Source organism: Ranitomeya variabilis, chromosome 8 (genome assembly GCF_051348905.1).
Source record: "Ranitomeya variabilis isolate aRanVar5 chromosome 8, aRanVar5.hap1, whole genome shotgun sequence".
In the NCBI taxonomy this organism is placed as follows: Eukaryota; Metazoa; Chordata; class Amphibia; order Anura; family Dendrobatidae; genus Ranitomeya; species Ranitomeya variabilis.
The window spans coordinates 214,739,242-214,978,809 of record NC_135239.1 but is presented as its reverse complement, the minus strand read 5'-3'; the positions used below and the strand labels follow the sequence as shown (position 1 = coordinate 214,978,809).

The following is a 239,568-nucleotide window of genomic DNA, read 5'->3' as shown; positions in this document are numbered from 1 at the left end:
AGTCATCATAAGTCATTATCTCAGTAAATTAGAATACTTTATAACACCAGCTTGAAAAGTGATTTTAAAAACTGAAATGTTCCCTACTGAAATGTATGATCAGTAAATGCCCTCAAAACTTGGTCCTTGTGCATCAATTACTGCATCAATGCGGCGTGGCATGGAGGCGATCAGCCTGTGGCACTGCTGGGGGGCTATGGAAGCCCAGGTTGCTTTGATAGCAGCCTTCAGCTCGTCTGCATTGTTGGGTCTGGTGTCTCTCATCTTCCTCTTGACAATACTCCATAGATTCTCTATGGGGTTAAGGTCAGGCGAGTTTGCTGCCAATCAAGCCCAGTGATACTGTTGTTTTTACACCAGGTATTGGTACTTTTGGCAGTGTGGACAGGGGCCAAGTCCTGCTGGAGAATGACATTTCCATCTCCAAAAAGCTTGTCGGCAGAGGGAAGCATGAAGTGCTCTATTATCTCCCTGTAGACGGCTGCGCTGACTTTGGTCTTGATAAAACACAGTGGACCTACACCAGCAGGTGACATGGCTCCCCAAACCATCACTGATAGTGGAGACTTCACACCAGACCTCCAGCAGCTTGGATTGTGTCCTCTCCACTCTTCTTCCAGACTCTGGGACCTTGGACCACTGACAACAGTCCGGTTCTTTTCTCCTTGGCCCAGGTAAGAAGCTTCTGGCATTGTCTATTGGTCATGAGCGGCTGACACAAGGAATGTGACACTTGTAGCCCATGTCCTGGACACGTCTGTGTGTGGTGAAGCAATGACTCCAGCAGCAGTCCGCTCCTTGTGAATCTCCCCCACATTACTGAATGGCCTTTTCTGAACAATCCTTTCCAGGCTGCGGTTATCCCGGTTGCTTGTGCACCTTTTTCTACCACTTTTTCCTTCCACTTTCCATTAATATTCTTGGATCCAGCACTCTGTGAACAGCCGGCTTCTTTAGCAATGACCTTTTGTGGCTTCCCCTCCTTGTGGAGTGTGTCAGTGATGCCTTCTGGACATCTGTCAGGTCAGCAGTCTTCCCCATGATTGTGGAGCTACTGAAACAGACTAAGGGACCTTTATAAACACTTAGGAGCCTTTACAGGTGATTATTGTTAAATATTCTAATTTACTGAGATAATGACTTTTGGATTGTCATTAGCTGTAAGCCATAATCATCAACATTAACAGAAATAAACACATGAAATAGATCACTCTGTGTGTAATGACTATAGAATATAGGAGATTCACTTTTTGTTTTGAAGAATTGATGATATTGTAATTTTGTGAGAAGCGCTTGTATGCACTGTACACTTACAGGGTGTGGCCTACAACAGGTTAATAGAGGAGATATACTCTGCTTAAAAAAATAAAGGGAACACTAACAACACAATGTAACTCCACGTCCATCACACTTCTGTGCAATCATTCTGTCCAGTTATGAAGTAACACCGTTTGGGAATCAATTTCTCCTGCTGCAAATGGAGCAGACAATTGGTAGGAATGATCGGCAATTGTTCTCATACTTTTTGGCGGCTGTTTTGGTCACGTTTGCATTTTGTCATTGCTCTCGCCCCTAGAGGTACAGTATAGTAGCATGAGGCGGTGACTACACACCACAGACGTTGCTCAGGTAGTGCAGCTCATCCAGGATGGCACATCAATGTGAGCTGTGGTAAGAAGGGTAGCTGTGTCAAGAGTGTCCAGAGCATGGAGCATATACTAGGAGACATGGAAGGGGGCGTAGGAGGGCAACAACCCAGCAGCAGGATGGCTACCTCCTTCTTTGCGCAAGGAGCAGTGCCAGAGCCCTTCAAAATGACCTGCAGGCCACTAACATCCATGGGTCTGCTCAAACTGAAACTGCCCCCATGAGGTGGTATGAAGGCCTGCCGTCCAGAAGTGGGTGTTGTGCTCAGAGCCCAACACTGCAGGGCGATTGTCATTTGCCACAGAACACCAGGATTGGCAAATTCCCCACTGGCGCCCTGTGCTCTTCACAGATGAAAGCAGGTTCACACTGAGCACATGTGACAGACGTGACAGAGTCTGGAGACGCCGTGGAGAGTGATCTGCTGCCTGCAACATCCTTCAGCATGACCGGTTTGGCAGTGGGTCAGTAATGGTGTGGGGTGGCATTTCTTTGGAGGTCCGCACAGCCCTCCATGTGCTCACCAGAGGTAGCCTGACTGCCATTAGGTACCAAGATGAGATCCTCAGACCCCTTGTGAGACCATATGCTGGTGCGGTTGGCCCTGGGTTCCTCCTAATGCAGGACAATGCCAGACCTCATGTGGCTGGAGTGTGTCAGCAGTTCCTGCAAGATGAAGACATTGAAGCTATGGACTGGCCCGCCCGTTCCCCAGACATGAATCCGATTGAGCACATCTGGGACATCATGTCTCGCTCCATCCGCTAATGTCACGTTGCACCACTGACTGTCCAGGAGTTGGCGGATGCTTTAGTCCAAGTCTGGGAGGAGATCCCTCAGGAGACCATCTGTCACCTCATCAGGAGCATGCCCAGGCGTTGTAGGGAGGTCATACAGGCACGTGGAGGCCACACACACTACTGAGCATCATTTCCTTGTCTTGAGGCATTTCCACTGAAGTTGGATCAGCCTGTAACTTCATTTTCCACTTTGACTTTGAGTATCATTCCAACTCCAGACTTCCATAGGGTATTCATTCTGCTTTACATTGATCATTTTTGTTTCATTGTTTTCAGCGCATTCTACTATGTAATTAATAAAGGTTTACAACTGGAATATTTCATCCAGTGATATCTAGGATGTGGGATAGTAGTGTTCCCTTTATGTTTCTGAGCAGTGTGCATTGTCCAGTATGAAGTGACGGCTGCGTCTAAGGGCAGATGCGTCACTAATATCCGGCCACCTCTCCGGTCTGTGGGATATTATAATGAGGGAATGTGGTGAATGTTAGTCCGCGGTCCGTCGCGCCCACCAGCTTCACCTGTTCCCCCTCAGTTCAGACTGTGTTTGTCTTCGGATTAATCAGTGTCGACTTACACAAATATTGGAAATGATCCCCGGACTCTGAACGTGCGATAAGTCTTGTTTTTCGATAAACGATATCTGTAATGTTCTACTATCATCTGTATTTAAAGGCCCCCCCCCCCCCGGCTGCAGTTTCCTCACCCTCCCCAGGTCCGGTGCTGAGTCTCCACCGCTGCTCCCGGAGTCTGTTATTGTCTGCAGCACTGATGTCACTTTGATAATTCCACTGGGCGTCCAAATGCTGTCATATAGCGCCCCGATGATAACCGTTATATAACACCAAGATAAAGTGTATACAGGGCCCAGATACTGTGATAGCGCCACCCAGGGGCCAGATAACCACTGTACCCGCACACGCTGCGCCCCACACTGCCAGCATTAAGGATGTGAATTGTACCAATGATACACAAGTAACAACGTGAGGGTCTTGGCGCACAATGCGGGAGCCCATCCACCAGAAACAAGGGGGGACCCTAGAGATAAGAGAAGGGTGGTAGGGACCCTAGAGATAGAAGGGTGGTAGGGACCCTAGAGATAAGAGAAGGGTGGTAGGGACCCTAGAGATAGAAGGGTGGTAGGGACCCTAGTGATAAGAGAAGGGTGGTAGGGACCCTAGTGATAATAGAAAGAGGTGAGGGACCCTAGAGATAATAGAAGGGGGTGAGGGACCCTAGTGATAAGAGAAGGGTGAGGGACCCTAGTGATAAGAGAAGGGTGGTAGGGACCCTAGTGATAAGAAAAGGGGGTGAGGGACCCTAGTGATAAGAAAAGGGTGGTAGGGACCCTAGTGATAATAGAAAGAGGTGAGGGACCCTAGAGATAATAGAAGGGGGTGAGGGACCCTAGTGATAAGAGAAGGGTGGTAGGGACCCTAGTGAAAATAAAAGGGTGGTAGGGACCCTAGTGATAAGAGAAGGGTGGTAGGGACCCTAGTGAAAATAAAAGGGTGGTAGAGACCCTAGTGATAAGAGAAGGGTGAGGGACCCTAGTGATAAGAGAAGGGTGAGGGACCCTAGTGATAAGAGAAGGGTGGTAGGGACCCTAGTGATAATAGGAGGTGAGGGACCCTAGAGATAATAGAAGGGGGTGAGGGACCCTAGTGATAAGAGAAGGGTGAGGGACCCTAGTGATAAGAGAAGGGTGAGGGACCCTAGTGATAAGAGAAGGGTGGTAGGGACCCTAGTGATAATAGGAGGTGAGGGACCCTAGTGATGAGAAGGGTGAGGGACCCTAGTGATAAGAGAAGGGTGAGGGACCCTAGTGATAAGAGAAGGGTGGTAGGGACCCTAGTGATAAGACGCCTTTCTTTATTGGCAAGCATCATGTGTTGGGGAAGGGAAGATGGACGGAGGCATGGGGTGCACAGATAATGGAGGAAACCCCAATTACAGAATGCCAGGGTCCAGATAAATGGTCCCAAACCAAGATCAGGTAATTAATGTTGAAGTCTAGATGACCAGTGTCCTATAGTATCCAGATCAATACGGCCATGAGTCCAGACAGTGTCCACATACAGAAGGGAAAACATAAAGAAGTGCAGAACATAATTGACTGCTCAACTAAAAAGTTTTCCAGTGCTTTAAAATGGCAAAAAAATACGTGGTTAAAGGAATTCTACCGTCCACATTGATCATAGAGTCACAAGAATGGCAAAAAAGCGTCCAGTGATCGGCTCCAGGGAGATCGGAGCTCTTCAGTTACCGGTGAGTCCTGAAGCCATCAGAAGATGTCTACGTGAGGCCAAGCTACTGTATCTGCAAGAAACCCTCGTAAACTACCATTGCTGAAAAATGTGGTGACGAGGATACAGTTTGCGAAAGAACACACTGACCTAAAGAGAAGTGGCCGAACATTCTATGGACAGATGAGAGCGAGATTGTCCTTACTGGACGTAGAGGCCGCAGATTGTGAGATCCTGGATTCAGGCCACAGGACACTGAAGACAGGAAAACGTGGTAAAAAATGGTCCGCGGGTGTCCTCATACTATGGAGTTGGGACCATTTATCACAGACCCATGGATCAGTGTGAATATATCACAATAGTGGGAGAGGTCATGTTGTCTTATGCTGAAGAAGAAATGCCTTTGAAATGGATAACAACCCCAAACTCACAAGCAAGCGGGCGACATCCTGGGTCCAGACCAACAAGACTAATGTTATGAAGAGACCGTCTGATCCCCAGACATCAGTCCGATCCACGGACCTCAGTCCGATCCCCGGACATCAGTCTGATCCCCAAAAGTCAGTCCGATCCTCCGGTCTCAGTCTGATCCCCAGGCCTTAGTCCGATTGCCAGACCTCAGTCCGATCCTCGGGCCTCAGTCTGATCCCCAAAAGTCAGTCCGATTGCCAGACCTCAGTCCGATGCCCGGGTCTCAGTCTGATCTCCAAACGTCAGTCCGATCCACGGACCTCAGTCCGATCCCCAAAAGTCAGTCCAATCCTCGGGTCTCAGTCTGATCCCCAGGCCTTAGTCCGATTGCCAGACCTCAGTCCGATCCTCGGGTCTCAGTCTGATCCCCAAACGTCAGTCCGATCCATGGACCTCAGTCTGATCCCCAAACGTCAGTCCAATCCTCGGGCCTCAGTCCAATCCTTGGGTCTCAGTCCGATTCCCAGACCTCTATCCGATGGAGAATTTGTGGAGTGACATAAAGAATATAAAAGCTTTGGGACGTCGTCTGCTCAGCGAGGGCTGGATGTCTGTCCCGGGGGTCTGATGTTAGGGGACTCCACGCCTCACAGATGTAAAGCTGCTATCAGAAATAAAGGTGATACAGCAAAATATTAGATCAGAGATTGACAGAAAAGCCGAGTCTGGAATAAATCTCCGTCTATCCTGTAAATATTCACGTCTGTAGCTCCAGACAAGGCCATTTTCCGAGCCGCCATTATTCCTTGTCCTTTTCCAGATTATTAATGGATGTTTTGTTCCTGTTTTTGGCTCCTCTGTGTATAGACGTTATCGGGAGGGCTCAGCTTCTTCTCAGTTGTTTTTATCACACCGCTGTTATTTTGCACATTACTGATATCATGGCCGCCCATAGAATTTCTGGACAACCTCACAACACAGAACACCTGGGGGAACCTAACTTTTCTGAGGTCTGGGGGCTTTATCTAATATTTGGTGTGCACTGGACAGTTTTCCTGGTGGTCTATGAAGGTGGGCACCATCTCCTCTGCACTTTATTGGGTGCGGTGGTCGCCTTTTCTAACGTTTAGTGACTTTACAAGCGACGATGGTTTATTTCCACCTGGTACAAGAAATGGGCCAAATATTGTGCATGCCCAGGGGCACAGCATTTATCATCCCGCTGGCACGGTGTGTGCACAGGACTGTACGGACCCTGCCCCATGTATACTATGGGATGCAGTCTGTACCACCACTGAGGCCTGTAACCGGGGTCCGGGGACTGGATCGTTTGCTGAGGGTCCAGAACATCAGAGTTTCAGGGATTCTACAAACCTGGTGCTGCCTAGGAGAGATCCGGACATTCCTGCCTCGTGCGAATACCCCCGAATGCAAACATTCATAGGGAGGTCACAGAAACGTGCGGTCAGTTCCCCTATCGGGATCACATCTCAAGGTCCCTTGTGCCCTCGCCAGACATGATGGGTTTATATTAACAGATATTCGTTCTGTTTGTGAAACAACATTTCGACAGATTTGATGCTACTTTGCCCTCTTTGTGTCTCTTGTCATCACTCAGCATATTTAGGGATGATGTCCCCCCCAGAGCAGGGCTCAGCGTCAGGAGCCCCCAGACTGAAGCCATCCAGATATAAAGTGTGAAAACGCACCCACAGAAACAACACGGATCCCACACACTAAGTGTGCAGGTGTAGATAGATATTACCTCTACCCATGTATGTATAAGAGGACAATACCGTATACTCCGGAGAACCAATACCAAACAAAAAAAGGAGTTCTATACGAAATTTAAAATAAATATTTTATTACCATAACTTGTATAAAAGACATAAAGTAGTCCAAAAATTACAAAAAGTACAATCAAAGAAAAAAGGAGACCCTAGTACAAAAACATCCGAGTCACAGGCAAAAAAGGGTAAAGAACACCATGGTATAAATATAAGCATAAAAAAGCACCCATACTGGCACATAAGGTATGGTATAAATAAATAATTAATTGTACTATGCTAGTGTCCAAGTGGACATATATCTACCATATACATAAAAAAGGGGCCAATTATGGTGCAGTTATAATACAGATGTAGTCCAAAATTCCTTACCCATGGTGAAAATGGTGGTTGCCTGGGACCCTGAGTACCCCCCAAATTCCTTACCCATGGTGAAAATGGTGGTTGCCTGGGACCCTGAGTACCCCCAAAATTCCTTACCCATGGTGAAAATGGTGGTTGCCTGGGACCCTGAGTACCCCCTTAGGGGGGTCTAAATTTATTTAGAGATTGGAAACAACTGCAGAAGAGAGGAGCCAAACATGTCTAGGCAGAGAACTCTGCACTGGTCAGAAGTCCAACCAAGAAAGACATCACTTGTTAGACCCTGGATTTATGGAGGATCAGTCACCGCTTCTGTCCAGTCTGTGCTAGTAAATCTTTGTATTTGTCATCAGATTCTGCAGCATCTTACTTAAACTCTATTTTGGAGTTTCTCCGATTCCAAACCATGTGAACACTCTCATAAGGAACCTTTACTTTGTTCAAGAAGCAATAGTCCGAACAGAAACGGCATGGCTCAAAGTAGAGCGAGGCGTCAATATAACTGGCACTGCACACAGGTTGCAGCACAGAGATATAGCGGACCGGAACGAGGCAGGGAAAGTTAACCCCTGACATGTCCAGACCGGGAAAGGAGAGACAAGTCAAAACCCCGGCCTGGATCATGACAGCAACAAGCGTAGATGGAATGAAGGACTTATTTGTGTCAAAATGGAAAGCTCGAACATGGGACTCAAACTGAACACAAAGAAGACAACGATATTGACTACTGACAGGTATGACCGGGACATATTTGAGATGGAAGTTGTAAAGGACTTCAGTCTACTCGGATCGACGATGACTCAAGATGCAGTGAAGACACCGGATGTCAATAGGGGAATAGCTGTGGGGATACCTACAATGAGGTCACTGGACGAGGTCCTCAAATCGAGGAACGTTTCACTGGCGATGAAGACACGGCTCGTACATAGTCTGGTCTTTTCTGTAGTAACATCCCGATGCAAAACCTGGACAATAAAGAAACAAGAAGAAGAATCAACGCCTTCTAAATGTGGTGCTGGAGAAGGATGTTATCAATACCATGGGTGGAAAGAAGAACAAACCAAGCCAGACATGTTACTGGAAGGAAGGATCATCAAGCTACAACTTGGAATGGAGAGGAGAGTAGGGAGTCTCAACGCAGACAATCCGGATCAGGAGAGGTAGCAGGATAGTACTGGAGGGTGCCAATAGTGCCGGAGGGTGCCGATAGTGCCGGAGGGTGCCGATTGTGGCAGAGGGTGCCGATAGTGGCGGAGGGTGCCGATAGTGGCGGAGGGTGCTGATAGTGCCGGAGGGTGCCGACAGTGGCGGAGGGTGCCGACAGTGGCGGAGGGTGCCGATAGTGCCGGAGGGTGCCGATAGTGCCGGAGGGTGCCGATAGTGGCGGAGAGTGCCGGAGGGTGCCGATAGTGCCGATAGTGGCGGAGGGTGCCGATAGTGCCGGAGGGTGCCGATGGTGCCGGAGGGTGCCGATAGTGGCAGAGGGTGCCGATAGTGCCGGAGGGTGCCGATAGTGCCGGAGGGTGCCGATAGTGCCGGAGGGTGCTGATCCTGCTTGTGAACACAGCACTGGGAATCAGGAAGGGGAGGATTCGATTTCATCATTCCATCCAGGTAAAATCAAGAAGAAGTTTATTCCATGATTAAAACAGAAAACTCCTAAAAACAATCTGCTGCGATAAGTGCCCTTAGGGCTTGTTTCCACTTGCAAGAAGCACGTCCGTGTCTCGCATGTGAAAACCAAGCTGTGGCGCCGGCACTCCAGAGCGGAGCGTGCGGCCGCATAGGAACACATGGAGCTGCACGCTCCGCTCCAAAGTGCCGGCGCCACAGCTTGGTTTCCACATATACGGACGTGTTTCTCGCAAGTGGAAACAAGCCCTTAGTCATATGGTGTCAGTAGGTAAATAAGAAAAAAGATATATTGAGGGCAAGATCCAATCACAGTGCGACCATTAATTAACAAATTAAAAACAGCCAATGATCACATACCAACAAGCAACATGCAGAATACCGTTAATAGATGTAAAATAAATCGTTCTGAAATTCATTCCATTCGGGAATTTAGTATCCAAACGTAGGATCCAAAAAGCCTCCCTCGTCTTTACATTTCTCTGCCACCCATCGCCTCTTCTAGGAGGCTCCACTTTTTCCAACCCCCAAAAAACGCAAAATGTGAAAGGTCACCTGTATGAGCGCACACAAAGCGTTCTGTTGCTCCACAATAGGAGCTGTTGTTCCCGTGTGTGTTAGGGCTCATTTCCACTTGCAAGAAAAACGGACGAGTGCAATCCGATAAAAAATCAGACTGCACTCGGACCAATGTTATTCAATAGGTGACATCTCATTTGTGTTTTTTTTCTCAGCCGAAATCGGACTGCTGTGATTTGCTGCGATTCTCGGACGAGACTCGGCAATGCAAGTCAATGGGTGCGAGAAAAAAAACGCACGGAATACGGACCATCCATATTCTGCCCGTTTTTTACGGATACATCACCATTCTGTGGCCTAGAACACTGTAAATGGTCCTGTAAATGATTGTAAAAAAATAGTTGCAGAGAAGAAAAATGGATTACATACAGATGTCATATGGATGGTGCGATTAAAGATCGCATTGAGCTCACATGACAATCACATGGTTTTCATCCCTTTTTTTCGGTCCAGATTACGGACCGTTTTTTTTCTCACAAGTGGAAATGAGCCCTGAGATGTTCTGCACTATATGGACAACGGATGTAGCAGATGTGACAATGCCGACGTCTGAGACAATGCACCACACAGATCCTATCACAATTAATAAGAGAAGCGACATTGTGCTTGGATGTGGGGGGTACTATGTGTGTGATATGGGTGTATAATAATAATAATAATAATAATAATAATACACGGCTTCACATCATACAAAGAGAGCGATCACTGGAGAAGGACCACCGAGGGCTTGATACAACCAAAGTCATGGGGAAGACCCCGGTGACCTCTCTAGGGTTGGACAAGATCCATCAGGTCTCCACAGCTCGACATCCAGCCATAGGATATTGGAAAGGGAAAACAAATATCTCAATTGAAAGGCAAAATAAATGAATAATAAAATTAAAAGAAAGGATTTGGACACTATTACGTCCGGCATCCGATTCAGCATGAGACATTTGGTGAAGGATCCTCTTTAATCTTTAGTTTTTTCTCTCAAGGTTATGGAGCTGGCAGATTTCCCTCAGGTGTGCTGCCCGCCCCTCTCCCGCCCTCAGGTCACACTCCTGGGTCGCCCCCAGGTCCTCCCAACATATAAAGCCCCAAGAGCGGCCCAGAGGGCGCAGTGTGGAGCAGAAGCGTCTCCAGCATCATGGGCCGAGCGCCGCTCTGTGCAGTCCTGGTGCTGCTCTGCGTCTGGGGCCTGTGCCCCGAAAGTGGTGAGTACAGAGGATGGAAAGACAAGCAGGGGGTATAACACAGATACAATGGCTGGTTTTATTGGGGGTCTGGGGGTCTGTGGAGCTGCAGATTTGCCCTCACATTTTATCTTGGATTTGTGCTGCTCCATTTTGTCTTTTTTTGTTAGACAGATAATTGATGGATAATAGATAGATAATAGATACATAATACATAGATAGATAATAGATAGATAATAGATAGATAGATAATAGATAGATAATAGATAGATAATAGATAGATAGATAATAGATAGATAATAGATACATAATACATAGATAGATAGATAATAGATAGATAATAGATACATAATACATAGATAGATAGATAGATAGATAATAGATACATAATACATAGATAGATAGATAGATAGATAATAGATACATAATACATAGATAGATAATAGATAGATAATAGATACATAATACATAGATAGATAATAGATAGATAATAGATAGATAATAGATAGATAGATAATACATAGATCATAGATAGATAGATAGATAATAAATAGATAGATAGATAATAGATAGATGATAGATAGATAGATAGATAATAGATAGATGATAGATAGATAATAGATAGATTGATAATAGATAGGTAATACATAGATAGATAATAGATACATAATACATAGATAGGTAATAGATAATAGATAGATAATAGATACATAATACATAGATAGGTAATAGATAATAGATAGATAATAGATAGATAATAGATAGATAGATAATAGATACATAATACATAGATAGATAATAGATAGATAATAGATAGATAGATAATAGATACATAATACATAGATAAATAATAGATAGATAATAGATAGATAATAGATAGATAATAGATACATAATACATAGATAGGTAATAGATAATAGATAGATAATAGATAGATAATAGATAGATAGATAATAGATACATAATACATAGATAGATAATAGATAGATAATAGATAGATAATAGATAGATAGATAATAGATACATAATACATAGATAGATAATAGATAGATAATAGATAGATAATAGATAGATAATAGATAGATAGATAATAGATACATAATACATAGATAAATAATAGATAGATAATACATAGATCATAGATAGATAGATAATAGATAGATGATAGATAGATGATAGATAGATAGATAGATAGATAGATAGATAGATAGATAGATGATAGATAGATAGATAGATGATAGATAGATAGATAATAGATAGATGATAGATAGATGATAGATTGATAATAGATAGGTAATACATAGATAGATAATAGATACATAATACATAGATAGGTAATAGATAATAGATAGATAATAGATAGATAGATGATAGATAGATAGATAGATAATAGATACATAATACATAGATAGATAATATATAGATAATAGATAGATAATAGATAGATAGATAATAGATACTGTAGATGATAGATAGGATAGATAATGGATATATGATAGATACTGTAGATAATAGATAATAATAATAATAATAATAATAATAATCTTTATTTATAATTTATAATAGATGGATATGATAGATAGATTAATAGATAATGGATGGATAATAGATAGAGAATAGATAGATAGATAATAGATACTGTAGATGATAGATAGATAGATAGATAATGGATATATGATAGATACTATAGATAATAGATGGATATGATAGATAGATTAATAGATAATGGATGGATTATAGCAGCACTGTGTGAGTAGATGGGTTTGAGCCGCCAGACACCAACCTTGTGTCCAGATGAAAAAAAAAATGTAATTCCCATTACTCTAAACATGAAGATGCGACCATCGGGGGCGACGTTTTAGTTCGTCCCCTGCAGCGTTTTATCCGTGCAGTGAAGCACAGTATGGAGCAGGGTCATACAGGACAGTAGAATAAAGCGAGACTAATGTTCTATGAACGATCCCTTCTACATGTGTCATAATGAGCACGGCGCTCCTGTTCTGTAATGCACTCGCCTCTCATAGACCAGAACACGAGGTGTTAATGAGAGCGCAGAACGCAAACAGCTATGTCCATGAGCGGCCACTAGAGGGAGACTGCAAAGTGCGCAGCACCTAGATGTACACAGGACAGAAGCCAGGACTATACAGGACTGGCCATGTGGTAATTCTGGCAAATGCCCGAAGGGCCGGTCTGGTCATGGGCCGCCTTGTCTGCTATGTTATTAGCAGAATCTGTGTTCTCAGGACCCCCATACTGTTAGGAGTTGTGATGGAGCACAAAGTCACTGACTCCGTCACTTACCCCAGCAGCCACGGGGATCATTAGAAATATTGATCTTGTAGAAAATCTTCCTTTCCTCCATCCAGGGTAATATTAGTGATATATCCCATCTGGTTCATGGGGACGGGGACAACTTGGGCCTGTGTGATGTCAAATGCCAGGACTGAATTTCAGCCCCAGTCCGTACCTGAACATATATACATACATATATACTGATTTACCTGTCCCAGGTACAGATATATAAAAAACTAAATCATTTTACTATTACGACGCTCATTTTAATAGCGGGGCCAGCCCCCTCCACACAGCGGTGGTCAGATGATGACACGGACACGTGGGACCCCAAAGAGGCGCTGCCGGAGACTGATACCGGTGCTGATAACCGGGAATCGGGCCACGTCTGATAACTGACATGTATTACTAATATTCACCCATTATAGATAACACTGGTCAACAGCATTTTTGGTGCCAAAGATATTTCCTCGAATTTGGGGTATTTTTGGGGTGCTGATTCTGAATGTGCTATCAGTTTTGCCAGATTGGCTCAAGTTTTTGACATTTTTGGTATCTTATTTATAGCACTTGTTGGTAAATGCGACGCATCATCTCATTAATTTCTTTGGATTAGTATTTGAACTGAGCAGTTCTCAATATAGTTTTGTGTTAGTGTTCTAAAAGTTTGTTCATAGCTTGATTTTTGCACTAACTTTATGTTGTTGTCTGTTTTCCAGTGAAAAGCATGAACTCATCAAGAAGAAGTTGTCTTAACGATCCAGACTCATTCTGTTACATTTGTGGTGAATACACACTGCCAAAACATAGAAGAAACATAACAGACTTCGTAAAAAAAGTGTATTTTGCCTATTTTGGGGTTATGCTTGGGGACCAAGACAAGTTTTGGGCACCACACATAGTGTGCAAAGCATGTATCGAATTATTACGAAAATGGAGCAAAGGACAAAGAAAAAGCTTCAAATTTGGTGTTCCAATGGTGTGGAGAGAGCCAAAAAATCATCATGATGACTGTTATTTCTGTGCAGTGCAAGTGCAAGGATTCAATAAGCATAAGAAACGAAAATGGGAGTAACATGGAATCTGCAAGAAGGCCTGTCCCTCATTGTGAAGATGTGCCTGTACCTGTGTTTACCAGAAATAACAGTCATCATGATGATTTTTTGGCTCTCTCCACACCATTGGAACACCAAATTTGAAGCTTTTTCTTTGTCCTTTGGTCCATTTTCGTAATAATTCGATACATGCTTTGCACACTATGTGTGGTGCCCAAAACTTGTCTTGGTCCCCAAGCATAACCCCAAAATAGGCAAAATACACTTTTTTTACGAAGTCTGTTATGTTTCTTCTAGGTTTTGGCAGTGTGTATTCACCACAAATGTAACAGAATGAGTCTGGATCGTTAAGACAACTTCTTCTTGATGAGTTCATGCTTTTCACTGGAAAACAGACAACAACATAAAGTTAGTGCAAAAATCAAGCTATGAACAAACTTTTAGAACACTAATTACAACTATATTGAGAACTGCTCAGTTCAAGTACTAATCCAAAGAAATTAATGAGATGATGCGTCGCATTTACCAACAAGTGCTATAAATAAGATACCAAAAATCTCAAAAACTTGAGCCAATCTGGCAAAACTGATGACATATTCAGAATCAGCACCCCAAAAATACCCTAAATTCATTAAAATATTTTGGACACCAGAAAAAAATTTTTTTTTTGTTGACCTGTGTAATCATCTTCTCATCCTGACATCCCCTTTAATAACGATTTACATGCCGGCCGCTCAGCAGTGTCTGCTCTTATTGTCCATGTGACATCTCGCTCCTCTCTTCTGGCGCATTAGGAAGGGAAGAAAGATGGACGACGTTATCTTAACGAAACAGTTTTTTCTTAACAGGAGCCCTGAGTGCTTCAGTGAAGGGAAGTGCCTTTCGACCAGGTGAGGAGATCGTGTGTAACCGCTCGTGTCCAGAATCAGAACGTGCAGAGCTCCATGACGTAGCCGAGCTCCATGACGTAGCCGAGCTCCATGACGTAGCCGAGCTCCATGACGTAGCCGAGCTCCATGACGTAGCCGAGCTCCATGACGTAGCAGAGCTCAATGACGTAGCCGAGCTCCATGACGTAGCCGAGCTCCATGACGTAGCCGAGCTCCATGACGTAGCCGAGCTCCATGACGTAGCAGAGCTCCATGACGTAGCCGAGCTCCATGACGTAGCCGAGCTCCATGACGTAGCCGAGCTCCATGGCGTAGCCGAGCTCCATGACGTAGCCGAGCTCCATGGCGTAGCCGAGCTCCATGACGTAGCCGAGCTCCATGACGTAGCCGAGCTCCATGATGTAGCCGAGCTCCATGACGTAGCAGAGCTCCATGGCGTAGCCGAACTCCATGACGTAGCCGAGCTCCATGACGTAGCCGAGCTCCATGACGTAGCAGAGCTCCATGACGTAGCCGAGCTCCATGACGTAGCAGAGCTCCATGACGTAGCAGAGCTCCATGACGTAGCCGAGCTCCATGACGTAGCCGAGCTCCATGACGTAGCCGAGCTCCATGACGTAGCAGAGCTCCATGACGTAGCAGAGCTCCATGACGTAGCCGAGCTCCATGACGTAGCCGAGCTCCATGGCGTAGCCGAACTCCATGACGTAGCCGAGCTCCATGACCTAGCAGAGCTCCATGACGTAGCAGAGCTCCATGACGTAGCAGAGCTCCATGACGTAGCAGAGCTCCATGACGTAGCCGAGCTGGGTTTCTCAAGAGACTCCATTAGTGAATTTTTAGTATTATATATTCTACTGAACATCTTTTCTTTATAGGTGGGAGCGGTCCGTTAAGAAATAAGAATTATGCTCGACCACGTAAGTATAAAATCTTTATTTCCGTCTTTGCCTGAAGATAGATAATAGTCAGTTATAGCCTTATAATGATACTTTATTTTTACATTTTTTCTTCATGATAGTTAGATGGAACCCACGAAGAAGTGGAGTCACTGCCCGAACCGGTGAGGAGATGATGTGATATCCATCTGTGTCCAGAGATCGATAATAGATAGATAGATAATAGATAGATAGATAGATAGATAGATAGATAGATAGATAGATAATAGATAGATGCTAGATAATAGATAATGGATAGATAGATAGATAGATAGATAGATAGATAGATAGATAGATAGATAGATAGATAGATAGATAGATAGATAGATAGATAATAGGTGATAGATAGATAGATAATAGATAGATAGATACATAGATAGATAGATAGATAATAGATAGATAGATAGATACATAGATAGATAGATAGATAGATAGATAGATAGATAGATACATACATAGATAGACAGATAATAGATAGATAGATAGATAAATGATGGATAGATAATAGATAGATAATAGATAGTAGATAAATAATAGATAGATAACAGATAATAGATAATTGATAGATAATGATATATAGATAATAGATGGATAATAGATAGATAACAGATAATAGATAATTGATAGGTTATAGAGAGATAATAATTAATAGACAGATAATAGATACATAGACTTGTAATTATATTTACTGATTATCATTTCTCAATAATAGCGATCAGTGCTCCGAGGATCCAGGATTGCGCCCAGCCAGGTAAGGAGATGTTCATGTCCATCCTCGTCCACTCTTCATCTTACATCATACCTCTTCTTCTTCATCTACTTTTAAGTCCCCTCTAAAATGTAAAGTTCTGTGGATTATGTTGGCACTATAGAAATAAAAATTATTATTATTATTTATATAATGTTTCTCCTTTTTCATTTACCTCCATTTCTTCTACTTTTGTTTCTTCCATTTATTCTTCATTTTCTTAGGTTTCTTCCTTTACTTTCATTTCTTCTTCAACTACGGTGTTTATTTTTTCTTTTTCCTCTGCTTACCTTATTCCTTTTTGCGTCTTCATACTACTTATGTTTTTTCTTCTTCGTTGTCATTCACTTACATTTCTCTTCTCCATCTACTTACATTTCTGTTTCCTTCTTCATTCTTCCTTCCTCTTCTACTTTTGATTCTTCTTTTTCCTCTCACGTTTCTTCTTCCTACTTTTTCTTTTTCATCATTCACTTACGTTTCCTCTCCTTCTTCATCTACTTATTTTTCTACGTCTTCTTCTACTCCCATTGTTTCTTTTCCTTCTTCATATTACTGTTGATTCTCCTTCTTTAACAATACACGTTGCTCTTCTTCGTCATCATGCACTTACGCTTTCCCTTCTTCTTCGTGTACTTATGTTTCTTCTCCTTCTTCTTTTTGGTTTACTATTTGATACACATTAGGGGGCTACATTAATTAGATTTTGGATTTCTATTTTGCAGCCCCCAATGTTGCCTTGCAGGGGATCGCCAGCCAGTCCAGCACAAATTCATATTTGGGATATGCTCAGAACGCCAATGACGGATCTTTGGCCGCCAATTATTTACGGTCACAATGTTCTTATACAAAGAGCGAACGTGATCCCTGGTGGATGGTGGATCTCAAAGCTCCTCACAAGATCATGTCCGTGGCTGTCACTAACCGGGTCCTGGAATGCTGCAGAGAACGGATTTTTGGTGCTGAGGTCAGAATAGGAAATGACCGAAGTAATGGAGGAAAGCAGAACCCCAGGTGCGATGTCCTGCAGGGTATTATTGTGGGTGGAGGCCGGGATATTGCTTGCCTGGTAGGGCTCCTGTAACAGATAGGGTCCTCAAAGTAGGTGCAGGTTTATGTAGCTTCATGTAGAATTCTTCCCATAATACTTTGCAGCTATCACATCACATGCTATAGTACAGCCAATGAAAAGGAATTATGAGAGCCTGTATAAAAGCTGAGGCAGGGAATGCAGCATCCATTGTATGTTGAATCTGGATAGTGAGAGGACGTCACAGGTCAGCAATGGGGATCTGGAGAGAAAACCATAAAACACTGAACAAACTGTGCAGATAGTGAGTGACAGCACAGCAGCGAAGAAGATGAGGGTGTGAGGAAAAGAGAATTAAATGATAGGGAGAGGGACAGGGGAGCCAGTGTGTCTGTGAGGCCGGGCAGGGAGGACACATGGCCGGCAGCTGCTGGATCAGAGTGATTATCACGCTGCTGCGATTCAATCACACATACCCATCTTACTGGTGAATTTTAGGAGGTTCGCTCATCGCTATGTTCCACCATTAATGCTACTTTCTTCCAGGTGCGGCGTCATCTCATCCATCGAATCTGGAGAAACTCTGTCATTCTCGTGCCAAGGCATGGTCGGCCAATATGTGACGGTGACGATTCCGGGGCGGGAGGAGAATCTAGTCCTGTGCGAGGTCCAAGTCTATGGATTACCCGCTGATGGTTCCGGTGAGTTCTACATTATGGACCCGGAGGGTCGGAAACATCGAAATGTCCAGATAGTAACATCCTCAATGTCTTCAATTCCAGAGGATGCGACTCCCAAGGATCTGAAGACGCCGAACGGAGGTAATGGAGGTCGGGTGGCAAGATGTGTCCTGTGGGGCATCATCCCCCCATTATGGGCCCTTACCACTGAAATTGTGCCCCTTCTTAACCCCTTCAGGTCCAGGTGATTTTTAGCTTTGGCTGTTTTTCCTCCTCTTCTCCCAGGAGCCATTACTTTATGCTTCTCCGTACTCATGGCCGTACAAGGACTTGCTTCTCCAGTTCACAAACCCTCATTTCCGCCTTCATCTTTTTGGCTTTAGTTTTGATGTTGTTGGTTGTCCGGACACGATGATTGCAGCAATAATGAACTTACAGTTTTTTAAAACATATTTTAGTGGTTAAAAAAGTAATTTCTTTGTGTGGCCATTTTCCTGGACCAGTACCTGTGTTACATTTCCATCAGTGCGGCGTGGGGCAGCGGGCGGTGGGTGGCAGGCGGTGGGCAGTGCGCGGTGGGCAGCGGGCGGTGGGTGGCAGGCGGTGGGCAGCGGGCGGTGGGCAGCAGGCGGTGGGTGGCAGACAGGGGCTTTGTGCGCTGAGCTGTTGTCTTTTTACACCATCTTGTGTTTGCCTGTACGATACATTGTGATACTGCGGTATTATTAGTGTGAAATCGACGACCTCCCTTGACGTCCAGTCACAGGTTGGGCTTCATAGGAGATTTCACATGACAGATGTGGGAATCTTCATAATGTCATGACAACTGATTGGCATCCCACTATCATGTGACGCGGGGTACTAAAGACTGTCCAAAGTGACGGCCGCCATGTTGAATCTGATTCTGCGCCGCTGTCGCACTTCACAGAGGCGTTTATGAGGTTGAACAGCGCTGGCTCCGGTCGCACAGCTTCCCCCCCGGCTTCCATCATTATTTCCTCCGCTCCTCAATCCCATCTCATATTAATATTACAGTCAGAACTGTAAGAAATAGATCAGGAAATCATCCGCCGTGCCCCTCTTGTCTTTTCACAAGCTTCAGATAGTAACTGGCTATGGCTATAAAGCATCCGCCTGTTACAGTAGCCCTCCCACACCTGCTGCATTAGCCCCCCATCTACTTTACTAGCCCTGCCCTGCCTTTTGAAGTAGCTCTTCCTATCTGCTGCAGTTGCTCTTTACCTGTTGCAGTAGCCCTCTCCTGCCTGCTACTGTAGCCCTCCTACACCTGATACTGCAGCCATCCACCTTCTACATAAGCCCTCCCCTCCCAGCGACTATAGCCCTCCTCTGCATGCTGCAGTAGCCCTCCCCACCTATTGCAGTAGCCCTCTTCTACCTGCTACTGTAGTCCTCCCCACCTGCTGCAGTAACCCTGCTCCACCTGCTGCAGTAGCCCTCGCTATCTGATGCAATGGCTTTCCCCTGCCTGCTACTGTAGCCCTCCACTGTCTGCTGCAGTAGCCCTCAAGGTCTGCTGCAGTAGCCTTCCTTGCCTGTTGCAGTACCCCTCTCCTGCCTGTTGCAGTACCCCCCTGCCTGATGCAGGAGCCCCCTTCTGCCTGTTGTAGTACTCCCCCTGCCTGTTGCAGTACCCCTCTCCTGCCTTTTGCAGTTCTCCCCCTGCCTGTTGCAGTAGCCCTCCCCTGCCTAATGTGTTAGCCCTCCCCTACCTGTTGTAGTACACCCTGCCTATTGCAGTAGCCCTCCCCTTCCTGTTGCTGTACCCCCTGCCTATTGCAGTAGCCCTCCCCTGCCTATTGCAGTAGCCCTCCCCTACCTGTTGTAGTACTCCCCCTGCCTATTGCAGTAGCCCTCCCCTGCCTGTTGCAGTAGCCCTCCCCTGCCTGTTGTAGTACACCCTGCCTATTGCAGTAGCCCTCCCCTGCCTATTGCAGTAACCCTCCCCTGCCTGTTGTAGTACACCCTGCCTATTGCAGTTGCCCTCCCCTGCCTGTTGCAGTAGCCCTCCCCTACCTGTTGTAGTACTCCCCCTGCCTATTGCAGTAGCCCTCCCCTGCCTGTTGCAGTAGCCCTCCCCTGCCTATTGCAGTAGCCCTCCCCTGCCTGTTGTAGTACACCCTGCCTATTGCAGTAGCCCTCCCCTGCCTATTGCAGTAGCCCTCCCCTGCCTGTTGTAGTACACCCTGCCTATTGCAGTTGCCCTCCCCTGCCTGTTGCAGTTGCCCTCCCCTACCTGTTGTAGTACTCCCCCTGCCTATTGCAGTAGCCTTCCCCTGCCTGTTGTAGTACTCCCCCTGCCTATTGCAGTTGCCCTCCCCTACCTGTTGTAGTACTCCCCCTGCCTATTGCAGTAGCCTTCCCCTGCCTGTTGTAGTACTCCCCCTGCCTATTGCAGTTGCCCTCCCCTACCTGTTGTAGTACTCCCCCTGCCTATTGCAGTAGCCTTCCCCTGCCTGTTGTAGTACTCCCCCTGCCTATTGCCGTTGCCCTCCCCTACCTGTTGTAGTACTCCCCCTGCCTATTGCAGTAGCCTTCCCCTGCCTGTTGTAGTACTCCCCCTGCCTATTGCAGTTGCCCTCCCCTACCTGTTGTAGTACTCCCCCTGCCTATTGCAGTAGCCTTCCCCTGCCTGTTGTAGTACTCCCCCTGCCTATTGCAGTTGCCCTCCCCTGCCTGTTGCAGTAGCCGACCTCCACCTGCAGTGAGAGATAATCTACGTCCTGCCCATTATTAAACCCTTGTCCTATCAGCTGCCTGCTTCACCTATAGGACCAGGCACAGTCACATTCACACCAGGGGCCCCTCCGGGGCCTCGAGGTTGGGCCCCATTGGTATCACTTCTAGGCTGGTCGCTGTTCTGTGATTTTCCAATAGACCTCCTGTAGCCATCATGCTGAGTTTTCGCGATCTCTGCTTTTGGTCATTCCTCTGGATTGACTTCCCGATCATGAGCTGATTGTGCAGGTCCTCGGCACACTGTAGTACAGGAATCGGGGATCCTCAGAATTCCTGCTGATTAGATCTTTCCGGTGTCCATCCTGGCTCGGATCTTGGGTCTTACTGACCAGTTGCTGGTTCTGGAGCCCGGTGATGACTCTTACCTGATTTCTTCTTCATCTGACTTTTCTCCATAAACAGCTCCCAATGTGGCTCTTAAAGGCATCGCCCAACAATCCAGCCTGTATAACATGTACGGAGAAGCCAAAAATGCCATTGATGGATCCTTAGACAGCAACTACCTGTCCATCCAGTGCGCCGGCACCTTCGAGCAGGATGACCCGTGGTGGATGGTGGATCTGAAGTCAACATTCAAGGTCTTCACTGTCGCTGTCACTAACAGAGGAGACTGCTGCGCCGAGAGGATAAAAGGAGCGGAGATCAGGATTGGAAACTCGGCAGAAAATGGAGGAACCCAAAATCCCATGTAAACCATTTTATTCTGCTTGACCTGTTGTAGAAGCCTCCTAATAGAGGCGAGGGGTCCTCCAGGGCGAGGGGAGCTCCAAACCTGAGGCAGCAGGCTGATACCTGCCTACTAGGTCCATCAATGTCAGGATCCAGCAACAGCCGCTGTCAGCCCCCGTACACTTGTCTTTGGGGGTTCTCATTCTGCTGTGGTTCTCTCCGCAGATGTGGCGTCATTTCTTCCATGGGCTACGGACAGACACTTGCGTTTGAGTGTGACGGCATGGTGGGTCAGTATGTGACCGTCTTCATCCCTGGAGCTGAAAGATCCATCACCATATGTGAAGTTCAAGTCTTCGGACTTCCAAGTGAGGACACAGCCCTCCAACCATCAAAGGCAGGTAATGATCTACTTCGCTTGGACGCCGACATCTCAAGAATTTTCGAAGTGCTGACAGCCGCATCCAGCATTTGTACACCGTGCCCACGACTACCCGGGGGGCTCCCGCTAGGATTCTGCAGGAAGGAGTGAAGCATTTTAGTGTTTCCACTGCCGACACACATCAGTCCATGGCATTTTAGAAAGTGTCCAACCCCTTTAATGTTACCAGAACCGCCATGATGGGACAAAAAGGCCCAGAACTTGTACAACCTCCTTCTCCCTGACTGGTAGGAGAGTGAAGACCGGCGGCCCCTCACCACTTATAGATCACATTATGGTGGTGTCACCGGCCTCTGGGTCACAGCTGAGATCCGCTCTCTCCATGGACCCAGAGCAGCCGAGCCGATTATATGTATAATATGTCAGGACGAGGACAGGAGGCCTGTAAAATACTAAAGAAACTGCAGGCACTAAATCCCTTTTTTCTTTTGTTTATCTTAGTTGTCGATGTTTCAGAAGAAGGTAAGTCATTAATCCATTATGTTATTCTGTATATGTAGGAGCATAACTGCAGAGCTGCACTCACTATTCTGCTGGTGCAGTCACTGTGTACATACATTACATTACTGATCCTGAGTTACCTCCTGTATTATACCCCAGAGCTGCACTCACTATTCTGCTGGTGCAGTCACTGTGTACATATATTACATTACTGATCCTGAGTTACATCCTGTATTATACCCCAGAGCTGCACTCACTATTCTGCTGGTGCAGTCACTGTATACATACATTACATTACTGATCCTGAGTTACATCCTGTATTATATCCCAGAGCTGCACTCACTATTCTGCTGGTGCAGTCACTGTGTACATACATTACATTACTGATCCTGAGTTACATTCTGTATTATACCCCAGAGCTGCACTCACTATTCTGCTGGTGCAGTCACTGTGTACATACATTACATAACTGATCCTGAGTTATATCTTGTGTTATACCCCAGAGCTGCAGTCACTATTCTGCTGGTGCTGTCACTGTGTACATACATTACATTACTGATCCTGAGTTACATCCTGTATTATACCCCAGAGCTGCACTCACTATTCTGCTGGTGCAGTCACTGTGTACATACATTACATTACTGATCCTGAGCTACATCCTGTATTATACCCCAGAGCTGCACTCACTATTCTGCTGGTGCAGTCACTGTGTACATACATTACATTACTGATCCTGAGTTACCTCCTGTATTATACTCCGGAGCTGCACTCACTATTCTGCTGGTGCAGTCACTGTGTACATATATTACATTATTGATCCAGAGTTACCTCCTGTATTATACCCCAGAGCTGCACTCACTATTCTGCTGGTGCAGTCACTGTGTACATACATTACATTACTGATCCTGAGTTACATCCTGTATTATACCCCAGAGCTGCACTCACTATTCTGCTGGTGCAGTCACTGTGTACATATATTACATTATTGATCCAGAGTTACCTCCTGTATTATATTCCAGAGCTGCGCTCACTATTCTGCTGGTGCAGTCACTGTGTACATACATTACATTACTGATCCTGAGTTACCTCCTGTATTATACCCCAGAGCTGCACTCACTATTCTGCTGGTGCAGTCACTGTGTACATACATTACATTACTGATCCTGAGTTACATCCTGTATTATATCCCAGAGCTGCACTCACTATTCTGCTGGTGCAGTCACTGTATACATACATTACATTACTGATCCTGAGTTACATCCTGTATTATACTCCAGATCTGTACTCACTATTCTGCTGGTGCAGTCACTGTGTACATACATTACATATCCTGAGTTACATCCTGTATTATACCCCAGAGCTGCACTCACTATTCTGCTGGTGCAGTCACTGTGTACATACATTACATTACTGATCCTGAGTTACATCCTGTATTATACCCCAGAGCTGCACTCACTATTCTGCTGGTGCAGTCACTGTGTACATACATTACATTACTGATCCTGAGTTACCTCCTGTATTATACCCCAGAGCTGCACTCACTATTCTGCTGGTGCAGTCACTGTGTACATACATTACATTACTGATCCTGAGTTACATCCTGTATTATATCCCAGAGCTGCACTCACTATTCTGCTGGTGCAGTCACTGTGTACATACATTACTGATCCTGAGTTACCTCCTGTATTATACTCCAGAGCTGCACTCACTATTCTGCTGGTGCAGTCACTGTGTACATACATTACATTACTGATCCTGAGTTACCTCCTGTATTATACCCCAGAGCTGCACTCACTAGTCTGCTGGTGGAGTCACTGTGTACATACAGTACATTACTGATCCTGAGTTACATCCTGTATTATACCCCAGAGCTGCACTCACTATTCTGCTGGTGCAGTCACTGTGTACATACATTACATTACTGATCCTGAGTTACCTCCTGTATTATACCCCAGAGCTGCACTCACTATTCTGCTGGTGCAGTCACTGTGTACATACATTACATTACTGATCCTGAGTTACCTCCTGTATTATGCTCCAGAGCTGCACTCACTATTCTGCTGGTGCAGTCACTGTGTACATACATTACATTACTGATCCTGAGTTACCTCCTATAATACTCCAGAGCTGCACTCACTATTCTGCTGGTGCAGTCACTGTGTACATACATTACATTATTGATCCTGAGTTACCTCCTGTATTATACCCCAGAGCTGCACTCACTATTCTGCTGGTGCAGTCACTGTGTACATACATTACATTACTGATCCTGAGTTACCTCCTGTATTATACCCCAGAGCTGCACTCACTATTCTGCTGGTGCAGTCACTGTGTACATACATTACATTACTGATGCTGAACTCTTTTATACTGATTTGTTACTTTGTATCTTCTTCAGTAACATCACACATTTTGCCCTCTGATTAGTCAGTGACTATGTGTGAGGTTACACCTCGTATCTGGTTACTTTTTGTTGTCTTCCTGATTTTTGGTAACTTCTAGATTTTGTTTCCTTCCTATTTTTTTTATTTGACTCTTTCCGTGCAGTGATAGTTTCTGCTTTTTCCTTTCTATCAGATATCGATGATGGATTCTTTTCTTTTAATGAGAATTGTAAGTTGTATGTCAAATATCTTCATGATTTGATTCTGTCTGTGGTGATGTGACGCGGTGAGATGTGATGTGGTGAGATGTGACGCGATGAGATGTGACGCTGTGACACGTGACGCGGTGAGATGTGACGCGGTGAGATGTGACGCGGTGAGATGTGACGCGATGAGATGTGACGCTGTGACACGTGACGCGGTGAGATGTGACGCGGTGAGATGTGATGTGGTAAGACGTGATGCGGTGAGATCTGACATGGTGAGATGTGACGCTGTGACACGTGACGCGGTGAGATGTGACGCTGTGAGATGTGATGTGGTGAGATGTGATGCAGTGAGATCTGACATGGTGAGATGTGATGTGGTAAGACGTGATGCGGTGAGATCTGACATGGTGAGATGTGACGCTGTGACACGTGACGCGGTGAGATGTGACGCTGTGAGATGCGACGCTGTGAGATGTGACGCGGTGAGATGTGACGCGGTGAGATCTGACATGGTGAGATGTGACGTGGTGAGATCTGACATGGTGAGATGTGACGCTGTGACACGTGACATGGTGAGATGTGACGCTGTGACACGTGACGCGGTGAGATGTGACGCTGTGACACGTGACGCGGTGAGATCGACATGGTGAGATGTGACGCGGTGTATGTGACATAGTGACTATGTTTGGTCACTTTGACACATGGCGGTGACACGGTGAGTATGTTTGGTCACTTTGACACATGGCGGCACACCGGCTCGGCCGGTTCCTTCCTCCAGGCAGTGGGTTTTCACACTTCCGGTTACTTCCCTGCTCCTTGGCTGATTCATTGCTCTTTCATTCCTCGCAGTTCCCGATGTCTGGAGTTTACTCCTTGACTTATTCGATGATGGTAAGTATTCCATCTCCCACCATTCAGCACTCGCCAGAACTTGCTTTACTGCTGCAGCTGGTAAATATGGATGCCTTACAGTAGATTTGATTTTTCTGTCTTCTAGATTCTGAGGAGATTGAGGTTCCAGAACCTGAAGGTGAGTAAATAAGGGATCATCTGAGCCAACTGGAATTGTCTAGATCATTTTACACCATCACCTTCCCCAATCTTCTCATGTGTCGTCATAGTCAGTGAATGGTGTCATTTTGGTGGAAACTGTTTAAGGTGCGTTGTGTTTCATCGCAGGAGAAAACTTGGCTTTCAGAGGAATCACGTCTCAGTCCAGCGCTTATGATAAATTTGGAGCTTCTGAAAATGCGATAGACGGCTCCACCAGCACCGTGTACATGTCCGGACATTGCTCTCATACCGACATGGACGTAGAGCCCTGGTGGAGAGTGGACCTCCTGAGCACCTACAACATCACCAAAGTGAAAATTAAAAATCGTGGTGATTGCTGCCAGGAGAGGATCAACGGAGCAGAAATTAGGATTGGAAATTCTCGAGAAAAAGGTGGAAATCGTAATCCCAGGTAAATGAAGTTGTTGCATTAGTGAAGTAGAGGGAGTCCAAGTGTTGGATAATGTCAGCTCGGCCTGTCTCGCAGATGTGCTAAAATCGAATCACTGGGTCTTGGAAAGGAGGAAGAATACGTCTGTGGAATGGTCGGTCAATACGTCACCGTCACCATCCCGGGCAGAGCCGGGTATCTGACACTGTGTGAGGTGAAGGTCTACGGCACCAATGTTTCTGAAGGATACACAGGTAAGAGAATGTCTTCTTCTAGTCAACTGGATCTTACAGTAGGAAAGACCTCCAATATAAAAAGTGCAGGGTATGAACCTGTGCAAAACTCCATGTGAACGATGAAGAGGCTGCAATGATTCTGTATCTTTCAGTTCCTGAGGTGAAGACGGAGTTCAACAGTGAAGAACATGACCGTACGTCTGCTAATTTTGAGTTAGCTGACAAGTAATGAACACAGGACATGTGCCGATCTAAATTCTTTATTCTCCACAGTTGCTACTGAGCTGAGAAATGTCCTGAAGCACTCGAATGCTGGTAAGGATCCTCCTCGTCTGATGGTTCACCTTGTGGTTTTCTTCTTCTCCCAATATTATAACTCCTCTGTTCCTTAGCTCCTAACGTGGCGATGACTGCAACTGCAACACAGTCAACCACAGATGGGGAGGTTGCAAGTAACGCTATTGACGGCAACCTGGAGAAATGCTCCAAGACGTCACCTGAGGACCAGCCATGGTGGACCTTAGATCTGGGATCAGACCACAAAGTCTTCTCCATCGCAGTGACGAGCGGGAGCAACTCCAGTGCTGAGGATCTTCGTGGAGCGGAAATTCACGTGGGATTTTCTGCAACTGGTTGGAAGAAGAACCCAATGTATATTCATCCTCCCTGTTACTGTCTACGATCTTCTCTTTTGCATCTAGTCAATAGATTGGAACCCATAGCTGGAGTCTTACCACGTCTCTGTAAATATATTCCTTCCCAATGTCCCAATGTTGAACTCTACCAAATACAAAATATCTTAAGTTTCAATGAGCATCACAGCCCCATCCAAGGCTGCGTTACCCGACTCATAGGGGGCAACTTATAAAGGAGCATTAAAGTCAAGTCTATGGATGATGCTCCGATTCCCATCACTGAACCAATAGGACCAAAAACCCTGAGGTTCACAAGTTCGGGAAAATCTCACGCAAAAGACTCAGTGTCATGATCCAGTCCGGGGTTTGTTTCTGATTATTCTCTCCCTGGGATGGTCATGCAGGGGTTAATCTTCCTGGCATCGTTTTGGGATCTGTCTGGCTATTTCAGTCCGCTGTTACCTGTAAGCAGTGTCAGTTATAGTTCCTGTCTCTGGCCCTGAGCAGCTGACCCCGTTATACCCTGATTTGTCCTCTGCCCGTTTACCTAGGTCCCGTTCCTGTGTTCCCCTGTGACTTCGCTCGTTGTAGTACTCGCTCTCCGTGTTGTGACCCCTTGGTATTTGACTCGGCTTGTCCTCTAACCTGTTTGACTGTCTTCCGTCTCTGGCTTTCCTGCTCCTGATCGGCTCAAACTTCTTTGGCTTGTTTCTGACCACATGTTTAGCTGTGACCTCTGGTACTTCATTCCCTCTTTGTTGCTGACCCGGCTTTTTCTGACTACTCTTTCGCCACCTAGTGGCTCCTGCCTGCTGCTCTGTGATTTCACTGCGAGTGTACCCGTTTTCCTTCACCCCCCTGGTGGACATTGTGTGCTACTGCACTGCAGAAGGCATTACAATTAGTCATTGAGTACACGGGATTAAGAAACAAGTGACAAAGCTTAGAGAGGACCACCATTTCTAATTGTCGGGAAGATGGAAATGATAATTTCTTATTCTTAGATTTACTTGATTCCCTGTAGGATCCTGGATTTTGCACATGTTCTATAGTGCAGACATGAGAGCAGGGAATCTTCTCACATAACTCCTTGTGATTTTCCTTCATTTCACAGATGTGGCACCATCTCCTCTATTCAGCCCGAAGAGACGTTTTCATTCAACTGCAATGGGTTAGAGGGCCGGTATGTGACCATCGTGGTCCCACACAAGGCTTCTACTCTCATCTTGTGTGAAGTCCAGGTGTTCGCCCTGTCGGTGGATACTCCAAGTAAGTTGTCTTTTTCACCCCAAGACATCTATTGAGATCTATCCTGCCAGATCAGACCCATCTTTCATGTTTCGTGTCCACATCTATCAGCAAGAGTCTATGGCCAGCAGGTGTGCACGGTGTCTGTGCCAGGGTTGTGCGCTCTGCCTGATTCTTCTGCTCAGCCTCACACTAGTAGAATAAAATGCCCCATTAGGACGGATGCATCTGTAGGAATTATCTAAACATCGCTTTTTTATTACAGCTGGAGAATGGAATGGAGATCTTGAGGTTCAGAAGAATCATCATGGAGGTAAAAGTCATCATTCTGATGGGACGTGTTAAATGTCTTCATATATTTAGATAAAAGGGAAACATGTTTAGGATCATACGTATTTGTTTGCATTCCAAGTAAAAAACGTGGCTCCTCAAGGCATTCCCGCCCAATCATCCTATTACGGCAGCAGATCTGAAGTGGGAAGAGCCATCGATGGCTCCCTGTCCAGCAATTACATGGCTGGTGATTGCACACACACGAGGAAGGAGATGGGTCCTTGGTGGAATTTAGACCTGAAGTCTACTTATCGAATCTCATCTGTTGCCATCACCAATCGAGGGGACTGCTGCCGAGAGAGGATTAATGGTGCTGAGATTCATATAGGGAACTCGGCTGAAGATGGCGGCATTGGAAACCCCCGGTAACTCTTTATGTCTTATTGGTCGGATGTCTGGTCAGTGAGACTCTGGGATGGATGCTGAGCCTAAAAAAGGGAAAAGTCCAATAGAGAAGAGGTCATAATAAAGTCATTGGGGACATACAGTAGGCTACGCCGTCCAGTGAGCCCAGTCCTGGACCTCCACACAAATTTCCCACCTTCTACCCCAGGAGTGGCCATTCTGATTCTAAATGAGGACCAAACACCCCGATTGTCCAGTCCGCACCAACCAGACATTTATCTATCCTATGTGTCATGGTAAAAAATGATACGGATGACATGACAGAATCCTGTGGTCACTGTCCGCACTTACTGGCCCCACATGGCACCGTCCCATCTTACTGGCTGCATAGATAAGATGTGCACAGCTAACGACAATGTCATTTATTTCAGGTGCGGAGTCATCTTCCGAATGAATTATGGAGAGACGTTGTCCTTCAACTGCAAAGGAATGGAGGGAAGATACGTAACGATAGTGATACCTGACCAGAAACAGTACCTGTCATTGTGTGAAGTTCAAGTGTTTGGGGAACTCTCTGAAACATCTCCAGAAGGTAAGTAAAGTGTAGTGGGGCATGGGTCTGGGGGGCTGTGTACTGGAGCATGTCCCTCGGGGGCTGTGTACTGGAGCATGTGCCTCAGGGGGCTGTGTACTGGAGCATGTCCCTCGGGGGCTGTGTACTGGAGCATGTCCCTCGGGGGCTGTGTACTGGAGCATGTGCCTCAGGGGGCTGTGTACTGGAGCATGTCCCTCGGGGGCTGTGTACTGGAGCATGTGCCTCAGGGGGCTGTGTACTGGAGCATGTGCCTCAGGGGGCTGCGTACTGGGGCATGTATCTCAGGGGCTGTGTACCGGTGCATGTGCCTCGGGGGCTGGGTATTGTGGCATGCGTCTGGGGGGCTGTGTACTGGAGCATGTCCCTCGGGGGCTGTGTAATGGAGCATGTCCCTCGGGGGCTGTGTACTGGAGCATGTGCCTCAGGGTGCTGTGTACTGGGGCATGTATCTTAGGGGCTGGGTATTGGGGCATGTGCCTCCGGGGCTGTGTACTGGAGCATGTGCCTCCGGGGCTGTGTACTGGAGCATGTGCCTCCGGGGCTGTGTACTGGGGCATGTATCTCGGGGGCTGTGTCCTGGAGCATGTCCCTCGGGGGCTGTGTACTGGGGCATGTATCTCGGGGGCTGGGTATTGGGGCATGTGCCTTAGGGGCTGTGTACACAGGCATGTACCTCTGGGGCTGTGTACACGGGCATGTGCCTTAGGGGCTGTGTACACGGGCATGTGCCTCCGGGGCTGTGTACTGGGCATGTATCTCGGGGGCTGTGTCCTGGAGCATGTCCCTCGGGGGCTGTGTACTGGGGCATGTATCTCGGGGGCTGGGTATTGGGGCATGTGCCTTAGGGGCTGTGTACACGGGCATGTACCTCTGGGGCTGTGTACACGGGCATGTGCCTTAGGGGCTGTGTACACGGGCATGTGCCTCCGGGGCTGTGTAAAGGAGCATGTGCCTTGGGTGCTGTGTACAGGGGCATGTTCCTCGGGGCTGTGTACAGGGGCATGGGCCTCGGAGTCTGGTTACCAGGGTGGGCTACAGAAGTGAGAATGCACAAAAACAAGAAGGATCATTAAGTTATATCTGAGTAAAAATAAGTTCACCCCAAATTCTGTCACACATAAGTAGTTGTTCAGTCACTTTTGGGTGCTGGGTGCCTCGGGGGCTCCAACGGTCCTTTACTCAGCACAGAGGATTTAAGGTGTAAGGTAAATAGTGATGTCAGACTTACATCTATTCTATTTTCTTTCCTAATTCTTGTAGTTAAAGGAGAATCGACTGACATTCCTCCCACTGTGATAAGTAAGTAAGAAAAGTCTGAGATCGCAGTTATAACAAGGTGTCATAAAATAAGTCCCCCCGATTTCTGCCGCACATTAACTAGTGGCGCATTTGTTTCACTGGTGTTGGGGGCCAGGGTGGGCTTCAACAGTCCAATACAGCAGTGCAGAGGATGTCACGTTCAGGTTCAGTTGTGGCCCAGGCTGAATTTACACGTTAGTCTTTTTCTTATACGCCCCCAAAAATCATCTAATTTGCATCAGTTTCGCTGGGTCTGACTTTCACTTGTGTTTTGCACTTGTGTCCGCTTTTACCTCCTATGTGTCATCCATTCTGCTATGGAAATAAAAAGTGATGGCGGCTTCCTGACCCCTCATATTAAGCAGCCAGCGATAAGTGGACAGAACACAGGCAGCATGGGTCTGGAGGATCCGCTGGGATGGTGATCCACCCCGAGGCGTGCACCCGGACGTGCATCAGGTCCACCTGCGTCGCATAGTTTCTTCTCATCCTCCTTATGTCCGATTATGACTCATCCACTTGAAAGGGGCAAATGTCTCCATCAGCCAAGTGAAAATACCCCACAATGTGCCGCGTGCTCGCCGTAGTATGGATCTCCGCCTCCTGGCATAATCCTTTTTCCCCTAATTTTCACAGGTAAAGAAGATTTGCCTGGCGTTCCTCCTGCGGCGACAGGTACGTAACACGAGTCTGAGGTCACACGGAAATAAGAAGGTCTCACTAAGATGCCTCCCTGCCAAGAGTCCGCTCCGCTCTGAGCCGAACTTTAGGAATGATTCATTGTATTTTTTAATTTTTTTTAGATCTTCGCTCAAGATCCTTCCATTTCCCCAGAGAGAGTAACACGGACTATGTTGTCCTGACTCCGGCTGAGACCATGAGACTCACGGCCTTCACGCTCTGCATGAACGTGTCACTGAATGTCTCAGACAACCGGGAGACCATCTTGTTCTCTTACCGCACCACCTACTACGATGAGCTGAACCTCTGGCTGGAAATGAACGGGGACTTAGGGTTTTACATGAGCGGGGAGGGATTAATGTTCCCAAAATTTGATAAGAGCAAGGAATGGAACCACCTTTGTCTGACTTGGGAATCCAAAAATGGCCGCTGCGAACTGTGGGCCAATGGCAAAAGAATCGGAAACAAGGTTTACCGTAAGGGTCACAGTGTGCGGCCAGGCGGCGTGGTGATTCTGGGGCAAGATCAAGACCAACTCGGAGAAGGCTTTGACACGGACCAGAGCTACGTGGGAAGGATCAAAGATGTGAACATGTGGAACAAGGTTCTGTCTCTAAAAGTCCTGAGATCAGTGTTTAAAGGCAACGTAACGCGAAAAGGCACCATCTTTGATTGGGATAACTTGTCCTATGACCTGAGGGGAGATGTGCATCTGGATTAATAGATCGTCATTCAGAAATGGGGGAGATGAGTGGTGGAGGGCGGCTTTATTATTCTGGTGGTATTTGTATGTCCGACAATAAAATCTTCTGTGCAATTCGTTGTGATGTCATCAATGCAGAGTCTGTGATGTCATCAGGTGCCAAAAAGTCCAGACTGCAAATATAAACTTTACCAAAGGCTCCACAGGGTCATAAAGAACTTGTGCGGGGCTGAAGCACAAGTATGGGGTCACCGGGTATGGTCCATCAACTACAGTGGAAGGTTCCCAATGAGCCCTGCTGTTCTGTAGGAGATCGGAGAACCAATAATACATGAACCAGACATATTCCCAGGTTATAAAAGCATCTAATAATCTGCGGGCACCATGTGTCCTGGGGGAATAAAATACAGTCATTTGTAAAGAGGGATAACAGCACAATGTCAGTCAGCTGCATGTAAAGCCAGCAGGATATTAAATGGTGCAGATTTCTGTTAGCATTGCAAGGGTTAATCTGTTCAGCTTAAAGAAGCTTTCCTGCTGTTCAGTGTTGACCACTCCCCTCTCCTATATGTACTCACCTCTGGCAATCAGGGATGCCAGGGCAAGTTTTATACTGCTTGGTGTGGAGTTGGAGTTTTTTTTTTTGAGTGTTGTTCTAAAGACTATTGCTTGGTGATTTCTTCATATTCTCATCCTCTTCTATTATGTTTTTCTCCCTTTATTTCCCAGTGTTCCACTCTGTTGTCTGTGAGTGCATATTTGTATGATTGGTATTTTATTTTATTCCTGTACATCCTCCCTTGTTAGTCTGGTTTGTGTATTATTATATACAACTACTCCCTATTTCCCTGGGTGGGGGAAGGGACATATAAGGGTTCATTCAGGAGTTCAGCAAGGTATGTGACCCCAGCGTCATCACCATCAGAAGTAATCTGGGGTGCAGGGATAGCTAGCCCTAGGGATAAGAAGTGAGCCTCTATCAAACTACAGTCACAGGACATTAATGCTGGCTGTACCATTTTTTTTCCATCATGGATCCTATTACTACTCTGACTGGGCAACTGCAGCAACTCAGCCTGGAGGTGGCAGATCTTCGCTCTGTTGTTTCACAGCACCATAACTCATCTGATTTAGGGTCCGCGACTCTTAGACAGTCTCTGGTGGAGCCCAAGGTAACTTTCCCTGACAGATTCTCTGTGGAGCATGACAAATTTGTTGTTTTCTGGAAGGTCTGTAAGCTTGACTTTAAATTGTGACCCCACTCCTCGGGAACCAAGAAGCAATGGATGGGGATAACAATCTCACTCCTTCAGGGTGACCCTCAAGCCTGGGCATTTTCACTTGAGACTCTCAGTCGCTTCGGATGGTTGAAGTATTTTTTCTAGCAATGGGTCATATATACGACGGACCCCGACCACGTCTCCCTAGCCGAGGATACACTACATCAGCTTCAGCAGGGAGACCGTCCAGCAGAGGAGTATTGCTCTGAGTTTCGGAGATGGTGTACTTACACTAAGTGGAATGACCCTGCGTTCCGTTGCCAGTTCAGTCAAGGTCTTTCTATGAGGGTAAAAGATGCCTGTGCCCTGTATGAGACTCCAGTTTTCCTTGAGGCGGCCATGTCTCTGGCAATCTGTGTGGCTTGTCATTTTCGCCAGAGACATAAAGAGACACTCCAATTTACGGGGGCAGAGGGTCAAGGGAACCTAGGTCTGATTCAACTGAGGAACCCATGCAGTGGGGTGGGCAACTCGTTTTGTTGGTCCAACTGTACTTTGGCGTAAAGGGGGAGTATATTTCTTCTGTGGTGGAAAGTCATTTTGTGGGTGTTTGTATTTCCATATCCTGCCGTAAACAGCTGCAAGAAAACTAAGGAGCTCGGGTTGCGGGAGAGGTTAGCAACCTGGGTGTACACATTTCCTTTGTGGGTAGGTCACAATTTTTTCTACCGGTGAAGATCAATTTTGGCAAAAATAAGGTGCTTATTTCTGCCTTTTTGGACAATGGGGCAGGGTTTATTCTGATCGATGCTAGGTTCATCTAGCTCCGGGACCTGAAATCGCATAAAGTGTCTACAGTAGATCTACTGTATACCCATAATCACCATTGAATTTGCGTCCTTGAGCCAGGGCGGCTTTACTCAAGTCGTCCGAGTGTTACATCTACAGGAGGGGGTCAGGCACTCAGAATTTATAGACTGTTAGGCGCTAGAGGGTCTGCCCTCTCCTGTGGTGCTGGGACTTCCTTGGCTCACTCTGCACAACCCTGTGGTAGATTGGCAGACTCAGGAGGTGGTAAAATGGAGCGAGTATTGCCAAGGACACTTCTTGGGCACCCAGCTAGCCAAGGTGGGTACCCACACTCTACCTGAATAACTGTCTGACTTTGGGGATGTGTTTTGAGAACAGGGGTGTCAAGAACTTCCTACCCATCATCCTTATGATTGCGCTGTTATTCTTATTCCTGGGGCCAAGCTGATAAAAAGCAGACTATATAATATTTGTGGTCCAGATAGACAGGCCCTGAGGGACTATATTGCTGAAAGTCTGGCATATCGGACCTTCTTCATCTCCTTTTGCAGCTGGGTTTTACACCTGGGTTACACCCCTGCCTAGGTTTTCACAAACTAAATCGGATCATAGTCCGGGATCCATATCCTCTCCCTCTCATCCCGCATTGCTTTAATCAGATCGCAGAAGCAAAATGGTTTTCTAAACTGGATCTCATGGGGGCGTACAATCTCATTTGTATTAAAGAGGGGGATGAGTGGAAAACAGCTTTCAATACACATTAGGGTCACTATCAAAACCTTGTGATGCCATTTGGGTTGACTAATGCTCTTGCCATCTCTGAGCACTTTGTTAATGAAATTTTTAGTCACTTTGCAGGTAGATTTTTTTTGCCTGACCTTAACTCTCATCAGGTACATGTCAGGCAGGTCTTAAGGTACCGTCACACTAAGCAACGTCGCCAGCGATCTGTGACGTTGCAGCGTCCTAGGGAGCGATATCGCTGTATTTGACACGCAGCAGCGATCAGAATCCCGCTGTGAAATTGCTGGTCGCTGCTAGAAGGTCTGCACATTATTTGGTCGCTAGGTCGCCGTGTATCGCTGTGTTTGACAGCAAAAGCAACCATACCAGCGATATTTTACACTGGTAACCAGGGTAAACATCGGGTTACTAAGCGCAGGGCCGCGCTTAGTAACCCGATGTTTACCCTGGTTACCAGCGTAAAATGTAAAAAAAAAAAAACACTACATACTCACATGCTTCCCCCGGCGTCCGCTTCCCACACTGACTGAGCGCCGCAAATTGAAAGTGAAAGCACAGCACAGCGGTGACGTCACCGCTGTGCCCTGCTACTGCCGGCGCTCAGTCATTACAGGAAGCGGACGCCGGGGGACGCATGTAAGTATGTACTTACATTTTACGCTGGTAACCAGGGTAAACATCAGGTTACTAAGCGCGGCCCTGCGCTTAGCAACCCGATGTTTACCCTGGTTACCCGGGGACCTCGGCATCGTTGGTCGCTGGAGAGCGGTCTGTGTGACAGCTCTCCAGCGACCACACAGCGACGCTGCAGCGATCGGCATCGCTGTCGCTATCGCTGCAGCGTCGCTTAGTGTGACGGTACCTTTACAGTTACTCAGAGACAATAAATTATTTGTCAAACCAGAGAAAAGTATGTTCCTGGTTCAGGAGATCCCTTTTCTGTTTTTTTTTTATCATCCTCCGGTTTTTGCATGGATCTGGCAAAAGTTCAGGTGGTATTGGATTAGGATCGTCCTGAGGATATATAGGCGTTACAGAGGTTTTTGGGTATCACCAACTACAACAGTAAGTTCATCAAAATCTTTCGGTAGTGACCAAACCTCTTATGGATATGATCATGAAAGGGACAGACTTTTCCAGGTGGTCCAGTCCGGCCAGGGAGGCATTCGATACCTGGAAGGAGTGTTTTGCAGCCACAAGGATTCTCATACATTCTGACGTCACTCAGCCTTTTATTGTAGAAGTTGATGTGTCTGAGGTGGGGGCTGTATTGTCGCAGGGTGCACCTCCTGGTAAATGGCGTCCATGGGGATATTTTTCTAAGAAACTATCATCTGCTGAGAAAAACAATGACATTGGTAATAGGGAACTCCTAGCAATTTAGTGGGCTTTTGAGGAGTGGCAACATTTTCTAGAGGGAGCAGTTCATCCGGTTATGGTAATCACGTAAAAATCTTTTATGTTTAGAATTTGCTAAGTGTTTGACACCTCAACAGGCAAGATGGTCATTGTTCTTCACCAGATTCAACTTTTTTGTGACGTATAGCCAGGGGTATAGGAACATTAAGATGGATGTCTTATCTCGCTGTTTTCCTGAAGATGGAGAGAATTGTGAATCAGTTCCTATACTACAGAAAGGGGCTATTGCTTCTATAGGTTATTGTGACGGGGTGTACGGCAGAGCAAGAAGGAACAACAGGTCAAGGGATGATTGCACAGATTTATTATCAAGAATGCTGGAACAACACATGCAGGTAGATCTACAGAGTCCACAATTAGTCCAACGGAACAGGTTCGGGGGCACCTCCCGATAATCCTTGTGCCAGCTAACAAAATAATAGTCCACACGAGTCCAAGAGATCCCAAACAATCTCACGAACGACGAGATATGTCCTCAGCTCAAGTCTCGCCCCGTTCGCTTCCGCAGTCCCAGATGGACATGGGGTCTTGCCTCAGCTAAGAATCCCCACTCCTTCTTCAAGGATCAACTCACATCTGATCTCAAAATAAGAATGAATTGTCTGAGCTCCTGGGATCCGCCCATGAAAGGGGTAGGGGTCACACCTTCTATTCAATGGTTGGGTCCATCAGAAGATTCTAGACTGGTCGGCTCCACTTAGTCTATGTAGTATGTACATTTCACTAGCCACCTGCTGTGAGGAAGAATGGCTATTCTCCACTAGTGATGATGACAAAGCTTAATTACATTATAGCTTAGGGCTGCAAGTATTGGGGGAAGGAGACATATTGTTACAGGTGAACTCCCAGCACAAGAAAATACATAAACTACAGCTAATAGAAACCAGAGAACAGTTACATACATCAAATGGCATACAGGACAGGGCAAAAGTACAGATCATGACAATCCCTTCCCCTCCCAATTTGTGTATGTACTAGGGACCTTTACAGGTCGCTGGTTAAGTACACACAGGCAGAGCGTAACTTACATGTGGCTTCATGCAGCCACGAATTGGCATCGTAGCTCTCCCACATCCTTGCCCAGGAGAACATCTGCAGGCAGACCACCCATCACCCCAACCACACATCGCCTGACCCCAAAACCAAAGTTCAGATCCACAGTGGCTGTGGGAATAGTCCTCCATTGTCCACCAGCCAGTTCAATGACAATCCCAGGTCCTCTATGGATTGCCTCAGGCCGAACCACTCGGGGATCAGCCAGTGTGAGGAAAGCCCCTGAGTCACAAAATCCAATAAGTCTCTGTCCATCCAGCACGACCTCCTGCAAGTGCTTACCTCGATGAGCAGAAGTCGTTATAGCTGCGGGTCGCACACCATAAACTCCTAGTGGTGCAACATGGGTGGGTGAGGCACTAGGCCAGTCCTCACGTAGTGGTGACACGTCTTCCTCCATGGCACTTGGCTGTACATAATTAATAATATGACTGGGTACAGGATCAATCCTCATTTGAACAGCTGGGCAGGAGGCTTGCAGATGTCCCGGCTGCCCACATCTATAGCATCTGTGCTGGGTCTCACTCCATCCAAGGCGTTATCTTGGGCGAGGGGTAAGGGAACCTGGAGGCCGGCTCCCACCTGAAGGTGCTGTAGGGGTTTGAGGACAACTGCATGGGCTGGCTGGGCATGAGGCCTGCAGATGCCCCGGATGCCCACAACCATAACACCTGCGCTCTGCTACTTCCTCTCCTCGTCATATTCCAGAAAATGCAGTAGAAGCAACTGGAGGCACATTTACACGGGTATCAGCATGAGGTGGTGGCTTAGAGGAACGGGGAACAATGGGGACAGAAGAACTGGGGGCCACCGATGTTGTGGAGCTGGTAGGCCTCTCTCCATCCTCCAACAGAACCCTCCACTGAGGCTTGATGGTGAGAGCCTCATCAGCGAGAGATGCAGCTTCTTCCACTGTCGCTGGTCTCCTCTCACGCACCCATTCCCGGATCTCAGCAGGGCACTTGAAGTAAAACTGCTCTTTTAGGAAGGTCTCTCAGGTTAAGGCCTCCTCTGCCTCCAGCCAGCGATGACATATTTTTTTGAGTCTATGAGCATGTATCTTAAAAGACACTTCCCCATCACAGGCTAAAGTACGGAACTGAGTCCTGTAAGTGTCTGTCATCACAGCATAATGTTCTAGAATAGTCTGTTTAATCTCCGCATACTCACTGTTCCCCCGAGGGTCCATAGCTCTATAGGCTTCGGCAGCTCCACCCTCTAAGAGCCCCACAAGATGTCGGACTCGCTCCCTTTCCGGGACTTCCATTAATCGACACTGATGCTCAAAGTCCTGGAAGAAGCCCTCAATGTCGCCTGCAGCCTCATTAAAGGGCTTGAAGTCTTTGCGGGACACTCTGGGGAGTTCCCTCATGGTGGGTGCTGGGGTTACAGTCTGTCTGGAGCTTCTAGCTGCTTCCAAAGTGATCTGCCTCTCCAGCAATGCCATCTCCTGAGCTCTGTGTATGGCCTCCCTCTCCCTCTCCTGAGCTCTGTGAATGGCCTCCCTCTTATCTTCCATGGTGGCCTCTTCTCCCAGCAATGCCAAATCCTCCTTGTACCACACAACCCACTGACCTTTTTGGGTATTTACCTCCGGCTGCAGTCTTTCCTCCATTTGCTGTGAGGATCCTTCCTCAGCGTCATCTTGCAGGTGAACTCCTTCCAAAGCCTCAATTAGCTGCTCCTTGGAGAGTCCTTTAAAACTGACTCCTACTTCACGAGCCTTTGATTGTAGGCTCCCCAAAGTCCAGTTCTTGTACTCTGCAGTGCTGGTACCCGATGTTGGGCCATTGTCCTCCATTCCTTTTGCTCTGATCCCTCTGCTGCCAACCAGTTTGTGACGGGGTGTACGGCAGAGCAAGAAGGAACAACAGGCCAAGGGATGATTCCACAGATTTATTATCAAGAACGCTGGAACAACACATGCAGGTAGATCTACAGAGTCCACAATTAGTCCAACGGAACAGGTTCGGGGGCACCTCCCGATAATCCTTGTGCCAGCTAACAAAGCAATAGTCCACATGAGTCCAAGGGATCCCAAAACAATCCCACGAACGACGAGATATGTCCTCAGCTCAAGTCTCGCCCCGTTCGCTTCCGCAGTCCCAGATGGACGTGGGGTCTTGCCTCAGCTAAGAATCCCCACTCCTTCTCCTTCAAGGATCAACTCACATCTGATCTCAAAATAAGAATGGATTGTCTGAGCTCCTGGGATCCACCCATGAAGGGGGGTAGGGGTCACACCTTCTATTCAATGGTTGGGTCCATCAGAAGATTCTAGACTGGTCGTCTCCACTTAGTCTATGTAGTATGTACATTTGACTAGCCACCTGCTGTGAGGAAGAATGGCTATTCCTTCACTAGTGATGATGACAAAGCTTAATTACATTATAGCTTAGGGCTGCAAATATTGGGGGAAGGAGACATATTGTTACAGGTGAACTCCCAGCACAAGAAAATACATAAACTACAGCTAATAGAAACCAGAGAACAGTTACATACATCAAATGGCATATTATTCAAATACAGGACAGGGCAAAAGTACAGATCATGACAGTTATGATCTTCAGAGGGAAATTGTTGACGCTCAAACACTACTGCTTGTCTGTTAGGTAAACTGTTTGCGCCGGTGAATCTCCGTCTGACAGTTCTTAGTGAACATCATGATTTGGTCTTGGCCAGACTTCCTGGTAATAAAGCCACCACTGATCTTCTTTCGCGGCTTTTTTTGGTGGTCTGGATGTCTGGGACTATGTAGCCGCCTGCAGTGTCTGTGTGCGTTCTAAGACCTCTCAAACATCGTCCGTCTCGGTCTCTCCAGCCGTTGGGGATTCTGTTGTGAATCCGCTTTTTGGGCTCCCCTGGTGGTTGCTGGTGGTACTGGTGACTTGTGTGTGCTTTGCTGTCTCAGTTCACCTGCTCCCATCAGTGTTTGGGAGTTTCCTATTTAGCCTTGCTCTCCAGTCATTTCCTTGCCGGTCATCATTGTAACCAGAGCCTTCGGTTGCATGTTCCTGCTACTAGTCTGCTGATCAGCTAAGTGGACTTTGTCCTTTTGTTTTGTACCTTTTGTCCAGTTTGCAGTTTTTGTAATTCTCTGTAGCTGGAAGCTCTTGTGGGCTGAAATTGCCACTCCTGTGTCATGAGTTGACACAGGAGTCTTAAAGTAATTTCAGGATGGTTTTTTGAAAGGGTTTTCAGTTGACCGTGAAGTCCTCTTTTGTATCCTTCTGCTATCTAGTAAGTGGACCTCTCTTTGCTAAATCTACTTTCATACTGTGTATGTCTTTTCCTCTTAACTCACCGTTATTACATGTGGGGGGCTGCTATCATCTTTTGGGGTATTTCCCTAGAGGTAAGCCAGGTCTGTTCCTTCCTCTACCAGGCGTAGTTAGTCCTCCGGCTGGCGCGTGGCATCCAGGAAGTCGTAGGTATGCTCCCTGGCTACTATTAGTTGTGTGGTAGATTTAGCTCACGGTCAGCTCGAGATTCCATCACCCAGAGCTCGTCCGTTATTTTTGTGTTCTGATGTTTCCCTGCCATTGGGAATCATTACAGTATGACCGGCATATGTTAAAGTTATTGGCAGAAGAAAGGAGAGAAAAAAGAAGTCTGTAGATTTTTTTTTTGATTTTTTTTTTCCCCTATGCTTGCTCCATAGTTGGATCAGTTGTATTTCAGCTCTAATTGCAGCCTTTGCCTTTCTCTCCTTCTAATCCTTGAATGGCTCTGATCTCACCTGTTTAAAGATGGACCCTCAGAGTTTGGCTGTAGGTTTAAATAATCTTGCTACCAAGGTTCAAAATTTACAAGATTTTGTTATACATACTCCGATGTCTGAACCTAAAATTCCTACACCAGAGGTGTTTTCCGGAGATAGATCTCGGTTCCTGAATTTCAAATATAATTGTAAATTGTTCCTTTCTCTCAGACCTCACTCCTCTGGAGATCCTGTCCAGCAGGTTAAGATTGTAATCTCTTTGCTGCGAGGTGACCCTCAAAATTGGGCATTTTCATTGACACCAGGGGATCCTGCGTTGCTCAATGTGGATGCGTTTTTTCTGGCTTTAGGGTTGCTTTATGAGGAACCTAATTTGGAGATTCAAGCTGAAAAAGCTTTGATAGCCCTATCTCAAGGGCAAGATGAAGCTGAGATATACTGCCAAAAATTTCGTAGATGGTCTGTGCTTACTCAGTGGAATGAGTGCGCCCTAGCGGCAAATTTCAGAGAGGGCCTTTCTGATGCCGTTAAAGATGTTATGGTCGGGTTCCCTGCGCCCACAGGTCTGAATGAGTCCATGACTATGGCTATTCAGATTGATCGGCGTTTGCGGGAGCGCAAACCCGTGCACCATTTGGCGGTATCTTCTGAAGAGACGCCAGAGAAAATGCAATGTGACAGAATTCTGTCCAGAAGCGAGCGGCAGAATTATAGGCGTAAAAATGGGTTATGCTTCTATTGTGGTGATTCTGCTCATGTTATATCAGCATGCTCTAAACGTACAAGGAAGGTTGACAAGTCTATTTCAATTGGCACTTTACAGTCTAAATTTATTCTGTCTGTAACCTTGATTTGTTCATTATCAGTTATTACCGTGGATGCCTATGTGGACTCTGGCGCCGCTCTGAGTCTTATGGATTGGTCCTTTGCCAGGCGCTGTGGGTTTGATTTAGAGCCTCTGGAAGTTCCTATACCTCTGAAGGGTATTGATTCTACGCCTTTGGCTTGTAATAAACCACAATTCTGGACGCAAGTGACTATGCGTATGACTCCAGACCATCAGGAGGTGATTCGCTTCCTTGTGTTGTACAATTTGCATGATGTTTTGGTGCTTGGATTACCATGGTTACAATCTCATAACCCAGTCCTTGACAGGAAAACAATGTCTGTGTTAAGCTGGGGATGTCGGGGGGCTCATGGGGACATACCTTTGGTTTCCATTTCATCATCTATTCCCTCTGAGATTCCGGCATTTTTGTCTGATTATCGTGATATTTTTGAGGAGCCAAAAATTGGTTCACTCCCTCCCCACAGAGATTGTGATTGCGCCATAGATCTGATTCCTGGCAGTAAATTTCCAAAGGGTCGTTTGTTTAACTTATCTGTACCTGAACATGCTGCTATGCGAGAGTATATTAAGGAGTCCCTGGAAAAGAGACACATTTGTCCTTCTTCATCTCCTTTAGGAGCTGGTTTTTTCTTTGTATCTAAAAAGGATGGCTCTCTGAGGCCGTGTATTGATTATCGACTCCTGAATAAAATTACAGTCAAATATCAGTATCCGTTGCCTTTGCTGACTGATTTGTTTGCTCGCATAAGGGGGGCTAAGTGGTTCTCTAAGATTGATCTTCGTGGGGCGTATAATTTGGTGCGAATTAAGCGGGGGGATGAGTGGAAAACCACATTTAATACGCCTGAGGGCCATTTTGAGTATTTAGTAATGCCTTTCGGCCTTTCTAATGCACCTTCAGTCTTTCAGTCCTTAATGCATGATATTTTCCGTGAATATTTGGATAAATTTATGATTGTGTATTTGGATGATATTTTGATTTTTTCTGATGACTGGGAGTCTCATGTTCAACAGGTCAGGAGGGTTTTTCAGGTTTTGCGGGAGAATTCTTTGTGTGTAAAGGGTTCAAAGTGTGTTTTTGGGGTTCAAAAGATTTCCTTTTTGGGGTACATTTTTTCCCCTTCTTCTATTGAGATGGACCCTGTCAAGGTTCGGGCTATTTGTGACTGGACGCAGCCTACTTCTCTTAAGAGTCTTCAGAAATTCTTGGGCTTTGCTAATTTTTATCGTCGATTTATAACTGGTTTTTCTGGCGTTGCTAAACCTTTGACGGATTTGACCAAAAAGGGTGCTGATGTTGCCAATTGGTCCCCTGCTGCTGTGGAGGCCTTTCGGGAGCTTAAGCGCCGCTTTTTGTCTGCCCCTGTGTTGCGCCAGCCTGATGTTTCTCTTCCCTTTCAGGTTGAGGTCGATGCTTCCGAGATCGGAGCGGGGGCGGTTTTGTCGCAGAAAAGTTCCGACTGCTCAGTGATGAGACCTTGTGCGTTCTTTTCTCGAAAATTTTCGGCCGCCGAGCGAAACTATGATGTTGGTAATCGGGAGCTTTTGGCCATGAAGTGGGCATTTGAGGAGTGGCGTCATTGGCTTGAGGGTGCCAGACATCAGGTGGTAGTTTTGACGGATCACAAGAATCTGATTTATCTAGAGTCTGCCAGGCGCCTGAATCCTAGACAGGCACGATGGTCGTTGTTTTTTTCTCGGTTTAATTTTGTGGTTTCATACTTACCGGGTTCTAAAAATGTTAAGGCAGATGCTCTTTCTAGGAGTTTTGAGCCTGACTCTCCTGGGGATTCTGAACCTGCTGGTGTCCTTAAGGATGGGGTGGTTTTGTCTGCTGTCTCCCCAGATCTGCGACGTGCTTTGCAAGAATTTCAGGCGGATAGACCTGATCGTTGTCCGCCTGGTAGACTGTTTGTTCCTGATGATTGGACCAGTAGAGTCATCTCGGAAGTTCATTCTTCTTCGCTGGCAGGTCATCCTGGAATTTTTGGTACTAGAGATTTGGTGGCTAGGTCCTTCTGGTGGCCTTCCCTGTCTCGGGATGTGCGTGTTTTTGTGCAGTCTTGTGATGTGTGTGCTCGGGCCAAGCCTTGTTGTTCTAGGGCTAGTGGGTTATTGTTGCCCTTGCCTGTTCCGAAGAGGCCTTGGATGCACATCTCTATGGACTTTATTTCTGATCTCCCTGTTTCTCAGAAGATGTCTGTCATCTGGGTGGTGTGTGACCGTTTTTCTAAAATGGTTCATTTGGTACCATTGCCTAAGTTGCCTTCCTCATCTGAGTTGGTCCCTCTATTTTTTCAAAATGTGGTTCGCTTGCATGGTATTCCGGAAAACATCGTTTCTGACAGGGGAACCCAGTTCGTGTCTAGATTTTGGCGGGCATTCTGTGCCAGGTTGGGCATTGATTTGTCTTTTTCGTCTGCATTCCATCCTCAGACTAATGGCCAGACGGAGCGAACTAATCAAACCTTGGAGACTTATTTGAGGTGTTTTGTGTCTGTGGATCAGGATGACTGGGTTGCCTTTTTGCCGTTGGCAGAGTTTGCCCTTAATAATCGGGCTAGTTCTGCCACTTTGGTTTCTCCTTTCTTTTGCAATTCAGGGTTTCATCCTCGTTTTTCATCTGGTCAGGTGGAATCTTCGGATTGTCCTGGAGTGGATGCGGTGGTGGATCGGTTGCATCAGATTTGGGGACAAGTGGTGGACAATTTGAAGTTGTCCCAGGAGAGGACTCAGCAGTTTGCTAACCGCCGTCGTCGTGTTGGTCCTCGCCTTTGTGTTGGGGACTTGGTGTGGTTGTCTTCCCGTTTTGTCCCTATGAGGGTTTCTTCTCCTAAGTTTAAGCCTCGGTTCATCGGTCCTTATAGGATTTTGGAGATACTTAACCCTGTGTCCTTTCGTTTGGACCTCCCGGCATCTTTTGCTATCCATAATGTATTCCATCGGTCGTTGTTGCGGAGATATGAGGTACCGGTGGTTCCTTCTACTGAACCTCCTGCTCCTGTGCTGGTGGAGGGTGAATTGGAGTACGTTGTAGAGAAGATCTTGGATTCCCGTATTTCCAGACGGAGACTTCAATATCTGGTTAAATGGAAGGGCTATGGTCAGGAAGATAATTCTTGGGTAACTGCCTCTGATGTTCATGCCTCGGATTTGGTTCGTGCCTTTCATAGGGCTCATCCAGATCGCCCTGGCGGTTCTCGTGAGGGTTCGGTGCCCCCTCCTTAAGGGGGGGGTACTGTTGTGAATCCGCTTTTTGGGCTCCCCTGGTGGTTGCTGGTGGTACTGGTGACTTGTGTGTGCTTTGCTGTCTTAGTTCACCTGCTCCCATCAGTGTTTGGGAGTTTCCTATTTAGCCTTGCTCTCCAGTCATTTCCTTGCCGGTCATCATTGTAACCAGAGCCTTCGGTTGCATGTTCCTGCTACTAGTCTGCTGATCAGCTAAGTAGACTTTGTCCTTTTGTTTTGTATCTTTTGTCCAGTTTGCAGTTTTTGTTATTCTCTGTAGCTGGAAGCTCTTGCGGGCTGAAATTGCCACTCCTGTGTCATGAGTTGACACAGGAGTCTTAAAGTAATTTCAGGATGGTTTTTTGAAAGGGTTTTCAGTTGACCGTGAAGTCCTCTTTTGTATCCTTCTGCTATCTAGTAAGTGGACCTCTCTTTGCTAAATCTACTTTCATACTGTGTATGTCTTTTCCTCTTAACTCACCGTTATTACATGTGGGGGGCTGCTATCATCTTTTGGGGTATTTCCCTAGAGGTAAGCCAGGTCTGTTCCTTCCTCTACCAGGCGTAGTTAGTCCTCCGGCTGGCGCGTGGCATCCAGGAAGTCGTAGGTATGCTCCCTGGCTACTATTAGTTGTGTGGTAGATTTAGCTCACGGTCAGCTCGAGATTCCATCACCCAGAGCTCGTCCGTTATTTTTGTGTTCTGATGTTTCCCTGCCATTGGGAATCATGACAGTATTCCCAGTAGACCTTGGACTCATTTATTGGTAGATTTAATCAGGGATCTACCTATATCTGCAGGCAATACTGTAATTTTGGTGGTGGTGGACAGATTCAGTAAGATGTCTCATCATATTGCGCTACCCGCTTGGAATTTGAAGTTTCAGAAGCAAAGATTGTTGATTCTCACTTGGTTTCAGTCTCTTCAGTATCTGGTTCACTGGAAGTGTTACAGTCCTGAAAAGAGAACGTGGGTATCAGCATCAGATGTCTATGCGGTCAGGTTGATCTGGTGTTTTCACTTGGCATACCGATAGACCTGGCCTTGAGGTTCAGAAAGTCACTCATATAAGAGGGGGTACTGTCACGGGTTTACCACAACAAAGAGGAGCCAGAAGACTCCAGCATTTGTTTTCTCCTGCACTAATTAGAAGCACTTCACCTTCATATTAAATGGATCAGATTTCTGTTAGCAGTGCAGGGGTAAATCTGTTCAGTTGAGAGCTCCTGGAGCATTCCTGCTTGGATGATCTCAGCTGTTCAGTGTTGGCCACTCCCCTCTGCTATATATACTCCTGTCTGGCAATCAGAATTGACAGTGTTAGTTTTATACTGCCTGGAGTGGAGTTGGAGGTGTTTGTTGAGCAGGCGTTTGGAGTGTTGTTCAGAAGACTGTTGCTTGATGATTTGTCTGTGTGCGATTCCTCATCCTCTCCTATTTAGTTTTCCTCACTTTACTCCCGGTGTTCCACTTTGTTGTCTGTGAGTGCATATTTGTATGATTGGTATTTTTATTTATCCCTGTATGTCCTCCCTTGTTAGTCTAGGTGGGGGAGGGGAAAGATAAGGCTGATTCAGAAGCTCAGTAAGGCATGTGGCCCTGGTGTCTTCACAATCAGAAGTAATCCAGGGAGCAGGAATAGCTAGAGCCCCCTGAGCTTTAAGAATTGTGAAGGAGCCTCTAGCCCCAGGATATCAAACTACAGTTATGGGACATCCTAATAATATGCTCTCCCCAGCAGAGACCTCTGGCCAGACAGTAGGCAGCCATCTTGTGACAGATCGAGTAGTTCAGGTAAGAACTGTGGTGTCACTATGGCAACCCTAGGCCAGACATATGGAGGAACGGGACAGAAACAGAACTGTGATTGGCAATAAATACCAGGTATCCGCCATTATCACCCGATTACCAATAGCTGCCAGTGTCCAAGAAGAAAGCGAGGTACAGATCATTTGACACGCATTCTCTTCCACAGCCTTAACCACAGCCCTGGCCACAGCCATTCACCATTTCATCCTCCTTTGGGCACATAACGAAATGTTAGAAAATTATGAATTAATTCTGTAAAAGAAAAACCCCCAAAACATGGCGGATCTGCATTTTTTTCAGCATTTCATCCCACTTGGATTTTTTTTTAACTTTTTAGTACAGTGTGCCGTACAATGAACAGTGTCAAAACTACAACACAAAACATAAAAAACAACCCTCTCATGGGAAAGGAGATGGAGGAATCAAAAAGGCATTACACTTGGAAAAAAGGAAAAATAAAAACCATTAAAAATAAAATTGACAGTGCATGCGTTTTCCGGCCTTGGGATGAAAGTCTGCAGGTCCTCTGTGACAGCCGACTGCTGAATCATGACAGTCTGCAATGTGCACGCTGTCACAATTCCCCGGTATTGCCGATGTGAGCGGACAGTTACATGACTGTGTAAATTCAATGTGTATACTTGTGATCACGTGATGATTAGTCTCATCCGTATTCTCTCTATTCCCTTCTATGGAGAGAAGCCGAACGCATCTAGTCAGCAAGTGACCACAAGCATGCAAATCCCTAACATGTGGTCACATGACTGCCCGCTCACAGCAGCAATACCCGGGGAAACGTGACAGCATGGACATTCTGTCTATTCTATCTGGTTGCAGCACCCTACATTGCTTTACAGTTGAACAGTCTGGTGACGTCGGGGCTCAGGGAATATATGACCGCGCACCTGGAAGATAAAGCATGGATGAGGAAATCTCTCCGGATCTCACTTCATCTTAATTTATTGTCATTGGATGAAGTAACAAGTGACATTACGGCAACTTCCCATGGAGAGGTCCAAAAAAGCCAAAGTGAGACCTCAATTGAAAGAAAAGCCACGTACATGGTCTCACTCCATGACTGTCATGCTGGGTAAAGGATAAGTAAGTGCACGGCAATGGGAAGAAGGGAGATCCGAAACACTAGGAAAGAGGGAAGTAGAGACCCCTAGGCAGATAAAAAATCACCCTGTCTGCCCTAAACATCCCTATATAGGTTCTGCACCTATCGCTGATCAGGAACCTAATCCCTGCCTGACCCTAGCGATAGGCCCTACATAGGGAGGGGATAGGGTGTGCAGTAGTCAGTCCCCCACTAAAACTAAAAACAGGGTAGATGGATGGGGGGAAAAATTTAGCTTGAAAAGACCACGCCAGGGTCCTCAGGGAAGACACTAACCAACTGCTATAGCTTCCAACAACACTGAGGCAAGTATGAGCTAACACCCGTGCCATGCTGCACCAATTTAATGTATTTAAACCTTTAGCACAGGTGTGTTATTAGCAGTAGAAGGTGGAGGTAACTGTTGGGTGCTAGAGGGAGAAAGATATTGCTCAATAACAGAGATGCAAAAATCAAGAAGGTGCTTGAGATAATCATAAAGACCTTCTGCAGCTGGATCTAGGATAACTGTCACACCTGACACACTCGTGACAATATCACGCTATCACGCAGAGTCCTGTTAATTGTAATTAAAAAAGAACTTCTGAGCCTTCTGCGTATCCTGCTGACTACGCAAAATTATGTGTTGCCAAGTTTTTAACGCTAAGGTTCGGATACAGCTTTAAAGAAGGCTACTAGTTGCAATATACCACAATTTTATTTCAAAATGCAAAATTAAAGGAATAGTATGGTTGCGTACACATCTTTATATTTTAACATACAAAGGTTAAGTACATATAAAGATTAAATACATATACTCACAGCATCACCAAGGAGCTATTTAAACATCATCCGTCTGGAATATCAGAGAAGCAACACCAACACAGAGAACCCCTGGGAAATTCACAACACTGCACGGGCGTCCCCACTTATGCAGGTATCACAACACTGTACACGTATAAGTACAGGCACACAAGCTTCTGCTTCTATCTTAGTCACATTTCTTTGGCCTTATATAGTGATTTGCGCTATGTGTAAGTCTGGTTCAGCCTTTGGGATAAGATGAATCAGAGATACAAGGCAAACATCAGACAATGGGGCAATAAACCCACACAATTCAAAAACTCACAAGGATAGCATAAATCCACAAGAGGCAGAGGTTAAATAAACCTCCATGTTTTACAAATAGCAAACAACAAACATAGAAGTATTTGCAAGGTAAAAACCTTCAGACAATGGGCACAATTTTCAAGATTGTGTCACTATGAACATAATCTGCCTGTAAATCTATGACCAGCAATGCTGCTCTATCATGGTTTGTATGCATTCTGTATATTTCAATATGGACTCAAAATATCCATTTTTATGTTCACACTACACTCTCCCTGCACACTCAAAGAAGGTCTGTTATTGAGGGAGAGCAGGACAGGGAGAAGCCGTCAGGGCCTCTCTGACTCGTGACCTTATTTTACTCTGAATGTCAGCAGGGTAAAACGTAGATAGCAGAAATGATGCAGCAGATGGTTGGGGCAGAATGTATCGGCTGTCAGATTCCCAATAAACATAAGTTGTCACTTGTTCAAACAAATTGCATTAAACACCTTTTATCATTTCCTGAGCCCCCCGGACTCTGTCGCTGTTTTCCATTTTGCTCATTTCATTGCAGAGATATTCAGACTGAGATATTTGTTTCTTCTTTTGGGCTTGTGCACACATTGCAGATTTGGTGCGTTTTTTTTCCTTTGCAGATTTGATAGCAAAACCTGAAGCAATCCTGATGCCAGCAAAATTAATGAGAAACCTGAAGCCTTGTGCACCCCTCGCTTATTTGTCACTTGCAGATTTGATGCAGAAAATAATCTGCAGCGTCAGTTCTCTGTGCGTTTTTGCAGCTGCATTTTCACCATTGACTTCATTCAAATCATTCACAAACGCACGACAAAAACGCCCATTTGTGCAGCTGCGTTTTTCCTGCCAAGAGATGCAGAAATGGTGCAGAAGTTTCTGCATCCATTTACTCAATGTGTGTACACAGCCTTAGTCCAACTGGGCGTTTCTTCAGAGTCTTCCCTGGGGGGTGCACTTTCACCGATCCCTTCCAGATGCTGCCAATCACAGCTGAGCAGCTTTTGAGACCAATAGATCAGCTTTCGGGAGGGAGAGAGAGAAGACTTTGAGGAAACGCCCATTTGGACAACAAGCAGAGATTTCACATAGTGCGCTCCAGCAGAAACAAATGTGAATATCTCTGCAGTGGAGCGATTCCGCGCAAGACAGAAATCAGTATTCATCTCAATGTATTTGGGCAAGTGACAGGTCGTCGTTAAACACACTTACCTTAAAACATATTCCTGAAATCTTCCAGTTTTCACTGTGGCCGCTGAACTGTATATGAAGCCGATACGCTCAGTTTTGCAGCGATCTCTTCTCGCTATCACTTACGTATAAATCGGGTGAGTGCAATACGAGAAAACATCACATTGCACTCGCTCCAATGTTAGCAAACGAGTCCCTGCTCATCTGTGAGTTTTTCTGTAATTGGACTCGGGGAAAAATTGCATCACGCTGCGAGTGGCCGCGTATATCGGACGGGATTCGCCAATGCAAGTCTATGGGGGCGAGAAAAAAAATCTGACAGCACACGGACCATGCGAGTGCTGCCTGATTTATTACACATCCCGATGGAAACCTGAAATTTCATCATCCAAGTACAGTAAATTCACAGCCGGAATTGTCAGAATAGAATAGATATGAAGACCATTCTATGTCCCCCTGGACGCGCATGCAAACACTGAACCCGCCGCACAGCAATGTGATTACAGCCACAGCTGTGGTTACAACGCAAAATAAAAGAGAGTCTGCACTGGGTCAAACTATTTTACCAGTTCAGATTTAGGAAAACCTGACACGGGCTTTTATTATTGGAGAGATCTGTAGGAAGGTAGTGGGACGGATCTCTCCCTCCAGTCTGGCTCGGTGAAGTGGCCCATGACCATGATTCCCATTTAATCCTGCAGGTAAGGGTTGGGCGGGTCAGTGTTGGTTTGCAAGCAGCAGAGCAGGAGGATCTGTGTGTGCATGTCTGTGTGAGACTGAATGCACACCAGAGACTTGAGCCAAGCCATAACCACATCTGCACATTATACAGTGGTGCAGTCGCCAAAGTCAACGGACTGGTACGGACGGATATAGACGATCCGGATGAGAACCGGATGGTAAAGTTTTGACTGTATTTTCGAAAGTTGGCAAAATAATGAAATTTAAGTTGAACTATTTCGAGTCACTGCTTCATTACTGCACTGATGTGAAAGCCGCTGCCTTACAGCACATACAATAGATAGATGTCCTCTAGCTCTTTAATGTCACAAGCCCCCTACAAATACTAAACTCGCACCCTGTAGTGCTGAGCGCAGCGAGTAATGGCGGCTCTGATGAGCCTTGTAATCACTGACGGGCGCCTGTGAATAGCGAACACTTTACTGCTATTCACAGTTGCTGGAGACATTGGGGAAAGTGGACTACATCACAGCCCCATGGGAACAATTTTTTTTTTTATAAATTGATGAATGAAGAATAGTCTCTTTTTTTTGTTTCCGTCTTTTTATGTTTTTTAGGTATCAATTTCTGGACTACATCGGATTCGGTGGATTATGGCGGACCTGCATGGGAATTTTTTAATTTTCATTAAATTGGTGAACGAGGGTTAATGTGGGGAGTCTTCATTCAAATAAAGCATTTGTTCTGTGTTTTTATTTTGTTATTTTATGTTACTGGGTTAGTAATGGGGGTGTCCATTACTAACCACAGGGCTTGATGGCGGCTGTGATTGACAAGTCACAGCTGCCATCAACCCAAAGTCCCATTACCCCAATTGCCACCACACCAGGGCAACCAGAAAAAGCCAGGCAAAGCACCAGAATTGTCACATCTAATGCAATGCTCTATTTCTGGGACAGCTGCTGGCTGGCATTTTTAGGATGGAAAGTGCCTAATAACCATGGACCTTCTCAGCCTGAGAATATAAGCCCCCAACTGTCTGCTTTACCTTGGCTGGTTATTAAAAATAAGGTGGATCCCATGTTGTATTTTAAAGAATGTATTTATTTAATAGGTTAAATACCCTTTAGTGCCACATTTTTTTATTTTATTCACTTTTATAGTGCCATTAATTCCACAGCGCTTTACAGACATTATCATCACTGACCACAATGGGGCTCACAATCTACATTCCTTATCAGTATGTTTTTGGAGTGTGGGAGGAAACCCACGCAAACACGGGGAGAATATACAGACTCCTTTCAGATGTTCTCCTTTGTGGGATTTGACTCCAGGACCCCAGCGCTTCAAAGAAACAGTGCTAACCACTGAGCCACCGTGCTGCTCTATGAAAGGCCATAAAGGGTACTGTATAGCTGCAGGATACCTATTTATTATCTATCTTTAATATATCTAATAGCTTTCTATCATCTACAGTATCTATATATGTATATATTATTGCTTTATCAGTTTTGCAAACTAGCTTTAATTTACGGTATGTAAAAGACGATGTTAAAAATGCACTGCATGTAATACGGATGCAAGGTGAGAAAAATCGCATTGTACTCGCATGATAATCTTCCTAATTGGATCAACATCAGAGCGATTTTTTTGCGCAGATATGAGTGTTGCCTTATCGTCACAGGCAGGATTACAATTGCTGGTAACTTAGGATCCACGTTCCTTGATCTCTGGTTGCATTGGCTCTATCATATTCTTTGTTGTTTTACTGTAATAAAATGTATTCATATTTTCAGAGGTGGACACAGACAAACGAGAGTCCTGGGCATGAAGCCTCTGTGGCCCCCACTTCTCCATATGGCAGTAAAGCCACACAAATTTGCAGATTTGGCTTAAATATTGTACGTCTAAAGTTCTCATTTCACAATTTCTTCATTGAACAGTAGTGGATAGCAAATTGCAAAAGAGATGTTTGTGTAAATCAAACATTTTGAGGGAGTGTCTGCATGTTTTTGGGACGGTAATTATTTTGGACTTAGAAATGTTGACAAGCGTGGAAGCTATAAAAAATGTGAATGAATAGTAAATATGTGGCAACACTGCATGTGACATTTCATCTTGGCATTGCACTGACCCCCATTGCGGTTCCAGTGCTGGTCCTGCATGCTGATAGTATTCTCACTCACACAGCACAGAACACAATGCACAATTGGTGGTTTAAAGAGATACTAATTAAAAAAGACATACAGGAGCTGGCACTGCTAGCTACAATTGTAACAAACCCTCAGCTGGGATCAGTATCAGTGTTGTATGGGATGAGAGCTTTTGGAAACAAGAAAATCTCTATTCCCTGACAGCAAGCAGAGATCTTGAAAATGATGAAGCATTGAAATATGAAGTAGATAATACAAAAATGAAGCTTTATTTGGTATAATTATTTGAATACCCTCCCTATATGCCGTCTGACACATAGTAACAGCACTGAAACATTGTATGACGTTGGTGCTGTTAAATTGTGACCTTTGATGGACTTTCACTTTGCACCTCATGCACCATAGTCACCGGCCCTTGGCCCTCCGCTCCCGCTATAAATCCCTTCTGGACCCTCTCCTGATGCTGCTGTATGAGGCGTAACGTCACATCCTGCATCCTCGAATCTCCGGGGTTTAATTTATCCACATCTGCGCTGATCATGGACTGAATAAACGATTTCCTCTTCTCTTCGGCCGCCTCCTGTATGACGACTTCAATCTCCCGCAGGACGAGCTCCTCGTACCGCTTACTATTATGGTACTGCAGATGCTCCTGGAGGAAGGAGAAGTGCGGTGAATAGTACTCCAATACCAGGCACAGAAGCAGGAGAATGAGGCCACTTATCTGGAAAACAAGAAAGAAGAGAGGATTTAGAACAAACAGAAGCAAAATTAAAGGGGACTCCACCTCATCTCTGGTGGGTTTAATAATGGACGTATAGCCATACATTCATCCTCTGGCCACCCGCCGACAAGCAGAAGAAAGGATGGACGCTGTCCGGATTACAAAAGTGGATCCCTTTGGGTGAGATTTACTTGCACAGTGCAGTGGATTACTAATCTCCCCAACATGCTGTGGACATTTCCTGCATAGAAATACGAGCAAACTTTGGCTCCACTGTGGGTTCATTCTGTTGCGGGTTTGCAGCTTAGCAGGAATGAAATCCATGATAGCAAAATCCACAGTGAAATGTGCATGTGAGGCTTTGCGCACAGAGTTTTTGGAGTTAATCTGCTTTGAAAAACATTTGAAAAATTGCATAAAGAACGATTGACTTTTCCTATTCATCTCTATTGTAAAGTTTTGTATCTTCAGTGTTTTGATCATATTTTAAGCTTCAGATTTCGAAAATCATCTGATCGGAAAAGAAAGAGTGAATATTACTTCTTTGTAGTGTCTCCTGATGGAAAACACGCCAAACTGGGCACTTTCCAAACAGAAGGCTGCAAAAAAAAAACCCTCTCCAAACTACTTCAAAAACTTTTCAGGAAAAGAAAAACTTTTCCAAAAACTCTTCATAGAAGGAGCGTTTCCTGAAGCGGATTCCCTGCAGATTTACTAGGAAGAAGGGACCGCGGAATGAAGCCTCTGGTGGTCCCAAGTCATCATCACCAGTGTTGTGCACTGCGCCATCTTCATTGCGGTGCTGCGCATGCGCCAAGTCACAATGGCTGACAGGTACGCAGTACAGCACGAGGGCCGGGCACAGCACACCTCGCTGCGCAGCACAGGCACTTCACAAGGGAAAGCACAAGATTTGTAGGCGGCCAGGTGGTGTCACGCAAGGCCGATGGGGTAGATGACTCTTCACGGTTTGCAAACTTTGGCAGAACATGTGCTACAGCGGAGACATGACCACGTGCTACAGCGGAGACATGACCACGTTCTACAGCGGAGACATGACCACGTTCTACAGCGGAGACATGACAGACTCCCTCTACGCCGTTTCTGTCCCGCTGTTGGGAAACGTGCTGCATTTTACTGGGGCTTTTTCGTACTTTACTGCTTTTTCTATAGTCCTGTTTTTATTTTTTTATTTTGGAGATGAGCGGCGTCGCTCACATGCTGAGAAGCGTCTTGGGTTTGATTCCACTGGTAAATAATTAATCTTTATCTGCAGGACTGGGGGCGGTGTGTGCGGTTATAGAGAAAACATGGCAGTAACAGGCCCCGGAATTAACCCTTCATGTCCCGCGTTTATACAAGTGTTTGTACATCTACACTACATAACTGCTCTGCACACGGGAGACATCCTTTCTAGCAGCCGCCCCCAGATCACTGCAATCGCTCAGTTACTGCAGTTATTATCGTCCCTCGGTCTGTAATAACATTCCTATCATATCACAGGCACATATCACCCTCACAACGTGTCTAATCAATAACGTCACAGATACATAACCATCATTTACACACTGAAGTGTCTGGAGGTGAGGGAGACGGTGGGGTGATCAGCTCTTGGGCTACGCTCCCACAATGAGTTTTTGGTGAGATTTGGACGCTGCGTATACATTTGGACACCTACATATATCCTTCATATAAGGCCATGAAGTAAATAACAATAAACCACCAAAAAAGGAACACCTTCACATAAGGCCAATAAAATCCACATAATCTTTATTTATTAAACATAAAAACAATGTAAATACAAAGGTATATAACCACAGGCACAGGCAAGAGAAGGTGGGTGACCCAGGTAGTAACCTCAATATATGGTATATAAACTAGTAACAATTATATGTACAAAAATACTGTGTGACCATGTACAATCAAGCACAAAAGTAACAGATAATATAATGATAATACAAGTGTATATAAGAAAGCAGTAATACAATATAATTACCAGTGAAGTACTCCTGGGGACCCACCACACCCGACGTGCGTTTCGCACTGAAATGCTTCGTCCAGGGGTGGTTGGGTACTGGCCAGCTATAGTATATATATCCCCAAGGGCCAATAAGAAAAGTGCAAGAATCAAGTTGGTAATAGGTACCTGCTGTGCAGGGACACGCAGATAGAACACATGTACAACATAGTCAAACACTCACTGATACACATGGAACGCCAATATCCCGGAATCAGAACGACCGCTGACATAAAAAGCGCACACTGCCTATATTACAAATGATACTAAGAGAAAAAAGGAGTTCTATACGAAATTTTATAAAATCAGTATTTTATTACAAAAAATGTTAAAAAACATAATGTAGTCCAAAAATACAAAAATACAGATATAGAAGGAAGGAGACCCTAGTGCAAGAACATCTAAATCACAGGCAAAAAAATGTATATGTCACCATGGTATAGATGTATAAGTAAGCACCAATATTGGCACACAATGGTATAATATAAGTAATTGTATAGTACTAGTTTCCATATGGACATATGTCCTCCATACACATTAACAAAAGACCAATTGCAGTGCAAGTCAGGTGCAGAGTTTCTTACCCATAGTGAGGTGATTAATGCCTGGGACTCTGAATACCCCCTAACGCGCGTTTTGCGTTGCTTTCTCAAAGAGAAACAAGGAGTTAACCGACGTATTTTTTCGAAACAAATCTGTATGGATGCCACCATCATCATAAACAGTGATGGATATATCCAAAAAATCAATTTTTCTAGTTTCACATCCATACGTCAGTTTAATGTTCCTGGTATTAGAATTCAGGTCATTGATAAACATGCCCAATTCCTCCTGTGTCCCCTGCCAAATCATAAGGACATCGTCTATATATCTCCACCAAAAGACGACCTTGTGACTTAAGGCATGTGGGTTGGTCTGAAAAATTTCCCGCTCCCATAATCCCAAAAATAAATTGGCATAAGAGGGCGCACAAGACGCCCCCATCGCGGTACCTTATACTTGAAGAAAAAACAAATCCCGAAACACAAAGAAATGATGGTGGCATCCATACAGATTTGTTTTGAAAAAAATACGTCTGTTAACTCCTTGTTGCATGCTTCTTCACAGCATTCACAACATTTGAGTAAGAATATTCCTACTGGTCAATTCTTACGCGCAAGGAGGATATGCTCCAATGATGAGTTATTCGAGAAACAGGCCTTAGACCTCTGCAACCGTTTTAAGGACCGTGGGTATTGGAAGAAATCTATCTGTCGCTCCTATCAAAGGGCATATCATAGCAGAAGAAATACCCTGCTGCAAAAACGGAAGTTGGATAAAGACCTGGATCAGGTTCGGTGTATCCTGGACTTTAATTCCAGGAGTGATGAGATCAGGGATGCCATCACCAAACATTGGTCAATACTCATGACGGACAGGATAATTGCCAAATGTATTAGTAGAACTCCCACTATTACCTTCAGGCGGTCACACAATCTCAGGGATCAGTTGGTCCATAGTTATCATAAAGGACCTGGTCCTAATTACATCTTTGGGGCGAAGGGCCCTAAATGGGGTTGCACTAGTTGTGGGAAATGTGTGGCTTGTAAGAATGTCTGTAATGCCTTGGATTTCTCAAATTCTAGGAATGACAGGATTTATCAAATCACACACACTATTATGTGCACAACCAAAGCCGTTGTGTATCATGCAACGTGCCCGTGTGGTCTCATTTCTATCGGGATGACCACACGTGAGCTCCGTAGGCGAGTACGTGAGCATGTACTGGATATTGAGGGGGCATTGATTGAAGATGATCCCCATAAACTTAAACCAATCCCACGGCACTTTCGGGCCTTTCATGGATGTGACCCTGAGGGATTGTGTATTAAGGGTATTGATAGAGTCTTTGTGGGACTCAGATGAGGTAATTGGAAGAAAATGCTGGCACAGAAGGAGGCTACATGGATTTCTAAATTGGATACCATCTCACCACTTGGCCTTAATGACCACAATAGTTTTGCTCCTTTCCTGCCAACTTGAATTTTTGGCACTTGTGGTGTTGTTCATACATTTGTTGCATTGGATTATTCATTACTAGTTATTTCTGTCTTTTGTTCTTGGCCTTTTTAGCTTGGTTTTATTATTTTTTAATAATTAATTTTATAATAATTGTTTGTATTAAAAGGGTCTTTAACTTCGTTGCTCCTATGTTTGCTGTGGATCGTGGGATATTGGAACAGAGTGTGGCATTGCTGTATGCTTACATCATTGGATCTCCTCATGGCATTTGCTTAAAGTTATATTGATATCCCTATGTGGCTGTGTGTCCATGCACTTTCTTTGCACTTTTTTATATATGCTTTTTATATATTTGCATGTATATTTCTCTGTTACATATATATATATTATTAGTGTTAAAATTATAGTGTATAGTATGTCATTGGATTTTGTCTATAGTATATGTATTTTATATTGTTCATACATGTTTACATATGTGGTTGTGTGTTATTATATATATATATATATATATATATATATATATTTATCAATGAGTATTATATGTCACTGTCTCTGTTATAAATGCTACTTTGTGTCACACTTTGTATGCGTCTTAATGATTTTCCCTTTTAGGCTCTGTAGTAGTTTTCAGATGCACGGCGCACTTTGTTCACTTTGCGCACCCACTATTATCCAGTTGTGGTCTCTTAGCAACGGTTTCTTTATTATCGGACATTAGCTGCCGCCACTTCCGGATCTGCGCATTGCGCCTTACCGCTTGGTAGTTCGCTGCGTGTAGCTCTATTTGATGTGCTGCCGGCCGTCGCCTGCTATGACTGGAGGGCGCGCACCGGATGTTACGTTGGCAGTTTAAGTCACATACGCAGTGATATGGTAATTACGGACTCATTTGTAATATAGGCAGTGTGCGCTTGTGCGCTTTTTATGTCAGCGGTCGTTCTGTTTCCGGGATATTGGCGTTCCATGTGTATCAGTGAGTGTTGGACTATGTCATACATGTGTTCTATCCGCGTGTCCCTGCACAGCAGGTACCTATTACCAACTTGATTCTTGCACTTTTCTTATTGGCCCTTGGGGATATATATACTATAGCTGGCCAGTACCCAACCACCCCTGGACGAAGCATTTCAGTGCGAAACGCGCATCGGGTGTGGTGGGTCCCCAGGAGTATTTCACTGGTAATTATATTGTATTACTGCTTTCTTATATACACTTGTATTATCATGATATTATTTGTTACTTTTGTGCTTGATTGTACATGGTCACACAGTATTTTTGTACATATAATTGTTACTAGTTTATATACCATATATTGAGGTTACTACCTGGGTCACCCACCTTCTCTTGCCTGTGCCTGTGGTTATATACCTTTGTATTTACATTGTTTTTATAATGTTTAACAAAGATTATGTGGATTTTATTGGCCTTATGTAAAGGTGTTCCTTTTTTGGTGGTTAAAAAATACAAGTAACCGATTTTACTCAATTGGTGCAGAAATGGTGCAAAAAACTGCAACATCAAAAACTCCCCAAAAGGTCATTGTGGGAACATAGCCTTAAAGTGCCCCTGTCAGCGGGATTGTGCTCAGTGACTACAGACAGAGTCAGGTCGGTGCCGTTATACTGATTACACTGATACCTGTGATCAGGATTGTGATCAGTGACTACAGACAGTGTCAGGTCGGTGCCGTTATACTGATTACACTGATACCTGGTGATGAAATACGTCTTGTGGTTGCTGTAGAACCTGGATTTTCAGGTAATGATATGGTCGTGCTCCAGGGCGGGGCTTTTGGTGGGGTCTTCATGTGCTGCTCTGATTAGGTACTCATTAGTGATGAGTGAGTATACTCGTTGCCCGGGTTTTCACGAGCACGCTCGGTGGTCTCCGAGTATTTGTGAATGCTCAGAGATTTAGTTTCTGCAGCCTCAGCTGCATGATTTACGGCTGCTTGACAGGCTGAGTACATGTGGGGAATGCCTGTTTGTTATGGAATTCCCACAGGCATTTAGGCTGTCCAGCAACCGTAAATCATGCAGCTGAGGCAACGAAAACGAAATCTCCGAACACTAACAAATACTCGGAGATCACCCAAGTGTGCTCTGGAAAACCCAAGCAACGAGTACACTCGCTCATCACTAGTATTCATGTGTCTGGCTTCTGACAGGTCACTGACCCCTCACTGCCCACCCGCTATTTTACATAATGAATATTATATATACACTGCTCAAAAAAATAAGGGGAACACTAAAATCCCACATCCTAGATATCGCTGAATGAAATATTCCCGTTGCAAATTTTTATTTTTTGCATTGTGGAATGTGTTCAGAACAATAAAACATAACACTTATCAATGTAAATCAAAATGAATATCCCATGGAGGTCTGGAGTTGTAATGATACTCAAAATCAAAGTGGAAAATCAATTTACAGACTGATCCAACTACAGTGGAAATGTCTCATGACAAGGAAATGATGCTCAGTATTGTGTGTGGCCTCCACGTGCCTGTATGACCTCCCTACAATGCCTGGGCATGCTCCTGATGAGGCGGCGGATGGTCTCCTGAGGGATCTCCTCCCAGACCAGGACTAAAGCATCCACCAACTCCTGGACAGTCTGTGGTGCAACGTGACGGTGGATGGAGCGAGACATGATGTTCCAGATGTGCTCAGTCAGATTCAGGTCTGGGGAACGGGCGGGCCAGTCCACAGCGTCAATGCCTTCATCTTGCAGGAACTGCTGACATACTCCAGCCACATGAGGTCTGGCATTGTCCTGCATTAGGAGGAACCCAGGGCCAACCGCACCAGCATATGGTCTCACAAGGGGTCTGAGAACCTCATCTCGGTACCTAATGGCAGTCAGGCTACCTCTGGCGAGCACATGGAGGGCTGTGCGGCCCTCCAGAGAAATGCCACCCCACACCATTACTGACCCACTGCCAAACCGGTCATGCTGAAGGATGTTGCAGGCAGCAGATCGCTCTCCACGGCGTCTCCAGACTCTGTCACGTCTGTCACATGTGCTCAGTGTGAACCGGCTTTCATCAGAGCACAGGGCACATTTTTCTCACAAAAACAGTCCATGCGGTTTATTTAGGCATCATAAACCGCACCGTAGGCCATGTTGCACATCACAGAGCCAACACAAAGTTAATTCGATACATTTTAACTCTGATACTTCATAGAACAGCATTAGGTTGCAGGCACTGCACACGCTGGACCTATGGCTACGTTCACATTTGCGTTGTGCGCCGCAGCGTCGGCGCCGCAACGCACAACGCAAACAAAAACGCGGCAAAACGCATGCACAACGCTGCGTTTTGCGCCACATGCGTCCTTTTTTCTATTGATTTTGGATGCAGCAAAAATGCAACTTGCTGCGTCCCCTGCGCCCGGACGCGTGCGCCGCAGTGATGCATGCGGCGCAAAACGCAAGTGCACCGCATGTCCATGCGCCCCCATGTTAAATATAGGGGCGCATGACGCATGCGGCGCCCGACGCTGCGGCGCGGACCGCAAATGTGAACGTAGCCTTACTCCATCCAGTTACCATGGGTGACCGCACAGTTCATTAACTGACCCCCTGTCAGTGCACACAGTTCCCCATACTCTGGGTTACCTTCAAGGAGCTCCTGCTCCACACGCTGACTCCTCAGTCCTCTCTCTCCCAGGGAAGCTGCTGAACTGGAATCACCATCACAGACAATGCCTTGCTCACTAGGCCACCTGACAGTCCAGAACCTCAGACGGGCTGTAGCTCCCCCAATGCAGTGCCATCACAGACTCTGCATACACTGCTTCCCATGTGCTCAAGGAAGTCCTACTCCCAGGATCTTCCAACACACAAGTCCCTCAGTGCTCTATTCAGGGATCCGATCCTACTCCCAGGATCTCCCAAAACACAAGTTTTCCGGTCCACGGCCTCTCAGTGTGCTATTTAGGGATCCGGTCCACACTCAGGACCTCCCAACACACAAGCTGTCCAGGACCTACACACTCTCTACCACAGAGCATGTGACCACACCATGGTCACATTACGTACCTGTAACCACTCCCATAGGTGAGAGGTGTGTGTGGTTAGCCAGACCCACCCAGCTCTCCAACTAACCCTGCAAGCCTCCCTTTAGAAACTATGCAAATACTTGTGGGACTACAGGTCCCAAAACAACAACATTACTTCATGCTTACAGCGCAGACTCCCTCTGCGATACATAACGGCCATTTACAATCATGCCGGACACTTTCATTATCACCATTACAGATACGCCTCCATGCGTATCCCGAGGAGCACCTACAGCGCCCTCTAGCTGCAGCCTGGGTCACTGCATCACAAGAGTCATAAACGAGAATCAATCAATTTGCATATGATTTTATGGAGCTCGTTTATGGACAGAAACGGCCCCTGTAAATAGGCCTTTACATAGGACTGCGGGATCAGAAGCTTACAGTGCATGGCAGTATGGACCGTACAATCATCCCCATAAATCCTCTCACCTGTTAGGAAGGCAAGACATATATCGTGATGTCGTAGTCCGCGTATTGAAGGAGGCAGGACAGAAATGTCCTGTTGAGCATCACGATGAAGACCCAGATCAGAGGCGCTTTCCCGAGCTGTAAGATGAGAAATAGAATATGGGAGGATGGCGGCGGCGGCAAAGATGGAAACGCGTTGGGCGACGGCCTCGGCCTCAGCAGCAAATTAGAAAAGACTAAGAAAAAGGCCGGCAACAGTAAGTACACGAGGGTGTAGACAATCGTGATGCTTCTCTTCTCAGGACACTGAAACCGAGCGCCGAGCAGGGTCTCCATGAAGAGCAGCAGGACCACCAGGGCCGGGGTGTGCAGCCGCTGCAGGAGGACGAGCCGCAGCCTCTTCTCCGGAGCCATCATGTGAAATAACGACAACTTGGCACACGGGGGATTTCTCCTTTCACCGCTTCCTTTACACAATCTGCTTTCTGCTGTTACTTCCTATCTGGACTTTAACACCTTACATACCTCCAAATCTCTGAAAGCGGAAAGAGTCAAAATCAGTAGTGCACTGTCTGTACCGCGGGACATTTGTTCCATATTTTGCCCAATAAGCACAAATATATATTTTTTAATTTAACCCTTTAAATGACAATTATTGTGAGTGCTGGCTTTGTGCAGATGGCCTCTGCTTTCCTCAGTCAGACGGAGCGTAGCCGTCCGTAGGCCGGTGGGCACACAGTGCAGCTTCTTTGGGTGGGCTGGTGCCTGGACTGGGAGCAGTAGGAGAGCCCGGGGTACGGAGGCTGGGATGTGCTGCGGTGCTCCTGGCTGGCGCGGCTTCATACTGGGAGGAACACGGCAGATTAGGCAGTGGCCTAAGAGAGGAACGGTCCTGCAAAAGATGGTTGAGGCTACCACTGTGGTCATTCGGCCACCCATCTTCTTGGCCATTACTGTGATGGCTGCACCAATGTGTCTCTTATGTGAGTGTCCTCCCTCTGTGAAACCACTTTGCTGCCACAGCAAGTACCGACCACGGCATCTGAGCGATTGCAGGGCAATTCCTATCCCATAATAACATGGGAGCTACCAGCTCACTATAACACAGTTCTCCACTTATTTGTTTAAGGGCCCAACAATCCGCAAGGAGTCCTATTCTGGAACCTCCAGTGATCAGCAACAACATGTTGGGAAACCGGGCAAAAAGCGTTCAATATCCCTGCAGCGCCACGTCTGGAGAAATAAGGAATTACATTATACTCTCTGACATAAAGGGCTAATGAACACAAGATGTGTCAGGTCCTCCAATGTGAGCAGCTGCTCTCCGATAGGCGTCCGATTAAATCAGAGTTCCATCATGGAAAATGGACTTACTAAGGTGATGTCTAGGTCCCTCCACATCCTGGTGCTCTGGGTCCTCCTGCATTGAGTGTGTGTGGCTGCAGCGGTCAGGGATGTGGCCAAAGATTGGCTGCAGCTGCTGTGAGCTTCAAGGGAAAGCAGAGAAGCCATTGGGAGACCTGGAAATGTTCTAGTACGAGCAACTCCTTTAAGGAACCACAAAAGTTCAGGTAAAGTATTCTGCACCTCATGGGATTTCAGGAAAAGACGCACAACTCAGAGAGACTATGGAGGAGCGAATGCAACATCGAGAAGAGTCACAGAAAGGACATTGCTAAATAAGAGGTGCAGCACAGTGGCGCAGTGGATAGCACAGCAGCCTTGCAGCGCTGGAGTCCTGGGTTCAAACCCCACTAAGGACAACATCTGCAAAGAGTTTGTATGTTCTCTCCATGTTTGTGTGGGTTTCCTCCGGGTTCTCCGGTTTCCTCCCACTCTTTAAGACATACTGATAGGGAATTTAGATTGTGAGCCCCATTGGGGACAGCGATGATAATGTGTGAAAACTGTAAAGCGCTGCGCAATATAAAAAAAATAAAGAAAGAAGAGGTGGCCTATGCAAGGGGAGCACAAGATTGTGACTGTCAAAGTGGTGGCACCATAGGAAGGAGAGCAGCGAGTCCATCAGTCTCCCCTCTTCTTGACAACCCTCCAGTCTGGCTCAATGACAACCTGCCTTATTAATATGGAGCCTCGCCCCTTGTACTTTATCACTTGAGATGACCCCAGTTACAGAGGCCACGGAGACTGGTGCCCCCGTACGGTCCTGGACTCCACACCTGCCTTGTTATGTAGGAGATTGTAGTGACGCGCGTCGGTCAGGACTTCTCCAGCATCGCTCCTGGTCTCTTCTCGTTAGCGCCCGTTGTTCTTTCCTCATCCTCTTGTCCTTTGTGTCACATGTTGGCATTGAGGTTTGGGCAATGTCCCTGTGTACGGCGCGGGTCGTGCAACGCCCGTCGCTCTCTTAGGCTACTTTCACACTAGCGTCGGTACGGGGCCGTCACGCTGCGTCGGCCCGATGCATACTGTGCAAGTGCCGCACAACGGGGGCAGCGGATCCTGTTTTTCCACGCATCCGCTGCCCCATTGTGAGGTGCGGGGAGGAGGGGGCAGAGTTCCAGCTGTGCATGCGCGGTTGTAAATGGCAGTCCGTCGGCACATGTAACGTTACATGTAACGTTTTTTGCTGCCATCGGTCCGCCACAACATGACGCAACCGTCGCACAATAGTTGCGACGTGTGTCAATACGTCACAATACGTCGCTAATGAAAGTCTATGGTGAAAAAACGCATCCTGCAGACGACTTTGAAGGATGCGTTTTTTCGCCAAAACGACGCATTGCGACGTATGCAAAAAAACGCTAGTGTGAAAGTAGCCTTACTTCCCAGTGTATTTGATATGGTGGCCTTAGAAGGGTTGTCCTCTCCTGGACGACACCCGCTTACCAAGAAATAGCCAACCAATGCTCAGCGCCCGCAGCGACCCTGCCACGTCAGCGTGAAGTCTGGAGAAGAAACGGCTGGAGGTCGTCTCATGGAAGGCGACTACCTCAGATGGGACGATGGCATTTACAGGAGCGTCCGACAGTTCTGATTATTTCGAGAAATCCTGTACGGTAGAGGCAGCTGGAGAGAAAACCGGGACATAGAAAAATACACGACCGCGGCTTCCTCCACCGCCAGATGTCAGCGCCACTGAGAGGTCACATGACCCAGGCAGCCAATCATGCGACTGTCTGGACTCGGGATGTCATAGTCCACTGAGCCGAGCAGCCAATCATTTCCTGGCATTCTGACATTGCATCACAGGGCTGTGACATCACCACCAAGAGGTCACATGATCCGGGCACCCAATCATCTCCTCGCCCTGTGATCTTATTAGCTGGCAGGGTCGTGTGATGTCATAATTATTTAGAGATAAATTCCCAGCCGTGTGATGTCATCATCTAAAACAGTGACATCATACCTAGAGGTCACATGATCCAGGCAGCCAATCATCTCCTGACACAGTAACTTCACTAAAAGGATCAGTGATGTCATAGCTGAAAGGTCACATGATCCAGGTAGCCAATCATCTCCTGACCCCTGTGACATCATTGGCTGGCTGGGTTAGGTGACAAATACCCCTCCAACTAGACCATGGCTATCCGTCTTCACGGTCCTGGTTCTGTGTTCTTGGACAATGAGGCGCAGTATTCTCTCCATGGTGCCGGGCCCACACCTGGGAGGATAGTCTGATCTGATCCACTGCTAATTCTGAGCGCTGAGGACCCCGTCTGTCTACATACACAGGTGTACAGCACGAGGCTTTACCGGGTAGAGTCACTGGAGCGAACTGCCGCAGTTACACCGCTCCACGGCGACCTGCAGCAGGAAGCCACGCCCCGGAGCATTATGGGAACTGCAGTCCGCGAGCTGCGCACTGTAAGGAGGAAACGAGAGAAAAGAACTACAGCTCATTGATTGGCCAGAATTCTGGTCACATGACACTTCACAACCAATCAGAATTATTGCCGCGCAGTTTTGTGAGGAGGCTAGATTGAGCAGACGTGAGGTAAATACCGGCCGAGCCGCCGCCTGTGGGGAGACATTGGTGTAAGTTGTGAAGAGCAGGGTGGAAACAGTGTGGAATTGTTCAGTCTAACGTCCCACGTACGAGTGATGTCTGTCACTAGCGGATTATGTGCGGTATGTGGTGTCCTGACAAAGCCACGACCACCGCAGCCATCCTAACCACGGGTCACGGACGAGGCTGAAGTCGGTTTCTTATTCGTTCAGTTTCTTATTCGGAGCTGAAGTTGGTTTCTTATCAATTTTTCTTTTTTTTTTTTTATAGGTTTAACAACAAAAAATAATCATTACAATAATAACATACAATGCAGTGAGGCGCCTGATGTGAATACACTGAAAACCAGCTACAAAAATTATAAAACTGCCACAAAAATGGGCATCAAAGTGGGCACCGAACGGCGTTAATGAAAGGGTTAAATTACTTTTTGCTACTGATCTCACAGTGCAGACATATAGAACAGGGAGCCCCACATCATTTCGTTGAGCTGGATCTTCTCCTTTTTTCCTGTTTGTTCACGCCCTGACACAGCGGTTCCGTGCTCCGAGACCTGGGGAATGTCGGTATGGTGAGCTGGACTTTGTTCCTTTGCCCCACATCAAACCCAGGACCCTCCAGCCTGGCCCAAATGGGTTCTGGGCATCAGAACTGGCATCAAAGTGGGCAGACAGTCAATTTTCTCAGATTTAAATAAGTAACTGATGTTTTTAAGGGGTTAAATGACTTTGGGCCACTGATCTGACAGAGCTCATACTCGCGAGAAACTCGGATGAGTCTCGCATGTTAATACCCGGCACTCAGGAGCGAAGCGTGCGGCTCCATGTATTCCTATGCGGCTCCATGTATTCCTATGCGGCTCCATGTATTCCTATGCGGCTCCATGTATTCCTATGCGGCTCCATGTATTCCTATGCGGCTCCATGTATTCCTATGCGGCTCCATGTATTCCTATGCGGCTCCATGTATTCCTATGCGGCTCCATGTATTCCTATGCGGCTCCATGTATTCCTATGCGGCTCCATGTATTCCTATGCGGCCGCACGCTCCAATCTGAGTTCCTGTAGCAGCGCCGGGTATTAACATGCAAGAGTCATCCGAGTTTCTCGCAAGTGAGTATGAGCCCTAAGAATACACATCTGTAACATCAGTTACTTATTCAAATCTGAGAAAATCGTCTGTTTGCCCACTGTGATGCCAGTTCTGATGCCCAGAACTCATTTGGGCCAGGCTGGAGGGTCCTGGGTTTGATGTAGGGCGCCCTGTTCTATATGTCTGCAGTGTGAGATTGGTGGACCAAAATAATTTAACCCTTTCATTAACACCCTTCAGTGCCCACTTTGATGCTCCTTTTTGTGCCAGTTTTATAATTTTTGGAGCTGTTTTTCAGTGTATTCACATCAGGCTCCTCGCTGCAGTGTGTTATTATTGTGATAATTATTACGGTATTTGTTGCTAAACCTATAAAAAAAATAATTGCTGAATAAGAAACCAACTTCAGCTCTGAATAAGAAACCAATTTCAGCCTCGTTGGTCACGGCCTGTGGAGATGCCAGTGATGTCATGGTGCGTTATGTGAGGGAATAAATACCGAGCTAGGAGGACGGTGACAGCCCACGACACTGGGGGGCACAGGCGGGGGAGGCCCCTGTGCGAGAGCAGTATGTGCACCCTTCTCTGTGGCAGTGCCAGGACCTGCTTGTGGATTTGGAGGAGGTAGTGGCCCCTGACCTCTTGGGCCCCTTTCTGCTGCACACGTTGCCCCGATCTGTCCACTCCTGACCCACTGAGAACAGGAGAAAAATGAGCAAAAATAGCACCGAAAGGAGTTGTGAGGCCACGACCCAGCACATCTGTCCATCACGCCCACCGTACCTGCCACAGGTGTGGACGTGGTGGGAGTGCGGCCGGATACCCCACTTCATGCATGCCACGGTGGGGGATACTTAGGCTGCCGGCGGTTGCACGTTCTATTGTTCTGTGCTGGGTCTGGGCCTGCGACCTCCGATGTCTGGTAATGAGGATGAGATTCACCCCACAAGCTGTGACCAAGAGACAAACATTCAGCTGCTGATATAAATGAAGAAAGGGACAGCACCACAGCAGATGTGAAAAAACAGCTTACGTGTTTATTCTGCCTTCTGCAACGTTTCGGTCCGAAGACCTTTATCAAGGTTGATAAAGGTCTTCGGACCGAAACGTTGCAGAAGGCAGAATAAACACGTAAGCTGTTTTTTCACATCTGCTGTGGTGCTGTTCCTTTCTTCATTTACAGTGGGGCAAAAAAGTATTTAGTCAGTCAGCAATAGTGCAAGTTCCACCACTTAAAAAGATGAGAGGCGTCTGTAATTTACATCATAGGTAGACCTCAACTATGGTAGACAAACTGAGAAAAAAAAATCCAGAAAATCACATTGTCTGTTTTTTTTTTAATCATTTTATTTGCATTTTATGGTGGAAAATAAGTATTTGGTCAGAAACAAAATTTCATCTCAATACTTTGTAATATAGCCTTTGTTGGCAATGACAGAGGTCAAACGTTTTCTGTAAGGGTACTGTCACACAGTGCAATTTTGATCGCTACGACGGCACGATTCGTGACGTTGCAGCGTCGTATAATTATCGCTCCAGCGTCGTATACTGCGGTCACACGTTGCAATACGGCGCTGGAGCGATAATTTAATGACGTATTTGCGATGTAGAAGCCGTTGGTTACTGTGCGCACATCGTATACAACCTGTGTCACACGATGCAATCATGCCGCCACAGCGGGACACTAGACGACGAAAGAAAGTTTCAAACGATCTGCTACGACGTACGATTCTCAGCAGGGATCCGGATCGCAGTAGCGTGTCAGACACAACGATATCGTAACGATATCGCTAGAACGTCACGAATCGTGCCGTCGTAGCGCTCAAAATTGCACTGTGTGACAGTACCCTAAGTCTTCACAAGGTTGCCACACACTGTTGTTGGTATTTTGGCCCATTCCTCCATGCAGATCTCCTCTAGAGCAGTGATGTTTTTGGCTTTTCGCTTGGCAACACGGACTTTCAACTCCCTCCAAAGGTTTTCTATAGGGTTGAGATCTGGAGACTGGCTAGGCCACTCCAGGACCTTGAAATGCTTCTTACGAAGCCACTCCTTCGTTGCCCTGGCGGTGTGCTTTGGATCATTGTCATGTTGAAAGACCCAGCCACGTTTCAACTTCAATGCCCTTGCTGATGGAAGGAGGTTTGCACTCAAAATCTCACGATACATGGCCCCATTCATTCTTTCATGTACCCGGATCAGTTGTCCTGGCCCCTTTGCAGAGAAACAGCCCCAAAGCATGATGTTTCCACCACCATGCTTTACAGTAGGTATGGTGTTTGATGGATGCAACTCGGTATTCTTTTTCCTCCAAACACGACAAGTTGTGTTTCTACCAAACAGTTCCAGTTTTGTTTCATCAGACCATAGGACATTCTCCCAAAACTCCTCTGGATCATCCAAATGCTCTCTAGCAAACTTCAGATGGGCCCGGACATGTACTGGCTTAAGCAGTGGGACACGTCTGGCACTGCAGGATCTGAGTCCATGGTGGCGTAGTGTGTTACTTATGGTAGGCCTTGTTACATTGGTCCCAGCTCTCTGCAGTTCATTCACTAGGTCCCCCCGCGTGGTTCTGGGGTTTTTGCTCACCGTTCTTGTGATCATTCTGACCCCACGGGGTGGGATTTTGCGTGGAGCCCCAGATCGAGGGAGATTATCAGTGGTCTTGTATGTCTTCCATTTTCTAATTATTGCTCTCACTGTTGATTTCTTCACTCCAAGCTGGTTGGCTATTGCAGATTCAGTCTTCCCAGCCTGGTGCAGGGCTACAATTTTGTTTCTGGTGTCCTTTGACAGCTCTTTGGTCTTCACCATAGTGGAGTTTGGAGTCAGACTGTTTGAGGGTGTGCACAGGTGTCTTTTTATACTGATAACAAGTTTAAACAGGGGCCATTACTACAGGTAATGAGTGGAGGACAGAGGAGCCTCTTAAAGAAGAAGTTACAGGTCTGTGAGAGCCAGAAATCTTGATTGTTTGTTTCTGACCAAATACTTATTTTCCACCATAAAATGCAAATAAAATGATAAAAAAACAGACAATGTGATTTTCTGGATTTTCTTTTCTCAGTTTGTCTCCCATAGTTGAGGTCTACCTATGATGTAAATTACAGACGCCTCTCATCTTTTTAAGTGGTGGAACTTGCACTATTGCTGACTGACTAAATACTTTTTTGCCCCACTGTATATCTGGATCTTTATACTGGGATGGATCCCCTGGTGAGGACGGGTGCCCTGTTGTCCATAGAGACGTTATTATTTTAGGGTGCGGCCCTACTATTTTTTGATACAAGCATTCAGCTGCTGTCGTCGCCTTTGCTTCATCTGTGCGCCAGATTTATAAGGGCCCCTTTTTACTCTTCGCCACGACAGCACCCCACTGGAGAGAGGGATCTGCCCCGCAGGAACAGGAAACCTATTGAGAAATAAAAGGGGGCGGTCCGCCTCTCCTCAGTTTAGGGTTCCTGTTCCTGCGGGAACGACAGGACTTCTTCAAGAGAACATACCTGGGCTAGCATGCCGCCTGCGCAGTATCCGTGAGAACGGCAGGGGCTGCGGCTCAGAAGCAGCGTCGGGGGAGTTCCGTTAGACGGCTCCCTCCTCGTCTGAAGGACCACGCAGACGGCCGGGTCTGGGGAGGGCCGCCCGGCATCATCTGCGACGGCGGTATGGTGAAGGTAGGAGGACGGCTGCACTCCTAAGTGCGGTCCGACGTGAATCCCGGGCTGCACATGCGCCGACCGCCGCAGTACAGGCTACCCCGGAAGTGAATGATGGACTTCTGGGGCGCCTAGGCCGGATCTAAGGCGGGGGAGCCGGCGCCGATCTGCGCATGCGCGAAAAAAAAAAAAAGAGAGAAGTTTGGGCGCACTATTTAAATCGCTCACTAACAGCAAAACAGCGATGCAGAGATGTCATCCCCAGGTGCCATGGACCCCACAGCTGGAGATCCAGTACCCACCGCCAAAGATCACGCCAGAGGATCCTCGGAGACCGCTCGTAAAAGTGACGGTTCCAGAACAGGATCTCGGCCTTCCGATTCGGTATTATTTGCTTCACTGGGTGAGTTTATGAACTCTGCCTATTAAGCTGACGCTGTCTCCCTATTTCTCTCTTTTCTCTTTCTCTCTCTACTTATTACGCTTAGGGCAAAAAACGACAAAAAACGAAGCATAAGGAATGTGCCTTGTGTAGCCAGCCCCTTCCTGACTCATACCCCAAAAAACTTTGCAAGGACTGTTTTAAGGAAACAACACAGGGAGCAGCAGTGTCCATTACGGATTTACGGGCCATTATTAGAGAGGAACTTAAAAATATGACCCAGGACAAACCACGTAGTACTAAGTCCAAAACACCGACACTTGTGTCAGACTCCGACAGTGACCAACCTGTACTGTCAGACGCCTCCCTGTCATCATGTTCAGCATCATCATCCTCATCAGAGATCGAGGGACGCTCATGTTTTCCCTTAGACAGTGTGGACAACTTGGTAAAGTCAATTCGAAATACCATGGGGTGTGAGGAAACTAAGGGTGCGCAAACCGCGCAGGACATAATGTTCGCGGGTTTGGCAGACAGAAAGAGGAGATGTTTTCCAGTTATACCGGCAGTGAAAACATTAATCAAAAGAGAGTGGGAGAAGCAGGATCAGAGAAGCTTTCTACCCTCAGCGTCAAAACGAAAATATCCGTTTAGTGACGAGGAGCTTCTTACATGGACCAAAGTCCCTAAAGTCGACGCAGCTGTAGCCTCTACCTCTAAGCAATCCACTTTACCTGTGGAGGATGCGGGACTACTGGTCGATCCTTTGGATCGTAAGGCCGAGTCATCCCTTAAACGGTCTTGGGAAGCAGCTACAGGAATATTCAAGCCTGCAGTAGCCAGTACTTGCGCTGCCCGGTCATTGATCATCTGGATTGATCAATTAGACCAGCAAATCGAAAATAAAAGCTCGAGAGAAAAACTACGAGCAGCCATCCCCTTAATACGAGGAGCAGCGGCCTTTATGGCAGACGCCTCCGCCGACTCACTCCGTTTAGCAGCAAGATCTGCGGGCCTTGTGAATAACGCAAGAAGAGCTCTATGGATGAAAAGTTGGAAAGGGGATGCGCAATCTAAATCCAAAATATGCGCAATCTCATGTGAGGGTGAGTACCTCTTTGGTAAAACCTTAGACGAGATACTCAAAAAGGCAAAGGACAGGAAGAAAGCTTTTCCTGATTCCTCTATTCCCTTTTACAGGAGAGCCTTTAAGAGGAGGCCGTTTGGCAAAAGGAGGCAAACGGATAGGTCTACAACATGGACCACTAAGGACGACAAGCAGAGAGGTACCATGTTTAGAAGACCCAACCCCCCAAAAGACAACAAATACTGAGGATATACCAGTTGGGGGCAGACTGAAGTTTTTCACCACTCAATGGGAGAAAATAACATCTAGCTCGTGGGTTTTAAATATCATCCGAGATGGAATTAAACTAAAATTCTCTCGTGTTCCCCACGAGTCTTATATTATAACATCTCTCAGCTCGCCTATACAGCAACAGGCTCTAGAGCTTGAAATTCAAACCCTAGTATCAAAACAGGTCCTAGTCCAAGTGCCGGTGGGACAGGAGGATAGGGGATTCTACTCCCCCCTATTCCTAATTTCTAAGCCCGACGGTTCTTTCAGGACAATCATAAACCTTAAAAAACTCAATTCATTTATTGAAAACTATACATTTAAAATGGAATCCATTAGGTCCACCATAAAGCTCCTCTTCCCAAACTGTATGATGGGGGGCATTGATCTAAAGGATGCTTACTATCATCTCCCTATTCATGACAGATACCAAAAATTCCTCAGAGTGGCGGTAAAAATCAACAACGAGGTTCGTCACTTCCAGTATGCGGCCTTACCCTTCGGCCTCTCAACAGCGCCGAGGATCTTCACCAAGATTATGCTAGAGGTGATGGCCTACCTTCGCCAGAAGGAAACCTTGATTGTGCCCTATCTGGATGACTTTTTGGTAATAGGAAATTCAGTTACTCAATGTACGGATCGTTTAGCTCACACAATCTCCTCTCTACAGGACCTGGGCTGGATAATCAATACCGACAAATCCAGACTCACTCCGCTTTCCCGTCAGGCGTTCTTGGGGTTCCAGTTAAGGTACCGTCACATTAAGCGACGCTGCAGCGATAGCGACAACGATGCTGATCGCTGCAGCGTCGCTGTTTGATCGCTGGAGAGCTGTCGCACAGACCGCTCTCCAGCGATCAACGATGCCGAGGTCCCCGGGTAACCAGGGTAAACATCGGGTTGCTAAGCGCAGGGCCGCGCTTAGTAACCCGATGTTTACCCTGGTTACCAGCGTAAAATGTAAAAAAAAACAAACAGTACATACTCACCTTCTGATGTCCGTCAGGTCCCTTGCCGTCTGCTTCCTGCTCTGACTGAGCGCCGCCGTACAGTGAGAGCAGAGCACAGCGGTGACGTCACCGCTGTGCTGTGCTTTCACTTTCACTTTGCGGCGCTCAGTCAGTGTGGGAAGCGGACGCCGGGGGACCTGACGGACATCAGATGGTGAGTATGTGCTGTTTGTTTTTTTTACATTTTACGCTGGTAACCAGGGTAAACATCGGGTTACTAAGCGCGGCCCTGCGCTTGGTAACCCGATGTTTACCCTGGTTACCAGTGTAAAACATCGCTGGTATCGTTGCTTTTGCTGTCAAACACAACGATATACGGCAATCGGACGACCAAATAAAGTTCTGAACTTTATTCAGCGACCAGCGACATCACAGCAGGATCCTGATCGCTGCTGCGTGTCAAACTAAACGATATCGCTAGCCAGGACGCTGCAACGTCACGGATCGCTAGCGATATCGTTTAGTGTGACGGTACCTTTAGACTCCATATCTCAAAAGTGTCTTCTGCCACAAGTAAAGATTCTACTGATCAGACACAAAGTCCTAGCCGCAATAAATAATCCACGTATATCCCTAAGACAAGCTATGTCGTTATTAGGGTCTCTTATCTCTTGTATACCTGCGGTAAGATGGGCTCAACACCATACTCGAATACTACAACATCAAATTTTACAAGAGGACAGATGGTTATTTGGTCACCTAAATGCAAAAATAACCTTATCTCAGGAGGTTTTAACTTCCTTAGAGTGGTGGCTAGACTCAAACCATTTGATGAGTGGGGTTCCATGGGTAATAACGCCATCTCACACCATAACCACTGACTCCAGTCCTCATGGATGGGGCGCTCATATGGGGAATGATTATTGCCAGGGGTCATGGAGCATGGAGGAAAGCTGCAGCTCCTCTAACCTTAAAGAACTAAATGCTGTAAAATATGCCTTATACCATTTCCTCCCACAGCTTCGGGGGAAAGACGTCAGAGTCCTGTCCGACAACACCACCATGGTGGCGTATCTAAACCGGCAAGGATCAGAGACTCTGATGTCTTCTGCTACAGAAATCCTAAATCTAGCAGAAAGTCACCTAACATCCCTTACTGCGCTGCACATAAGAGGAGCAAACAATCAGCAGGCGGACTTTTTAAGTCGACACACCCTGAGACAAGGAGAGTGGTGCCTAAACCAGCAAATTTTTCTGAACATAATATCTCTTTGGGGCCGTCCTCAGATAGATCTCTTCGCCACAAGAAGAAACAGAAAAGTCCGGAGATTTGCCTCCTTATCTCCAGCGGATCATCCGGACATTCTGGACGCTCTCCAAGCCCCTTGGCAGTTCAGTCTGGCGTACGCATTTCCTCCGATCATATTGCTGCTTCAAGTCATACGCAAAATCAGAGAAGAAGGAGCGAGAATTGTACTGATAGCTCCATTCTGGCCCAAAAGACCATGGTTCTCATGGCTACAGACCATGTCGGTCTCAGATCCTTGGGTCCTCCCCTCAACGCCCAACCTTCTCTTCCAGGGTCCGTTTTTCCACCCTCAGGTGGACAATCTCCACCTGACGGCCTGGAACTTGAGAGGCAAATGCTAAGATCGAGAGGATTCTCGGGGGGTTTGATTGATACGCTTCTCCATAGTAGAAAACCCTCCACCACAAAAATCTATACGAGAATATGGAAAAAATTTTTACAATTCCATACATCTACCAACACATCAGAGATTCCGATACATTCTATCCTGGAATTTCTTCAAAAAGGGAGAGAACTAGGTTTATCTGTAAAAACCCTAAAAGGTTCATGTTTCAGCACTAGGAGCCCTCTATGGCCATAACATCGCGGGAGATAGATGGGTATCCAGATTTATTACAGCCTGCGAAAGAATAAATCCAGTTAACATACCTAGGATTCCACCCTGGGATTTAAATTTGGTTTTACAAGCTCTAACAGACTCCCCATTCGAGCCAATAGACTCAATACCTATTAAATGTCTATCACTAAAAACGGCCCTCTTGGTAGCACTGACTTCAGGTAGGAGAATCAGTGACATCCAAGCACTCTCTATAGATCCACCTTTTTTGTTAACCTTTCAGGATAAGTTAATTCTTAAGGCCCCGTCTCACATAGCGATTTACCAACGATCACGACCAGCGATACGAGCTGGCCGTGATCGTTGGTAAGTCGTTGTGTGGTCGCTGGGGAGCTGTCACACAGACAGCTCTCTCCAGCGACCAACGATCAGGGGAACGACTTCGGCATCGTTGAAACTGTCTTCAACGATGCCGAAGTCCCCCTGCAGCACCCGGGTAACCAGGGTAAACATCGGGTTACTAAGCGCAGGGCCGCGCTTAGTAACCCGATGTTTACCCTGGTTACCAGCGTAAATGTAAAAAAAAAACAAACAGTACATACTCACCATCTGATGTCCGTCAGGTCCCTTGCCGTCTGCTTCCTGCTCTGACAGTGCCGGCCGTACAGTGAGAGCAGAGCGCAGCGGTGACGTCACTGCTGTGCTCTCACTGTACGGCCGGATCTCAGTCAGAGCAGGAAGCAGACGGCAAGGGACCTGACGGACATCAGATGGTGAGTATGTACTGTTTTTTTTTTTTTTACATTTACGCTGGTAACCAGGGTAAACATCGGGTTACTAAGCGCGGCCCTGCGCTTAGTAACCCGATGTTTACCCTGGTTACCAGTGAAGACATCGCTGGATCGGTGTCACACACACCGATTCAACGATGTCAGCGGGACCTCAACGACCAAAAAAAGGTCCAGGCCATTCCGACACGACCAGCGATCTCACAGCAGGGGCCTGATCGCTGGTACGTGTCACACATAGCGAGATCGCTACTGAGGTCGCTGTTGCGTCACAAAACTTGTGACTCAGCAGCGATCTCGCTAGCGATCTCGCTATGTGAGACGGGGCCTTTAAACCAGACCCTTCCTACCTTCCCAAAGTAGCAAAAAAATTCCATAGGTCACAAGAAATAATCTTGCCCACTTTCTTCAGTAATCCCTCCACTCCTGAAGAACAAAAATATCACACTCTAGACGTTAAAAGAGTAGTGTTAAAATACATTGAAAAGACCAGCAGCTGGCGACAGAGTAGGGCTCTGTTTATTTCCTTCCAGGGTCACAAGAAGGGTCATGGAGTAACAAAAAGCACCTTATCCCGGTGGATCAGAGAGTCTATCAGACTGGCTTATTCCGCGAGGAAAGAAAACCCTCCGGAAGGCATAACAGCACACTCTACCAGAGCGATGGCATCCTCCTGGGCAGAGAGGGGAGACGTCCCGATTGAAACTATATGTAAGGCGGCAACTTGGTCAAATCCTTCTACATTCTATAACCACTATAGGCTAGACCTATCGTCAACTTCTGACCTAGACTTTGGCAGGACTGTCCTCAGCACGATGGTCCCCTCCCTAGGTGATGGTCTCTGAAAGATCTCCAGTGGGGTGCTGTCGTGGCGAAGAGTAAAAAGCCGGATTACTCACCGGTAATGCTCTTTTAGTGAGTCCACGACAGCACCCTCGTACATCCCTCCCTAGATTAATATAATACATATTATTTGAGTAAAATCTTTTTAATCATAAGCAAATAAGTTTAAAGAATGAAATAAATGATATTTGCCTAACACTGGCGGTCCTCCGGGTACTCTGAAATCAAAACTGAGGAGGAGAGGTGGACCACCCCCTTTTAGTTCTCAATAGGTTTCCTGTTCCTGCGGGGCGGATCCCTCTCTCCAGTGGGGTGCTGTCGTGGACTCACTAAAAGAGCATTACCGGTGAGTAATCCGGCTTATTAAGAGGTTGTCCATGTCTCAGGAGAAGTCCGGCAATGTGAGCGGCAATGCCAAGAACGGCAACTAAACAGTGAACAGCGTGGAGGAGCGCCATCTGCAGCAGCCGCGGGTATCAGCTGATCGGCGGAATTATTGGGTCGCCACCGATCTGATAGAGATGACCCATCCTCCAGCATTAGTCACAATCCAGGGACAGACAGCCTTGTGTTCCTAACTCCGTTTAACTCTTTGAATGTAGCCGTCCATCTGAAAGCAGGACAGTTATCCATATGTCATCTGTTTTTATACAACAATTAAAGGACTTGTCCACTATTAGATAACCCCCACCTACACTGTTTAATACTTACCTCCCGGCACTGCTCCTACAATGTCAAAGCTGCCATTACCAGCGGTCATGTGACATTGTTATATCACATGACCACTGCAGCCTTTCTACTTCCCACAGACAGACCTTTTCTGCCACAGATTAATTGTTGTAACATGGTATAACATCACGTGACTAATATAATAAGTATACATTATTTCATGCTATATGGGATATTTAATCAGTTAAAAGGAGTGGTCCAGTAGTGGACAAATCCTTTAAAAACCTGATCCGAGGCCAAACACAGTTGGGTTATGTGATTATTGCAAGGAATCTGTTCAAAACAGATGTGCAGATCTTGGCTGTGCAGACTTTTGGCCCCATTCATCAAAGGTTTTACAAGTAAAAAGCTATGAAAATTCGCAGAATTTTGACACAACCGGCAGCTGCGCTAAAATTATGTAACTTTTGGCATTCTCACTCCATTGTTACTCAGTTCCAACAAAGTGGGTGGAGGGGCTGGGGTAGGATTTGAGGCAAGGTGCACGCCATTCATGCGGCACTCCTGGTTCATGAAATGTGTACTCCTCTTCATAAATCCGGATTGTCTGACTCCAGCCCATCTCATTAAGACTGACGTGAATAACGCAGATCCTGATGAATCAGGCCCAAAGTCTTCTTTTACATGACCATTGAGTTGGGAAGGTCTCATAAAAAAATGTAATAGGCTGGTATATTCTGCGCTTTTGTCTCAAACATAGACATTCACTCCATATGATAAACGCTTGTCTTAGCCCGGTAATTTAAACTCGTCTGCGTCTTATACTTCTTTAACCCCTTCACCCCCAAGGGTGGTTTCCACGTTAATGACCGGGCCAATTTTTACAATTCTGACCACTGTCCCTTTATGAGGTTATAACTCTGGAACGCTTCAACGGATCTTGGCGATTCTGACATTGTTTTCTCGTGACATATTGTACTTCATGTTAGTCGTAAAATTTCTTCGATATAACTTGCGTTTATTTGTGAAAAAAACGAATATTTGGCGAAAATTTTGAAAATTTCGCAATTTTCCAACTTTGAATTTTTATGCCCTTAAATCACAGACATATGTCACACAAAATACTTAATAAATAACATTTCCCACATGTCTACTTTACATCAGCACAATTTTGGAACCAAAATTTTTTTTTGTGACGGAGTTATAAGGGTTAAAAGTTGACCAGCAATTTCTCATTTTTACAACACCATTTTTTTTTAGGGACCACATCTCATTTGAAGTCATTTTGACGGGTCTATATGATAGAAAATACCCAAGTGTGACACCATTCTAAAAACTGCACCCCTCAAGGTACTCAAAACCACTTTCAAGAAGTTTATTAACCCTTCAGGTGTTTCACAGGAATTTTTGGAATGTTTAAATAAAAATGAACATTTAACTTTTTTTCACACAAAATTTATTTCAGCTCCAATTTGTTTTATTTTACCAAGGGTAACAGGAGAAAATAGACCCCAAAAGTTGTTGTACAATTTGTCCTGAGTACGCTGATACCCCATATGTGGGGGTAAACCACAGTTTGGGCGCATGGCAGAGCTTGGAAGCAAAGGAGCGCCATTTGACTTTTCAATGCAAAATTGACTGGAATTGAGATGGGACGCCATGTTGCATTTGGAGAGCCCCTGATGTGCCTAAACATTGAAACCCCTAACAAGTGACACCATTTTGGAAAGTAGACCCCCTAAGGAACTTATCTAGATGTGTGGTGAGCACTTTGACCCAACAAGTGCTTTACAGAAGTTTATAATGCAGAGCCGTAAAAATAAAAAATCATATTTTTTCACAAAAATGATCTTTTCACCCCCAATTTTTTATTTTCCCAAGGGTGAGAGAAGAATTTGGACCCCAAAAATTGTTGTGCAATTTGTCCTGAGTACGCTGATACCCCATATGTGGGTGTAAACCATTGTTTGGGCGCAGGGCAGAGCTCGGAAGGGAAGGAGCGCCATTTGACTTTTCAATGCAAAATTGACTGGAATTGAGATGGGACGCCATGTTGCATTTCGAGAGCCCTTGATGTGCCTAAACATTGAAACCCCTAACAAGTGACACCATTTTGGAAAGTAGACCCCCTAAGGAACTTATCTAGATGTGTGGTGAGCACTTTGACCCAACAAGTGCTTTACAGAAGTTTATAATGCAGAGCCGTAAAAATAAAAAATCATATTTTTTCACAAAAAATGATCTTTTCACCCCCAATTTTTTATTTTCCCAAGGGTAAGAGAAGAAATTGGACCCCAAAAATTGTTGTGCAATTTGTCCTGAGTACACTGATACCCCATATGTGGGTGTAAACCATTGTTTGGGCGCAGGGCAGAGCTCAGAAGGGAAGGAGCGCCATTTGACTTTTCAATGCAAAATTGACTGGAATTGAGATGGGACGCCATGTTGCGTTTGGAGAGCCCCTAATGTGCCTAAACATTGAAACCCCCCACGAATGACACCATTTTGGAAAGTAGACCCCCTAAGGAACTTATCTAGATGTGTGGTGAGCACTTTGACCCAACAAGTGCTTCACAGAAGTTTATAATGCAGAGCCGTAAAAATAAAAAATCATATTTTTTCACAAAAATGATCTTTTCACCCCCATTTTTTTATTTCCCCAAGGGTAAGAGAAGAAATTAGACCACAAAAGTTGTTGTGCAATTTGTCCTGAGTACGACGATACCCCATATGTGGGTGTAAACCATTGTTTGGGCGCATAGCAGAGCTCAGAAGGGAAGAAGCGCTATTTTACTTTTCAATGCAAAATTGACTGGAATTAAGATGGGATGCCATGTTGCGTTTGGAGAGCCCCTGATGTGCCTAAACATTAAACCCCCCCACAAGTGACACCATTTTGGAAAGTAGACCCCCTAAGGAACTTATCTAGATGTGTTTTGAGAGCTTTGAACCCCCAAGTGTTTCACTACAGTTTATAACGCAGAGCCGTGAAAATAAATTTTTTTTTTTTTTCACAAAAATGATTTTTTAGCCCCCAGTTTTGTATTTTCACAAGGGTATCAGGATAAATTGGACCCCAAAAGTTGTTGTCCAATTTGTCTGGAGTACGCTGATACCCCATTTGTGGGGGGGGACCACTGTTTGGGCGCATGACAGAGCTCGGAAGGGAAGGAGCGCCATTTGGAATGCAGACTTAAATGGATTGGTCTGCAGGCGTCACGTTGCATTTGCAGAGCCCCTGATGTACCCAAACAGTAAAAACCCCCCACAAGTGACCCCATATTGGAAACTAGACCCCCCAAGGAACTTATCTAGATGTGTTGTGAGAACTTTGAACCCCCAAGTGTTTCACTACAGTTTATAACGCAGAGCCGTGAAAATAATTTTTTTTTTTTTTTTTCACAAAAATGAAATTTAGCCCCTAGTTTTGTATTTTCACAAGGGTATCAGGATAAATTGGACCCTAAAAGTTGTTGTCCAATTTGTCCTGAGTACGCTGATACCCCCTATGTGGGGGGGAACCACTGTTTGGGCGCATGACAGAGCTCGGAAGGGAAGGAGCGCCATTTGGAATGCAGACTTAAATGGATTGGTCTGCAGGCGTCACGTTGCATTTGCAGAGCCCCTGATGTACCCAAACAGTACAAACCCCCCACAAGTGACCCCATATTGGAAACTAGACCCCCCAAGGAACTTATCTAGATGTGTTGTGAGAACTTTGAACCCCCAAGTGTTTTACTACAGTTTATAACGCAGAGCCGTGAAAATAAAAATTATGTTTTTTTCACAAAAATGATTTTTTAGCCCCCAGTTTTGTATTTTCACAAGGGTATCAGGATAAATTGGACCCTAAAAGTTGTTGTCCAATTTGTCCTGAGTACGCTGATACCCCCTATGTGGGGGGGAACCACTGTTTGGGCGCATGACAGAGCTCGGAAGGGAAGGAGCGCCATTTGGAATGCAGACTTAAATGGACTGGTCTGCAGGCGTCACGTTGCATTTGCAGAGCCCCTGATGTACCCAAATAGTACAAACCCCCCCACAAGTGACCCCATATTGGAAACTAGACCTCCCAAGGAACTTATCTAGATGTGTTGTGAGAACTTTGAACCCCCAAGTGTTTCACTACAGTTTACAACGCAGAGCCGTGAAAATAAAACATATTTTTTTTCCCACAAAAATGATTTTTAGCCCCCCAAATTTTTATTTTCCCAAGGATAACAAGAGAACTTGGACCCCAGAAGTTGTTGTTCAATTTGTCCCTAGTACGCTGATACCCCATATGTTGGGGTAAACCCCTTTTTGGACGCACGGGAGAGCTCGGAAGGGAAGGAGCACCGTTTTACTTTTTCAACGCAGAATTGGCTGGAATTGAGATTGGACGCCATGTCGCGTTTGGAGAGCCCCTGATGTGCCTGAACAGTGGAAACTCCCCAATTCTACCTGAAACCCTACCCCTAACCTCACCCCTAACCGTTTACTGAACATTTTCTGACAGTCATAAGTGCCACGTATTTAAGTGCCACGTATTTAAGTGCCACGTATTTCAGTGCCACGTATTTCAGTGCCACGTATTTCAGTGCCACGTATTTAAGTGCCACGTATTTAAGTGCCACGTATTTAAGTGCCACGTATTTAAGTGCCACGTATTTCAGTGCCACGTATTTCAGTGCCACGTATTTAAGTGCCACGTATTTAAGTGCCACGTATTTAAGTGCCACGTATTTAAGTGCCACGTATTTAAGTGCCACGTATTTAAGTGCCACGTATTTCAGTGCCACGTATTTAAGTGCCACGTATTTCAGTGCCACGATATTTCAGTGCCACGTATTTAAGTGCCACGTATTTAAGTGCCACGATATTTCAGTGCCACGTATTTCAGTGCCACGTATTTCAGGCACTGAAAAATACGTGGCACGTAAATACGTGGCACGTAAATACGTGGCACGTAAATACGTGGCACGTAAATACGTGGCACGTAAATACGTGGCACTGAAATACGTGGCACTTAAATACGTGGCACTTAAATACGTGGCACTTAAATACGTGGCACTTAAATACGTGGCACTTAAATACGTGGCACTTAAATACGTGGCCTCTGAAATATCGTGGCACTTATATACGTATATAAACGTATATTTCAGTGCCACGTATTTCAGTGCCACGTATTTCAGGTTAGGGGTAGGGTTAGGGGTAGGGTTAGGGTTTTTTGTTTTTTTCTTGTTTTCTTGTGTTTTTCTATAAAAACGCATGCGTTTTACCGCGTTTACATGCATTTTTTCACACGTGGTTTTTTAAAAAAACGCATGCAGATAAAAACGCAAGTGTGAAACCAGACTAAAAGACGCTTTTTATAGCAAAAAAGTTTTTGCGTCTCCACATTTTGAGACCTAGAATTTTTCCACATTTTGGTCCACAGAGTCATGTGAGGTCTTGTTTTTTGCGGGACGAGTTGACGTTTTTATTGGTAACATTTTCGGACACGTGACCATTTTTTATCACTTTTTATTCCGATTTTTGTGAGGCAGAATAACCAAAAACCAGCTATTCATGAATTTCTTTTGGGAGAGGCGTTTATACCGTTCTGCGCTTGGTAAAATTGATAAAGCAGTTTTATTCGTCGGGTCAGTACGATTACAGCGATACCTCATTTATATCATTTTTTTATGTTTTGACGCTTTTATACGATAAAAACTATTTTATAGAAAAAATAATTATTTTGGCATCGCTTTATTCTGAGGACTATAACTTTTTTATTTTTTTGCTGATGATGCTGTATGGCGGCTCGTTTTTTGCGGGACAAGATGACGTTTTCAGCGGTACCATGGATATTTATATCCGTCTTTTTGATCGCGTGTTATTCCACTTTTTGTTCGGCGGTATGGTAATAAAGCGTTGTTTTTTGCCTCGTTTTTTTTTTTTTTTTCTTACGGCGTTTACTGAAGGGGTTAACTAGTGGGGCAGTTTTATAGGTTGGGTCGTTACGGACGCGGCGATACTAAATATGTGTACTTTTATTGTTTTTGTTTGTTTTTTTTAGATAAAGAAATGTATTTATGGGAATAATATTTTTTTTTTTATTATTATTTATTTAGGAATTTTTTTTTATTTTTTTTACACATGTGGGAATTTTTTTTTTTACTTTTTTACTTTGTCCCAGGGGGGGACATTACAGATCGCTGATCTCACAGTGTGCACAGCACTCTGTGAGATCTCCGATCTCACTTACAGCCGTGCAGGCTGCAGCTTTCATCTGCAGCCTGCTCCGACCCGGAAGTGCTCCCTGCAGGACCCGGATACAGCCCCTCGGCCATTTTGGATCCGGGGCCTGCAGGGAGAAGACGTTCGGTACGAGGTGAGTACATCACCTTGTACCGATCGTCTCAGGGAAGCACGCAGGGAGCCCCCTCCCTGCGCGATGCTTCCCTGCACCGCCGGCACATCGCGATCATGTTTGATCGCGGTGTGCCGGGGGTTAATGTGCCGGGGGCGGTCCGTGACCGCTCCTGGCACATAGTGCCGGATGTCAGCTGCGATATGCAGCCGACACCCGGCCGCGATCGGCCGCGCTCCCCCCGTGAGCGCGGCCGATCGCGTATGACGTACTATCCCGTCGGCGGTCATGGGGGCCCACCCCACCTCGACGGGATAGTACGTCAGATGTCGGGAAGGGGTTAAAACATGGACTGAGCCCGGTATAGGTGTAAAGTATCTGTAGGTGTGTATTGTACTGATTAATGAGCCTGCTGTAGCCTTTGCATTGGTCATAGTGAAACTTTGTAAAAGAGCAATCATGCCAGAAATACGTATAGGGGTTTTCCATTACTTATTGATGACCTAACCTTGATATAGGTCATCAATATCAGATCAGTAGGGGTCCGGTGCCACACCAATAACTGGATATTAGCTCTGGCAGCCAGATGTATACAGTGTCCGGATAGGAACTGAACATAGTGGCCAGGGCTGTGGAGTCGGTAAAGCAAAACTCCAACTCTTCAATTTCCATGATTCCGACTCCACCAAAATGGGCTCCGACTCGGACTCCACAACTCTGACTCCACAGTCCTGATAGTGGCCTTACTCAGGTACTGCAGTTCAGCTCCCATACACTTCAATGAGCTAAGCTGCAGTACCTGAGAAGGGCAACAACACAACATACTGAGCTGCAGTGTCTCAGGTCTGTGCACTGTTGGGGCTGTTCTTGCGTTTTGCTGCTCATCTATTGAAGTGAGTGTGATCTAAGGTGCAGCACTGAGAGCGACCACAGCACAGTGTATGAAGCTGTGCTGCTGCGGTCCTGTACACCATGTATATCCGACTGCAGAAGAAGCTGACGACAGCTGATCAGCGAGGGAGTGAAACCCCAACCGATCTGATGTTTCTGGCCTATCCTAAGCACAAGTGATCAATATTTAGTTAGTGGACCATGAGTTTAATATTAAAGTGACAAAAAAAGCTTCCTATGTAGGTCAACGTTGTAATGTAAAGTCAGATTAGGAGGCGATAAATATAGAACCAGACTTTAAAGAAATATATATACTGTATATATTTGCTCCTGTCCTGATAAAACTTTCTTTTTCAGCAATTTTTATTGCATACCTGTGGTGTTAGGCTAATACCTGTGGTGTTAGGCTTTTCCTGGTTCTTGTTCTCCGTGGGATAGAGGACTATATAAGGTGAAACTTCTGAGACGCCTCGGCGTCCATCACCTTTTTGAGATATATCTTTTCAACCTCCTTCGGAGAACAATTTCCGGGAGCAGACATATTATCGAAAAATTACCATCTTCTTGTGTCACATCCTGATTAGTTCTTTGGAGGTCCTACAATTTCTTTGTCATCTCCCTGTCTTTTTATACTTAACTAGTTGTTTTAAACATTTTTGGTAATAAAATATTGTTATATTTTACTATTTCTTGCGTCACTTCTTACCTTATTAGGTAAACTTTGGTATTTCTGTGTAGGTCATCGTTGTAATGTAAAGTCAGATAAGGAGGCGATAAATATAGAACCAGACTTTAAAGAAATATATATACTGTATATATTTGCTCCTGTCCTGATAAAACTTTCTACCTACTTATATCATATGAGTCTTCTGATGTCGAACCAGATTTGATTTTTGTGTAAAACCTTTTCCGCACTCCGTACATGAATATGGCTTCTCCCCCGTGTGAATCCGCAGATGTCTCACAAAGTCACATTTCTCTGAAAAGCGTTTCCCACATTCGGAACAGGAAAATGCTCTTTCTCCCGCGTGAGTTCTCTTGTGTTTCACCAGTGAACACTTATGTGCAAAACTTTTTGAACACTTAGTACATGGGTACTGCGGGCCGCCCGTGTGGACTCTCTGGTGGTTGCAGTAGGTCGACTTTTTGATGAAACATTTTCCACACTCGGAGCATTGAAAAGGTGTCTTGCCGCTGTGAATTCTGAAATGTTTGTTGCAGTTTACCTTCGACGTGAAACACTCTCCGCACTCACAACACTGAAATGGTTTGTCTTTCATGTGAATTCTCCAATGCTGGATAAGATCTGCTTTCAGTGCAAAAGACTTCCCGCAGTCTGTGCATAAAAACAGCTTATCCGATGTGTGATTTCTCTGTTGCCCCGTGAACTCCATTGATGTCTTCTCATATTCAACTCCTGGATCCAATGTGGACGAAGCATCAAGAGAAAGTTCATCTGGATTAGAGGCTTCACAACAGAGATGGAGGAACAATGGGGTTGTTACTGGTGTGCAAGCCATTTCTTTAGGAGAAACTTTGTAGGAGACAAAAACTTCTGTTTTACTTTCTGGGTTTGTGACTTGATCTGCTAGAGCTTAAAAAAAAACAACTGTTAGACATATACTAAGTAATTTTATTTTATCCTATGACATTTTTTCCCAGCCTTAACTTTGTTTCACACTGTTAGGCTCATACCCTCTGTAAGTATTAACCTGACCGTGTCCTCGGTCAGGATGTATGCTGAGGCATCCGTCAACCATAGGGATTAGTGATGAGCGAATATACTCGTTGCTCGGGTTTTCCCGAGCACGCTCTGATGATCTCCAAGTATTTGTTAGTGTTCGCAGATTTAGTTTTCATCACCACAGCTGAATGATTTACCGCTAATTGCCATGTAATCAAGCTGGCTAGTAGCTGTAAATCATTCAGTTGAGGTGATGAAAACTAAATCTCTGAACACTTACAAATACTCGGAGACCACCCGAGCGTGCTCTGTAAAACCCGAGCAACAAGTATACTCGCTCATCACTAATAGGGACCCAATGTACAGAAACATATACTGCATGGCATACATTTCTTTGCAGTGGCCCTCTACAGCTTTGGCAAAAATGAAGAGACCACTGCACAGTTTTATAAAAATCCGCCTCTCTACATGTCTGAGCCATTCCATTCGAGTGTCAGTTGAATTCCAACCAGAGTCCACCTCATTCTACTTCATGTGCTTTTGATTAGGTGATCACCTGAACCAAATCTTATTTAACAAAGGAAAGTATAAAAGACCCTGCTGCGGTGTTCACAATCCTCTTGCAATAGGACAAGCTGGATAGCAAAACAAGTGCTAGTATTGTCCCAAAAGTAATAAAAATGAAAAAATAACTTTTATCCATGCCAATGGAGTTGAAACGAAAAGTGTTGAATGAGGAAAAGATGGGCTTAATTCTGGCTTTACGAGCAGAGGGACACAGTGAGCGTCATGTTGCCTCCATCCTTAAAATTTCTAAGAGGGCAGTCCATTACAACAAGGTCAAGCAGCAGTCATTGGAGACAACAAAGCTACAGACCGGCAGAGGGTGAAAACGTCTCTCCACAGACCGGGATGACCGTCATCTTATTCGAATGTCACTCAGCAACTGCAGGATGACATCAAGTGACCTACAAAAAGACTGGCAAATGGCAGCTGGGGTGAAGTGCACTGCAAGAATAGTTCGTAACAGGTTCCTAGAGGCAGGACTCAGGTCATGTAATGCTAGAAAAAGCCTTTCATCAATAAGAAGCAAAGAAGAGCCAGGCTGAAGTTTGCCAAAGACCATAAGGATTGGACCATAGAGGACTGGATTAAGATAATCTTCTCTGATGAGTCTAATTTTCAGCTTTGCCCAACACCGGGTCGTCTAATAGTTAGACAGAGACCTGGAGAGTTGTACAAGCCACAGTGTCTGCACCCACTGTGAAATTTGGTGGAGGATCGGTGATGATCTGGGGATGCTTCAGCAAGGCTGCAATTGGGCAGGTTAATCTTTATGAAGGACGTATGAATGAAGCCGCATACAAGGTTATCCTGGAAAAACAGCCGATTCCTTCTGCTCAGACAATGTTCCCCAACTCTGAGGACTGGTTTTTCCAGCAGGACAGTGCGCCATGCCACACAGCTAGGTCAATCAAGTTGTGGATGAAGGTCCACCACATCAAATCCCTGTCATGGCCGCCCAATCTCCAGACCTGAACCTCATTGAAAACCTCTGGAATGTAATCAAGAGGAAGATGGATAATCACAAGCCATCAAACAAAGAACTGCTTACATTTCTGTACCAGGAGGTCACCCAAAAGCAGTGTGAAAGACTGGTGAAAAGCATACCAAGACGCATGAAAGCTGGGATTAAAAATCATGGTTATTCCACAAAATATTGATTTCTGAATTCTTCTCTAACTAAAATATTAGTATTGTTGTTTCTAAATGATTCTGAACTTGTTTATTTTCTTTGCAATATTTGAGGTTTGCAAGCAATGCATTTTTTGTTATTTTGACCATTTCCAATTTTCTGAAAATAAATACAAAATTTAGTGCTTGTCAGTAGTTTATAGACTACTAGATGGAGGTCCGGTGCTATCACATCGAGAGGGTGGTGACGTCCCAATGGGGGCAGGTTTCCAGCACTGAGAGTTTCTCGTCCCCAAGCACTCACCCACCTATCCACGCGGCGGCCTGGATCCCAGTGGCGGCCTGGATCCCAGCGGTGGGGAGGGGTCCTTGTGGCGGGGGAGTCCCAGCAGCGGGGGGTTCGGCAATGACCCGCTGGTGGTACTGTGCAAGGACCTGGTACCACCAGCGGGTGCCATATTGGAATACCCATCACTTGGGTATTCCAATATGGCGGTCGGCGTACTTCCGGTGCGGCGCGGTGGATTGTGGGATTCGAGGACATCCAGACGGAAGTGGATGACAGACAATTTAACCCCTTCCCGACCTGTGACACAGCGTATGCGTCATGAAAGTCGGTGCCAATCCGACCTGTGACGCATATGCTGGGTCACAGAATGATCGCGTCCCTGCAGGTCGGGTGAAAGGGTTAACTCCAATTTCACCTGACCTACAGGGACAGGGGGAGTGGTACTTCAGCCCAGGGGGGGTGGCTTAACCCCCCTGTGGCTACGATCACTCTGATTGGCTGTTTCACTTTCAACAGCCAATCAGAGCGATTTGTAATATTTCACCTATGAAAATGGTGAAATATTACAATCCAGCCATGGCCGATGCTGCAATATCATCGGCCATGGCTGGAAACCCTGATGTGCCCCCCGACACCGCCACCGATCTCCTCCCCAGTCCTCCGTTCTGTCCCGTACTCCCCTCCGTCCTCCTGTCCACTCCCCCGTCCTCCTGTCCGCTCCCCCCGTGCTCCCATCCCCCCCATGCTCTGATCCCCCCCCTCATACTTACCGAGCCTCCCGGTGTCCGTCAGTCTTCTCCAAGGGCGCCGCCATCTTCTTTCTCACAGTGATCAAAATAAAAAAATAGTAAATGACCCCCCCCCCCCCTTTATCACCTCCATAGGTAGGGACAATAATCACGGGCTCTCCAAACACGACATGGTGTCCGCTAACGATTGGAGCTAATTTTTCATTCAAAAAGTCAAATGGCGCTCCTTCCCTTCCGAGCCTTGCCGTGTGCCCAAACAGTGGTTTACCCCCACATGTGAGGTATCAGTGTACTCAGGAGAAATTGCCCAATTTTATCCTGTTGCCCATGTGGAAATGAACAAATTGAGGCTAAAAGAATTTTTTTGTGAAAAAAAAATACTTTTTCATTTTTACGGATCAATTTGTGAAGCACCTGGGGGTTCAAAGTGCTCACTATGCATCTAGATAAGTTCCTTGGGAGGTCTAGTTTCCAAAATAGGGTCACATGTGGGGGAGCTCCAATGTTTAGGCACACGGGGGCTCTCCAAACGCGACATGGTGTCCGCTAAAGATTGGAGCCAATTTTTCATTGAAAAAGTCAAATGGCGCTCCTTCCCTTCCGAGCCCTGTCGTGCGCCCAAACAGTGGTTCTCCCCCCACTTATGGGGTATCAGCGTACTCAGGACATATTGTACAATAACTTTTGGGTTCCAGTTTCTCTTTTTACCCTTGGGAAAATAAAAAAATTGTTGTTAAAAGATCATTTTTGTGACTAAAAAGTTAAATGTTCATTTTTTCCTTCCACGTTGCTTCTGCTGCTGTGAAGCACTTGAAGGGTTAATAAACTTCTTGAATGTGGTTTTGAGTACCTTGAGGGGTGCAGTTTTTAGAATGGTGTCACTTTGGGGTATTTTCAGCCATATATTCAAGCAAATAAGGTAGCACACTGTAGCGCCGAAACATGCAAACATGAAAATTTTTAACTGCATTACTGCACTAGAAATATGAAAAATGAGAGCGTTTAGCGTATAAAAAAGGCCAATTTTATGTGTACCTGGTAGCCACTTTACGGCATCTCTCTTATACCAGGTCCTACGATTTCCTTCCTCACTGAGAATAAACGTCTCCATCTGAATGGGTGCCTATGAAAACCTCTTGTGAGACTACCATTCTCTCTCTGTGGAGGGGTAATGGACCTGCTGTAATTAAAACACCAGTGACTAGGAGGCGGAGTGCTCGGTCAGTTGGCGACTCTAGGTTTAGCACCTGTTCACACTTAGTCTATGTATGGATGTGACGGTCAGTTTTTTCAAATGTATTATTTAGCTTTCTGACCGAGCACTCCGCCTCCTAGTCACTGGTGTTTTAATTACAGCAGGTCCATTACCCCTCCACAGAGAGAGAGAATGGTAGTCTCACAAGAGGTTTTCATAGGCACCCATTCAGATGGAGACCTTTATTCTCAGTGAGGAAGGAAATCGTTGGACCTGGTATAAGAGAGATGCCGTAAAGTGGCTACCAGGTACACATAAAATTGGCCTTTTTTATGCGCTAAACGCTCTCATTTTTCATATTTCTAGTGCAGTAATGCAGTTAAAAATTTTCATGTTTGCATGTTTCAGCGCTACAGTGTGCTACCTTATTTGCTTGAATGTATAGGAGTTGGCGACTCTAGGTTTAGCACCTGTTCACACTTAGTCTATGTATGGATGTGACGGTCAGTTTTTTCAAATGTATTTTTCAGCCATATAGACCCCTCAAACTGACTTCAAATGTGAGGTGGTCCCTAAAAAAAAAATGGTTTTGTAAATTTCGTTGTAAAAATGAGAAATCGTTGGTCAAATTTTAACCCTTATAACTTCCTAGCAAAAAAAAATGTTGTTTCCAAAATTGTGCTGATGTAAAGTAAACATGTGGGAAATGCTATTTATTAACTATTTTGTGTCACACAACTCTGGTTTAACAGAATAAAAATTCAAAATTAGAAAATTGCAAAATTTTCTAAATTGTAGTCAAATTTCCATTTTTTTCACAAACGCAAAAATTATCGACCTAAATATACCAGTAACATGAAGCCCAATATGTCACGAGAAAACAATCTCAGAACCTCTAGGATCCGTTGAAGCGTTCCAGAGTTATTACCTCATAAAGGGACACTGGTCAGAATTGCCAAAAACGGCCAGGTCATTAACCCCTTCATGACCCAGCCTATTTTGACCTTAATGACCTGGCCGTTTTTTGCAATTCTGACCAGTGTCCCTTTATGTGGTAATAACTCCAGAACGCTTCAACGGATCCTAGCGGTTCTGAGATTGTTTTTTCGTGACATATTGGGCTTCATGTTAGTGGTAAATTTAGGTCGATAATTTCTGCGTTTATTTGTGAAAAAAAAACAGAAATTTGGCGAAAATTTTTAAAATTTTACAATTTTCACATTTTGAATTTTTATTCTGTTAAACCAGAGAGTTATGTAACACAAAATAGTTAATAAATAACATTTCCTACATGTCTACTTTACATCAGCACAATTTTGGAAACAAAATTTTTTTTTGCTAGGAAGTTATAAGGGTTAAAATTTGACCAGTGATTTCTCATTTTTACAACAAAATTTACAAAACCATTTTTTTTAGGGACCACCTCACATTTGAAGTCAGTTTGAGGGTTCTATATGGCTGAAAATACCCAAAAGTTACACCATTCTAAAAACTGCACCCCTCAAGGTGCTCAAAACCACATTCAAGAAGTTTATTAACCCTTCAGGTGTTTCACAGCAGCAGAAGCAACATGGAAGGAAAAAGTGAACATTTAACTTTTTAGTCACAAAAATGATCTTTTAGCAACATTTTTTTTATTTTCCCAAGGGTAAAAGGAGAAACTGGACCACAAAAGTTGTTGTCCAATTTGTCCTGAGGTACGCTGATACCTCATATGTGGGGGTAAACCACTGTTTGGGGGCAAGGCAGGGCTCGGAAGCGAAGGAGCACCATTTGACTTTTTGAATGAAAAATTGGCTCCAATCTTTAGCGGACACCATGTCGTGTTTGGAGAGCCCCCGTGTGCCTAAACATTGAAGCTCCCCCACATGTGACCCCATTTTGGAAACTAGACCCCCCAAGGAACTTATCTAGATGCATAGTGAGCACTTTAAACTCTCAGGTGCTTCACAAATTGATCCGTAAAAAATGAAAAAGGACTTTTTTTTCACAAAAAAATTCTTTTAGCCTCAATTTTTTCATTTTCACATAGGCAACAGGATAAAATGGATCCTAAAATTTGTTGGGCAATTTCTCCTGAGTACGCCGATACCTCATATGTGGGGGTAAACCACTTTTTGGGTGCACGGCAAGGCTCGGAAGGGAAGGCGCGCCATTTGACTTTTTGAATGGAAAATTAGCTCCAATCGTTAGCGGACACCATGTCGCGTTTGGAGAGCCCCTGTGTGCCTAAACTTTGGAGCTCCCCCACAAGTGACCCCATTTTGGAACCTAGACCCCCCAATGAACTTATCTAGATGCATAGTGAGCACTTTAAACCCCCAGCTGCTTCACAGAAGTTTATAACGCAGAGCCGTGAAAATAAAAAAATAATTTTTCTTTCCTCAAAAATGATTTTTTAGCCCGGAATTTTTTATTTTCCCAAGGGTAACAGGAGAAATTGGAACCTAAATGTTATTATCCAGTTTCTCCTGAGTACGCTGATAATTCATATGTGGGGGTAAACCACTGTTTGGGCGCACGGCAGGGCTCGGAAGGAAAGGCACGCCATTTGGCTTTTTGAATGGAAAATTAGCTCCAATCATTAGCGGACACCATGTCGCGTTTGTAGAGCACCTGTGTGCCTAAACATTGGAGCTCCCCTACAAGTGACCCCATTTTGGAAACTAGACCCCCCAAGGAACTTATCTAGATGCATAGTGAGCACTTTAAACCCCCAGCTGCTTCATAGAAGTTTATTTCGCAGAGCCATGAAAATAAAAAATAATTTTTCTTTTCTCAAAAAATGATTTTTAGCCCCCAATTTTTTATTTTCCCAAGGGTAACAGGAGAAATTTGACCCCAAAAGTTGTGGTCCAGTTTCTCCTGAGTACGCTGGTACCCCATATGTGGGGGTAAACCACTGTTTGGGCACATGCCGGGGCTCGGAAGGGAAGTAGTGACGTTTTGGAATGCAGACTTTGATGGAATGGTCTGCGGGCATCATGTTACGTTTGCAGAGCCCCTGATGTGCCTAAACAGTTGAAACCCCCCCACAAGTGACCCCATTTTGGAAACTAGACCCCCCAAGGAACTTATCTAGATGTGTGGTGAGCACGTTCAACCCCCAAGTGCTTCACAGAAGTTTACAACGCAGAGCCGTGAAAATAAAAAATCATTTTTCTTTCCTCAAAAAAGATGTTTTAGCAAGCAATTTTTTATTTTCCCAAGAGTAACAGGAGAAATTTGACCCCAAAAGTTGTTGTCCAGTTTCTCCTGAGTACGCTGATACCCCATATGTGGGGGTAAACCACTGTTTGGGCGCACGTCAGGGCTCGGAAGGGAAATAGTGACATTTTGAAATGCAGACTTTGATGGAAGCTCTGCGGGCATCACGTTGCGTTTGCAGAGCCCCTGATGTGCCTAAACAGTAGAAACTCCCCACAAGTGACCCCATTTTGGAAACTAGACCCCCAAAGGAACTAATCTAGATGTGTGGTGAGCACTTTGAACCCCCAAGTGCTTCACTGAAGTTTATAACGCAGAGCCGTGAAAATAAAAAATCATTTTTCTTTCCTCAAAAATAATTTTTTAGCCTGCAATTTTTTATTTTCCCAAGGGTTACAGGAGAAATTGGACCCCAAAAGTTGTTGTCCAGTTTCTCCTGAGTACGCTGGTACCCCATATGTGGGGGTAAACCACTGTTTGGGCACACGTCGGGGCTCGGAAGGGAGAGAGCACCATTTGACTTTTTCAACGCAAGATTGGCTGGAATCAATGGTGGCGCCATGTCGCGTTTGGAGACCCCCTGATGTGCCTAAACAGTGGAAACCCCTCAATTCTAACTCCAACACTAACCTCAACACACTCCTAACCCTAATCCCAACCCTAACCCCAACACACCCCTAACCCTAGTCTTAACCCTAATTCCAACCCTAACTCTAATTTCAACCCTAACCCTAAGGCTATGTGCCCACGTTGCGGATTTGTGTGCGGATTTTTCCGCACTGTTTTTGAAAAATCTGCAGGTAAAACGCACTGCGCTTTACCTGCTGATTTACCGCAGATTCCCTGTGTTTTTTGTGTGGATTTCACCTGCGGATTCCTATTATGGAGCAGGTGTAAAACGCTGCGAAATCCGCACAAAGAATTGACATGCTGCAGAAAATACAACGCAGTGTTTCCGCGTTGTATTTTCCGCACCATGGGCACAGCGGATTTGGTTTTCCATAGGTTTACGTGGTACTGTAAACGTGATGGAAAACTGCTACAAATCCGCAGTGACCAATCCGCTGCGGATCCGCAGCCAAATCTGCACCATGTGCACATAGCCTAATTCTAACCCTAATTCCAACCCTATCCCTAAGTGCAACCCTATCCCTAAGTGCAGCCCTATCCCTAAGTGCAGCCCTATCCCTAAGTGCAGCCCTATCCCTAAGTGCAGCCCTATCCCTAAGTGCAGCCCTATCCCTAAGTGCAGCCCTATCCCTAAGTGCAGCCCTATCCCTAAGTGCAACCCTAAGTGCAACCCTATCCCTAAGTGCATCCCTAAGTGCAACCCTAAGTGCATCCCTAAGTGCATCCCTAAGTGAATCCCTAAGTGCAACCCTAAGGCTACGTTCACATTTGCGTTGTGCGCCGCAGCGTCGGCGTCGCAACTCACAACGCAAACAAAAACGCGGCAAAACGCATACACAACGCTGCGTTTTGCGCCGCATGCGTCCTTTTTTCTATTGATTTGATCAGTGACGCATGCGGCGCAAAACGCAAGTGCACCGCATGTCCATGCGCCCCCATGTTAAATATAGGGGCGCATGACGCATGCGGCGCCCAACGCTGCGGCGCGGACCGCAAATGTGAACGTAGCCTTAGTGCATCCCTAAGTGCATCCCTAAGTGCATCCCTAAGTGCAACCCTATCCCTAAGTGCATCCCTAAGTGCAACCCTATCCCTAAGTGCAACCCTAAGTGCATCTCTATGTGCAACCCTAAGTGCAACCCTAGCCCTAAGTGCAACCCTAGCCCTAAGTGCAACCCTAGCCCTAAGTGCAACCCTACCCCTAACCCTAATGGAAAAACAAAAATAATTATATTTTCTGTTTTTTATTATTGTCCCTACCTATGGGGGTGATAAAGGGGGGGAGTTATTTACTATTTTTTTTATTTTGATCGCTGTGATAGAACTTATCACAGCGACCAAAATGTGCAGGAATGAATCTGCCGGCTGGCAGATTCGGCGGGCGCACTGCGCATGCACCCGCCATTTTCCAAGATGGTGGCGCCCATGAAGAAGACGGCCGGACACCGGGAGGGACATCGAAGCTAGGTAAGTATGGGGGGGTGGGATCGGAACACGGGGGGGGGGGATCGGAGGACCTGGGGAGCGGACAGGAGGACCGGGGGAGCCGACAGGAGGGAGGAGGGGAGCGGAACTGAGATCGGGGCAATAAGGACGACTGGGGAGGCGATCGGTGGGGTGGGGTGGGGGCAGATCGGGGTCTCCAGCCATGGCAGATGCTATTGCAGCATCGGCCATGGCTGGATTGTAATATTTCACCATTTTCATAGGTGAAATATTACAAATCGCTCTGATTGGCAGTTTCACTTTCAACAGCCAATCAGAGCGATCGTAGCCACGGGGGGGGGGGGGGGGGGGGTGAAGCCACCCCCCCCTGGGCTGAAGCACCACTCCCCCTGTTCCTGCAGATCGGGTAAAATGGGAGTTAACCCTTTCACCCGATCTGCAGGGACGCGATCATTCTGTGACACAGCATATGCGTCACAGGTCGGATTGGCACCGACTTTCATGACGCATACGCTGTGTCACAGGTCGGGAAGGGGTTAAAGTCAAAATAGGCTGGGTCATGAAGGGGTTAAGGTAATTATATAAATTGAAAGGAGCAATTTACATTTTACTCAAAAATATACCTACAAAGAAAAAAATCAGACAAATTGAAAATTTTGCAGTGGTCTCTTAATGTTTGCCAGAGCTGTGTATATAGGAAAGTGGAATCTTGCTGCACAGCTAAACAAACTGTATTCAGTTGCACACTTTCAGCCTCCCTCCAGTAAATGGTCGCTTATGGTGATGTTAGAGTATACGCTGGGATATACACACATCTATTCTAGGCTATGTGCATAAACGCAGTGTGCACCTAATGTTGCATCCACCAAAAATTGACCCGATTGTAATGGGCAAGTAGATGTTGTGTCTGGAACATATCTGATGAGTCTCATCTTCTAGAAACCACAGGTTAAAAACCCAAACCTTTGTTTTACCAGCAGCATTGAAATGTCAAGCGGTAGGCTGAAATTGTCAATGGATCCTTTCAAAATGAGTGAAATATAGTCGGAAAAACCTAACGTTTAGCCTAAAGATTTCTGTAATGACAAAGCTTTCAGATTTTGGGACGTCATCTGAAGTAATTTGTTATTACTGACCTGGGCAGATATTTGTGTTGTTTTCCTCGTCCTTGCATTTCGGATCACATCTTATTAACATCTTTTTCTCCTCCTTGAAAGTCTTATCACCTCTCGCATGCACCTCTTCCTCTTTGCAGGGCTGATGACACCACACATGCCCCTCTTCTTCCTCCTCCTTGCAGATCACATCACACCTAACATGCACCTCTTCCTCCTCCTTATTACTGGATACACCTGTAGGAATTTTTTGCAGCATGAAGAATCATATTTTTGACTGCATCAGATTAGGGGCACATGATAAACAAAACAAAACATTTTTTTACTTTTGCAGTGCAAATTTAGATTGTTCAACATATGGTATGAATAACAGACTACCTTTAACCTTTGGCCCCCAGGACATTGCAGGCCAAAAAGTATTTTTTTATTATTAGGCACTGGCTGCTATTGCAACCCATAAGCACACTGCCATCATGTAATGGGTTTGCTTGTGGGGTGACATGGCGAGGTCAATTCCTCAGTCAGCACCTAGATGCCGCAGTTTCTTTTAACTGCGGCATTTAGGTAGGGTTACAGAGCAGTTGTGTCCTGCGGGGCACATACCCTGTGATCGTGCTGTATACACACGTGGTGTGTACACACTGGCCGATTTGATGAGTTATTTTGTTTTAATTCTGTGGAAGAATGGTTGAAAAGCAATGTCTGACTTTCACTTGTTCATTTCCATAGATCTTTTATTTATTATTACTTTTGTCAGATTCAAGTTATTTCTGTGACCATTGTGGGTTTTTCTGCCATTAAACGAGGGGTACCAACAATTTTGACCAGGAGTGTAATACAGCCATTATCACAGGTATCTGCAGTGCCCCCGGGCTAAGGCACACAAATAATGCATTTACATATGGTTGTTCTGACGTATATTGTCATTCAGCGGTATGCAAGTGGATTAGATAAAAATTACCATAATTACCAGGCTAAGCTGGTATAATTTGGTTATAAGTGGAGCTGCTCCCACCTGTGATGTCTATACTGGATTGGCTTATTTCCAGCTCGGGCACCATCTGCTCTGCAGAATGATCACTATCATGGGTGACACTAGCACCTATGCTTCATCACCTTGCTGGATAGCAAAACTGGCAAGTGTTGGTACATTCCATACAGAGTGATACACCCTTGTGCACTCAGAGTACTAATCAGGGACACAAAATATGAAGTAAGATCTGTTTGTAAAACCTTTACTAGAATGATGGATAATGAAGATTTATAATGAGGATAAACTTTGATACAAGTGTTTTTATGTTAAAAACAAGAAATTAAACATTGTGGCTTTACCTGTTGATGTGGGAGGCTGGTGATTCTCCATCATAATCTCCTTGTACAGATCCTTGTGACTCTTCACATACTCCCACTCGTCCATAGAGAAGTTGACGGTGATGTCCTCGTATCTGACAGGAATCTGACACACACAATAATAATAATTTTTATTTCTGTAGCGCCAACATATACCACAGCACTTTACATTTCAGAGGGTACTTGTGCAGACAGTAAAGACATTACAGACATTCACCAGTTACAGGAGGAGTGAGGGTCCCAATCACAAGATTTTACAATCTTATGAGGAGGAGTGAGGGCCCTGCTGCTTGGAGGCTAGCATCTATGAGGAAATAAGGGAGACCCGAAAGGAAAATGGTAAATAATGCTTGTATTGTACGGTCCACCCATCCATATAAGAGATCGGGTATTCACATAACGCTGCATGAACCGGTCACCAGCCAGTATGTGTATAGTGCAGACAAAGAGGGCTATTAAGTGCATGGCCGGTAAGAACAGATGCTACGTCTGAAGAAACAAGGGTAAAATGGGAATAGTTACATAAGTGAGGTGACGTGATAGGACAGTCTAAAGAAGTGCATTTTTAGGGCACTCTTAAAACTGAGGGTATTAGGAATTAATTGAATTGTCCTGAGTAGTGCATTCCGGAGAATTGGCGCAGCTTGCAAGAAGTCTTGAGAGACAGGAGTGTGACGTTCAGATTAGAAAGGATTATAGTCATAGGTCATTAGCAGACTGGAGGACACGAGTAGGGTGGGAGATGATAAAGGGTGGTGCTGATCCATTGAGAGCTTTGTGGGTGAGAGTTATAAGTTTACATTGAACTCTATATCGGATGGGTAACCAGTGCAACGACTGGCACAGGGTGGAGGCATTGGTGTAGTGGTTGGAAAGCAATATCCTGGCTGCTGCAGTCAGGATGGTGTCATGGGGTTACCGCGATGGAGCGGAGCCAGAAGACTGCAGCACCTGGCTGCTCCTACTCTGGTGCTGAGAAGAAGCTCTTCTCCGTCTTAATAAACGTGTTTATTTCTTCCGACAGAACAGGGGTTAATTGGCCATGCTGTAAATCCTTGTTCTCAGCTAAGCTCGGTTAGCTACTCCTTTTCCCTATATATGGTAATCTGGGCTCTATTACTAATCCTCGTCAGAGTTAGCTTTTTGCTGCATGGCTAAAGGAGGGAGAGAAGTTAGTATGAGAAGGAGAGCTGGAGGAGTTACAAGCGATTGTTGTTTGATTTGTACGCTTGGTAATTCCTAATCCTTATCGGTTGTGGTTTCTTCCCTTTCCTACACACCCCGGTTGATTCCTCTGTTATATGTTGTATTTTATGTGCGTGGAGTTTTCAGTTACCCCTGAGAAAACTCCTGAGAATTTAGTAAGAGGGAGACCGATCAGTAGAGAGTTGCAATAGTCCAGACGAGAATAAATAAGAGCAACAGGAAGAGTTTTTGCAGAGTCAAAGGCACGAAAAGTTCAAATGATCCAGAGACCCCCCAAGTTCTCCTGTATATCCCAACATTCAAATCAGTGCTCACCTCTCCCGTCAGCAGCTCGATGATCTTGCTGGTGTATTCTAGGATTTTCTGTTCGGTGCTTGCCTCCACTATCAGCGAGTGATATGTAGGGTCTTCTACGCAGTTGGGGATCCTGCTCCATGCGTCTGACATATGAGGTCCACTCCACTTCCCAGATGTCTTTTTTACTATTGTGTAATCCTGTTTGGGAAGAGACCCTAATATATTAGTATTCAGTGCTGGAATAGTTCATCCCGGAGCAATTCCCCCTAGTAGTAGAGAGGTCCTATGATATAATCCCCAGAATGCCTCACCTCTCCCGTCAGCAGATAGATGATCTCTAGGGTGAGGCTGAGCACCCGCTGGGTAACACCACTCCTGTACACGTCCATTGTGTGTGGGTCAGGGGATGGTCTCTCCCCTGTAGGCCAATTTTAACGTTACAAGTCCTCACAATTCAACCTAGAAATAGATTAAGAAATAGATAATAATAAACCCTAGGAGCCTGTATTTAAGATTAAAATTTTGCTATAAATTATAACATGGCCATTTAAAGGTGGACAGCACTGAAATCCAAGCGAACAGTGGCTCTCGTTCTTACCTCGTTTCCTCATTACCCTCACTCTGTAATTGGTATATACTGACCATACGAAAAGGGCAGCAGTCTGCAACTTTGTAATTATCACAGGCAGGAAGGACACTAAGTTCTGCTCCTCCTGCACATTGCCATGTAATAAAGGAATCTCTCACATTACTTACTGCAGGACTGCACACAGCAGATGCAGTCAGGGGCTTCCTAAACAATGTGTAACGGGACATGACGTGTAGGGGGAGTAGAGTTATAAAGGATCATGGGAACTGTAGTCCCGGAAGCAGGACACTGTATAGGTGAAGTGAGAAGAAAGAACTGCAAATGACAGATTGGGCTCTTCTGTGGTCTCATGACAGGACAACCAGTAGAGACTATGAGGACTTTTTCTGCTTTATTTTTATTCCTAAAGTCATGTAAATTGTGCGGTCATTTTACCAGACTGTTGTGGAACCATATATAGCAGCATGTTGTGTCGCAGGGGCCTGTAATGCAGCCTAATGGCTTAGTCACAGGTCTATCTGCACTTTGTCCGAATCTTACATCTGTGTGGTCCACAAGTCCATCTGTGCGGATGAAAGCAGAGCTAATAACTCGCCCAAAAGTGTCCATCTTTACCTGAACTCCTTTTCACTTGATGTATCTTACAAATGGGAGGAAAGAAAAATAATCTCAGAAAAAATCTTTAATTTAAAAAAAATGTAGATCTATGAATAAAAGACCAAAAAAATGACAGGTACGCGTGATTAAACGGCAATTATCTCACACTAGAAATTGGGGACAATTTCATTAGAGTGATCGCTATGAAATATCCCCAATACAAATATGTGGAGAATTAGTGGGGAAGAGGGAGGAATAACAGAAATGAAACCAAGATAAATGTTAGTGTGAGAAACTGATGGCGTGCTTAGGCTGGTTTACACTTGCCGTGTTTTTGTGGCCCCAGTGCATTTCTATGGGGCCGCAATAATTCCACGGTGCGCCATATGGCCGTGAGGACCGTATTTACCGCTGGGAAAAAAAATTGAGCAATTTTTCACGGTGTAAATCAATGGGGCCGCAAAAACAACGGAAGGTTGTTTTTGCAGTGCGCCATGACTTCCGGTTTTGCGGAACACCATTTTTTCCCAATACTTTTGTTAAAATATTGGGAACCTGAAAAAAAGCGATCAGCAAATTTTTGCGGTCCGATATCGCGGCCGACCTTGAAAATTGTGGCGATACGACCCGCCAAAAAAGCCCGAAATAACGGGCCGCAAAAAAAAAACCGGTAAGTGTAAAAGCAGCCTTCTAAAGTACGATAATGTATGAAAAATTTCTCAACCACCTTCGGTAAACTCTGCCCAGCCGGTATCCAGACTTCAATAAATAAACCGCAGCACTCCATTATCTTCAGTGCACATATACATAGGCGCTTCTCACAAAATGAGAATATCATCAAAAAGTTAATTTTTCAGTTCTTCAATACAAAAAGTGAATCTCATACGTATATTCTATAGTCATTACACACAGAGTGATCTATTCCACGTGTTTATTTCTGTTAATGTTGATGATTATGGCTTACAGCCAATGAAAACCCAAAAGTAATTATCTCAGTAAATTAGAATACTTTATAACACCAGCTTAAAAAATGATTTTAAAATCTGAAATGCTGGCCCACTGAAATGTATGTTCAGTAAATGCACTCAATACTTGGTCGAAACTCCTTTTGAATTAATTACTGCATCAATGCTGCGTGGCATGGAGGTGATCAGCCTGTGGCACTGCTGAGGGGTTATGGAAGCCCAGGTTGCTTTGATAGCAGCCTTCAGCTCGTCTGCATTGTTGGGTCTGGTGTCTCTCATAGAATCATAGAATGATAGAGTTGGAAGGGACCTCCAGGATCATCTGTTCCAACCCCTTGCTCAAAGCAGGATTCATTTAATGATCCCAGACAGATGTATGTCCAGACTTCCATTGAAGGAGAACTCGGTCACCTCTCGTGGCAGCCTGTTCCACTCATTGATCACCCTAACTGGCAAAAAGTTTTTTCTAATATCTAATCTGTGTCTCCTCCCATTCGGTTTCATCCCATTGCTTCTAGTTTTGTGCAAATGAGAATAAAGATGATCCTTCTACAATGTGACAGCCCTTGAGATATTTGTAGACAACTGTTAAGTCTCCTCTCAGTCTTCTTTTTTGCAGCTAAACATTCCCAAATCCTGTAACCCTTCCTCATAGGATATGGTTTGCAGCCCGGTCACCATCCGGATCGCTCTTCTCTGATTTTGCTCCAGTTTGTTGATGTCTTTTTTAAATTGTGGTGCCCATCTTCCTCTTGACAATACTCCATAGATTCTCTATGGAGTTAAGGTCAGGCGAGTTTGCTATCAATCAAGCCCAGTGATACTGTTGTTTTTACACCAGGTATTGGTACTTTTGTCAGTGTGGACAGGGGCCATGTCCTGCTGGAGAATGACATTTCCATCTCCAAAAAGCTTGTCAGCAGCGGGAAGCATGAAGGGCTCTACAATGTCCTGGTAGACGGCTGCGCTGACTTTGGTCTTGATAAAACACAGTGGACCTACACCAGCAGATGACATGGCTCCCCAAACCATCACTGATTGTGCTCACTGTGTTGCCGAGATCTGAATCTGAGCATGCGCCGCCCCCGGCGCCCATTTTCCCGGAGGCCATCGCAGATCTGCGGGGGCCTCCGGGCTTTGATGAAATGCCTGCGGAGCACCCCACGCAGCACAGAGCACCGCCGCTGCCCCAGCACAGAGCACCACCACCCCACAGAGCACCGCCACCCCACAGAGCACCGCCACCCCACAGAGTACCGCCACCACACAGAGCACCGCCACCGTACCAGTCTGGGTTGGGATTTCCCGGAGGCCACCGCACCAGCCTGGAACACCGAACGACCCCTGTGACCACTCCTCCACCTGTGCCGATCCCTTCCCTGGTAAGCTGAATTTGGAATGTTGACGGACCCCTATTTGACACATTATTATTTTTTCCCTATTTTCCTTCTGAAAATTTGGGGTGCATCTTATAGTCTGAAAAATACGGTATATTAACTTTAAAAAAAGTACGATTATTAACATCAGAGATATCACTGTATCTTCCTGTCAAAATTGTATTTTATGTTCTTCCAATATCATATATTAAGGTACCCAGAATATGCAAATGTACCTGCTACAGTGGAATACCTATAAGCCTGAACATATGTTGGTATAAGTGCACTGTGTAGGTACACGTTCACACTGTGACCACCTAACAGGCAAAACCTATGATAAAAAAACAAAATAAGCAATTACCATGCAGTAAGTAAATAGTAATAATAAATTAAAACAACATTGGGTACTTAGTTGACACTATTTTTCCATCCCACGGCGACAAGGTGTACCCATCGGGATGGTCCTATTTCTAATATAAAACAAAACCAAAGAAATGAGCCAGAACATATACACTGATACCAACATATGGTATGTTCTGGCTAATTTCTTTGGTTTGTTTTTGGGTTTTTTTGTACTTTGTACAAACAAGTGTGTTGCTCCCCCATTTTTTGGGCTGGACATTTTGCTTTCCAGAAGCAGGTGTCTGAACCGTCGGGCCTGGTTCTTGTTTGGCCCCATTTACATTGAGGTCTGCTGACCAGAAGAGGTGAAATGGCTGATACACTTTTTTGATCAAATAGTCTTTACTAAGCCTTCTATGTTATTTACATGTACTACTTCAGGGTATTTGCTCATTTTGTTTTTATCTTCAGTAATGTAATACCTATGCCTAAGGGCTCTTTCACACATTCTGATATTTCCGGTACCGGAAAAAAAAGTACCAGAGATGTCAGTGTCTGTGTGTACCTGTGTTTAATACTTGTGGCATACATGTGGCAACCGTGTGCCGCATCGGTATGACACATACCTGCGCCTGGGAATCAGTGGTACTGTTCATGCTGGTGCCGGGTGCTGAAGACCGCTCACATCACTGTTCCCTGCTAGGCAGCAATACAAGGGGTGAACCTTGGGGCGGTGGGGAAGCTTTAACAAGTAGAATATTTATGTAAGTATTGCCATCATGCTTTAATCTATTTGGCTTGAATTGTTGGGGATGTTTCACCCATTGTACCGTTGCCTATGTTGATTTATAAGATATGACAAGCTTTCTACCATGCCTTACCTGTACCTGTAGCGTCCCCACTTTTAACTGTCCAGTAGTTTCTTTGTTCCCATTTCAATTTTTTTTTATTTTAATATGTCTTACCCTTAAAAAAATTATTTTATTTTGGTATGTACTCCTTTGTTATTTATTTTGCCATTTTTTCTGAATACATATATTTCATGAGTTAAATTTGGCAAAATATATTTCAAGTTGTTTTTTTTTGTTGTTAACTCTTCTCCATTGTGTTAGAAATCGGACTGCTCAGGTGTCATACAAGTGCAGACCAATGATTTCCGTGCACTCAATGACTTGCATGGCCGAGTGCGATCCAAATATCAGATCAAACTCTGGTGTGCAGCGATTTTTTTTTTTCTTGGACATGTTCATGGCCTCATAGATTAATATTAGTCCGGGTGTGATCTGATGTTTTGTTAGAAAAAGGGAAAGAAAAAGGAGACACCGCTACAACAATGCAAAAACACACTTTATTGGCAAAAATAATAAAAACACTTAAAATCACTACGCCACTGCGGACCACCTGGATACATAATATACATATTTATATATACATATACAAACAATTAGTACAGCCTGTCAATATGCCTATAGGATATGCAAAACCGTATATAATAATACCATCCTACCTAGCGGCTCATGGGGAATCTAAGGGTAACCATATAAAATGGTAGCTCACAAAACCCAAAGAAGAAATAGGCCAAGTAGCAACCAACCACCCATATATAATGGTGGAGAAGGTCCCATACATGAGTCTGAATCAAAAAGGCATGATACCTGCGGTAGAGTATAGACCAACCTATAAACTGACAAGCTGAAGTATCCAGGGGGCTGGGTGGACCATAGCCCCACGCGTATCGCCTCCCAAATGAGGCTTCGTCAGGGGAAGTATATGGCCAGCCAATGCACAAGTGTATATATGTGTCCACAATCATTGCTTTAAAACTCTTCATAACTCTTAATATTATGTATCCAGGTGGTCCGCAGTGGCGTAGTGATTTTAAGTGTTTTTATTATTTTTGCCAATAAAGTGTGTTTTTGCATTGTTGTTTACATATTGGGTGGTGTGCATTTTTGTAGCGGTGTCTCCTTTTTCTTTACCTTGTTCATGCTATTATGCTGCTACTTGCACCCCCTATCAATACATGACGTTATGGCTGTGCGCCGGTGTCTTTGGTATTTCTGATGTTTTGTTAGATCACTCTCGGACAGCAAATACGCTCGTTTGCACCTGACCTAACAGTCACTTTTATGCTTGCGCCTTATTCATTATTTAATTTCCCCCTTTTTTTTAAATTTGCTGTGTTTTGTATGTTTGATACTTTTTGTTATTTTTTTACAATGTTCATGGATTTTACTTTCTAAATGTTTTAGACTAATTGGTCATTCGCCATTTTTTCATAAAAGTTTTGCACCATTGTACTTCACAACTCTATTAGCAAAATATGTTCAATTTAGACATACCTTGAACATCGGGTTGTTTGCATGAATTGCATCAACAAATATGTATAAAACAAAGTGATCTTGTCCAAATCTGTCATTGATCTGATGAAATTGACTGATCATACAATACTCGCCAAGTTTACCATCATGACAGATTACTTTTTCAGAAGACATGTGGCCATTTTCGAATATCATATGCCTATATTTCTAAAGTAGTGGCCACAGAAATTGACCTCCCCTGACCTTTGCACTGTTGCAGAGTAGACACAGGATTGCACTGTATTATATGGTTAGCATTCGTACTTTTACTTTTCTGTACATGACTTCATCTCATAGGAGCATGTGAGGGCAAAGATCACATGATAGTAAGAATAATTGGCGAAGGTGAAAAATGTCCCCATGAACACTACCTTGTGTCATACATGGTGCAGTTCAGTAACTTGGCTCTCGGGTGGTACTTTGATGTGATGTGTCCAGATCCTCAGTAATTGTCTCGACTCATTTAGTCCAATCAGCCACTGGGTTTTACATTCTCAGAGTTTTAGTTGGCGATGTGCAAATCCCATTGATTTTAAATAATCTCTTGCTGTTGTGCAACAACGTAACTCAACTAAAATCAGGGAGAGTTCGTGAAAATCACTAAAATAGTCCAGTCATTTACCACTAGCAAGTGTCAAGCTTTTATATTCCAGCTCTAAATATTGGGAGAAAACTTCCATCATACAAATCTTTGTAAAAACACTCCTCATTGAATAAATATTAAAGCGTCACAAGTCTGGTATCCGGATGCTGGAAGTTTTCTCTCTACTTTTTCCATTGCACGGATCTTCCATATAGGGGTCAGCTGACCTGTTTCTCCTATTTTCTCGCTAATCTCTACACATTGTAATTCCAAGCATGTATTAAAATCATAATTAGATGCGTCTTTTATTCCATCAATCACTGTCACATTTTATCCACTTCTTTACTGTAGTGTCCATGGCTCCTAGAACCTGTTTGTTTCTCAGGGTTTAACATTAGGTAGGACCACAGAGGTGTAAATTAGGGACATGGCCTTATCTTGTTCCTGGGAATGCAGAGACTCTGAGATCATGTGGGAAATGATTGACGCACTACAAAAATATGGGAAGAGGAGCTGGAGAACACATTGAATCTCTTGGCTGAGGTATGGAAGTAATTATAAAGATATGACAATAATGTCATAACGAAAGGCATAGCTCCATAATTAGACATTGGACAAACACTAATATTTAAATTCTGGTGATGTCTTCCCTGGAGAGTGATATCATGCTCTTGAGGTCACAATAGAAATTATTATTCTATTGGTAATAGAAGGATAAGCTTGGGACTAATACAGCATGAATCCACGCTTTAGAAAGTCCCACAAACCAGGGGACAGAGAATAAGACAATACAAGTGCACTGGTTTATGATGATCCTATAGTGCAGAGGGACACAGACGGCCACATAGTGATCGTCCTCCCTTTCTTCCAGGAGACATAACTTTTTTTTTATATCAGTGTTGTTTTTTTGTGGGAGTTGTAGTTTTGAATGGCACTATTCATTTTACCAATGTATTGAAAGGTGCGAAAGAAAATCCAAGAGGTGTAATAGTGAATTAAAAAAAATAAGAATTCTAGTTTAGTTTTTTCTTTACGACATTCATTATATGGTAAACATGGCCAGGCAACATGATTTTTCATCTTGGTATGATTATGACCATAGCACATATAAATACAACATTGAAAGTGCTACACCAAGAAGGAAAAGCCGTGTAGATCACAGGGTGAATATACATATGACTGATTTGCAAATGATGGAAACATGGAAACAGTTTTCAAACAATCTTGATTTATTTAGTCTGATGGATGAGCGTCACATGCAGAAGTCCTCGCACCTCGCTGTCACTGAGGGCATTAATGGTCGTCTGAGGAAGGTTCTGCTGTTGAATGTACAAATCAGCATTATTCGCTGCTGGCAGCTCCTGTGTAATCACCGACCAATGACGTCCCTAATGTGCTAGATGGAAACAAGTCCGGAGACGCTGCCAGAAGCTCCTGTGTAATCATCGACCAATGACGTCCCCAATGTGCTAGATTGAGACAAGTCTGAAGACGCTGCCAGCAGCTCCTGTGTAATCACCGACCAATGACATCCCCGATGTGATCGATGGAGACAATTCTAAATGTTGTCAAATAATATTTGACTAGTTCTTTGTTTTAATATGATAAAAAAAAACTTTAGTTCTTACGAATTTTAATGTCTCTTTTGCAGAATTATTGGTACCGGTTACAAACAGTTCACTGAACGGTCCTTTGAGACTTTCATAAAGTGTAAGGTTCTAAATAAAAGTACAAGTTTGACAGAAAAAAACCTTGAAAGCTGCGAGGAACAGTCTATGTGCAGGAGAAACCGAGCAAAGTGTCACGGGAATGTTTCCATCATAGTCGTGTTCTTCTCTACTCAGGTAGTGTATCTCGCCGTGATGAATTCTTCAGCTTCACTGACTTTGGCCAGGAAATAAGATTTACAAAGATTCAAAAGTCATTCAAAGTCTTAACTGTCCTGAAATAATGTGAATGACCCAAGATCTCCTAGGGCTGTACCCAACCCCTTCTAAAAATTTCTTAAGAATTGTATAACACTATTTTACACAATGCAAAGTAGTGAAAACTACACAGGTCTACAAAAAATATTTTTTGTAATCATCACAAGTGACTTTATACTTCACTGAATCCTGTTTTCGTCCTGATTTAGAAAATGTATATAGTTTTTCTGTAGCGCGTATAGTTTCCATGGAACAGCATCATTATTATAAGGTATAGGAAATGTACTGGCGACATTAAGAAAACTGTAATCTACTTATCAGAGAAAAATTCTTCACCTTACAAAACAGTTTTTATTGTACCAAAATAATTTCACATTCAAAATAGAAACCAAAATATGAGCAGAAATTAAAAGTGCTTGACATTAGACTCATTGATATGATTTTTCAGGGTTGTCCCCATATAACATACAACAGTAATCTGCCATTATTAAGTCATTCCAATAACCCTGGTAGCGGTGTTCCATTAATTTAACGTCCAGGTGAAACCGCTCGCCTTGTTCATCATTTACATCTCCAAGATTTTGAGGGAAGAAATCTAAATGTGAATGCAAAAAGTGCATTTACAGAGACATGTGACATCCAAGACACTGGTATGCATTTAGCAGTTCCTCAACACCTTCAACATATTCTGGAGATTTTTTTTCCTAAGAAGTTTTCACAGATCCACTTGAAGCTTTTCCAATATCTCAATTCCTTATCATCTCTCATAAGGTCTCTGATCTGAGGACCAACAAATACCCCTTCCTTCAGTTTTGCTGGTGAAATGCTGGATAATTTCTGTGAAACGTACTGGAACCCTTGTGAATTTGTCTTTGCCATGGCTTTCACAAATTTTTAATCAATCCTAACTTTATATGTAGTGGAGGAAGAAAGATTTTTGTTGGAACAACTAAAGGATTATGCTGAACATTGTCTCTACCTGGAGCATAGATGTTTCTCTGTCCCCAATCACGACGAACATAATACTCTACTGTATTTCTACTGTCCCATAAACACAAGGAGCAACAATATCTTGTGAAACCTCCTTGCATTCCCATTTGCAGACCAATTACTTTCAAATCTCCACAGATATTCCATTGATAATGCTTATATTGTATAGCATCCAAAACAACTGACAAATTTTCATAACTTTCCTTTAGATGACATGAGTGAGTAATAGGAATTGATGGTTTCATATTTCCATTGTGAAGCAGCACTGCTTTCAAACTTCTCTGGGATGAGTCAATAAACAATCGCCAATCTGCATCAAAATACTCTTGATTCAGTTCTTCAAAGAGGCCATTGACATTGTTTCAGTACACCATTGGTCCATCAACTGTGAACAATTGTGTTAAAGTGTTACTTCTGTTTCAGTAGTGACACACTTTGACTTCATCATGAAGAATATTCTTCTGTTTCACCTTGATGCAAGAAGTTCAGCTTTACCTTTTGACAATGAAAGATCTCTTATGCGATAACTTAATACATGTTGAGTAAAGCGTTCTGGCTGCTCATCTGCTCCATCAGGTACATACTCATCTTGACTTGAGGTCTCCATGTCTTCGCCAGAAGCTTCAGCTCCATATATTGTTCATATTCGACTTCATTTACATCCAATCCAAACAACGGCGGTAAAGGAACTGACAAGGTAAGATCATGTGGAACTGGCCTAATCGCAGATTCAAGTTCAGGGTAAATAATCTTATGTTTATTCTTTGTAGAAAAGCCCTTCAGTTTGACAAATCAAAAGTAGCAGTCGTCACTATGATTCTTGGGTTCTCTCCAAATCATGGGAACAGCAAATGGCATAGCCACTTTCCTCATATTCAGCCAGTCACAAAGACCATTTGAACAACTTGAGCATATCACATGAAGGGCCTAGCTTTTGTCTTGATCACAAAGAGGACACTTAAAGTACATCTGGTCCATCTTTTTAATATCATGAGTGATTGAACATATTTGAGGCCTTTTGGTGTAAAAGAACCACACAGCAGAATCTGTTCGGATGATTGATGCACTGTCGGGGCATTTTTCTCCTTTAAATCAGATCAAACAGTAGAGTAAGTTCAGTTCAATGGTGGTGACAAACTAAAAAAGCAATGTGATGAGCTGACCGACTATATGTAGATATTTCCCCAGAGATGAGGCAGATTGTATTCAGAACAGATTTTACTGGAGGTAATCTGGTAGATAACTATATACACTTGTGAGGTAAACGGGTCAGCCTATTCCTTACAGATGAACATTGGCAGACAGGCAGTTTCTCAGTGTGAGATTGGCTGCTTTCAGGTTCTCTCTCTGTGGAGACCCTCACTCAGTTACACCTCAGTGGCTGAGCTGTTTTCTTCCCTCTGAGGCGACTTTCCCTCCTAGAAATGCAGTGAAAATCCTCCCTCAATGGCGGCTGTCCACTGTCTTCCCTTCTATCTCCCTGTGGCAGGGCTCTGATCCCTTTAGAGCCTGTCTCCTGTCAGTCTCACATGAGTCCTTGCTGCCATCACCATCCTTTTCTGACTGACTCAAAACTTACCGCCTCAAGTTAGCTCCTCCCCATAACATGTGACTTTCTGAGAAGCAGCCATTGGCTGACTGCACTGTCAATACTCCTTCCCATAAAACTCACTAAAACCTTTACTGATGTTGTCCCTGTAAGAAAATTCACAATGAAGTAAGACAAGCAAAGAAATGGGAATAACATAGGAAACACCACATACATTGAAAATGCAGAAATAATGTAATAACAAAAATACTTCTTTCTCAGACACTTTATGTGATAGAGCGAAACTAAGTGCCCATCAAACTCCGTAAAACAGACAGATGACCTTTGCTGATGATTTTTTTTGTGTTGACCAGTACTATCAAAAATTGGTCATAGACCTCTTACTCTTGCTCTGAGAATGGGAATGTGGGTCAGTCCAAGATCATGTAATATTATAATGCACTTCAAAGAGTTTCTGCATTTGTCATTATCGGCTTAATTATTATAATATGATTTGATATTGTATAAACTTTGGTATTTGCAGTGATTATAACCTGCTCTGTCACTTCATTATGCATTTTACACTCTGTTCTGACTTGATATTTCCTATTACACGATACATGTAGATCTATCACTTGTAGGCCGGCGTCACACCTAATGTATAAAAATACGGTCCGTTTTTTACGGCCAAGATACGCAGAAATGTTCATGAACAGTGATCCGTATGTCATCTGTATTCAATGCGAGGATGCGATTTTTTTTTTCTCTCCAAAAAGTATCCTTGTGTCATCCGTATGACATCCGCATGGCGAGATTTTCTCACCGGCTTGCAAAATGGACATATAATGGATCCATGGGCTCAAATATTCGTGAAAACATATATACAATCTGCAGTACAGACCAAAAGTTTGGACACACCTTCTCATTTAAAGATTTTTCTGTATTTTCATGACTATGAAAATTGTAAATTCACACTGAAGGCATCAAAACTATGAATTATCACATGTGGAATTATAGACTTAACAAAAAAGTGTGAAACAACTGAAATTATGTCTTATATTCTAGGTTCTTCAAAGTAGCCACCTTTTGGTTTGAGGACTGCTTTGCACACTCTTGGCATTCTCTTGATGAGCTTCAAGAGGTAGTCACCGGGAATGGTTTTCACTTCACAGGTGTGCCCTGTCAGGTTTAATAAGTGGGATTTCTTGCCTTATAAATGGGGTTGGGACCATCAGTTGTATTGTGCAGAAGTCTGGTGGATACACAGCTGATAGTCCTACTGAACAGACTGTTAGAATTTGTATTATGGCAAGAAAAAAGCAGCTAAGTAAAGAAAAACAAGTGGCCATCATTACTTTAAGAAATGAAGGTCAGTTTGTCGAAAAATTGGGCAAACTTTGAAAGTGTCCCCAAGTGCAGTTGCAAAAACCATCAAGCGCTACAAAGAAATTGACTCACATGAGGACAGCCCAAGGAAAGGAAGACCAAGAGTCACCTCTGCTTCTGAGGATAAGTTTATCCGAGTGACCAGCCTCAGAAATCGCAGGTTAACAGCTGCTCAGATTAGAGACCAGGTCAATGCCACACAGAGTTCTAGCAGCAGACACATCTCTACAACAACTTTTAAGAGGAGACTTTGTGCAGCAGGCCTTCATGGTAAAATAGCTGCTAGGAAACCACTGCTAAGGACAGGCAACAAGCAGAAGAGACTTGTTTGGGCTAAAGAACACAAGGAATGGACATTAGACCAGTGGAAATCTGTGCTTTGGTCTGATGAGTCCAAATTTGAGATCTTTGGTTCCAACCACCGTGTCTTTGTGCAACGCAGAAAAGGTGAACGGATGGACTCTACATGCCTGGCTCCCACCGTGAAGCATGGAGGAGGAGGTGTGATGGTGTGGGGGTGCTTTGCTGGTGACACTGTTGGGGATTTATTCAAAATTGAAGGCATACTGAACCAGCATGGCTACCACAGCATCTTGCAGCGGCATGCTATTCCATCCGGTTTGAGTTTAGTTGGACCATCATTTATTTTTCAACAGGACAATGACCCCAAACACACCTCCAGGCTGTGTAATGGCTATTTGACCAAGAAGGAGAGTGATGGGGTGCTACGCCAGATGACCTGGCCTCCACAGTCACCAGACCTGAACCCAATTGAGATGGTTTGGGGTGAGCTGGACCGCAGAGTGAAGGCAAAAGGGCCAACAAGTGCTAAGCATCTCTGGGAACTCCTTCAAGATTGTTGGAAGACCATTCCCGGTGACTACCTCTTGAAGCTCATCAAGAGAATGCCAAGAGTGTGCAAAGCAGCCATCAAAGCAAAAGGTGGCTACTTTAAAGAACCTAGAATATAAGACATAATTTCAGCTGTTTCACACTTTTTTGTTAAGTATATAATTCCACATGTGTTAATTCATAGTTTTGATGCCTTCAGTGTGAATGTACAATTTTCATAGTCATGAAAATACAGAAAAATCTTTAAATGAGAAGGTGTCCAAACTTTTGGTCTGTACTGTGTATATATATATATATATATATATATGTATATATGTCATTGACACATATATATTTATATTTCATACAGCGCTAGATAGCAAAAAAGCCGGTATTTCATTTGTTGGCTTTTGCTAAATCCTTACCGAACCCGACAGGATATGAGACATGGATTACATACAGTAAGCCATTGCATATCCGTTATATTTTTATATATCCCTCACTAATAATGTGTGTGCAAAATTTGGGAGCTGTAGGTGTGAAATTAAAGGGTTAATTCACAGAAAAAACTGGCGTGGGCTCCCGCGCAATTTTCTCCGCCAGAGAGGGAAAGCCAGTGACTGAGGGCAGATATTAATAGCCTAGAGAGGGACCATGGTTATGGCCCCCCCGGCTAAAAAGAATCTGCCCCCAGCCACCCCAGAAAAGGCATCTGTAAGATGCACCTATTCTGGCACTTAGCCTCTCTCTTCCCACTCTCGTGTAGTGGTGGGATATGGGGCAATAAGGGGTTAATGTCACCTTGCTATTGTAAGGTGACATTAAGCCTGGTTAATAATGGAGAGGAGTCAATAAGACACCTATCCATTATTAATCCAATAGTAGTAAAGGGTTAAAAGTACACACACTCATTAAGAATAAAGTATTTTATTGAAAGAAACACAGGTTTTATTATCTTTATTGTACGCTCAATCCAACTGAAGACCCTCGTTCTCCTGTAAAAAGATCCCAAATAAAAAAGCAACAATATCCCATACCAGTCCGCTGTACAGTCAAGTCCCACTCTGTAAATCCATCTCAAGGGGTTAAATACATTTACAACCAGGAGCGCTTCTAATGCTGCCGCTCCCAGCTGCAAAAACAGGGGAATTAATGAATTGCAGGGGGCGGAGCTTCGGCGACTAGCGGTGACGTTACCGAAGCTGCGCCCCCTGGCGGCATGAACTGTAGCGTGGGAAAGTTTCCAAATATTTTCCCACGCTACAGTTCATATTAGTTCAGGCCGCCAGGGGCGGAGCTTCAGTGACGGCACCGCTAGTCGCCGAAGCTCCGCCCCCTGCATTTCATTAATATTTTCCACGTACGAGAAAAAACGACCGATTATTCTGAAAAAAATCATGAGAGTGGAAACCAGCTCACCTGCAGCAGCATGTGGTGTGCGGAAGCACGGAGCCCGTGTAGTCTCACGTGCAATCAAATACAAAAAAAGGAGGAATTGCTCCAGCTTCCAAGAAAAGTCCAACATTAAGTTAAATGTAAAAAAGAGGCATAGCAGAGCATGGTTCGCAAAGGCAGTTGTAGCAGCTACACGTGTCGAACATACTGCTGTGTTCTTTCTCAAACCTTTTATTGGAAGCTGGAGCAATTCCTCCTTTTTTGACTTTGATTATTCTGAACAGTCTGTGAGCAGAGTGTGGTCTGAGTATCATCAGTTTTTCTCGTTTCTGGAGAGAAAATAGTTTCTCCTCCTTCTCCTTTATATCAATCCGTAAAAATCAGTTCATACACGGATGTCATCCGAATGCGGTCCAATTTTTTCATGGACCAATAGACTTGCATTGCCGGATCAAAATTGGCCATGTCTCCAGTCACATAGGATACAAGTGCTACCTGTGAAAAAAATGGATAGAAAATCAGACGTGTGAACGAGCCCTGAGGGCCCAATTCAACAACGTGTTTACTCCCGAATTCTGGCATAAAACACCTTGAAATATAACTCGGATGTTGCACAACTTGAAGTTGTGTAATAAGTCCCAAAATAAGTCTAAAGCTACATTCCCATGATGAGCTTTGAGTTTTTCATGATGCACCATTTCTGCTCCTCTTATGTAAATTATGCTACTTGTATTTGTTAGTGAGATTTTATAGCGTTTTTGCTGCTGCGTTTTTGTCTCTTTTTGGTATTTCATGCTTTAACTAAAGCTGTTTTGTTTTTGATACTTTCTTGGCTTTGACAAAACTATATTGACATACTTAGGTTGCAGATGACATGCGTTTTTGCTGCGTTTCCGCAGTTGAAACACACTAAACATGCATGTGCATCTTTTACCTGTGGATTTTCCGCATCTAATGGAAGTCAATGGGAAACTTTTGCACACAAAACGCAGCAAGAAAAATTGACATGTTGCAGATTTGAAACAAGCACTGCAGATCGGTTTACGCTGAGTAAATCCCATTGATGAAACTGTAACGACACGGAGGTTTTGCCGCAGCAACTGTCCAAAAGCTCATCGCAGGACATGACCGAAAGGCTTTAACCATCATGTGAGAAAATAAACTCAAAAGCTTAAAAGCCTCCTAAAACAACAACAAAAAGGAAGCAGTGTTTCCTGAAGTCGATTTCTCTGTAAAAACTCCTCTGATTTTTCCTCCCGAAATAAACTCTGCGAGCATACCCTTTATGATGTGTGCACATGGCGTCTTTTAGCATTGCAGCTGCTCAGTTTTCCAATGCGGAGCTGCTTCAGGAATCACTAGCGGTTGTTTTCCATAATCAATTTTGCCGTCATTCTTGTGGCTGCTCAGCCTCCAGCTTCTTTTACTCTATCCTGTAAGTATAGGGAGCGGGCGGCTTCCAATACGAGAACAATGGGCGGCTTTAATACGAGAACAATGGGCACGTCACTTCTTTCAATGAATTCACAATTTCTAAACCCTGAAGCGACATAAGATGAAACGTGTGCACAGTAATGTTGTCTTGACAATGACATGCCTTATGTTAATTTTATTGGGCAATTTTGCAATGCTTTTTCAGGCAGGTTCCACCCGGAAAAAAAGACATAATGTGCACATGAATTTACAAATGCCAGGTTTGTTGTAGAAATTTCTGCAACTGATCTGTTCATCTGTATTTTAGAAATCGTCACCTCTGCAGCATCAATAACCCCAATGTATTTACCACCTGTGGACTCGTTATCACAGATTCCTGCAGGGCAAGAAATTAACACGGGTTAAACCTGCAGAGCACAAATGACCAGGCTTCTATCTGCTACTTTGTGGGATTTGGAATCCTCTAATGATTTGTAGTTTTATTTGCATTCTGTTGCTGTTATTTTCCACCACCTCTGGTGTAATATTAGTTTTTTCTTTTCCATGTCCCTTTGCTGCTTATTCTTTTTCTTGTTATTCTTCACTTCTGTTTCTGTGATTATTAAATTGTATTGGAAAAATAGTGTACAAAACTATGTGCAAATGGTCATAGATGATTAATTCATCCCAGAACTGATCATCTGTGATCATTTGCACATTGTTTTGTACAATATTTTTCTGCTTTGTTTGTGCTTTGGATCTTAGCGCTCCCTCAATGTCTATCAGAATTTTTGTCTAATATTTCTTACGAAAGTAATAACTTGAGATGCCGCAGCGCAGGGCTGTGGAGTCGGAGCCCATTTTGGTGGAGTCGGAGTCTGTGTCATGGAAATTGAGGAGTCGTAGGTTTGGCTTACCGTCTCCACAGCCCACCTGCCGCAATAACAGTCTTCCAGACAGAAAGAGCAGAATCAGCCTGTAGAAAAGAAATAAAGCCACGTGAAAATTCATAAAAAAGGAGTCATGAGCAAAGCCCAATAATTAATCAGGAACTTTTAAATTTAATTTTGAGCATTTACCACCATTTACAGCATTGGCTGTAGACAAGATCATGTATCTCTGTATACAGGAAGCTCCCCCTAGTGGTGGCTGCAGACATAATCTTATCATGTATCTCTCTATACAGGGAGATCCCCCTAGTGGTGGCTGTAGACAGGATCTTATCATGTATCTCTGTATACAGGGAGATCCCCCTAGTGGTGGCTGCAGACAGGATCTTATCATGTATCTCTATACAGGGAGCTCCCCCTAGTGGTGACTGCAGACAGGATCTTATCATGTATCTCTGTATACAGGGAGCTCCCCCTAGTGGTGGTTGCAGACAGAATCTTATCATGTATCTCTGTATACAGGGAGCTCCCCCTAGTGGTGGCTGCAGACAGGATTTTATCATGTATCTCTGTATACAGTGAGCTCCCCCTAGTGGTAGCTGCAGACAGGATCTTATCATGTATCTCTGTATACAGGGAGCTCCCCCTAGTGGTGGCTGCAGACAGGATCTTATCATGTATCTCTCTATACAGGGAGATCCCCCTAGTGGTGGCTGCAGACAGGATATTATCATGTATCTCTGTATACAGGGAGCTCCCCCTAGTGGTGGTTGCAGACATGATCTTATCATGTATCTGTCTACAGGGAGCTCCCCCTAGTGTGGCTTCAGACAGGATCTTATCATGTATCTCTGTATAGAGGGCGCTCCCCCTAGTGGTGGCTGCAGACAGGATCTTGTGCATCTCTGTATACAGGGAGCTCCCCCTAGTGGTGACTGCAGAGAATGTTATCATGTATCTCTGTATACAGGGAGCTTCCCCTAGTGGTGGCTGCAGACAGGATCTTATCATGTATCTCTGTATACAGGGAGCTCCCCCTAGTGGTGACTGCAGACAGGATCTTATCATGTATCTCTGTATACAAGGACCTCCCCCTAGTGGTGACTGCAGAGACAATGTTATCATGTATCTCTGTATACAGGGAGCTTCCCCTAGTGGTGGCTGCAGACAGGATCTTATCATGTATCTCTGTATACAGGGAGCTTCCCCTAGTGGTGGCTGCAGACAGGATCTTATCATGTATCTCTGTACACAGGGAGCTCCCCCTGGTGGTGACTGCAGACAGGATCTTATCATGTAAAAAGCAATCAACCAGCAGCACTCAGATGATCAAGGTGCACACTCTAAAGTCCATAGATCCAACTGGACCAATACTCACAAGAATTGAAGAAAGAGCAGCATCCATTCCAGGTGAAAAACTTTTAATACCATGGTATTGTGATGGCAGAATAAAGACTTTGTAAACGTTTTTCACCTGGAATGGATGCTGCTCTTTCTTCAATTCTTGTGAGGATCTTATCATGTATCTCTGTATACAGGGAGCTCCCCCTAGTGGTGACTGCAGAGACAATCTTATGTATCTCTGTATAGGGCAATGTGGAGATGATGCTCTTCCCCCATTATGGAGACCAGGTCACAACTAAAAATTGAGAACTATGTGTTTGGGGAACAAAACAGTGCCATTTTATGTCCATGGCCAGAAACTCCCTAGATCTCATCCCACTGAGAACCTGTGGTCAGTCCTCAAAATGAGACAAACAAAACCCCAAAAATTTTGATAACTCTGAGCTTTGATGAGACAAGAAAGGGTGGCTGTCAGGATCTGCCCAGAAGACAATATCCAGCTGCTGAAGGAAGGGGCGGGAGTGTGGAGAATAAGGGGCGGGAGTTTGGAGAATAAGGGGCCAGGAGTGGGGAGAATAAGGGGCAGGAGTGTGGAGAATAAGGGGCAGGAGTGTGGAGAATAGGGGGCAGGAGTGCGGAGAATAAGGGGCAGGAGTGCGGAGAATAAGGGGCCGGAGTGTGGAGAATAAGGGGCGGGAGTCTGGAGAATAAGGGGCAGGAGTGTGGCGAATAAGGGGCGGGAGTGTGAAGAATAAGGGGCGGGAGTGTGGAGAATAAGGGGCGGGAGTGTGGAGAATAAGGGGCGGGAGTGTGGAGAATAAGGGGCGGGAGTGTGGAGAATAAGGGGCGGGAGTGTGGAGAATAAGGGGCGGGAGTGTGGAGAATAAGGGGCGGGAGTGTGGAGAATAAGGGGCGGGAGTGTGGAGAATAAGGGGCGGGAGTGTGGAGAATAAAGGGCGGGAGTGTGGAGAATAAGGGGCGGGAGTGTGGAGAATAAAGGGCGGGAGTGTGGAGTATAAAGGGCGGGAGTGTGGAGAATAAGGGGCGGGAGTGTGGAGAATAAGGGGCGGGAGTGTGGAGCATAAGGGGCAGGAGTGTGGAGAATAAGGGGCCGGAGTGTGGAGCATAAGGGGCAGGAGTGTGGAGAATAAGGGGCTGGAGTGTGGAGAATAAGGGGCTGGAGTGTGGAGAATAAGGGGCAGGAGTGTGGAGAATAAGGGGCAGGAGTGTGGAGAATAAGGGGCAGGAGTGTGGAGAATAAGGGGCAGGAGTGTGGAGAATAAGGGGCCGGAGTGTGGAGCATAAGGGGCAGGAGTCTGGAGAATAAGGGTCAGTGCTGGGAACATTGATACGTCTCAGGAACTTCATGGATTTGTCAATAAAATGTAACAACGTGTGGAATGTTTATAATTGGCCGTCAGTAACCATAGAAAAAGAGCTAAAACAGTGAAGAGGCAAAATGTGGAAACCAGAATGTTGGTCAGTCTGAAAACTTTTGGCCATGACTACTTTATTTGTGAGACTTCCCTATTTTTCGTGCATTTACTCGTGAACATGTTCTAAAGCGAAGAGTTGGTTTCTGAGAGTTTGTGCCATTTTCACTGAATGGAATTGTGAGAACCGATCTGGCGGTACCATAATAATACTCTGTGTCCAGCACCGCTCCCTCAGAACGTTTCCTTCCCTTATGGCAGCTGTGTTCTCCCTCTGGTCTGTTTATTGTTAGCAATATGGGACAAACTTCTTGTATATCTTAAATTAGGCGTATTCATTTTTTAGTTTTACCCAACATCCTCGGAAATGAAATGTGAATGGTACGATTGCCACAAATAAGAATAATTTCTTTCATCTGAAACAATTTTTTTTATTATTATTTTTTCACTTGGGTTATGAAGTTTTAATTATATAAATAAAAAGCATTATTTTTATCCCCTGAAACAATCTTTATGGATTAACATTACCTTGTTGGATGTCTTGTCAAGAAGCAGTCCGTGCACCAAGGGACATTGCTACTACATGGAGGAGGTGAGCTGGTTGCCTTTTTTCTTTTTGCTGTATGGTATGATTGGTCAGATACGGCTAAACATTTATCAATTTGCACAAATATAAACTTTTTTTTCCCTGCCAGCTTAGTCTGGCATGTTGTTTGTCATGATCCAATGTGCCATTATGTTTACTCCAGTGTTTTGTTGTTTTTTTTAATGAAATGAGCATGATAACATTTATTTTTCGATCACATTTTTTTATGTGGTTTATGTATTGGTGCATTCTGTGCCTGTTATATAAACCAGTATAGGCTTTGATCCTATTTGTCTCCTAAAAAATTATGGGGATGTTCTCAAGGGGGAGAAACTTTCCTCAACACTTTTTTCACCAGAAAAGGACTGGACATTTGCAGCAGATTTTGATATTGTGGATTTATTGCAGCACAGCAGCAAGGGCAAAATAAAAAAAGGAAACCCGACAGAGTGTTTCTTTTCTTTTATTCTAATTTTCGCTACATTGAGCTTGCTGCAGATTTTGACCTCTCTATAGAACTCGGTGTGGAAAACGACTGTCTTCTATAACCTAACTCCTGCAACCAATCTAACTTTTCTTTTATTAAAAAAGGGACTCAATCACAATGTTTTGCCTCACTTTGGGGCGGCACCCGTGATCCGATCCTGTTGAAGGTGCAGGTCCCATTGAATATTGCTGAGAATAGAAGGCACCCATAAGGTGGTCTCACCTGAAAATATAAACTAACTTTTCACATGTGAACATCGTCTAGAAGATTCCTGCAGTGCAAAGGCTTCCGAATCTGGTTTAACAAAGAACATATGACAAATCTGCAGAATACAAATGATGGAGCTGCTATTTGCTACATTGAGTGACTAGAGCTCAGATGACCATTAAAGGGGTTCGTCACTACTTTACATGTCCCTTTCATGTAAAATATCTCCCATAGATAAGCATTTCACTAAATCTCTCGCTTTCTCATGTCCTGCTGTATCCTAAGCTGCTCTCCTGGTCATATGATCTCCGGCCAAGATTCCGCAGCTTCCTGTCATGTCCTGGCTCTAGAAACTGATGTGTGGGCGTGGCTTGCTGCAATGTTGGGCGTGGCTTGCTGCAATGGTGGGCGTGGCTCGCTGCAATGGTGGGCGTGGTTATATTCAGCAGAGCTCACTCTGTTTCTGTGAATGCTGCCAGCTCTTCCTGCAGACACAGCTATATCCTATCTGTATGTATACAGGAGGGTGTATATACAGTTAGGTCCATAAATATTTGGCTAGTGAGCTAATCTTCGTGATTTCAGCTCTGCAGTCCACTATTTTGGATGTATAGTTAAAGACTGGAAAGTGGAGACTTTTGGATGTAATTAAAGGGGTTGAGCGTTTGAAGCTGAAGTGAAGCGTTTAGGAATTGCAAACATTTTTCTACAAATCCTCCTCATTTCAGTGACTCAAAAGTAATTGAACAAATTAACTTTACTATAAATAAATATAATGTCCATGTTTAACCCTTTGTAGAGAATCCTTTGCAGGCAATGAGGTCTGGAAGCCATGGACGTCAACAAACGCTGGGATCCTCCTGGGTGAGGCTTTGCCTCCTTTACTGCAGGGACTTCAGTTGTTGCTTGTTTGTGGGTCTTTGTGCCATAAGTTTTGTCTTGAGCCTGTGAAATGCAGCTTGATGGGGTTCAGATCTTGCAATGACTCGGGCATTGCAGAATATCCCACTTCTTTGCTTTCCCAGTATGTCATGGGTCATTGTCTTTGTGTCCTGTGAAGCTCTGTCCAATCAACCCTGCTGCATTTGGTTGAATCTGAGCAGAAAGTATCACCCTGTACACACAGGATTCTTCCATCTACCTCTGCCTTTAGTCACATCATCAATAAACACTGGTGACCCTGCTCCATTGTAAGATATGCATGCCAGCGCCATCACACCGCTTCCACCATGTGTTACAGAGGATGTGCCGAGGATCAGGAGCCGCTCCAAGCCTTCTCCAGACTCTTCTTCCCACCATTCTGGTACAGCTCGATCTTAGTTTTGCTTTACCAGAACTGAACGGCTTCTTTAGATTATTTTTGCAAAGTCTAATCTGGCCTTTGTATTCTTAATGCCGGGGTCACACTAAACATATGAAAAATGGGTTCGATTCTCTCGCCTGAGAATCGCAGGAATGTTCTCCGGTGATCCGTATGTAATCCGTTTGCAATGCGATGATGCGATTTCCTCGCATCTAAGTATCCGTATGACAGGTGTATGGCTTTACATTTCTCACTGCTTTTCTCCAATTAATGTAATGGCTCAATGGACTGAAATGAGGAGAATGTGCGTATTTCTCACAAGTCGCACTGATGGTCCATGTGGTGTCCGATTTTTTTCTTGCACCCATAGACTTGCATTGGTGAGACTCGGGCGATATATGGTACAATCGCAGCATGCTGAATACGCCCGAGAAAAAAAAGGTGATGTGAGCTTCCCCAGAGATTAACACTGGGCCGAGCGCTGCGATGTTTTCTCGCATAGCACTCGTCCGTATTATATGCTAGTGTGACCCCGGTTTAAGGCTGATTGATGAATTTCGCCTTGTGGTGAATTCTCTGCATTCATGCTCATGAAGTCTTCGCTTTATGGTAGACTTAGTTACTGAGACCCTGACTTCCTGGAGAGTGTTCTTCATTTGGGGGATGATGTGAAGGGGTTTTTCTTCACCATGGGAAGGATTCTACGTTCACCCACCACTTCCACTTCCGGAGACGTCAAGCCCTTGTTGAGTTCCCAATCTCACCAGTGCACTCTTTGTTTTTTCTTTTGTTTTTTTGCAGAATTTACCAGAATTTACCAAAGTGTTGATAAGGCCGCTCCTAACATTTGTGCTCTGGCTGATCGATTTCTTGTGTTATTTTCAGCCTAATGATGGTCTGTTTCACTTCTACTGAGAGCTCCTTTGACCACATTTTGTGGGTTCACAGGAACAGCTTCTAAATGCAAATGCCACATCTGAAATCAGCTCCAGACTAGTGATGAGCGAGTGTACTCGTTGCTCGGGTTTTCCAGAGCACGCTCGTCTGGTCTCCGAGTATTTATGACTGCTCGGACATTTAGTGTTCCTCGTAGCAGCTGGATGATTTGCGACTGTTAGACAGTATGATTACATGTGGGAATTCCCTACCAACCAGGCAACTCCCACATGTACCCAGGCTGGGTAGTAGCTGTAAATCATTCAGCTGCAGTGATGAAAACTAAATCTCCGAGCACTAACAAATATTCGGAGATCATCAGAGCGTGCTCGGGAAAACCCGAGCAACGAGTACACTCTCTCATCACTACTCCAGACTTTTTATCTGCTTGATGATGGATTAATGAGGATATAGCCAATGCAGCCCATTAAAGAACTTTTGAGATAATTGTCCAATTACTTTTGGTCTCTTAAAAAAGAGGGAGCTACATATTAAAGAGCTGTAATTCCTAAATCCTTGCTCTAATTAGGATGTGAATCCCCTCAAATTAAACCTGAGCTTTGGCACTTTAAGCCGGTACTGATTGAAGAACTGGATCTTAACTATGTTTCGGTAAATGGCTAAAATGCCAAAACTTGTGTCACTTTCAAAATATTTCTGGACTTAACTGTTTGTCCATCTCATCCATCTATCCATGCATCCATCACATCATCCATGTCAGTGAGGGGGGAGTATAGAATAATCTTTATTATCAGGGCTGGTGTAATGGTGCTTTGTGCATTATGTCTATTTCCTGCGGAGTATACAGTACAGACCAAAAGTTTGGATACACCTTCTCATTTAAAGATTTTTCTGTATTTTCATGACTATGAAAATTGTACATTCACACTGAAGGCATCAAAACTATGAATTAACACATTTGGAATTCTATACTTAACAAAAACGTGTGAAACAACTGAAATTATGTCTTATATTCTAGGTTCTTCAAAGTAGCCACCTTTTGCTTTGATGACTGCTTTGCACACTCCTGGCATTCTCTTGTACAATTTTCATAGTCATGAAAATACAGAAACATCTTTAAATGAGAAGGCGTGTCCAAACTTTTGGTCTGTATTGTAGATTAATCTTTATTATCAGGGCTGGTGTAATGGTGCTTTGTGCATGACTTCTATTCCCTGCAGTTTACTGTACAGGAGGTGGTGCTGGGGCTGTGTGTGACTCTGGGGAGGAGTGGGAGAGGTGTAGGTGGAGTTTCAAGTCTGTTCTCACTGTTGCCTTGAAACCCAGCATAAGAAATGATGGGTAAATGTAGTAAGTGAGCTGAGAATTATGAAGAAGTGTATGCTATGACAATATATCTGGTGCCAGGACACAGGAAATGAAGCATAAAGGCATAAAACAACATGAAACGTAGCAGAAAAAGTGTATTGGGTTATTTAGGGGCATTATCCTTAAGCAGTTATGGTAAAACTAGTAGTGGAGTCAGGGAAATGGATAACCTCTTCAAGGTCATTTGCTCTCCATTGCTGTTATTGTCCTGCACCTCTGGAATATTATTAGGTCCTTCTGCTCCACATTTATTTGCTTCTTCTGTTGAGTGCTCTGCTGCTTCTTGTCTCGCTTGCTCTGCTGCTTCTCTTGTGTGCTCTGCTGCTGCTCTTTCTAGCTCTGCTGCTTGCTCATCCACACGTTGTTTTTCTGCTAGTTTTGCTGCTTGTTCTTTTGCTTTTTCCGCTTCACGGTCTTTTGCTGCTTGATTTTTATCCTCCTCTGAGATTATTAAACTGTATTGGAACTTTCCCTCCATCTTGTTTTTCTCTCTATATATGATATTTTCCAGCTTCTCGAACCATGTTGCTTGCTCTGGGCTGAATTGATCATCTGGGACCATTTGCACATAGTCTTCTACAATACCGTTTTGCATTGTTTGTGCTTTGGATCGTATCGCTCCCTCAATGTCTTGCAGCATTTTTGCTTCATATTTCTTTCGATAGTAAAATGTTGAGATGCCGCAACAACAGTTTTCCAGCCAGAGAGACAGCAGAATCATCAGTGATGTGACACCAACCCCAATCATCTGTAGAAAAGAAATGCATCCACGTAAATATTTTTGGGAAGGTGGAAAGTAGCAGACACCCAATAATGTATCCGGAACCCTGAATTACCACGATTTACCACATTGTCATGTTTAAGGGCTGACGGATTGTTTTTATGCCTCGTTACGGTGGTCAGAGCTCTATCTAAGACAAAGCTCCAAACACACTACAAAGATATATGGGTAGAAGAATAAATTCTGGGTAAACTGCCACTAAGGAGAGCTAAGAAACCTACTGCATACTAACGTAGTGAAGACTGCAATGTACACTCATGAGAAAAACTAAGTACATCCTCTTCTATGGATTCACATATAAGGAGACCATAGAAGGTCTTAAAATTAAAGGGCTTATCCACTACTTTACATCTCCCTTTCACATGAACCAACTGCTATAGGCAAGCACTTCACTAAATCCCTCGCTTTATCAAATCTTGCTGTATCCTGAGCTGTTCTCCTGGTCACATGATCCTCTGGCTGAAAATCTTCTGCTTCCTGTGATGTCACATCAGATTCTCCCTCACTTCCCGGTAGTGATGGGTCGTTTGTGACTGATCTGGTACAAAGAGCCGGCTCCCTGCTGTGAACGATGGGAGCCAGCACCCCAGTGAGAGCCACTGAATTCTTTGTATGGATGTCACTGGGCGTACAATTCTGGTATTCGGCAGAGTAACTCCACCCACCTGACCCAGACTCCGCCCATTCATTAATGTAATCGGCTATCTGCAGGTGAATGGGGTTTCGGCCATGGGTGGGCGGAGTTTCGATCACATTCACTTTTTTCAAATACATAATAGGGAACCATAATTATTAATATTTGCCAAATGCCAGAATAATAAGAGAGAGAGAACGTTTTAAGGCAGTTTTATTACTTACTGCAAAATCAAACGTTCACATACACTAAGATTACTATGCCTTTACACCATTCTGGACTGCCCATGTGATGATGTCATGTGTTTGGAAGCTTCTGTTCTTTGGCAACATCTGAGTTAATTAGAGGCATACCTGTGGATGTATTTTGATGCACACCTGAAACACACTGCTTTTTTTTGGAGCTTCATGGGAAAGTCTCAATAAACCAGCCAAGATACCAGAAAGAGAATTGTGGACTTGTACAAATCTGGCTCTTCCTTGGGTAAAATTTGAAGATACCTGAAGGTGCCTCGTTCATCTGAACAAACAATTATACACAACTACAAACAAGATGGGAATGTCCAGCCATCATACCGCTCAGGAAGAAGACGGGTTCTGTGTCCCAGAGATGAACGTGCTTTGGTCCGACATGTTCATAACAACCCAAGAACAAAAGCAAAAGACCTTGTGAAGATGATGGCTGTGGCTGGTAAGATTGTGTCACTATCCACAGTGAAACGAGCAATGTATCAACATGGGCTGAAAGGCCACTCTGCCAGGAAGAAACCATTACTCCAAAAGAAACATAAAAGGCCAGATTAATGTTTGCAAATGCACACAGGAACAAAGATTTTAATTTTTGAAGACATGTCCTGTGTTTTGATGAAACTAAAATTTAACTTTTTGGGCATAATGACCATCATTACGTTTGGAGGAAAAATGGGAAAGCTTGGAAGCCTAAGAACACCATCCCCACTGTGAAACACGGGGGAGGCAGCACCATGTTGTGTTTTTTGTTTTTATTTTGCTGCAGGAGGGACTGGTGCACTTCACAAAATAGATGGCATCATGAGAAAAGATTATGTGGCAATACTGAAGCAATAACTCAAGACATCAGCCAGCAAGTTAAAGCTTGGGTAGAAATGGCAAAGCTGAAAAGGCAGGTGCGAGCAAGGCGACCTACAGACCAGGATCAGTTACACCAGTGCTGTCAGGAGGAGTGGACCCAAATTCCGACCAACTATTGTGAGAAGCTTGTGGAAGGAGATCCCAAACGTCTAAGGCTTCTTTCACACTAGCGTCGGGCTCGGCCCGTCGCAGTGCGTCGGGCCGAGGTTACCGACGCTAGCAGTGAATGCGCCGCACAACGGGGGCAGCGGATGCATTTTTCCAGGGCATCCGCTGCCCCATTGTGAGGTGCGGGGAGGAGGGGGCGGAGTTCTGGCCGCGCACGCGCGGTCAGAAAAAGCGGACCGTCGGCAGCAAAAAAACGTAACGTTTTTTGCTCCCGGCGGTCCGCCACAACACGGCGCAACCGTCTCACGACGGTTGCAACGTGTGTCAATGCGTCGCAAAGCGTCGCTAATGTTAGTCTATGGGGCAAAAATGCATCCTGCAGACAACTTTGCAGGATGCGTTTTTTCCCCTAAACGACGCATTGCGACGTATTGAAAAAAACGCCAGTGTGAAAGTAGCCTAACTCAAGTCATTCAGTGTAAGGGCAATGCGACCAAATACTAATGAAATGTAGTAAGTAATAAAAATGCCTTAAAACTATACCTCTCTCTCATTATTCTGGCAAATATTAATAATTATGGTAATCCTAATTAACCCAAAACGAGAAAGGTTTATTCTGATTTCATGTCAGATATTGAGAAAAACCTGCAGATGTGTTTTTATATAGTGGATGGAAACTTCTGGTTTCATCTGTATAACACGGCCGAGTGCTATGTGATGTTCAGATACCACTGGGACCAGTGTCATTCTTTGGGGCAGTGCAGATTTTAGATTTTTTTCTTCTCATGCCGTTTTGACATAAGAAAACAGTTGCATCATGCTGCGAGAGCATCCGATGATTTGATTACGCGCACCCATGCAAATCTATGCTTGATACAGATACTTTGTTCTATTATGAAGAGACCTCAGTGAAAGCTGCAGTGTAACATCACTTATTTTATTGCTGTCAGCCATTAAAAGGTCTCATAACTACAAGATTATTATTTTGTTTCTCCCATTGAGAAAATCAATCTTTTTTTTTCAACTGGCTAACGTGGTACCAAAATCTTTTTTTTTTAACTTAATGCAATTTTCCAATTCAGTCAAGAAAAACAAGTGTGTGCATGATATCTCTGAAATCTCACAGCTTTTGCTGGTACTGTAAAAAGCAGCTTTTCATTTGCATAAAAAAAGCAGCAAAAAGGGAACGTGTGAACATAGCCTAAGGCCTCGTTCACATGTCAGCACATGGCCAGCACTCTGCTTCAGTGTCTGCATGTCAAAACCAGGAGTGGAGCAGAGCGAGCACCTGCTCCTTGTCCTGGAGACACAAACGCCAAAGAAAACCTGACCAAATACACCCAAGTGTGAACAAACCCAACAGCTTATATATCCAAATTACTATGAAAAGGAAAAAATCTATAATCAATTCTCTTTTTCTGATTGTACACTCTAGGCATTTAACACTATTTTTTTTTTCATTTGATGCAATATACCACATGTCGCAGTTAATGAAAGATTCAGTACCATGACATGCGCCATTTGGCAGATCCACAGAATGTCTTTCCTCAGCCCTCATGCCGACAATGCATCTTTGTTTACCGCATTTAACCCCTTCATGACCTTGGGTTTTTCCGGGTTCGTTTTTCGCTCCCCTCCTTCCCAGAGCCATAACTTTTTTATTTTTCCCGTCAATATGGCCATGTGAGGGCTTATTTTTTGCAAAACAAGTTGTACTTTTGAACGACATCATTGGTTTTACCATGTCGGGTACTAGAAAATGGGAAAAAAAAAAACAAGTGCGGTGAAATTTAAAAAAAAAGTGCAATCCCACACTAGTTTTTTGTTTGGCTTTTTTGCTAGGTTCACTAAATGCTAAAACTGACCTGATATTCTGATTCTCCAGGTCACAACGAGTTCATAGACACCAAACATGACTAGGTTATTTTTTATCTAAGTGGTGAAAAAAAATTCCAAACTTTGCTGAAAAAAAAAAAAAATTGCGCCATTTTCCGATACCTGTGGTATCTCCTTTTTTCATGATCTGGGGTCGGGTGAGGGCTTATTTTTTGAGTGCCGAGCTGGCGTTTTTAGTGATACCATTTCGGTGCAGATACGTTCTTTTGATCGCCCGTTATTGCATTTTAATGCAATGTCGTGGTGACCAAAAAAACGTAATTCTGGCGTTTCGAATTTTTTTCTCGCTACGCTGTTTAGCGATCAGCTTAATGCTTTTTTTTTATTGATAGATCGGGCGATTCTGAACGGGGCGATACCAAATGTGTAGGTTCGATTTTTTTATTTTTTTATTATTGATTTATTTTGAATGGGGCGAAAGGGGGGTGATTTAAACGTTTATATTTTTTTTATTTTTTTCACTTTTTTTTTACTTTTGCCATGCTTCAATAGCCTCCATGGGAGGCTAGTAGCTGGCACAACGCGATGCTATGCAGCAGAAATACAGGTGTGCTGTGAGTGCCGACCACAGGGTGGCGCTTACAGCTACCGGGGACCAGTAACCATAGAGGTCCCAAGGACTTCTATGGTTACCATGCAGAAGCATCGCTGATCATGTGACGGGGTTCAGCGATGTGCTCATTTCCAGCCGCCCGACCGGAAGCGCCGGTTAAATGCCGCTGTCTGCGTTTGACAGCGGCATTTAACTAGTTAATAGTGGCGGGTAAATTGCGATTTCACCCGCCGCTATTGCGGGCACATGTCAGCTGTTCAAAACAGCTGACGTGTCCCGGCTTTGATGCGGGCTCACCGCCGGAGCCCTGCATCAGAGGGGTAAAACAATGTGACCTTCATGGCCGACCATGTTTTAGTGGTGTCCTATATAAAGTCGGGGGTAAAATATCACAAAGTGACCGTCCTCTCCTCGGTATGTCCCAAAATGCATTTTATTTGATAATTTTTTCAAAAAAGAAAACAGTAGTTTGACAATAAATGGCTTCACCCAACCACTAACCATGAGTGGATGAAAAGTTTTGGTGTATCATTCATACAGTTATATGAAAAAGTTTGGGCACCCCTATTAATCTTAAGCTTAATGTTTTATAAAAATTGTTTTTTTTGCAACAGCTATTTCAGTTTCATGTATCTAATAACTGTTGGACACAGTAATGTTTCTGCCTTGAAATGAGGTTTTTTGTACTAACAGAAAATGTGCAATCTGCATTGAAACAAAATTTGACAGGTGCATAAGTATGGGCACCCTTATCATTTTCTTGTTTTAAATACTCCTACCTACTTTTTACTGACTTACTAAAGCACTTTTTTTTGGTCTTGTAACCTCATTGAGCTTTGAACTTCATAGCCAGGTGTATGCAATCATGAGAAAAGCTACTTAAAGTGGCCACTTGCAAGTTGTTCTCCTGTTTGAATCTCCTCTGACGAGTGGCATCATGGGCTCCTCAAAACAACTGTCAAATGCCCAAACTTTTTCATGTAATGGTATTCTCTGACAAAAGGCCAAGAAAGCAAAAATTCTGCCAGGGAGTGTAAACTTTTGAGCACAACTATAATATATGAGTTTCACTTTTTGTATTGAAGAACTGAAATAAATTACGGTAACTTTTTCATGATATTCTAATTTAGTGAGAAGCACTTGTATTTGTGTATAATGGATTTTATTTGATCAAATTTTGTCTAATGAAGACTAGTTTATTAAAAACTTTTTTCTTTTTGTCATTATATAGAAGCAAACTTCTGTCCGTATTTATTATTTTTCTTCTGCTGTTTTCATGGATTCTTGAATTTGGACTGGAATTAGTGAAATGTTACGTACATAGATTTACCGGGGAACACAATTTTCATTGCTTTAGATCTGTCCTTGTTTTTGACTAACTTTTGGCGTCTGAGTCCGAAAGTGACCCCAGTTTTTCTCTGTCACAACAACTTTTTAAGCTTCAGGATGTACTCCCTTTGTCTCCAAAAAGTTTCCATACAAAATGTGCAAACGGTAAGTAATAATGCAAAAAATAACCTGACTGTAATGTTTATTTCAAGCTGTTTTGTTCAAATGATATATTATTACTGTAAGTCAAGTTATGTGCAAGTAGTAAAGTTAAATAGCAGTTAAGGTAAAAATTTACACTTATAGCTTTTCCTGGAGTGTTCAATCTTTGGAGAATCCCTTATACTGACCATCCATGACCTTTAAATCTTTGTGGAATCGTTCTCCTTGCTCATCACTGAGTGCACCAGTTTTTTCAGGGAAGTTAGCAAGATTGCTATGCAGAAAATGCACCTTGATACTCCTGTTGCAACCAAGCATTTTTTAGCTCTCCAAGAGTTTCCGTACAATTTGGTGTAATTGTTTGCATGTGTATTTCCAAGAAAGTCCTTGACAAGGTCTTTGAATGATAACCAAGCTTTGTTTTGAAATTTTGACATTATCCCAATGAAATGTTCATCTTTGATGAGCTGCTGAATCTGAGGACCAGCAAACACAATGGCCTTTATTTTTCAAATGACAAACTAGGAGATGCCACAATGAAGTATAAATATGCGAATTAACTCTTGAAACAGTCTGGCGAAGCTTTGACCAATTGCTTCATGAGGCCGGGTTTCATGTGCAGAGGTGGGAATATAATGTTCTGTCAACAAGTGGCTCATGCATAATATTTGGATGACCAGGTTTGAAGTCAGATCTTGGAGGCTAATTCCTCTCCATCCAATGCTTCTCACAAGCTCAGCTGTCCCACATGCACAGAAAAAAAGGATGCATGATATATCGGCATCGCTGACCTAGAAGTAAGCATACCATTTTAAGCTCAGCACAGGTGATCCAATTGTGTTTGTGACATTTCAACAACTCAATGACTCTTTTTATGTGTCTGTATTTTTCCCAAAGAGAAACTGAATATTCAACTAGAACTGCACCAAATAAATTGCCATTGTGGAGCAGGACACACTTTAAGCTTGGCTTTGAGATATCGATGAGCAGTCGCCCTTCATTTGAATTCTAGAATGGAATTCCCAATTCCTCAATTAAACCATATATATTATGGCGATACACGAAGCCACTGTCACTTCTAAAATAATGCAGACATGCGCTTTCTCTGGGTGGAAAGTAGGATGCCTTTACTCCTTTTTCAAGCAAGTTTTTCTCATGCAGTCTTGACGCAACGGGTTCTGAAGCATTTTTCCGTAGTCCCATATCTTGTACCAAATCGTTCAACTTTTGAAGGTCAAACCCCCTACAAACGAAGAAATTTTCAATCTCAAAATCTTCATCATTGCTGTTACTGTGTTCTTCACCATAATGCTGTTCTTGAAAAGAGGGTAGCTCAAGGAAAACTGCACTAGGATTTCAGCTGAATGAGGCCCTGCACGTATAGTTGATGGTAGACTAGGATGCTCGATTAGTTTTTCCTGTTATATCCTGAAGTTTTAACTTTACAAAAGTAACAGTCAATGGAATGATCTCTTGGCTCTCGCCAAACCCTAGGTACACCAATGGGCATGTTATCACGTGGTCCCTTCGTCCACATTCGTAAGCTCACACTGCTCACACCTTGTGACTGGCCCAAAACTTATCATGATCACCAAGTTTTACTTTGAAATATGGAAAATAGTCTTGAGACAAAGTGCTGATCTTCATCCTGTGACTAGTGAAGCTGTCACAGATATAACAAGAATTCAGGGCTGTTTAAGCACTTACGCAGAGAAGTAGCAGAGCCAGCCATGATCTCAAAGGCTGGTTTCACACGTCCAGATAATTCCCGTACCGGAGAACACGGTACCGGAGTTATCCGTGTCCGTGTGCTCACGTGGTATATTTATGTGGCACATGTGCGGCAGCCGTGTGCCGCATTAGGACCACACAGATGGTGGCTGGGAAGCAGCGCTACAGTAAGCGCTGTCCCCTGCTTGTGGTGCTGAAACCAGCTGTCATCTGTTCTCCCCTGCTCGGCCGGGATGAGCACAAGCCGGGGAGAAGGGATGAAAGAAAACCCGACGTGGGGTCCCCCCTATATTTTACAACCAACCCAGCAAAACTCACAGGTGCGGGCTGCTCTTCAGCCTGAGAAAATGCCAGCTGATTTTCCCACTCTGAAGAGTTCATTTGAATTCATGCCACCAGGGGGCGCAGCTTCGGTGATGTCACCGCTAGTCACTGAAGCTCCGCTCCCAGCATTTCATTCATTCCCCAGTAGTTTACAGCCAGGAGTGGTCGCATTAGCAGCGCTCCGGTTGTAAAATGTAAATGCCCCCAGATATGGATTACGGCGTGGGGCTTGACTGTACGGCGGACAGGTATGGGTATATACGGTATGTATATTTTTTATTTTGACTTTTTTCCAGGAGATCGAGGGCTTTGCTTGGAATGGCAGAAGGATAAAGATGGAAAAACTGTGTTTATTGTTTTATTTCATTAAAATACTTTTTTCTTACTGTGTGTGTTTTATTAACCCTTTAATAACTGGGATTAATAATGGATAGGCGTCTTATTGACAGCTCTCCTTTACTAAGCCTGCTTAATGTCACCTTACAATAGGAAGGTGACATTAACCCCTCATTACCCCAATTGCCACTGCTACAGGGCAGTGGGAAGAACCAGGCAAAGCTCCAGAATTGGTATATCTAATAGATGCACCTTTTCTGGGCAGCTGCGGGCTGCTGCTCTGCCCCCAGCTGTGAGTTTTGCCAGGTTGGTTGTAAAATATAGGAGGGACCCCACGTCGGGTTTTCATTCATTCATTGTCCCCTGCTTGGTGGCACAGCAGGGGACAATGGATGAGAGCCGGCTTAAGCACCACACGCAGGGGAACAGCCGGCTTACTGTAGCGTTGCTTCCCCCGTGGGCCGTCCGTGCGCACGGAGGAGACTGTACACTGTTCTCCGTGTGCGGGCCATTTGGTGGGCCGTGTATCCAGGTAAAAATGGACATGTCTCCGTGTTTTGCACGCGGACACGCAGTCCGTGAAAACACCCTGACATGTGCATAGACCCATTCATTTGTGTCAGTGTCTCCGGTACGTGAGAAAACTGTCACCACACGTACTGGAGGCACTGGTGTGTGAAAGAGGCCTAAGTGAGTGTCTACACATGAGTGTAAATCCCTACAATATATGGAGAAAAAATAAACCACTACAACATGGTCAGTGCTGAAGGTTTTTTTATGTGGTAAACAAAGATATATAGTAAATCTATTACCCTTGGTTGTAGCCTTTTTCCTTTTCATAGTAATTTGGATATTTAAGCTGTTCACACATCGGTGTTTTTGGTCAGTTTTTCGTTGGTGTTTGCTGGGGCCAGGAGCGTCCCTAGGACCCGCAGGTGCTCTCCTTGTTGGCTCTAGTTCTGGTTTTGGCAGATGCTGATGCCCGGTGCTGACACGTGAACGAGGATTTATAATTTTTGGTCGGTGCAATGTTTGTCACATACCTGCTTCCAATTGTCATAGCTATTCTCTTGCAGTAGATAGGCTATTAAGGGCTTTAAGTTGCTTTTCGTTTTGTCTTTTTAATATTCACTATGACTAAGGCCGGCTACATGCCAGAAATGCATCAGCTGCTTTCTAGAGAGTATACGTAATAATACAATATACTGTTCTTTTAATCGAAATGGAATACAATTTAGAGGTTTTTATACACCAAGAATTGGGATGTGGAGTTTTCTCTACTTTTACCATTAATCCGGATGAAAGATAAGACATCAGGAATGATCTTAGAGAACTCAAAAAAGTAGTTGTGTAATGCATAGGTGACACTAAATTAAATGATATTTTTAGCTGGTAGCTCAAAAAGCTGATGATAGGTTCCCTTTAAACTGAACTGGCCTATGAAAGGATCATATATGTATTATATGGGATGGATTATTTATGTTGACCTTGTCCACATGAGTTATAATGAGGATTATATGGAACCTCAGCTCATGTCCTGACAGCTGTGGGCATCTTCACACTGATTAATCCGTGGGGGGCTCATCTTGCCCATTAATGTTTAATGTTCTGTGTACTGACAGCGGTTTTGTAACTGCACATTTTAGTGAGTGTAACCTCACCTTCCTTGCACATTTTTGCATTTTTATATTTGTCTATTTTAACTTGATTGTGTCAATAAATAATTTTTGATATTTTTGTACATTAAAAAAACTCCTTTATTTCTCCTTTTTTTAGTACAATTATCATGGAGTGGTATTTAAGTGACTAAGTGAATTTTGCTTTGCATACTTAACAATATGAGTCTGGGAGTTTTTGCAATGATGTTAGAGAACCAATTGTAGCTACCAATAGACATGGGAACGGTTATGAGACCATTTCCAAACAATTTGTTCTCCATCAATCTACAGTGAGTGATTATTCACCAGTGGAAGCCATTTATAACGGTTGACAAAACACCCATGAGTGGATGGCGTAGAAAATTCATCCCAAGATCAATACTGAGAGAAATTGCACTAAACCCAAGCTAAGGGTATGTGCACACGTCAGGATTTCTTGCAGAAATTTCCTGAAGAAAACCGGAAATTTTCTGCAAGAAATCCGTATTTTTTTTTTGCGTTTTCTTCCCGTTTTTTTCGCGGTTTTTTTAGCATTTTGCAAGCGTAATTAGCTTGCAGAATGCAAAAGTTTTCCAAGCGATCTGTAGCATCGCTTGGAAAACTGACTGACAGGTTGGTCACACTTGTCAAACATACTGTTTGACAAGTGTGACCAACTTTTTACTATAGATGCAGCTTATGCAGCATCAATAGTAAAAAGATATCATGTTAAAAATAATTTAAAAAATGGTTATACTCACCCTCTGCAGACAGCCGACCTCCTCAGCGGCGTCCGTTCCTATAGATGGTGTGGTTCAGGACCTTCGATGACGTCGCGGTCACATGAGCGGTCACGCGACCAATCACAAGACAGCGACGTCATCGCAGGTCCTGAACCACACCATCTATAGGAACGGAAGAGAGAGCATGCACCGGTGAGAGGCGGGAACACTCCGGGGCCATCAGAGGGTGAGTATATGACTATTTTTTAATTTAATTCTTTTTTTTTTTACCACTTATATGGTGCCCAGTCCGTGGAGGAGAGTCTCCTCTCCTCCACCCTGGGTACCAGCCGCACATGATCTGCTTACTTCCCGCATGGTGTGCACAGCCACATGCGGAAAGTAAGCAGATCAATGCATTCCTAGGTGTGCGGAACCCCCGCAATTCCGCAAATTTAATGAACATGTTGCTTTTTTTTCCGCGATGCGATTTTTTCGCGGAAAAAAAAGCAGCATGTGCACAAAAAATGCGGAATACACTGAAAATAATGGGAGGCATATGTAAGCTTTTTTTCGCGTTTTTATAGCGAAAAAACGCGAAAAAACACGAAAAATACTGAACGTGTGCACATGGCCTAAAGCTCAGACTCTAAAGGCCTTGGTTAGTGTGTTCAAGTATATGACAGTACAATTAAAAAAAGACTGAACAAGCGTGGCTTCTCTGGAAGGGTTATCAGGAGAAAGACACTTATCTCTCAAAAAGAAAATGGCAGCCCAGCTAAAGTGTGCAGACAAGAAGACTTCTTGAACAATGTCCTTAGGTTAGACGAGACCAAAATGAATAAGTCTGACCAGCTTGCCCTTCGCTGCATTTAGTGAAAAGGAAACCGCAAGTTTTCTTTATACCAAAGTATTTTAGGGTCACAGTTGAGGCCGTCTATAAAAAAATCCTTAAACTTGTCTGCAACAGAATTATGCAACAGGACAATGATCCCGAGAGGCCGATCTACATCAGGAAGGCTGAATAGGAAAGAATCACGGAGCTGCAGTGATCCAGCTAAAAAATAATGCAGAAACTAATTCTTACAAATCGCAAGGAACTTTAGCAGCATTGTAAAGTGCACTGAAATTCCTCCATGATGATGAGAGTCATACAGAAATTATTTGCTTCAAGTTATTACTGCTAAAGGTTCAGTATATTTAAAAGCTATTGGCTCATGGAGCAGACATAATATTTCACAAACTACTTCTGTTATTTGGCCTAGTTTGTGAAAAGTAAATAATTACATGGTGTATTTTTTCATATATAATGTTGTTTTTCATTGGAGATTGTATTTACCCAATTTTAAGACCTAAAGACCAGATTTTGTTTTACTTTGGCCTATTAAGCAAAACCATGGTATTCAAAAAGAATGCACTTAGATTTTCTCATGAATGTATACGTATATAGTATACAGGGAGCTCCCCCTAGTGGTGGCTGCAGACAGGATCTTATGTGTCTCTGTATACCGGGAGCTCCCCCTAGTGGTGGCTGCTGACAGTATCTTATCATGTATCTCTGTATACAGGGAGCTCCCCCTAGTGGTGGCTGCAGACAGGATCTTATCATGTATCTCTGTATACAGGGAGCTCCCCTAGTGGTGACTGCAGACAGGATCTTATCATGTATCTCTGTATACAGGGAGCTCCTCCTAGTGGTGACTGCAGACAGGATCTTATCATGTATCTCTGTATACAGGGAGCTCCTCCTAGTGGTGACTACAGACAGGATCTTATGTATCTCTGTATACAGGGAGCTCCCTCTAGTGGTGGCTGCAGACAGGATCTTATGTATCTCTGTATACAGGGAGCTCCCCCTAGTGGTGGCTGCAGACAGGATCTTATCATGTATCTCTGTATACAGGGAGCTCCCTCTAGTGGTGGCTGCAGACAGGATCTTATGTATCTCTGTATACAGGGAGCTCCCCCTAGTGGTGGCTGCAGACAGGATCTTATGTGTCTCTGTATACCGGGAGCTCCCCCTAGTGGTGGCTGCTGACAGTATCTTATCATGTATCTCTGTATACAGGGAGCTCCCCCTAGTGGTGGCTGCAGACAGGATCTTATCATGTATCTCTGTATACAGGGAGCTCCCCCTAGTGGTGGCTGCAGACAGGATCTTATCATGTATCTCTGTATACAGGGAGCTCCCCCTAGTGGTGACTGCAGACAGGATCTTATGTATCTCTGTATACAGGGAGCTCCCCCTAGTGTTTACTCCAGACAGAATATTATCATGAATATCATGTATGCAGTGAGCTCCCGCTAGTGGTGGCTGAAGACAGAATATTATAATGTATATCTTGTATGCAGTGAGATCCCCCTAGTGCTAACTACAGACAGTATGTTATCATGTATTTTTGTATGCAGGGTTACGGTATATTAATTCTGACACCTATAAATATATTGTTTCTCTTTTTCTAAAGTCCCCAAATGTTATTGATCAATTTAAAAAAATAAATTTTGTTACCTGACTTATTGCCTTTGCATTGGATCCTATTTCCTTTCCAGACAACGATCTCATAAAGCATTCAGCGTATCGTCCATCTGCTAATAAAATGAAGAACCACAGCAGGGGGCCGTATAGGATTTGTATAATGATGTACACCATGTCAGGGCAGCTGTGTGGTGCTTTACAACATCCACCTGAAAACTTACAGCCTAGAACAAAAAGGACAAATGTGGGAATCCCAAAAAATGTCATACTGTAGGCGATGCCAACTGCCTTGTCTGAAGGACAATCGAATTCTGGTTCCATCAAATTTTTCAGTAAGAGCAACAACAGCGCAAAGAATGATGTCCCCAAGACATTGTGATGTTGAAGGATGAAGGCTTGGAGGCTCGGTATTGCAGTCATTATGCTAAGAAGTAAAAACCCCTCTAGTCCTGGTGATATTTATGCAGAATAATTGCGGCTCCTTCCCGACTTGTGTTCTTTTATAAGTTCTCTGCTGCGTGAGAAGATTGATTGAAAGATTTATAGAGTTTATCCGGCTCGTGTCTTTACCAGGCAGATGAACTGAATGTGCTCTCCGGTATCATAATTACATATTATAGATGACGAAATATGAAACTTTTCCTGCTGCACAGCTCTATCTGCATAAATTAGATGTAGTTCCGTAGCATAGAAGGATTTTCCAGTAAATAAAGTGTACCTGCCAAGAACTGTAAAGAAAAAATTTAAGGGGTGTTCCTACATTTGAAAGCTGTCCATTATTCATAGTATCCAGCTCGCTAGTGGTTTGACGATATGGAGCCTCAGTGGTCCCGAGAATAGTGCTCTGCAGAGAGGTGCACATGCCCGACTTCCATCTGTTGTCTGTGGGACTGCCAGACACTGCTGAGTGTTGCAATTGAATATCTGGCTGTCCCATACACAGATTTCTCATGATGTTTGGGGGGAACCCAGTGGTTAGACCCTCAGGGATCAGAAGGTAACCGCTTATTCAATGGATAGTTTACAACTTTCAGTTTGGGGAATACCTCTTTTATGTATGTGTCTCTATAGTGTAAATTGTGCCAAATTTGCAGTTTCGATGCAAAAGTGTTTTGTAGTGTCCAAGTGAGGCCTCCATAGACAACAAGGACATGCAGATTGCTTTGTCCTGGCTCTGGCTGTTTCCGTGAATGGAGAATATGGCTGTCCATACTGTACAGCACCATATTACCAGACACATGTATATCTGTTCCCCAGGGTTGTGATCAATAATCGCTCAGCACAAAACTGCAGCATAAGAGATAGGAAAGCTGCACATCTCAATAGTGGAGTTTTGCTAAGATAAACGCTCCTGAACTCTGGCTTTATTTGCACCAACAAACCTTAACCTCATAGAGAATCTATGGGATATTGTCAAGAGGAAGATGAAAGACACCAGACCCAACAACGAGCTGAAGGCTGCTATCAAAGCAACCTGGGCTTCCATAACCCCTCAGCAGTGCCACAGGCTGATCGCCTCCATGCCACGCTGCATTGATGCAGACATTGATACAATAAGGATCCCGACCAAGTATTGAGGGCATTTACTGAACAGACATTTCAGTAGGACATTTCGGATTTTACAATCATTTTTCAAGCTGGTGTTATAAAGTATTCTAATTTACTGAGATAATGACTTTTGGGTTTTCTTTGGCTATAAGCCATAATCATCAACATTAACAGAAATAAACACTTGAAATAGATCACTCTGTTTGTAATGACTCTATATAATATGAGTTTCACTTTTTGTATTGAAGATGTGAAATAAATTAACTTTTTGATGATATTCTAATTTTGTGAGAAGCACCAGTACATCACTGGAGAGGGCTGGGAGGCATACACATCACTGGGGAGAGCTTGGGAGGCATACACATCACTGGGGAGAGCTTGGGAGAGGCATATTGCCACGATCTATTTTTGTATTTGTGGCAGATCTGGTTCCATTGAGTTAAACCTTTTTTCCTTTCAATCCAGCGGGGGCTAAATGTCAGTTTTTCCCTGCTGGCAAGCTGGTGTAATTGCATTGCTGCTGGGTCAGCTGATGTGGGCGGTGATCACTCCCACCATCCTTTAAAAGTTCACCTGATGCATCAGCTGACATTAATTTTGCATGGCCTCCCTTTGGTTTGGGGAAGGCTATATTTACCTGCCCGTGTGCTGAACTCGTCAGTGAAACTTCCGTTCTTGTCTGAGCAGCTGATCCTTGTGATACCTGTGTATAGTGCCTGTTCTTGTATGCTTGTACCGTGTATTACCCTTCCTGTCCCTTGTTTTGTATCTGCGCTTAGACTCTTTTCCTTCTGTCTTATCTCTGGCTTTGACCTTGGCTAAAGCTTCCTGACTATTCTCTCGATTGTAGCCTTGGTGACTGTGTTACCCTCTCTGGCTTCTGACCCCGGCTTGTATTATACAATGCTGTCTGTCTCCACCTTTGGTTACTACATTACCCTATGGTATGACCTCGGATTGCTTGACTCTCCTCTCGGCTCCGCCGGCTCCCTTCGCCGTTCTCCGGAGTACGGGGCTTTGCCGCGCCTCCAGCCACTCACCCGGTTATCACGTGTTGCAGGTTCTGTTAACCTGCGGCGCACTCACGGCCAAGGCCACATGTTACAGCGGGAGTCCTCCGGCTTCCTACTCACTTCCCCGGGCACACATTCTGACTCTGGTGCTGTGTCCATGACATTGTCACTGACCCATAAGAAATCTTTGCCTCTCTTGCGTGGAGCTTTGCGGCATTAGTGTATTGTTGTTATGGACCCTCTTCGTGCTCTCTCAGAGCAGGTCAATAGTCTTAATCAAATGATGCAAAAGTTGTCTAATGAGCAGAAAACACTGGCTCAGTCCCAGCAGCAGGTTCAGAGGGAGGTTGCGGATGAGGTGCAGGGTGCTTTTTCCTCAAGGGCTCAGGGTTAGGGGGTTAGTGATGTTTCTTTAATTTCTCCTGAACCGCCCTTTAAGTTACCTGATACCTTCTCTGGGGATAAAAAGACATTTTGGGCCTTTAAAGAGGGGTGTAAGCTGTTTTTCTCCCTGCAACCCCGTTCTTCAGGTAATGAGGGTCAAAGTGTGGGAGTGATTATTAAGAGAGGCTCTGCAGGCTTGGGCTTTCTCTTTCCCCTACGGTCCCTGAAAGAATCTCAGTGGATTGGTTCTTTGAGGCCCTTGGGCATATATATGATGAAACTAATCGTGTGCGTCTTGCTCAGGACATGGTTTTGAGTGTGGTGCAGGGAAAGCACTCTGCCGAGTGGTTTTGTTCTGAGTTCAGGCTTTGGGCTGCAGAGGTGTCATGGAATGACTCGGCTCTCGGGTTTGTTCCATAGAGGTCTGTCCGAGCACCTGAAAGATGCCTTAGCATTACATCCTCCACTGGACTCCCTTGAGGAAGCTCTGACACAGGCCGTCTGCATGGACTGTAAACTCCGTGTTAGGGGGGGGTGATGCAGCAGGAGACCCCTTTGTATTCCAGCAAAGTTGATTCATCGTCATCTGTTGAACCCATGGAGGTGGGAGCCATTTTGTTTAAGGAGAAGGAAAGGAGGCGCCGCCAGGAAAACAAGCTGTGTTTTTATTGTTGGGCTCCAGGACACTGGAAAAAGGACAACCCTTCTTGCCCTTTATCCGCCAAGATGTCGAGAAATGTCTAGGTCTGGGTAACGGTCGAGGAAGTTACCCAGACCCTCAGGTACAATTTTCCTCATTTTTGGAGTTGGAGGTAGACAGTAGTCTATCCCTCACCACTGCTTTTGTATATTGTGGCTCTACCATCAACTTAATTGACTCTTGGTTGGTGACTCACTGTAAGATATGCAAATTGCCTCTTCAGAGAAAAAGAGGACTATAGCGCCACCTGTTGGAAGATAGGAACAGTCAGGCTTGAGACTCCAGTTAAAATTGTGGCTATTGACTCTTCTGCTCTCACCAAAGAGGGGATCCTCTATGTCTCTGAAGTTTTCTTGCTCAAAGTGGGCCCTTCACATGTGGAGCACATAAGTTGTTTTGTTTTGGGGTCAAATTGTACTAACCAATGTTGTAATTCTGTGTTCATGACTAAATGTGTAAAGACTGTATCTGTGTCGTCTGTCAGTCTGGAGGGTATTCCAGAGTACCTGAAGGACTTCGAGGATGTGTTCTACGAAAGCGAGGCTGAGGTTCTACCGCCACACTGGTCTTTTGATTGCGCCATTGATTTAATTCCTGTGCCCAAATTACCTAAGCCCATTTGCTTAATCTTTCAGGTCCTGAGTGGCTGGCCGTGAAGGAATATATTTCTGAGAGTCTTTGTAAGGGGCATATCCGCCCTTCTGTTTCTCCTGTGGCAATCGGATTTTTCTTTGTAAAGAAAAAAGTTGGTGGTTTGCTCCCTAGTCTCGACTTTCGGTAACTCAATAAAATCACTCTGAGAAACACGTACCCTGATTTATGTAACCAATTGTTCGGGGCTAAGTGGTTCTCTAAATTGGATCTACGGGGAGCCTATAACTTGATAAGGGTTCGAGAGGAGGACGAGTGGAAGATGGCGTTTCGCACGTCTGAAGGTCTTTTTGAGAATCTGGTTATGCCCTTTGGTCTGACAAATGCCCCAGACATTTTTCAAAATGTTATTAATGTTGTGTTTTCAAACCTCATCGGTCGCTTTTTGGTTATATACCTTGACGATATCTTGATTTACTCCTTTGATAGTCAAACCCATTTGCAACATTTGCATACTGTTCTCCAGAGACTCAAGGAAAACCAACTTTTTGCGAAATTGGAAAAATGTTCATTTTTTGTGCAGGAATTATCATTTTTGGGATTGATTGTTTCTAATGAGGGGTTTCGCATGGATCGCAAGAAGGTGCAGGCTGTCATTGACTGGCCTCAGCCCCAAGACTTGAAAGGTTTGCAACGCTTCTTGGAGTTCGCAAATTAATATTGGAAGTTCATCAGGGGATTTTCACAGGTGGTTAAGCCTCTTACTGATCTCACGCTTAAGGGTGCTGATGTTAAAAATTGGGTCAGCGTCCGCTGTAGAATCTTTTTTGGCGTTAAAGAGGTGTTTTATGACTGCCCAGGTGTTGGTTCAACCGGATCCGTCTAAAACTTTCGTTGTGGAGGTTAACATTTTCGAGGTGGGGTGGGGGCAGTGTTGTCACAGGGACCCGCCACTTTAACCAATCTTAAATCATGTGCCTTCTTTTCCAAGAAGTTCTCTCCAGCTGAGAGAAATTATGATGTAGGCAATAGAGAACTTCTTGCTGTCAAGTTGGCCTTTGAAGAATGGAGGCATTTTTTTGGATTGGGCGGCTCATCCCATTACTGTGATTACCGATCATTAAAATTTAGCTTACATTGAGTCTGCCAAAAGATTGACTCCTAGGCAGGCCTGGTGGTCACTTTTTTTTCTCGGTTTCAATTTTCCATCACGTTTCGCCCTGAATCTAAAAATGTTACGGTTGTTTCTTTGTCTTGAAGTATTGATCCAGTGTCTCCTCCCGAGCCTCCATCTCCATTCTTCAGCCTGGGGTGGTTGTGGCCGATATCTCATTTAGAGAGAGAGATTTTTGAGGTCCAGTCTCTTGCTCCTAGTTCTAAAAATAAATTTGGGGCCTTTAAAGAGGGGTGTAAGCTGTTTTTCTCCCTGCAACCCCATTCTTCAGGTAATGAGGGTCAAAGTGTGGGAGTGATTATTAAGAGAGGCTCTGCAGGCTTGGGCTTTCTCTTTCCCCTACGGTCCCTGAAAGAATCTCAGTGGATCGGTTCTTTGAGACCCTTGGGCATATATATGATGAACCTGATCTGTACCCTTGGTGACTGCGTTACCCTCTCTGGCTTCTGACCCCGGCTTCTATTATACCACGCTGTCTGTTTCCTCCTTTGGTTACTGCGTTACTCTCTGGTCTGACCTCGGATTGCTTGACTCTCCGCTCCGCTGGCTCCCGTCGCCATTCTTAGGAGTACAGGGCTTTGCCCCGCCTCCAGCCACTCCCCCGGTTATCACGTGTTGCAGGTCCTGTTAACATGCGGCGTACTCACAGCCACGGCCACACGTTACAGCAGGAGTCTTCCGGCTTCCTCCGCACTTCTCTGGGCACACATTCTGACTCTGGTGCTGTGTCCATTACACTGACTGTCGGTGTTAAAGCAATCTGCAGTGACCAAGCTGGAGTAAGGAGCTCTCTGGGTGCAGTGGTGCTTCTGCTGAGTTTGCTTATCTGGTGCCTTTATTTTGCTGTGTGGTGTTTTGCAGCAGGGAAAGCTAAGTGTTGTGTTTTTGTTACCTTGTCCTTTTGGTGTCTGTCACTTCCCCCCTGTGTTAATTACCTGCAGAGGTGAGGCTAGTACTCCTTACTGGCCAGTGCACTAGCCAGGGCAGTTATAGCTGACAATTAGGGACAAGGTATCCTGACAACAGCGGGGGGTGGGGAGGACCCACATAAGGTGTTAGGGGAGTGCAGGGACAGGCTCAGGTTTGAGCTCAGGAGGTGACCATCCCTCATTCCCTATTGGTAGGGCCTTCCTCCCCCCTATTCCATCCCCATTGTTTGTTGTGCCGTTAGCTAACCCACCATCTATTGGGTCGTGTCACACTGTGACAGTCACTCCATGACACATATACATCACTGGGGAGGTCTGGGAGGTACTGTATATACATCACTTGGGAAGGCTGGAGACATATACATCATTGGGGAGGGCTAGGGGAATAAAAATCACTCAGGAGGGTTGGGAGGCATATACATAACTGGGGATGGTTGGAGGGATACACCTCACTGGGGAGGGTTGGAGGGATACACCTCACTGGGGAGGGTTGGAGGGATACACCTCACTGGGGCGGGCTGGAGGGATACACCTCACTGGGGCAGGCTGGAGGGATACACCTCACTGGGGCAGGCTGGAGGCATATACATCACTGTGGAGGGCTGGAGGCATATACATCACTGGGACGGGCTGGAGGCATATACATCACTGGGGAGGGTTGGGGGCATATACATCACTGGGGAGGGTTGGGGGCATATACATCACTGGGGATGACTGGAGGCATATACATAACTTGGGAGGTTTGGGAGGCAAACACATCACTGGGGATGGCTGGAGGCATATGCATCACTGGGGATGGCTGGGGGCATACACATCACTGGGGATGGCTGGGGCATATACATCACTGGGGATGGCTGGGGGCATATACATCACTGGGGAGAGCTGGAGGCATATACATCACTGGGGATGGCTGGGGCATATGCATCACTGGGGATGGCTGGGGGCATACACATCACTGGGGAGGGCTGGGGGCATACACATCACTGGGGATGGCTGGAGGCATATGCATCACTGGGGATGGCTGGGGGCATATACATCACTGGGGAGGGCTGGAGGCATATACATCACTGGGGATGGCTGGGGCATATACATCACTGGGGATGGCTGGGGGCATATACATCACTGGGGATGGCTGGGGGCATATACATCACTGGGGATGGCTGGGGGCATATACATCACTGGAGATGGCTGGGGGCATATACATCACTGGAGATGGCTGGAGGCATATACATCAATGGGGAGTACTGTGAGCCGGAGGTTCCCCATACCTGGGCTAGTCAATACAGAACTGCCCTATACTTTGTGAATGGTACAGTGACAAGCCACTACTACATGAATAGCATCATTAGTCCAGTCATTGTGCCTCTGCATGAACAACACAGGCCTAATTTTACCTTCATGGACGACAATGCTCCAGCTTATCAAACTCGTATCATTGGGGAACGGCTGCTGGAGATTGGGGTTCCTCAAATGGAGCGGCCTGCACTTCCTTCAGACCTGAGTCCCATACAAAACCTGCCATGTAGAGGCTCGTAAATCTGTACCTCAGAACCTTAATGATCTGATTTCCGCCCTTCAAGATAAGTGGGATGTCATGTCTCAGCAGACAATAACTCCACTTGTCAATAGCAGGAGACGTTGTTGTCTACTGTAATTAATACTCAAGGCCCCATGACAAGTTATTGAGACACTGACATTTTTGTTGGGATATAACACCACTGTTTTTTGCTTTTGTTTGTTGTTTGTTTGAGATGAGGAAATCATCATTGGATCTTCTACTTAAATGTCCTACTTTCATGATAAAATATCACTGTAGTGGGAACTTTTTGTGTTTTTCATATATTTGACCCAAAAGACAAATATGGTCCATGATCGCCCCACTACCATATATATATATGTAATATATCATAATAGCCCCATATACAGTTAGGTCCATATATATTTGGACAGAGACAACATTTTTCTAATTTTGGTTATAGACATTACCACAATGAATTATAAACAAATCAATTCAGATGCAGTTGATGTTCAGACTTTCAGCTTTCATTTGAGGGTATCCACATTAAAATTGGATGAAGGGTTTAGGAGTTTCAGCTCCTTAACATGTGCCACCCTGTTTTTAAAGGGACCAAAAGTAATTGGACAGATTCAATAATTGTAAATAAAATGTTCATTTCTAGTACTTGGTTGAAAACCCTTTGTTGGCAATGACTGCCTGAAGTCTTGAACTCATGGACATCACCAGACGCTGTGCTTCCTCCTTTTTTCAGTTTTCAGTTGCTGTTTGTTTCCTAATATTGTAGCAATTTCTCGGATGGGTTTTTTCTGTTTTCGCAGCTTAAGGATGGCTTGTTTCACCTGCATGGAGAGCTCCTTTGACCGCACGTTTACTTCACAGCAAAACCTTCCAAATACAAGCACCACACCTCAAATCAACTCCAGGCCTTTTATCTGCTTAATTGAGAATGACATAACGAAGGGATTGCCCACACCTGTCCATGAAATAGCCTTGGAGTCAATTGTCCAATTACTTTTGGTCCCTTTGAAAACAGGGTGGCACATGTTAAGGAGCAGAAACTCCTAAACCCTTCATCCAATTTTAATGTGGATACCCTCAAATGAAAGCTGAAAGTCTGAACCTCAACTGCATCTGAATTGTTTTGTTTAAAATTCATTGTGGTAATGTCTATAACCAAAACTAGAAAAATGTTGTCTCTGTCGAAATATATATGGACCTAACTGTATATAGTATGATGGTCCCCACTGCCCCAGATATATAGTAGGATGCTCCTGCTGCCCTAGAGATTTACAGTGGGTACTGAAAGTATTCAGACCCCTTTAATTTTTAACTCTTTGTTTCATTGCAGCTATTTGGTAAATTCAAAAAAGTTATTTTTTTCTCATTAATGTACACTCTGCACCCCATCTTGACTGAAAAAAAACAAATGTAGAAATTATTGCAAATTTATTAAAAAAGAAAAACTGAAATATCAGTATTCAGACCCTTTGCTCAGACACTCATATGTAAGTCCGATGCTGTCCATTTCCTTGTGATCCTCCTTGAGATGGTTCTACTCCTTCATTGGAGTCCAGCTGTGTGTAATTAAACTGATAGGACTTGATTTGGAAAGGCGCACACCTGCCTATATAAGACCTCACAGCTCACAGTGCATGTCAGATCAAATGAGAATCATGAGGTGAAAGGAACTGGGCAAGGAGCTCAGAGACAGAATTGTGGCAAGGCACAGATCTGGCCAAGGTTACAACAGAACTTCTGCAGCACTCAAGGTTCCTAAGAGCACAGTGGCCTCCATAATGCTTAAATGGAAGAAGTTTGGGACCACCAGAAGTCTTCCTAGACCTGGCCGTCCAGCCTAAATGAGCAATCGTGGGAGAAGAGCCTTGGTGAGAGAGGTAAAGAAGAACCCCAAGATCACTGTGGCTGAGCTCCAGAGATGCAGTAGGGAGATGGGAGAAAGTTCCACAAAGTCACCTATCACTGCAGCACTCCACCAGTCAGGCCTTTATGGCAGAGTGACCGACGGAAGCCTCTCCTCAGTGCAAGACATATGAAAGCCGCATAGAGTTTGCTAAAAACACATGAAGGACTCCCAGACTATGAGAAATAAGATTATCTGCTCTGATGAGATGAAGATAGACCTTTTTGGTGATAATTATAAGCGGTATGTGTGGAGAAAACCAGGCACTGCTCATCACCTTCCCAATACAATCCCAACAGTGAAGCATGGTGGTGGCAGCATCATGCTATGGGGGTGTTTTTCAGCTGCAGGGACAGGATGACTGGTTGTCATTGAAGGAAACATGAATGCGGCCAAGTACAGAGATATCCTGGATGAAAACCTCTTCCAGAGTGCTCTGGACTTCAGACTTGGCCGAAGGTTCACCTTCCAACAAGACAATGACCCTAAGCACACAGCTAAAATAACCAAGGAGTGGCTTCAGAACAACTCTGTGACCAATCATGACCGGCCCAGCCAGAGCCCTGACCTAAACCCAATGGAGCATCTCTGGAGAGACCTGAAAATGGCGTCCACCAACGTTCACCATCCAACCTGACGGAACTGGAGAGGATCTGCAAGGAAGAATGGCCGAGGATCCCTAAATCCAGGGGTGAAAAACTTGTTGCATGATTCCCAAGAAGACTCATGACTGTACTAGCTCAAAAGGGGCTTCTACTCAATACTGAGCAAAGGGGCTGAAGACTTATGACCATGGGATATTTCAGGTTTTCTTTTTAATAAATTTGCAAAAATTTCTATATTTCTGTTTTTTTCAGTCAAGATGGGGTGCAGAGTGTACATTTAATGAGAAAAAATTGACTTTTTTTTAATTTACCAAATGGCTGTAATGAACAAAATGGTGAAAAATGTAAAGAGGTCTGACTACTTTCCGTACCCACTGTGTGATATATATATATATATATATATATATATATATAATGGTCTCAGTGCCCCCCATATATTATTACCCAATAAGATAAAAACAATAAGGGTAATACCTAATCCTGATACCCAGCACAATAGCCTCCGTCTCTTATGTTGACTTTTATGGCAAGTCTACAGAGATGGTGCAATGCAATGAAATAGATTTGTTGACGTCTCATAAACCGTAGGCCTACAGTAGTCTGCTGCTCACAAGACGGCTAGTGATGGAGAAGGATTGAACTGTATCAGCGTCATGTTGAAGCTAACACAGATCAATGTGGTGGTTGCCAGCGATCCAGGGCTCCAGACAAGTAATTTGGGTCAGGAGCTCTGAATCTTTGATGCTAGGGACACCTCGGATCGTCACCGACCCTGGCGCTGTGAGAATGGTCTGGTTGTTCCCTATCTGTTAAGGGAACAGTTATTAGAATTGCTCATGAAATCCCTCTTGACAGCATCTTGGAGGACAAAAAACTGAAGATTGTTTGACACATGACCTTTATTGGCCCAATATTGGGACTGACAACCAATTATTGTCGATCTTGCAAAATTTAGAGAGTTGGAAAGACTGGGAATATTCATATGTCCCATTGATACTGCTACCAGTTATTGATGAGCCTTTCCATTGAGTGGCTGATGATATTATAGGGACACATTTGCTCAGGCAAACTCTTTATTCTAGCAGTTGTCGACCATTGCTACACGATATCCAGAATCGGTGGCGTTGTCTTCCATACGAGCCGATAAGGTTGCAATGCTATACTGACTGCATTTTCTCTTGTGGGATTTCTGAGGGAGATGTTGACTGATCAGGAGATCAAATTCATATCTAATCGGATGGAAAGTCTCTGCAATAAAATACAAGCGCATCATCTTGTAGCCAGTTCCTATCCTCCTCAGTCCAACGGGCCATGGGAATATTTTAATGGGATTCTAAAATAAATGCAACCTGGCTCATAAGAATGTGATCCAGGTCCAAACCAACCAGATACTCTGGTTTGACAGTAATTCCAGATGGAAGGTCTATGAAGTGGGGCAGAAGGTTTGGGTGTTGGTTCCTATCTGCAGAACAAGTTACAGGCGGATTGGGAGGGTCCCTACACTATGTACAAGCATTTAAATTATGTTAACTATGTTGTGACCCTGGATAATCAGGGAGGCCTGTGTCTTGCCCATCTGTAGTATGCCTGAGGAGAGGAAGGGTGACATATTGTTGGACTTGGTGACTGGGACTCAGTGTACAATCCCTGGAGTCAGCAAATGTTAACCCTCAACTATCCTACAGTCAGAGGCCGAAGGTAGAGAAGTGCTTGGAAGATGGCAAGTAAGATGATATCCTATGCACCATCAAAAAAGGTGAAAATTATAACATTAGGTTAAGTTTTCCATTCACGTGATTGACACTACACAAAGAGCATAACCTCTAATTACAGGAACTCAGAACCAAGGGTAGTATTACTGGGACCACATTACTGGTGAGCCCGAGCTTCAAAACTTGGCAAGTGGACCTTTGTGGCCACACTGGACATTGTCTATTTACTGTCGGAAGGAGGGGAGGGGGGTGTAAGGAACAAAGGATGTTTAATATGCAATGTGCTCACTCCTAATTAGCCCACAGTCCAATTACAGACTTGCGATTTCAATATTACAATCTAGTCCGTCCTGGAAACATGAGCCCAGGACCAGGCATATAAAATATAGACAAGACAGTGGAAAGGTGTTCGCATGTGGGGATCGACCTGAGTTTGATGTCATCCATAAACCCTTTCTCCTTCCCTCAAGGAAACCGAAGAACAACTTTAGACGGAAACATTAGGTATTTCTATTACTTCTCCGTTGTTTTTTCATAACTGTTCTGCATATTTGTGCATCACATTATTTTTCTCTTTTTATACCTTTTCTTGCAAGTTCTGTATTTTTTATATTAAAGCTTAAAACTTTAATAAGTTTGGTGCTTGTTTGCTCTAAAGAATTCATAGCCTTTCAGAGAGAGTGTGACCTTTTGACTGTCAGAGAGTAATACATAATTTGGGAACTAATCACCCCGTGTGATTGATGAGTGGTGGCAGCGTGCTGTGTATCCGGGGTGTGGGGACTGTGTCTGGATGTGGTTTATTCTCACTTTGCAGCCTATGACTTATGACAGAGATTGAGTGCAAGACTGAGCGAGCGGAGATAAATTAACTCTTGCAGTCGCACCCCATATCACGTGCTGAAAAGTGTGTACGTGACACCAAGCAATAAGCCAATTAATGTGCCATAAATTATTCATCCTGCACGAGCCACTGTGATAAATTTGGTGCATTTACAGACTAGTTTAATTTTATGCTGTTTTTATACTAGAAATGATCAGTAAATCTGAAATAGTCCTCACTTATACTGTTATTTAAGGGAAATTGTCGGCAGGTTTTTGCAATGTAATCTGACATCAGCATAATGTATGGTCAGAGAGCCTGATTCCAGCAATGTATAATTTAATTTCCTGGGTGCAGCAGTTGTGATCGAATCACAGTTTTCTCCGCTGCAGATCCTGCAGAGCTCAGTTGTTGAGCTTCGTATGACCCCCCACACACCACAGCTTTCTGTGTACAATGTATAGTGATAGAGCTGCTAATCAGTGCTGAGGGCATGATTGGACTGGGAGGCACAAGGCCAGTAGTCCTTTAGTGATAATCTCCTGTTGATAAAACACTGAATAAGCCTAAAAAGTGACACATCCCTGGAATTAGGGTCTCATCATGGGTCTCTGCATTATGGTCCTCTAAGATCACATAGCAAAGCACTGCTGACAGATTCCCTTTAAAGAATGGTAATTCCAGGAAGGGCAGTCCTGATCATGAAGGTGGTGATGATGACAGTACTGTGATGGTAATGGTGGTGGTGGTGGTGGTGCTGATGGTCGTGGTGGTCCTGCTGCTGTTGATGATTGTACTGTGATGGTAATGGTGGTGCTGCTGATGGTGGTGGTGCTGCTGATGGTGATAATAGTACTGTGATGGTTATGGTGGTAGTTTGCTGCTGGTTGTGCTGCTGGTGCTGCTGATGGTACTGGTGGTGCTGCTGTTGATGGTGATGATGATAGTACTGTGATGGTAATGGTGGTGCTGATGGTGGTGGTGTGCTGCTCTTGATGGTGATGATGATAGTACTGTGATGGTGGTGTGTGCTGATGGTGGTGATGATGGTAGTACTGTGATGGTAGTGGTGGTGCTGCTGATGGTGGTGTTGCTGCTGATTGTGGTGGTGCTGCTGATGATGATGGTGGTGCTGCTGCTGTTGATGGTGCTGATGATAGTACTGTGATGGTAATGGTAGTGCTGCTGATGATGGTGGTGCGGGTGGTGGTGTTGCTGCTGATGGTTGTGGTGGTGTTGATGGTGGTGCTGCTGATGGTGGTGCTGCTGCTGCTTATGGTGGTGGTGCTGTTGATGGTGGTGCTGATGGTGGTGCTGCTGCTTGTGGTGGTGTTGCTGGTGGTGGTGGTGCTGCTGATGGTGGTGCTGCTGCTTATGGTGGTACTGCTGATGTTGGTGGTGCTGCTGATGGTGGTGCTGCTCATGGTGATGGTGGTCTGATGTTGATGATGGTGCTGCTGATGGTGGTGCTGCTGCTCATGGTGATGGTGGTCTGATGTTGATGATGGTGCTGTTGATGGTGGTGCTGCTGCTGATGGCGGTGCTGATGATGGCGGTGCTGATTGTGGTGCTGATGATGATGGTGGTGGTGCTGCTGCTGCTCATGATGATGGTGATCTGATATTGATGATGGTGCTGCTGATGGTGGTGTTGCTGCTCATGGTGATGGTGGTCTGATGTTGATGATGGTGCTGTTGATGGTGGTGGTGCTGCTGCTGATGGCGGTGCTGATGATGGCGGTGCTGATGATGGTGGTGCTGATGATGATGGTGGTGGTGCTGCTGCTCATGATGATGGTGATCTGATATTGATGATGGTGCTGCTGCTCATGGTGATGGTGGTCTGATGTTGATGATGGTGCTGTTGATGGTGGTGCTGCTGCTGATGGCGGTGCTGATGGCGGTGCTGATGATGGTGGTGCTGATGATGATGGTGGTGCTGCTGCTGCTGCTCATGATGATGGTGGTCTGATATTGATGATGTTTTCCCTCTTGCTCTGTTCCTGTATAGACATCAGTAATGTCTCTTCCTTTCCATGTTTGAGGTCAGTCGGATTTTTTTCTTATCTCTCTTCTTTGTCTCTTGAACCTGATAAACATTTTATTGGGTGGAAATGACTGGAACTTTACACTGTAGACAGCGTCCATAGTGACACTGGGTAATAAAGAAAACATTTTAGGATGTAGAAGAAGTAAAACTTGAGGCACGCACTGCATTATAACATCTTCCCTATGAATCTATTAAAAGCAGATACAATTAAGTGTAAAGAGGTGAGACATGTTGCAAACTGCGGCTGTGTTTATGGTCTTTACCAAGGGGAGCAGCGAGAGTAAAAAAGAAGAGCAACAACTGGAGACAAGTCCTATGAAAGTAAAAAACAATAGACGCCCCTGATAGCGAAAATATACTGTGTATACTTTTAGTCGTTTGCATTTGCATTTCAAAGTATTTGCAAGTATATCGCTACAAATGGCAGAAAATTGATTTTATTCACAAGACAACAAGGGATTAATGTATGAAATGTTCATCAATGACAAGAGCGACAATCAATGATAACTCACATAATGAGGAAGATTCATTACGGTATATCCAGCTTACAACCATCACATGTAGCCCGGTCCTCACTGACGGGTCACTGTCTACTGCAAGAACATCACCTTCTGCTGAAATACTCTGTGCCGCTGGGAGCGCTGCTATTTTCGCTTTGTAGCTCTCATCCTGTGACCTCCCAGTACATTAGCACTGCTCTCCTAAAATATTCTGTGCTGCAGAAGGACCCCACTTTGCCGGTGACTCTTCACTTGTTGCCTCAGTCTTATTAGTTGCTCCTAAAATTCCCATTATATAAAACATGGACGAGAAAAAAAATCAGTTATCGGTTTATATAAGAAGATTATTGATCACCCTGGTTTCTTGCTATAGAGAGGTCCTGGAGATTCCCTCCGCTTGTCGTGTTGGCACCACATGATTACTGCTCCTCTCTGCAATTTGCTTCCTTCAGGATCCCTGCTGTCTATCCAGTGACTTCACTGAGCTCCTGATCTTCTGCTGCTGCTGTTTTCTGACATTTGCAAAGAACAACGATAGCAAATATAAAGATGAGACCGAGGCCGACCATCTGCAAGAGAGAAGAAAAGGCTCAGATGCCGAGATGACGAAGTGCAGAGAATAACAATGATGACCAGTCACCCAGAGATCAGAAAATCTCTGCTAATTAAAATTTGTCAGATTCGTAAAAAATTTTCAGGAAATTTGATTTGCAGCAAATCAAAAATACTTCAAAGCCTCTGGTTACCCTGGAAAGACACGTATGTGTGATTGACATGCAGCAGCGCTACAATCATTCTGATCCAGCACCTGCTGGCTGGCTGTGTCCTCCCTGCCCGGCCTCACAGATACAGTGATTTCCCTATCTATCCTTCCTATCGATTAATGCTATATACTCTTCTTTTTCTCCTGCATTAATCTTCTTTGTTGTGCTGTCACACTATATGTACTTTATTTAAGTGATTAATGTCTTTCTTTTCATAGCTCTATTTCTGAGCTGTGATGTCCTCTCACTATCAAGATTCACTCAAAAATGTCTTCTGCATTCCCTGCCTGATGATTTTCTGCATTTCAAACTATAGGGTCATTTCTCTTGCGTTATTTATATTGACATCCACCGATCAGCCATAACATCAGAACCTGATGCAGTGAAAACACTGATTTTCCGGTGATGATAGCACCTGTCGGCGTGGGCAGGGATATATGCTCAGCATTGATTAATTTAAAATGGGAAGAATGGACAAAGGTAAGGATCTGAGAGCTACCACGAGGGTCATATAGTGAGCATGACTCCGTCAGAGCATCTAAAAACCAGAGCGAAAACAGCTTGTGTGGTGTTCCCGGTATACGATGGGTCTTGTGTGGTGTTCCTGGTATAAGGTGGGTCTTGTGTGGTGTTCCTGGTATAAGGTGGGTCTTGTGTGGTGTTCCTGGTATACGGTGGGTCTTGTGTGGTGTTCCCGGTATACGATGGGTCTTGTGTGGTGTTCCCGGTATACTGTGTATCTTGTGTGGTGTTCCCGGTATATGGTGGGTCTTGTGTGGTGTTCCTGGTATACAATGGGTCTTGTGTGGTGTTCCCGGTATACTGTGGGTCTTGTGTGGTGTTCCTGGTATAAGGTGGGTCTTCTGTGGTGTCCCGGTATACGGTGGGTCTTGTGTGGTGTTCCTGGTATAAGGTGGGTCTTGTGTGGTGTTCCCGGTATAAGGTGGGTCTTCTGTGGTGTCCTGGTATACTGTGGGTCTTGAGTGGTGTTCCCGGTATACGATGGGTCTTGTGTGGTGTTCCCGGTATACTGTGGGTCTTGTGTGGTGTTCCCGGTATACGGTGGGTCTTGTGTGGTGTTCCCGGTATACGATGGGTCTTGTGTGGTGTTCCTGGTATACGGTGGGTCTTGTGTGGTGTTCCCTGTTATTGCAGGATATTGTAGGGTGCCTTCAGTATACGGTGGGTCTTGTGTTATGTTCCCGGTATACTGTGGGTCTTGTGTGGTGTTCCCAGTATACGGTGGGTCTTGTGTGATGTTCCCGGTATACGATGGGTCTTGTGTGGTGTTCCTGGTATACGGTGGGTCTTGTGTGGTGTTCCCTGTTATTGCAGGATATTGTAGGGTGTCTTCAGTATACGGTGGGTCTTGTGTGGTGTTCCCGGTATACTGTGGGTCTTGTGTGGTGTTCCCGGTATACGGTGGGTCTTGTGTGATGTTCCCGGTATACGGTGGGTCTTGTGTGGTGTTCCCGGTATACGGTGGGTGTTGTGTGGTGTTCCCTGTTATTGCAGGATATTGTAGGGTGTCTTCAGTATACGGTGGGTCTTGTGTGGTGTTCCCGGTATACTGTGGGTCTTGTGTGGTGTTCCTGGTATACGGTGGGTCTTGTGTGATGTTCCCGGTATACGGTGGGTCTTGTGTGGTGTTCCCGGTATACGGTGGGTGTTGTGTGGTGTTCCCTGTTATTGCAGGGTATTGTAGGGTGCCTTCAGTATACGGTGGGTCTTGTGTTATGTTCCCGGTATACTGTGGGTCTTGTGTGGTGTTCCCAGTATACGGTGGGTCTTGTGTGATGTTCCCGGTATACGATGGGTCTTGTGTGGTGTTCCTGGTATACGGTGGGTCTTGTGTGGTGTTCCCTGTTATTGCAGGATATTGTAGGGTGCCTTCAGTATACGGTGGGTCTTGTGTTATGTTCCCGGTATACTGTGGGTCTTGTGTGGTGTTCCCAGTATACGGTGGGTCTTGTGTGATGTTCCCGGTATACGATGGGTCTTGTGTGGTGTTCCTGGTATACGGTGGGTCTTGTGTGGTGTTCCCTGTTATTGCAGGATATTGTAGGGTGTCTTCAGTATACGGTGGGTCTTGTGTGGTGTTCCCGGTATACTGTGGGTCTTGTGTGGTGTTCCCGGTATACGGTGGGTCTTGTGTGATGTTCCCGGTATACGGTGGGTCTTGTGTGGTGTTCCCGGTATACGGTGGGTGTTGTGTGGTGTTCCCTGTTATTGCAGGATATTGTAGGGTGTCTTCAGTATACGGTGGGTCTTGTGTGGTGTTCCCGGTATACTGTGGGTCTTGTGTGGTGTTCCTGGTATACGGTGGGTCTTGTGTGATGTTCCCGGTATACGGTGGGTCTTGTGTGGTGTTCCCGGTATACGGTGGGTGTTGTGTGGTGTTCCCTGTTATTGCAGGGTATTGTAGGGTGCCTTCAGTATACGGTGGGTCTTGTGTTATGTTCCCGGTATACTGTGGGTCTTGTGTGGTGTTCCCAGTATACGGTGGGTCTTGTGTGGTGTTCCCAGTATACGGTGGGTCTTGTGTGATGTTCCCGGTATACGATGGGTCTTGTGTGGTGTTCCTGGTATACGGTGGGTCTTGTGTGGTGTTCCCTGTTATTGCAGGATATTGTAGGGTGTCTTCAGTATACGGTGGGTCTTGTGTGGTGTTCCCGGTATACTGTGGGTCTTGTGTGGTGTTCCCGGTATACGGTGGGTCTTGTGTGATGTTCCCGGTATACGGTGGGTCTTGTGTGGTGTTCCCGGTATACGGTGGGTGTTGTGTGGTGTTCCCTGTTATTGCAGGGTATTGTAGGGTGTCATCGGTATACGCTGGGTTTTGTGGGGCATTGCTGGTATATGGTGGGGCTTGTATATTGTCATCATTATATGGTGGGTCTTGTGGGATGTTCCTGGTAAACAACTGTTCTTGTTGGGGTTTCACCTTTCAAAAGTGATCCATGGAAGGACACCTGGGTAATCAGTGAGATGGTTACTGGCACCCAACGATGATTGATATATGGGGGGGGGGGTGACAGCTGTCCGGTCTGAGCCCACAGAAAAGCAACTGTAGTTCTATTACTGATAAATGTTCTGGTGGCTGTGATAGAGCTGTGTGAGATCATGTGTCCTGCAACACTACAAACACTACACTACTGCTACACTACAGGACACATCTCGGTTTGATCCGTGGCTGGCCTCACCTATGTGCAACCAGGGCGCTCGTAAAGGGCTCTGGCCGACGGACATCAGAGGGGGCGCAGCAAGGAGAAATCATTAACTTTGCTGCTCCTTGCTGCTCCCGCACTGGGCTTCAGCCTGCAGGGGCTGGGGGCTACATTCCCCTCCCTCTGTGATTTCTGTCCTGTCTTTTTGGTCATCTGCTGAAGATGCTGCCAATCACCCAGTGCTCTCCTGGAGCCCCAGGGCTGAAAAGTCTTCCACATAGGTGAGAATAATGTGTAGTGTAGTATAGTGTATTATGTGTAATCTTTGTGTCATGTCTAGCGTGTAATATGATATAGAACATTACACTCTGTACATAACACACACACATACTGTATATATATATAGATAGATAGATAGATAAATATAATATATTACTCTATTCTCACAGGTGACTCCCTTCTTCAGGGAGTCACTGGTGATATTCACACTTTCCCTTGTGAAGGCTTGGAGCTATAGCAGTCGGCTAACCTCTTCTCTGGTGCCCTTGGAGGACGTTTAGTGTTATCTCTCTGGGGTTTGGACAAGTTAAGTTTCTGCCCCCTGGTTTGTCTCCCCTTTTGTCTTTAATGTACAGTGGGAACTGACCGATGCTCATCCCCCCCCCTTCCCTATTCAGGGCCTAGCTCTAGGGATATACAGGGCTTACAATTCCTGCTCGGCGATTGGTGTGGAACCAATATAGGGACAATACTGTAGGCAAGGTGCTATTACATCTGCCTGGGGTCTCCACTACCCCATTCCCTAGCGTTTGGGCTTCTTTCTCCTCATCCCTTCATGTTGCACTTAGGCTTCCCACATTGTGCGTGACAGCAGCACTCCAAGCAAGACAAAAATAAATTGACAAAAATGGACTTTATTGAGCCCAAATGGCAACGTTCTCGGTTCATAGAACCTTCCTCAAGCCATCTATCTATTTATCTATCTATCTATTATCTGTTATATATTATCCATCTATTATCTAGCTATCTATCAATCATCTATTAGCTATCTTTTATCTATCATCTCTAATAATAATAATTTTTATTGCGCCAACATATACCACAGCACTTTACATTTCAGAGGGGGCTTGTACAGACAATAAAGACATTAGAGTAACACATAATTCACCAGTTACTGGAGCAGTGTGGGTCCCGCTACAATCTATGATGTAATAGAGGAGACATGAAAGGGTGAATGGTAAAAAGGGGCTTATATTGTACAATACAGCCATAATATACTAACTAGGGTCTGCACATAATCTGCACGAACCGGTCAACAGCCAGTCTGTGTACAGTACAGACACGTAGGGATATTAAGTGCAGAGGGTGAGAACAGATGCTATGAGGATCATGATTTTGAAGAAAATTTTGTATGGGCCAAACGGGAATAGTTAGATAAGTGAGGTGAGGCGATCGGCCAGTCTAAAGATATGCATTTTTATGCCATGTTTAAAACTGTGGGTATTTTGGATTTATCGAAGCTTCCTGGGTAGTGCATTCCAGAGAATTGGCGGAGCACGTGAGAAGTCTTGAAGATGAGAATGGAATGTTCGGATTACTGATGATTTTAGTTTAAAATCATTAGCCAAATGGAGGGCACAAGTAGGGTGGTAGACTGAGACATGGAAGGAGATGTGGAGTGGTGCTGAACCGTGGAGAGGACGGGTAGGGTGGTAGATTGAGACATGGAAGGAGATGTGGAGTGGTGCTGAACCGTGGAGAGGACGGGTAGGGTGGTAGATTGAGACATGGAAGGAGATGTAGAGTGGTGCTGATCTGTGGAGAGGACGGGTAGGGTGGTAGACTGAGACATGGAAGGAGATGTAGAGTGGTGCTGAACCGTGGAGAACTTTGTGGGTGAGAGTGATAATTTTATATTGAAGTCTATTAGATGGGCAACCAGTGCAATGACTGGACAAGGTGGAGACATCATTGCAGTGGTTGGAAAGGAATATGATCCTGGCTGCTGCATTCAGGACGGATTGGAGATGGGAGAATTTAGTAAGTGAGAGAGACTGATCAGTAGAGAATCAGTAGTCCAGAAGAATAAGAATGAATAAGAGTGTCAGGAAGAGTTTTTGCAGAGTCAAAGGTCAGAAAAGGTCTAATTCTAGAGATGCTTTTGAGGTGTAGGTGACATGAGTAAACGAGTGACTGACTCTGGGGAGTTAAGAAAAGATCAAAATCAAGGGTGACAACAAGACAGCAGGAGTAATGATGGAGTCACACATGGAAATAGCAATATCGTGCAAAGGTAGGTTAGTGGAGGGAGGAAACACAAGGAGTTCAGCTATTTGACAAATTAATTTTTTAAATAGAGGGAGGACATAATGTTAGAGACAGCGGAAAGACAATCTCTGGTGTTTTGTAGTAATGCAGGTGTACTGTCAGGTGATGAGGTATATAATTGGGTGTCATCCGCAGGAGTGGAGTGATGCTGTGAGCGAAGTTCCCTTTCCATTGATTTCCTTGCAGTGGGCTTTGGGAAAATGGCCGCTGGAGGCGGCGCATGTGCAGATTGAGATATTGGGAACAAAGATCAAGGCCCGCAGCCTCGCACCGCTGGGTCACCCCCCCGTCCCAGCATGGGGTCAGCGGCAGTGACCCTGCCTCCTGTGACCCCACTGCCGTTGCCCTCGGTAAGCTACTTTTGCATTATACGAAGCACCCCCATTTTCCTCCAAAGTTTTTGGGAAAAAAGTTTCTTATAATCCGAAAAATACAGTATACAAATAAGTCAAAATCAATTTTTGTAGGCTCTAAAAATCATTGTCTCCTGCCCTCGTTCATATCCTGGAAACCTTGGTAAAATCAGTAGGATGGGGCACGAAAAGGCAATTTTACACAGTATATCATTTAGGCTAAGGCCGGCCCTGGTCCGCTCGATCAGCCGTGAGATGCGCTCAAAAACCTATGTGAGGCAGTGACAGATGTTATTTGCGAGGGTCACTATGTGTCCCCCAGGATGCGCATAGAAGCGTATTGAGGCCGCTGCAGTGCATTGCAGTCACAGATATACCTGTAATATAAATAAAAGTAAGTTTGCTCTTGGACAAGCTATTTGCCCAAGGCAGATTTAAGAAAACCCGGCATGGGTTATTATTTTTGGAGCAAACTACAGGATGGTAGTGGGGCAGTTCACTCCCTCCTGCTGGGTCTTACAAGTGGCCCATAGCCATAGATTCCATTTAAAACCCTGCATCAAAGGGTAGGTTGTGTCAGTCTTGGTCAGGATGGTATGGTGCTATGATCTTGATGGTAATGCATTGGTGGTGGTAGTGTCAGGCTGTGTATCTGCTGGGGGCATTACCATCCAGGTGTGCAGCTGCTGCTGGTGGTAGTGTCAGTATATGCAACTGCTGCAGCTGGTAGTGGTGGTAGTGTCAGGGTGCGCTGCTGCTGCTGGTATTGTCAGGGTGCATGACTTCTGCTGGTGGCGGTAGTGTCAGGGTGCACGGCTGCTGCTGATGGTATTGTCATGGTGCATGGCGGCTGCTGTTGGTGGTAGTGTCGGGGTGCCTGGCTGCTGATGGTGCTGTTAGTGTCAGGGTGCACAGCTGGTGGCGGTAATGTCAGGATGCACAGCTGGTGGCGGTAGTGTCAGGATGCACAGCTGGTGGTGGTAGTGTCAGGGTGCACGGCTGGTGGTGGTAGTGTCAGGGTGCACGGCTGCTGCTGGTGGTATTGTCATGGTGCATGGCAGCTGCTGTTGGTGGTAGTGTCGGGGTGCCTGGCTGCTGATGGTGCTGTTAGTGGTTGATAGCCGTAGGCACTACTATTGGGGGTGGTGCGCAAGTAGGTGCCCAAACCGTATATCTTTGTAGAACAACTTGGCACACACGTGATATGATGCAAAATGTGATTTTAATAAGAGAGTACATACACCAGGACGTTTCGGTCATAGACCTTCTTCAATGTACCTCTCTCTGAGAGATGACAAGTGAACGGATCTTTGGGCAAAATACCCCTTAGGCTATCCTGTATAGATCTGCTCGGTCTGTGCGCTTGTAAAGCACTAGTGGTTTCCTGCACTGGACGCGGCATCCACCGCTTGTCCTCAGTGGGACAAGCGGTGGATGCCGCGTCCAGTGCAGGAAACCACTAGTGCTTTACAAGCGCACAGACCGAGCAGATCTATACAGGATAGCCTAAGGGGTATTTTGCCCAAAGATCCGTTCACTTGTCATCTCTCAGAGAGAGGTACATTGAAGAAGGTCTATGACCGAAACGTCCTGGTGTATGTACTCTCTTATTAAAATCACATTTTGCATCATATCACGTGTGTGCCAAGTTGTTCTACAACGATGGTGCTGTTAGTGTCAGGGTGCCTGGCTGCTGATGGTGCTGTTAGTGTCAGGGTGCACAGCTGGTGGTGGTAGTGTCAGGATGCACAGCTGGTGGTGGTAGTGTCAGGGTGCACGGCTGCTGTTGGTGGTATTGTCATGGTGCATGGCAGCTGCTGTTGGTGGTAGTGTCGGGGTGCCTGGCTGCTGATGGTGCTGTTAGTGTCAGGGTGCACAGCTGGTGGTGGTAGTGTCAGGATGCACAGCTGGTGGCGGTAGTGTCAGGATGCACAGCTGGTGGTGGTAGTGTCAGGGTGCACGGCTGCTGCTGGTGGTAGTGTCAGGGTGCACGGCTGCTGATGGTGGTGGTATTCTCAGGGTGTGCAGCTGTTTTGCTTCTTTTTTCTTATGGGTGATATAGCTGGTTGAATAGATGTATAACTTCAATAAACAGAAGCCAAATTTTGTGTTTTCTTCTATCCTTATTTTATATGAAAATTAGTTGGATGATGTCATAAATGACATTTACATGAGACAAATTAGCAAAATCTAAACATGTAAATGCATCTCAGCACATGGTGGATAATAATAGAAAAGTAACACCTGCATATAGAACACACAGAATCCACAATAATTATCCGGCTGGTGTCACTTTCTCATTGTGATATGATTCAACTTATCGGCATCATAGATGCTGATACAGTTGAAAGCAGTGATGGAAGAGAGAGTGTCAGCTGATGCTCCCTCTCCCCTTACTCCCCCTCTGCTTGTGACTTGGGGCGCGCGATAACGTCACTTCATTGTGCGCCATGCTGTGCCAGCAGTGGAGCCAATGAGAACTGAGCAGCAGAGCCTGGAGCAGCAAGGGGAACAAGTAGGAGAGGTGAGTGTTGTGCAAGTGTGTGTATGCATTATTGTGTATGTGTAGGAGTGCGAGGGCTGCATTATACTGTGTGTGCCCGTGTTTGCACTATACTGTGGGTTGGGAGGGAGCTGCGCAATACTGTGTGTTGGGAGGAGCTGTGCTGTACTGTGTGTTGGGGGAACTACACTATACTGTGTACTGGGAGGGCGCTACACTGTTGTGTGGGTTGTAGTGGAGCTGCACTATACTGTGTGTTGGGAGGAGCTATACCGTACTGTGTGTTGGGGGAACTGCACTATACTGTGTGGGGCGGAGCTGCGCAATACTGTGTGTGGGGAGCTGCACAATACTGTGTGTTGGGGGAGCTGCACAATACTGTGTGTGGGAAGCTGCACTATACTGTGTGTTGGGGAGCTGCGCTATACCGTGTGGGGAGCTGCACTATACTGTGTGTTGGGGGAACTGCAGTATGCTGTGTGTTGGGGAGCTGCACTATGCTGTGTGTTGGGGGAGCTGCACTGAAGTGTTGGAGTGGAGCTGCACTATACTGTTTGTTGGTGGAACTGCACTATACTGTGTCTTGGGGGGTGCTGCACTATGCTGTGTGTTAGGGGAGCTGCACTGTACTGTGTGTTGGGGAGCTGCACTATGCTGTGTGCTGGGGGAGCTGCACTATACTGTGTGTTGGGGAGCTGCACTATACTGTTTGTTGGGGGCTGCACTAAACTGTGTTGGGGGCTGCACTATACTGTGTGTTGGGGGAGATGCACTATACTGTGTGTAGGGAGCTGCACTATACTGTGTGTTGGGTGTTATGACCCCAGTGGACAGGGTCTCAGAGGAACGTGTAAGTCTGCAAGATACAAAAATCCAGCTCATAGGGCTGTGGTAACTGGGTTGACCAAATAGCTACTCCTAACGCCAACACTAGAAGTAGCCGGGGATCATGCCTACGGTGATCGCTAGATGACTCGCGCCAGCCGGAGAATCTAACTACCCCTAGGAGAAGAAAACAAAGACCTCTCTTGCCTCCAGAGAAAGGGACCCCAAAGCAAGATACAAGCCCCCCACAAATAATAACGGTGAGGTAAGAGGAAATGACAAACACAGAAATGAACCAGGTTCAGCAAAGAGAGGCCAGCTTACTAATAGCAGAATATAGCAAGATAACTTATCTGGTCAACAAAAACCCTATAAAAATCCACGCTGGAGATTCAAGAACCCCCGAACCGTCTAACGGTCCGGGGGGAGAACACCAGCCCCCTAGAGCTTCCAGCAAAGGTCAGGATACAGATAGGAACAAGCTGGACAAAAATACCAAACAAAACAAAAGCAAAAAGCAAAGAAGCAGACTTAGCTTGAAAAACAGGAACCAGGATCAGAGGACAAGAGCACAGCAGATTAGCTCTGATTTCAACGATGCCAGGCATTGAACTGAAGGTCCAGGGAGCTTATATAGCAACGCCCCTGAACTAACGGCCCAGGTGAGGATATAGGAAAAGACAGACGCTCCAGAGTCAAATCACTAATGACCACTAGAGGGAGCAAAAAGCAAAATCACAACAGTACCCCCCCCCTTAGTGAGGGGTCACCGAACCCTCACCACGACCACCAGGGCGATCAGGATGAGCGGCATGAAAGGCACGAACTAAATCGGCCGCATGAACATCAGAGGCGACCACCCAGGAATTATCTTCCTGACCATAGCCCTTCCACTTGACCAGGTACTGAAGCCTCCGCCTGGAGAGACGAGAATCCAAGATCTTCTCCACCACGTACTCCAACTCGCCCTCAACCAACACCGGAGCAGGAGGCTCAGCAGAAGGAACCACAGGCACAACGTACCGCCGCAACAAGGACCTATGAAACACGTTGTGGATAGCAAACGACACAGGTAGATCCAGGCGAAAGGATACAGGATTAAGAATTTCCAATATCTTGTAAGGACCAATAAAACGAGGTTTAAATTTGGGAGAGGAAACCTTCATAGGAACAAAGCGGGAAGAAAGCCACACCAAATCCCCAACACGTAGTCGGGGACCCACACCGCGGCGGCGGTTGGCAAAGCGCTGAGCCCTCTCCTGTGACAACTTCAAGTTGTCCACCACAAGATTCCAGATTCGCTGCAACCTATCCACCACAGAATCCACCCCAGGGCAGTCAGAAGGTTCCACATGACCCGAAGAAAAACGAGGGTGGAAACCAGAGTTGCAGAAAAACGGCGAAACCAAGGTGGCGGAACTAGCCCGATTATTAAGGGCAAACTCAGCTAACGGCAAGAAGGTCACCCAATCGTCCTGATCAGCAGAGACAAAACACCTCAAATAAGCCTCCAAAGTCTGATTAGTTCGCTCCGTCTGTCCATTAGTCTGAGGATGGAAAGCAGACGAAAACGACAAGTCAATGCCCATCCTACTACAAAAGGATCGCCAGAATCTGGAAACGAACTGGGATCCTCTGTCTGACACAATATTCTCAGGGATGCCGTGCAAACGAACCACGTTCTGGAAAAACACAGGAACCAGATCGGAAGAGGAAGGCAGTTTAGGCAAAGGAACCAAATGGACCATCTTGGAGAAGCGATCACATATCACCCAGATAACAGACATGCCCTGAGACACCGGAAGATCAGAAATGAAATCCATGGAGATATGTGTCCAAGGTCTCTTAGGGACAGGCAAGGGCAAGAGCAACCCGCTGGCACGAGAACAGCAAGGCTTAGCTCGAGCACAAGTCCCACAGGACTGTACAAATGACCGCACATCCCTAGACAAGGAAGGCCACCAAAAGGATCTGGCCACCAGATCTCTGGTGCCAAAAATTCCTGGGTGACCTGCCAACACCGAGGAATGAACCTCGGAAATGACTCTGCTGGTCCACTTATCAGGCACAAACAGTCTGTCAGGTGGACAAGAATCAGGCCTATCAGCCTGAAATCTCTGCAACACACGTCGCAGATCAGGAGAAATAGCTGACAAGATAATACCATCCTTAAGAATACCAACAGGTTCAGCGACTCCAGGAGCATCAGGCACAAAGCTCCTGGAAAGAGCATCGGCCTTCACATTCTTTGAACCTGGTAAATACGAGACAACAAAGTCAAAACGGGAGAAAAACAATGACCAGCGGGCCTGTCTAGGATTCAGGCGTTTAGCAGACTCGAGATACATCAGATTTTTGTGATCAGTCAAGACCACCACACGATGCTTAGCACCCTCGAGCCAATGACGCCACTCCTCAAATGCCCATTTCATGGCCAACAACTCCCGATTGCCCACATCATAATTTCGCTCCGCAGGCGAAAACTTCCTAGAGAAAAAGGCGCAAGGTCTCATAACAGAGCAACCAGGGCCTCTCTGCGACAAAACGGCCCCTGCTCCAATCTCTGAAGCATCCACCTCAACTTGAAAGGGAAGCGAGACATCAGGCTGGCACAAAACAGGCGCCGAAGTAAACCGACGTTTCAACTCCTGGAAAGCCTCCACGGCAGCAGGAGCCCAATTAACCACATCGGAGCCCTTCTTGGTCATATCCGTCAAAGGTTTCACAATGCTAGAAAAGTTAGCGATAAAACGACGGTAGAAGTTAGCGAAACCCAAGAACTTCTGAAGACTCTTAACTGACGAGGGCTGAGTCCAATCAAGAATAGCTCGGACCTTGACTGGGTCCATCTCCACAGCAGAAGGGGAAAAAATGAACCCCAAAAAGGGAACCTTCTGTACACCAAAAAGACACTTTGAGCCCTTGACAAACAAAGAATTTTCACGCAAAATTTTAAAGACCATCCTGACCTGCTCCACATGCGAGTCCCAATTATCAGAAAAAACCAGAATATCATCCAGATAAACGATCAGAAATTTATCCAGATAGTTCCGGAAAATGTCATGCATAAAGGACTGAAAAACTGAAGGGGCATTAGAGAGCCCAAAAGGCATCACCAAGTACTCAAAATGACCTTCGGGCGTATTGAATGCAGTTTTCCATTCATCCCCTTGCTTAATGCGCACAAGGTTGTACGCACCACGAAGGTCTATCTTGGTAAACCACTTGGCACCTTTAATCCGGGCAAACAAGTCAGACAACAGCGGCAAAGGATACTGAAATTTGACAGTGATCTTATTTAAAAGCCGATAGTCAATACAAGGCCTCAAAGATCCGTCCTTTTTAGCCACAAAAAAGAATCCCGCACCAAGAGGGGAAGAAGACGGACGGATGTGTCCTTTCTCCAGAGACTCCTTGATATATGAACGCATAGCGGTATGTTCAGGTATCGACAGATTAAACAGTCTTCCCTTAGGAAATTTACTGCCTGGAATCAAATCTATTGCACAGTCACATTCCCTATGAGGAGGCAATGCACTGGACCTGGACTCGCTAAAGACATCCTGATAATCAGACAAGTACTCCGGAACTTCCGAAGGCGTAGAAGAAGCAATAGACACAGGCAGGGAATCCTCATGAATACCACGACAGCCCCAACTAGACACTGACATAGCCTTCCAGTCAAGGACTGGATTATGGGTCTGTAACCATGGCAGCCCCAAAACAACCAAATCATGCATTTTATGTAGAACGAGAAAACGTATCACCTCGCGGTGTTCAAGAGTCATGCACATGGTAACCTGTGTCCAATACTGCGGCTTATTTTCTGCCAATGGCGTAGCATCAATACCCCTAAGAGGGATAGGATTTTCTAATGGTTCAAGAATAAAACCACAGCGCTTAGCAAATGAGAGATCCATAAGACTCAGGGCAGCACCTGAATCTACAAACGCCATGACAGGATAAGATGACAGTGAGCAAATCAAAGTTACAGACAGAATAAACTTAGGATGCAAATTACCAACGGTGACAGGACTAACAACCTTAGATATACGTTTAGAGCATGCTGAGATAACATGTGTAGAATCACCACAGTAGTAGCACAAGCCATTCCGGCGTCTATGAATTTTCCTCTCATTTCTAGTCAAGATTCTATCACATTGCATCAAATCAGGTGTCCGTTCAGACAACACCATGAGGGAATTTGCGGTTTTTCTATCACATTGCATCACATCAGGTGTCTGTTCAGACAACAACATGAGGGAATTTGCGGTTTTGCGCTCCCGCAACCGCCGGTCAATTTGAATAGCCAGGGACATGGTATCATTCAGACCTGTGGGAATGGGAAAACCCACCATAACATTCTTAATGGCCTCAGAAAGGCCATTTCTAAAATTAGCGGCCAGTGCACACTCGTTCCAATGTGTCAGCACGGACCATTTCCGAAATTTTTGGCAATACACCTCAGCCTCGTCCTGGCCCTGAGACATAGCCAGCAAGGCTTTCTCTGCCTGAATCTCAAGATTGGGTTCCTCATAAAGTAAACCGAGCGCCAGAAAAAACGCATCAATATCAGCCAATGCCGGATCTCCTGGCGCCAACGAAAAAGCCCAATCCTGAGGGTCACCCCGTAAGAATGAAATAACAATTTTTACTTGTTGAGCAGAGTCTCCAGACGAACAAGGTTTCAGGGACAAAAATAATTTACAATTATTCCTGAAATTCCTAAACTTAAATCGGTCTCCTGAAAACAGTTCAGGAATCGGAATCTTGGGTTCAGACCTAGGATTTCTGGTAACATAATCTTGTATACCCTGCACACGAGCGGCAAGCTGGTCCACACTTGTAATCAAGGTCTGGACATTCATGTCTGCAGCAAGCTTAAGCCACTCTGAGGTAAAGGGGAAAAGAAAAAAAAAAAATGAGAGAGGGAAAAAAAACCCTCAAAATTTTCTTTCTTATAATCCCACTTCTGCAATGCATTAAACATTTAATACTGGCCTGGCATACTGTTATGACCCCAGTGGACAGGGTCTCAGAGGAACGTGTAAGTCTGCAAGATACAAAAATCCAGCTCATAGGGCTGTGGTAACTGGGTTGACCAAATAGCTACTCCTAACGCCAACACTAGAAGTAGCCGGGGATCATGCCTACGGTGATCGCTAGATGACTCGCGCCAGCCGGAGAATCTAACTACCCCTAGGAGAAGAAAACAAATACCTCTCTTGCCTCCAGAGAAAGGGACCCCAAAGCAAGATACAAGCCCCCCACAAATAATAACGGTGAGGTAAGAGGAAATGACAAACACAGAAATGAACCAGGTTCAGCAAAGAGAGGCCAGCTTACTAATAGCAGAATATAGCAAGATAACTTATCTGGTCAACAAAAACCCTATAAAAATCCACGCTGGAGATTCAAGAACCCCCGAACCGTCTAACGGTCCAGGGGGAGAACACCAGCCCCCTAGAGCTTCCAGCAAAGGTCAGGATACAGATAGGAACAAGCTGGACAAAAATACCAAACAAAACAAAAGCAAAAAGCAAAGAAGCAGACTTAGCTTGAAAAACAGGAACCAGGATCAGAGGACAAGAGCACAGCAGATTAGCTCTGATTTCAACGATGCCAGGCATTGAACTGAAGGTCCAGGGAGCTTATATAGCAACGCCCCTGAACTAACGGCCCAGGTGAGGATATAGGAAAAGACAGACGCTCCAGAGTCAAATCACTAATGACCACTAGAGGGAGCAAAAAGCAAAATCACAACAGTTGGGGTAGCTGCACTATACTGTGTGTGGGGGAGATGTGTTATGCTGTGTGTGGGGGCTTCATTATACTGTTTGTGTGTAGCTGCCAGTATACTCTGGGGGGGTGCATTATAATGTTTGTGTATGGGGCTGCAGTATACTGTGTGTTGGGGGAGCTGCATTATGCTGTGTTTTGGGGGAACTGCACTATACTGTGTGGGGAGAGATGTGTTATGCTGTGTGTGGGGGGCTTCATTATACTGTGTGTGTGTAGCTGCAGTATACTCTGAGGGGACTGCATTATACTATGTGTGGGGGCTGCACTATACTGTGTGTTGGGGGAGCTGCATTATGCTGTGTGTTGGGGGAGCAGCACTATACTATGTGTTTGGGGGAGCTGCACTGTACTGTGTAGGGAAGAGATGTGTTATGCTGTGTGTGTGTTTGTGTGTGGGGCTTCATTATACTGTGTGTGTAGCTGCAGTATACTCTGAGGGTGACTGCATTATACTGTGTGGTGGGGGGCTGCGCTATACTGTGTGTTGGGGGAGCAGCACTATACTATGTGTTTGGGGGAGCTGCACTATACTGTGTGGAGGGGAGATGTGTTATGCTGTGTGTTGGGGAGCTGCACTGTAGTTTGTGTTGGAGTGGAGCTGCACTATACTATGTGTTTGGGGGGAGCTGCACTATACTGTGTGGAAGGGAAATATGTTATGCTGTGTGTGGTGGGGGCTTCATTATACTGTGTGTGTAGCTGCAGTAAACTCTGAGGGGGACTGCATTATAATGTGTGTGTGGGGGGGCTGCATTATTCTCTATGAGTGGGGCTGCAGTATACTCTGATGGTGGGGTGCAGTATACTGTGAGGGGGGCTCTATTATACTCCATCAAGGACCATGGGGAGTGCAGTATACTGTATGGTAGCTGCATTATACTGTATCGAGGACTATCTGTCCCCATGATTCTTCCTTAGCAAATATAAAGAAACTCGGGAACAGGCGTCTAACAACTTCAATGCCGTTGATCACGCTAGTTTAACGGCCTGAACTCTGCACCTGTAAATACAGCGAAATGTTTGCGTGATGTGGACTGTGAGCATTTGGCGCCCCAATTTAAACTTTTGCCCAGGGCTCCACTTTCTCTAAAACCGGCCCTGACTTCACATAGAAACCTCTAGAGAAAAAAAATGCACAGTTCAGCAACGTCTTTAGACCATAGGGGGTGCAGTTCTCATGAAATCACATCCACTTTGCTTGGACAGATAAACAGCTAAATTTCTGTCCAAATAAAGTCTGCAGAAAAAAAAGCAGAAAAAAATGCAGCATTTACACTACATGTGAACACAGCCGAAAGGTCCAAACAAAGAGGAATTGATTTAATGAAAACTCCATCCACTGTGTGTCTAAAGACGCTGCTGAACTGTGTGTTCTGGTGCATTCTTTCTCTATAAGCTTCTACGTAGAGCCTGAAAAAATGCATTCAATAAATATGTTGCATTTTTATGAGCAGAATCAAAACTATTCTGTACTATTAATAAAACGTTAGAAACGCGGCTTCACATCTGCACCAAAAATGCATCAAATAAAGGACAAAACAAAAAGAAACAGAAGCTCAGCAAACACGCAATATTCAGAGAAGATTGTTAGGGTATGTGTCCACGTTCAGGATTGCATCAGGATTTGGTCAGGATTTTTCATCAGTATTTGTAAGCCAAAACCAGGAGTGGAACAATCAGAGGAAAAGTATAATAGAAACATATGCACCACTTCTGCATTTATCACCCACTCCTGGTTTTGGCTTACAAATACTGATGAAAAATACTGACCAAATCCTGATGCAATCCTGAACGTGGACACATACCCTTATGGTGTTGTGTGATGTGGAGGTGGAGGCAGCATTTACGCTACATGTAAACTCAGTGTTACATTTTTATGACTTTTATTAGGGTTTTAGTGGAGAAAACAAATCCGTCACGCTATTTTTTACACTATTTACTAATCACTATAAATAATCTGATGGCTATGGTGTGTGGGTCATTGCGATTATAGGGGCACCAAATATGTCCATGTTATTTGCTCCTTTGTGATGTTTTTTTAAATTTTTTTAAACAAATTAAAAATTACATTATTGTGATTGTTTTTCATCATTTTTTAGCAATTTTGTAGGAAGAGAAAAAAATCTGATTTTTATTTTTCTTCTAGAATACAGGGACGTAGAAATACATTGCTATGTGAAGATGCATCTCTATGTACCAGTATGCATTTGACAAGCCACAAACTAGATTGTGAAGGTAAGTACAAAAGAGACTCTTCAGGTCAAAGAGATCTATTTAATACAGCATGCAGTTTATAGTGTGAAATTTCATGACAAATCTACCTTAATGAACATCTCCAGACTACTGAACTCTTGTGGCCATAAAGAAATCTCTAAATGGGTTTGAGTAAAGCGCTAGCAAAATGTCTTCTCCACAATAAAGTACTGGAAATAAAAAGATCTCAATAAGTATCTGGTTTAAAGTAGTAACCCATGTTGGGGATACATTCTCTTTAATCACTGCCCACTTGTCAGTGTAATAGTGCGAAGCTGGAGAATCGCAGAGTTTGTGTCCTCTTATCACCCCTCAATCCAAAAATTCTAAAAATAATCCTTAAATTATATGTACACAAAAATGGTCACATACACACAACTTGTCCTACAGGAAAACACCCAATAAATTTACATTGATGAAAAGTAGAATAGAAAGGGGGGATGAAACTAAAGACAATCACAGGGTCCAAAATTGTGAAAAAATCTAAAATTGCTTTATTGTAAACATATGACAGGCAAGGATATGTGTGAACAAACATGTGCTAACACAAACTGTATACTGGGAGCACATTGGACCACAGGGTAATCCACAAAGCTAGATAAATATATAATAAAAGATATGGCGGTACAATCCAGAATATAACATTATGGCAGCACCACCATATCTTTTATTATATATTTAAAGGGAACCTATCACCCCGTTTTTTAAAAATTAGATAAAAATAGTGTGAAATAGGGGCAGAGCTGGGCTTTACATTAGTGCCTTTTCGGTGCCTTTACACCCCCGTTAGGCTGCCGAAATACCTTTGTGAAGTGGCCGTTTTGTCCTGTCACTCAAGTTGGTCAGGTCGGATGGGCGTGGTCACAGCGCCGTTTCTCCCCCAGATCAGGCTCATCATTACGTTGGTGGCGTAGTGGTGTGCGCATGTCCAAGGTCCCGAATCCTGCACAGGGGAGTGAAAATAGCAGCGATGTCCGTTATTTCATTGGTGGTCGGTGGGCGCGGCCATCTTGCTTTGGCCGCGCGTGCGCAGAAGCGGCGCTCTGCTGGCCGCGGCCTCAGGAAAATGGCCACGGGCATCCGCGCGTGCGCAGATGGCTATCGCGGCGGCCATTTTCGTGAAGCCGAGATGCGAACTCTGCTTCACGAAAATGGCCGCCGCGATAGCCATCTGCGCACGCGCGGATGCCCGTGGCCATTTTCCTGAGGCCGCGGCCAGCAGAGCGCCGCTTCTGCGCACGCGCGGCCAAAGCAAGATGGCCGCGCCCACCGACCACCAATGAAATAACGGACATCGCTGCTATTTTCACTCCCCTGTGCAGGATTCGGGACCTTGGACATGCGCACACCACTACGCCACCAACGTAATGATGAGCCTGATCTGGGGGACAAACAGCGCTGTGACCACGCCCATCCGACCTGACCAGCTTGAGTGACAGGACAAAACGGCCACTTCACAAAGGTATTTCGGCAGCCTAACGGGGGTGTAAAGGCACCAAAAAGGCACTAATGTAAAGCCCAGCTCTGCCCCTATTTCACACTATTTTTATCTAATCTTTAAAAAACGGGGTGATAGGTTCCCTTTAACTAGCTTTGTGGATTATCCTGTGGTCCTGTGTGCTCCCAGTATACAATTTGTGTTAGCACATGTTTGTTCACGCATATCCTTGCCTGTCATATGTTTACAATAAAGCAATTTTATATTTTTTCACAATTTTGGACCCTGTGATTGTCTTTAGTTTCATTTCCTCCCAACCTTCTCTTTGAATTTGTTTGACAATCCGGGGTATTGAATTGAGGGTATATATAGGTCTAAACTGTTACTCTACTTTTAAGGGATATTGAGATTGGTATTTACCTCTATCTAAACCCTCAAAAGTACAAATTCCTGTCACTAATCTTCTGCGTTATTGATGAAAAGTAGTTGTTACAGTGTTACGAAGTTCTTCACAGTTCCTTGGACTCCATCTTATCTCTGGATCCTAGCGAGATCCTGTCTTACCTGAATGATCTGCAGGATGTGTTGCTTCACTGTCGTCGTGATCACATTAGATTCAAATAAACAATGAATGTATCTTCCATCAGTGATTAATATGAGGATCCAGAAGATGGGAACTCTGAATCTCATTACAACCTTATACCAATACTCAGAAAAGCAGGAGCAGCACTTTGTGCCGCAGCATTCACAGTCTATGCAATCCTGGTAGGTGCAGGGACCTTGTTCAATGTTTGACACAATGCTTCGTGTTCCACACCGATTACAGCACCAGCAGGAACAGACGAAGACGCAGAGGATGGCCGTGGTACCAATAATAAACGTCAGACTGTACAAAATTTGAAGCCATTTGATATTGGGGCAGACAAACTCCGTTTCCATGAGTTTCTCTAAGCCAAGAAGTATCAAAGCAAGGAGAGGAGCTCCGGCCAGGTCAACGTTGGATCGGATGATCTTAGCGAGGTCTTTTGGTTTCTGCATTTCAGTAGGTAACGCTCCCACTTCTGTGCCTGGAACTGTAATGTACCAAGGTTATAAAGTTTACTTTCACTTTACAGAAGCTGATTGTTTCTTTATTGGGTGTAACGGACTGTAAAAACATGAAGACAAAGGAGTATCGGAGCAACTGAAACATAACAATACCATCATTAGTAATAACATTACAATTCTTAGTTTATCTGAGCCTTTCAGAATGAACATTTAAGGTACCTTCACACGAAGCGACGCTGCAGCGATAGCGACAACGATGTCGATCGCTGCAGCGTCGCTGTTTGGTCGCTGGAGAGCTGTCACACAGACCGCTCTCCAGCGATCAACTATGCCGAGGTCCCCTGGTAACCAGGGTAAACATCGGGTAACTAAGCGCAGGGCCGCGCTTAGTAACCCGATGTTTACCCTGGTTACCAGCGTAAAATCTAAAAAAAACAAACAGCACATACTTACATTCACGTCCCCCTGCGTCCACTTCCTGACTGACTGAGCGCCGTACAGTGAGAGCAGAGCGGTGACGTCACCGCTGTGCTGCTTTCACTTTCACTTTGCGGCGCTGAGTCAGAGGAGGAAGCAGACTGCAGGGGACGCAATGTGAGTATGTGCTGTTTGTTTTTTTTACATTTTACGCTAGTAACCAGGGTAAACATCGGGTAACTAAGCGCGGCCCTGCGCTTAGTAACCCGATGTTTACCCTGGTTACCAGTGTAAAATATCGCTGGTATCGTTGCTTTTGCTTTCAAACACAACGATACACAGCGATCGGACGACCAAATAAAGTTCTGGACTTTATTCAGCGACCAGCGACATCACAGCAGGATCCTGATCGCTGCTGCGTGTCAAACGAAACGATATCGCTAGCGAGGACGCTGCAACGTCACGGATTGCTAGCGATATCGTTATAATGTCGTTTCGTGTGAAGGTACCTTTAGAGTGACCAGTGATAAAAGTATCTATTATTCCACAAAATTGTAAAAATATACAATCAAGTTCAAATAAACGAAAAGATCCAGCTCACCCTTTCCAAAATTAATCCAGTTACTGGAGAAGAACAGAAAGCATGCAACTACATGGCGGCTTAGGTGGATATGCCCAAGAAAAATAAGAGATCCAGCTTCCAGTATGTTTAAAAAACATCAAAGTTTATTTAATACACTAAAATGGGAAAAAAATATACATACTTTGCTTGAAGCTAATACCCACCATTAAAATCAATGTGTTTCTAACACTACAGCATTCTTAGTCTTGATACATGGGGAGTTAAACAAGTTTAGAGGTTTTATCCTGCCACTTGTTTACAAGAAGTCGATCCAGCACAGGTGGAACATGCATCATCATTAAGTATACTGCCGACCACCTAGTATAGTTAGCATATTCTTAGGAAGTAACATAGTAAATAACAAACAAAAAAGAACACACAAATACCGTATATATAAAAACAGGGAAATAAAGAATCAATAATACAAACATTTCCTTCCTTAGATTTAACCCCATAGGGAATCGTGTTTTTAAGGAGTAAAACCAAAAAAGCTTCCCTATCAATCCGAATTATCTCTTGAACACATGGAGTAGTGTAATCAATAGCATGAATAATAAAGTTTAATATATTTCAATTAAGGATTGAAATAAAATGTTTAGATGCATTTGATATAAACGATGCACAATATGATAGAGATGTACTCTCATTCCGATTTTTGGTTTTCTCTTCTAGATCCTATATATTTTAAGTTAAATACACAAAGACATCGCTGGAGTGGGGACAAATCAGCCTCACATTGAACATATGGGAATAATTATAACTGGGGAAAAGAGAAACTAATTCTAATTGGGGAAGTGTGAGTTTGCTGACACTACAACCTCCATTGAAGTAGGGACCTTCTGCAGTGACCAGGCAATTCCAACATGAGATTTGATCTGCAAATGAGCAACCAGATTGAGGATTCATTTACACTGAGGTGGGGAAGTACACTTCCCGGTGATAAGGGTTCCTCTTATCAAAGAACTGTTCTGTGACATTTGGAGCCAGTGGTCAGTGATGAAAATTAGGGTTTGCATCAATCTGATATTTATAGGAGATATATCTTTGGCGTCGTAGTGAAGGGACAAGCATAATGCGCATCACCGTAAGGCCATTCTAACCCCTCTAACTTAATTTCGATCCAATGGATTGTGATATCCATGTCATGTTTCATCACTATAGAAAGGAAAAATGGCAATAAGAAACATGAATAATAATAATAATAATAATTTTTATTTATATAGCGCCAACATATTCCGCAGCGCTTTACAACTTATAGAGGGGACTTGTACAGACAATAGACATTACAGAATAACAGAAATCACAGTTCAAAACAGATACCAGGAGGAATGAGGGCCCTGCTGCTCGCAAGCTTACAAACTATAAGGAAAAGGGGAGACACGAGAGGTGGATGGTAACAATTGCTTTAGTTATTTGGACCAGCCATAGTGTAAGGCTCGGGTGTTCATGTAAAGCTGCATGAACCAGTTAACTGCCTATGTTAGAAGACAATATCTACAACCTGGGACCTCCAGGGGCGAAGATATTCTGAAAATTAGGGATCTAATAAAATTCTAACAAACTTATCACATCCCATAACCAATCCCAAAACGGTGAGGCGATCCAGATCAGGGATCCTGGAGGTTGTCAGATCCTTCTACTCGCACCTCTTGGGGACGAGGGATTTTGATTGGGATGAGATGTCAGCTTTCCTGGCTGAAGCCGTCCCCGAACCAAGGGTAGACGCCTCTCTTGACATTTTGACAGAAATTATCAGGGAAGAGGAAGTTAAGTTGGCGATTGAAGGGTTAGACCCAAACAAATCGCCTGGTCCAGATGGCTTAACATCTGAATTCTATAAGACCTTTAAGGACTCTTTGGTTCCCCTCTTGACTGAGGTATTCAATGAGTGTCTTTCCTCGGGCGCTCTGCTGAAGTCAGTGAGGAGGTCTGCTCTGATCATCTTGTCAAAGGGTAAGGACCTGTCTTACATTGAGAATTGGCGTACCATAGCGCTTCTCAATGCAGACAGGAAGGTTCTGGCAAAGGTGCTATTTAATCGGCTGGTGAAATTTGCACCCTGACTCCTTTTGGGGCCCAGCATTGCTCTGTTTCAAGCCCCCCCAATTTTTTTTTTTTACTTTCTTTTTTTCTTTCTTTTATTTATTCAGCATCCATGATAGAAAAAAATGAGCGTAACATGGGAGGAAAAAAAGGGAATACTATCACCAGATGCGTTTTGAACAGAGCATGTTCTTACACTTGGTGTGAATAGGTACCATTCTATGGGAAGGACTTTATATAGCAACCACACTGATTGAGAAACAGGTGTATCGAAAACAATTAGAAACAAAAGGGAGGGGAAAAGACAAGGCAAAAAAACATATAGTGAATATAAAGATATAATAGTGATTGGAAAATAAAAATTAAAAACAATGAATACAAATTAAATTAATAAGATTGTTTCTAGCTTTAGTGTCAACAAATTTAGTAGCACGGTCCAATGTCAAATTCGGATAATTTGTAGATCTCAAGCTTGAATTAATAATTCTAGATTCTTTGAGAAATGATTCCTGATCACTGCAGTTTATTTTTGCTCTAGTTAGTTCTCCCACAGGAATGGCTTTAATTGTGTGGGGAGTGAAAACCGTGTGCATGTAAGATACTGTTTCCAGAAGAAGGTTTTTGGAAAGTAGTACTATGGATGGTTGAATTATGTATCCATGTTAGCTCCAAATCTAAAAAAGAAATATGAGTGCTATCATGATGACTAGTAAAGTGTCAATTGAACTGGTTATTAAGTTATTGTAAAAAAAAGGAATAACAGATGTAGGTCCACTCTAAATTATTAGTATGTCATCTATAAATCTGGTGTAATAGGTAAGATATCTGTTGTGAACATTGTACACAAAACATTCCTCCCACCATGCCATAACCAGGCTGGCGACAGATGGAGAGAATTTAACGCCCATAGAAACTTCACTGTCCTGGAGAAAACATTTTTTATCAAACATAAAATAATTGTATATTAACAAAAAAGCCAAACAGATTTTATAAAAATTTTGTAAATCTTGAGAATACGGGCTGTATTTGGTTAAATGATGATTAATAGCAGAGTTGACTATATGGTGGGGAATGTTAGTGTACAATGTAAACACATGTAAGCCATGACCAAGAACTGGACCAGCTGATGTTTTATAAAGTTTCCAAGATGTCCTGTGCCGTCAGTCTTGTATATAACTAGGGATCCAATGTACAAGGGGTTTTAAAGCAGAGTCTAGCCACTGACCAAGGATTTCACCAACATACCCAATGCCTGATACAATGGGGCGCATGGACAATGGTGTCATAGATTTATGGGTTTTAGGGAAACTAAACATCCTATCCTATTACAGGGTGGTCCACAGTCAAATACTCAGATTTTTTTTTTGTAAATATACCCAGTGAAATGCCTTCTTGTGTGTTATGGACTGGTAATTTAGGAGCGACATGCGACTAGCTCTGAGCAGGTGGTAACTATACAGACCGCAGTTCCTGATCTTAACACAACACTAGAAGTAGCCGTGGGATGTTCCTGTCACTCCCTGGACACCTCGTCACAGCCGGAGAACTAGCTACCCCTAAAGGTAGAAACAGGAAAGCTATCTTGCCTCAGAGAAAATCCCCAAAGGATAGGATAGCCCCCCACAAATATTGACTGTGAGAGGAGAAGGAAATGACATACGTAGTATGAAACAAGATTTAGCAAAGGAGGCCACTTCTAGCTATATACATAGTAAGGGAAGAACACTGTGCGGTCAGTAATAAAAACTAGAAAAAGTCCACCGCAGAGATATGCAAAAATCTCCACACCTGACTAAAGGTGTGGAGGGCAAAATCTGCAGCCCAGAGCTTCCAGCTTAGCTAAATAGATCCATACTGATCAGCTGGACAAATGAGCAAAACATAAAATGTGCTGAACAATAAAGTCCACAACAAATGGACTGCAAAAGGACAAGCAAGGACTTATCTTTGCTGAACTGGACAGAGTGTCAGGGAAATCCAAAAGAGCAGTGGCTCCAGGCAGGAACAATTGACAACTGGCATTGATTGAGGGCTAAGGCCAGACTAAAATAGCCGAGCCAGAAAGACGATCAGTGGAAGCAGCTGCTAATGCTAAATCCAAGAAGCAGCTATACCACTCAAAACCACAGGAGGGAGCCCAAGAGCAGAATTCACAAAAGTGCTACTTACAACCATCGGAGGGAGCCCAAGAGCGGAATTAACAACAGTACCCCCCCCTTGAGGAGGGGTCACCGAACCCTCACCAGAGCCCCCAGGCTGATCAGGACGAGCCAAGTGAAAAGCACGAACCAAATCGGCAGCATGGACATCGGAGGCAACCACCCAAGAATTATCTTCCTGGCCATAACACTTTATTACAAAACCGACTAATACCTAAAAATACTTTATTTGAAAATTAGTTAAAATTTGTAATAGACAAAAAAACCGCAAACCTACAATAAATGTGAAAATATTGGGCTACTAATTATCCCTAAAAATCCCTAGTCCACCCTTCCTATCAGTGGAAGTTGGCACCCTAGCTTGTACGCAAAATGGCGCCCCCACTCACTGGCGGCTTGTCCTGATATAATCTACTTAACCCTACTAAACAGCAGGACAGAAAGAAAAGGCCCGTATCAACACAACACGTGCCGCTGGAAAATGAGATGAAAAGGAGGGTGGTGAACAATAAGGGATAAATGTTAAATATGACGGCCACAGCAAAAAATATATACATATAATTAGTTAGCCTGCACTACCAGAAGACTGGGGTAGCCCTTGTATCAACTCTTGATCACAAAAACACTACAATCAAGATTTGGAATGGGGGTATGATATGCTGTGAAAAGGCCTAGTGTAACTGACCCTCACAAACCCTAATAAATACTGTCCCTACCTGGCTGCGGAGGTTGGCACCCCTAAATAAACACGCCAGTGGCGCCCCCGCTCTCGTCGGCTGCTCCTCAGTAGCCCTATCCACTCACCCTATCCCGTCTAGCAATAAAGCCCAAATGGACCGATATAGACGTGGGAGGGAGAGGGGGGGGGGGAGGAGGGAGGGGGAGAAAAAGAAAAGGGGGACAGTGAAAGATATGTAACCAATCTGGGTCAGGGGAGTAAATTGCTCTGTGTGTAATGAGGTTATTATCTTAACTGAGGTGCCACATTACAAATACTGTGCAAACCACTTAGAGTTTATCAAGGTAGTCTTATGTACAGCAGTCTATTGCATAGGATATTGCACAGATGCCCTCCAGCAGACTGCTTTCAATAACCCAAATAGCAGTATATACGACAAGTGCAAACCACTATCAATTTGTCAAAGTAGTGTTATATACAGCAAGTTATTGCACAGATTTATTGCACAGGTGCCCTCCCGCATACTCCTTACAATTAACAGAGTAGCAGTATATACGAAAAATTGTTATTGTACAGTTACCCTCTAAGATGTGTGTGAAATATACATCCACATTTTTTATATATATATATCTCCCTAGGGACCAAGATACAGGGAAAATATACTAGATAGTAAGGGTACCGTCACACAGTACCATTTTAATCGCTACGACGGCACGATCTGTGACGTCGCAGCGATCGTATGATTATCGCTCCAGCGTCGTAGACTGCGGTCACACGTTGCAATCACGGCGCTGGAGCGATGCCGAAGTCCCCGGGTAACCAGGGTAAACATCGGGTTACTAAGCACAGGGCCGCGCTTAGTAACCCGATGTTTACCCTGGTTACCAGCGTAAACGTAAAAAAAAAAAAACCGTACATACTCACATTCCGGTGTCTGTCCCCCGGCGTTCTCCTTCTCTGCACTGTGTAAGCAGCAGAGCCGGAAAGCAGAGCGGTGACGTCACCGCGTCACCGCTGTGCTCGCTTTCTGGCTGGCCGGCGCTCACACTGCAGAGGAGCTGAGACGCCGGAGGACAGACACCGGAATGTGAGTATGTACTGTTTGTTTGTTTTACGTTTACGCTGGTAACCAGGGTAAACATCGGGTTACTAAGCGCGGCCCTGCGCTTAGTTACCCGATGTTTACCCTGGTTACAAGCGAACACATCGCTGGATCGCTGTCACACACAACGATCCAGCGATGTCAGCGGGTGATCAAGCGACAAAAGAAAGTTCCAAACGATCTGCTACGACGTACGATTCTCAGCAGGATCCCTGATCGCTGCTGCGTGTCAGACACTGCGATATCGTAACGATATCGCTAGAACGTCACGAATCGTACCGTCGTAGCGATCAAAATGGTACTGTGTGACGGTACCCTAAAGGATGTTATAAAGTAAACGGGTGAAGCCGTACTTAAACACATTTTCACATCAGAGTATCTCCCCTATTGCACTCTACCCAGCTTATAACCAAAAACCACAGATGAATCAAATTCTCTTATCTGGTATTCATGTGATCCTTTAGCGCCCCTGATAACAGTTCATCAGGAGGCTAATGGAGAGACCGTTGTCCATGGATACAGCATACGGCCATCAAAAAGTACTGCTTGTAGGTGTGCAGTGCCGCTCGAAAGAGGGGATTTTTAAAGTTACCGGAACTCTCATTTGGCCCGCCCCCTATAACACATGAATCTTGCTAGAGGGAGTATCTAGTAAGTGAGTACCTAGTCAGCGTGTCCCTGGTTGTACCGCGCATGTCTAAATAATCTAGGCACTAGAGGTATAGCGATTTCCTCTATATTCAGTGCCTGCTAATTATACGTCACCCTTCACGGGCATGCGCCGTCCCATCGCAGGGCTCAGAGCGACACAGGCGCACTTGGGATAGCATTTGCTGTTTAGCGGGTATACCAGTTTGCTCGGCATGCCGCACCCACTTGTCCTACGTCACCCTGCATCTGCCTGTGCAGCCGAATCTCTGCGCACTGAATCATACAGGCGCACTTGAGATAGTGCTTAAAATAGCATTTATTGCTTAAAGGATATAGCTCTGCCGGGCCGCGCATGCGTGCAGATATTGTTGGCATATCTATTGCAGCGCTCGGAACTTAGCAAAGGTACTCAAACCGACTGGTTGTACATACGATACAAACCTGCCTATAGATACATTCGGATTATCGCAGTGGGCCATAGTAACAGTCCCATCCTTAAATGAATTGTTTTGTATATGAATTAAGAATGTTACGTTATGCAAATGCGCTACAAAAGCCCTTATTATAGAGATAATGATTTATCAAAATGTGTAAAATGGACACCTGCTCTTATATCGATAGCTTACGCATAACCATAACTACCATACTATTACATATCCCCAGCTTTAGAGAATACAGATCGATTTGTCAAGATAAGAAATAAAGGCAAGATAAAAAGAAGGGGAAATAAACCAATACATCAACCCCCACCAATCTTACACACACTGTCTCCTAAGTGTGCGCCCGAGGCTGGATATCACAGTATACGGGTAGAGTAATCAGTTGGAATAACCCGATTCAACAAACTCAGTTCTCTCAGATGAAGCAACCATAGGTAAGTTGTTCGTTTAACCCCTTAGGGGTTACTGTCTCCATTCTGAAGATCCACTGGGATTCCTTTTGTAATAAAACCCTATCCCAGTCACCCTGCCTGCCATTCGGCACAGCAACCTCCAAAACACAAAACCTCAGAACATCTGCGTTACCCTGGTGGCATTCCCATATGTGCCTGGCTACAGGGGTATCTCTCTTATTTCTCACGTCACCTATCCGTTTCCTCAATTCTCTTTTTGTCTTCCCTATGTAATTCAACGGACAGGGGCAGATTGCCATATAGATGACTCCCGTACTTTTGCAATTAGCGAAATCCCTGAGGAAGTATCGCCGATTAGTTGATGCACTTACAAAAGCTTTGCCTGGTAAAATGGCCCTGCAGAAGGAGCAACTACCACATTTGTACATGCCACAGATTTTCCTGTCCAGCCATGTACCCTCAGGTTTCTTTCTGACATAGTGGCTATGTACCAGGCGGTCCCTGAGAGATCTCCCCCTACGAAAGGTGATATGTGGCCTAGAGGGGATGAATTCTTCCAAGGTATCATCTGCCTGTAGGATCTGCCAATGCTTTCTCAGGATCCTGTATATGTTATCTGATTGGGAGTCAAAGGTACCGATCACTCTACAGATGTTCTCCTCCCCTTGTAGCTCTCGAGGTTGAAGAAGTGTACCTCTGTCTCTCCCTAGGGCATTTCTAAAGGCCGGATTTAAAACTTCATCGGGATACCCACGTTCCCTGAACCGGTTTCTCAGATCATACGCTTGTGCCCTGAATGTTTCAACCCGGGAGCAATTTCTCCTTAGACGTAGATACTGTCCATCTCATTTTCCAGCGGCACGTGTTGTGTTGATACGGGCCTTTTCTTTCTGTCCTGCTGTTTAGTAGGGTTGAGTAGATTATATCAGGACAAGCCGCCGGTGAGTGGGGGCGCCATTTTGCGTACAAGCTAGGGTGCCAACCTCCACTGATAGGAAGGGTGGACTAGGGATTTTTAGGGATAATTAGTAGCCCAATATTTTCACATTTATTGTAGGTTTGTGGTTTTTTTGTCTATTACAAATTTTAACTAATTTTCAAATAAAGTATTTTTAGGTATTAGTCGGTTTTGTAATAAAGTGTTTGAATACTATACCAACTTATCTATATATAATTTGATCCTCCTGGCCATAACCCTTCCACTTAACAAGATACTGAAGCTTCCGCCTCGAAAAACGAGAATCCAAAATTTTCTCAACCACATATTCCAACTCCCCCTCAACCAACACCGGGGCAGGAGGATCAACAGAGGGAACAACGGGCACCACATATCTCCGCAACAAAGATCTATGGAAAACATTGTGGATGGCAAAAGAGGCTGGAAGGGCCAAACGAAAAGACACTGGATTGATAATCTCAGAGATCTTATAAGGACCAATAAACCGAGGCTTGAACTTAGGGGAAGAAACCTTCATAGGAACATGACGAGAAGATAACCAGACTAAATCCCCCACACGAAGCCGAGGACCAACACATCGACGGCGGTTAGCAAAACGCTGAGCCTTTTCCTGAGACAACATCAAATTGTCTACCACATGAGCCCAAATCTGCTGTAACCTGTCCATCACAGAATCTACACCAGGACAATCAGAAGGCTCAACCTGCCCTGAAGAAAAATGAGGATGGAAACCAAAATTACAAAAAAAAGGCGAAACCAAAGTAGCCGAACAGGCCCGATTATTAAGGGCAAACTCGGCCAACGGCAAGAAAGCCACCCAATCATCCTGATCAGCAGACACAAAGCATCTCAAATAGGTTTCCAAGGTTTGATTAGTATAGGTAAAGGGTATTGGAATTTGTCCGTGATCTTATTAAGAAGGCGATAATCAATACAGGGTCTCAAGGAGCCATCCTTCTTGGCAACAAAAAAAAATCCCGCTCCCAATGGTGACGAAGACGGCCGAATATGCCCCTTCTCCAAGGACTCCTTAACATAGCTCCGCATAGCGGTATGTTCTGGCACAGACAGGTTGAAAAGTCGGCCCTTAGGGAACTTGGAGACTGGAATCAAGTCAATAGCACAATCACAGTCCCTATGTGGAGGAAGGGAACTAGACTTGGGCTCATCGAATACATCCTGGAAATCTGACAAAAATTCAGGAACGTCAGAAGAGGGGGAAGAGGAAATTGACATTAAAGGAACGTCACTATGTACCCCTTGACAACCCCAACTAGTCACAGACATCAATTTCCAATCCAACACTGGATTGTGTACTTGTAACCATGGAAAACCCAGTACAACAACATCATGTAAATTATGCAACACCAGAAAACGACAATCTTCCTGATGTGCTGGAGCCATGCACATAGTCAACTGAGTCCAATACTGAGGTTTATTCTTGGCCAACGGTGTAGCATCAATACCCCTCAAAGGAATAGGGCTCTGCAAAGGCTGCAAAGAAAAACCACAGCACCTGGCGAATTCTAAGTCCATTAAGTTCAGGGCAGCGCCTGAATCCACAAATGCCATGACAGAGAAAGATGACAATGAGCAAATCAGGGTCACAGACAGGAGAAACTTAGGCTGTACAGTACTAATGGTTAACAGATCTAGTGACCCTCTTAATACGCTTAGGGCAATCAGAGATAGTATGAGCTGAATCACCACAGTAAAAACACAGCCCATTCTGACGTCTGTATCCCCTCTGTTCCGCTCTAGTCAGAATCCTATCACATTGCATAGGCCCAGGACTCCGCTCAGAGGATGCTGCCATATGGTGCACCACTTTGCGCTCACGCAGGCACCGATCGATCTGAATGGCTAGAGACATAGATTCGCTCAGACCAACAGGCGTGGGGAACCCCACCATAACATCTTTAAGGGCTTCAGAAAGACCCTTTCTGAAAATTGCTGCCAGAGCGTCCTCATTCCATTTAGTGAGCACAGACCATTTTCTAAATTTCTGGCAGTATAATTCTGCCGCTTCCTGACCCTGGAACAGGGCCAACAAGGTTTTTTCCGCATGATCCACAGAGTTAGGTTCCTCATACAATAATCCGAGCGATTGAAAAAATGCATCTACATTAAGCAATGCCGGATCCCCTGACTCAAGGGAGAATGCCCAGTCCTGAGGGTCACCACGCAGCAGAGAAATAACTATTTTAACTTGCTGAGTGGGGTCACCAGAGGAACGGGGTTTCAGAGCAAAAAACAATTTGCAGTTATTTTTAAAGTTCAAAAACTTAGATCTATCCCCGTAAAACAAATCTGGAGTAGGAATTCTAGGCTCTAAGGCTGGAGTCTGAACAACATAATCTTGGATACTCTGAGCTCTTGCAGCAAGCTGATCCACACGAGAAAACAGACCCTGAACATCCATGTCCGCGTCCAACTCCACCCAGAGATTAAGAGGAAGGAAAAAGACAAAACAGACTAAAGAAAAAAAAATGGCTCAGAACTCTTTTTCTTTTCCTTCTTTTGAGATGCATTCAACTCATTTTTGGCCAGTTGTACTGTTATGGACTGGTAATTTAGGAGCGACATGTGACTAGCTCTGAGCAGGTGGTCTATACAGACCGCAGTTCCTGATCTTAACACAACACTAGAAGTAGCCGTGGGATGTTCCTGTCACTCCCTGGACACCTCGTCACAGCCGGAGAACTAGCTACCCCTAAAGGTAGAAACAGGAAAGCTATCTTGCCTCAGAGAAAATCCCCAAAGGATAGGATAGCCCCCCACAAATATTGACTGTGAGAGGAGAAGGAAATGACATACGTAGTATGAAACAAGATTTAGCAAAGGAGGCCACTTCTAGCTATATACATAGTAAGGAAAGAACACTGTGCGGTCAGTAATAAAAACTAGAAAAAGTCCACCGCAGAGATATGCAAAAATCTCCACACCTGACTAAAGGTGTGGAGGGCAAAATCTGCAGCCCAGAGCTTCCAGCTTAGCTAAATAGATCCATACTGATAAGCTGGACAAATGAGCAAAACATAAAATGTGCTGAACAATAAAGTCCACAACAAATGGACTGCAAACGGACAAGCAAGGACTTATCTTTGCTGAACTGGACAGAGTGTCAGGGAAATCCAAAAGAGCAGTGGCTCCAAGCAGGAACAATTGACAACTGGCATTGATTGAGGGCTAAGGCCAGACTAAAATAGCCGAGCCAGAAAGACGATCAGTGGAAGCAGCTGCTAATGCTAAATCCAAGAAGCAGCTATACCACTCAAAACCACAGGAGGGAGCCCAAGAGCAGAATTCACAAAAGTGCTACTTACAACCACCGGAGGGAGCCCAAGAGCGGAATTCACAACACTTGTGTTAGTTTTTTTATTTTTTTCAGAAAAAAAGAGGTAAGATCATTGAGGAGCGAGGTATAAACAGTGGTGTCTGATAGCATAGAATTTATAGCAGAAGCGTAGTCTTCACTGTTTAATACCACAACTGAACCTCCCTTATCCGTCATTTTTACTATAATGTCAGATCTAGAATTCAGATTGTCAAGAGCAGCTTGTTCAGACTTGGACAGATTAGGTTTTTTGTATGTGCCGCCCAGATAGGTTCTCAGGATTTTTATATCTCTTTCCACGCTCCCCTGGAAATGATCCGTTGCCTCTGTTCTTGCTTTGACCGTATAAAATTGAGGATTTTTTTTGTAGTAAAATTGTGTATAGATTGAGTAACTTGAGAGATCATCATCAGATCAGAGAGCAAATCCATGAGACAGGTTAAACTTGTTTGTTCCAAAAAGTTTTTTCCTTTGAAAATGTTCATCTGTTCACCAGATTAATCGGAATTGGAAGAAACCTCATCTGACCAAAAATGTTTTTTTTTAACTGTTAGGTCACAGACAAAAATATTAATATTCTTGAGTGTAGAAAAAATGTCAAATTTGTTGTTTGTAGGAGCAAAATTCAGACCTCGCGACAATAAGCTGGTCTCTAGTAAGTGGAGTAGGCGATACATTGATTGCTTCCAGTGTTGGAATCGGTTCCTGAGATGATGTTTTATTGAATTTGGACTTTTTCCGGTGTTTAATACCCGCTCTTCTACAACGTTTTTTGTCGGTCATTGTCTCTTATAATAATAATTTTGAGTTCTTCCCGTGTCTTTATCACCATTGGAAAATTCATTTGAAACATCTGAGGAATCTATATAAGAAGAGGAAAAAGTAACTTGATTACGTTGAGTGTTGTCCTGTCTGACACCTCTGCGTGTTTTTAAAATAGATTTTAATGCAGTATGTTTCTGGCCCAGGGACCCCATTCATAAACTTGTTGGTTCTTATAGTCCACAGTGATTTTTTTTTTCTTTTTAATCAGAATGATAGACTCCTCAAGATCATAACTTTTCTTGGTTAGTTTTTTTTTCTTCAAAGGAATCAGTCAGTTAAAATCATGGATGTTTTTAAGGTGTCTATGTGCTCTTTGATGTCTTTCTGAATCATTACTAATTCTTGATTCTCACATTTAATGATGAGCTGCATTAGTTGTGTTGAGCAAGAGGATAAAATAACATTCCACTCTGTGACAAATTGTTCACAATATACAGTGGTGGGAATTTTTTTTTCCGTAAACCCCTTGGGACCATATTTCTTTCCACATAATTGCCGGTATTTACTGTAGTGTGGGACATTTTATTTTATGATGGAATAAATAAATCACTGGTTTTATCCATTACGTACCGGGAGCTGGATCATTTCGTCCTTCTTTGCATGAAGCCGAATGCCTGCAGCAGCGCTGATATCGGACTCCTGGAGCTGCCGCAGCTGGTGGAGGATGAGCTGGTTTAATTTTCTGCATCTCGGTTCCAGGCTGCAGTACATTTAGTGCTGTGCTCAGTGTCCGAGAGGCAGTGGAGCAGGGTAGGGCTGGTCACTGGAAGGGGTACATGCTGTCACTGGACCAGGCAAAAGCGTTTGATCGGGTTAATCACGAGTACCTCTGGTCCGTCCTTCTGAGATATGGCCTGCCGGGGGGGTTTGTTGATTGGCTTAAGACCTTGTACAGTGGGGCAGAGAGTTTCCCGCTTGTGAATGGTTGGATTGGCAGCTCTTTTGAGGTTGGGTCCGGTGTTCGCCAGGGTTGTCCCTTGAGCCCGCTGCTGTACGTGTTTGCGATTGACCCTCTTCTTAGGAGGGTGGATCGTAGACCGTTGGCCGGGATCGGGATGGACCAGGCAGCACCGGAAGCCACTCTGAGGGTGGTGGCGTATGCCGATGATGTCACTGTGTTTGTTTCCTCTTACGAGGAGGCAGGGTGGCTGATGTCAGAGGTAGATCGCTACTCGGAGGCATCCGGGTCCAAGATCAACCGGGATAAGTGTGAGAGTCTCTGGCTGGGAGGAGGAGATCCTGGTTTTGTTATTTCAGACACCCTTCCAGGACCCAAAATCTCTGCAAAAGACCTTGGCATTGAATTTGGCCAGGGGGATTACCCCAAACAAAATTGGCGCAGCAGTCTAGAGATCGCCACTCAGAAGGTGAACCAATGGAAGGGTCGGTCTTTGACCCTAAGGGAAAGAGTAAGCTGGATCAAAACTGACCTTCTCCCTTTACTGATTTATTTGAGCAGTGTGTGCATATTTGTTATTCTCACTGACTATAGTGTTTCTGTCCATGTTGTCACTATCTCATTGGCTCTCAGTATGGTTCAGCTGGAATATTTTCTATGTTTTAGATTATTACAGGTTATTTTATAGTCCTTAAACAATATGTATGTTTCACTGCTATTCCATTTGCCTCTGATCAGAACCCCAACAGGAAGATTGGTATCACATGTGCAGCATGGAGCGATGTCACAAGTAACGTCGAATTTGTTGCCTTAGGTTTTTTTTAGGCCATTATAATTCCTGTTTTTTTAACTACCAAAGTAATATCTTAATAAGTAATATCTAAAGAGTTGATGCTAATATATAAGGATTCCTGCATCTGACGGTCTCACTAATAAATCTGAATTGATTTTCAGTTGCTGCTTTTTCTTGGAGGGGTTAAATTACATTTACATTTCACCCCTTCTTGATGAATCTGAAAACCAGGTCACTGTTGTTGTTTGTAGTAACCGGTTTGATGATAATTTAGAATATGCGGTTTTATGATGACAGATATGGTGTATGATTCATGAGCAACGGTATCGTCTTCGTCACCAGTAGATTGTAATAACTAGTCATCTACATGGAAACCGAGTAATGAAACTAGCTGTTTGTGGTATTGATGGAGGCCGATTACCGCTTCCTGCTGCTCCTCTGGTCACACAATATCCCATTTGCTTCGGTCACTCATCTGCTGGAACAACGGTCACATTAATCCAGTGGCAACTTTCCAAGCACGGCAGTAAATATAGGATGGTGTTGAAACCATCACCCAAGCGTTGTGGCATGTGTGGCAACCTTTTCTCAGAAACCTCCACCCTGATTGGCACCGCCTGTAGTATTTACAAGACTTGGAGAAGAACCTGTGCACAAAAACTCCAATATATTGTGTCATCTTTCTCCATCTCCTAAATATTATCATGATTGTGACATTAGTTGCTCTTGATCTACACAAACTAGATAAATCCTCCTCCAACGTCAAACCACTGCGCCCTTCTATCATCCCTGCTAACATTGCCAAAACTGAAATAAAACTCAAAAGTGGGAGCCAAGACATAGCAAGACTCTGCTATCTGGACTCAGTGAGCCGAAGACAACCCCACCCAACAAAAGGAGGAGCCATGACATGGGACGCAGAGCAGCGAGAGAGACTGCGACATTTACGTGATCGGGGGAAAGGAGGAATGGGTACGAGCCCAGCTAGATGGCCCCAAAGCTGAAAATCTCGCTAGCCAAATGATGTGGGGAGTGGTTCTGTATTTTATCCGCGAAAGGGGGTATGGTTTTCTGGAGGCATACTGTGTACGTTAATGTTTATTCGGTATGGCACGGTTCGCTTCCCTCCCACATCCAAAGCTCACAGCCTGGGGAGTGCATTCGTTTTTTGATGGAGGATTGACCGAGAGGGTGGTTTGTGGTGGCCATCTCCAGGGTGCAGATTGGGCCAGAGCCCAAAAGACTATAGTGAAAGTAAACCTTGCACTCAAATTAAATGCGTAAAGATGAATTTATTGTAGCACATGAAATGTTTCGGACCACACGGACCTAAGTACAGATTCACCAGCCATCTTCTTAATGCTTTCCGGAGGACTCACTAACCCCTACGGGTTCACTTTATTGAAACTCAGTTTTCAACTTTCCTTTGTCCTCAATCTCTAAAGAACATCATTAAACATTTTCCTATTACTATCTATCCAACTACATACTATTCCTATGTAACATTATCACTAGTTAACTCTCCTAAGGCAACATTATATTTTGGCTAAGTGCAACAGTAAACATTCCCTTTAAGAGGGACATCTCAAGTCTCTTTGAGGCAGTGCAAACTATCAATTTGCAAGTCCGATAAAGCAAGAACGTCTGCGCTGTAATCCGGAACAGTCTCTTCAAAAAGGTCTTCCTTTTTGTAAAACCAGTAGGGGGCACCTTTAAGAAGGTGCAACTATATACAACAACAGTTTGTGAATCATTCACCGTCCATGATTCGGCAGTCTTTCAAAACACTGATGCAAAACAAACATAAAGCATAAAGGTACCGTCACACTCAGCGACGCTGCAGCGATATAGACAACGAGCCGATCGCTGGAGCGTCGCTGTTTAGGTCGCTGTAGAGACGTCAAACACAGCAGCTCCAGAACGATGCAGGAGCGATCCAGTGACATAACAGCGACTCACTTATCGTTCTCACAGGTCGTTAGCTCCATGTAAAACATTGCTGGCATCGTTGCTTTTGCTGTCAAACACGACGATACATGCCGACCTGATGACCAAATAAAGTTCTGGACTTCTAGCTCCGACCAGCGATATCACAGCGGGATCCAGATCGCTGCTGCGTGTCAAACACAACGAGATCGCTATCCAGGACGCTGCAACGTCACGGATCGTTGTCCTTCTCGTTGTAAAGTTGCTGAGTGTGAAGGTACCTTTAGGGATCCCGGGTAAATGAAGGGATCCCTTTAAGAGTAACCCTGGACAGGTTTTAGCAGCAACAACAGGAAAACAAACAGTAATTTATTTACATACTCGTGGCTCCGAGGTTTATTCTCATAGTAGGTTGCAGGGCATCAGTCGGTAGTGGACGCTTCCTGACCAGGGAAGTTTCGGTTCCGTGTTCGCATCTGATGCGGTGTCAGTATCGGGGGTTCGTCTCTCAGGTGCAGTCAGGTCACCAGGGGTCTGGATTCGAATGTCAGCTTTGGTTGCAAGTTCTGTAGCGACAATAACGCACACAGTGGTGATAGTAGTAGAATTTGTCAGATCAGAGTTAAGGCCCCGTCACACACAGCGACGCTGCAGTGATACAGACATCGATGCTGATCGCTGCAGCGTCACTGTTTTGTCGCTGTGTGGTCGCTGGGGAGCTGTCACACAGACAGCTCTCTCCAGCGACCAACGATCAGGGGAACGACTTCGGCATCGTTGAAACTGTCTTCAACGATGCCGAAGTCCCCCTGCAGCACCCGGGTAACCAGGGTAAACATCGGGTTACTAAGCGCAGGGCCGCGCTTAGTAACCCGATGTTTACCCTGGTTACCAGCGTAAATGTAAAAAAAAACAAACAGTACATACTCACCATCTGATGTCCGTCAGGTCCCTTGCCGTCCGCTTCCTGCTCTGACTGAGTGCCGCCGTACAGTGAGAGCAGAGCGCAGCGGTGACGTCACTGCTGTGCTCTCACTGTACGGCGGCACTCAGAGCAGGAAGCAGACGGCAAGGGACCTGACGGACATCAGAAGGCGAGTATGTACTGTTTGTTTTTTTTTACATTTACGCTGGTAACCAGGGTAAACATCGGGTTACTAAGCGCGGCCCTGCGCTTAGTAACCCGATGTTTACCCTGGTTACCAGTGAAGACATCGCTGGATCGGTGTCACACACACCGATTCAGCGATGTCAGCGGGACCTCAACGACCAAAAAAAGGTCCAGGCCATTCCGACACGACCAGCGATCTCGCAGCAGGGGCCTGATCGCTGGTACGTGTCACACATAGCGAGATCGCTACTGAGGTCGCTGTTGCGTCACAAAAATTGTGACTCAGCAGCGATCTCGCTAGCGATCTCGCTATGTGAGACGGGGCCTTTAGTCGTAGTCAAGGCAGCAGGTGGCGCCACTGCAGGCTCGCATCGTTGGACGTTCTGAGCGCACCATCCCTGCGCACTCCGATGGCGATTGTAGGTCACCTGGTCCCCTTTACATGATAGTGGATTGTCGCATCTGTTGCGGCACGGGGTCTTCACATTGTAGCTGGTAAAGAAGACTTCAGTCTGCAGTCCCGGTTCTTGTATAGAGCCCCAACCCCGTTTCGGGTGAAAGGCTAGTACAGTCCCCTGCTTCACCAAGTTTTTCTTACCACGTTCTGTCTTTGAGTTTTGTACTTTCGGTGGGTCATTTTGTTCAGTCTCTTTTCGGTTTTTCCAGTGTAGGATTAAGCACTGTTTGTATTGTTCCCAGGTGAGCACAGCAATGCTGAGGCCCTCCTGCCTGGCCCCATCTGGTCCAATCCTCGGGGTATCCCATTGGAAGATCACCCCCTCCGAGCTCACATCTAGTGGTTCTCCCATAGTTGTCGGTAACGGAGGCACCAGCTTCTCCATAGTATCGGGGGTTACCACTACCAGCTCAGCAGAGAGGAATCGGTCATCGTCGGGACGGGGAGAGGTCACGGGAGCAGGATCGGTCGGGAGAGCAGGGGCGCATTCCATACCTGCGTCTGATGTGGTTCCACCGATGCTGGTCTGTCCCACTGATGAGGACACTGGAGTCGGCAGCGGCTCGGACCGCGGTTCTTCCGATGCGACCCTCTGGGACAGCTCCGACCTCCATCGCTTCACATCTGCTGGCTCCGTCTTCGGGGTAGGTTGACTCGGCTCCTCCGCCTGCAGCTCCGAGAGGTTCGGATCCTCCTGCGGTGGGTCCGGATCCGCCTCCGGTCGGTGGGGATAGTCCGGGATCACTTCGTTTTCGTTCGGGTACTCGCTGGTCACCCTCGCTGTGTCGCGGTCGGCAGCTACACATACACATGGTTCCGCCATTTTCTCGGGGTGGAGCTCCTTCTTGTCTTGGTTCCCGCCGCAGCAAATCAGAGGGCGGTTCTCCTCTGCTTCGAGGCAGGTCGTCCTCTCGCAGCAGTAGTCGGAGGGGGCGGTCGTCGCTTCTGGCGCCACTTTGATAGTCTCCTCCCATGGCACGCCCTTCTTCTTCTTCTGCGCTCCTCGTGGCGCTGTAATGGCAGCGGTTTTGGCGGGAATTTTTGGTGGCAATACACAGTCTTTGCAATAAATCACGGTTCAAGCACAATTCAATCACAGTTCCAAGGCACACATGACCTGATTCTTCAGGCTTAAGTAGATCCTGTTCGTGACGCCAAGTTGGAGCGGCCCCCAAACGCAGGGCAGCGGGGTACTCGGTACCGGGTCCCTCTCGGTTCTGGGGATGTCACGGTGGCCTGACCCGGTCCGTGGCCCTGCTAAGGGGCGCCCAATTAAAGATGTAGGTGCAGGTGTAGGTCACAATAAATGACGAGGACACAGGGTTGCAGTCTCTTTACCTCTTTACTGAAGGCTTCGGCATCTGCAATCCAGAGCACTGCTAACAGGGCTGGCTGAGACCGGCCGGTCCGATGGCACCTCCAGAGTTCCCTTTGCAGGTGGAAATCAGTAGCCTTCCTACTAGCGCCTGGGTGTTGTAGTACTTCCCTGCTGAGCACCACGGGATAGTCCTCACAACTGTCGTGTATGTTTCTGTTCTCTCTCTCCGTCCCCCAGATGGTTTGGATAGGACGCACCCGTATGACGGGGTAGGCCTGGAGTTATTTTATAGGGACCCTAGAGATGCCCCTCTCCCACAATTGCCTCCTTTGTCTTCATTAGGTGATTTAGGTGAGACAGCCATCCTAAAGTTAACTGCCCTGCCGTAGTTTGAAGTAATGCGTAGAGTCTATTACTTCCTCGGCGTTCCGGCCGCCGGCTTCGCGCCTCGGAAGGATGTTGCCGATCTCGGGGCACGACTCCTACTGGTTCTATCGCCTTTGTGCTGTGATCTCGTTTCTCACTTCTCCACAATATACTTCGCTTTGTGTCCTTTCTTAGGATGCCGCCGCAATGAGGTGCAGGCACGGCTCCGTAACGATCTGTCCTTTTGCTAGGCCACTGTCAGGATCCCACCCCTGACAGGGACCCCCCTGAGTCTTCCAAGCAACTCTCTCTCTCACTAGATGTTACCTGGGCAAAACCCAGTCAGCTTCTCCCTAACTTCCTATCCAGCCCCCAGTTTTACCAGAGTGTGAGGAGTGGCCTAATACATAGAACATTTGCTCCCCCTGGTGGCCAGAGTGTGAAGTGTAATGTGTGTCTGTGATACCTGGTCAGGTGAACTCCTTTAGTGCAATCAGACGTAACATCACTCCCCTTAGTGGCAGAGCGACATTACTGCAACGACCAGGACTCTGGGGCACTGCATATACCCTTTGAGTCACTCACTGCCTCTGGGTTGCCTCTAGCACCTAAAAGCTCCAAAATCTAAGATGGTCATAACTCCTTAATGGACGGTCCTAGGGAGGCAGTTTTGGCACCATCAGATCCGGCCGGGTCCCTGCAATGCGTTGAGACAAAACACAGCTTTGCTAAGTGGCTCCTACTAGTTAGTTAGTGGGGGTGTGAATTCTTTCTTTGAATCCAAGAAGCTGGGCGCCCCTGCTGATCCAGGTGTCCTGTTAGGGTATGTGCACACGTCAGGATTTCTTGCAGAAATTTCCTGAAGAAAAGCGGAAATTTTCTGCAAGAAATCCGCATTTTTTTTTTGCTTTTTTTTCCCGTTTTTTTCGCGTTTTTTTTTTAGCATTTTGCAAGTGAAATTAGCTTGCAGAATGCTAAAGTTTTCCAAGCGATCTGTAGCATCGCTTGGAAAACTGACTGACAGGTTGGTCACACTTGTCAAACATAGTGTTTGACATGTGTGACTAACTTTTTACTATAGATGCTGCTTATGAATGTTTAAAAATAATATAAAAAAAAAATGGTTATACTCACCTGCAGACAGCCGATGTCCTCAGCGGCGTCCGTTCCTATAGATGATGTGTGTGCGCAGGACCTTCGATGACGTCGCGGTCACGTGAGTGGTCACATGAGCGGTCACGCGACCAATCACAAGCCGCGTCGTCATCGCAGGTCCTTCACCACACCATCTATAGGAACCGAAGCGGCAGCATGCAGCGCTGAGAGGCGGAAAGACTCCAGGGGGCCATCGAAGGTGAGTATATGACTATTTTTTATTTTAATTCTTTTTTTTTTACAATTATATGGTGCCCAGTCTCCTCTCCTCCACCCTGGGTACCAACCGCACATGATCCGTTTACTTCCCGCATGGTGGGCATAGCCACATGCGGAAAGTAAGCAGATCAATGCTTTCCTAGGTGTGCGGAATCCCCGCAATTCCACAAATTTAATGAACATGTTGCTTTTTTTTCCGCGATGCGATTTTTTCGCGGAAAAAAATGCAACATTTGCACAAGAAATGCGGAATACACTTAAAATAATGGGAGGCATATGTAAGCGTTTTTTTCGCGTTTTTATCACGTTTTTATAGCGAAAAAACGCTGAAAAATACTGTACGTGTGCACATGGCCTTACAGCTACATGTTTTCTGGAGGCTTGTAAGCTGTCAAGAAATCTTTCAGTCTTTCCAAGGGGTCCATCCCACCTCCAGTGCTGTTCAGGGAACTGTTGTCGTCCAGGATTGTTTTGAAAGTCCACCACCCAGCCTTCAGTGCACTGTTCTGAAAATAGGGTCCACTTCGGACCTGCCAACCACTCCCAGGCCAGAGAATCTGCCTTCATTCATTCCTTTACTACAATGGTATTTTCCTATGGCAGGAGGATTCCCTGGGAGTTCTTATCTACCTCCTCACCAACACACAGCCTACTAAACACTGACTAATTACTTCCTATAAAAGCCTTTCCACTTTTATCCCTAAGGGTACTGTCACACTCTGCAACTTTCCAACGATTACGACCAGCGATACGACCTGGCCGTGATCGCTGCAGCGTCGCTGTGTGGTCGCTGGGGAGCTGTCACACAGACCGCAGAACGATGCCGAAGTCCCCGGGTAACCAGGGTAAACATCGGGTTACTAAGCGCAGGGCCGCGCTTAGTAACCCGATGTTTACCATGGTTACCAGCGTAAAAGTAAAAAAAAAAAAACCGTACATACTCACATTCCGGTGTCCTTCAGGTCCCTTGCCGTCTGCTTCCTGCTCTGACTGAGTGCCGCCGTAAAGTGAAAGCAGATCACAGCGGCGACGTCACCGCTGCGCTCTGCTCTTACTTTCCGGCCGGCAGTCAGTCAGAGCAGGAAGCAGACGGCAAGGGACCTGAAGGACACCGGAATGTGAGTATGTACGGTTTGTTTTTTTTAACTTTTACGCTGGTAACCATGGTAAACATCGGGTTACTAAGCGCGGCCCTGCGCTTAGTTACCCGATGTTTACCCTGGTTACAAGCGAACGCATCGCTGGATCGCTGTCACACACAACGATCCAGCGATGACAGCGGGAGATCCAGCGACGAAATAAAGTTCCAAACGATCTGCTACGACGTACGATTCTCAGCGGGGTCCATGATCACAGTAGCGTATCGTATGGATATCGCTGGAACGTCACAGATCGTACTGTCGTAGCGATCAAAGTGCCACTGTGTGACAGTACCCTAAGGGTATGTGCACACGTTCAGGTTCACGTTCGCGTTTTTTGCGCGATAAAAACGGTATAAAAAACTCATTAAAAATGCATACATTATGCATCTTATCATTTAGAATGCATTCTGCATGTTTTGTGCACATGGTGCGTTTTTTTCCACGAAAAAAATGCATTGCGGTAAAAAAAAGCATCATGTTCATTAATTTTTTCGGATTTTCCGCGTTTTTCCCGCTGTTCTATGCATTGGGAAAAACCGCAAAAAAAAGCACAAAAAACGCAAAAAAAATGCATGCGGATTTCTGGCAGAAATGTCCGTTTTTTTGTCAGGAAAATTTCTGCAAGAAATCCTGACGTGTGCACATACCCTAAAGGGCCACCTTCCCCCACCCCCGTAGGACGGCCTTGTAGATAACTCTGCAGGAACCTGACACACATGTAAGTCGTGTACCCGGGTGAGTTCCTCAGGATACAGCGAAGTCATGGCCGAGAAATCCGTTTCCTACACAGTTCTCTCTTTTGTAGCTATTTTTCTTAATTATTTGGATGACTCAATCATAAGATAGAAAACATTCAAAACAGTATACAGACATTCAACCGGGATGCTGAGACCCTTGTGCTGTACAGTGTGACACCCAGACAATCTGTACCTACTATACTTTCCATAAATCTAACTACTGGCATGTCTGTCTAGACCGGCTGTCTCTTACCTGTTAACACCTTGTGAACTGGGACAATTACATGAGTGCAAAGTATGAGCTCGCCTGCAGTACAGCACAACAGTTTACAATCTTATAATAAATGACCTCTATTCCCCAACCAAATATCATTCTCCCGTCCTGATATTACTTCAATGAGCTCAGAGGAATAGTCAACTATACCAAAAATATCCTAACAGTTAACCAACTGCGATGGCTAATTAGCCATAAATGAAGTCTATCAACGTTGAACAGTTGTCCCATACTATAATGTTCCTCAGAAACTCTCTCCTGAATCAAAAGGAAGTTCATGTTTGGTATGAAGGCCATTGCATGTCGGCACCTAGGTGTGAATTAGGATTCTTAATTTTGGGAACAAAAGAAAACGTGGTAGCAAATCTGAAAGTTCCAGACTCTGATTTTACTAATAAACGTGGCCTGAAACAGTCAATATGCCCATCTATCTAACTACAGACTCTCTCAGTCTTGAGTACTTTGGCATCAGCATGTAGTGAGGTGCAAGCACAGTTACTAACTGCGATGGGATTTAGTTTTTTTACGGACCCTGATCTTCTCCGAACAATCGATGTATACGGTCGGATGCGAGGTCCCTCCAGCAGGTGGACTGTACCCTTGATGACTGTGACTTAACTCCTCTCATGCTAGGTCCTGGCCTTTTCCATCTCTAAGCAGCGTTTCTGGCAGAAATATCACATCTTGACAAGTTCTTGTCACGGACATGATCATCTCCACTCTGCCACTGCTTTGGTCTCAGTGGTATGCTTCCACGAGAGGATGTCGTTGGATTCCCATCCGGCACGTCCTCTCCCTGTGCTCAGTAATGAATAGAAAGAAGACGCAGGACTGTGGGTTGAGAATAGGACTGTTGTTAACTTGACTGTAGTACTGGGCTGACCTGTGGTGAAGTAGAGAGGAATGGTGAAGATAAGCAAATAGAGAGAACAGAATTGGAACTGTGTATGGAAAAATGCTCTGCTTAATAAAGGAAACATTCATAAAGTTGTGTACCCACTATCTAGTGTATATAGTCCCCACCAAATTATCTTTTAATAAAAAGTTTATTTTTGACAGGTGGTCTCCCTCATTGAACTGTCCTAATCTGGACCTGGCCAACAATAGTCATTGGTAACTTGCGGCTGACAAGAGCGTAGCGCCCCCACAGCACAAGTCCACACACAGCCAGGACCCCCACCTTCATGTAACGTGCCGGGATGTAAGAAAAGAGTACCTCGCCCAAGGCTTCCGCTCCACACCACTTTACACAGAGTGAAGTCTTTATTTTTTATGCCAACAAATAACCACTCGTCTGTCTGAAGAACTACAGACTGACCACTGTATATAAAATTATAATTGCCTCTAATTTGCTTTTCTAATCCCCACAGCAGCGCCCCCAAGGATAGAAAATCTACAGATTTAATAGTGGAAGCCTCTCCATACGCTGCGGTGCTTCACAGAGCATGAGAGATATCTGTTCAGTAGATTATGTAGATAATACGATTTTCAACCTCACATCCAACAGGCTAGCATAGATTTACTGGCATTAGACCCTTTCATTTTGCCCTGGTATTAGAGAAATAAAGCATCATCAGCGGAAATCTTTTGACCTGTTTATATATGTAGAGAGTGCCGTCTTGACATCCAAAAGATGCATTCTTTGTTTTTCAGAGTTTTTAGGCTCCGGACGGAGGCTAGAGATTCTTGAGTAGACCCCTCTGTACCTCAGAGTTGCAGGGACTGGATCTAGAGCTTGTTTCTTGATGAAATCTTCTTTTAGAGAAATGTGAGCCTTTGCTCCTGAATTCAGTAGGAATCTGTTTGAGGGCATGTTCTTTAGATCCAGGGAGTGACCTCTGTGAATACAAGACCTGACCATACAATCTGTGGTAGTCCCTTCCCAAACTGAGGAACATTTTAACAATGGCCTCATAAGTCACTTGATTTATTATTTCAGAAGTTCTTCTTTTTTAAAAGTAGGGGATGAGAATCTTCTATTTTTGAAATTTCTTCTGATCATTAAAGACGTTTTTTCTATTTTGGGGGGAATTTCTCATTTGAAAACGAAAGGACCTCGGTCTCTGCTTTAACGAATGCTGAGGAAATGAAATCCTTTGAGGGTATGTGTCCACGTTCAGGAAACGCTGCGTTTTTGACGCAGCGTTGAGCCGCAGCGTCAAAAATGCAGCGTCCAGATGTTACAGCATAGTGGAGGGGATTTAATGAAATCCCGTCTCCACTGTGCATTAAAAAACGCATGCGTTTTTCCCGCGAAAACGCATGCGCGGTGCGTTTTTTCAAAACGCAGCATGTTGCTACAATGAGCAAAACACGCAGGAACACCGCAGGTGACCTGCCAGTGACCTCAGGTGCAGTTTTAGGGTACGTTCACACAGGACTTTTTTGCTGCTTTTTTTTTGCTGCTTTTTTTTATGATAATTTTCAGCTGCTTTTTACAGTACCAGTAAAGCCTATGAGATTTCAGAAATCTCATGCACACACGTTGGTTTTTTGTTTGATCAGTTTTTTCTGCTTTGCTGCTTTTTTTGGACATAGGGCATGTCACTTCTTTCAGCGTTTTTGCTGCGTTTTTGCAGCGTTTTTTCACCCATTGACTTGAATGGGTGATGAAAAAAACGCTGCAAAAACGCTGAAAAAACGCATGTAGCATTATTTGCTGCGTTTTTTTGTGCAGAAAATCATGGCCAGCAGGAAGGGATCTCACAGCCAAGAGCTTAGGGGTGTGGTTAGTGAGGTGTGAAGAGCCATTGTGAGCCATTGTGAGGTGTGAAGAGCCATTGTGAGGTGTCCTGATTGTGATCTATTGTGAGGGAGTTCCTGGTAGTGAGGTGTGAAGAGCCATTGTGAGCCATTGTGAGGTGTGAAGAGCCATTGTGAGGTGTCCTAGCAGCTGAAAATTGGCATAAAAAAAGCAGCAAAAATCTGCAGCAAAAATCTGCAGCAAAAAAGTCCTGTGTGAACGTACCCAAAAAACGCACCAAAAACGCACCAAAAAAACGCACCTAAATTAGCATTAAAAAAAGCAGCAAAAAAAAGCAGCAAAAAAGTCCTGTGTGAACGTACTCTTGGTCAGCATTTTACCTGCATAAAATCCTGACCAAAGCCTGAAGCAAACCTGAACGTGGACACATACCCTCACCGTCGGATAAGGATTCAAGAATAAACTTCAATTAGGGACCAAGCAGACTGGAAGGTTGGACGTTAAGGCTATGTCTCCACGTTCAGGATGGCCGGCGGGATCGCCGCAGCGGCGAAGCCGCTCGGCGCTAAGCCCCGCCCCCTTTCTGGGACGCGATCATGCCGGATGTGTTAACTCTTCACATCCGGGATGATCGCTCGCTCCCATAGGGCCCTGTGATATGCCTTGCGGGGACGCTGCGTCCCCGCAAGGTGTACGGACATGCTGCGATCTGAAAAGACGCGCAGCATGTCCGGAGTCGCAGGGCCGCCACGTGCGGGTTTCCACGCATAGTGGAGACGGGATTTCATAAAATCCCCTCCACTATGCTGGAACATCTGGACGCTGCTTGTTTGACGCTGCAGCTCTGCGCAGCGTCAAACAAGCAGCGTTTCCTGAACGTGGACACATACCCTAAGAGAGCAAAATTGATGTTTAGAAGGTATGTCTCCTAACCAGTGTTTTAGCCACAACGCCCTTCTGGCTGAATTAGTGAGAGCAATGTTCTTGGAGAAAATGGCATCTAAGGAGAAATCACAGAGAACATTTGAAACAGATTTCATCTTATCCAGGGACCTCAAGAGGTCTTTACTAGGGACTTCATCTTTAATATCTCTAAAAAGCCGGCTTAGTCAAGTCTTCAGCGCTTGGACTACAGGAACTGCGATTAATGCAGATTTAATTAAAATAAAAAAAGAGCAGAAGCTTCTTAAGTAGTGAGTCTACTTTCTTATCCATTGGATCTCTAAAAAGAGTAGATTAAAAAAGATCTTTTAGCCGGACGGACGTACCACTGCCAAATCAACAGTGGGTTCTCCCACTCTGTGGAAAAACAGGATCCAACAGACTATTAAACAAGCTAATACCTGCGGTCCCTTTTTAACCCCTTAATGACCGCCGATACGTCCTGACCTGAGATATAAGAGAATAGCCTGACCATGCAGGAGACAATCCAGCAGCTGGACACTATAGCTGACAACTTGCTGCACCAGCCATGATCAGTGTTGTCACCGTCCATATCTGTTTAACCCCTTAGATGCTGCTGTCAATAACGACTATGTCATATAAATGTTTAACAGAGTGTGGCTTCTCCCTCTTTATCCCCATCGGCACCCTGAGATCATGATTGTGTGGTCCTGATGTTTGTCATAGCAATTCACGAGCAAATAGCGGCCTTAGGCTGGGGTCACACATGCGTGTTTTACGTACGTAAGAGCGCAAAAACTACGTACGTAAAACTCGCATTACATACGGCACAATGCTTCTCAATGGGGCTGCTCCTATTAGCCGTATATTACGGTTCAGTATTATACGGCGTTCTACGGCCGTACAAAATCGCAGCATGCTGCGTTTGTCAGCGTATTGCGCAAATAATACGCCAATGAAAGTCTATGGGGGCGAGAAAAATACGGATTCCACACGGACCAGCAGTGTGACTTGCGAGAAATACGCAGCGCTGTTAGTGAAAACTCGGTAATTCAATTGCCGGCTTTTCATTTCTCCTGCACAAACCCGACAGGATATGAGACGTGGTTTACATATAGTAAACCATCTCATATCCCCTTTTTTTTTGCATATTCCACACTACTAATGTTAGTAGTGTGTATGTGCAAAATTTCAGCGATGTAGCTGCTGAAATAAAGGGTTAAATGGCGGAAAAAATTGGCGTGGGCTCCCGCGCAATTTTCTCCGCCAGAGTGGTAAAGCCAGTGACTGAGGGCAGATATTAATAGCCAGGAGAGGGTCCATGGTTATTGGCCCCCCGTGGCTAAAAACATCTGCCCCCAGCCACCCCAGAAAAGGCACATCTGGAAGATGCGCCTATTCTGGCACTTGGCCACTCTCTTCCCACTCCCTGTAGCGGTGGGATATGGGGTAATGAAGGGTTAATGCCACCTTGCTATTGGAAGGTGACATTAAGCCAGATTAATGATGGAGAGGCGTCAATTATGACACCTATCCATTATTAATCCAATTGTAGGAAAGGGTTAAAAAACACACACACATGATTGAAAAGTATTTTAATGAAATAAACACAGCGGTTGTTGTAATAATTTATTGTTCTCTCAAATCCATTTGCAGTCCCTCGCTTGGCAACATAATAAACGCACAAGATACATACCTTCTGATGTACTGTCAGGTCCAACGATGTAATCCATCTGAAGGGGTTAACTAATATTACAGGCAGGAGCCCTGCTATAATGCAGCTGTGCTCCGTGCCTGTAATCCCCGGCGAATGAATGAAATGTAGGTCATTGACCTACATTTCATTCATTCGCGGTGATGCGCCCCCTGGTGGATGTCCTCATATGACCTGGAGCGTGGGAAAAAGTTCCCAGGCTGCAGTTCATGAGGACATCCACCAGAGGGCGCCTCACCGCGACTGAAGGAAATGTAGGTCAATGACCTACATTTCATTCATTCGCCGGGGATTACAGGCACGGAGCACAGCTGCATTATAGCAGGGCTCCTGCCTGTAATATTAGTTAACCCCTTCAGATGGATTACATCGTTGGACCTGACAGTACATCAGAAGGTATGTATCTTGTGCGTTTATTATGTTGCCAAGCGAGGGACTGCAAATGGATTTGAGAGAACAATAAATTATTACAACAACCGCTGTGTTTATTTCATTAAAATACTTTTCAATCATGTGTGTGTGTTTTTTAACCCTTTCCTACAATTGGATTAATAATGGATAGGTGTCATAATTGACGCCTCTCCATTATTAATCTGGCTTAATGTCACCTTTCAATAGCAAGGTGGCATTAACCCTTCATTACCCCATATCCCACCGCTACAGGGAGTGGGAAGAGAGTGGCCAAGTGCCAGAATAGGTGTATCTTCCAGATGTGCCTTTTCTGGGGTGGCTGGGGGCAGATGTTTTTAGCCACGGGGGGGCCAATAACCATGGACCCCCTCCTGGCTATTAATATCTGCCCTCAGTCACTGGCTTTACCGCTCTGGCGGAGAAAATTGCGCGGGAGCCCACGCCAATTTTTTCCGCCATTTAACCCTTTATTTTAGCAGCTACAGCGCCGAAATTTTGCACATACACACTACTAACATTAGTAGTGTGGAATATGCCAAAAAAAAGGGGATATGAGATGGTTTACTGTATGTAAACCATGTCTCATATCCTGTCGGGTTTGTGCAGGAGAAATGAAAAGCCGGCAATTGAATTACCGGCTGTTCACAGATATCGCGCTGATTGAAATCTAAATACAGAATATATATATATATGTGTCACAATGACATATATATATATATATATATACTGTATATATGTTTTCCCGAACATTTGAGCACATAAATCCATTAGATGTCGGTTTTGCAAGCCTGCGCGAAAATCTCGCAGTACGGATGCCATACGGATTACATACGGAGGATGCCATGCGCAAAATACGTTGACACACCCTGACTACGGATCACTATTTTGGGAACATTTCTCCGTATTACGGCCGTAGTACGGACGTATAATACGTGGCGTATTGTCTTACGCCATGTGTGACCCCAGCCTTAGAGTCTGCCGGCTACACTGACCTGTTCAAAAGTCAGCGACATTTAGGTGGTAAAAATCAACTTTTTCATTCCTATCATGCCACTCTGTATTAATTCATGAAAAGCACCTGAAGGGTTAATAAACTACCTGTCAGCAGTTTTCAGTATGTCAGGAGGTGTTGTTTTTAAACTGGTATCAGTTTTGGGTGTTTTCTAATATATAGGACCCCCAAAGTGACTTAAAACATGGATAGGCACCTAAAAAAATTATGTTGTAAATTTCCTTGAAAAAATGAAAAATGAGTGCTCCTAAAATGCTACCAAAATAACATTTTACAAATGGTGCCAATGTAAAGCAAACATGTGGGAAATATTATTTATAAAGCTATGTGCCCACGTTGCAGAATGTTTGCAGAATTTTCCTGATAAAAACCGGACTCCTTTTGCAGGAAATCCGCTCTTGTTTTTTTCGCGTTTTTTTCCAGTGGTTCCCAATACAATAATATAGAGGCAAATCCGCCGAAATTCTGCAAAATTAATGAACATGCTGCGTTTTTTTTGCAGACAAAAAACGCAGCATTGGTACAACAATGCGGAATTCCATTAACCCCTTCACAACCTTGCCTTTTTGCGTTTTCGTTTTTCGCTCCCCTCCTTCCCAGAGCCATAACTTTTTTATTTTTCCATCAATATGGCCATCTGAGGGCTTGTTTTTTTGCGGGACAAGTTGCACTTTTCAACGACATTATTGGTTTTAGCATGTCGTGTACTAGAAAATGGGAAAAAAATTCCAACTGCAGTGAAATTGCAAAAAAAAGTGCAATCCCACACTTGTTTTTTGTTTGGCTTTTTTGCTAGGTTCACTAAATGCTAAAACTGACCTGCCATTATGATTCTCCAGGTCATTATGAGTTCATAGACACCAAACATATCTAGGTTACCTTTTATCTTAAGTGGTAAAAAAAATTCTAAACTTTGCTAAAAAAAAATAAAAAAATTGCGCAATTTTCCGTTACTCCTAGCGTTTCGATTTTCGTGATCTGGGGTCGGGTGAGGGCTTATTTATTGCGTGCCGAGCTGGCGTTTTTAATTATACCATTTCGGTGCAGATACGTTCTTTTGATCGCCCGTTATTACATTTTAATGCAATGTCGCGGCGACCAAAAAAATGTAATTCTGGCGTTTCAAATTTTTTTCTCGCTACGCCGTTTAGCGATCAGGTTAATCCTTTTTTTTATTGATAGATCGGGCAATTCTGAATGCGGCGATACCAAATATGTGTAGATTTGATTTGATTTTTATTGTTTTATTTTGATTGGGGCGAAAGGGGGGTGATTTAAACTTTTATATTTTTTTTTTTCATATTTTTTTAAACATTTTTTTTAACTTTTGCCATGCTTCAATAGCCTCCATGGGAGGCTAGACGCTGGCACAACTGGATCGGCTCTGCTACATAGTATCAGATCACTCCTATGTAGCTGAAATGCAGGCTTGCTATGAGCGCCGACCACAGGGTGGCGCTCACAGCAGGCCGGCATCAGTAACCATAGAGGTCTGAAGGACCTCTATGGTTACCATCCTGACCATCATCATGTGACGGGGGTCAGCAATGCGATCATTTCCGGCCGTGCGGCCGGTAGCTCCGGTTAAATGCCGCTGTCAGCGTTTAACTGGTTAATAGCGGCGGGTGAATCACGATTTCACCCGCCGCTATTGCGGGCACATGTCAGCTGTTCAAAACAGCTGACATGTCCCGGCTTTGAGGTGGGCCCACATCAAAGCAGGGGACCCGATTTCCGCAGTAATAGTACGGCGGAGGTCAGGAAGGGGTTAAAAATAAATGGGAAGTGTTTTGTAAGAGTTTTTTTAAGCATTTTCACTGCGAAAAAAAAAATGCAACGTGTGCACACAGCCTTAATGGTCTGCTATGTTATGACTATCTGAATTAAATAGAGCTTCCTTTTATTTGTGCATCCAGATAAAAATGGTTATGAATGTTTTCGGTCCGTCATAGGACCTTCATCAGAACATTCTTTAACATGAACTGGATGTGAAGGGGTGCTCTCGGTGATGAGCGTCCAAATTATAGGGACCTGCTGCAGTGGGTATGTGCTGTAGACCAGCTGGGCATCATAAGCCAAGGACAGCGCAAAAGGCAAAGGCAAAAATATTGCAAAAAGAACTGCGCTGTATCCCAGTGTGCGAGTGCGCCGTGCTGCAAAGTACTGCAGTGCGCAGGCGCCGGGAAAGGTCAGAGAGGCCCAGTGCACTGCAGTACTTTACACTGCCCTCAACAGGACAGATCAGTACGCCTGCACCGGAGCTGCGACAGAAGCAAGGAAGAGGACGTCATCGCATGAAGATGGGAGGAGCCGGACTGCGACGCCCATCGGACCTGAACTGGACCGGGACCGCCCCTGGGTGAGTATAATCTAACGTGTTTTTCTTATCTTTCAGGTTACACTAGGGGGAGTGCCAGCTGTGCAGGAACACTCCTGGGATACCTTCCAAAATGCCAGCTGTGCCATGAAACAGTCCTGGGATACCTTCCAAAATGCCAGCTGTGCCATGAAACAGTCCTGGGATACCTTCCAAAATGCCAGCTGTGCCATGAAACAGTCCTGGGATACCTTCCAAAATACCAGCTGTGCCATGCACACTCCTGGTATACCTTCCAAAATGCCAGCTGTGCCAGGAACACTCCTGGGATACCTTCCAAAATGCCAGCTGTGCCAGGAACACTCCTGGGATACCTTCCAAAATACCAGCTGTGCCAGGAACACTCCTGGTATACCTTCCAAAATGCCAGCTGTGCCAGGAACACTCCTGGGATACCTTCCAAAATGCCAGCTGTGCCAGGAACACTCCTGGGATACCTTCCAAAATACCAGCTGTGCCAGGAACACTCCTGGGATACCTTCCAAAATACCAGCTGTGCCATGAAACACTCCTGGGATACCTTCCAAAATGCCAGCTGTGCCAGGAACACTCCTGGGATACCTTCCAAAATACCAGCTGTGCCATGAAACACTCCTGGGATACCTTCCAAAATACCAGCTGTGCCAGGAACACTCCTGGGATACCTTCCAAAATACCAGCTGTGCCATGAAACACTCCTGGGATACCTTCCAAAATACCAGCTGTGCCAGGAACACTCCTGGGATACCTTCCAAAATACCAGCTGTGCCAGGAACACTCCTGGGATACCTTCCAAAATGCCAGCTGTGCCATGAAACACTCCTGGGATACCTTCCAAAATGCCAGCTGTGCCAGGAACACTCCTGGTATACCTTCCAAAATACCAGCTGTGCCATGAAACACTCCTGGGATACCTTCCAAAATACCAGCTGTGCCAGGAACACTCCTGGGATACCTTCCAAAATGCCAGCTGTGCCATGAAACAGTCCTGGGATACCTTCCAAAATACCAGCTGTGCCATGAAACACTCCTGGGATACCTTCCAAAATACCAGCTGTGCCAGGAACACTCCTGGGATACCTTCCAAAATACCAGCTGTGCCATGAAACACTCCTGGGATACCTTCCAAAATACCAGCTGTGCCATGAAACACTCCTGGGATACCTTCCAAAATACCAGCTGTGCCATGAAACACTCCTGGGATACCTTCCAAAATACCAGCTGTCCCAGGAACACTCCTGGTATACCTTCCAAAATGCCAGCTGTGCCAGGAACACTCCTGGGATACCTTCCAAAATACCAGCTGTGCCATGAAACACTCCTGGGATACCTTCCAAAATACCAGCTGTGCCAGGAACACTCCTGGGATACCTTCCAAAATACCAGCTGTGCCAGGAACACTCCTGGGATACCTTCCAAAATGCCAGCTGTGCCATGAAACACTCCTGGGATACCTTCCAAAATGCCAGCTGTGCCAGGAACACTCCTGGTATACCTTCCAAAATACCAGCTGTGCCATGAAACACTCCTGGGATACCTTCCAAAATACCAGCTGTGCCAGGAACACTCCTGGGATACCTTCCAAAATGCCAGCTGTGCCATGAAACAGTCCTGGGATACCTTCCAAAATACCAGCTGTGCCATGAAACAGTCCTGGGATACCTTCCAAAATGCCAGCTGTGCCATGCACACTCCTGGGATACCTTCTAAAATGCCAGCTGTGCCAGGAACACTCCTGGGATACCTTCCAAAATGCCAGCTGTGCCAGGAACACTCCTGGGATACCTTCCAAAATGCCAGCTGTGCCAGGAACACTCCTGGGATACCTTCCAAAATACCAGCTGTGCCATGAAACAGTCCTGGGATACCTTCCAAAATACCAGCTGTGCCAGGAACACTCCTGGGATACCTTCCAAAATACCAGCTGTGCCAGGAACACTCCTGGGATACCTTCCAAAATGCCAGCTGTGCCATGAAACACTCCTGGGATACCTTCCAAAATGCCAGCTGTGCCATGAAACAGTCCTGGGATACCTTCCAAAATACCAGCTGTGCCATGAAACACTCCTGGGATACCTTCCAAAATACCAGCTGTGCCATGAAACACTCCTGGGATACCTTCCAAAATACCAGCTGTGCCAGGAACACTCCTGGGATACCTTCCAAAATGCCAGCTGTGCCAGGAACACTCCTGGGATACCTTCCAAAATACCAGCTGTGCCAGGAACACTCCTGGGATACCTTCCAAAATGCCAGCTGTGCCATGAAACAGTCCTGGGATACCTTCCAAAATACCAGCTGTGCCATGAAACAGTCCTGGGATACCTTCCAAAATGCCAGCTGTGCCATGCACACTCCTGGGATACCTTCCAAAATGCCAGCTGTGCCATGCACACTCCTGGGATACCTTCTAAAATGCCAGCTGTGCCAGGAACACTCCTGGGATACCTTCCAAAATACCAGCTGTGCCAGGAACACTCCTGGGATACCTTCCAAAATGCCAGCTGTGCCATGAAACACTCCTGGGATACCTTCTAAAATGCCAGCTGTGCCAGGAACACTCCTGGGAAAGCTTCCAAAATGCCAGCTGTGCCAGGAAAAACTCCTGTGAAAGCTTCCAAAATACCAGCTGTGTCATGAACACTCCTGGGATACCTTCCAAAATACCAGCTGTGCCATGAACACTCCTGGGATACCTTCCAAAATTCCAGCTGTGCCATGAAACACTCCTGGGATACCTTCCAAAATACCAGCTGTGCCATGAACACTCCTGGGATACCTTCCAAAATTCCAGCTGTGCCATGAAACACTCCTGGGATACCTTCTAAAATGCCAGCTGTGCCAGGAACACTCCTGGGAAAGCTTCCAAAATGCCAGCTGTGCCAGGAAAAACTCCTGTGAAAGCTTCCAAAATACCAGCTGTGTCATGAACACTCCTGGGATACCTTCCAAAATGCCAGCTGTGCCATGAAACACTCCTGGGATACCTTCCAAAATGCCAGCTGTGCCATGAACACTCCTGGGATACCTTCCAAAATTCCAGCTGTGCCATGAAACACTCCTGGGATACCTTCTAAAATGCCAGCTGTGCCAGGAACACTCCTGGGAAAGCTTCCAAAATGCCAGCTGTGCCAGGAAAAACTCCTGTGAAAGCTTCCAAAATACCAGCTGTGTCATGAACACTCCTGGGATACCTTCCATAATGCCAGCTGTGCAGGAACACTCCTGAGATACCTTCCAAAATACCAGCTGTGCCAGGAACACTCCTGGGATACCTTCCAAAATACCAGCTGTGCAGGAACACTCCTGAGAAGCTGCATAACTTGAAAACCCTTCTAATGTAGATTGGATAGCAACTGACGACATTTTATGAAGGCCGTCCTCTTAATTAGTTAACTCAGTAATTTACCCTATTTTCTTCTGTCCTAGAAGAGCGGATCTTAATATTAACCCTTTGTGTGTGCTGCCTTTGGGGCGATTAGGAATTACCATTTTTTTCCATCTCCACGAAAGCACCATAGAGAGATATAACAAAGGATTTCCTAGAGAAGAACCACAGACCAACCCCAGTGTAATCGATGACGCTAGAGGAAGAAAGATGATGAAGACCAAGTGGCCGATCTGCCCAGAAGAGGCACTGGCTGTTCCTGTCCATGATGTGGACACAGATCTAGTAGAGCAATCCTCAAATTCTGCAAGAATTCTATCCAAGATTCTATGGCTCTGTCTCTAGCTCCTCCCAATAGCCCTACCCACTACATCTACATAGAATCTTATCAGCACTAATTGTCCTCTCAGCATACCTCCCAACCGTCCCGATTTCAGCGGGACAGTCCCGCTTTGGCAGCGGGGTCCCGCTGTCCCGCTTCGGGCATTTAAAATCCCGAATTTGCGGCCGCCGGTGAAGCCCCGCCCACTTCCGGGACGTAGAGAGAGCCCGATTAGTAAAAGTCAGAGTCCGGGACAGCGCGTTCGTGTGTGACAGCGAAGACAGCCAATCAGGCTCTGGGAACATGACTGACCACGCCCCATCTGCCAGGCGCTCTCCAGCTTTACCTTCTGAGTGACGGATTCATCGCATCAATGAGCACACGACTTGGGAAAGCCCGCCCCCTGGGCGTTACCACGGCAACAAGACTGAAGGGAGCGGCGGAGCCGGGAAGAGGTGAGAGAGGGCCTGGGGATGTAGGAATGGGTTAAATCCGGGTCACTTATTACTGGGGTGCCGTGCGGTCCTGGGCAGAGATGTCCGGCGGGTGGTGCACAGGGCCCCGCCTGGTTGCCGGGAGGATGGAGCGTGGCCAGGACGAGGCGTGTGAACGCGGCTCTGTGTGGTGTCCGGGCATCGCACCCGGCTCTGTAATTGGCGCAGTCTGTGGTGAAGGGGTCTGTGTCTGCGGAGGGGGCATGGGAAGGGTTAACGGATTAACACGTCCGCCGCCGGACGCCACACATGGGAAGTCCGGGAAAGTCTGGGCAGAGGACCATTCCCCAATAACCCAGGGGGCAGGGCGACCCCCGGCCATCCGGGCACCTGTGTGGTAGCTGTCACCTGCCCAGTGACATGGGGGAGCTCCTGGCACTCCAGGACTTAGAGGGGCTGCCCGCCATATGGAGACCCCTTCTCAGAAGCTGTAGACCCATGTAAGATACAGACCCCCCTTGTAGCCTCATTGGCGCCGCTCCAGTATTGGGGTGTTCATGCGACATAATCGGGGGCTGCAGTGGTCACGCCGTGAGTTTCATCCCAGGGACGTGTGAGCGCTGCAGCCAATCGGGACCACATTTTTTTTTAGTAGAGATCTGAGAAACCCAGTGTAGGAACCATATGTAAATCACGCTGGCAGTGCACTGGGGTGTGTCAGTGGCCTGCTTCATCCACACCCCCAGTGCACATCCAGCCTGATTTACATACGGCTCCTACACTGGATCTCTACATGAAAGGTACCATTTCTATTGGCCACAAGACCCCAGTAAGGCCAGGAGGCCAAGGTATCTGACCTCTGGACTCAAATAGCAAAACCTCTGGATCTGAAGACCCTCTTACTTATATCTGTGCTGTACCCTTCCTCTGACTAAATCGACAACTGGGCGTTATCAGAAAGATGTGTCCCTACACAGTCAGCTCTGATTGGACGTCGGACTGTGTGGTCACGCCCCTAACTGACCACTAGCTGTACTGCTGTGTGCTCTGTTGTCCTGCAGCGCCTCCACAGGGGAAGTGAAGCATTACACAGTGCCTATTGATACCAGTGGATTACTGACTACCATTTATTAGCTCAAAATTCCGTATTAGGTTGCGGCCAATGGCCATTGTACAGTATGGAGCGTCGTGTGTGGCCATATTTTTTTGTTCATAATTATTGTTAACGAAACATTGTGATCAGAAGTGCTAAATGGGTGTGGTTGGGGCGTGGCTAGTTGTGAAATGGGTGTGGCCTAAAATTTGCCGCGGCGCGCTACGCGCGCCGCTGACTTTGTCCCTCTTTCCCTTCCCCTAAAGTTGGGAGGTATGTCTCAGTAATGTCACTGAATGCAGATTTTACTCGAAATTGAGAATTTTGAGAATGAAGGATCAGTCCTGGTGGAGAAAAAAAAACAAAGGTCCCTGATAAGATCTATTAGGAAGTTGCTTATTTTCATGTGTAATATTGATATATTCAATATAAATTAAATGATGATTACTCTAAATATCCCAAAGTTCTCCTTTTTGATTAAACACCTTGTCAATGTCATGTTGTGACAGTCTTTGGTAAGGAAGAGGGACCTTAAACAGTCCCTGGAACTGGGATCCTAACTATCCCTGCCCTGGGGTACTCTTGAAGGTAGAGAGGCCTGAGTCTCTGACCTTACTATGCCCCTGTTAAACCCTGATCTGCCCCCTCCCCCGCCGCATGAGGCATAGGACAGAAATGTAAGGTAAACAAGACACAAAGGCAAAACATTGATAACAGAAACCCTCTATCATGCAAAAACACTAAAGGTACCGTCACATTTAGTGACGCTGCAGCGATCTAGACAACGATGCCGATCGCTGCAGCGTCGCTGTGTGGTCGCTGGAGAGCTGTCACACAGACAGCTCTCCAGCGACCAACGATGCCGAAGTCCCCGGGTAACCAGGGTAAACATCGGGTTACTAAGCGCAGGGCCGCGCTTAGTAACCCGATGTTTACCCTGGTTACCAGTGTAAATGTAAAAAAACCCAAAACACTACATACTTACATTCCGGTGTCTGTCGGGTCCCCCGGCGTTCTGCTTCCCTGCACTGTAAGCGCCGGCCGTAAAGCAGAGCGGTGACGTCACCGCTGTGCTCTGCTTTACGGCCGGCCGGCGCTGACACAGTGCAGGGAAGCAGAACGCCGGGGGACCCGACAGACACCGGAATGTAAGTATGTAGTGTTTATTTTTTTTTACATTTACACTGGTAACCAGGGTAAACATCGGGTTACTAAGCGCGGCCCTGCGCTTAGTAACCCGATGTTTACCCTGGTTACCAGTGAAGACATCGCTGAATCAGCGTCACACACACCGACTCAGCGATGTCAGCGGGTGATCCAGCGGCTAAATAAAGTTCTGGCCTTCTAGCTCCGACCAACGATGTCACAGCAGGATCCTGATCGCTGCTGCGTGTCAAACACAACGATATCGCTATCCAGGACGCTGCAACGTCACGGATCGCTATCGTTATCGTTGTTAAGTTGTTCAGTGTGAAGGTACCTTAACCAACAATAGGGAGGAGGAGGATAGGGACTGGGAGGAATAAACTAAATGGGAACTGTATATATTTTTGGATCACTATGGATTGATCACTGTAAATAGTACTGGATTACTATGAAATGATCACTGTATATATTAGTGGTTCACTATGGACTGATCACTGTATATAATACTGGATCACTATGAATTGATCTCTGTATATATCACTACATCACTATGGACTGATCACTGTATATATTACTGGATCACTATGGATTGATCACTGTACATACCACTAGATCACTATGGACTGATCACTGTATATATTACTACATCACTATAGACTGATCACTGTATATATTACTGGATCACTGTGTATATTACTGGATCTTTATGAATTGATCACTGTATATATTACTGGATCATTATGGATTGATCACTGTACATACCACTAGATCACTATGGACTGATCACTGTATATACCACTAGATCACTATGAATTGCTCTCTGTATATATCACTTCATCACTATAGACTGATCACTGTATATATTACTGGATCAGTATGGATTGATCACTGTATATACCACTAGATCACTATGGACTGATCACTGTATATACCACTAGATCACTATGCACTGATCACTGTATATAGCACTGGATCACTATGGACTGATCACTGTATATACCACTAGATCACTATGCACTGATCACTGTATATAGCACTGGATCACTATGGACTGATCACTGTATATACCACTAGATCACACAGGACTGATCACTGTATATTGTTCATAGTGCTTGATGATTAAAGCATGAAACTCCTTATACCATGTAGAAACCTTCTAAGAATTTCTGGAATCTGTCACCGTCTTTACATTGCAAAGTGCAAATCTGGAACAACATGTTCCCAATGTCACCATTACCACCAACCACTGCTCACTGTCGCCTCGTCCTCCTCATCCTGGCGGCCACCTCTGTAAAAATCCAGTCCAACGCGTCAAATTGCTCCTGAATAGCAGAAATGCTGCAGATTGTATTCACCGGTGTCCACAGGGGCGATGATTCAGCGGTGACACTGGGGCTTCTCAGCAGAGAGCTGCACATGCATCAGTAATAATGAGCAGCATAAATGCCATTCTTTCATCTATTCAGCAGCTTTCGAAAGTATTCACACCCTTGGCTTTTTACCTATTTTGTTACATTACACTCTGTGTGAAATTACTGTTGTAATCCGATTTGTGTGTGATGCATCAGCACTAAATAGTCCAAGTTGGTGAAGTGATAAAAATATGTTCATAAATTACATTTATTTGATCAAATAACTAAAAATTGGAATGTGCAGATATATTCAACACTTTTGCGATGAAATCTCTAAATATTTAAGGTGCGACCAATTCCTTTCATACATCCAATGCTTAGTGACAGGACTTCCCCCGTGTGTAATCTAAGGGTACCGTTAGGGTATGTGTCCACGTTCAGGATTGCATCAGGATTTGGTCAGGATTTTTCATCAGTATTTGTAAGCCAAAACCAGGAGTGGAACAATCAGAGGAAAAGTATAATAGAAACATATGCTCCACTTCTGCATTTATCACCCACTCCTGGTTTTGGCTACAAATACTGATGAAAAATCCTGACCAAATCCTGATGCAATCCTGAACGTGGACACAGACCCATACACTAAACGATTTACCAACGATCACGACCAGCGATACGACCTGGCCGTGATCGTTGGTAAGTCGTTCCGTGGTCGCTGGAGAGCTGTCACACAGACAGCTCTCCAGCGACCAACGATGCCGACGAAGTCCCCGGGTAACCAGGGTAAACATCGGGTTACTAAGCGCAGGGCCGCGCTTAGTAACCCGATGTTTACCCTGGTTACCATTGTAAATGTAAAAAAAAAAAAACACTACATACTCACCTTCTGATGTCCGTCACGTCCCTCGCCGTCTGCTTCCCGCACTGACTGTGTGACGTCACCGCTGTGTGACGTCACCGCTGTGCTCTGCTTTTACTTTACGGCCGGCGCTCACAGTCAGTGCGGGAAGCCGCCGGCGAGGTACCTGATGGACACCGGGACGTAAGTATGTAGTGTTTTTTTTTTTTTACATTTACAATGGTAACCAGGGTAAACATCGGGTTACTAAGCGCGGCCCTGCGCTTAGTAACCCGATGTTTACCCTGGTTACAAGCGAACGCATCGCTGGATCGGTGTCACACACACCGATCCAGCGATGACAGCGGGTGATCCAGCGACGAAAGAAAGTTTCAAACGATCTGCTACGACATACGATTCTCAGCGGGGTCCCTGAGACACAGCGAGATCGTATGTATATCGCTGGAACGTCACGGATCGTGCCGTCGTAGCGACCAAAGTGCCACTGTGAGACGGTACCCTAAGTGTCACATGTCTGTCAGTATCTACACTTTACCTTTTCTAATATGCCATAGAAACTACAACACTATTAACAAGAGGCTCCACTAACCAAACACCACGAAGTCCAAGGAGATCTCCAAACAACACCATGAACACCAAGGAGCTCTCCAAACAACACCATGAAGACCAAAGAGATCTCCAAACAACACCACGAAGACCAAAGAGATCTCTAAACAACACCATGAAGACCAAGGAGATCTTCAAACAACACCATGAAGACCAAAGAGATCTCCAAACAACACCACGAAGCCCAAAGAGATCTCCAAACAACACCATGAAGACCAAGGAGATCTCCAAACAACACGAAGGAGATCTCCAAACAACACCATGAAGACCAAGGAGATCTCCAAACAACACCATGAAGACCAAGGAGATCTACAAACATCACGAACACCAAGGAGATCTCCAAACAACACCATGAAGACCAAGGAAATCTCCAAACAAGTCAAGGACATAGTACAAGTCAGACTTGGATTCTAAAAAAAAAATCCCAATCTCTGATGATCCCCCGGAGCACTATTAAATCCATTATCATCAAATGGAAAGAACATGGTACCACAACAAATTTGCCAAGAGAGGGTGCTCACCAAAACGCTCAGCTCAGGCAAGGAGGACATTAATCATAGAGGCAGCACAGAGAGCAAAGGTGACCCTGAAGGAGCTGCTGTGTTGTGAATTTATCTTTTTGGCTCCCTCTAGTGGTTACTAGTGATTTGACTCTGGGAATGTCTGCCATCCCTTGTATGCTCACCTGGGTCGTTAGGTCAGGGGTGTTGCTATATAAGCTCCCTGGACCTTCAGTTCAATGCCTGGCAACGTTGTAATCAGAGCTAATCTGTTGTGCTCTTGCCTACTGATCCTGGTTCCTGCTAAATTAAGCTAAGTCTGCTTTCTTGCTTTTTGCTATTTGTTTTTGTTTGCATTTTTGTCCAGCTTGCACATAATCTGTATCCTAACCTTGCTGGAAGCTCTAGGGAGGCTGGAGTTCTCCCCCCGGGCCGTTAGACGGTTCGGGGGTTCTTGAATCTCCAGTGTGGATTTTTGTTAGGGTTTTCGTTGACCATATAAGTTATCTTACTACATTCTGCTATTAGTAAGTGGGCCTCTCTGTGCTAAATCTAGTTCATCTCTGTGTTTGTCATTTCCTCTTACCTCACCGTTATTATTTGTGGGGGGCTTGTATCCTACTTTTGGGGTCTATTCTCTGGAGGCAAGAGAGGTCTTTGTTTTCCTCTTCTAGGGGTAGTTAGTCCTCCGGCTGGCGCGAGACATCTAGCGACCAACGTAGGCATGTTCCCCGGCTACTTCTAGTGTTGGCGTTAGGAGTAGATATATGGTCAACCCAGTTACCACTGCCCTATGAGCTGGATTTTTGTACGTCGCAGACTTACTTGTTCCTCTGAGACCCTCGCCATTGGGGTCATAACAGTTTGCCAGGCCAGTATTAAATGTTAAATGCATTGCAGAAGCGGGATTATAAGAAAGAAAGTTCTGAGTTTTTTTTTCTCTCTCTCATTTTTTTTTCTTTTCCCCTTTACCTCTGAGTGGCTTGTGTTTGCTGCAGACATGAATGTCCAGACCTTGATTACAAGTGTGGACCAGCTTGCTGCTCGTGTGCAGGGCATACAAGATTATGTTATCAGAAGTCCTATGTCAGAACCTAAGATACCGATTCCTGAACCGTTTTCCGGAGACCGATTTAAATTTAGAAATTTCAGGAATAATTGTAAATTGTTTTTGTCCCTGAAACCCTGTTCATCTGGAGACTCCGCTCAGCAAGTAAAAATTGTTATTTCTTTTTTACGGGGCGACCCTCAGGATTGGGCCTTCTCGCTGGCGCCAGGAGATCCGGCATTGGCTGACATTGATGCGTTTTTTCTGGCGCTCGGTTTGCTTTATGAGGAACCCAATCTTGAGATTCAGGCAGAAAAAGCCTTGCTGGCGATGTCTCAGGGCCAGGACGAGGCTGAAGTATATTGCCAAAAATTTCGGAAATGGTCCGTGCTGACCCAGTGGAACGAGTGTGCATTGACTGCTAATTTTAGAAATGGCCATTCTGAAGCCGTTAAGAATGTGATGGTGGGTTTTCCCATTCCCACAGGTCTGAATGATTCTATGGCCCTGGCTATTCAAATCGACCGGCGGTTGCGGGAGCGCAAAACCGCAAATTCCCTCATGGTGTTGTCTGAACAGGCACCTGATTTAATGCAATGTGATAGAATCCTGACTAGAAATGAGCGGAAAATTCATAGACGCCAGAATGGCTTGTGTTACTACTGTGGTGATTCTGCACATGTTATCTCAGCATGCTCTAAACGTCTTACTAAGGTTGTTAGTCCGGTCGCCATTGGTAATTTGCAACCTAAATTTATTCTATCTGTAACTTTGATTTGCTCACTGTCATCGTATCCTGTCATGGCGTTTGTGGACTCGGGTGCTGCCCTGAGCCTTATGGATCTGTCATTTGCCAAGCGCTGCGGATTTGTTCTTGAGCCATTGGAAAATCCTATCCCTCTTAGGGGTATTGATTCTACGCCATTGGCAAAAAATAAACCGCAGTTTTGGACACAGGTTACCATGTGCATGACTCCCGAACATCGGGAGGTAATACGTTTTCTTGTTCTGCATAAAATGCATGATTTGGTTGTTTTGGGTTTGCCATGGTTACAGACCCATAATCCAGTCTTGGACTGGAAGGCTATGTCAGTGTCAAGTTGGGGCTGCCATGGAATTCATGGAGATTCCCGGCCCTTGTCTATTGCTTCTTCTACGCCTTCGGAAGTTCCGGCGTATTTGTCTGATTATCAGGATGTCTTCAGCGAGTCTAAGTCCAGTGCACTGCCTCCTCATAGGGAATGTGACTGTGCAATAGATTTGATTCCTGGCAGTAAGTTTCCTAAGGGGAGACTGTTTAATCTGTCGGTACCTGAACATACCGCGATGCGTTCATATATCAAGGAGTCTCTTGAGAAGGGGCATATCCGTCCTTCTTCTTCCCCTCTTGGTGCGGGATTCTTTTTTGTGGCCAAAAAGGACGGATCTTTGAGGCCTTGTATTGACTATCGGCTTTTAAATAAGATCACTGTCAAATTTCAGTATCCTTTGCCGCTGTTGTCAGATTTGTTTGCCCGGATTAAAGGTGCCAAGTGGTTCACCAAGATAGACCTTCGTGGTGCGTACAACCTTGTGCGCATTAGGCAGGGCGATGAATGGAAAACCGCATTCAATACGCCCGAAGGTCATTTTGAGTACTTGGTGATGCCATTTGGGCTCTCTAATGCACCTTCAGTTTTTCAGTCCTTCATGCATGACATTTTCCGGAAGTATCTGGATAAATTTTTGATTGTTTATCTGGATGATATTCTGTTTTTTTCTGATGATTGGGACTCGCATGTGGAGCAGGTCAGGATGGTTTTTGAGATTCTGCGTGAAAATTCTTTGTTTGTAAAAGGCTCAAAGTGTCTCTTTGGTGTACAGAAGGTTCCCTTTTTGGGGTTCATTTTTTCCCCTTCTGCTGTGGAGATGGATCCAGTCAAGGTCCGAGCTATTCATGATTGGACTCAACCCTCGTCAGTTAAGAGTCTTCAGAAGTTCTTGGGTTTTGCTAACTTCTACCGTCGTTTTATCGCAAATTTCTCTAGCGTTGTTAAACCGCTGACGGATATGACCAAGAAAGGCTCTGATGTAGCTAACTGGGCTCCTGCTGCCGTGGAGGCTTTCCAGGAGTTGAAACGCCGGTTTACTTCGGCGCCTGTTTTGTGTCAGCCTGACGTCTCACTTCCCTTTCAGGTTGAGGTGGATGCTTCGGAGATTGGGGCAGGGGCCGTTTTGTCGCAGAGAGGCCCTGGTTGCTCTACTATGAGACCTTGTGCCTTTTTCTCTAGGAAGTTTTCGCCGGCAGAGCGAAATTATGATGTGGGCAATCGGGAGTTGTTGGCCATGAAGTGGGCATTTGAGGAGTGGCGTCATTGGCTCGAGGGTGCTAAGCATCGTGTGGTGGTCTTGACTGATCACAAAAATCTGATGTATCTCGAGTCTGCTAAACGCCTGAATCCTAGACAGGCCCGCTGGTCATTGTTTTTCTCCCGTTTTGACTTTGTGGTCTCGTATTTACCAGGTTCTAAGAATGTGAAGGCCGATGCTCTGTCTAGGAGCTTTGTGCCTGATGCTCCTGGAGTCGCTGAACCTGTGGGTATTCTTAAGGAAGGAGTTATCGTGTCTGCTATTTCTCCAGATCTGCGACGTGTGTTGCAGAGATTTCAGGCTGGTAGGCCTGACTCTTGTCCACCTGACAGATTGTTTGTGCCTGCTAGATGGACCAGCAGAGTCATTTCCGAGGTTCATTCCTCGGTGTTGGCAGGGCACCCGGGAATTTTTGGCACCAGAGATCTGGTGGCCAGGTCCTTTTGGTGGCCTTCCTTGTCAAGGGATGTGCGGTCATTTGTGCAGTCCTGTGGTACTTGTGCTCGAGCTAAGCCTTGCTGCTCTCGTGCCAGCGGGTTGCTCTTGCCCTTGCCTGTCCCGAAGAGACCTTGGACACACATCTCTATGGATTTCATTTCTGATCTTCCGGTGTCTCAGGGCATGTCTGTCATCTGGGTGATATGTGATCGTTTCTCCAAGATGGTCCATTTGGTTCCTTTGCCTAAGCTGCCCTCCTCTTCTGATCTGGTTCCTGTGTTCTTCCAGAACGTGGTTCGTTTGCACGGCATTCCTGAGAATATTGTGTCGGACAGAGGATCCCAGTTTGTTTCCAGGTTCTGGCGATCCTTTTGTGGTAGGATGGGCATTGAGTTGTCGTTTTCATCCGCTTTCCATCCCCAGACTAACGGACAAACGGAGCGAACTAATCAGACTCTGGAGGCTTATTTGAGGTGTTTTGTCTCTTCTGATCAGGATGATTGGGTGACCTTCTTGCCGTTGGCTGAATTCGCCCTTAATAATCGGGCTAGTTCCGCCACCTTGGTTTCGCCATTTTTCTGCAACTCTGGTTTCCATCCTCGTTTTTCCTCGGGACATGTGGAGCCTTCTGACTGTCCTGGGGTGGATTCCGTGGTGGATAGGTTGCAGCGGATCTGGAGTCATGTGGTGGACAACTTGAAGTTGTCACAGGAGAAGGCTCAGCGTTTTGCCAACCGCCGCCGCGGTGTGGGTCCCCGACTTCGCGTTGGGGATTTGGTATGGCTGTCTTCTCGATTTGTTCCTATGAAGGTCTCCTCTCCCAAATTTAAGCCTCGCTTCATTGGTCCTTACAAGATATTGGAAATCATTAATCCTGTATCCTTTCGCCTGGATCTTCCGGTGTCGTTTGCCATCCACAACGTATTTCATAGGTCCTTGTTGCGGCGGTACGTTGTGCCTGTGGTTCCTTCTGCTGAGCCTCCTGCTCCGGTGTTGGTTGAGGGCGAGTTGGAATACGTGGTGGAGAAGATCTTAGATTCTCGTCTCTCCAGGCGGAGGCTTCAGTACCTGGTCAAGTGGAAGGGCTATGGTCAGGAGGATAATTCCTGGGTGGTCGCCTCTGATGTGCATGCGGCCGATTTGGTTCGTGCCTTTCACACCGCTCATCCTGATCGCCCTGGTGGTCTTGGTGAGGGTTCGGTGACCCCTCACTAAGGGAGGGTACTGTTGTGAATTTATCTTTTTGGCTCCCTCTAGTGGTTACTAGTGATTTGACTCTGGGAATGTCTGCCATCCCTTGTATGCTCACCTGGGTCGTTAGGTCAGGGGTGTTGCTATATAAGCTCCCTGGACCTTCAGTTCAATGCCTGGCAACGTTGTAATCAGAGCTAATCTGTTGTGCTCTTGCCTACTGATCCTGGTTCCTGCTAAATTAAGCTAAGTCTGCTTTCTTGCTTTTTGCTATTTGTTTTTGTTTGCATTTTTGTCCAGCTTGCACATAATCTGTATCCTAACCTTGCTGGAAGCTCTAGGGAGGCTGGAGTTCTCCCCCCGGGCCGTTAGACGGTTCGGGGGTTCTTGAATCTCCAGTGTGGATTTTTGTTAGGGTTTTCGTTGACCATATAAGTTATCTTACTACATTCTGCTATTAGTAAGTGGGCCTCTCTGTGCTAAATCTAGTTCATCTCTGTGTTTGTCATTTCCTCTTACCTCACCGTTATTATTTGTGGGGGGCTTGTATCCTACTTTTGGGGTCTATTCTCTGGAGGCAAGAGAGGTCTTTGTTTTCCTCTTCTAGGGGTAGTTAGTCCTCCGGCTGGCGCGAGACATCTAGCGACCAACGTAGGCATGTTCCCCGGCTACTTCTAGTGTTGGCGTTAGGAGTAGATATATGGTCAACCCAGTTACCACTGCCCTATGAGCTGGATTTTTGTACGTCGCAGACTTACTTGTTTCTCTGAGACCCTCGCCATTGGGGTCATAACACTGCTGACTTCCTAAGCAGAGTCTTTAGTATCTCTCCATACAACCACAATAAGCCACTCCATAGAGGTCGCTATTATGGAAGAGTGGGAAGAAAAAAAGCTTTTACTTACAAAAATCTTAAGGCTCATTTTGAGTTTGCCAAAAGACATGTGGGAGACTCCCCAAATGTATTGAGGAAGGTGCTGTGGTCAGATGAGACCAAAATTTAACTTTTGGCCAGGAAGGTAAACACTATGGCACCAAACCAACACAGCTCATCGCCCCAAGAACACCATCCCCACAGTGAAACATGGTGGTGTCAGCATCATTCTATGGGGAGGTTTTCGGCAGTAGGGACAGGGAAAATGGTCCAAGTCAAGGGGAAGATGGATGGTGCAAATACTTTTTTTTTTTTAGTAAAACCTGCTTCAGTCTGTCAGTGATTTGAAAATGGGACAGAGATTCACCTTCCAAGAAGAAAATGACCCAAAACACACTGCTAAAGCAACACTCGAGAGGTGTAAGGGGAAACGTGTGAATGTTCTGGAGCGGCCGAGTCACAGCCCAGACTTTAACCCGATGGAGAATCTGTGGTCAGACGTGAAGATCTCTGCTCACCAGAGGAAACATCTAACGTGAATGCGCTGGAGCAGCTTTGTCTTGAGGAATGGGCGATATCCCATTGAATTTTGTAGCGGCTGCTACACACTCAGTGGAGCCACACTTTGTAGCTTTGTTCAAGGTGTTTATATCTGGCTGCTGCCGGAACAAATGACAGCTGATCAGTAGGGGTGTTGAGCGTCGGACCCCCATCTAGCTGATATTGACTTCTATACTACAGATAGGTCATCAATATTATTTTACCGGACAACCCCTTTAAGTTGAATAAATGGAAAGAAAATAAGGAAAGCGCAGGATGTTCTATTACAGGTGTAATGGGATGTAATAATGTGGGGCGCAGCACTCTGATGCGCGGTAACAGGTCGCTGGCGTGTGCTGCGCTCAGTTTGCTGTACCCAAACGCAGATAAAATGACCAAGATGGAGACGCTCGCAGGCACTGTAGGCGCTGACAGCACACTAGAGACTTGTAGTACTTCAAGGCTGTTCTTTGTAGAAAGTTACACTTTTTAGAATCTGAGCAGAATTCTGTTTCACTTGATGTTTGTTTTCTAAAACGCGTTATTTCTGCACAATAGAAGACCCTGAAGAACTGCAAGTTAGCACTGGCAGGCCTCTCCTCCATCCTGGGGTTGTTAGAGACATCGTTAGTAAGTCCCATTATTCAATCAGGTCCCTCAGACTCTACCTACATAGTAATTTACTTACTGCAGGGTATATGCTCATTTTTTTTCTTGGGTTTTGTCTACATAGTAATTTTCAGTTTATTTTCTAACTTTATGCCACATTGTGGTTGCTGCACACGTTGGTCTTCAACCGTCCCCTACCTGGCAAAGGCACGTTGCTTTTCAGAAAGCTTGTTGAGCGAATCGCAGAAAGTGTCTAATAATCCTGGTGATGGGCAGCCGCTATGTGCACTTGTGATGGGGGCAGAAACCGTAAGAATGTCTATGCACTGAGCTCCCCCGTGTGGCAGCTGCAGGGAGCAGATCGGGCTTGGTGTCTCTCAGGCCCCAGGTGCGCTCTCACCATGGGCCCCGTAGCGGCGTGGTCGGTTGGACTGTTCAGTGAGCGTGCCATTGCTTCTGTCATTATACTGTATTTGATGTAATATGAGAACTATGGTATAATGTGATATACCAGTATGGCGTAATGTATGGGCGCAGAATCACGCCTCACCTCCGGCAGCACCAGAGGCTGTCATCAGTGATAACACACAACTCTGCCGCACTGGAGCTCCAGACCCACACCTGCATGAAGTCAGCGAATCAGCATCCTAGCAGGGGTAGCAGAGCGCCTTTTATTTTACTCACTTGTATAGCAGCCATTAATTCCACAGTGTTTTACAGACCTTATCGGCACTGTCCTCATTGGGGCTCACAACTTAGATTCCCTATCTGTATGCTTTTGGGGCCTCACCTTAGGCTACTTTCACACTAGCGTCGGGTAACGTCCGTCGCAATGAGTCGTTTTGGAGAAAAAACGCATCCTGCAAAGTTGCCCGCAGGATGCGTTTTTTCTCCATAGACTTGCATTAGCGACGCATTGCGACGGATTGCCACACATTGCATCCGTCGTGCGACGGATGCGTCTTGTTTTGGCGGACCATCAGCACAAAAAAACATTCCATGTTTTTTTTTTTAGTGCGTCGCGTCCGCCATTTTCGACTGCGCATGCGCCGCCGAAACTCCGACCCCTCCTCCCCGGACTGCAGGATGGGCAGCGGATGCGTTGTAAAACTGCATCCGCTGCCCACGTCTTGCAGTTATTTCACAGCATGCGCCGGTACGTCGGCCCGACGCATTGCGACGGGCCCGTACCAACGCTAGTGTGAAAGTAGCCTTACCTGCTGCTCAATCTGCTGCCTCAACTCTTGTGCTCCTCTTCTCACAGCTTTATAGCAGCAGTGAGTTTCCTCCGGCTGTTCCAGGTCAGACGCTGCAGTGGAGATGGAGGAGGCGAGAGAGAGTCTGCAGGGACAGGAGGAGTCTGGCTAGCTAGAGTCTGCAGGGACAGGAGGAGTCGGACTAAAGTCTGCAGGGACAGGAAGAGTCGGGCTAGAGTCTGCAGGGACAGGAGGAGTCGGGCTAGAGTCTGCAGGGACAGGAGGAGTCAGGCTAGCTAGAGTCTGCAGGGACAGGAGGAGTCTGGCTAGAGTCTGCAGGGACTGGAGGAGTCGGGCTAGAGTCTGCAGGGACAGGAGGAGTCGGGCTAGAGTCTGCAGGGAAATGAGGAGTTCGGCTAGAGTCTGCAGGGACAGGAGGAGTCGGGCTAGAGTCTGCAGGGACAGGAGACAGGAGGAGTCAGGCTAGCTAGAGTCTGCAGGGACAGGAGGAGTCTGGCTAGAGTCTGCAGGGACAGGAGGAGTCTGGCTAGAGTCTGCAGGGACAGGAGGAGTCTGGCTAGAGTCTGCATGGACAGGAGGAGTCGGGCTAGAGTCTGCATGGACAGGAGGAGTCTGGCTAGAGTCTGCAGGGACAGGAGGAGTCGGGCTAGAGTCTGCAGGGACAGGAGGAGTCAGGCTAGCTAGAGTCTGCAGGGACAGGAGGAGTCTGGCTAGAGTCTGCAGGGACAGGAGGAGTCTGGCTAGAGTCTGCAGGGACAGGAGGAGTCTGGCTAGAGTCTGCAGGGACAGGAGGAGTCTGGCTAGAGTCTGCAGGGACAGGAGGAAGCACAAGAGAGCCTGCAGGGTCAGGAGAAGGGCGAGTCTGCAGGGTCAGGAGAAGGGTGAGAGAGTCTGCAGAGACAGGAGGAGGCAGGAGAGTCTGCAGTAACAGGAGGAAGTGGGAGAGGGTTTGTTGGGAAAGGAGGAAGCGAGAGTCTTCAGGAGCAGGAGAGAACCTGCAGGAAGAGAGTCTGCATGGACAGGAGGATGCAAGAGAGAGTCTGCACTGAAAAGAGGCGGGGAAAGAATTTGCAGGGACAGGAGGAGGTGGAAGAGTATTTATGGACAGGAGGCTGGAGAGAGTCTGCAGGAACAAGACGAAGCCGGAGAGAGTCCAACAGCAGGAAGAGGCGGGAGTCTGCAGGGATAGTACTGGGTGTTAACAAGAAAGGAAGCTTAGGAATAGTCTATCTCTCCTGCCTAAAAAGTACCTGTGTGATTATATTGATTCCATATGTGTTTATGGTGTGTATTGTAAAGGTTTGTTGGATATGTGTTGTGTAAATGTATATTATGTGCAGTATATGTGTATATTCAGTATTTGAGTGTGTTGATGTATTTGTAATGTGCTTATGTGGTGTGTCCATGTATGCGTGATGCAAAGAAGACGGCGGATGAGGAGACAGTCAGCACCCAAACCGCTGAAGAACCGCTACGTGGCTCTCACGCAGGACAACTATGCAGATGTACATAAAAAAGTTGAGTGCTCAAAAAGAACACCCCGGTAAGAAATCAGAAGCCTCTTGAAGGGAGAGATATCAGTGCTGTGGTGAAGAAGAAAAGGAGAGTGGTGGTCGTGGGGGATTCCCTACTCAGAAGCCGCTATCTGCCGACCGGACATTACTTCACGAGACGTGTGCCGTCTTCCAGGTTCGTAAATCAAAGAATCAAGACTCTTCAGTGCTACAGACGACCACCATTGACCACTAATACACGTAGGAACATGATACAGCAAGAAAGGACCTGAGGGCTATAGGCAGAGATACTGAAGACCTAGGCCGGAAAGTGAAGGAACTGGGAGCGCAGGTCGTCTTCTCATCCATCCTCCCAGTGGATGGACATGGAGGAGATTGCTCAGGATTCTACAGGTGAACAGCTGGCTACATTGTTGGTGCCGTGAGCAATGTTTTGTGTTTCTTGACCATGGGGTGTATTACCTGCATGAAGGACTCCTTGCTAGAGATGGGTTGTATTTTATGAGAATAGGAAAACACATATTTGGTAGACGCCTCGCTGCACCCATCAGCAGAGCTTCACACTAAAGCAATATGGGATGGGAAACATACGGCCAGGAAGAAATATGCAGCTATTAATTATTTTGAGAACCTGCTATTAGAAGTGGAAAGGAAGAACAAAAGCAACAAACTCTGAACAAAAGTAGAGAAACCGACTACAAACTAAAATGTGTCTATAGAACTGCACAGAGCACGGGAAACCAGGAGAATTCCAGCCGCCGACTCCAGTTCTCCTAGTTTGGTATTTTTTCTCCTTTTACATTTTCATGTGTACTTGAGTCACTTGGTTCATTATGGCATCAGATCCAGGGCTCCGGTTGCTCATCCACACTCCGGCCACGTGCAGGAGCTTTCTGCTATTTACAAGGACTGGTGGGTGCGAAGAATGGACAAGATGATCAGACGGTGCGGAATATCACTGCTGTGCACGGGCACATGGGTGGTTATTGGGCAGCGCTGTCCGTTCATAGGTGTTTATTGGGCAGCACTGTCCGTTCATAGGTGTTTATTGGGCAGCACTGTCCATTCATAGGTTTATTGGGCAGCGCTGTCCGTTCATAGGTGTTTATTGGGCAGCACTGTCCATTCATAGGTTTATTGGGCAGCGCTGTCCGTTCATAGGTGTTTATTGGGCAGCACTGTCCATTCATGTTTATTGGGCAGCGCTGTCCGTTCATAGGTGTTTATTGGGCTGCATTGTCCGTTCATAGGTGTTTATTGGGCAGCGCTGTCCGTTCATGGGTGTTTATTGGGCAGCGCTGTCCGTTCATAGGTGTTTATTGGGCAGCACTGTCCATTCATAGGTTTATTGGGCAGCGCTGTCCGTTCATAGGTGTTTATTGGGCAGCACTGTCCATTCATAGGTTTATTGGGCAGCGCTGTCCGTTCATAGGTGTTTATTGGGCAGCGCTGTCCGTTCATAGGTTTTTATTGGGCAGCGCTGTCCGTTCATAGGTGTTTATTGGGCAGCGCTGTCCGTTCATAGGTGTTTATTGGGCAGCGCTGTCCGTTCATAGGTGTTTATTGGGCAGCGCTGTCCGTTCATAGGTGTTTATTGGGCAGCGCTGTCCGTTCATAGGTTTATTGGGCAGCGCTGTCCGTTCATAGGTGTTTATTGGGCAGCGCTGTCCGTTCATAGGTGTTTATTGGGCAGCGCTGTCCGTTCATAGGTGTTTATTGGGCAGCGCTGCCCGTTCATAGGTTTTTATTGTAAATATAGAAAAACTGACTGAACAGCCATCTAGTCTGAACTGGTGCATAACCAAAAAGTCTTACATAGCAAATAGATAATGGCTGCACTCAAGTTTATTGTGCTAAAGCAAGGAAATGTGCAATACATGAAATGTGAACAGCATAATGGCTTGTGAAATTTATGAAAAAACACATGAGATTTTTAGCACAAAATTTGGCCATTATCTATTTGCTATGTAAGACTTTTTGGTTATGCACCAGTTCAGACTAGATGGCTGTTCAGTCAGTTTTTCTATATTTACTATATATTGCTTTCTCTGACTTGAACGCCCCGCCCTTCACCATGCTGTGATTTTAATTACATCCAAACACAGTTGGTTCTAACCTCCTCTATAAATACAGGCTTTACCATTTTATTAGCCATAGGTAAGTGTTCACACTAGGCAGACAGGTTAGTTACCCATTCGATCTGAGATTACCTTGACGTTTGGTGAATGGGCTCACAACATTTGGCCAAATTTTGTGCTAAAAATCTCATGTGTGTTTTCATAAATTTCACAAGCCATTATGCTGTTCACATTTCATGTATTGCACAGTTCCTTGCTTTAGCACAATAAACTTGAGTGCAGCCATTATCTATTTGCTACATAGGTTTTTATTGGGCAGCGCTGTCCATTCATAGGTTTATTGGGCAGCGCTGTCCGTTCATAGGTGTTTATTGGGCAGTGCTGTCCGTTCATAGGTGTTTATTGGGCAGCGCTGTCCGTTCATAGGTGTTTATTGGGCTGCGCTGTCCGTTCATAGGTGTTTATTGGGCTGCGCTGTCCGTTCATAGGTGTTTATTGGGCAGCGCTGTCCGTTCATAGGTGTTTATTGGGTTGCGCTGTCCGTTCATAGGCGTTTATTGGGCAGCGCTGTCCGTTCATAGGCGTTTATTGGGCAGCGCTGTCCGTTCATAGGCGTTTATTGGGCAGCGCTGTCCGTTCATAGGTGTTTATTGGGCAGCGCTGTCCGTTCATAGGTTTATTGGGCAGCGCTGTGCGTTCATAGGTGTTTATTGGGCAGCGCTGTCCGTTCATAGGTGTTTATTGGGCAGCGCTGTCCGTTTATAGGCGTTTATTGGGCAGCGCTGTCCGTTCATAGGTGTTTATTGGGCAGCGCTGTCCGTTCATAGGTGTTTATTGGGCAGCGCTGTCCGTTCATAGGTTTATTGGGCAGCGCTGTGCGTTCATAGGTGTTTATTGGGCAGCGCTGTCCATTGAGCACTTGGCCGTGACCAGGAACGTGCACCTCATCTATTTTATATGCAGCGCGTCATGCAATATTTATTTTTATTGTATGAAGGAGGTGTCGCTGAGCTGAAAATGTGACAGAAAGATCCTTCTTGTCGCGTATTCAGCCTCCTTCTACATTTTAATTGTTGATTAAATCTGGTGCTGGGAAAGCTGGGTGCTAACCAAGCACCATCACAGTGTCCTGGTGCAAGTACCAGTATCAGCACCAGATCTCCTGGATCGTGAAGTGACAGATCTTCAGATGTTGTTTCAATGTTTTCCCCACTTCTGTATTATTGATTGACAAGAATGAGTGCTGTACAGGATTCTGAGAAAGATGAATCCCGCCCAATCCCTGTGTGATCCCTGATAGCATCTCTGTTGTGTTACTCAGCTTTCCCAGAAAAAGGAACCAAGAACTAGAGCGGAGAGATGAGGACCAGTGCTGGAGCGGTCAGGCTTGTTGTGTTAGTAGTCACCCAACTTTCCCAGGAGCTGATAGGACAGATAGAACTGTGACCAAGCCTCTTCTGGATTTTTCCCTCCCCGGTTCCCTAGACCATCTGTACACACACATAGGGAAAGACCCGTCTGTCAGGGGATTCGGGTGGGAGAAACCGGGAGAGACTTGTTATCAGAGACGGTCCCTGGACCCATATTCAAACTTTGTTCTTCTGACTCCGCAGGGTCCACAGTAAAACAATCACGGCTGCAACAATGTAACCAGTGTCTGATTCCTGCTGTTCGCGGATCGGGCTGCATGAATCGGATGACAATTCTCTTCCAAGAGTCTGTTCACATTGACAATTTAGAGCAGAAACTCTCCAAATCTTTCTCAGAACTTGGAGGTTCATTGTGAGTTTTTCCCAATGATTCGGAAACTTCCTGCTCAATTTCTGCTCCAAAATCTGTGTGAACACGACTGTAATGTCCGGGCGCGCAGAGTTCTGCTGACTGATGGGTGCTGGGTGTCGGACCCCACTCATCTGTCACTGATGACGCATCACATGGAAAGTTCATCAATATCTAAGCAGTGGAAACCCCCCTTTAGGTTGCAGTTATCTGTGCACTGCAGTCGGAGTACAGAGCACAATGTGCGGAGCGACCGGGGGGCTCCTGTCCAGACTATGGGGCTGCAGAGCTCAGGTCAGGAGACCCCCGGCCGCACCGCACAGACCCTGACACTGATCTGCTGGGGTCTGTGAGCTGACCTCTGCTCTGGGGTCCGCGCGCTGAGCTCTGGGGTCTCCTGCAGGGTCGAGTATCTTTGGTTTTCTGCCATGTCTGTTGGCTGCACTGATTGTGGTCGGGGCACAGAATGTTATATTGCTGCGTCACTGGTGTGAACAGGCGACGATCTGCAGTACAAACCCATGACATCACTGAGCCGCCGAGCACACAGGAGGAGTCAGACAGGAGTCAGGAGCCGCTCACATGTCACCTGCACCTGCGTCATCAGCACACTCCGATCTAATGCAGTGTATCACATCCAGTGTTAAAGGGACAGCATCTAAACAGTATCACACAGGAGAGGATTAGATACACGGCTCAGCAGTCAGTATCACACAGGATAGGATTAGATACACGGCTCAGCAGTCAGTATCACACAGGAGAGGATTAGATACACGGCTCAGCAGACAGTATCACACAGGACAGGATTAGATACACAGCTCAGCAGTCAGTATCACACAGGAGAGGATTAGATACACGGCTCAGCAGACAGTATCACACAGGAGAGGATTAGATACACGGCTCAGCAGTCAGTATCACACAGGAGAGGATTAGATACACGGCTCAGCAGTCAGTATCACACAGGAGAGGATTAGATACACAGCTCAGCAGACAGTATCACACAGGAGAGGATTAGATACACAGCTCAGCAGTCAGTATCACACAGGAGAGGATTAGATACACGGCTCAGCAGACAGTATCACACAGGAGAGGATTAGATACACGGCTCAGCAGTCAGTATCACACAGGAGAGGATTAGATACACGGCTCAGCAGTCAGTATCACACAGGAGAGGATTAGATACACGGCTCAGCAGACAGTATCACACAGGATAGGATTAGATACACGGCTCAGCAGTCAGTATCACACAGGATAGGATTAGATACATGGCTCAGCAGTCAGTATCACACAGTATAGGATTAGATACACGGCTCAGAAGAGAGTATCACACAGGAGAGGATTAGATACACGGCTCAGCAGTCAGTATCACACAGGAGAGGATTAGGTACACGGCTCAGCAGTCAGTATCACACAGGAGAGGATTAGATACATGGCTCAGCAGTCAGTATCACACAGTATAGGATTAGATACACGGCTCAGAAGAGAGTATCACACAGGCGAGGATTAGATACACGGTTCACCAGACAGTATCACACAGGAAAGGATTAGATACACGGCTCAGCAGGCAGTATCACACAGGATAGGATTAGATACATGGCTCAGCAGACAGTATCACACAGGAGAGGATTAGATACACGGCTCAGCAGTCAGTATCACACAGGAGAGGATTAGATACACGGCTCAGCAGTCAGTATCACACAGGAGAGGATTAGATACACAGCTCAGCAGTCAGTATCACACAGAAGAGGATTAGATACACGGCTCAGCAGTCAGTATCACACAGGAGAGGATTAGATACACGGCTCAGCAGTCAGTATCACACAGGAGAGGATTAGATACACGGCTCAGCAGACAGTATCACACAGGAGGATTAGATACATGGCTCAGCAGTCAGTATCACACAGTATAGGATTAGATACACGGCTCAGAAGAGAGTATCACACAGGAGAGGATTAGATACACGGCTCAGCAGTCAGTATCACACAGGAGAGGATTAGGTACACGGCTCAGCAGTCAGTATCACACAGGAGAGGATTAGATACATGGCTCAGCAGTCAGTATCACACAGTATAGGATTAGATACACGGCTCAGAAGAGAGTATCACACAGGCGAGGATTAGATACACGGTTCACCAGACAGTATCACACAGGAAAGGATTAGATACACGGCTCAGCAGGCAGTATCACACAGGATAGGATTAGATACATGGCTCAGCAGACAGTATCACACAGGAGAGGATTAGATACACGGCTCAGCAGTCAGTATCACACAGGAGAGGATTAGATACACGGCTCAGCAGTCAGTATCACACAGGAGAGGATTAGATACACGGCTCAGCAGGCAGTATCACACAGGAGAGGATTAGATACACGGCTCAGCAGTCAGTATCACACAGGAGAGGATTAGATACACGGCTCAGCAGTCAGTATCACACAGGAGAGGATTAGATACACGGCTCAGCAGACAGTATGACACAGGAGAGGATTAGATACACGGCTCAGCAGACAGTATCACACAGGATAGGATTAGATACACAGCTCAACAGACAGTATCACACAGGAGAGGATTAGATACACGGCTCAGCAGTCAGTATCACACAGGAGAGGATTAGATACACGGCTCAGCAGTCAGTATCACACAGGATAGGATTAGATACACGGCTCAGCAGACAGTATCACACAGGATAGGATTAGATACATGGCTCAGCAGTCAGTATCACACAGGAGAGGATTAGATACACGGCTCAGCAGTCAGTATCACACAGGAGAGGATTAGATACACGGCTCAGCAGTCAGTATCACACAGGAGAGGATTAGATACACGGCTCAGCAGTCAGTATCACACAGGAGAGGATTAGATACACGGCTCAGCAGTCAGTATCACACAGGAGAGGATTAGGTACACGGCTCAGCAGTCAGTATCACACAGGAGAGGATTAGGTACACGGCTGCTCTCCCGGTGACTCTTGCACGGAGCCTCCGTCAGGTCATCGGATTACTATGCTCTTACACTCGGGGGCGTGGTCTGGATGTTTCTGTCTCGGGGTCACGTGCTTCTGTTTACATGTCTGTGCTGTGAGTGGCTGAGATGACAGCTGCACCAGGCACCGCCCATTGTGATCACACGTGACCACAGGCTGCAGCCACTCACAGGACGGCCCGTGGTCACATGACTCAGGTTACTTCATGGGCCACACTACGGGCGCCGGAGTTTCCGGTCCCGGGATGGGGGAGTGTCCGGTCTATCACGAGCGGCAGCGGCTGGAGCTGTGCGCGATCCACGCGCTGAACAACCTGCTGCAGAGAGCGGAGGTCACACAACACCGGGCCGAGGAGATCTGCTGGGGGTGAGAGACACAGAGAGGGAGCAGGGAGGGAAGAGAGGGAGCAGGGAGGGAAGGAAGAGAGGGAGCAGGGAGGGAAGGAAGAGAGGGAGCAGGGAGGGAAGGAAGAGGGAGCAGGGAGGGAAGGAAGAGGGAGCAGGGAGGGAAGGAAGAGAGGGAGCAGGGAGGGAAGAGAGAGGGAGCAGGGAGGGAAGGAAGAGAGAGGGAGCAGGGAAGGAAGAGAGGGAGCAGGGAAGGAAGAGAGGGAGCAGGGAGGGAAGAGAGGGAGCAGGGAAGGAAGAGAGGGAGGGAAGAGGGAGCAGGGAGGGAAGGAAGAGAGGGAGCAGGGAGGGAAGAGAGAGGGAGCAGGGAGGGAAGGAAGAGGGAGCAGGGAGGGAAGGAAGAGAGAGGGAGCAGGGAAGGAAGAGAGGGAGCAGGGAGGGAAGAGAGAGGGAGCAGGGAAGGAAGAGAGGGAGGGAAGAGAGGGAGCAGGGAGGGAAGAGAGAGGGAGCAGGGAAGGAAGAGAGGGAGGGAAGAGAGGGAGCAGGGAGGGAAGGAAGAGAGGGAGCAGGGAGGGAAGAGAGAGGGAGCAGGGAGGGAAGAGAGAGGGAGCAGGGAGGGAAGGAAGAGGGAGCAGGGAGGGAAGGAAGAGAGGGAGCAGGGAGGGAAGGAAGAGGGAGCAGGGAAGAAAGAGAGAGGGAGCAGGGAAGAAAGAGAGAGGGAGCAGGGAGGGAAGAGAGAGGGAGCAGGGAGGGAAGAGAGAGGGAGCAGGGAGGGAGGGAAGAGAGAGGGAGCAGGGAGGGAAGAGAGAGGGAGCAGGGAGGGAAGAAAGAGGGAGCAGGGAGGGAAGGAAGAGAGAGGGAGCAGGGAAGGAAGAGAGGGAGCAGGGAGGGAAGAGAGAGGGAGCAGGGAGGGAAGAGAGGGAGGGAAGAGGGAGCAGGGAGGGAAGAGAGGGAGCAGGGAGGGAAGGAAGAGGGAGCAGGGAGGGAAGGAAGAGAGGGAGCAGGGAGGGAAGAGAGAGGGAGCAGGGAGGGAAGGAAGAGGGAGCAGGGAGGGAAGGAAGAGAGGGAGCAGGGAGGAAAGAGAGAGGGAGCAGGGAGGGAAGAGAGAGGGAGCAGGGAAGAAAGAGAGGGAGCAGGGAGGGAAGAGAGAGGGAGCAGGGAGGGAAGAGAGAGGGAGCAGGGAGGGAAGGAAGAGAGGGAGCAGGGAGGGAAAAGAGAGGGAGCAGGGAGGGAAGAGAGAGGGAGCAGGGAGGGAAGAGAGGGAGCAGGGAGGGAAGGAAGAGAGGGAGCAGGGAAGGAAGAGAGAGGGAGCAGGGAGGGAAGAGAGGGAGCAGGGAGGGAAGGAAGAGAGGGAGCAGGGAAGGAAGAGGGAGCAGGGAGGGAAGAGAGAGAGCAGGGAGGGAAGAGAGGGAGCAGGGAGGGAAGAGAGATGGAGGAGGGAAGAGAGGGAGCAGGGAGGGAAGGAAGAGAGGGAGCAGGGAGGGAAGGAAGAGAGGGGAGGGAAGAGAGAGGGAGCAGGGAGGGAAGAGAGGGAGCAGGGAGGGAAGAGAGAGGGAGCAGGGAGGGAAGAGAGGGAGCAGGGAGGGAAGGAAGAGAGGGGAGGGAAGAGAGAGGGAGCAGGGAGGGAAGGAAGAGAGGGGAGGGAAGAGAGAGGGAGCAGGGAGGGAAGGAAGAGAGGGAGCAGGGAGGGAAGAGAGAGGGAGCAGGGAGGGAAAAGAGAAGGGAGGGAAGAGGGAGCAGGGAGGGAAGGAAGAGAGTGAGCAGGGAGGAAAGAGAGAGGGAGCAGGGAGGAAAGAGAGGGAGCAAGGAGGAAAGAGAGGGAGCAGGGAGGGAGCAGGGAGGAAAGAGGGAGCAGGGAGGAAAGAGTTAGGGAGGAAAGAGTAGGGAGGAAAGAGAGCAGGGAGGGAAGAGAGGGAGCAGGGAGGAAGGAGAGAGCAGGGAGGGAAGAGAGAGGGAGCAGGGAGGGAAGAGAGAGGGAGCAGGGAGGGAAGAGAGAGGGAGCAGGGAGGGAGCAGGGAGGAAAGAGGGAGCAGGGAGGAAAGAGGGAGCAGGGAGTAAAGAGAGAGGGAGCAGGGAGGGAAGAGGAAGCAGGTAGGGAAGAGGGAGCAGGGAAGGAAGAGAGGGAGCAGGGAGCGAAGAGAGGGAGCAGGGAGCGAAGAGAGGGAGCAGGGAGGGAAGAGAGGGAGCAGGGAGGAAAGAGGGAGCAGGGAGGAAAGAGGGAGCAGGGAGGAAAGAGTAGGGAGGAAAGAGAGCAGGGAGGGAAGAGAGAGCAGGGAGGGAAGAGAGGGAGCAGGGAGGGAAGAGAGGGAGCAGGGAGGGAAGAGAGGGAGCAGGGAGGAAAGAGGGAGCAGGGAGGGAAGAGGGAGCAGTGTGGGAAGAGAGGGAGCAGTGTGGGAAGAGAGGGAGCAGGGAGGGAAGAGAGGGAGCAGGGAGGGAAGAGAGGGAGCAGGGAGGAAAGAGGGAGGGAGCAGGGAGGGAATAGGGAGCAGGGAGGAAAGAGTTAGGGAGGAAAGAGAGAGCAGGGAGAGAAGAGAGGGAGCAGGGAGGAAAGAGGGAGCAGGGAGGTAAGAGAGGGAGCAGGGAGGTAAGAGAGAGTGAGCAGGGAGGAAAGGAAGAGAGTGAGCAGGGAGGGAAGGAAGAGAGTGAGCAGGGAGGGAAGGAAGAGAGTGAGCAGGGAGGGAAGGAAGAGAGTGAGCAGGGAGGGAAGGAAGAGAGTGAGCAGGGAGGGAAGGAAGAGAGTGAGCAGGGAGGGAAGAGGGAGAGTTAGGGAGGGAAGAGAGAGGGAGCAGGGAGGGAAGAGAAGGGAGCAGGGAGGGAAGAGAGGGAAGGAAGAGAGTGAGCAGGGAGGGAAGGAAGAGAGTGAGCAGGGAGGGAAGGAAGAGAGTGAGCAGGGAGGGAAGGAAGAGAGTGAGCAGGGATGGAAGGAAGAGAGTGAGCAGGGAGGGAAGAGGGAGAGTTAGGGAGGGAAGAGAGAGGTAGCAGGGAGGGAAGAGAAGGGAGCAGGGAGGGAAGAGAGGGAAGGAAGGGAGGGAAGAGAGGGAGCAGGGAGGGAAGAGAGGGAGCAGGGAGGGAAGAGAGGAAGCAGAGAGGGAAGGGAGGGAGCAGGGAAGGAAGGGAGGGAAGGAAGAGGGAGCAGGGAGGGAAGAGAGGGAGCAGGGAGGAAAGAGGGAGGGAGCAGGGAGGAAAGAGTTAGGGAGGAAAGAGAGGGAGCAGGGAGGGAAGGAAGAGAGGGAGCAGGGAGGTAAGAGAGGGAGGTAAGAGAGGGAGCAGGGAGGAAAGGAAGAGTGAGCAGGGAGGGAAGAGAGTGAGCAGGGAAGGAAGAGAGTGAGCAGGGAGGGAAGGAAGAGAGTGAGCAGGGATGGAAGGAAGAGAGTGAGCAGGGATGAAAGGAAGAGAGTGAGCAGGGAGGGAAGAGTGAGCAGGGAGGGAAGAGGGAGAGTTAGGGAGGGAAGAGAGAGGGAGCAGGGAGGGAAGAGAGGGAGCAGGGAGGGAAGAGAGGAAGCAGAGAGGGAAGGCAGGGAGGGAAGGGAGGGAAGGAAGAGAGGGAGCAGGGAGGGAAGAGAGGGAGCAGGGAGGGAAGGGAGGGAAGAGAGGGAGCAGGGAGGGAAGAGAGGGAGCAGGGAGGGGAGAGAGCAGGGAGGGAAGAGAGGGGGGAGCAGGGAGGGAAGAGAGGGCGCAGGGAAGGGAGAGAGGGAGCAGGGAGGAAAGAGTTAGGGAGGAAAGAGAAGAGGGAGCAGGGAGGGAAGAAAGAGAGGGAGCAGGGAGGTAAGAGAGAGGGAGCAGGGAGGAAAGGAAGAGTGAGCAGGGAGGGAAGGAAGAGAGTGAGCAGGGAGGGAAGAGAGGGAGCAGGGAGGTAAGAGAGAGGGAGCAGGGAGGGAAGAGGGAGCAGGGAGGTAAGAGGGTATGTGCACACGTCAGGATTTTCTCAGGATTTTGTCAGGCTTTTTCATCAGGTTTTGTAGCCAAAACCAGGAATGGGTGATAAATGCAGAAGTGGAGCATATGTTTCTATTATACTTTTCCTTTAATTGTTCCACTCCTGGTTTTGGCTACAAATCCTGATGAAAAATCCTGACAAAATCCTGACGTGTGCACATAGCCAGAGAGAGAGTTAGGGAGGGAAGAGAGAGGGAGCAGGGAGGTAAGAGAGGGAAGGAAGGGAGGGAAGAGAGGGAGCAGGGAGGGAAGAGAGGGAGCAGAGAGGGAAGGAAGGGAGGGAGCAGGGAGGGAAGGAAGGGAGCGAGCAGGGAGGGAAGAGGGAGCAGGGAGGGAAGGAAGAGAGGGAGCAGGGAGGGAAGAGAGGGAGCAGGGAGGGGAGAGAGAGCAGGGAGGGAAGAGAGGGGGGAGCAGGGAGGGGAGAGAGGGCGCAGGGAGGGAAGAGAGGAAGCAGGGAGGGAAGAGAGGGAGCAGGGAGGGAAGAGAGGGAGCAGGGAGGAAAGAGGGAGATGAAGCAGGGAGGGAAGAGAGGAAGCAGGGAGGGAAGAGAGGAAGTAGAGAGGGCGCAGGGAGGGAAGAGAGGGCGCAGGGAAGGAAGAGAGGG

At 45.5% G+C, this 239,568-nt stretch overlaps 5 protein-coding genes and 2 long non-coding RNA genes across 9 annotated transcripts in view; 3 read left to right on the top strand and 4 right to left on the bottom strand.

Moving 5' to 3' along the window:
• The first annotated feature begins 10,550 nt into the window (after positions 1-10,550).
• Positions 10,551-32,814, top strand: LOC143787844 (uncharacterized). The gene is made up of 26 exons (XM_077276948.1): positions 10,551-10,661; positions 14,839-14,880; positions 15,759-15,800; positions 15,902-15,943; positions 16,531-16,569; positions 17,292-17,580; positions 18,143-18,297; positions 18,379-18,417; positions 21,439-21,724; positions 21,931-22,106; positions 22,589-22,609; positions 25,166-25,201; positions 26,031-26,072; positions 26,179-26,211; positions 26,361-26,646; positions 26,722-26,879; positions 27,014-27,055; positions 27,135-27,176; positions 27,254-27,512; positions 28,611-28,765; positions 29,010-29,057; positions 29,157-29,442; positions 29,854-30,014; positions 31,278-31,316; positions 31,953-31,991; positions 32,120-32,814. The coding sequence occupies exons 1-26, from the start codon at positions 10,595-10,597 to the stop codon at positions 32,716-32,718; spliced, it is 3,423 nt and encodes a 1,140-aa protein (XP_077133063.1). The 5' UTR covers positions 10,551-10,594; the 3' UTR covers positions 32,719-32,814.
• A 21,235-nt stretch (positions 32,815-54,049) lies between these two features.
• On the bottom strand, positions 54,050-65,365 carry LOC143787841 (uncharacterized). Its single transcript, XR_013218484.1, has 2 exons — positions 65,205-65,365; positions 54,050-54,527 (listed from the first exon to the last, which is right to left on the bottom strand). It is a non-coding gene; the product is annotated as an uncharacterized LOC143787841 (long non-coding RNA).
• A 1,599-nt stretch (positions 65,366-66,964) lies between these two features.
• On the top strand, positions 66,965-175,134 carry LOC143787840 (uncharacterized). The gene is made up of 4 exons (XR_013218483.1): positions 66,965-67,019; positions 109,147-109,339; positions 172,633-172,721; positions 175,004-175,134. It is a non-coding gene; the product is annotated as an uncharacterized LOC143787840 (long non-coding RNA).
• On the bottom strand, positions 85,743-101,497 carry LOC143788793 (gastrula zinc finger protein XlCGF66.1-like). Of its 3 annotated transcripts, none has more exons than XM_077278687.1 (6): positions 101,440-101,497; positions 100,995-101,142; positions 100,702-100,881; positions 99,163-99,286; positions 97,852-98,067; positions 85,743-87,414 (listed from the first exon to the last, which is right to left on the bottom strand). In XM_077278687.1, exons 2-6 carry the CDS (start codon positions 101,070-101,072, stop codon positions 86,672-86,674), a joined length of 1,341 nt encoding a protein of 446 aa, XP_077134802.1. In that variant the 5' UTR covers positions 101,073-101,142; positions 101,440-101,497; the 3' UTR covers positions 85,743-86,671. The 3 variants fall into 3 exon arrangements, with proteins under 3 accessions (XP_077134802.1, XP_077134804.1, XP_077134803.1); XM_077278689.1 differs by having other exon boundaries at positions 85,743-87,354; XM_077278688.1 differs by lacking the exon at positions 101,440-101,497 and adding an exon at positions 101,282-101,431.
• Positions 125,052-139,838, bottom strand: LOC143787836 (uncharacterized). The gene is made up of 2 exons (XM_077276939.1): positions 139,310-139,838; positions 125,052-126,226 (listed from the first exon to the last, which is right to left on the bottom strand). The coding sequence occupies exons 1-2, from the start codon at positions 139,694-139,696 to the stop codon at positions 125,609-125,611; spliced, it is 1,005 nt and encodes a 334-aa protein (XP_077133054.1). The 5' UTR covers positions 139,697-139,838; the 3' UTR covers positions 125,052-125,608.
• LOC143787838 (uncharacterized) lies at positions 154,666-175,324 on the bottom strand. The gene is made up of 2 exons (XM_077276941.1): positions 174,742-175,324; positions 154,666-155,313 (listed from the first exon to the last, which is right to left on the bottom strand). The coding sequence occupies exons 1-2, from the start codon at positions 175,213-175,215 to the stop codon at positions 155,209-155,211; spliced, it is 579 nt and encodes a 192-aa protein (XP_077133056.1). The 5' UTR covers positions 175,216-175,324; the 3' UTR covers positions 154,666-155,208.
• A 59,541-nt stretch (positions 175,325-234,865) lies between these two features.
• The window catches only part of JOSD2 (Josephin domain containing 2), a 6,203-nt gene continuing 1,500 nt past the window's right edge, over positions 234,866-239,568 (top strand). The window contains exon 1 of the mRNA XM_077276940.1: positions 234,866-235,050. Coding sequence (XP_077133055.1) covers positions 234,890-235,050 — 161 coding nt within the window. The 5' untranslated portion in view covers positions 234,866-234,889. The remainder of the gene's footprint in view (positions 235,051-239,568) is intronic.

Coding starts and splice junctions, on each gene's coding strand:
- LOC143787844 (XM_077276948.1), top strand. CDS start 10,595: ATGGGCCGAGCGCCGCTCTGTGCAGTCCTGGTGCTGCTCTGCGTCTGG. Junction 15,944..16,530: donor TGGAGTCACTGCCCGAACCG/GTGAGGAGATGA, acceptor TCTCAATAATAG/CGATCAGTGCTCCGAGGATC. Junction 26,073..26,178: donor CCTTGACTTATTCGATGATG/GTAAGTATTCCA, acceptor TCTGTCTTCTAG/ATTCTGAGGAGATTGAGGTT.
- LOC143788793 (XM_077278687.1), bottom strand. CDS start 101,072: ATGGACGTGTACAGGAGTGGTGTTACCCAGCGGGTGCTCAGCCTCACC. Junction 100,882..100,994: donor TCTATCTGCTGACGGGAGAG/GTGAGGCATTCT, acceptor CTTCCCAAACAG/GATTACACAATAGTAAAAAA. Junction 99,287..100,701: donor TCGAGCTGCTGACGGGAGAG/GTGAGCACTGAT, acceptor TGTGTGTGTCAG/ATTCCTGTCAGATACGAGGA.
- LOC143787836 (XM_077276939.1), bottom strand. CDS start 139,696: ATGACTGCAATACCGAGCCTCCAAGCCTTCATCCTTCAACATCACAAT. Junction 126,227..139,309: donor ATGCAAAGGCAATAAGTCAG/GTAACAAAATTT, acceptor TCTTTTCTACAG/ATGATTGGGGTTGGTGTCAC.
- LOC143787838 (XM_077276941.1), bottom strand. CDS start 175,215: ATGCAGAAACCAAAAGACCTCGCTAAGATCATCCGATCCAACGTTGAC. Junction 155,314..174,741: donor ACATCCTGCAGATCATTCAG/GTAAGACAGGAT, acceptor TCTCTCTTGCAG/ATGGTCGGCCTCGGTCTCAT.